Source organism: Antechinus flavipes, chromosome 6 (assembly GCF_016432865.1).
Source record: "Antechinus flavipes isolate AdamAnt ecotype Samford, QLD, Australia chromosome 6, AdamAnt_v2, whole genome shotgun sequence".
NCBI classification, from domain to species: Eukaryota; Metazoa; Chordata; class Mammalia; order Dasyuromorphia; family Dasyuridae; genus Antechinus; species Antechinus flavipes.
The window spans coordinates 156,484,500-156,772,857 of NC_067403.1; the positions used below are offsets into that span (position 1 = coordinate 156,484,500).

General features: G+C 34.3%; 2 protein-coding genes across 9 annotated transcripts; one reads left to right on the forward strand and one right to left on the reverse strand.

Annotated features, from left to right (window-relative positions):
• The first annotated feature begins 2,629 nt into the window (after positions 1-2,629).
• Positions 2,630-47,597, forward strand: KLHL8 (kelch like family member 8). Of its 6 annotated transcripts, none has more exons than XM_051967639.1 (10): positions 2,630-2,913; positions 19,954-20,309; positions 22,969-23,517; positions 26,107-26,293; positions 26,841-26,984; positions 28,051-28,162; positions 34,490-34,658; positions 35,102-35,261; positions 44,593-44,794; positions 45,336-47,597. In XM_051967639.1, exons 2-10 carry the CDS (start codon positions 20,085-20,087, stop codon positions 45,457-45,459), a joined length of 1,872 nt encoding a protein of 623 aa, XP_051823599.1. In that variant the 5' UTR covers positions 2,630-2,913; positions 19,954-20,084; the 3' UTR covers positions 45,460-47,597. The 6 variants fall into 6 exon arrangements, with proteins under 6 accessions (XP_051823599.1, XP_051823598.1, XP_051823602.1 ...); XM_051967638.1 differs by lacking the exon at positions 2,630-2,913 and adding an exon at positions 8,699-8,899; XM_051967642.1 differs by lacking the exon at positions 2,630-2,913 and adding an exon at positions 8,699-8,899 and having other exon boundaries at positions 20,071-20,309.
• Positions 47,598-65,457: 17,860 nt separating this feature from the next.
• On the reverse strand, positions 65,458-209,943 carry AFF1 (ALF transcription elongation factor 1). Of its 3 annotated transcripts, XM_051966286.1 has the most exons (21): positions 209,121-209,943; positions 156,474-156,594; positions 154,847-155,767; positions 132,679-132,723; positions 116,144-116,230; positions 111,409-111,445; positions 109,933-109,984; positions 105,368-105,422; positions 105,196-105,233; positions 103,304-103,460; positions 98,877-99,809; positions 93,263-93,360; positions 90,719-90,947; positions 83,022-83,104; positions 82,852-82,912; positions 75,641-75,777; positions 73,947-74,018; positions 73,281-73,374; positions 73,112-73,155; positions 71,527-71,756; positions 65,458-70,660 (listed from the first exon to the last, which is right to left on the reverse strand). In XM_051966286.1, the coding sequence occupies exons 1-21, from the start codon at positions 209,147-209,149 to the stop codon at positions 70,539-70,541; spliced, it is 3,645 nt and encodes a 1,214-aa protein (XP_051822246.1). In that variant the 5' UTR covers positions 209,150-209,943; the 3' UTR covers positions 65,458-70,538. The 3 variants fall into 3 exon arrangements, with proteins under 3 accessions (XP_051822246.1, XP_051822248.1, XP_051822249.1); XM_051966288.1 differs by lacking the exon at positions 132,679-132,723; XM_051966289.1 differs by lacking the exons at positions 154,847-155,767; positions 156,474-156,594 and having other exon boundaries at positions 209,121-209,925.
• Between the last annotated feature and the right edge of the window lie 78,415 nt (positions 209,944-288,358).

Sequence of the window (288,358 nt, forward strand, 5' to 3'; positions counted from 1 at the left end):
CATATTTATCAAGACTCTTTTTTGCAACTTTGAAGGTTTCCACTCAATTATCATCTTTTTATCAGGGATACTTAGGAATATATTTTATTAGAAGTCAATTTTCCACTCTATAGGATTACACTCAGTTTTGCTAAATTTTATTCTTAATTGTAAGCCTCTATCTTTTGTTTCTTAAAATATCATATTTTAAGCTCACCAAGCCTTTATAAGAGGAGCTGCTTTAACCTTGTATGATCCTGAATGAGGTTCCTCTGACTTCTGAAATTCTGTGACTCTACAATATTTTTTAGGACCTTTTGAAATTTGAAAATTAAAACTTGAAAAATCCTAAGATTTTGAAGAAAGAAATTTTGAAATATTAAAAATTGTGATCTGCTTCTTTTCCTATTAGATAAATATAAGCAAAAAAGCTCACAGTCATGAAAATACCTTCTAGAAAATTGTTTACATCATATTAGTTTTTACAGATAAGTTAAAACCAAGGCAGAAATATACTGGTAAATGTTTAACGACTGGCTATCTGGAGGGAAAGTAAACACATGACACATTTTTAATCTGCATTATTATTCTCCTTTCCTTGTTTAAATCTAGATGTAGATAGACACATTATGCCCACAGACCAAATATGGTTGGTCTATTTACCTGTGTTTTTTTGTATGACTAGCAAATTAAGAATTAGTTTTACATTCTTTCTTTCTTTTTTTTTTTTCCTGAGGCAATTGAGATTAAGTGATTTACCCAAGGTCATATAGCTAGGAAGTGTTCTTCTTCCTAGAGAAGATGCTCTATCTACTGCATCAACTAGCTGCCCCAGTTATACATTTTTAAACAAAGTTTTATTGTATTTAAAAATGTAAAGCTCACTGGCCATAAAAAATGGATAGAGATAGGCTGAAGTTTATCTTTCTCTGGTCTAGAAAATCAAGAAAACAATAAATCAGGTCTTAATCATAGCATTTTCAGATTTCCAAAGTTGTAAATTTCATCTCATATTGAAAATTTGACAATTGGCTTTCCTCACTTGATGTTGGTTCCACATACCCCTGAATTCAGGGAGATAGGTCAATTTCTTTTAAATTGAAGTTTAGTTTCTACAAGTTTGCAAGCAGAAAAATCAAAACTGAAAATGTAATAGTATTTGTTAATATTAATTAGTACCATAAGGAGATTTTAGTCTAAAAGAGAATAAAAAGCTTATAACTAAAAAATATAGAAATTAATATCTATGTGTCTGTATAAAAGGTTATGGGCTTCCCTTTCTGTAGTGTCAAGGAATTGGAAGCTGAGTGGATGCCCATCAGTTGGGGAATGGCTGAATAAATTATGGTATATGAATGTAGAGCAGCAGGATGATTTTCAGAAAAGCCTGAAGAGACTTACAAGAACTGATGCCAAGGGAAGTAAGTAGAACCAAGAGAACACTGTACATGGCAGCAAGATTATTTGATGGTAAATTGATGGACTTGGCTCTTTTCATCAAACAAGTGATTCAGGACTATTCAGGACTTGTGATAGAGAGAACCACCTGCATCCAAAAAGAGGACTATGAGCACTGAATGTGGGTCACAAGATAGTTATTTTCACCCTTTTTGTTGTTGTTGCTTAGTTTTTTCTTTCTCATTTTTTTTTCTTTTTTGATCTGATTTTTCTTGTGCAGGATGATAAATGTGGAAATATGATTATGAGGAAAAAAAGATATAGGCTTCCTTCGAACCAGGAGATAAAATTACTATCTAGCCATTTCCATATAATCTGCACTCTGAACATCTACCTCGTATCCTTAGATCTTGGTCTCTGGTCACTGGGACCCTGGACTCTCATAGATGAGCTCTCACCTTACCTTGTCTATAATCAGACTATCCCACTACTTTCTAGTTATTGTCAAATGTCACTCTCACCCTTCCCTTCATATGTCTTTTCTCATTACCCTGTAAGATAGGGACTGTCTTCATATTTTTAGTGCAGTGCCAGGCATAGAATAAACACTTAAATGCTTTTTCATTTGTTCATTCCTTCATTACTATGATATCCTAATATTTCATTCCACTTTTTTTCTTTAAAAAATTTTGTAGAATTTTTTTTTTACTTTATTCTCATTCTATCTCTCTCATCAGTTTGTTGCATCATTGAGATCATGTAATTCCTGAAAAATGGATGTTTTATGACTTCCTATAACATACTTCATAATGATTTTTTTTTTAAGTTTTAGCTTTGGATACGGTTCAAGCACCTGCTTGAACTTTCTTTAACTTGTAAACAATTATGGATTCATCTATGCTTAAGATAATAGTGATGTGATTCTTTCCCTCAACCCTCAGTTGAATGCAATATTAATAAAAGCTACATAATAAAACTGTAAGAGTAGCCTAAGTTCTCATAACTAGTGTAATTGTCTGAGGTCAGATTTGGATTCAGGTCTTCCAGATGCCAGATCTAATGATCTATCAATTGTGCCATCTAGCTAACTCTGTGTTAATTTAATTCTAAAAGATCCATTTATGCCCTCATCCCTTTGTGAGGTACAAATGTTTCTCTATTGGGTCAAGAGGAGAATGACTTGGGATTGGTTAACCAAATGAATTGGCCGTGTCTCTGAGAGCTTTAAATAGCTAAAAATGTTGCTGAATTTCAGTGAGGAACACTGGGACTTTTTTTTTTTTTCTCCTTTTTTCTCCCTACACTGACCTCTTATCTTTTAAATGGAGCTCTTAACAAACCAGTAGGAGACACTGCACCCAGTAGATAAAAAGATCCATACTCCAGACCTACAACAGATTCATAGAGACAATCACTTAAGGGAGAAACTATTTTCAGGTGGCTAGTCCTGGCAATTTAAAGTCAAACTGTGGGGAAGAGCAGATCCTCAGGACCTTGAAAAATGACTCCAAAAAAGGCTCCATGGTGACAGGAATTGTGAGTTGCCTTTGTTATACATATATCCTAAACATTTGTCTCACTACCATTGTATTCTGTCTGTCCTATTCTTCCTGTTTATATTGGGGCAATGTCTCATAATTATTATTCTTGCTATGCCATTTGAGTAAATGACTTTCCTAAGAGCTAAATCTTGTTAGCTGACTGTTGATGGGAAGCACTCTGGTGAAGGAATCATGAACCAGAAGCATTTATTAAGTACTTACTATGAGTTAGGTATTGTGCTGAGGAGATAGATAAGATAGATAGATAGATGGATGGATGGATGGATGGATGCAAAAAACCAGCCCCATCCTCAGAAAGTTTATTTCTAAAAAGGGAAGACTATACATAAAAGGCAACAGTATTGAAATGGTAATGACATAGGGTCAAGAAAGGATCCAAATAGGGTTATGATAATGAAGTCTAGAAAATCAGAAATCTAGCTCAGAAGTGAATGAAGCATGGCCAACCTTGACCCATCTTCAGAGTGGAGCTTCCTGGAAGGAATTTGCCAGTCATGGTGACAAAATCTGGAGTGTCAGAAACATATCCAGATGGAGAAGGAATTATTAAGAATAAGAAATGCAGACCAAAAGGTTTTCCTCTGGGGAACTCAATTTGCCAATGCATGTATCACAAAGTCAGAAGTTTGCATAAAAACAAAGTGTCTGTTTCTATGTGTTCCATAAAAGCACTGGATAAAGAGATACATATATTGAAATCCTAAGTTTGAAACAAAAGCTTCTCATAAAACCCATCCTCATTAAATGTGAAAGCATTCATGCAGGCAAGAAGGGAAGATTGGATAGCTTTGGGAGCAAAACCATGAAATAGCCTTATTATTTACTTTGTAACTATATAAAGGAGATCTGGTACATGTGCACAATGCTTCACTTGGAGGACACAAGAGAACTTCAGAAAGAATTTTTAAAGAAAATGTCTTTAGTTTCTCTGATATTACATAACAAACAAAGAAGGCTGAAAATAATATACTTCAAATCACATTCAGTCTCCTTAGTACTCTCTCTGAATGTAGATGGCATTTTCCATCACAAGGCTATTATAATTGTCTTAAATCACTCTATTGTTGAAAAGAGCCAAATCCATCACAATTGATGATCACATAAATCTTGTTACTATGTACAATGTTCTCCTGTTTCTGTTCACTTCATTCAGAATCAGTTTATATAAATCCTTCCAGGCTTTTCTAAAATCAGCCTGTTCATCATTTCTTATAGAACAATAATTTTCCGTTACTTACATATATATACCATAACATTCAGCTATTCCTCAACTGATGGATAGCCACTTAATTTCCAGTTTCTAGCCAATACAAAAAGAGCTGTACAAACATTTTTGCACATGTGGGTCGTTTTCGCTCTTTTATGATCTCTTTGGGATACAGACCCCGTAGAAACACTGCTGAATCAAAGGGAATTGACAGTTTGATAGCCTTTTGGATATAGTTCCAAATCGCTCTCCAGCAACCATTTCACAACTCTACCAACAATGCATCAATGTCTCAGTTTTCCCATATCCCCTCTAACGTTTGTCATTATCTTTTCTTATCATTTTAGTCAATCTGAGAAGTGTGAAGTGGTACCTCAGAGTTAGTTATTTTAATTTGCATTTCTCCGATCAATAGTTATTTAGACATTTCTATAGCTTTCCCTACTTTTATTCAGACATTAGACATGACATTTCTTCATCTGAAAATGGTCTGTTCATATCATTTGATTATCATTTGGACAATGACTTATATTCTTAAAATACAATTTTTTTATTTATAATATTTACTTATGTATTTATTTTTTGGCAAGGCAATTAGGGTTGTGACTTGCCCAGGTCATACAGCTAAGAAGTATCTGAAGCTGGATTTAAAACTCAGGTCCTCCTGACTCTGGGCCAGACCTCTATCCACTTTGCCATCTAGCTATCTCTGCTTTCTCTATATTTTAGATATGAGGCCTTTATAAGAAATATTTGCTGTAAAAAATTGTTTTCCAGCTTTCTACTTCCCTTTTAATCTTGGCTATATTGGTTTTGTTTGTGCAAAAACTTTTAAATGTAATGTAATTAAAATTATCAATTTTGCATTTCATAATGTTCTGTAGTTCCTCTTTGGCCATAAATTCCTTCTTTTCTACAGATCTGACAGACTTTCCCTTGCTCTACAAATTTGCTTATAGTATCACCTTTTATGTCCAAATCATGAGCCCATTTTGATCTTATTTTTATATAGAGTATAAGGTGTTGGTCAGTACCTAGTTTCTGCCATATGATTTGTGACTTCAGTTTCTAGGCTCTTGGAAAAGTGGATGTTCCTGAGGATAGTTAGTAATCAACTTCAGTTGTTTAACAAGTAATCAGAGAATGAATATTACAATGAGGGACTGGACCTATTCTAATGAATTTTAGTTATGTAATTTACTTCTAAATTGCCCAGCTTTGGTCAATCTATTTATCCCTCACCCAAAGCTGAATAAAAAGAGATGGGCTTTCAAGGGAAAATCAGGAACTATATGAGCAAAACTACAAAACACTTTCCATAAAAATAAAGTCAGATCTAACCAATTGGAAAAATATTAAGTGCTCTTGGATAGGTCGAGTGAATATAATAAAGTGAAAATACCATCTAAACTAATCTATTTATTTAGTGCTATACCAATCCAACTCCCAAAAAACTACTTTAACGACCTAGAAAAAATAACAAAATTCATCTAGAAGAACAAAAGGTCAAGACTTTCAAGGGAACTAATGGGGAAAAAAATCAAATGAAGGTGGCCAAGCTATATCAGATCTAAAACTATATTATAAAGTAACGGTCACCAAAATCATTTGGTATTGGCTAAGAAATAAACTAGTTGATCAGTGGACTAGATCCACCATTCCAGTTTCTAGCCACTACAAAAAGGGCTACTACAAACATTTTGGCACAGGACAAAATAGTCAATAACTTTAATAATCTAGTGTTTGACAAACCCAAAGACCCCAGCTTTTGGGATAAGAATTCACTGTTTGACAAAAACTGCTGGGAAAATTGGAAATTAGTATAGCAGAAACTGGGCATTGACCCACACTTAACACCGTACACCAAGGTAAGGTCAAAATGGGTTTACGATCTAGGCATTAAAGAATGAGATTATCAATAAATTAGAAAAACATAGGATAGTTTACTCTCAGACCTGTGGAGGAGGAAAGAATTTGTGACCGACCAAAGAATTATTAGAGATCATTATTGATCACAAAATAGAAAATTTTGATTATATCAAATTAAAAAGCTTTTTTATAAACAAAACTAATGCAGACAAGATTAGAAGGAAAGAAACTGGGGAAACATTTTTACAGTCAATGGTTCTGATAATGTGGGAGCCTCATTTCCAAAATATATAGAAAATTGACTCTAATTTATAAGATACCAAGCCATTCTCCAATTGATAAATGGTCAAAGGATATGAACAGACAATTTTCAGATGAAAAAATTGAAACTATATGAAAAGATGCTCCAAATCATTATTAATCAGAGAAATGCAAATTAAGACAACTCTGAAATACCACTACACACCTGTCAGATTGGCTAGGATGACAGGAAAAGATAATGCTGAATGTTGGAGGGGATATGAGAAAACCGGAACACTGATGCATTGTTGGTGAAATTGTGAATGCATCCAACCATTCTGGAGAGCAATTTGGAACTGTACTCAAAAAGTTATCAAACTGTATATACTCTTTGATCCAGCAGTGTTACTACTGAGCTTATATCTCAAAGAGATCTTAAAGAAGGGAAAAGGACCTGTGCCTTTTGGACATTGCCAAAATGTTTGTGGGAGCCCTTTTTGTAGTGGCCAGAAAATGGAAATTGAGTGCATGCCCATTAATTGGAGAATGGATGAATAAGTCATGGTATATGAATGTTATGGAATATTATTGTTCTGTAAGAAATGATCAGCAGGATGATTTCAGAAAGATGTGGAGAGACTTACATGAACTGATGCTGAGTGAAATGAGCAGGACCAGGAGATCATTAGATGCTCCAACAATAATACTATATGATCATCAATTCTGATAAACATGGCTCTCTTCAACAATGAAATGAACAAAATCAGTACCATTTGTTCAATAATGCAGAGAACCAGCTACACTCAGCGAAAGAACTATGGGAAATGAGTATGAACCACAACATAGCATTTCCACTTCCTCTGTTTTTGCCCACTTGCATTTTTTATTTCCTTCTCAGGTCATTTTTACCTTATTTCTAAGTCTGATTTTTCTTGTGCAGCAAAATAACATATATTGTATTTAACATATACTTTAACATATTTAGCATGTATTGATCTACCTGCCATCTTGGGGAGAGGGTGGAGAAAGGAGAGAAAAGTTGGAACAGGAGGTTTTGCAAGGACCAATGCTGAAAAATTACCCATGCATATATCTTGTAAATAAAAAGTTATAATAAAAAGAGAGAGAGAGAGATGGGCTTTCCTACCTGGAAAGAGTGTTAAGAATGTTAATGCAATCTCATTATCAGTAATGTCCTTCAGAGACTGGACAACTTACAAGCTTCAGAAAAAGTCCTGGTATTAGTTCAATAACTGATTATTAATATGCTGGAGAAATAATATTGGGGTTAGAGAGAGAGCTGACAAACAACAAATCAGCAAGATATAGACAGGATAATTGATATTGAGGAATATTAGAGGAAAGGATCTAACATTAAAGGGGGCAGGGAAAGGCTTCTTGTAGAAGTTCTAAGTTTAGCTGAGACTTGAAGGAAGCTAATTAAATTTGGAGGCAGAGAGAGAAGAGAATTTCAGGCACAGGAGACAGTAACAATGTCTAGAGCTGAGAATTTCAGGGTTTTGTGGAAGGAATAACAGGGAGATCAGCGTCATTGGAACATGGAGTATATGAATTAGGACAAGATATAAAAAAGGTTGGAAAGACAGGTGGGTAAGGTTATGAAATTCAAACACAGGGTGATCCTTAGGGAAGAGGGAACTCCTGGAGTTTATTGACTAACAAGGTGACACGATGAAATCTGTACTTTATCAATGATATCTGATAAGGAAGAATTGGGAGTGAAGAGATTTGTGGCAGGAGGGGCAGGCTCTCGCTTTAATCCAGACATGAGATAAGACCCGGGAGATAGCACTTTCCCAAGAAAGAGGCACTGGCTTCTCTCCGTTTACCGACTACAAATATATTTTTGTGCGCTTAAATGTATGTTGTTGTCTCCCCAAGGACTGTAAGCTTCTTCAGGACAAGGACTGATTTTACCGTTTTATTGTTATTTTTGTTTAAATTCCCAGAGTTTAGCCCAGTGACCGACACAGATCAGGTGTTTTATATGATCTCTACGTCCAGCCCTCACAACTCCTACGGCCTCCTGTTGTTTGTCCTCCCTGCAAGATCATTTTACTTCTGTTGCTGCCGCCTCTCCGGACCCACAATACATACGTGCATATTGATAGACTAGATATAGAGATAGCTGTATGTCTCTATATCTAGTAGCATATATATGACCGTAAATACTTATACATATAATGGGCGAGGTGGACTGAACAGCCTCGAAGGTCTCTTTCACTTCTATATCCATGATCTCGGTTCAACAATGCAGAGAAAGCTGTTAGGACCTACCCCTTGCCTCGAATTGCTCGATTATATAACCCAGGGAGAGGGAAAAGCCGAACCACCCAAAGAACTACCTTTCCCAGGGCGCTCTCCGCTCTGGCCGGTCTGCTTACGCATGTGCAATAATAGTACAGGGGCGGAGTTGCCGGGGCGCGCGCGCTAAAAGCGCGTGTCCCCCAGCCGTAGCTCACCCGGCTGGCGTCTGTCTGCTTGACCACAGAATCTCCTGAATTGCGGGCTGGGATCATCTGCCCCAGGAGGAGAGAGGGAGCTGGGGAAATCGGCGCCGCCTCCTGTGGAAGAGCGCTGGAACCGGGGAGAAAGGGGGTGGACGCAATTCAGAAAAAGCTAGGTAACGAGGCCTCCAGTCTGATCAGATTCCCCTGCCCTCCTCCCCCTCAGCCATTGTCCGCCGGGTGCTCCCCCCTCCCCCCCCAATCTGCCGCTACGGGCAGAACCACTTCTGGTGGCAAAGGGAACATGACAGCCTTGGGTGGGCTTTCTGCCTCCCGCCCCCTTCTCCCTCCCGCGCCGTCTCGGCCCCTCGAGCTGGGTGAGAGCAGGGACGGGATGGACGCCCAGGAGGCCGAACTCCCAAGGGTCCATCCGGCGTCCGCAAAAGAGAAGAAACAAGTCGAGTGCGTGAGAACTTATAGAAGGGGAGTGGGCGAGCAAAGAGCGTCATGGAGCTCGGGGCCAGCAGTCTGTAGCAACCCGGGGCCTCGAGTGGCTTTGGAGGCCGGCCTTGACTGGGGCCGGACGGAGAAAAACTGGACCCGGCTTTCCTTTGCCGCCTCGAGCGAGGAGGTGGGAGGAGAGTCGGTGGCCCTTGCTTTCTGGCCTTCTGGGGGGACATAACGTGCACAGCCAGGAGGTTGGGGGGGGGCGTCTTGTCTCCAGAGGACTGAGAGGGGCTTCCAGGAGTATGTAGTTGTGCACCGGACCAGGCCCAGGGGCAAGGTGAAAGTGGACCGCGAGGCGAGGACGGATGACCGGGGCTCGAAATGCTGAACGGAGAGTTTTATAACTGATGCTAGAAGTGACAGGGAATGACCAGGGCAACTGGGGCCCAGGAGCACAGAGGGAAACCTGGAGGCTCTTGCAATAGATAAGTGACCATTGAAATGGTAGAGCCTGCATCGCCATGCTGGTGTTGTCCGGGGGACAGTGAATAGATCTCTAGACCAGGAGGCAGACTCGCAAACGTTTACTGCGTGATTCTGGACAAGTCGTTTAATTTTGTGTGCCCTCAGTTTCCTCATCTGTAAAATGAGGTGGAACAGGAAATAACAAACCTAAATGGGGTTCCAGTCAAACTCGACTGAAAATAATTGAACTCTTAAGCAGAGATGATGTGAAAGTAGAACCTGGATTTAACGTCAGCTTAGATGCGCGATGGGGGTGGGATTGAGAGAGAAAAAGGATGACATCTGCTTTCAAACCTGGGTGATTGGAAGGATTGCGTTGTCTTGGTAACAGAGAGGTAGGAAGAGAAGATTTGGGGGGAGGGGAAAGATAGATTCAGTTTTGGACATATATATGAGTAGGCCATCCAGTTCAAATGTCTCGTAGGCAACTGGAGATGTGATGAAATCGGAGGTCAGGAGTGTTTAGTGCTGCATAAATGGATGTCAGAAACATCTGCGTAGAGATAATAATTGGAATCCGTGTAATGTTATAGCTAACGTTTATATGGCACTTTATTATTTGCAAAGAGCTTCACCATATTTTGATCATTATAATCTTGCAGTACAAATACTTTTAAGCCTCCGTGTAGTTAAATTTGCATCGCATGCCCCTCTTCTTGAAAGAAGTTGTTGTAAACCATAAATTTAATTATCAGATTTTCCTCTCAAAAAGTTACCTTGAATTTGTTTTGTGCACAATTGTATGTGTACATAGCTCTTCTGATAGAGTAGGAATTATTATCTCCTTTTTGTGTTATGGATTCCTTTGGCAGTCTGAAGCCTATGAATCTCTTTTCAGAATGTTTTAAAATGCACAAAATACATAATATTACATATAAAAGCAATTATAAGGAATACAGATAAAGTATTTTTTAAACTACTCTCAAGGCCTAAACCCATTATAAAATGTAGGTTTTCGATGCTTAACAATCAGAACACATTTATTTATGTTTCCAACCAGAACACATTTATTTATGTTTCCTAACAGTGGTTTTATGGCTTCATTAGAATGAAGTCAGTCCTGTCTCCCAATATTTTGCTTGTCAATTAAATTAAGAGTGTTTTTTCTCTACTATTTTTTTGGCTTTTCAGTCTTTTTGGCAATTTTTATGTAGTTTATACAGTTCTTAATTGAATGCCTTTTAATAAAACGCTTAAACTCCTTCTTAACCTATCTTGTAATAGAATTATTTGAAAAGTTTAGCAGTTTTACTGTCATTTATGATGACATGTTCAACATTTGCCAGTTTGCTGTTAATCGATACTTTTCCCTCTCTTTCTCCCTTGGCCAAGGCATAACCAACATCTGGCCAAGGTTACTTCTTGACTATCTCTGTAGGTGAAAGATCATTCTTTTCTTTCTACTTTATGAAGTAAATTTAGCTGGTCAAAGAATCTAGTAATAATAGCTTGCTCTTAGCCAGAATTTTACAGTTTATACAAGGCATGTCTGGAAATTTACATTTTAAAAATATATTAATTCCTATGAATATTGATGTAAAAATGAATTCTACTATAATATTTCCAAACATCTATAATTTTACCTTTAGGATCATTCTGGAGGCTTAAGGCAGTTTAATATCTTAGTAGTTGATAAGGGCATGTCCTAATATCAGTTAGATATCCTAAGACCCTAGATTTATTGAGAGAAAAATTGTTTCATTCACAGGGAAATTTATGAGAAAATCATTTGGCTAATAGATAATGTAGTATTAGAAGTTTACAGAAGTCATTACTATGACAGCCAAGTACAATCCTTAAAGAGTATGCATTTTGGGCTTTTTAAAAGTTATTTCGAGACTTCTATGTTAAAGGAAAATTAGATTTAAGTTTATTATGGTTTGGGGTTGGGTTTTTTTTTTTTTTTTTTTTTTTTGGTATTTGGGTATACTAGAGTCATTTATTTTGAAGATGAACACAGAAGTATGTAGCAATACTTAAATTTGATTTTGTTTCTGCTATGTTATATAGTATGTTTTCTTAAATTTAGTTTTTTGTATTAATATGTTGAAATGAATCAAGAAGTGAAAGTTTTTTTAATAGTGAGGTGATTGGGGTTAAATGACTTGCCCAGAGTCACACAGCTAGTAGTCCTTCTGATTTCAGAACAGGTATTATATCTACTGCATAATTTATCTGCCCCTGATCCCTTATTTTTTATGCACACTGGATAGCTTCTAATACAGTTAAAGTTGAAGATACATCCAGTTCTGCTCAAAGGGATTTTGTCTTCCTTTCTAGGGACTATGTTTTCTAAAAGAAAACTCTTTAATATTTTGTTTTCCAGTGGATTTAAGTAGCTTATGTTAATGTGAAAAACATGATTTTTTTCCCCCTAAAGAAATGTATTTGTAGTTACTATATTATCACAATTCCAATGACTTTATAATTCAAATGAGTCATTCCTGTTCTAATAATAACAGAATTGGAAGGACCATTAGTAAAGTTCTCCATTTCATTGCCCTTTCTTGGGATGGTTATTTACATGAATTTTAATTTCTAGATCAGTTACTGCTAGTATCTACAATACCTAGGGAAGATTTAATGGGCAGATAACTCCAATCACAGTGTTATGAATGAGTTTGGACAACAAAATAACATTGAAGGATATATGTTGGGGATGACAGGGTAGAAATTGGCAAACATTGTCACCTAAAATTGAATACTAGTCTTTAATTTCTACATTAGGCACTTAAGACAGTCACCTTCTCACCTTAGAAGATCCTTTCACCCCCATTAATTGCTCAGTTTTCATGGAAATTACATTTTAAGAAAGGTTCTGTGCCAGCCAGGCCTTGTCTCTGCTCCTGACTTTGTGGACTTTTCTTCATCATGTTTCAGCAGCTTTCTCATCCTGGAAAATGCCTCTTCCTTTGCCACCCAGAAGCAGCTTGTCCATTCTGAGAGATTCTTTTGACCCCATGGTTGCTACTTCTCCATTGGTGAATTCCCCTTAGAACCTCCAATTGAAGAAGTGCCAAGGTCAGCCACATTTGCTCCTTTATTCATCTTCCCTCTCCGCTCCTGAGTCTCCGGATTTTTTATCCATATTCTTGTGTTTGGATACTTCCTCACTGCCAGCCCCTTTTCAGCACTCTTTTTATGTGTTTTTTTCTCGTGGGGCCTTACTTTGTTTTTACTTGTCTTCCCAATATATTAGTATAGTACCTGTTATGTTGTAAGCACTGAATAAATGTTTGTTGATTTGATTTTAAATATCAGTTTGACCAAGCTCTGACTATTTGAGAAAAGGAAATTTTTGTAAAGCAAATTTTCAGTAATATATGATTTTTATTATGCAGCTCTCTTAATTTTCCAGTTGAGAACAGCTATGAAAAGTATTTGTGAATAGTTTATTTTCTGCAATTGACTCTGCAAGTGACCAAGTGAAAAAATTATAACGCTTTTCAGTATCTCAGTAATTTTGAACCTATTCTGTTTTCACGTGCTTTTTCGTTAAATAATGATATTATTATTTAAAATTTAACAACCCTCTTTTACCTCTGCTTTGTTTTTATTGATTGAGAGTTTACAGGAATTCAAGAATTGAGCTAAAATTGGAGGTAAGCATAGCAGACATTCTCCAAGGTTAATACAGCTAATAATTTCTTTCCAATATATTGTGAAAGAAGTACTCAGTGCTCTGTTTTTGGTTTTTTTTTTTTTTTTGCACAACTACTAGAAACAAATTTATTAATTATCTTCTAGCTCTAAACATCTCATTTTAGAGAACAAGAAGAATCCAAAGAGAAAAAGATCCATTTTGTCTCTGAAAATCTCTCTGGCCTCAATCATTTTTCATAAATAATTTAATTTTCTCAAAGAAAGGGCAGAATTCCATAATAAGAGAAACACATATCTAGGAAGTTCATCTACATCACTGCCTCCAGAATCATTTTAAATGGTTCAAGTTACTCTTAAGATTCCCAGTCCAGCCCTTTTATCTTTTAGATAAAGAAACCAAAGCTCAAAGATGGTAATTAAGTTTGCCTCTACATTATCTCCTGTATGATGGCCATACAAATTTGGCTATGTACATAAAGAGAAGGGTACATAAATGAAATATTATGAGGGTAGAAATGACAAGATTTGGCAATAGTTTGGATATTTTGGGTTAATTGGAGTGGAGTCTAGGATGACTGTGTATAGTATCAATTTGTGGCAAGATTTAAATGAGTGGTTCTTAAATTGTTCTCAGTCTCAGACTACTAACTTAGTAAATTCAGTAAACATTTGGCAAGCCAGACAGATTGAATATACATTATGGGGGGAGGATTCATATCCAATTTTGGCCTTGAAGAAAGGAAAGGGGGCTTCAAAATATGGAAATGAGCGTTGAAAGGTTGAGCGGAAGTACTTTTATCACTGAGTGTGGTGCAAACTAAAGCTAGAGAAAGATTGGGATTAGAATCATAGTCCTTTATGCATGAATTTTAAAAGCTATAAAAGAAATTGGGTAGTATCTCCTAATAGATAATCTTGTCTCTCTCTGCCTCTTCAGTCCTAGCCTTCACTTTAGAAATCTAATTTTATCATCTGTGGTGGCTCCCAGCTGACTTTCACCAAAGTGTATTCATAATAACTGATAATGTCTCTTCCTGGAAACAGCTTAGACTAGGTAGGCTAAATTATTAGAGAAGATAAGTGTGATAATTTTGCCTATTTTCTCTTCAGTGAGTTTTTATATTTCAAAGGAAGGGCAGTGTATAGTGGAAAGTGTACGAGACTTAAAATCAGAAGACCTCAGTTTGAGTCCTGCCTAGTATTGTCGCCAAATTAGTTGTTACTTGAGACTCAATGTGATAAATAATTCTCTTAGTGTCAGATTTCTTCAGACTTATTTCTACTATAATTTATTGTCCTTGTCCAAAAGACCTAATTTTTTTAACTACATTCTTCTGCTGTGATGACTATAAGTCAAGGAAAAAATAGATGTTGAAGGTGGTCCTACTGCCACGTGGGGAGTATATGTTGGATGTGAGCAGACAGTAGCATATTACATATGAGATTTTTCAGTAGAAATGGTAGAAAAGAAATCTTCAGAGAAATACATAACCATAAAAAGATGTGCTGAATACATAAAAATGAAAAATAAACTTGTCACAGCAAAACTAAGAAGTATATCTCTTGTGTGCTTCATTGGAATCTCCACATCAGGAAGGCCTCTCAGAATGTTGGGTATCTCTATATGGTGAATTTATAAGAAGTTGCTATTTAGAGTTACATGAGATGGATAGGTATGGATAGATTGCAATCTACATTATTGGAGAGATTATTCACTCAATGAAATTATAGGCCTGTAAGTTTATGTTAAAAACAATAGCATTTTGTTGGTCTGCCTTAGTTGGATTACTTTTAGTAGAAGGAGTAGTCTGCAATTGGCTTGTCTTGGTACTAATTTTAAAATAGCATGTTAATGTAATTAGCTTGTTTACAGTTATTAATAATCACTTTAAAGTAGTATTGCTGTCATACTCCCAGCTCATTGAAATAAATTTCCCAAAGTCCCCAGAGTCACTTCCAAATCATTATTGCTTTAACTCCTAACTACCTTTTGTTCTTATCTCAACTATAGGATGTTATTTTCAGGTGTAATTATTATTCAGAAGCTTCAGAACAATCCTTGGAGTCAGGAAGACCTGAGTTCAAATTCTTCATGTTACAGAATGACTTATTTGTACATTAATTATTTTCCAGTGCCTTTAGATACTTTAAGATTATGAGTTGCCCGTCTTGCATGGGTGAAGAAAGAGTTCTGCACACATCTGGATTTAAAAAAAATTTTTTTTTCTTCTACTTAAGTAAAATATTAAATTTATTTTCAAATCCATTCCATAATTCTTTTGGGGAAGATGGTAGGAGAAAGGGGAAAGAACATATCAAGATCTGTGATTTTAGCTATTTAGAGAACTCAGTCATTCAATAAGCATTATTGTATGCCAGGTAGTATGCTAAGCTGAAGAGATAAGAGTCCTTTTACTCAAAGTACTTTATTTTCACTTAAGAACTTCCCTCATCTTCAACAATACAGGTTTGTGCCTATTCTGCAATATTACAGTTTTTGGGGGCCCTGAGAGTTTGGCAAGATCACCAAGAGCAGTATCTACAAGAAGCAGGGTTCAAAGTCTCCCTGACTTCTCCACTGGAGTCTATCTTTCAAAAATGACCATTATTATTAATCTGAAAGCTACTGAATTTTTTATATTTAATACCTTTTCTACTAATTACAGTGAATCAAGAAATAAAACATTAAATTTTTAGTTCTTTTTTTTTTCCTAAAAAAAACTACTACTGAATTTAGTTGTATCCTTGAATGTGAAATGATGTTTATTTTTAAAGTACCTTATCAGAAGATAACAAGCTAATTCCATAATACTTGAGATTTGCATCAGCCCAAGAATGGAGGATGACAAATGCTAACAATATAAAAATAATTTTTACTTGGCTTTGGAATTTTTTGTGCCACATTTTAGTTCATTTAGTAAACACTTAGGAGAACCTATTATATAATAGGTTACTATGCCAGGCATTGAAAAAAATTAAAGATTAATTAGACAAGATCTTTCAGAGAACTAAGATCTGTACACAAGTATGAGCCAAAATAGGCAAGTGTCCATGGAAAAAATGGGTAGATCCATTCATGGTATCCTTGTATTTATTCAGTTGATCATTTCCAGAATCAAATATGAAATCTTGAATTTGTTATTCAAAACTTCTTCATACAAGACACTTAATTTGAATTCCTTTGTCCTTTTTAATAATAATGCCTTCCCTCTATTGATAATATAATTATCCAATGTTTTCTCCCTTTAGATTGGGAGTCTTTTGACTTTGTAACACAGGTACTTAATATAGTTCCTGGCATATAAATAATGATATTCAAAATACCATAAGAGTTCAAAGGAAGAAATTATTTGGAAGGTACCTCCATTAAGGAGATAGTATTTGAACTACTTAGCCTTTTATTCAAATGAAGAAAAGTAGAACATTTTAGACTGAGGGAACAGTGAACAAAGTCGTTAATTTCATAGGATCCTATTTTAGCCTTTTTCAGGAATAAGCAAAGAACAACATTGATAAATTATATTATTGGAATAATACATATAGGTTAGAGCCAGATTATAGAGGGTTTTTAGTTAAAGGTCAATTTTAGGATGGTTTGGTGATGAGGAACCATTAGAAGGCTTTTTTTTTTTTTTTTTTTTTTGAGTGGTGAAAAGCCATCAGTACATATTCTATCAGAGGCTAATATAATATCAGTATGTAGGATGGATTAAAGGAAATAGTCTTATAACTCAGTCTTTAAAATGGTGTCATTGATATTGAAAAACCACAGTAATAGAAGTTCTAGGTATATCTTAGGTTCTGAGAGTTAAACAAAATTTTGAACAAGACATAACATCATGATCTAGCACAGAAAGAGCTATCTCATTTTTGGATATATATTAACAACACTTGATTCATGAAAGCAGAACTCTTATGTTTTCCTAACTCAATTTCCCTGGACTGGGGAAGTAGTTATATGCTTTGATTCCAGAAATTTAGCCTACTAGATTGAAATATATCTAAAACATTTAATTAGGCAAAGGATTGATCTAGTTGTCAAGAATTTAAAAGCAAAATTTCTTATGGAGAAAGAAGTTCATTAATCAAAAGTTTACTAAAGCCCCCTTTTTTCTCTACCTTTAGTGCTTACAGATATTGATTCATTAATCATTGATGTAGGTAGATTACTTATATTAGATTTCAGAGATTAAAAAACGAGAATGGCATTGGGTGATTATGCATATTGGGAGGACTTTATATCTAAAGTCTCTCTTGGGCTTCAGTTCATATGTTCTTTATTCAGCTAAATATTAAAATTACAAATTCCCTTTGTAATAAATAATTTAATAATAGTACAGTTAGTGATATGTTTTAAATGTGCAACTTGAGTTTGAAATTACTTTTGGGGAAAATTATTTGCTTCTATATTGAAAGAAATTGTAATTTCTACATAAAGACAAATTTTGTTGAGTTTTTTAAATCTATTTTTTTGTCTTGATAGTATCAGATTTTACTATGTAAGCTTATAAAATTGTGCAATATATGTTTATAAGCTGTTAGAAAAATCTTTCAATTAAATTACCATGTTTCTATGTACTGAGTGTGTGTGTGTGTGTGTGTGTGTGTGTGTGTGTGTGTAATGCGGGGGGAGATCATTCTTAAGGATCTTTAAAGCCTACTATGATTTCTGCATCAGAATAACTATAGGATATATAAATAACATTGGAAATGGAGGGAGAATCTTTTTTATGGATTATTCAGTTATGTGAATCTTGCCAGTCAGAAACAGCATGCTTCTTTTAACTTGATAGTTATATTTTTTAGAAGATCAGAAGTTATCTGTTGAATTCATATTAGACAAGTACATTTTTTTAAAAAAGATAAGCACCAGGAAGATAGTTTAATCAGTAGTTCACATGTATTTCTTTGGAATGGTAAAACCATTGTACTTCTAAAAGTTAAGTGTTTCACTGTTATTGCTATTACTGTATAGATTATGTTCTCCTGAGAGTCTTAAGACTTTACTTTGCATCATTTCTATAGAAGTCTTCCCAAGTGTTTCTGAAATCATCCCCTTCATAATTTCTTATACTTCAATAATATTCTGTCAGAATCATATATTATCACCTTGTTTAACATATTGGATTACTTGCCATCTAGGGGAGGGCGTGGAGGAAGGGAAGGAAAATTGGAACACAAAGTTTTATAAGGGTTATTGGTGAAAAATTATCTATGCATGTTTTGAAAATAAAAAGCTTTAAGTAAAAAAAAATCGTACGGCAACTTGTTCAGTCATTCCCCAGTTCATGGGCATCCTCTCAATTTCCGATTGAGAAAAACCTGCTATAAATATTTTTGTATATTTTGTTTGTAATCTCTTTGGGATACAAATTTAATGTTTTATAGCCCTTTGGGCATAGTTCCAAATTGTTATTAGTTCCCTATATTTTTGAAAAAAGAGACCTTGCCGTAAATTTCCCCTTACCCCCAGCTTCATGCTTTTCTTGATTATTTTACCAAATAATAAAATTAGCCAAGGCTTTTCCATATATAAAGATGTAATGGTACTTTATCTCCATCAAGTAGAGATGGTGATGGAAAAAGATCTCTTATATTTTTTAAGCTAATAAAGCTTGGAAAGATTTTCAGTCTCCTCCACGTTTATGAAATGGTAACCTCTATGGTGTGACACTGAAGGTTGTATTACATATTTTCTCATCTGTTACTTTGTCATGACAGACAGCTTTTCCTGTTACCTTCCTCTCATGCCTCATTTTAGCATGGAAGTGAAGGTACTGAGAACTCTTATAGGGCTAATGAGAACTCCTTGAGAGTATAGACCATAAATTTCAAACACAAGGCTCACATGTGGCCCACAACACTCCTTAATGTGGCCTGAAGCAGATTAATTTGTAATCAAAAAATATTTAACAAAACATACATAGATATTTTGTTTTAAAATGAAGTCAGTGTGCAACTCACAAGGAACCCTTATGTAAGTACCACTGATATAAATATTATAGACTCTCAAAAAAAGATAAAAACTGGAACATCTATAGGTGTCTAACCCATGCTTGAATAAAAATGTATATGTATCTAGTGTTGCCTGAAATTATATTATAACCCCCTTTTTAAGTAGTCCCATTTTTTTCTAATTGAAAGGACATTTTTTAACTTACATGCTTAAACCCGACTCTGCAACTTCTACCCATTGTTAATTCTGTCTTCTGGGACCAAACAAAATAGTATTCTACTTCTGAATGACATTAACTGATAATAGAGACAATGCTATTTTATTTTTTTAATGATTTTAATAATTAAAAATATTCTATATGCTATGAAGAATATTGAATTTTGAACTAAATCTAATGAAAGTTTTTTTCTTTTTTAAACTGGAGATAATCACTGACTAAAATAAATGTAAAATCTTAGCTTTTATCAAGAACAGTGACTTTCAAATGATAGCATGTAACCAGTATCTAATTTATTGTGGTTCAAGATAATTTGATAAATTTTGGTGAGAATTCATTAATATAAATTTGAAATTGTTACCTGGTTCTTGAGAAAATTTTGTTAGCTTTGATTTTGATGGTGGAGGGTATTGTTATTACAGATCTAGAAAATAAGCAAAATATAATATTGATGACTTTTTTTCCCCTTTATCTACTAACAGGAAAATGACAGGTTGAACTGAACATGAAAAGTACATGAAGATTAATAGATTATATTTCTAATCTCTTCCCTCCCCCCCAAATTTTTTAAATCAATGGGAATTGTGTGAACAAACCAGCATTGAAAAGAGGAATGATGTCAATGGCTTCAGAATCTTTGTGCCCAGAATCAGCTAAGACTCAGTTGATAAAGGGGAAGAAACAGCAGCAGCATCACCAACAAGAGAACAGGTCCTCAAATAGAGATGGTGATGGAGAAGAATCTTATACATTTGAAGCCAATGAAGCTTGGAAAGATTTTCATGGTTCACTCCTACGATTTTATGAAGATGGTGAACTTTGTGATGTGACACTGAAGGTAGTATTGCATATTTTCTTCCTATCTGTTATTTGACTATCTTAAGGATTTTGTTACCTATAGTACTCTTATGCCTCATTTTGGTATGGAGATATGACTATGAATATATGAATATATAATAATATGAATATCATGCCAACATAGTAAGAATTCTGATAGGATTAGGATTTCTGGGCTTCATATATATTACCCTAACTTGGGATTTCTATTTCTAGCTTTTTAAGATTCTTTTTTGAGCTCTTCCAAGAATTGTTTTGGGCCTGAGACCAAATTACTTTTTCTTTGAGGCTTTGAATGTAGCAGTTTTGACTTTTCTGAGTGTGTTTTTTTTTTCTTCCCTGTCACCCATAGTAATTTTCTATGGTGAGGTTCTTTTGCTTATTTTTCCTGCCTGTTTTTTGACTTTTAACTTTAGAGTTGGCCTCTGCTCCTGGAGTGGACAAAGCACTGTCCTGAGCTTCAGACTTTTTGTGCAACTATTTTCAGAGCTAGTTTTGGGAGTCTGCAAATTTTTAGTTCTCCCAAGGTGGTATGATTTAAGGAGATGTGTGGTCACTGCTCTCCCAATCAGTGCTTTGATGTGTGAGCAACCACAAGCACTTTTCTCCTTGGAACTGTGACTGGGGTTCCTATTCCCCTGTTGACTGCAAGTCCTGTTAGTGCTCCTCCTCATTCTAGGATTGTGACCCAAGATTGTCCCCTGGATCTGGGTATGGGCAATGCAGCTAGAGTCCTTTACCAATGCCATTGAGGGAACCCTTGTCCGATCCTCTTACCATCCATGGATTGAGAGCTCTGGAAGTTGCTGCTGATTTAACCCCCCCACACACATTCTTACCCCCCCCCTCCCCACCTCCGCCCCAAGACCTGCTGCTGACTATCCAAGGGTAACTTGTGTTGGACTGTGCCCCATTCTCATTCCACTCCAGTGTGATAGATCTTTCTTTACTGACCTTTTAGGTTGTCTTGGGTTAGAAATTTATTTCACCCCATCCTTTTGTGAGTTCTGCTGCTCCAGAATTCCTTTGGAAAGTTATTTTAAAATTGTTTGGAGGGGAATTTGGGAGAGCTGAGGTAAATCTTGGCTCTGATCTCTAAATTTATTTTAAACAAGAAATTTAAACATGTGTAGGACTGGAGACTATCATAAACCACATGAAGAGCTTTTAATCTCATTGATTTGTATAGCTTGAGTTAGGAGTTAGTAGAAGTAAAACAATGTGTCTATTAACTCTAGAATCTTGTTATGCAATAGTGCTGCTAAATCATATAATTCCATGTTCATGTAACATCTAATTTAACAATATTGATATAAAAACTAAATCTTTTAAGTAGTATTTACAAGTAATCCAAAAAGTGATTCTTGAGATATTTAAGATTTCTGAAAGAAATTTTTAAACAGCGCATTTAGCATTCAGCGCTGGGTCTTAAATCAATTTGTAACTGATAAACTTTCTTGGTCTGGGTTGCAACCTATATTTTATTGGATTGTTTGACCTGCATTTTATATTTTTCTAAAATATTTTTATTTTGAAGTTCAGATATGAAGGACATTTTGTAGTTCTAGCTTATATTGAAATGGGCTTTCCATCCCTCCCTTCTTCTCCAAGAAAAATTACACAATGGTTTCTAATGTCTTGATAATTCACATTGCAGCAATTCATTATTAGTGGATTAAGGTTTATATTAATCTCTTTAGACAATTGTCCTATATGGGTCTTAGTTTTGTTTTTATCTAGACCTATGGTTTCACTGTTATTTATGTTAATCTTTTTAGGCAACGGTCTTACATTGGTTTTAGTTTTGTTTTTGTCTAGACCTATGATTTCATTGTTGAATCAACTTTCAGAAAATTCTATATTTAGAGATTGGTACCTCATCAGTCATTTATAAAAGCTTATTTGCCCGAGGCCCTGGGAAGTGAAGGAATTTGTTTTGGGTCACATAGCTAGATTTATATTTATATTTACATAGCAAGACTTAGCTTCAAAGGATAGCCTTTTTCCACCATACCATACCGTTATAGGTTAATCCTTTAGAATAAGTATCCAGAAGTATCATTCCACATGAAAAAGAAAAATAATTTAACATTTTAAAATTTACATTATTTGTATTCTTATTTCCATTCTTTATTTTTCCCCTTCCAAAAAAAAAAAAAAACTGCTTGTAGGAAGCTTAGCTTGGAAAAATAAAAATAGAAGAGTCAATTCAGAGATTGGTCAAATAGCCTAAGTAAGAAGCTTTTCTTTTCATGAAAATTTGAAATAAGTTGACACTCTCCATCTCCTCCACTTAATAAATCATTTCAGTTTGAAGGATGAGCTTCATTTTTAAGTGCTCAGCAAATATGAATTTCCTTATAAATTTTCAAATAATAACTTGAACTATATGATAACTTATTTCATTTGCAAAGTTGACTTCTAGAAATTTGTACTAAAAATGGATTTAAGTAACAATTTAAAAGTCCACAACTCTGATCAGCTATATACTAAATTAAAAAATCAACTGGCTGAACTGGAGGAGGAAAAATTGATCTTTACTTGGCTTAGTTCTAAAGTAAGGGACCATGTAATTTACTCTTTAAAAATAAACTACCAAAAATTAAGCATTTGCCTCTGTTATAAGCTATAATATTTTACAATTTCCTTTTTTCGAACAGGTTGGCTCAAAATTAATCTCCTGCCACAAACTGGTACTGGCTTGTGTTATTCCCTACTTCAGAGCCATGTTTCTTTCTGAAATGGCTGAAGCTAAGCAGACACTCATTGAGATCAGGGATTTTGATGGTGATGCAATAGAAGACTTGGTGAAGTTTGTCTATTCTTCCCGGCTCACTTTGACAGTTGACAATGTCCAGCCTCTCTTATATGCAGCCTGTATTCTACAAGTAGAGCTGGTGGCTAGAGCTTGTTGTGAATACATGAAATTACATTTTCATCCTTCTAATTGCTTGGCGGTTCGAGCTTTTGCAGAGAGTCACAACCGCATTGACTTAATGGACATGGCAGACCGATATGCTTGTGAACATTTTGCCGAAGTGGTAGAATGTGAAGACTTTGTGAGTGTCTCACCCCAACATCTCCATAAGCTTTTGTCCTCAAGTGATCTGAACATTGAGAATGAAAAGCAGGTCTATTGTGCAGCCATCAAGTGGCTTCTTGCAAATCCTCAGCATCATGCGATGTGGTTGGATGAAATACTTGCTCAGGTAGGATAAAATGGAGATATAATTATATTGAAGGAAAGCAGGAATATTGTTAAAGTATAGCTATCTCTTTCTTCTGCTGAGGAAAAAATGTGAGAGAAAATATAGTAGTCACTGATAGAGTATAAAGCTTGAAAAGGCTTTGACTAGCAATATTTAGTGTGCTACTAAGTGTACTAATGATACAAGACATTTGATCTTTGTGCTTGTTATCTGTGGCTGCTACTAATTAATCTTCTTATCCTGGGACTAGAAATCTTATTCACTAATTTTTAAAAATCTAAATGTTAGAAATGGCCCTTCTTTATCCTTTAATTAAAAAAAAAACAAACACTGTTGATTTTAAAGCCTACGCTTCTAGAATATTGAGCTCATCAAAAACATTTACAATAAAAAATACAATTTTTGATTAAATGCCATAATTAGAACATAATTTGAACATAAATTTCTAAATTTTATGAATTGTTTTGCTCAAAAAAAATTTATGGTTGGTCCTATTAAGGACAGAAATACTACTTTAAAGACTACGTTCACTTATTTACTTATCACTCCGAAGCATTCAGGCTTTCGCTTAGTAAAAGTATTTCACTATCATACTGATGATAACTGTTTTCTATGCTACCACTTTTCTAATAAAAGCGTGTATTTTTCAAAGAATTATTAAATGCCAGTGGAATGTAGTCTTTATGAACTTCTGAAAGATGGGTGCCTTAACTTTAGTTTGTACATGGGCAGAATCTTTGGAAAAGCCTTTCTGTTTATTTTTTTTAATTGTGAATGAATTTTAAAATATGGAAAGATTCAATAATATGCATACAAATAAAACCTGTTCTATGAAGTAGTTGTCTTAGGAGGGAATGTATGTACTTAAATTCATACTGCTTAGAACATTTCTAGAATTCTTATTTTGAAATTCTTATTTCTGTCAGTGGACAACCTGCATAAAGAAAAGTTGGTCTCTTTATAGTGACAGTATAAGCATGGTCTTAGCTGGTTCAGTCATCTGTTTTATTATATTTAAGACCTGAATTTGATTTGGCCTTAAATACTTGGGCAAATCACTTAAGCTCTGTTTGCCCCAATTTCCCTAACTAAAAAATAATAGCACTTTCCTCTCAGAATTATGTTTAAATCAATATGCAGAGAGGATCAAATAAGATAGTTGTAATGTGCTTAGTACAATGTAGTATGGCATGTAGTAAGTACACTACATAAATACATCCTCTCTCAAATCCCTTTTTACTCATAAAGTAGCTTTTTGCTTTTTCTAAAAATCAATTCTATTTTCAAAAAACCAAAGATTTTCTGTTACAGATAATAATATTTAAAAGTATGTGCATAGGTGCTAAAATTAAGCCATATTGGAAAACATTCCAGAAGTGCTTTGAGCAAATGATAGAGAAAAGCATATAGCATCTTTGAAGGAAAATATTCTTTTGTAAAATTTCTGCTTTCTTGGTTTAAAAACTAGTTTCACTATTCCATAGTCACATTTAATAACAATCATTCAATATCTAATTAATATGAAGCAGCCAAGGACCAAAAGAATTAGCATTTGGGTAGGATCAGTAGAAATTTTGTGCAAAAAAAGAGTTGAGAGATACAGATACAAAAGTGAGATTATCCCAACCTAAGAGGAATTTGAATTCTACTTATTTTAAGTTTTTGCCTAAATTAAAAAACCCATAAAACATAAAGCACAGTAATTTATCAGATTTTTATCTTTGAGGTAGACTTTGGATACTGACAGTATCATTCAACCTACTTGTTTAGAATGATACTACTTATCCCCTGTGACCCTGTTCATACACTACTGAATGTCAATAGTTTTCCCTTATTTCTGTGTATCTCTCCCAAGGGGAAAAATCACTATCCTGTCCAATTTTACAGTATTTTTTAAAAATCACTTGCATTTTTCTACTTTGTGTACATAATTTATTTCTCTTTCTTCCATCGTCCCAACTAGTGAGCTCCTGTAAGGTAGAGAGTGGGTCTTAATTGTCTTTGAATATTATCTTTTGCCTCCTAACTGTGCAGGTTTTGCTAAATTAAGATAAATTTGTAGAAGTAAGAAGTTAAAAACAAGATTAGCCTTTTCATCTAACAAGTTTAAATTCAGTTTTTAAGAAGAGATGTAAACTTCCTGTCAGAAAACTTGACCCAAGAACACCTAGTCTTACATATAAAAAAATAAGGAATTCAACTTAAATGCTTTTCCATTTGTGGTTGATTTATCTGTAGCTTACTTTGTACTAATTACTTGGACTTATAGATAGAAAATTAACACTGTCCCAACTTTCAAAGAATTCATATTCTTCCTGAATGAGACAACACCTAAATATCAGAATGATAGCAAATGAAAAGACTAGGCAATATTAGATTGTGGCAAGAAAAATAGTAGAGCACACAGTAAGGAGTGAAGGACCTCGGGAGTAATGATTGCGTAGATGGTCCCTTGCCGAGAAAATCTAGGGTTGGAGTGAAGTGGTGCTATGGTAGAAGTGAGTTTTCAACATTGCTGAATATATATCCAATTAGTATTTAACATCAGTATGACAACTTAATACCTACAACTGTTCACAATTCCATCAGGTTCGACTACCATTGTTGCCCGTTGATTTTCTTATGGGTGTTGTGGCAAAAGAAGAAATTGTCAAGCAAAATCTAAAATGTAGGGATTTACTCGATGAAGCAAGAAATTACCACCTTCACTTGAGCAGCAGGGCAGTACCTGACTTTGAATACTCCATTCGAACTACTCCAAGGAAACAAACTGCTGGTAATTGAATTTCCCTTTTCATCAACAAATGCTGATGGAAGGGCAGAAGGGCTATGATTGTCATTGATGTACTTTGGGACTGGAAATGTTAAACTTTTTGTAAAATGATTTGGAACAAATTTTCCTAATTTGGGCTTCACTAAATATGTCTAAATATTCCTATAAATATGCACTGTCTCATGTTATACTAGTAATATTGATAAAGGTGTATAAAATCTGTAGTCTTCACTATAAAAATCTTATCAGTCCATCTGATGCATTATTTTTCGAAATCTTCCCTTTTGGAATTAGGATAAAAACTGTCAATGACTTCCAAAAATTTCATAGGATCACTTATGCCAAGTAGTGTAGGAAATTATTTTTTTAGTGAAGGCAGTTTTGAATAAAAGTTATCTAATGAGATGATCCAAATAGCTAAAAATAATGGCTTCTCTGAGGAAATTACATTTTTTATAATTTTCTGAAAACTCGAATTTCTTTCATAGGTAACTTTTTTTTTTACCCTGATTTGGCAATTCTGAGATTAAACTGGTATCTCCTCTTTCAGGTGTGCTGTTCTGTGTAGGTGGTCGAGGTGGATCAGGTGACCCATTTCGAAGCATTGAATGTTATTCAATAAACAAAAATAGTTGGTTCTTTGGACCAGAAATGAACAGTCGAAGGCGTCATGTGGGTGTAATATCTGTGGGAGGTTGGTAACTCTGCTTAAACCAGATTTTTCCATTATTCTATCCCACCTTGAAATATTTAATCCACAAATCCTGTTAACTTATAAAAATGATTGCTGCATACATTTCCATGTATGTACATTTTTATATATACATACATATAAGTATGTCTATATATACATATATATGTGCATGTGTATAAAATTACTAGGTATTTTTCAATCAATAGGCAAACTTTCTGATAACTTCAATGTGAAAAGCCATTGTGCTTTGAGCTAATAACTACTCTCTATATTCAGTCAAGTTAGTTATCGATAGATCCATAATATAAAGAGGTGTTTTGGTTTGAAAATAAGATCAGTTCTTAAGTTAAACATTTTTTTAAAATTCCTTTTCAATTTATAGGTGCTTAGAAAAACATTAAATAAAAACACACAAAAGATTTCTGTAAAAAAATTGTTTTTTTCTGTACTCTTGAAGATGAGTGTTTTTTCCCCTAGTTGCTAAAATTTAACTCTCTTAGAAATTGCCTACATTTCTTCAGTGTTATAATACCTCGAGGAGAAAAGTACAAGCCATTTTTTGATATTTTTGTGAAAATCAGCACAATCTAGTCATTTTGATTAATTAAAATTTTTGAGCACCTACTTTATGCCAGACACTGTCCTGAGTGTTGGAGATGCAAACATAGGCAAAAAATAGTTGCTGTTCTCACATCTAATGAAGGAGACAAGCAAACAAATAAAGACAGACAAGCTATATACAGGATAAATTAGTGATCTCAGAGGGAAGGCACTAAAACTTAAGAAAACTGGAAAGGTTTCTTATAGATGATGGGATTTTATCTGAAAATTGAAGGAAGCCAAGAAAGCCAGAAGGGAGATTGCCAGGTGAGGAAAAGTGAAAATGCTCTAAGTTTTAATATAATAATATATACATTAGCACTTAACCATTTAATTAACATCACTAATAAAATTAAACTAATAGGTTAAAAATAATTATACCACTAATTCCACTGTTTGTGCAATTTTGGGGAGTTAAGATTATTAATAAATGATTTTACTTTAAAAGTTATTTTTATTTTAATAGGCAAAGTCTATGCAGTTGGTGGGCATGATGGAAATGAACATTTAGGCAGCATGGAAGTGTTTGACCCTCTCACCAATAAGTGGATGATGAAAGCATCAATGAACACAAAGAGGTCAGTCCATGTAAATTTTTTTTTTTTTTAGTCTGTGAGAGAGATAAAAATTAGTATTTAAAAATGATAACATGATTATTTCTTCATATTATTTGAAAAGAAAAATTTTAATGTCTTTTATCCCTTTCTATTTTCGAGAAATATACAAGACCCTATTAGATACATTCTGACAACATTTATTAAACACTTGTGATAATGCTCTGCTTTTGTTGGAGGGCAAACCAAAAGAAAATGAAGCCATTGTTCCTATGCTTTATATAAACCAAAGTGGTACTTGGTCATATCCTCTTAGCTCTTCTTAAGAAGTAGAAATGGAAAAAAATTCCAGATTTCCATAGTAATTACTTCTCTTCTTTTTAAAATAAATTTTATAATTGATTTCATAATAGGTATAGATATATATATATATCTCTTCCTCCCCTGTTTCCATCTTCATTATGAAACTTCAGTATCTCTACTGTTAAAGGTGCTTTGATGAATTCTTGGAAAGATGTTTAAATCAAAGAGCAAAGTCTTTTAGAAAAATTCTCTAATAGAGAGACATGCCTTTAGATCATCAATATTAATTGAGTGTATTTTTATGCACAATTATCACTAGGTAAGTAGTTAAGAGTGGTATCCAGTATCAGTTTCTATGCTAACACGTTATCATTTATTATTCTCATTCTAATACTTTATTGTTACTGCTTTTTTTTCTTATTTTAAGATATTTCTCAAATTTCTCTACCTAACAAGATTTGTTTAAGAATAACTATACAATGAGGAGAATGTTTTTCTTATGTTCTGTTTACCTGCCTTGCCAATGTACAAAGTAACTGACAGGGCAAGCAGCATTTAAAGGAACAGCCAACTGCAGTAGGTGCTTAATAAATGCCCACTGATTGCCAGTAATTTTTTCTGGGTTAGGAGTGTGAGGTAGCCATTCTTCTTTTCTGTCCCCTGGCTTTCATTACCTTCATTCTTTTTTCCCTTCTTCTTTTTATCTCCCCTTACACTGGAAACCTTTGGTCCTTCTCTCTCTCTCTCTCTTCCTCTGTCTCCCCCTTTCCCTTTCTCCCTTCTTCCTTTCTTTTCCTTCTCCCTCCCACATCCTCTCTCTCATCTCAATATTCTTTCATTCACTTATTCCCTTTCTTTTCATTGCTATATATTGCCACTCTCAGTCAACTCTTCTTACTGATGTTACTGTTTCCTGGCTAGAGTCTGTCCCTTTCTAATCCATCCTCCATCTGACTGTCTGAATAATCTTCCTAATTGCCTGTCTAATCACATAATTTACATACTGAAAAATTTTCACTCATTCTCCATTACCTACTAAGTAAATTCTAGGATCAGAAGTTTTTATATATTGGGACCTTCCACAATTTAACTCTATCCATATCTATATTAACATATTTCAGAGTATAGGCAAATGAAACTATTTCTCTTTCTCATAAACCTCTTCGATTTTTGTGCCTTTGTTTATAATATCTCCAGTGCTTGAAAAGACTCCCTATTTTCCTCCATTTCTATCTTATAAAGTCCTTTTCCTTTTTTGAAGACTTATTCAAATCTCGGTCCCCTAAGGTAAAAGACATGTCTTCTTCCTCTTTTCTAATAGGACCTTACCTGTATTGTTGTTGTCCTTGTCTTTTCTACCTTGCTCAACTAGATTGTCAGCTCTTTGAGATAGGTTTTGTGTTATGTTAGATTTTGTCATTTGAATACATGGCACCTTATATATTGAATTAAATATAGTGCGATGGTATACTTCTGAAAGCAGTTTTTAGTCACTTTGATTTTCCGAACATAAATAATGAAAGTTAATAGAGATGTGTGTGTTCTTATATGGGTTCATGAGAAAACTGTGCATAATATAATTTCATTTTAAAAAAATTCTGAGAAGTTTATAGTAAGCTAAAATGCCATTAGATATGATACTTTGGAAGAGAAAAAGCAGAGAAAACACTAGCACTAGAGAGATTTAAATGTAAAGAAAATAAAAGAACCTCTGATTGAGGTAAAAGTGAGAAGAGAAGGGCAAGACAAGGTAGTGAGAATATAGCAGGAAAAAACATTGATGCATTCTTTTTTCTCTCATCATTTTTTTTCTCAATAGGACAGTGGGGGGGACATAGGCTAAGAAAGTAGGTTACGGTTAAAGAGAAATACACAATTAAAGATTATAACTGAATACAATGAATTCACCCATTAAAATAGAAGAAATCAGAATGGATTCTAATTTAACAATAGGCTGTTTTGTTTTGTTTTTATAAGAAATATAAGACAATATCAGACAAGAGCAAAACTTGTTTGAAAGGTAAAGTTGAAAGAGATCAACAATAAATTGTCATTTAATATGTGTACCAAATAACAGAGAATCTAATACTAAAATTTACAGAGAAATAGACAGTAGTAGGGGACCTAAATAACTTAGTCCTAAAGAATTGGTGAATCAACAAGCAAATCATAGAAATAGTAGACATTTTATTATTAAAGATAAGCACATCAACGAGAAAACATACCAAAATATGTAGAATTCAATCAAAGTAATTCAACCAAAGTAATCCTTAGGGGAAGATGTATACAAAAGAGACAACAATTACTCCAGATCATTGAAATTGGGTATTTTAAACAAAACAAAACTAGAAAATTCACAAATTTTAAAAAAAGCATTAAAATAGAAATTCTGAAAATTAAGGAGATAAGCAGAACACAAAGCAAAAAAGCAAAAATAACCAAGCCTGTTGAATTAATTACCCAGGTGCTTATCTTTTAAGTAAAGTAGCAGTGGAGAAACTTATTTGGCTAATTTTTTAAAAGGAAGATAAAAACCAAATTACCAATGATGAAATATAAAAAGAATTCACAACAAAAAGGAAATCATTAGAAACTATTTTTCTAATTATATATCAATAAAACCAACACAAAAAATTGATTAGTATTTTTTTAAATATTAAATTTTCAAATTAATAGAAAAAAATAGAAAATTTAACATAAACTTTATAAAATAGGACATTTTCTTGATACATAAAACAAGAAGAGTCAAAACAAAGAAAGAAGGCTTTCCATGAATATCAGCACAAAAAAATTAGTGTTAGCAAGCAAATTATAGTAATATGCTTCAAAGATTATGCTCAATTTGAGTTCACATGAAAGGTTGGTTCAATATTGTTGTTGTTCAAGTTCTTTCAGTGGTGTCTTGACTCTTTATGATTCATTTGAAGTTTTGAAGTTTTATTGGCAAAAATAATGGAGTGGTTTGCCATTTCCTTCTTCCAGGAAGGAAAATAGCATTAAGTAACTTAGCTAGCATCACATAAAAAGCAGAAAAACTCAAGACAGTATCCATTTTTCATCTAGAAAACAGAAATGTGTATAAATATATGTATATTTAATATTTTATGTAGTAAAACCAACAATCATCATTATTATATGTAATAAGGATAAACTAGGGACCTTGCCAGTAACTTAGTAAGATCAGTGTCAGAACAAAGATAACTATTTTTGTCACCATTACTATTTGAAAGAGATATAGATATGCTGGCTGTTAAAATAAGAAACAAGTGATCTGTTTAATATGTCAAGTCATAACCATAGCTTCAGCAAAGTTGCAAGATATTAAGGAAATTCACATAAATCATAATCTCTATATTGACCAACAGAATACAGTGGGAATAGATAGAAGGAGGAATTCCATTTTTAAAAAAGTACAAAAATAGTTGGGGCTCTACCTAAGATATTCACAAAAGCTATGAATACAACACAATATTTGTTTCAAGGGTTTTGGTTTTCTTTTTTTCTTTCAAGGAATGAAGTACATTGGAAGAAAAAAAAATTTTAACTCAAAATAATATAACAATTTAAAAGCCCAGATATTTGTGTATCAAACACATAGGTAATACCTGATCCATGATATACAATCAGTAAATGCACATTTAATTGAATTGCTTTTAAAAAGTACCTCTGGTTCAGGGGAATTTGGACTTTGTATTTCTTAAAAGCAATCTCTTCTCTCCTACTGGTTAATTCTGAACCCAACTAGTTCATTTGCAGCCAAGTTGTATATAGTGATGGATGAGCTTTATAGGTTGCCTATTAATTGCATGATAGTCTTCCCAATAGACATTTTTTATTCACTTATAAGTTTTTTTGGTTTTGTTTTGTTTTTGAATAGGCAATTAGATGAAATTCTTCAAAGTAGCTCTTGAAAAATATTCATATACAAACATACACACATACACATGTATACACACATTCAATTCAGTCAATCTACAGCAACTATGCCTCCATGTTCAGCAGTGCCATAGTGCAGATGTTTTTGGAAATAAATATAATTTTTAGATAAATATAATTTTGTCTTATATGTTCAAGAATTACACACAATAACCTTGCATAAAGCTGAGTCCCACAGGTTGCAAAGCATTGCCCTAAGTTAGTAGATGTCAATAGGTATTCTTTATAAGTGAATAAAATACATGACCTTGCGTGGTATCTTAAGTAGATATTTCATTTTTAAAAAAAGCTTTTTGATTGATTTCGTATCATTTTTATGAAGAATTAGGGAGATAACATTTATAATACAATAAAAATTAATAAAATAACATACATGTGAAGTCATTGACAAAGGTTTTGAATTGTACAACCTATAATGGTTAATTCCGGGTCATCTTGAAACTTTGCTGATCTCCAGCCATCAAACTTGCAAAACACTTGGATTCTGCCCTTCATTCTAATGTGATAAATGAACTTTTCACCTTATTTAACTGCTAGGATCTGGGCTTCTGCTTTACCATGCTTAGCTCTCTGAATCAAGCAAGCATTTTTGCTCTACTTTTCCAAATAACTTTTATATATTGTCTTTCAACATTAAAATATAAGTTCCTTGAGAACAGGAATTATCAGATGTTTGCTTGTATTTATATCCCTAGCCCTCTACAAAGTGTGGTGTATAGTAAGTACTTAACAAATGTTCTCTATTTGCTTCATAATATGCTCTCCAATGCTTTTGAGAGTCATAAAGATTTAAAGTTCTTTTTTTTCCCCTTTAACTCTTAATAGTAGGATTCAAATCTAGGCAGGTTAAGTGGGGCAATGAATAAAGTAATAAGCTGGAGTCAAGAAGATCCAAGTTCCTTTGCCCAAAGAGATATCAAATGGCACATGTCCTTTGATTCAGCAATGTCTCTAGTGAACTTGTATCCCAAAGAGATCATAAAAGAGGAAATAGAACCCACACATGCAAAAATGTTTGTGGCAGCCCTTTTTGTAGTGGGAAGGACCTGGAAACTGAGTGGATACCCATTAGTTGGAAGGTGGCTGAGTAAGTTATGGATATAAATGTTATGGAATACTATTGTTCTGTAAGAAACAATCAGCAGGATGATTTCAGAGAAGTTTGGAGAGACATGAACTGATGCTAAGTAAAGTATGCAGAAGCAAGAGAACTTTGTATACAGTAACAAGAAGATTATGTGGTCATCAATGGATACTTAGTTCTTCTCAGCAGTGAAGTGATCCAAGAAAATTCTAATAGCTTTGGGATTAAAAATGCCATCTGCATCCAGAGGAAGAACTATGCAGACTGAATGAAGATTGAAGTATACTATTTTTGCCTTTTTTTTGTTTGTTTGCTTTTTCTTTCTTGTATTTTTCCTTTTGTATTGTTTTTTTCTTTCACAACATGACTAATATAGAAATAGGTTTTAAATTATTGTACATATATAACCTACATCAGATTGCCTGCTTTCTTGGGGAAAGGGAAGGTCAAGAACAGGGCAGGGAAATAGGAACTCAAAATCATACCAAAAACTATATTGAAAACTATTTTTACATGTAATTGGAGGGGAGAAAAAAGAAGACCAGAGCTCAAATGCAGCTTCAGACATTTACTATTTATGTAACCTTGGCAAGTCTCTTCACTTCTATTTGCCTCAGTTTCCTCAACTGCAAAATGGGGATAGTAACAACACCTACCTTGAAGGATTTTTGTGAGGGTCAAATAAGGTAATATTTGTAAAGTGTTTCATACCATTCTGGCAGATTGTAGATGCCATATAAATATTTCTTACCTTGCCATGGATGTCATTATCTTGCGAATAAATGTTTCTTGGAAGTAAATGGTCTTAGTAGATATATAAAAATTGTCCCTTTAATGTTAGGCTGACCATGTATTTTGTATATTAGTGAGTTTATAAATGATGAGGAGGATATTGATAATGGGATATTAATATTTGGATGTTAATGATGAGGAAATGGCACATTGACCAATTATTTGCATTTAAAAACCATTTTTTACTTCCTTCCTGAATATACCCACATGCTAAAGATGTTTTGTTGCTTTTGTAGGCGAGGAATTGCCTTGGCCTCTCTAGGAGGTCCAATTTATGCAATAGGAGGGTTAGATGACAATACATGCTTCAGTGACGTGGAGAGATACGACATTGAATCTGATCAGTGGAGTGGAGTGGCACCGATGAATACCCCACGAGGTGGGGTTGGTTCAGTAGCTCTAATAGTAAGTTATCTTTTGACTTCTCTATTGAATTATTATTATTGTGCCTAATTGCAGAGTAAATTACCTCATGTTTTATAAACCAACATGAAATTTTATCTTTAAAATGTTTATCTTTAAAATATTAAACAAGTTCTTATGTTAGTAAGAAATAAACTTCTCATCAAAATGGCTGATATAGATAATCCTTTAAATCCAGAAGTTTGATGGGTCTCAACTCTCCAAGGTTTAAAAACATTTTGTAGATTGTTTTTTTCTTTAGATTTCTTCAGTTCTTCAAAATTAATCAGATAAAATCAGTGTTTGTGTTTCTTTGTTGAATGCCCAGCTGTCTCTTTTTAACACCATATTGTAAAATAATTACTTTTATGTACATCATAGGTATATCATTGGCAATATGTAGAATCAATTCAAAAGCTAGCCTTAATTTCTATTTTAAAATTTAGAACTATGTATATGCTGTGGGAGGCAATGATGGGCTGGCCTCTTTGTCTAGTGTGGAGAGATATGACCCACATTTGAATAAGTGGATAGAAGTTAAAGAGATGGGTCAGCGAAGAGCAGGCAATGGTGTTAGTGAGCTTCATGGCTGCTTATATGTTGTAGGTAAGTAGTAAATCCTTTTCATAATTATCATTTTAATTTCATATAGTAAGAATAATGATGGTGTTTTAAAATCATTATCTACATGTTGTTGTTAAGCTAATTAGGGAGGAGCTAAGTATTGATTTTTTTCTTTCTTTCCTTAGTTATTTCTTATATCTTCAAATCTTCTTCTCTAATATAAACCCTATTTTAAAAATAATTATCTTAAAAATAAAGTGCTACTTTGAGAAACTTTTTTTTTATTCTCTTTTTTAAAAAAAATTTTTAAATAACTTTTTATTGACAGGAGAAGCCTTTTCATAATATTAACCTCACAAAATAAGTTTTCTTTGTCAAGTAATATTTAAAAACTATTAAGAGCCAGATTTTTGATTATCATTTCCAGAGAACTATTGAATGCCTTAAGGAAGACAAAAATTTTATTTACCTGAATGTTTCTGAACTGTTTCTTTGTTCATTTCAACCTTAATAGAAGTATAGCAATAATCTTCTTTAGTTGGTATTTGTATGTAACTTGTAGCTTTAGGTGAAATATTGTTGACTTTTAAAATCAGCAAACAGAACCTGTAACATGGTAGAGGGGACTAAATCATTGTTCATTGTAACCCTCTACCTCACCAAATTAAAATTGCGGCAAAAAGGAAAGATGTTGGGGGGTGAGGAGGGTAGAGGTTAGGAAAAGTAGCATCCCACTGACCTCTCCCCTGAAAAAAGTGACCAGCTATCACATACAGGGGAGAGGAGAGCTAGTTGTATGAAGCCAGTCTTCCATACTAAGGGAAGAAAATACAAACCCCAATATAATTACCCTCTATAATTTTTCAGCTATGTAGATTAAAAAAAAAAAAACAAACCACTGAGGCTTTTGCTAGAGAGGGACCAGATTATTCCAATGATTATTATTAAGACCCTACATTCTCAGTACCCACAGCTACTAAAGACCCAGAAAATTCTTTATCCAGAGACCTTATTGGTGGGACCAATATTCTAACTCCTATGCAAATTAAGCTACTTTTTCCTCTAACAAATATTTAAAAATATCTTTATGATATGCTGCTCAGGATAATAAAGACTTAGGCTATTATATCACTTTCTGGTTCCCCAAGTACAAAGCAGTCATAAGGTGCTCCAGGTCCTCTTTCATGCTTGGCCGGTGAAGAATGTTGGGCAACCAAGGCAAGAGAGCTTCCCTCAGATGACTCAACTTAGGGTTCTTTAGGGTTTATCTTTAAAACTCTTTTTATTAACTGAAATGATTTAGGTGTCCAATTTTGTTATAAACTACTACAAGACTGTCTTGAGTCAGGCCCAACCTAGAACACCTTCACACTGTCAGATAGTTTCACATCATAAACCAATATGATTTTATCATTGTAAATTACATTAAAATGATTACTGTCTGCTTTCCTTTGCACTCTAAAGACCATGAAACTTTTTTCAATTGAAATTCTATTGTGTCTTGTCTTACCATTAGAATATGAGCTCCTTGAGAAGAGGAATATTATGTTTTTCTTTTTGTTTCCTCTGTGCTTAGCAGTATTTTTTCATTCATCCATTTATATCAAGTAAACTGAAAAGCTAGAACAGATGGTAGGAAAAGTTTGAATATAGACCAAGCTAAAAACTAAGAAATGCTACTAATTTTGTATTTGAAAATTACCTGAAAACCCTATTTAAAAAGAAAACAAGATGCTCCATAGTTATCTTTCTAATTGGAAGTCCTGGAATTTTAACTGAAAATAAAAATCCTTGGTACAGATGTGTTTACAAGTGAAATTTTAAAGAAAAAAATTACTTTAAAAAAATTTTTTTAAAGATTAAACTCTTGAGTTTTTTCAAAAATAAATAAATTATGCTGTCAGACTTATTTTTTTTTTAAATGATACAAAATGATCCCTGATACTTAAACTAAAGGACAATAGTAGAGGAAGAAACTTATAGACCAGTACAATATATCAGACAAACTATCTCTTTTCAAATATGATATATTGTAAAAAGCTCAGAAAATCAGCATAGAAACCAATCAAAATGAATAACAATATATAAAATAAATCCATAAAAATAAGCATTTTTGTTCAGTACTAGGAGAAAGAGGAAATACAAGGAGAATCAGTGCTCGAGTTTGAGAAACATGACAGTACTGCTTGAATTTACTAACAGATTTAGTGCTGTACTCAATTACAAGAGTAATATAAGTTAGACAACAATACCTTTAGAGAAGCAAAAAATTTTAAGATTTCAAGGGAAATAATGGCATGCTCTTTATTTCTTTTTAAAAATGATCATACATCAAATTATAAAGTATCATTCTACAAAACTATATGTACCAGTTAAAAGCTAGGGCATTGATATAGACAAGATAAATAAAAATTAAGAGCATTATAAAATAATGTGCCACATTTGATAAATTCAAGGAAATAAGTGGAAGAAACTCCTGATTGGTTTAAAAAAAAAAAAAAACAGCTTAGAAAACTGAAAAGCAATTTGGCAGAACCCAGGATCTGAAACCATGAATTAAGCACAAGAAAAATATGTGACTGGAAACACAGAAGGCCACATCAGTTTTAAAAATTAGAAACTCAAAATGAAATACCTTTGACAAATTACTAGATGAAATATTTATAACTGAAGGGTAGAGAAGGTCACAAAATACAAACCAGAAATTTTCAATTACAATTTGTTATGCAATGCAGTTAGACTAAGGAGGAAAACTATTGAAGTGATGGAAAACTCACTGATGTCTAAGACCTGTAAAGAATTGACATACATCAATTGACAGGCATTTTAGTGACAGACATTGTTTTTGGTACTTGGGATCTAAAGAAGTGAAACAGAGCCTATCCTCTGTGAACTTGCATTCTATTGGAGGAAATATTGTATAAGCTATATACAAAGCATACAAGATTGTTTGGAGAGGAGGAAATCAATCAAATACATTGCTGGTTTTGAGCATATGAGTACAAACAATAAAACATTGCTTTTTAGTGGGGGTAAAAGAGTCACATAGTAAAAGAATCAACTAAAATAGATGCAAAGTAAGCTAGGTACTAGTAGGAAAGACTTCATACAGAAAATGAAACTTAAGCTATAAAAGTAAGAGGGCACTCAGAAGCTGAGGTAAGGAAAGAATGCATTCCAATGATATAGGATGGCCAACGCAAAGACCATACAAAAGGTGGAGTGTTGTTTGAAAATAGCTTCCTCCAGTCACAAAGTAAGAGAAGAAGAGTGATGTCTAATGTGGCTAGAAAGACATGTTAGAGCCAGTTTATATCAGTCTTTTAAAGCTGAACAGAGAAGTTTATATTTTATCTAGCAGCAATAAGAAGCCCCTGAAGTAGGGAAATAAAGTACTCAGATTTGTACTTGAGGAAAATTACGAGGTTTAGAATGGATTGCAGAAATGGGATGCTGGAACTTGAGAGATCGTTGGAGGCTGTTGAAATTCTTTAAGTGAGAGGTGACAAGAGCTAAGGTGATAGTTTTGTGAATAGGAAGAAGGTACTAAAGATGTTAGGAAGGGAAGCATGTCACTATGTGGCAACTGATAAAATATATAAATTGAGGAGTTTGGACTAATACTGAGGTTTCAGACCTGAGACACTGGAAAGATGTTTCAGCCTTTGACAGAAATAAGAATATTTGAGGGAATTGGGAAAGATGACATTTGAAATGGTTATTGCTTATTAAGCAAGTTATATTTACTCCTAAATTTCACATTACATCTGTCAAATTAGCAAAGTTAACACAAAATAAATTTTGTTGAGGCTGTGGCAATTCAGGCATCCTTATAGTGGAAGTATGACTTGATTCAACTTTTTGAGAATATAATTGGAAATGAAGCTAGACAAAGTCACTTAACTGTTGTCTATCCTTTGACCCAGCATTATACTACTGGCCATATATATCCCAAGGAGATCAAAGACATAAAGTCCTGAAAGTACTTATTATACCACTTATGTTACAAAAAAATTGGAACTAAAATCATTGCCTCTCATTAGGGAATGAAAACATTATGGCACATAGATGTAGTAGAAAAATTTTTGTAGAGTAAGAAGTGACACTTATGAATAATTCATAAGTAAGTTAAGAAATACTTAAGAAATTATATGGAATAAAATATAAGGCAAATAAAAAGACCACAAAAAAAGAAGTGTTACTCTGAGCAATTGTAATGACTCAGAGAATTGTCAGTGACTTCAGCATTCTGGCAAGAGGAAGGAAGTCATGTGAAGAACCTCTGTATAGCTCACAATGGCTACCTGAACTAGATTGCCTGACACCTACCTGAAATTTGTATCAAACTGAATTTTCAGAAAATCTTATGAGAAAGAATAGTGATTTCTTCCATTCTGGAACAGCACACCAGAAGCCCTTAGCCAAATAAGAAAGGAAGCAGGGAAGGAAAGCCAGGACCATCCTAGGCATACAAATCTTTCAGCACAGCCAGATATACTAACCAAGGCTTGGTGTCTGGAGGCAGCAGTAGCAAAGAATTTCCCTCCCCCCACCAAAAAAAAAAAAAAAGTCCTAAGTTCATTGGAATCCAGAAAAGGAAACTGGAAAACCATCAGGAATAACATCAATCAATGCTCAGACTTGGATAACTTGACTTCCCAGAGGCTCCAAAATCTTTAGCACTCTATCCTGAGATAACGTGGAAGAGCCTTGAAAATGTGTCTCTAAACTTCAAAGATCCAAGGACTCCTAAGTACAGGAGGTGGAGGTCAGCACAGGAATATCTGTGACATAGGCCAAAACCAAGCAGGGCTGACCACATCACCCAAAAGTATACAGCAAAGGGAAGAATTTGGCTCTGGCACAAAGACGCAATTTGGGAACCTAAAACAGTTGAGAAAAGTGATCTTAAAGGAGACATTGAATAACAAAAAAATGATTAGCAATCTAGGGATGCCTAAAAATCTAGACTAAGAGATAATAACTTTTTAACTTTTATAATTACTGTTAGCATTAAATATTAATCACCATTAAGTATATCAATATAATTATTAATATAATTGCTAGTATTAATGATTCTGTTGATTATTAATGCTAACTATAATTAAAATAACCATTATTTAGCAGCTACTATATATCGGGCACTATGTTAAGCACATTGTAAATATGTCACTTGATCTTCACAAAATCTCAGAGACAAGTACTACTAGTATAACCCTATTTATGGTTGAGGAAATGAGATGTTAGGACTATAACTTTATAGTCTTATAGTTATATATTTATAACTATAAGACTAGTATGCAGACTAAATGTCTGAGGCTGGATTCGAATTCACATCTCCCCGGTTCTAGGCCCAAAGCTCCGCACATTTCATGCCCTAGCTGCCTCATTGTAAGCAGAGACTCATAAAATTAAAAAAATAAATTTTCCACAAAGATTGTATGAATAGAGAAAAAAGAGGTAAAAATTCTGAAGAGAAGAAATAGAGAGATTGTTTGTAAACCATGATTTTATTTTAAAGGCCTTGACAGTATTTCAAGAAATAATAAACAAAAACTTCCTACATCTTATTACAAAAGGGCAGAATAAAGCTATATTCTATAATCTACCAATCCCTTCATGAAAGAAACCCCCAAATGAAAAATCCTAAGAGTGTCATAGGCAATAATGGGAATTCCCACAACCAAAACTTTCCAAACTTTCCCCCGCACCCCCCAAACAAACAAACAAAAAAAAAAAACAGTATCAAAGAACCAGCCAGAATCATGGGCCACTGGGTATCTCAGTGGTAGTGCCTAGCCTCAAGTCAGGAAGACCTGAATTCAAATCCAGCCTAGAAATTTACTTAGCTCTGTGACCTCACTTTTTCCTGTTTTCCTCCATTTCCTCACCTGTAAAATAAGCTGGAGAAGGAAATGGCAAATTATTCCAGTATCTTTGCCAAGAACACCCCATGAAGAGTCTCAAGACTACAATGACTGAATTACATCAAAAAGGCAAGGCTGCATAAGATTTGATAGGTTCTTTTCTGATAGGAAAGCTTGATTGTGTAATATTATAAAAGGGGAAAAACACATATGGCTTCATACAACAAAAACCAACTTATCTTGAAGAGTTGACTATAATGGAAGAGGATAGATTTTAAAGGAATAGGAGATCTTCAAGTAGTTCTCATTAAAAGATTTGAATTGAGTAGAAACTTTATAAGTACAAACATGTAGAGAAACTGAAAGTAAATTTTATTTGAGAAATTACATGAAGTTATATGATAATATGTAGCTAACCTTCAGAAACTTTATTATCTTCAAAGAGTATTGAGGTAATTAAATTAACTAAATAACACAAAAAGAAGATTATGAAACTGAATCTCTGTGTCATATTGCTTACTTTGAAAATAAGTTATATAAAAAAACAAAAAAAAAGAAAATAAGTTAATATAGCAAATTCTATAGGTTACTTTCTTTTTTTTTTTTTTTTTTAATAGATTACTTTCTAATCTATCCTGCTTATTTGGGCTATTTTCTGAATTTTGTTCTGTTTTTCTATCTGCTTTTTAACAATGTTGTTTTGTACTGGGGGCAATTTACTATTTGTAGCTCCACCATTAAAAATGCAGGATAAGAAAGGAAAAATCTTTGTAACAAATATAATAGAAAAAAAAAGCTTTATAATAGAAAAAAAAAGCTTCATAATAGATGTATTTAAAAAAATTCTTCATGCTTTTTGGTTTACCAATTTCCCTTTCAGGAAGTAATTTATTTCATCATAGATCCTCTGGGAAAATAAGGTCAATCGTTGCATTCATTAGAGTATGCCTGTGTTGAGCACTCCCCACTATTTCTTCCTCCTTATTTTATACTTTTTCTTAACTACCTTACTTAAGAAAAATTTCTGGTTCCATATCCCTAAATCTGTCTCCTCTCTGGAATAAAGAGCATTATCATTGATCTTCTGGAATCATGAATGATCATTGTATTGGCTCTTAAACTGTTTTTTACAGTGTTATAGAAATCATTCTGCTCTTTTTATTTTTAATTAAAAGCATATTCAAAATTGTTCATTTTTGTAATCTTGGTGTGTTACAGTATGCTCATTGCACACTGTATCTTATCCTCACTGTTCACATTACTACATCCAAGTCTTTGAAACAATTTACTTCCTAATTTTTTATAACACAATATAGGATATATTATATCATCAGAATTGGATGCAATCCACCTTATCAGAAAGGGTTTTAGAGGCCTCCAGTGTGATCAGAAACAACTCTAAAGGAAGCACATAATGGCCTATGATAAGCAGTTAATGTAATGGCATGGAGTAGGACCAAGTTCTATAATTTGCAAACAAGTCTTTCTCACCATGACATACTGTTTCTTCTTCAGGCAAGATTTTAAGAAATCAGACATTAGAAAAATGCCCCTATATATATATATATATAAAAAACCAAAAAATGGAAAAAGAAAAAGGGGGAGGTGGTGATCTATTACCATGTTAATAGATGAATAGCGATAGCAAGACTTTTGTTCCCCCAGAAACTTTACTTTGTATGAATAATATAGTCAACCAAAAAAGAATGGGTAAGCCCATGAATGAGCAACTATACTTGAGTAAACTAAAATGGGAAAGAAACAAGAAATGATTTGGTAAATGAACACTTCTTGAAAAGAGTACCACAAATATTACTAGGACTGAAGCAGGGAAGACTCTGCATGCTATTTTTTAATCTGGGTTCAGAAAGGGAAGAATGAACTTCCTTTCTAAGTCTTGATACCTACATTTAGTGTTGTTTAAATAAACGTGATCTCAGTTTCTCCTCTGTTCCCTCCTGCAAGTCACACTGTCCTTCTATTATTGTAGGGTTATTTATACTTCCAAGCTATAAACTTTATAACTTCAGGAAAGATAAGACATTTAATGCAACATTTTTGATTAGCAGAAATTAAATTTATATCTCAAAGCTATTAGTTGACTATCTCTAAAATTAATAATAATAATAAATTATCTAGCCAAGGCAGCAGATAGCATAGAAGGAAATAAACCCCAACCCAGGAGTCAGGAAAACCTTAAGTTCAAATTCAGCCTCAGCCACTTGCCACTTGCTCTAGATGAGTCACTTTACTTCAAGTGCCTCCAAAATAAAATAAGGTTTTTCTTTCAGTGACCCAGTTACCTAAATATTGAGCATGTCATTACTACTTCCGAGTCTATGATTGTTTAGTGGAGAGAGTTAGTCACTGAAGAACTGTCATTCATTCACTTTGAAAAGAAGCTTTAAAAGAACAACATGGAAATTTATTTTTGGTGGAAGGAGGGAATTGTTCAGTTATCTAACTAGTTTACCCTTTGAAACATCAAATTATACATTATCTGTCATCCAAGATATTATATGAAACTTGCAGGCTGGGTAGAAATTGTCATAGATTTAAATATGATTATGTTGACCAATCTTAGGTCATTCAAGATTAAGGGAGGGAATTATTTAAATTATTAGTTTTGTGAACTTTTACATATTCCCTAGACTTTGGAAAAACTGTAGTATGTTTTCCTTCTCAGGTATTTTTGTTATCCAGAATAGAGCAAAATGCCTCTTTTCATCTATATTGTGATCTTAGTGTTAAGAGAAAAATAAACCAACATATAGTGATTTAAAGTTGTCAACATATTTTCAATGAGGTTGAAAAATAAGCTGTCCTCCCATTTTACACATATGGAGACTGAGGCTGAAGAAGATTAGACATTTACCCATAATTGTACAGTTAATGAATATTAAAAGCAAGATCTGAATCCATGTTCCTTACTTCAGACTACTCTGTTCATTATTCCAAGCTGATATTCTAAAGAAACTGTCTCATTATATCTTCATTTTAATGTTCAGCCATGAGAGAAAAAAAATACCACCAGCCTTTTTTTTTCAAAAGGCTAGACTAAGTATTCTCTAAAGCCCTTTCTAGTTCAGTTTCTATTATTCTATAATCTTATAGGAATGATAGCGGGTTTTTCCCTAGTTCCCTGGTTTGATATAGGGATATATTTTTCTTCATTAATCTCAATTAGTAGTGAATAGAGCAGTAAGACTTGCAGTCAGGAAGACCTCTGAGTTCAGATTTCTTCCTCAGATACTTATTAGCTATATAAACTTGGGCAAGTCACTTAACTTCTTTGCCTCAGTTTTCTCAACTGTAAAATGAAAAAAGCATCTACGTCTCAGGGTTGTTGTAAAGATCAGTTGAGATAATAGTTGTAAAGAGCATAATAAGTTCCAGAGAAATGTCAGCATTATTATCAATGTTATTATGAGACCACTGATTAGCTCTAGTAAATATCAAGTTATAAGCATTATCAAATTAAGGATTTGAATGTTTTCTCTTTATAGGTGGATTTGATGATAATTCTCCTCTTAGTTCAGTTGAACGGTTTGACCCTAGAAACAACAAATGGGAATATGTAGCAGAGCTCACTACTCCTAGGGGTGGTGTAGGTATTGCTACAGTGATGGGCAAAATTTTTGCAGTTGGTGGTCACAATGGCAATGCATACCTAAATACTGTGGAAGCTTTTGATCCAGTGGTGAACAGGTAATTATTTTGTTTTGTGTGTATGTGTGTGTGTTCTCTTCTATAATTCCTGGTCTTAGCTTGTTGTTTTTTTTTGCCTCCTAACTGAATTTTAAGCATTTTTATTTTCTATTTTAATCATGATTTCTACTCATTCATACAATTTTAATTTTTGCTAGTAACAGTTAATTCAACAAGTGTTTTTTTTTTTTTTTTTTGAGTGCCTGTTAAATCTTTATATAGTATTAGGGCTATTACAGCATAAGAAGAATGTAATTACCTCTTATCTATGGATCAAAAACAACCACTTAAAAAGGCTTCTTTTTATGGTATGATGGAAAGAACACTGTATTTGGAGTTATAGACTCCACTCACTAGAGCTCAGATGTTTTATGTGACCTTTATTCATCATTTCTTTAGACCTGAGTTTTTTAATGTATAAAATGGAAGTGTTGGATGACATCATCTTTAAATCCTATGACTTCTGTAATAAAATCATTCTTACTTTAGAATGGGATAAATGAGACTTTAAGATAATACAATTTCTTTTTTACATTTCCAGGTGGGAGCTTGTTGGATCAGTGTCTCACTGCAGGGCAGGAGCAGGTGTAGCTGTGTGTTCCTGTTTAAGTACTCAAATTCGTGATGTCGGCCAAGGATCCAGTAATGTGGTTGACTGTATGTGACTTATATGCCAGGCACCAACAATTCTGTCTTTCCCAAAAGTAAAGACAGCTAAGCTAAAGTTTTGGCATGATCATCTTGGAACAGGCTATAACTATAGCTGACTTCTTATTTATAATGTTCTAAATAAGCACATCTTCAAATATGCTCCATGAAAAATTATCAAGGCTAAGATGAATGCTGACACTGTCATTTTGACAAAACTTTAAGCAATATCAGAGTTTTGTTCCAATTTAGTTTCCAGAAGAGAGATGATTTTAAAACAAGTGCCAAAACACCTGAAAATCCTGTTTTTTGTTTTTTGTTTTTTTAGTCTTGAGTAATTTTTAAAGTTAAAGCAGAGAAATTTGCAGTCCTTTCTTTTTCAGAGTGAGACAATCCTACTGAGTTTTCAGTCTGTGAGTGAGGAGAAAATTGGAATACTTTAAGTATCGATTTTTTTCTTCATGAAGGATAATCCTTTATACTAAGAAGGTTTATTTCACTTTTTTTTTTTTACTGGATGATTTAAATTTCTCAGATGTTTACAAATGTAAAACATGTTTGCACTATTCTGAGTGCACAAGGCCGCATTTAAAGAATGCTTGTAGCAATGTTGTGCAAAGCTAGTAAAACTCAGTCAGTCATATTAAGCTAAAGATTCATATTTCTGATTTTAAAATTTGACTGTTTAATGGATTTATTTTATATAGTAAATCAAAAGGGAGCTTATCCATTTTTAGGAAAATATTTGTCTTGTTTGATATCTTATGCAGTTGGAAATCTTAGGAATGAGCCAGGAATCTTGATCAAATGGTGTTGAAAGGCAGAGAATCAGGAAAACTTTTTTTATTGTCCTTTTTTGATAGGCTCTAGTTGAACTAAAGCCCAAACTTAGTATTTCCTGTCCATTGGGCTGCTGGCTGACCTGTCCCTTTCCTGGGCATAACATATGGTTTTAGTTCTTAAGGAAGTTACTTTTTTTTTTTAATTATTTTTTCCCCAACTACATGTAAAAATAATTTTTAACATTTGTTTTTTAAACTTTTTGAGTTCCAGATTCATTCCTTATCTTTCTCCCCTCCCTGATCATTGAGAAGGCAAGCAATTTGATATAAATTATAACATGAATAGTCATGTAAATCATATTTCCATGGTAAGAAATGAAATACTTTTTAAACAAAGTTTCATCATTGGCTGTGGTTTGCTAATAAGTTTAATCTCTCATAAAACTAGCACAAGACAAGTGTTAATAAATGTAAAAAGTTTAACCATTTTCCTGCCAGTTATATTTCATTTGTTTAAGCTCTAGGACAAAGAACTTTCCTGGATCATGAACCCAAATATTGCTATGCCTACTGACTTGACAGCTTTTCATGACAATAACCAGCATTGTAAAATGGCTTAACCATTGAATAATGTGTATTTATTTGTTCACAACTATTTATTAAAGATTCTATTTTCTATCTACAAGTTAGTAAAGTTAAATACTGAGTAATTGAGGGAAGAAATCCTACTTTTATTTAAGTATAGAGGAAAAACTTCCCTGCATGTTGTTATGAGGAATGTTTTAAAACTTTCCTCATGCTGCTTAAAGCAGCAGCTTCAGCATTTCATTGTAATAGAACACCAAAGAACACCATTTCCAGTGGCATAAGGTGAAGATTAGTTCTCCCCAAAGTCAAAATCCCCTAGATTTAAGGAATTCTTAGTTTTGCTTTGCCCATGGAAAAATGACTGGACTCTTCTCATTGCGATGTTTTGAAAAAAGAATCCTGGGTCTTCCATGTCCCACAAGAGAGGAAAGCTAGACTTAAGCTGTTAATCTCTGTTCAGAGAGCCATACTTAGGAAGACTCAAAAGACATTCATAAACAGGACTTGAAACCATGTTGACAGGCTTGTCTTCAAGCACTGACATCAAACTACAGGCTCTTCCTTGCACAGCAGGCTGGGTTATAGACACACTACTTTGGGGATAAAATTTAACATATGAGGCAATCATAAAAACATTGTCACCACTCAGCCCTGTTCTCACTTCAAAAAGTTATTTATTATATTTTATGGATCTGTCACTTTTTTTAAATTGGATATAGTGCTAACTACCTGTCAACTTTTTTTTTTTTTTTCGTGAATTTATTAAACCTTGATTTTAAATGGTTCGTTGCTTTGAAGTTTTTGGTGGGTTTGTTTGTGTATATGGAGCATGGAGTCAGACCATTGTTAAGAACACTAACATTTTTAATTTTTAATTATGAGAGTCATTAGTGTGTATATATATATATATATGTGTGTATATATATATATATATTCTTTTCTACTGTTTGGTATTGTAACCATACCTTTTTGTTTAAAACTCTTGTGAACATTTGAAGAGATCAAAGAATGTGAACATATTCAGTAGTATATATAGAAGATAAGAAGATTAACCTGAAAAAAAATTATCAAAAACACCCAAAATAAAGTTACAGTGGGAAAAAGGGGGTAGACAATGATAGTCTTACCTTTTTTTTAAATTATAAGAGGTATACTCTGGAATACAGACTTAAAGCAAGGTCTTTAGAGTAGAAAGGCTAAATGAAAAGAAGTTGTACCACAAAGATGTGGTATATAAGGGTTATGGCTATTTTATTGGAAAATCTGAATTTTTTCATCTCAGATGGTTTTTATCCTTTATAGAGGTGAAGAATTCAAAAGAAGATCACATTGTAGACTTGAACTATTTTCCAAGAGGTCAAGATGGGAAAGGGAGGAGAGAATATCAGTGCAGGAGTGATAGCCTGGGAAAGGATGGAGCCATGAGGATGAAGAACAAACAGAATTGGGGGATGCAAGGCAGACATAGAGGGAACAGATTACAAACTGGCTGCCTCAAAAATCAGACTGTTAACTTTCTGGACTATCTACAATCCATATCTGAGTTTTCCAGCCATATTGCCTTTTATACATTTTACGTTTCCAGCCAGAATTGCATATGTTGTGCTAGTGCTTTCTGTATCTTTGCTTTCATTAACCTTCCTGGCTAGAATGGACTTCCACCTTTATGGCAAATGTTCAAGTGCCTCCTTTCCTTGTTATCAAACTTAGATGTCATTCCCATAAGAAAATTTGCCTTGCCGGAGGGGGAGGAAGAAAGGGGGGCAGCTAGATGGTGTTAAGCATAGAGAACCAGCCTTGAAGTCAGGAGGACCCGAGTTCAAATCTGGCTGTGTGACCCTGGGCAAGTCACTTAACCCCAATTGCCGAAGCAAAAAAAAAAAATTGCCTTCCACAAACCCTTACTTCTCACTTCCCTATCTTTCCCCCCTCTCCAAAAAAAAAAAAAAAAAAAAAATCTATCCCTCTTTTAAATTTCTTGGAGCACTTTGCCTGGCCTTCTCCATTCACTCCATTACATCAGTCTTGTTCCACTCATGAAATTGTTAATTGCTTGAGAACAAGGTCTGCCTGTGCTATACCTCTTGAATCTTGTAGATGCTTAGAAAGTATTAATTAAATCTGAACATTGGTCAAGAAAAGCTTCAAAGAGCAGACTGTATTTTTTTTCTCAGTGAAAGCAATGAAATTCAGTCTTAATATTTGAGTTTTCAGTCCTGCCTACACTGAGGACACAAAGAAGGAGACCCACACACATTAACCATGAGCAACTTCACAAATAATACGAAACCCACTGCTACCAATACTCATAAAGCCAACATCAAACTTGAATTGTATTCTGACAAAAACAAGCTTTTGTAAAAGCACTGTCCTGTGTTCTGAAAATTTTTTAATGGCCTCAGACCACAAATGTTAAGGTTCTGACCTGAATGTACGTTGCTTAATTATAGTGAAATCTCAAACCTAATGTTCCAACTTTTTCTTTATGCGCTTTATTTTTGGTCCTATCCAACTTGGTTAATGTTGTGGTAATGACTGCCTTCTAGTGGTGAGTTTATGCACAGCTAGCAAGTAGAAAAATCAATGTCTGCCAGTGTGGATTCCTCTGCAATCATTTTAGGTGTAATTGATGTAGTAGTCACTGCTTCTCCATCTCTCTGGTCTTTGCTTCAACTGTTTCTCCACCCTCCCCACTTCGTGCAATTAATTGTCCTAGTGAATTATGCTGCTGGATGACTTATTATTTGAATCCTGGAATGATAGTATGTTTAATTCGCTTCACTATTACCAATAGGAGGCAGGCCAAGCCTCATTTGGTCATTGTTTGGATCCTGATTGACTCAGATTGAATGTAAATAGCAATCATTTCTGTTTTGGGCATAGACTCTGAGGATCTTCCCCTCCCGGATTTATTTATTTGGATTTTTTCTTTTATTTTGAAAGAGGAAATTCTTTGCCCTAATTGCTACCTAGCCTTAATCAGTGAATGATTGCTGCCTCAGCCAAGATTTCTTATTTCATCCAGGGCCATCTCCAGGTATCCTATTCTATATCTGGCCACTGGACCTAGGAGGTTCTGGATAGGAAAATAAGATCTTCCACAGCCCTCCCTCTCTTAAATCCAACTCACTTGCATATCATGGCATCAGCTCTCTGTTGCCATGGTTTTTTGAAGAACAAAGGACAAACAACAGTAATATTTCAGATCATTTTCATATAATCTAAGTTCCATCCATCTATCCCTTTAAAGCACAGGTTTTAAATCCTCCATGCTTAGGAAACTCTTTCCTCTCTTTTAGAATCCTTGGCTTTCTTCAAAACTCGACTCAAATGACACCTTTTATAGAAGGAGTTTCCCCATTAATCTCCCCTCAAAAAACTGCTGGTACCTCCCTAACTTTTTGTATTTACTTCAGATTATAGATGTACATGTTTTCACTGATAGGATGTAATATCCTGAGGACAGGCAGTGTTTTTTTGTCTTTATTATTCTAGTACCTAGTATAGTGCTCTTAGCCTATGTTGTTTGTCTTTTCATGGAGGACCATGACATTAGGGAGGCAATGCCCTGACAAGCAAGTGAATTGGATTTAAGGGAGGAGGACTCTCGGGCCTCACTTTCTCCTCCAAGGCATCTGGATCCACTGGTAACAAAACTGGAGAGGGCCCTCCCTTAGCCTATAAGAGTCATTCAAATTCATATTGATCTGTGTATATCATTGTTAATCATTTAAATGCCTTCTTGAAGGTAGTCCTTATGCCATGGTTAGATACAATTCTTTGGACATATCTTAAGTTGATAGTAAAAATATGTTTAAAAAAAATTGTGGCTGTACGATGAAAATCATCATAATAAAATGTTTAATTGTGGTTTGTGCTTCAAGCTTGTTAAGTGAGAAACCAAGTCAGTTGCCTCCATCCCCAGTCTCCTTTTTGAAACAGGACTCAAAAGTCAAGATTTTCCTCAAATGAGTAAACAAGTGCTTCAAACCATCATTATTTCTTTACTGCAGACAACTTGACTCACTGCTTATCTCATCCCCTCATTTAAACTCATTACAGTGGTCTAGCTAGTAACCTCATCCTGTGGATTCAATTTGAGACAGAATCTTCTATAAATATCTTTTTCTATACAAATATTCAAGGTCCTGGTGATAAACCGTGAAAGCTTTCACAACTCACTAATGCAGTCATTTGTCAAAGCATTTAAATATCAAGCACTTAAACTAAACCCTGGGGATACAAATTAAAAGTCAATATGGTTCCTACACTCAAAAGAACTCATTCTAATTGAGTGAGGCAAAATATAAAGAAGAAGCAGTTTTGATGTAATAGTGATGGGAATGATATAATAGAACTCTGTGTCCCCTGATCTTTGTGGAGGCTGTGCCTAGGAAAAACCCTGAATCTCAACCCCATCTTCCTACTTGGTTCCTAGGCACTAAGTGCCCACAATAATCACCTTTAATTCATTTGGAGATCTTGGCCTGGATCATAATCACCACCCATTAGTGACCTAGAAATTAGCCCCTAGATCATTCCCTATCCCTGGGCCATAGAAAGCTAAATTAAATCAAAACTTTGTATCCCAAATCTTTGCTATCTTCCTTAATCTGGAAGCTGCCCAGAGACTTCTCAAGTGAAAATAAAGCCATTTTCCGCAAACTTTGCTTGGAGACTGGGACTGCGAATTCTTTTGCAAAACCTGCCTAGCCTGGGGATCCCCATCACTGTCAAGGTATCTTACCCCTCAACAATTTTATAGCAAAAAGGAAAAGCCTGGTGATACTGATGAAGTTTAGATTTGGGGAACCCAAGTGAAATTAGGGTTTCTTGTGGTCAGGAGTTAAATGAGGTCTAGTGGCAGATAAGGGGTTCAGGGAATCAAATGGAGGGGTTTGACTCCCCTGCAATCCCTCAGGATTCAGAGCAAGGGTAGGGAATCTTGGGGAACTCCCTTCTGTCAGCACAAAGACTCTCTGTAAAGGAACTTACAGACCCGAAAACCTAGATTGATAATAGAGATTTATTATGGGGATTGGAAGTAAGATTAAAGTCTAGTTAGGGAAATAGGTGAGGGTAAAGAGAAGATGGCAATGGAAAAATTCCAGTGGACAGAGGCCCTTGGTGTGCCTAACATAGCATAGCATGGCATGTTTGGAACCTTTGCAAAAAGAGGATTTTAGTTTGGCTCTTTTTATAATGAGAGATTTAGCTAAAGGGGGCCCGTGGGTGGAGTCCCAAATTGGCTGCTCTGCTGGGTTTCAACTAGGGCTAGAATTTTAATTGAATTCAATGAGTTTCAGGATTGAGCCACCCCACACCCAGATAACAAAGATGAAACTGTTTGTTCTAAGGGGCGGGGTCCCTCACTGAGGCAGAGTTGAAGATTTTCTCCTTTAAAGATTTTTAGAGTTTTGGGGTCCCCTCTTCAATACTAGGAGTTAAGCATTGTTTATTGTCCTGGCTGAGCAGTAGGGATGTGTACTACCTACCCCCACCCCCACTTCCATTCTCTAGGCTGTGGATAGCACTTCGCCAGTGAAGGCAATGGTGTATAATCTGTCAGGCTGGTACCCATGATGCTGAAGTTGTGCACATTAGTGAGCTGGTCAACACTGTCTCCCAAAACAGTAGTACTGAAAGGGGCATGGACCAGAGTGCTCAGCAAGAGGTGCAGCAGGGCAGTGGCTCACAGCCCTTGGCAGTGGAGGGCATGGGATCATACCTCCACATCCTGCTTCCCCACCCCCACCCCAAGGAAGCTTGGATTGAATGAGCTGAAGAAAAATATAAAGGTTAAGATTCCTTTCAGAAAGTGAGTTGGATCAAGAAAGGAGGAGCCTGGCAAATTTGCTTTCTGCAGCTGGAAGCCCCCTTTGCCCTTTTGGGAAAGGATGATTAGTTGCAGATTGGAGATGTAGTCATGGGAAAAGCCCATTCTGCTTTCCCCATTTGTCATACCTTCTGGAACCAATTAATGATGAGAACTGAGGCACCACTGTATCTGATGAATAGTCATGCAGACCAGGGCAGGTAAGGAATCAGAGGGTAGATGAGATTTTTTTTTTTCAGTTCCCCACATCCTTGCAAAACCTCTCCAAAACATAAATTATGTGCCAAATATGAAGCGACTTAAATTGTCTCCTTGGTCTGGTGTAATGTTCTCTGGTCAGTTTTCTTGGGGTCTCTGGGAGCAGCCTTTGTTTTTAATTCAGTAACTACCACAAGAACTGCCAGGTGTTAAAGTCAAAATGCTTTGTCTCCTTGCCTGGGGCTGGGCAGCTTTCTTAGAGGCCTTCTGGAGTCTTGGTCTCAGTGGAGAAAATGCAGGAGAAGAGCCAGCCACCAGGAGCTCTAACTGAAGGTGAAATGTATTTCTGTCTCCTTGGATCCGAGAGCTTCTCATTTGCTTGTCTTCTGTGGCTCTCAGTCCCTGCTTATATGCTCCACACTGAGTGGAAACCAATCATATCACTAGGAAACCATTATTTGTTGTAGGATTAAATCAATCATACTGAGCTATGCTAAACTAGATAACCATTGTCTCATCAATTCCACTAAATTAGTACCTTGTAAGCATCCTTTGTTTCAAGTTCAGAGTTCTGGCCCATAATGGTCTGGGATATCCAGAATCTAAAAAAAAGTTAAAAAAAAAAAAAAAAACTTAACAGGAGCTACTATGAACATGGTCAGGAGTCTGAAACTCCCCAAAATGATGAAAAGTCTGGAGTAAATGAAGGAGCATTTATTACCATTCCTTCAAGAAGTGGGTATGTCCCTATGGTGAAGGAGTGTACTGGTCCAGAAGCAAGATCATGCTTTTATTAACCAGATTCCTCCCATTTACCACCCAGTATCCTTCCAGTCCTTCCTGATTGGTTAGTATTCTACTAATTCCTCTCCAACTTCTTCATGTTCCCCCCTTGTCATGCATCCCATGTTCAAAGATGGCAGAAAACTTCTCTGTGGGGTGTGTTGGTTAAAATGCAATTAGTCTATTAAGCAAACAAATTTCTCATGTGTCTTTGTCAAATTAGATTAGTCTGAGCCACATTGGAGTCTGTGGTAAGACTATGGTTGAAAAGGATACATAGATCCTTTGGTTGACTCCCCTTAGTTAAGCAACTTTCAGAATTCTAGTTCTCTGTGGAAAACTGTTTTGTTACTATATCCTGAGGTCCAACTTCATTCAGCACTCCTCCATCTTCTTGCATTGGAAATATGCCAGCAGACCCCAGGATATGCTATAAGCTTTCAGTAAAACCCACCCTTATACTCTGGTCCCTCCTCTTTTTTTTCCAGGGCTCTCACTTCAGGCTATGAAAGTTTGCTTGGGCCTCCACAGCCTATTTGGCCACAGCTAAATAGCAAAAGCTAATTGGGGCAAGCCAGAAGCATCCGTGTTGCAAAGCTTTGAACCGCCAGTACAAGGGGAAACAAGTCCTGAACTATGGATACTAAATCAGAATGGAGGAACAGAAGAAATGGGACAGGTCTCCCAAGATAGGACAGTGCATGTGAGGAACTGTGCAATATTCCACAAAACCTGAAGGAAAGAGCTTGGCATCTAGCCAGGATCCTTGCTGACCACTCTATCAGCTAGGGCAGAGACTAAATTACCCAGTATGGAAGGAGGCTAAGATTCAACCCTTAGGGAAGCCATCATCTGAGGAGAGTCATAAAGTGAAGGGAGAAGATTGTGGAGGGAGTACCAAAGTTTTAAAGAAGGAAACTCAAAAGACCTTGAACATAAACAGTTAAATTTAAATCTGTAAATTTATGTAACATTAATTAATACAACATTAAACCTAAATCTATTAGGTTTACAGAAGGCAATATAATCTTTAAATCTAATAAGTGAGTCCAGGCATCTGTTATGAAATAAAGGAAAATGACCCTTTGTCTGAGATAAACCTGTGGAATTTATGAAGACACAAAATTGGCATGTATCTTAAAAATTAGGAAAGCCACAACAACAAACAACCAAAAATGGAGATTCTGAAAATCACAATGATTAACAAAATTAAAAAGAAAAAGATTAACCTGATAAGATTTTTTTTTTAATATACAGAAAAAAAAAAAAAAACCCCAGCTATTTAGATTTAAAAGGGAGGATCTAAATTACTAATCCTTTTAGGATTATCCTACCAACCTTCCCTTGCTAACCCTCTTTGGGGTTGGTCTGCTAAACTCTCACCTCATGGCATATTCCCTTTAATGGTTTCTTCCTTCTGGTTAACTGTGAATTCCACTAGGGAGTTTGTCTTTCCCCTTGTTAATTGTTAAAACCCCTTTCCTTGCTAACTCCTGTGTGTTAATTCACATAATAAATAGTATCCTTTGTAATCTGTGATAATTTCATCATGATTGTTCCATATTGTGAACTGAATCTGCTATTTTTATATAATATTCTTACAATCTCTTTTCCCCCGATTTTTCTATTATTTTTATTTGATTTAAAATATTCTTGTTCTTTTTAATATTAACAAAAACTGTTCTAAGAATTCTTTACTGAGTTTGTGTCCAATTTGCATTCTTTTGCTTGTGAATATCTTCAAATCATTGTCTTCTTAAGTGGTATGACCCGAGATTTGATGCCATATCAAAAAGATTTGAGACACATAGTTTCTAGGTTATTTAATAATTTTATTAATAAGGCCAGGAGGCTAAAAATAAGAGAGTGATCATTTGGCCATTTCTTTTGGATCAATAAGGATAAGCAAAAGTCCTTGATCTTTATTGTTTGTCAAATTGAGAGGAATGGACACAGGAATCTCCACCTTTCTGCTCTTCCTCCTCCAGCCAGAAGTCACTCTGGCTTCTCTTACTTCACTCTCTAATCCCTGCTACAATTCTCTGTATACAGCAAGCCAGCACAGGATACTGGGGCAGGCCATTTTCCAAGCATATGCTAATAGAGTATTGTCCAATAAGTAATTAGCCTTAAGTGCTTGGCTGTCCAAGTGCATCTGCTCAGTTTCAGCCCATTACACAAAATAACTGTTTGGACATGTATACATATATTGTATTTAACATATACTTTAACATATTTAACATGCCAAATATTTAACCTGCCAAATGGGGGAAGAGGTGTGGGGAAAGAGGGGAAAAATTGGAACAAAAGGATTTGCAATTGTCAATGCTGAAAAATTACTCATGCATATATCTTATAAATAAAAAGCTATATAATAATAATTTTTAAAAAGGACATGATATATCTGATTTAAGAATAGAAGCATATCCTGTTATTGAAGAGTTTGACTCTTCAGGTAAAGAAAGGAGAAGATACATTCCTTTTGATCTGGAAATGATCAAAGATCTGAAAAAGGCTTTCACTCTTCATGGGACTACATCATCTTATGTTAAGATGGTATTAGAGAATTTAGCTTATGAAATTTTAACCCCTAGTGACTGGAAATCTACAGCAAAGACATGCTTGGAACCTGGACAAAACTTGTGGCTTTCTGAATATAGTGAGCTCTGTAGAATACAAGACCAATGAAATAGGCACACTGGAGTTAAAATACCAATCACCTTTGATCAACTAGTAGGTAAAGGTCAGTATGCAGATGCTTTAGCACAGATTAATTATCCTTTGACAGCATATGAGCAAATTGCTGTTGCTGCTATAAAAGCATGGGCCATCCTTCCAGGAAAAGATCGAGGGGAAGCCTTCACAAAAATAGAGCAGGGTCCAAATGAACCTTTTGCTGATTTTGTGGGATGTCTGCAAACAGCTGTCACACAAACGATTGGAGAAAATGCAGCTACAGGAATTATGATAAGACAATTGGCTAAAGAAAAGGCTAATGAGGTTTATGGAAGAATTATTCTGGAATTACACAAGGATTCTCCTTTAGAGATCATAAGATGCTGTGCCACAGTGGGTACAAATGCCTTTTATACTCAGACTATGATGCAGAACATGGGAAGACAGGGTCCCTCTTGGCAAGGAACTTCTAGAGAGACTCGTCAATGCTTTCAGTGTGGTAAAGTAGGGCATCTGAAAGCTCAATGTTGGTATAAAGATAAAGTGAAAAAACAGGGTGGGAGAACAAGACCCCAAACCCCATGTCCAAAATGCAACAGAGGCTTCCATTGGGCTTCAGAATGTAGATTGACCCAAGGAAATGAGAGGCGAGGCCCAGCTTCAGGGCCCCAGATTGGGCATGATGGCAGCTGAGGTTACACCCAGAGACTCTTTAGGACTTTGGGGCTCTGATGTGATCAATCAGCCCAAAATTAATCAGATGGGAGAAAGGGATTACAACTGGGGAGAATACAGTCTACTTAACCCGATAGAAGGGCAGTATCCAGTGCGAGCAGCTCCACTATAATCACCAGGTGGTGTGGAGAGATACAGAGGGTTTGCTTGTATCTCTACACATGGAGAAGGAATCAGATGGATGCTAATGAGCACCTGGAGAGAGACAGAAAAAGAGAAAAACTTCTAAACAAAGGAGAAACTCAAGAAACATCTGACACTGAAAGAGCATGGCTGATAATGAGACTGCTGCAGGACTTCAAAACTTTCAGGAATCATTGGATTTCCTGACACATGAAGTAATGTACAATATTTTGGTTTGGGGCTATTTCTAGGACTTAGGGACATGTAGAATTCCTCATGTTGATTCATGTTGCTTGTTACATCACTACTATGCTATATGCTTATGTAATAACTCATGTTGATGGATTTATGTATACCTGTTTCAAGTGAGACCCTTCAGAAACCCGCTAATCTGGTTTGTGGAGAGGAATGTCCCTCAAGTCAGGTCAACTGGAATAGATAGACCCTAGCAGGGGTCCTCAAACTTTTTAAATAGGGGGCCAGTTCACTGTCCCTCAGACTGTTGGAGGGCCAGACTATAGTAAAAACAAAAACTTTGTTTTGTGGGCCTTAATATAAAGAAACTCATAGCCCTGGGTGAGGGGGATAAACTTCCTCAACTGCCGCATCTGGCCCTTGGGCTGTAGTTTGAGGACCCCTGCAAGGCTTTCTCACAGTTCTGAATAATGTTATCTAAGTGCTGTCAGGGAGCAGGGGAGCAGGGTGGAGATGTGATACACCCAGAGAGTCAAGTTAGGGTGTCTAACTGGAGAGTCTGATATCTGGTAAGCCTCCCACTAGCAAGCCACTGATGACCTTAGGCTTCCAAAATGCTCTGAATGAAGTGGGGAGTTAGAACCACCCGTGGTTGGCCTCGGTTGAATTTGGAGGCTTTCTCAATTAGAAAGACTGTGACAACCACGGCTCTAAGGCAGGAGGTTCACCCAGATAACACTGAGTCTGGTTTCTTTGAGGAGTAAACTATGGGACTGGGATTGGGTCCAAGGGATTGAATCAAGACCTTTAGGGCCTGGTCCTGCTATTCATCAACATGCAAAGTAAAAGCTTTCCTAAATTAGGCAGGGTTAATGCTAGAGCAGAGATCAGTTTAGCTTTCAGAGACTTGAAAGCCTTGGACTGATCAGGATTCCAATCAAGGGGAAGTGTGTCAGGGCCTTAAATAGAATCATAGAGGGGCTTGACAATAATCCCCAAGTTAAGTATCCAGATTCTACAAAATCCAGTTGTCCCTAGGAAAGTATGCAGTTGTTTCTTTGAGTTTGTTTCTGGGAATGACAAAATCATCTGCTTCCTCTCCTCTGTGAGTGAATGGGTTAATTCGTGGCTCAAATACTTAACAGATTGACAAGTGATGTAGGTCTTAGGCAAAGATATTTTATCAATACACTCTGGATGAGGCTGCTATTGAGCAGCTCCAGGTCTCTTAAATCTTTAGCCAGTGCCTGTCCAAATAAGTGGGGGCTGTTTCAAAGCCCTGAGACAGGGTTGTTCATGTTAATTGGTGAGGTTTAGGTTCCTCTGGATTTGCCCATCCAAAGACAAAAAGAAACTGTGAGTCTTTATGCAGTGATATACAAAAGAAAGCATCTTTTGGAAGCTCTCTCTCTCTCTGGTCTCTGGCTCATTGGGTTCTGGTGTTTAAGAGGGAACTTCTGGAATCCCCGAGGAGCACTAAAGCTGGGATGGTGTGGGATGGCCTGGGGATTCCTGGTCACAGCCAGAGGAATCTACTTCCTCCCAGATTTCAGGTGGAATATGGGAAAGTTTTGAGAGAAGCACAAAAATGGTACCCGGACCATTTCACCATTAAGTCACATCCCAACAAGAGGGGCAAGGCAAGATGATAAGAAAAGTGTTTGAACAATAAATCATCAAACTGGCAAGACAGAGGGAAGATCTCCAAACAGTTTCTTCTAAATTTTCCTTCAATTCCCATCACCCTGAGGGGAGGGACTGGTGAGCTCAGAGTACCAGGGCAGGACAGAATAGAAGCCCAGCATCAAGGAGAAATTCAATGGATTTATCGGTGAACGAGATAAGGTGAGATCTTTTAAGACAGTTGTGAAAATCGAGTAAGGCTTCATCTATTTCAAAGTTTGAGTAGGCCTGAAGGACTTTAAGCATTAAGTCAAGGGCATATTTAAAGTGTTTCCTCCCTGCCATTCTCCTAAGGGCATACTTAAAGTCTCCTTCCTGCTATCTTCTTAAGGACAATAAAGTCTCCTCCCTGTTATGCCCCTAAGGGCATACTTAAGCCCCCTTCTTGTTATCCTCCCTATTTCAGCCAAATATGGGCAACTATGTACTTATTGGTCAAGTTCAATTTTTTGGGTAGTTCCCACATTTAGAATGTAAGATCCTCAGCCAATAAGGATGAGAGTCAGTGGTGGGAGGGGAATTTGCATTAGGGATTAAAAGCATCGACCCTGCCCCCTACAGTGCTTCTTCCCTTCAATTGTCTGCTCGATTGGTAGGACGCCCGATTCTCCTGAGAACGCATAATAAACTTTGCTTTGCTTCTAGAGATCCATCCAGTTGTTTTTATTAATGGTTTCTGACCCACACATCTGCCACACCCAAAGTTACCCTGGTTCGGCCATTCTAGAGTAAGAGGGAGCCTGGTCAAATCCTCAGCACTTTCACTGCTGATCCGAGGAGACTGAAGGATGGTGCATTGGGAAAAGGCAGTTGGACAGCAGTGAGGGCAGTCTCTCTTCCAGTGCCCCTCCTATTTGTACTTAGGACAAGGGCCTGGGGGTTTCCTCATAATGCCGGAGAAACTGAGACAAGATAGAGATGAGTTATAATATTTTATTTGAAAGGGAGAGATTTGCTGCGACCAAATGAAACTATGGTTTGGTCCCAGAGCTGAATGTAATCCTGGTCCCTTTGAATTCCAATAGAAGATCGGGACCTGTCCCAGCCCCCATCTGGATCTGAGCCAACTTTGGGGCTACACCCACAGGCTCCTCTAACTAAATCTTCCATAATAAACCTCTTTTATCAATCTAGCTTTTGGGGGGGATACTAGATCTCATTTACCGTGGTATCTTTGCGCCGAATCCAATGGGGTTGTAGGGGAGCTGTTTGATTCCCCTGTACCCCGAACCTGCCACTAGACCTCAATTAAACCCTAATTTCATTTAGGTACCCCATATCTAGACCTCATCAGTCCCACTAGTGGTCTGCAACTGAGACAGTAATAGCTCTAGGGAGTATCTACCAGAGGAAGAGGAGGAGGAGGACACAGCCATATCATCAGCAAACTTCTGAGTTAGATCCCAGATTCTCTCCCCCCCCCCCCAATATGGTGACATAAAGGAGATAACATTAACATCTCCTTGTTAGTTTTAAAGCCCTCAATATATTTAGTGGGGGGTTCTCAGAGTAATAGCCAAGTCTTTCCTTAATCTGAGAAAGGTCTGATATTGACAGCGGCACAAGCACCCTGTGCTCCACCCCAAGAGTCTGCTACTTCTCTCAGTGGGCAGAGTTTAGGAGGGATGACTGAATCAGGATCCCGAAGGAGAGAAAAGGGGATCCCACTTCTTGTATGGGAGGAATTGAGGGGGTGGGGGTGGGGGGGCTAAAGTTTCAGAATCCAGATCAAAAGGCGAGGGTCCAGGGGATTTATGGGACGGGGACTGAATTGAATAAATATTGCCAGATATAAATCCAGATCTTGATAAATGACTCTTCAAGTCACGGTTATGCTCATTTTATGGTTTAGAAGTAGATTTGAGGAGTGGCTTTAGAAGTGGAGTTGCATCCCATTATTGAATTTTACGGTTTAGATTATCTCAAAAATGTTATTTACTGACCAGCAGATTGTTATGCAAGTCAGCATTGTTTGGGGAACTATTTCACTCCCGAGATCAGATGGCCTTGGGGTTATTGCTACATCCTCCCTAAGGGCTACATCAACAGGACATACCTCTTCCCAGTACATTCATCAGTTATAACCTTTTCACCACCAAAAGCAGTAACCTCCTAGTTTCCCTCTTTTCTTCACCTGATTACCTGCCGACTCTTCCCTTTCTATAAAATTGTTGAGGTCTAGCTTTGGGGTACCTAAATGAAATTAGGGTTAAGGTCTAGTGGCAGGTTTGGGGTACAGATTCGGCGCAAGGGGGTCTAGTAGCGGCGCGAGTTCCCAATAAAAGCATTTATTGGCCCAGAGAGCTAGATTGATAAAAGAGGCTTATTATTGGTAAGCAAAGTTAAAGTATAGGTGAAGATAGAGATGAGGAGGGCACTGGACAGAGGGTCCTCACATGGTAGCCATGTTTGGAATCTCTGCAAAGAGGGGTTCCCAGCGTGGCCTTTTTATAATAGGAGACTTAGCTCGAGGGGCTTTCGGGTGTAGCCCCAAAGTTGGCTCATATCCGGGTGGGGCTGGGAACAGGTCAGATCTTCTATTGGAATTCAAAGGGACCAGGATTTGTGAGTTAAAGGGCAATTTACATTATTAACTAGGAGAGGGTGGGAATCTAGAAAGGAATCTTTCCCGCATCAAAATGAACCGAGATCATCTTACTCTCACTGCTGGCTCTCAGTTTGGCTCAAGCATATCATCCAGTGCCCTCTCCCCTGCTCACTTTCCCCCTTCCATGTACCTTCTCACTCTGTAATTTAGGTCCATAACAAAAATCAAAACCATTCATTCACTTTTAGACAAAGTGCCAAGAGGTTGTGTACACAATACCCGGAGCCTGCATTTCCACTTTTTACCACCATCACCAGACTTTACCCATCTCTTTGTTTACAGTTAAAAGTCTCTTATGGGTCTCTCTACTGTCACTTTGTGGCTCTTGCTATGTCAGCTGCCAAATTCGTGCATTTCTCTTGTCTGGAATGTTAAAGAAACAATCTCTTCAGATATGGTTTTCTAAGAAAGTTTTGAATATGGAGTATCAATTTTTTTCCATTTATAATTAAACTCAGACTTACAAGATAGTGGGGGCTAAGCTTCTAAATTCAACCACTGTGTGTTGTGGAAATTTGCAATTTTACATTTTTGGAGCTTTTTATTTGTATTCTTTTATTCTGTGGAAGTGATCTAGTCATCCCTTCATCTCTATTTTCAGATGTTCTGGGCAGTTTTCTTCGAATTATTTCTTGCATTATGGTGTTCAGATTTTTTGACCTGTCATAAGACAGAATTTTCTGCATTTCCTGTCTTAGAGATCAATGATTTGATTGAATAGGAAGCACCTTTTCTTTTAATGTTACTGTGTTTTCTTAACTGCAGCTAGGTTGTCCTTCTCTTTAGTTTATTTGCATTTCATATCAGTTGTCTTTTGTTTCTTTGATAAGCTTGGCGTGCATTGTTAACTTTTTCGACTGTGCCAATTGTTTTTGCTCTGCGAGCCAAAATTATGCTTATTTTGAACCACTTAGGAACAGTATGTTTCAAGTTCTTGAATTCTTTGGTGTCCTTTTAACTTGATTCATGACCCCATGTGGGGTCTCATAATTGTGGGGATCACATTATGATTAAAAGTAAATACTTGATTTATATACCTATTTTATATATGAATATACCTGGAGTCATAAAAATTTGAGTGAAAAGGTCATGAGTAGAAAAAGTTTAAGAATCCCTGTTCTATCTCAGTTGTTGAGTCATTTTCCTTTGTCTTGAAACATTTCTCCACAGATACTTGGACTCATTTACTGGATTCTGGAGGCCAAATTCCTTCCTGGGATTAATGTTTTTCACTACTGAGTTATTTGCTTATATTCAGATTCTTTGTGTTTTCTTTCTTCTGAGATCTTTGGAAATTTCAGTCTCTCCATTCCACTTCCTCCTCCCAATTTTCCCCTATTGCAAACATTTTTTTTTAAACCAAAAAAAAAATTTTTTTTTCAGAGAATTGGCCTTTTATTTTTAAATTTTTAATAGCTTTTTATTTACAAGTTATATGCATGGGTATTTTTACAGCATTGACAACTGTCAAACCTTTCGTTCCAATTTTTCCCCTCCTTCCCCCCACCCCCTCCCCTAGATGGCAGGATGACCAATATATGTTAAAGTATAAATTAAATACAAAATAAGTATGCATGTCCAAACAGTTATTTTGCTGTACAAAAAAGAATCGGACTCTGAAATATTGTACAATTGACCTGTGAAGGAAATAAAAAATGCAGGTGGACAAAAATATAGGGGTTCTTAGGATCTCCCAGAGTTCTTTCGCTAGTAGCTGGTTCAGTTCATTACTGCTTCATTGGAACTGATTTGGTTCATCTCATTGCTGAAGATGGCCACGTCCATCAGAATTGATCATCATATATATTGTTGAAGGGTATAATGATCTCCTGGTTCTGCTCATTTCTTTTAGCATCAGTTCATGTAGGTCTCTCCAGGCCTCTCTGAAATCATCCTGTTGGTCATTTCTTACCAAATAACATTCCATAATATTCATATACCATAATTTATTCAGCCATTCTCCAATTGATGGGCATTTACTCAGTTTCCAGTTTCTGTACTGCTCACATTGTGCCCATCTGATGGTGATTCCCTTTGGAGCTGGGTCCCAAAGCACCTTAACTTTCTCAAATGTAGGTTATAATTCATGATTCACAAGCCTAGGTCTCTGTCCCAAGAAGAGTCACTTATCAAGATCTGGATTTATGTCTGGCAATGTTTATTCAATTCGGTCCCCTTCCTATAGATCCCCTGGACTCTCGCCTTTTGAGCTGGATTTTGAAACTTTAGCCCCACCCCCCCAATTCCTCCCATATAAGGAGTGGGATCCCTTTTTCTCTCCCTCAGGATCCTGATTCTTTCCTGGTTCTGCTTACTTCACTTTGCGTCAATTCAGGTAAATCTTTTTATTTTTTGGTTGTCAGGTGAGATCCTGAATGGTGGGTGTGGTGGACAGAGAGAAACTGAAGAATTAATAAAATTGATCCCTAGTTCATGAAGGGAAAAGGCTCTGATGGAGATTAGTTAAGGTCTATGGTCCCACCCTCTGTGAAGATTTTTCAGTCAATAAACCCAATTTATGTCAACAGGTTAGATATGAGGTGAAAGTGATTTTAATAAGCATTTCTCTTGTTAGTGATTTGAAGTATTCTTCCATATGATCATTAAGTTCCTATACATCTATTTATTTTTAATTTGATGGAATGTTGCTATACATCTCTGACATTTAGCCCTAGATAAAATATGTCAGTGAATATCAGTTCACACTTGAAATAAGGTCCCATACACAGTCTCCAACTTCTTATAGTGTAATGCCGGAGAAACTGAGCAAGATAGAGCTTAAAGACCAATTTAATAGTTTATTAAATGGAGAGATACACTGGGACCAACACTGGGACCAAATGGATCTTGGTCCCAAGGCTGGAGACTATCATCTCAAAGAATCTAGCATTGATTTTATAGGATAACAAGAACAATGACATAATAGGAGAGGTACCTGGATGGGGATAACCTAATAGGGGGAGGCACCTAGGATGAAATAATGGAGGGAGGTTCTGGAGAGGTTACTGATATTCTAATGACATCTACCATTTAAGAGGGAATGATTATAGCCTGGGATTTTGGGACAGAACAACTGAGGTAGACCTTTATCTCATCAAACATTAAGAGGGAAAGGTTATAACCTGAGGTAGAGTTAGGGAAACTAGGTCAGGACATCAAAGGGAACTGGGGCACAACATTAGCATTCTTCAAAGGCAAATATTTCATTTGAATTTGCTTTGAAACACAAAACACTCCCTTTGTTCTCCCCTCCCCCCAAAAATGTCCACAACGTTTGAATTATACTACTCAGAACTGGTTCTCAAATAAAACATATTATAGTCAACTTCTAGGATCACACCTGAAGTCAGTTTAGCTTGGTAAAACTAACCTAACTTGCCTTGGAGTGCAAGTGGTAGAGATACATTCAGTCTCTATGATGAACCATTGAAGTAGGACTTTGATGAAGAGATAACAAAATACTGCACATGAAAAGATCTGAAGACAAAAAAAAAAAAAAAGCAAGCAAGCAAGCAAGAAAGAAATAACACCAGAGGGACCAAAATCCAGAATTTTTTCTAAATACTTTATTTTATAACAATCCTCTTGTAAAAAGAAAAGAATTTAAAAATAACAAATAAATTCAAAAATTTTGAAAACTGCAATTATGAGCAAAAGATCTATGACATGCCATCTTTGGAATTATCTTCCACAAACTTTTTCTTCCATAAAAGAAAAACTAAAATTTCCTCACAGTTCTGGTATGTCCCTTTGCAGGACAATATATGGCAGCTAAATAGTATGAACAGAGAAGTTCTAGAAGGCAATCTCATCACTAAAGAAAATAAAGTACATTTATTTATGTTAATTTTTTTTTGCACATCTTCCCCTTGAAATCACTATATAAATACAAAGTCTACATACAAAAATCACTACTGCTGAATAATATTGCTGACACTTTATTTGACAATAAAGATTAAATGAAAATGTAGATTATTTCGAGACCAGTGATTCCCCATTCATCAAATGGAAATTTATACATTTAAAAATAAACCTCTTCAGATGAATAATACCAAGATTTGATTTATCACAAAGATTACAAATAAAGGCGCCAAAAAATATGACATAATGATAATAAATAAAAAGGCAAAACTTGCTTCAAATACCCAAAACATGATCACATTCAAAAATTCTAAAAAAATAAAGATAAAAATGGATAATAGGGTACTTAATTTGAAGAGGATGTGCAGTAATTTTTTTTTTTTTAATCAATACATTTTGATGTCTTGGACAATTGGCAAAGTTAATACTGCCTGTGTAAATCACTTAAAAGTTAACTTTTAAGCAAAATAAATTTCATTTCTTTAGAAAAGCCACCATCTGGCCTCATAATAAAGGGCCTAAAACTAACAAATGTGGCTAAATTATTAGTTGTTTTCAGTCTTATTTCCCATACTCACCAAGAAGGGAACCAAACCATACTTTTCATTCTCCAAGTCCCCTTGTATAGACATTTCTCAATATAACTAATTTATCAGCTGACAACTCATGATGGGGCAGAATTCCCTATGGAGACCAAGAAGAATATAGGAAACCACCAATATTGTAAGAATACATTTTTTTGAAAAGCGAGGATATAAAGAGGAATTAAAGATATTGCCAGCCAGTGTACAAAACTGCTCAAAGAGAAAGTACTTCCATACTGGTCTATGTATTTATGGCATGGTGACCAAAAATACCACACGAAGTTTTTGGAGATGAACCCTAAATCTCCCAATCCCATTCCACCCACCTCACACCTCCAAAACAAATAAAAAAAACACATTTGGGGGCAAGGGGAATAGCCCTATTTCCACTTAATGACAATAATGGGAAGAGTAAAAGGAGGTAGCATGTTAAAGAGAAAGGGGAAAAAATTACTTGGAGGAGGAAGTACTTCCACTGAAATTGAGCCTTCTACCACCATCCAAATCATAACACAATTAATTATATAATTATAACACAATTCTTTTTCAGATGATTTTATTTCCCAATGAGAAAATTAATGATTAAAAAAAGCAACACCAACTCTTACAAGACTCTAGATTTTGCTAATCTGAAGTGGAAGTGGCTATTGGAAGTATTAGATTATTAAGACAAACTTCAATGACCAATGGGGTCATGTAGTGTCTGGAACAAAGAACGGTGAAGAGGAGAAAGTGTACGTTGGAAGACAAGGAGGGGGAAAGTGAAAACACACATTAAGCTTTATATTTATTCTCCTTAACCTAATATTTCAATCATCATATTTATTATCATCTAGAGCTACAAAAAGGAAAGATTCAAAGCAAACAAACTCTAAATAAATAATATAGTATTTTAAAATTAAGTTTGGTCAATAAAGGCTCAATAAATATATCCACTGAGTGGGGAAAATTCTCAGAAAGAAAAAGACAAATACAAAAACAAAACAAAACCTTTATGAAGAAAACCCTTCATTTTAAAACTCAGGCCAATTTCATTGGACCCACTTTTCCCCTGACACATAGCCTTAGCTGTCAAAAATATAACCTTTCTTCACTCTTTTTTGGGGACTATAAGGGGAAAGAAATGAATTAATTCATTCTTTTAAAAGTTTACATTTAATCATAATACTAAACCCGTATTGGTGAATAGGAAATCTATATACAATTACTAAATACCTTAGAGCAATGATGTCAAACTCAAAGAGAAACATCTCTCCCAATCACTAACTGAACCAAAAAATCACAAATTAATATTTTCTATGTTGAACTATATTTTAAATTTATTTTTGATAAACTTCTTAATTATATCTTAATCAGGTTCAAGATGTGAGTTTGACATTTTTGCCCTAGAGGATCTAGATGAGTAGTGTTAAAATTAAAGTCCTTCTATTCCTAAAATCAAATATTTTCCAGGTTGAATGGTATGGGAAAAAACCAAACCCCCAACCTAATGATTGCCAAAACATATCTCAATATCTCAGTTACCTCTGTGTGCCCTCTCTTGTCTATTTCTAGTTTGTACACACACACACACACACTCTCTCTCTCTCTCTCTCTCTCTCTCTCTCTTCTCTCTTTCACTCTCTCTGGCTATCATCTTTTCAATAGAACTGAGTATATACTTTATAAAGTGGGTTTTATTAAACAGAGTTCTTACGTTAAAATATCAAATTCATTCACATTTTAAATTGTCTCCAGAAGGGCAGAAAAACTGAAGGCTCCTTTTCTAAGTAAAATATTCCTCCTCTTCCTACAAAAAGAAAAACAAAAATAAAGAGACATCCAGCAAAAACTATAGTACCAAAAGAAGATTTTATGTTGCTTTTTCTTTTTCTCTTGGAAAATGCAATTTATCTCACTGTCAAGCGTGTACTGCTTGCTTCTTACTGTGTATCAGAATATCACATAATTGAAAGGTTTACTTTTATAAACTAGTCTTTTAATTGTCTGCTTAAGTATAAATTTTGCCTTCGGGATTTGAAGCATGCAATGAAAAAAGTGCATCTGATTTTTAAAACATCCTTTAAATTCCTATATACAATTGTAACAGCAAAAGACTTTGTGAATATTAATTAACAAGACTCAGCACATTTTATATAATATATAAAAAGGGATCCACGAGTAATTCTCTCATAGGTGCAGTATGTATTGCAGTAAGAACCTGAATCATACATTGCTCACAAACTGTGCACATAAAACTATGTAAATCGATCAACCTTATAAAGAATAAATGAATTTTCAACATAAAACACCCCACCCCCCCCATCCCCAGAAAGTGCAAGGCCACTGAAAAAGAAAAAATAAAATAAAAGCTCTTTCATCGCCTGTGAAGTAGTCTATATGGACTTGACCTCATAAAGAGCTCATACACCAACTTGACGTGCATAGATCAGAACATAACAATGAAGAACAAAACTCAACATCCTAAAGTTGTCTTTTTCTCCTCTGCTACCTGAATAGAGGGTATATGTGGCTAAATGATCCCAAGATGTGCTGCTACTCTTTACTCTACCTCCAAAATGGTGAATACACATAATGCCATAAAACTGCAACCTGACAATTATTGCTTATTTAGAACTAGTTTTGATGATGTATTTTTAGAAGGATCAAAACTAAGCTTTGCCTCAGGACTAAGAACTCATATTCCTAGTGCTGGGATAGCCTGACATGCTTTTCTAGTCTTTGCTCTGGACTTTTTAAATTCCACAAACTTTTACCCAAGAAAATATGAGGAAGAACGGAATAAAGGCAGTTTAAAGGATTATGTTCACATATAGAAATTTGTCCTTTCTCATTTGTAACATTTGCAGCCTATACAATCAATTATCCAGGAAGATTTTTACTATCAGTTGACATTTTTGGGTCTCATTAATTTAACTTCAAATAAGTAAGAAATTGCAAAAATTCATATGGAATGAATGGAATGATTCCAGGGCAAGTATGGGTAGGAAAATGTTTGTATTAGAAAGTCAACAAAAAAGGATAATTGGCTTTTAAATACATTATAGTCAAAATAGTGTTTAAATTCTCTAGTTCATAGAAAAATCTGTTTTGGTACAACAGATATGTTTGTTCAGCAATACAAGGTCTTTGCCCAAGTTCTCCCATTTGAAGGTTTTAAAAATGAAAAACTGTGCATCATTAGGGCAATGAATTTAGGAGGAAAAGTATAATTTTATATTAATATAATCAAGTCTGGTTTACTCAAGAGCTTTGGAACCAAGATGTGCTGGAAAATTTATTAACAAGTAAAAATCATCACTGCAATGCTTTCATATCTCTTGGAATGACAAGAAACAGAATTTGCCCCCAAGAGATTTGAAATTAATTTCCTCCAGAAAGAACAGTTCATTGTGATAGAATCTTGCAAATAAAATAACCTGTGACCAAAATAAAACAATGCCACTATAATTTAAAAAAAAAAAAAAAAACAGATTTCAGTTTTCTTTGAGTTTTGAGTTTCTGGGTGTCTTATAGTTTAATCCCTCATATTTTACCTTTAGTTGAAAAAAAATAACAAAAACCCATGAGCCTTATACTAAGCTTAATAGAAATAAAGGCTGGTTCCCTTTTCATTAAGGCAGGAAATGCAGAATATAGTTACTCTTATTAGAATGCCTCCATAAATTCTGTCTCTTTTCTTCTCCACAGCTCTGGACTCAGAATAATTCTCTCTATGTCTGTCCCTAAGTAAAAGAAAACCAAAGTAGTATTGTTTAAGAAATTAACTTACAGTATAGAAGATCATATCTCAAATTGTATGAATTAAATACTAGATTTCATCAAAGTCTTACTTCACAGGGTAGACAGAATGATACCTTAGAATCCTTCACAACTTCTGTTTCAATGTATGGCGGCTGAAACAAATACTCCCCTTTCCTCTTCACAATTAAAAAAATAAATAAAATTGAAAAATAAAGAAAGGGACATAAAACATTTCAAACATTATACCAAAATTCATTCTTAAAAAAAAAATCAAGGGAAGAATTCTTTGTGTTACTAGTAAGAATGGACTGTGGAAGATTTTGAGATGAGATGTATCTAGTTTCAAAGTTGGAATTACCTTTTCTTATTATCAAATTATAATTTTTATCTTGCTTGTTATAAAGCCAGAGAAATGTTTACAGACCACTGACACACAACCAACTTTTCAGGCTATACATTGCACTTCTGTCCTTTGGGAAAGAAAATCACCAACTCTGCAGCTTCTTCATCTCTCTCTTCTCTAGTGTAGACTCACACAGTCCTTGCCCAAAGATGTAGGCACAGTTTCAGGATTTGGAAGCAAGGTCACATTCCCACTGGAGTTCATTCCACTCTTGAGCTGGGGTCCCAATAAAGCCGAGGGCCACTCTTTCTGAGGTTTCCAAAGTGCAACAAGGCATTGAGCCACTCTAACCACTGGCTAGAGCGGTTTTGCCATCTGCCGTAGCTGCTTTAAGGCCTGTCTGATGTAGAGGACCAGCTCCATCAGACTGCTATTCAAAACCAGGGCACAGACACTCGCACTAAGCTCTGTAAAAAATTCTGTTAAGAGGGGAAGAAAACAAGAAAAAGGAGAAATGAAGTTAGGGTTCCAGAAATATGTTAAAGATAGAAAACAGGAATCTCAAACCATCACCACTGAGCTACTCAGAACATGCATGATTCTCAGTAGGCATTGAACAGAATGCAAGAAGATAATAGTAATAAATAAATAAAATAATAAATAAGTAACAGATAGTAATAAAAGGAGGATAAGTGGGGGTCTATCCTACTGTCTGTGAACAGACTATCCACAGCCCACAAACTGGATTTAATTCTAAGTTATATAGACTAAGGAAACCTTTGTTCCACATTCCAAATCATGGCCCTTGCCATAGTGAAAGTTTCTACTCATCTAAAAAGACAAACAAACCTAAAACAGTATATATAAACACAAATTCATATACTTAATTTACTAAGAGTGAAATGAACTGCAAGTGAGTGATCAAAAAGACATCAAATGGATAACTAAATATGTTCCCTCCAGCTATGTCAAAATGCCAGAATGGTAACTAACCCTAATATATGCTACCTTTCTCCCTATGGACACATACTACAAGTCCACAAGTTGGACTCAGCAGATGATAAAAGCCTCTGCTTTATCAACCTGATAAAGAAAATAAAAGTTATAGAAAAAAGCTCTCATTTTGGTATTTGTGAAGAGGAATCCTATTCTAGCATTTACTCATTTTGCTGAATAGGACCTGGGGCCAAGAAATGAAGATGCTCTTTAAGCAGTTCTGTCAGGATAAAAAAGGAAGACAAAAGAAATTCAGCAATCTGATTAATAGTCCCTGTTTTAATATGTCCTTCTTCCCCTTTTTGTAATGCAGAAAAATGAACAGATATATACACATTCTCTCTCTCACCTGTATTCTTCCTTGCTAAGATATCTGCTTGTTCCCAAAGATCATACGCATTAAGGATATGGGAAGTGATGGTGACATAGGAAGAGGTCATATTTTGAATTACAACGGGGGTGCTGACAGTTGAGCTGACGCCACCATTCCCTGCACTTCCAGCACCTGATCCTGGCTGGGAAACTCCAGAGCTTGCAGGAGAAGGCATAGGAGACAGAGGTGACGGTGTGCTTATATTTCTGGCAAAAAAGAGAAAGAATCTTGTTACATATTTAGGTGATCAGCTTATAAATTCAGAAAAGCACATCTGGATTTTCTGGCATTGAGTAAACAATCAAAATAGCGAGTAGATGGAAACATAGTAAATACCATGTTATATTATAATATATTAAAATAAATTTTAAAAGCTGCCCTTGTTCTAAGGGAAAAAAAAAACAAAAACAAACCAAAAAGTCTCTTGCTTCCAATACAAAAAAAAGATCATTTTCTTCCCTATAAAGAAGCAATCTTCTGGAGGTAAGTGGATGTAAAGATGCAAGGGTACTTTGCATAATAATGGCTATCTACCGTCATGGAAAAATGTTCCAAATGGATAAGGTCTTTGGCAGGTGACATGGTTGAGTGGTTAGGAAGTCAGCCTCTTAGAGACAGGTTTCACCTCTGATACCATATTACTATTTGTGTGGCAATGGGCAAGTCACTTAACCAATTAAGGAGCAGAGACAACTCTCCAGAGCTGAAGTGCAAAATATTTGGAGATCTACAATTTCCATTTCGAGGATGAAACTAGAGGATTGAACCCTGCAAAAGTTTTGTCCCTGACTTTAGATTTAGTAGCACTTTCTCTCAAGGACTCTTATAAATTAGATAAAAAAAAAATAGTCTCACAAATACAAGGCAGAACAAGCTACTTCCTTTTTTGATCAGTAGTTTCATCCTTAGGACAAAATGTTAGAATCAGGGAAAGTTATTGTTAAAAAAGTGAAAACAGAGCTCGAAGTCAGAGCTACATTATTATCATAGCTCAGGTCCTAATAAGCAGCTAGGAACCATGGGTAAGATCTTGAACCACTGAATTTCATTTTTTTTTTTAATCAAAAATAAAAAATAAAAGGAATTAACTACACACACACACACACACACACACACTTAGACATAAGTACATATAGATATAAGTTTTATATCTGATATTAGTCTATATTAATGATATGCAGTTATAGATTACATACAGGTATATGATCTAAATCTGTTATAATCCAACATATCTATATCAAATGTATAAAATATCTATATTAAAATAGAGGTTAATCTAGAGATATATTATGTATATCTGTATATAATCCATATCTATCTGATTCCTTCCAACTATGAAATTCAATGTAATGTCCTGAACATTTTTTATGAAACCATGAATTTTATAAAGGAAATAATGACTTAAGTTCAAGGAACAGATAAGTATGAACTGAATCTGATGACTTTTTAAATTAAAAAGTAAAAGTTAAGGCTAGATACTTATGTTTATATGTATAAAATGTGTGACCAGGTAGTAAATGTAAAGATCAGTTTTAGAGATTTTAATGAGATTTGCAATTACCTTGAGACACCTGAAGAAGCTGCCTGTGCCGCTCTGAATGAACTCTGCAATAAAGAAGGGGAAGTTTATGACCTCCAAGCATTATCACCAAACTCTATTAAATTTAGATCTCCTAGTATTGGGGGAAAAAATGTCAAAAAGAAGAAGAGAAAGATAAGTTGCAATATACCTTAAAATGTTCATTAAGGGTCCGAGAATACTTTATTGCAGTGTCTTTCTTACAACGAAACATTGCCATGTAAAGAATGGACTGACAACGCATGCTACATATAAAAAGAAAATAGAAATGAGCTGACTAATGAAATTTAAAAATAAATCAAGGCCACAGAATGCAAGATCAAGATAAATGGTCACTTATAAAATAATAAAAATATATATGTATAATTTGGTAAATAAAATACTAGAGAGGAAACATATCTTAGAGAAAAAAATGTATATACACATATTGGTCTCCTAGGGATATCACAAAAAAGGAAAATTTATTGAAATAGCAAATATTTAAATATGTATCTAATGAGTTTTATAAAAATATAGAGGGAATATTCATTGAACATATTACAAATTATTAAACGCTAAGTATAAATCATTTGGCTATCAATCAGTTTATAAAATTTGACCATGTCCCAAAAGCATTTTAATGTTTAAGCATTTAATTTGATTTACCCCTTTCAGATTAATTCATCATACTAATACTTCTCTTTATAATACACTATATTTTGAAGAAAAAATTTTAAAACCCTTAATTAAAATTTTGAAAAATTTTCTTCATATAATAGGTCTTCAGATGATGCAAAAATAAATTCTAAGCAATACATGGAGTGAAAAAGGTACACACCATAAAACAATGAAAATTTTTTCCTGTGTAGATGGTGGGGAATCTGGAAAGGATTTTAATGACAGTATGAATCTGTAAAGAAGCAGAGAAACATACCCAGTGAGTTAGGAAAATCAAACAAAATCTCATCATATTAAATTTTCCTGGAGCCAAACACTGAAGGCAGGTTGAAGGAAAAGCAACAAAAATGATGATCCATGGAGTCAAATATTGACCCAGCTTTTGATAAAGGTAAAACCAAGATCTCCAAATTTGAGGCTCTGAGGAAAGATGGGCAGGGATTGGGGGGAGGGGAGGGAGGAGGGAGGAGAAGAAAGGGTACAGAGGTGGAGCGGAGAGAAAGAAGGGAAAAGAAATAAGCATTCATATAGTGCCTACTATATGCCAGACACTGTGCTAAGCAACAAGTATTATTTCATTTGATCATTACAACAATGCAGCAAGATAGCTACTTTTAATGAGAAAACTCAGGCAAACAGGTTATATATCTTATTGAGGGCCATACACTTAATTAAGTATTTATTAGGAAGTATTTTTTAGGCTAGGGATTTGTACTCAGGCCTTCCTGATTATAAGTATAATGCTCTAGCCACTATACCAACTTGATGCCTGTGAGCTCCCTGGAGGAAAAAGATCAAATAAAGCAGGTATATCCCAAGCACCATCATTTTTTATATATGTACATGTAAATAAATTGCTTAAGAGTTTTCTTACAAGGCACAGATGTATTGTGTTTCCAAAGTATCTAGACACTATTTTGATGAATAAAAAACTTTAAAATGTTATGAAATTCAGTTTTTTTGCCAGCATACATAAAATATTTTAAATCATAATAGTACAGCTAATACAATATGGCAGTCTATGCCACTTTTATATATATTAAAGTCTTCACACTCTTAGGTGCTTAATAAGTGTTGTTTGATGGAAACACTAATGGTTTAAGTCATTCAAAAATCTGAATGAGGATGTATGTCACTTTGACTATGACTGCTTGAGATAGTAATTCAATCCAATGTTCAAGAATTCCTGTATTATAGAATTTCCCTTCAGAAAGGTGAAAAAACAGATAATAAAAAGTAGACCTTAGAATTAGAACTAAGAAAGGAATGAAGAAAACTAGACTTGGTGAACTCATGGTAAGAGGCAGCTTTCACAAACTATCCATTGTCCAAACTATCCATTACTTTTTGCATATATTGGTGGTATTTCCTTTCCTTGAGTACTTAAGTTCAGGTATTATGTAAAAGATTCTTAAACTAAAGTTCCAGGGAAAGTCATGTTCTAATAGAAAATTCTTTTATTTTTTCTTCTTAAAAACATTTCAATAGTATTTTATTTTTCCAAATTAGGTATAAAGATATTTTTCAATTCATTTTTGTAAGACTTTAAGTCTGACATAGGTTAAATATATGCAATTTTTAAAAATACATTTCCATATTTGTCAAGTTATACAAGAAAAATCAGACCAAAAAGGAAAAAAAAACCATAAGAAAGGAAATACTATGCTTCAATCCACATTCAGGCCCCATAGTTCTCTTTTAGTAAATGGATGGAATTTTTCATTCCAAGTCTATTCCAAGTTCATTCCAAAGTATTATCTTGAACTACCACTGTAATAGAAATTTCAATAGAAATATGTTAAAGTAAACATAAGGAAGAGGAGGGGAAGAATGTGCCAAAGTCACTATACTTACTTAATGAAATCTACAGTGTCTGAAAACATGGAGTAAACTGACTTGGATGTTGGATTTTCAGACTCTAAAGCAATTCCACATTCAATAAAGGACAGGACAGCATCCAAGTACTTAAATGCTTTTCCAACCTTGTCTGACTGTAGGGAAAACAAAAAACAACATAATCATTGTTAGGCTGAAAAGAGATTGACTTTTAATGCTATGTCAATGAAATGATCAAGGGGAAACTTTACACAACTTGATAAAATAATAACAAATTTATTTGGAAAACAAAAGATCTAGAATATCATGGGAAAAACAATGTGGATGAAGTGTGGAAAAACACATCCAAACTTTCATGTTAGAAAGGAGCAATCATCAAAATGAGGGCACAGAGTGGAGGTAGAAAGACTCTATTAGTCATCTCCTGAAAGAAATCCTAAAGTGAAAACTCAGAAAAATCATTACCTGAATTCCAAGCTTCCAAGTTATAGAAAATGTAGTACAAGTAGTCATAAAAAAGAATTTCAGAATAATGAGGAGTCACAATCACACATAATTTAGCAGCCTCTACTTTAAAGAACTTAAAACTCAGAATATATCAGACGGAAAAGGATAGGGATTTAAAGGTCAAGAAGGCTTGCCCACTAAAACTGAGTATGATGTTATAAGGGGACATGGAGACTATTAATAAACTAGAGAATTTCCTTATGAAGAGAGCTGTGTAGAAACTTTGAAGTTCAAACATAGAAAGGAAGAAAAGCACAAAAAAAAGTAAACATGAATGAACAAAGATAAATTCCTACAATCAAATATGTGGAGATGATACATGTCCCCTAGATTAGATGATGTGAATGACATCATCAGAAGTCATAAGAAGTCCAATTAAACAAAGTCTAGGAGTAGTTCTGTCAAATGTTGCTAATCTTAAGAAAAAGAGGGCTATACCGAGATGAAGAGAAATGAAGTTAATGGGAAATTATCTCACAGACTCAGCGTGTAAAAGTAAACATCCATACAAATGAGGAGGATTTGAGGGGAGTGGATGACACTTGAATCTCATTATCATTTTAACTGGTCAAAAGAACATATACACACAGTTGGATACAGAAATATGTTTGCTTCAAAAAGAAAAAATTGGGAAGAGGAATTAGAGGGAAGTAAGATTAAGAAAGAGATTAGTATTAAAAAATTAAATATGTATAAAAATATTTTTAACTTTTATTTAAGGTAGAACTTGAGGAGGTATCCATAGAGTAAGAAATTAATGAATAAGCTATAATATATAAATGTGACAGAATGCTATCATGCTGAATTCATATCACTGTACTGTTCAACCACAATTCCAGTTACTGAATCATGCTACATACATTATGATAAAGAGATAAAGGATCTAGAGGGCAGAATAACAATTAGGGAGAAATCCATCTGTATTTTTCATATTTAAATGTTTCAAAAAAAATCTTGAGGGGTAAAAAAAACTAAAATTCTACTACAGAAATCTGTTATCATATTCTCTTAGAAATTATTAGAAACTAGTTGTGTTCATGTAAAATTCTGACCATACCAACTTAAAAAAAAAAAAAAGAGTTCCAACTCAGAGGAATGTTAATGATTAAGAATCTCAATCATTAAGCACTCAAAAAGTCATGATTAAAAAAAAAGGGATTCCTAAATGAAATTTATCACAAATCACTCATAAATAAAAAATGCCAAGATCTATTAGAACCAGAGGGCAAGGTAATGACAGAAACATACTACCTAACTCCTTGGGGAGAAGGGGAAAGACAAAAGGAAAATCCCAAAGAATGTGAAAGTCAAGACCTAAAACTTCCACAGTAAAGAAAAAAAAAAAAAACCCACAAGAATTCAAAAAAAAGTACTTCCAGTAGTAAGGGACCTAGAGCTATTACTTTTTGTTCTAAGAAAGAGAAAAGTATGGAATACAGTCTTCCAAAAAGTAAATGATAGTCTTATAATTCTGCAAATTTAAGAATAATTCTATAGAGGAAAAAAAAGTATTTTTTTTAATAGAAGAGGAATTTCTAGTGAAAAAAATCAAAACAGAATAAGATCTGTGAAATGCAAAAAAAAAAAAAAAAGTTCAGAGAAAACGCGAAAAAAAAAAAAACTCGAAAAGTAAATTTATTTGAACATTTGAAGAGGGGTATGAAAAATATAGTGCTAATAGTTCTAATAAGGGGGAAAAAAAGAACAGGGGTCCTTTCAAAAAAAGACTTTATTGTCTTCAAAGCCTACTGAGAGAATTAAAATCAAAACAGAGGGCCCAGGGTAAACTAGTTTTGTTCTGAGGGTGTTAAGAGAGGATAAAGGAACAATTTAGTTCAGAAAGTTTTAGTTTAAAATTTTAGTTGAGACAGTAGGAAAAAGAAGGTGGAATGTCATATTTGAGATACGTGAAAGGAAAAGGAACATACAAACATGGAAGAAGATGGGAGCGTCAGATGAATCTCACTATCAGAAAAACACAAACACATTCACACAACTAAAAAAGGAAGCATACACAAAATTGAAATAAATTTTCTGCATTTGAATTGTACAAAAAAAAAGTCTTATTCTGTATTCTGAATCTTTCACTTCTTTATCAGGAGGAGATGATTAATATATTTCACTATTTGTTCTCTGGAATCACATTTGGTCATTATGATGATTAGAATTTGTAATTCTTTCGAAGTTCTTTATCTTTATGATATTGTAGTCATTATTACAAACTTTCATCAGTACACACAAGTCCTCCCAAGATTTTCTAAAAGGATCCCCTTCATTTTAATAATGCAATAGTATTCTATCATTTTTAGACTAAAAGATATTTCAAAGTTCCCCATTCTTTGCCACTTCAAAAAAAAGATATCAACATTTCTGTGTATCTTTATAGAATTTGTTTTGCTTAGGATTAATTCTTCCTTTATTCTACCCTCCTTATGATTACCCCATCTTACTTCTCCTTTTCCCTTCCTTTTTCATGTTGAATAAAATGTATTTCTAAGCCCAAATGTGTTTGTGTGCATTCTTCTATCCTTTGACTAATTCAGATGAGTGAGGTTCAAGTATAAGTCACTCCCCCCTCCCCCAACTTTATTCTTGTTTATACCAATGTACTAGGGCACCTTGCTTCTGTGAAACAATTTTCCCTAATCTTCCTTTCTCATATTCCTCTTTTGCTAACTAGCCAACTCTTCTCTTAAAATCATCAAGAGCATAATTCCTAGTCCTTGTCTAATTAGATTTCCTCTATGACCCCAAATAATTACAGGGCTCAGAGGGATAATGCATCCCCCCCCCCAATATTAAAATGTAAGCAGTTTATTTCTTTTTTTATACAATTATTGTTGTTCATTCATGTTTTATATTTTTATGTTTCTCTGAATTCCTGTGTTTGAACTTCAAAGTTTCTACTTCTGGTCTTTTCAATAGAAAGGTTTGCAAATTGATTTCATTAAAAATCCATTATTCCCCTAAAGCATTATACATAGTTGTGCTGAATAAATTAAGTTTTCATTGTCTATTTATTCTGCCAGATGGCAGATATTTCAAGATTTAATATTTTGGAAAAGAGGTTGCTAAATCATGTGTGATCTCGATTGTGCTTCTCAGTTTTTTCTTTCTGGCTCATTGCAGTACTTCTTTGACCTAGAAACTCTAAATTCATTTTGGAATTTCATTTAGGAATTCATTTTGGATCACTATTTCTACTATGCCTTCAAGTTACAAAAATTCTGGATAATTTTCTTTCAAGATTTCCTAAAACAGGTATCTAAGCTCATTTTTCCCCCAGGCATAATATTCAGTTAGTCCAATGCTTCCTAAAATTTCTCTTGCATCTGTTTTCAATGTTACTTGTGCTTTTACTTAGAAATCATGTATTTTTCTTCTATTTTTTCAGCGTTTCACTTTGCTTTAATATTTTTATTATCTTATGTGGTCATTGGATTTTTGAAGAGGTCCATTCTGATTTTCAAGGTGTTGCATGGGCAAGGATTTGTATATAGCTTCTGTCTAACTGTAAAATTACCTTTCAAATTCTTTATTCCATAGCTCTCATTTTTTTCAAAATGTTTTCCTCTAGTGCTCTCATATAAACACATTTTAAATCTTTTAATTTTAACTCTTTCTAGAATTCTTAATTGAATTTTTGCTTAAGCTTTATGATTCTTTGGAGCTTATTCTCCTCTTCAGGGTTTGTCTTGAACTTCACTATCACCATAATAATTCTTTAATGTTATATATAATCTCAATCTCAAACTTCACTGAAGCAAAGCAAGCCCTTTACATAACTGTCAACAATTCAATCCCACTCACTATAATGGCTTTTTCGTAACTTTTCATTTCTCGTCCCACTTCCTCTATCCCTCCTTCATTCCACTTTTTCTCATCTGAGAGCTGTGGCTCATGTTACATTGGAAAATTAAATTTTCTTTTATTTTCCTTATCACTCAGATGCCTTCTTCCAATCTCTGTCTTTACCTTTGTTTCACGTAAGGTGGCCATTCTCATCGCCAAGGTGAACTTCTCACACCACTAAATTTTCTTCAGCAACCATCCTCATACATACTTAAACTCTCTGTTGAGTTATCCACTTTTGCTACCATTGTGTTCCCTATTGGGACTAAAGGATTCATCTTAAAAAAAATTCATCTACAAATCATTGCCTCTCTAACTTTTCACTCTCAACTCTAAAACCTATCTTTCAATTTTATCATTAAACTGAAAATGCTCTCATCAAAACTTTCAATATTATCTTTTAAATCCCAAATCTAACCCTCCCCCTATTTCTAATTTTTCTTGATCTCTCTGTAGTCTTTGGGATTGCTGATCACCCCTTTTTCCTTTAAACTTACATAATTCTTGGATTTTTATGATACTGACCACTCCCATTTGAGTCTCCTTAAAAGGAATTTCCAAAGTGAGAATGTCCCCTAAACTTTGTCCTGGACCCTCTGCTCTTCTCACATTATTTATATTTCATTTGGTAATCTTACCCTAGATCCCATGGATTCAATTATCATCATTATGCAAATGATTTTCAGATCTGTTCATCCTTCATTATTCTTCTGACCTCCTGTCTCAAATCTCTTATTGATAAACAGACATCTCAAACTTAATATCCAGTTTAACGTTAAATTCAACAAGTCCAAAACTGAACTTATTTATCTTTTCCCAAAAATCTTCTCCACTTGCTAGCTTCCCTATAACCGTCAAGGGTACTAGGCAGTCATTGGAATATTCCAGTAATCCAAATTCACAACCATGGCTTTTCATTCCCTCACCTTCCTCACCTTCCCCCCCCCCCCCGCCCCCATCCCAATCTAACCAATAATGAAGTCTTGATGTTTATACTTTTGTAACAACTCTTGACTTCCAACACTGACCCCCTTAATACGGCCTTCATCACCTTATGCCATTGTTATAACCTGCTGGTTTGTCTCCTCCACTCCAGGCTATTTGTCTCTATTCACCTTTCAAAATGATCTTTCCTAAAGCATAGATCTGACCATGTCATCTCCTTATTGAAGAAATAAATAGCTCCTTATTACCTCCAGGATCAAATATAAAATTCTGTATTTGTTTTTTAAATCCTAGGTCATAGATAGAGTGTTACTAAGCTCGAGAGTTAGAAAGACCCATCTTCCTGAATTCAAATCTAGCCACTTTTAATAGCTGTGTAACCCTGGACCCAATCTGCCTCAATTTTCCTCACTTGTAAAAGAAGATGGAAAAGAAAATAGCAAACTACTCTAGTATTTCTGCCTCAAATGGAGTAAGAAGAGTTGGACACAAATGAAAAATGAGTGAATCAAAAAAAAAAAAAAAAAAAAGAAAGAAAGAAAAGAAAACTGGATCACTCTTATATATTCCAATCTCCTTATTTGCACATTACTGCCCTTCATGCCTTCTTACCAGAAACTGTATACCATTTTGACTCCATACTGATTAATTATACTCACGGCTGAATTTTTCTTACTTCACATCTTAACTTCCTGGCTTCCCTTAAGTATCACTTCAAATTCTACCTTAAACAAAAATCTTCTCTAATACTCTTTTATCTATGCCTTCACTCTGTTGATTATTTCCAATTTTTCCTGATTTGTAGATAGTTTATATATAGTCTTACCCATTAGATTTTGAGCTATTTGAAAGGTAGCTTTTTTTAAGTGTGAAAGAGGCTTTTTTTTTTTTTTTTTTTTTTTGGTATTCCCAGTGCTCATTACAGTAACCAAAATCACTCCTACAATAAAACTGCTTCAGGAAACTAATTCTAGCTTTTAGGATGGAAATGACTTATAAGCCTAGATCCACTGTGGTTCAGAATGTGAAGTCTCCTATATTGTGTCATGTATATCGTATATAACAGATACCTGTTGAATTGAATTGGATTTATATTCTTTAGACTGGAGTTGGTATAGTAATGATCCAGTTTGCACAGTAATTTGAATTTGTACTCTGAGTATTCCAGACATTTGAATTTAAATGATTATTAAATGACAAATTACTGGAGTAATCCCTGATGTTTCCCCAAAATTTGCCTCACTTAAAACTATCTCAATCTAGGTGGAGTTGTTGCTTCCTCAAATAGAAAACTTAACAAAGAATTTATGGTGAATTCCAGTCCATTGTGTTCTACACAGAGAAGTCCAGGGAAATGACAGAACCTTTGTCTAGATTGCCTAAAGCAAGAGATGATTTGGAAGTAAAGGACACAATCAAAGGCATTTTTCCTCACCCCCTTATTAGAATAGGTCCACCTCTCATTATGAATATTATAGAATGAATATTATTCTCTTTCATTAGATGTTGGTACTCTCAGGTAAACTCACTCTTCCAAGATTATAAAAGCATTGTGTGGATTCCATGAGGTTATTAGGTATTTGTGTCTTTATTAATTACATGCTACCATGATTACCAAAAGGATTAATTACCCAGAAACTATATCCTCTTATACATCACAGAGTAATGAAATTTTGGAGATGCTGAGATATATATATAAAACGAAAGAAAATATGTGCACATTTTTAAAAAATCAACAAGGGAATAAAAATTTGTCAGTAATTTTAGTTCTAAAATCTGTACTTTCCACAAATGCTCATGTAAGGCTAGTCTAAAGGAACCTGTTATAATTTTCATAAGAACTTGGGATTAAAAATACTAAAAGACGCTGAACCCTTAAAAACAGAGGGGAAATATGATCAGAAGAGAGGCAAGAGAACACTCACCATTGACTCTGCCTTGTGCTTTAACTTTTTGGCTTCCTTCAGGTGAAAAGCAGCAACTTGTCTGAAAGGGAGAAAAAAAACACCACCACAAATTAGTACACAAAAATCCACAGGATTTAGGTGCACTTTTTGAGACTAACTTAAAAATCCCAAACTACTCAAATTCTTACTTTTCAAGCTTGACTTGATGCTTTGGGGGCTTGGAGTTACCATTTGGCAAAGAAGGCACAGGAAAAAGATCACCTGGAGATGCCTAGAAAAATAAGGCAGTTCAGAATTGAGTATTTCAGTTCAGAGTTCTGAAATCAATCTTCAGAAGTGAAAAATAAAGGTGAAACTAAACACCAAATAAAGTTGGCTAAATCCAAGAACTGATTTTTCTGATCATTAAAAAATCCTAGGTTATTTATTGATTCTTTTCACTCCTATTAGACTAAAAGATATAACATAATTTATCAGCATAGCTACTATTAAAATTTTCTTCCAGTAATTATGAATATGATCATAATTTTGACAGTCCCACATAATTTGACAGTGTCAAACAGGAAGAGAAAGGGAGGAATCTTAGGAAGATAGTTAAGACCAAACGCAAAGAAAGCTTAAAAGTCTTCTATCTCAAATACAAAGCAAATACACTAGAGCAAGCTAAATATGAGGAATAATGCACCCAGAGAAATAATTGATAAAAGAACTATGCTGAGAATAATTTTACATACATATACTTATTTGTGACTAATAATAGCCATCTCTAGGGCAAAAAGGGGGGAAGAGAACAAAAACAAAATTTACATATTAACTTTGTTGTATATTTGAAAGAAATGACAAGTTATTGAGTAAATTTGCAGTTTCATGTATAATCATCTGTTTTATAATCGTCTGTTTTGTTGACTTCGTTATGGAAATGCGTTCTTTAATCCATAAATGAAAAAAGTATTTTTTAAATTTTGAGAAAAATTCAGGATAATTGAAACAGAAAAAAAAACATATAGTATTCCTGGCATTTCTATTTTGCTGCTCCAGCTCTTCTACAGTCTTCCCCCTGGCTAGCTCCCAACATGGTAGTCTGTTGAAGTCAACAATGTTAGGCACTGATGTCCCTTTTATGAATTGAGCCCTAGTCCATTCTGCTGCTCTGGCCTTTTCCCTCCTCCCATAGCCTACTGATTCATTGGCATAGGGTAGTCTGAATTTCAGAAAGCAAAGCAGCCCTGTGGCACAGGATATATTTACATAGGAATATGGAGGCCAAGGTGAAGTAAAATGAGGAGGGAGGAGCCAAAAGTACAAGGATGTTTACAGCTATTAAAAAAAACAGCAGCAGATCAAAAGAATTCATTAAGTAAAAGTAGAATCCATCTACCCCAGATTCCCCAGCTCCTACTCTTCTTGGATCAATGTGAAAAAAATTAAATCTTAGAAAGCATGAAACAAACCTAGAAGACTAGGAATGGGAAAAGTAGAGAAGAAATCCAACATTTGTGGCCTCTGAGACTGCTGAAATAACAAAGTAATCAGTATTTCACAAACTTTAAAGAGCAAAAGTCTGGTGCACTCTGTGATTCCACAAAGAACAAGTAATAGGAAAGAGCACAATCTTCAGGTGATTAAGTAAAGCACAGTTCATGATACACATGATCTAAAAATCAGTGGAGTGACTGATAAAGGCAAATTCAAGTTGAACAAGAAGACAGTATATAAAAAATTTAAATAAAAAGTCATCTTCACGGACAAAAACAAAAAACGAATCTAAATTAAAAGTCCCTGTGGGAAATCTGAAGGCAATAGAAAAAAATCCTGAAAGAGTCTTTGATATGACGTGAAGGTAATGTCAAATAAAGCTTTCCAAAATGGTTCAGAAAGTAATCAGTGAAAAAATATAAGCAGAAGCTAAAAGTTAAGAAGAAAACACAACATTTTTCACTAAAGTAAATTATTTAAAAAGAAAAAAAGAATCAGAATGCAAAAACGTAAAAGTTGAAAGAAAAATAGAGCATCAATAAGGAAAAACAAAGTTCTTACAAAATAAGAACAAGAAATTGTAAAACTTTTAGAAAAAAATTCATGAAAAGAAAAACAAGCAATTATATAAAAAGTAGACGGCAAATGTATAGATTGTATAAACCCACAGGACAGGAAAAAGACCCCAATTTTACCAAATAACGTATTAGTCAAATGTCAAAACCATAACACTAAAGAAAAATTTTTGTAGGCAATAAGGAAAATACTCTATGGAAAACACTCTATGGAAAACCAAACAGAATAGAAAAAGATTACGAGGTCCATGGAAGATCAATCTAGAAATTAAAAAGAAAATTTGGAATGATATTCTGAAGAGTAGAAAACGATAGATAGTATTCTTAAAACAATGTTAAAGCCTCAACATTAAAAAAAAATCCACTCTCCATAAAAAGGGAAAAATTTTAATTACCCCTTTCAAAGAATTAAGAATTCAACAGAATACTTAATATCCAAGTTGACCAAATAGTAGAAAGTAATAAAAGCAGATGAAATGAAATCTCTGTTTTCATGTGGCTCAAGTTAGATAAGAACATAAAGTTGGAAAGTGAGGATCTTTTTGAAACAATGAATTAATATTCTACTTTAAAGGGAAAATCTTTGTTTCTTCATTGCATGGAGGGAAGGATAAATAGATCATGACTTTATTAGTACAGGAATTCTGGCTGAAGAAACTCTTTACCAATGTAGAATGGTACCTGCTTTACAATTTAGTTTTACAGAACTATTTGGGCACTAAGGCAAAATTGGAATCCAAGATTTCGTTGACATCAAGGAAAATTCTAAACCACAACTGCCTTTCAATTCTCATTTTAAAGCAATTGTATGGTATGAGAGAGAAAACTTTTCTTAGATAGAGGGAAAGGGCAGCCCAGATAATGAGAGGCAAGACTCTAGAAGAAAGGTAGCTGAGAGGCTTTCAAGTTTTCCTTATCCTTTTGGAATGGCAAAAAAGTAAGAACAGAACATGAAGGTACAATTTATGAAGAGCAGGGCCTGACCTGGACAGTGATATGAAGCAACTACCCAGACATAGGGAACTGAGGTAGCTATATGATAGAAATTGTTAGACTTGACCAAAAATCCCACTTCAAATGCTTATTAGCTAAATAATCCTGGGCTAGTTCAGTTATCCTGTTTGTACAATGGGGATGATAATATAGCATCTACTTTAAAAGATTGTTGAGAGGTGACATATAAAAGAGGATGAGATAAGGCCCTTACCACTAACACTTTTAGGAGAGCTGTACACTATAGGTAATTAGTGTTAAAAAAAACTAGCTCCGCAAAATTAGAGACTCCACCTTTTTTTGTATCTTTAACCCCTCTAATATATTTATACAATTCTTTGGTTGCATAAGAAAGATCAGATCAAAAAGGAAAAAAAAATGAGTAAGAAAACAAAATGCAAGTCCACAGCATCAAACAGAGGGAAAATGCCATGTTGTGATCCACATTCAGTTCCTACAGTCCTCCTTCTCTGGGTGCAACTGGATAACTTCATCACAAGATCATTGGAACTAGCATCAATCATCTCTTTTGTTGGAAAGAGTCACGTTCATCAGAATTCATGGTCATATAACATTGATGTTGCCATATACAATGATTTGGTTCTGCTTGTCTCTCCAAGCCTCTCTAAAATCATCCTCCTGATTGTTTTTTATAGAACAATAATATTCCATAACATTCATATACCATAACTTTTCAAACCATTCTCCAACTGATGGGCATCCACTCAGTTTCCAGTTTCTTGACTCTAATGAAAGAGCCTCTTTTAAAATAATGTTTTCAAACAAAACAAAATGTTTTCTTCATAAAATTCATTTTTACAATTATAAAGAAAACCCAATAATTATAAGGAAGTAACTGGCGATTTGGGAATGATCAGAAGAAACAAATCAAAGATTGAAGAGGAATAAAGGATAAGCAAAAAAACACAAACAAGATCAACAGATCTTCTGAGGTATAGTCACAAAACACAGTCTTCTGAATTTGACTGCCTCTATTGAGAATTAATATTTTTGGAGAAAGATTCAAGAGCAGTTGTTAAAGTGGGGTCTTTTAACCTTGGTAACCTACATTACTGTCAAAGGCATCATAACCTCAACAATGAAAAACTGACTATATTAAACAGATTAAAAAGCCATGTCACAATGGTTAACTTTTAAAGATACTGACATATAACAGAATTAATAGTATGAAATTATTCCCTTCTCAGAGGTAGTCTTTTAAGACTACAAGGAAACAAAAATCATAATGAATAAAGGAACCAGGAGCATGTGATACAGACCTAAATGAAAACTAAGTAATAACATTCTAAAGAATGAGTGAGTAAAAAAACCCAAATAATAGAAATGATAAATGTTTAAAATAGTAATAGTGAAACTGCTACAAATTTACTCACTCTGGGTGATAAATGAGTAATATGTAATTTCATTTGCTTTTAGGAAAAAAAAACAATTAAAATATTGTGTCTCTCTTTCTCACCTTTTACTATTTCAGACCACATTTAAATATTGAAAGTGAAGTACAGAATGAAGAGATCATCTAAATAATTTTATAATCTCAGATACAGTTACTTAATTATCTTATGTCAATTTATAAAATATAGCAATTTTCTGAATATTTCAGATATTTTACTGGGTACATAGAAAATTTGCTTTATTCTAAAAATTACAAAGGAACCTTCAAATTCATATCAAAGATTCAATTAGTCTTAAAAATGAGGGTGAAAAAAGATACATACAAATATAATAATAAAGAGGAAGAGTGGAATTTATTAAATTTGAAAAATCAGGGTTAGTAATCATGATAGCAAGAAAAGTTAAAGCTAAAATAGATTTAAACAAAAAAAAAGTAGAGAAACTATATTATATGTCACTCATATTAGCCCATACTGTTTTATACTATTTAAAATAACTACTTATTTTAAGGTTGGAATATTGCTGTAGTACAGGAAATGATAAGTTGGGGGGAAATGTGGAAAGACTTGCCCTTATGAAGGAAGATATTTTTCACCTTCAGAAAAACAAGAATAGTATGTATTTAAAAAATGTATTATACAAATGTACATATTGTTATAGATATCTGTGTGTATCCATGCTTAATTGTAATTTTCTTGGTGGGGAGGGGAGGAGAGGAAGGAAGGGAGAGGAAGAGAACAAAGTAAAAAGTATATGAGAAAGAACAAACCAAAAAAATACCCTAGAAGGAAACAAAGAAAAAATGGACAGCTCTGAACACAATGTGTAATATTTACTATATAAGTTTTTTAAAAATATAAACATATCGCTTTATAGTTTTAATCCTCTTGTGTTCTGCTATTCATATGGCTGTTTTCTTTTCCTATTTAAGTTTTAAATAAATAAAATTTTTTAAAAGAGGGTGTGTGGGGTAGAGAAGAGGGTAGCAAGGAAATTATAAATCATTAAGATTCAAACATTAGACTATAGCAATATGGAAAAGTCATATAAAACACATATTGGATATAAATGGTAGAACAAGAAAAATTCCCCTTGTGCCCCAGGATCTAGAGCTAGAAAACCTACGTTAAAATCCCATCTGCAATAAATCACTTAATTCCCCTGGTTTTTAATGTTCTTATTTATAAAATGAAAAGATTGGACTAAATAACCTCTGAGGTATTTTTTATTTCTAAATCTATAATTCTGCAAAACCAAATTTTTAAAGAATATAGATAGACACATGGCCAAAGAAATGTTACAATAACCACAACCATATAAATGATTGCTCCAAATCACTTTGAGGGAAATGCAGATAAATAAAAGAATTAAAGCTTCATTTCATATTCATCAGATAGGCAAAAAAGACAGACATGGTTCTTGTTGGAGGGGTATGAGAAGAAAGATACACTAATGCACCAATAGTGGTCTTGTAAATTTATCCAATTATTCTGGAAAACAATTTGGAATTGCATGGGAAAATTCACTCCAAAGTACAAAAATATCCTTTGATCCTATGATACTGCTAGTACTACTGGTACTACTACTAGTACCAAGAAGATTAAAATACATTAGAGAGATTTCCAGAAATATGGATAGTATTAGAGAACTGGAAGGAATATAGGGAATGGCTGAACAAAATGAGGTCTATGAATATAACTATATTATTGCACTGTAAAAGTGTTGAATTAAATGAAATTAGAGCAACATGGCAAGATTTTTTATAAAAATAGGGAAAACTAGGAAAACAAGACCATTACAATAATGTGAAGGAAAATAATACTAAATGACTTTAGAAGATAAACGTAAACTCTAATTGTAGACTATAAAGGACTGAAGAGGGAGCATTTCTTGAAAAATATAGATTCAAGATTTACTTGGCAAAAGTTATTTCAATCCTAAAGACAATTTTGTAAGTAACATGTTGAATTAATTATATACTTTAAAAGGAGAGCAAGCAGTATATAATATGAGATTTGTAGGGGGTTGCTAAGTAATACAGAGGATAGAGGACTAGCCTAGAGGCAGGAGAAGCCTAGAGGCACTAACTAGCTGTGTGACCCAGTGCAAGTCACTCCAACTGATCTCTTCTCACCCCAAAAAATCTGTACAATCACGAACATCTCTCTACTGTATTGTTTATTGGGAAATGTTCAAAATACTTAAAATGAGGGAGAGAAAAGGTCGACACTTAAGAAGGAATCAACTGAGGGAAAAATCTTTGTGACATAATAAAGTCACTCCCCAATAAATATATGAACAAAGGATGCAAAGAATTCTCAAAAGAATTGCAAACTATTAACAACCAAAAAGAATGTTCCAAATCACTAAGGGAACACTCAAGAGAATTCATTTTATAACTATTTATAAGGATGACAACAACCAAAATTAATAGCCTAACTTAGAAGAGTTGTGGAAAGATGGGGATAATGACGGATGGCTGGTAAAGATATGAAAGGAATTGTCTTATCATTCTAAATAAGAATTTGGAATAATGCAAAGAAAGTGATTAAAACATTTAAGTACTTTTGACCCAGAGAGTACTGTGCCAGGTATATACATAAGAAGATGAGTGATAAAAATAAAGGCCCATATACAACAGCACTTTTTGTGGTAAGAAAAAACTGAAAGTAATTTTCAATGATTAGGGAATGTTACAAAATTGCACGAATCTAACAGTATATTTCTATGCTATAAGAAACAATGTAACAGAACTGATTCAAAAGGAAGTAATGAGAAAACAATATATACAATAAATATAAAATGTAGTAGACAGAAAAGCAACAAAATAGTTACAACTAAATGTTTCAAAATTATATTGAACCAGTTTATTCCCCAAGAAAAATTAAGAGAAAACATCTTCTCAATTGTTTGCAAAGATTATTGATATGTAACAATCACATCACTTTTTTGTTTGCTAGTTAAGTTTTGCAAGCATGTTATTCTAAGAAATAGTTTTCTTGGAAGAAGAATAGATGATATAAAAGCAAAATGATAACAATTCCTAAAGAGTTAAACCTAGAATAGTTAATATATCCCAAAAACCTTATTTTCCAATTAAGATAAAATAGCTTCTATGTGATTTTAAGTAGTATATGTGATATATACCTCTTTCCAGCCTGAAGTCTTCAAATTAAAAAAAAAAAAAATCAGTCAGAAAATGTGGATGTGTGACAGACAACCTGGGTTGTTACACTTACATTTGAGAAATCTAACAGCTATATTCTCTTGTTTGGAAAATTAAATTACATATGTATGTAATAAAATGTGTATGTAAAATAATATATAATAACATACACTCACATACAGGCTTTTTTTTGTTAGATATACTTTTCAAAGAAAACATAGTATTATCTAGATTTTAACAATTCATTATTATCTGTACTCACTTTATTACTTGTAGAATTTCCAGAAGGCTTTCCTTCCTCTCTCTTATGTTTAGAAGAAGAATCTTTATGGCTATCTTTAGTGGTGCTAGTACTTTTGGAGTGCCCCTGAGCACAGGGGGAGGTTTCATTCCTTGGTCTTTTCTGTACATTCTTGGCTGGTTTGTGGGAAGGAGACTCAGGTGGTATTGGTGGTAGCTCTTTCTTCACGAAGTCTGAGGAGGGCTTCAATCTGGAGAAGAATACCACACTAAACTAAATCTGGCTATGATATTAGCTGCTGGACCAGCTAGTTATACTTAAATTAAGAAAAAGTTGCTGTAGTCAAAATAACTGTTCAATTAAACAAGGTGGAAAAGAATAAGGAAAAAACTCCTGTAAGAAGTCTTATTTTATGTGCTTTAGATATATAAATAAAAGACAGAAAAGAATCTACTAAGAGAAAAAGAAAATCTCAGGGGATTTTTGTAACCCTAGATAATCTCATTCTAGAACAAAAATTAGAATGAAGTTTTTTAAAAAAATGACCCTTTTACTCAAGAGATCTCACATCTAGATATATGGATCAAGGAGGTTAAAGTCAGATTTAAAGGGTTTCATGTACATCAAAATTATTTAAAGCATGACTTTTTGTTGTGACAAAGATCTTAGAAGCAAAGAGACACTCACTGAGTAGGAAATAGCTAAACAAAATGCAGAAAAGAAATTTAATGGAATATTACTATAACTATCTGGAAATGACAAATATAAAGAATTCAGAGGAATATGAGAAGGCATATCCATGGAGACTGTAGTAAGCAGAGACAAGACAGCAATATGCAGTTTCTAAAACAATGGAAATAATAAAAAGAACAAGAGTAATAGTGTAATTAAAATCACCAAAGGAAATAGGAGAAGGGGGGAAGTGAGGAGGAGGAAAAAGGAAAAGAGAGAATAGAAAAGGAGACAGGGAAGGAGTATCTGACTAAAGCAAATAAATAAGTTAAAACACTTCAATATTTTAAAATATTAGATTACCACTTGACAACAACAGAAGCTTATAGAAAAAGCATAAAATCTATTACGCAGTGAACTTAGCCACCAATATCATTTCCTCTGTACCCAATTTTTGACCCATAAAATAAGAGGAAGTAAGTATGGTATGTGATTCAAATACATGTTGCTTTTATTTATGAGGAAAGTTCTTACCTCTTTGGGAGTTTCTGATAATTAGCAGAATTGTGGAAATGAAATATATGGGTGAAAAATAGCTTCACATAAGTTACTAGCTGTGTTAATATTTTTAAAAAATTAACATTTTCCTTTAAAGTTTATACTGGTAAAAATAAAACAACATCACTTTTTGTTGTCATTACCTAAAAGGGACACTTTAAATACATAGTTCTAGCCGTATAAACAAAAGCCAATCTTAGATTTAGTGTTTTGGACATTTCTTTGTGGATATCTTCCAACCTGTACCTCAAACACAACAAATTCCCAAACAAGTTTCTACCAAATTAGTTCCTTTTCCTCACTTCTGTATTAAAATACTAACATCCAAAACTTTTAAAAAAAATATTAAACTAGGCTAGAAATCTTGGCATCATTGATGAATACTCCCTCTCCTCAAGTCCTAACAAAACCCAAATCTTTCCAATTTGTCGCCTCTTCCACTATTACCATATTAACTCGAGCTTTTTGATAACCTCATGCCTTACCTATTGCAATTTCTTTCCAAGTCATCTCCCAGTCTAAAAATCTGCTCCCCATCAAAAATATCTTAAACACTGTGGCATTTTCCCAAAGAATACTTACAATATGTATTGTATTTTAGGAAGATTATTCTGAAACAATTTTACAAAAGAGATTAAAAGGGAGGCTTATCAATTCCTTAATTTAACAGTTCAGATGCCTAAAGAGTAGCAATAGGAATTTTAAAAAAAGAGAGAACAGAATATGCATTCAATAATTCTTAAAATGTGTAATACTAGAAAAAAGGAAAATATTAACTACATATAGAATTTACATGAATAAAAAGGATAATTTCCAAGATACATATATATCTCATTTCTATGAAAGAGAATTTTTTATTTCTAATATTCCCAAATTTACAGCAATGTAAACTTGTTAATTTGCATAAAAATTATCCTCAGAAACAAAATAATATCAAGCAAAAGCAATATGTTTCTGTATATATGTACAACCAAAGTGAATCACATTCAGTATATTTTAATGAGTGTTATTGCATAACTTCAAACAAATATATTTTCACACATTGTTCTAGACAGTCTCATTAAAACTGAGCTCTAAGAACAACTAACTTTTTCAGGGGATATATTTTCTAAGTTTGATGAGGTGTCTGTTGGGAAGTATTGTGTGTCAACAATGTAATGTTGTTGTAACTTAGAATTTTAAATTCTTAGAATTAAGAATGTAACTTAGAAATTTAAAAGATGAGCAAAGATGGGGCTAAGATGACCAATTTTAGGTTTGCAGAATTGAAAAAATGGAAGCCATTATATAATAATGGATCATTTCATTTTTTAGTGTGTTCATCTTTACACTCACCTTTGTTTACTAGAGTCTTTGTGAGCATATGATGACGAGAATTTGGTTTCTTTCTCCAGTTTGATTTTCTTGCTATCAAAGTCTCTTTCTGCTTCATTCTGTAAGTGAATTAAGAGAAACTTCACAGACTTAAACATCCAAGTAAAACAATATATGAAAAATGCCCAGAGTACAGACAAATTATGACCTGACAATTCAGATTTCGTTTTTCTTTTTAAACTATCAATATATAGGGAAAAAAATTAACATCAAGCTTTCCTAGGCTTTGAAGTAAAGGACTTACAGTGATTATGATTATTTAATTAGCTTGAGGAAATAAAGTTTTAAGCAAGAGAGAAGCAGCTATGTGTATTATTATGAGCTTAAATAATATTTTTGATCTATTTATTCAAATGGATCACCTAGCCAAAGATCCCATAAAAACTTTGTTAATCTTTTTTATCCAGCTAGGATTTGAAAATGATGACATAAAACTTGAATATTCTCATCTCTACTACTACAATTTCCTCATACCAGTATTGAAATTCTAAGTTTACTCAGGAAAACTTCTTTACATGACTAAGAAGTGGAAACCATAGCATAATTCAGATCTTCCAACTTTTGATTACCTCAGGTGAAATATCTTAAGGCAGCATCAAATCAGCCTTTCTTAAAAACTTGAAATTCTCTCTCAAAAGTTAAGATGGAAAAGAAAATAATTCACTTCTCAAATTAGCAGGATAAGAGAAATGTTCCAGGTCACATGATCAATGTGACTAAAATTTTCCATCAATTCCCACTCACACTCAAAAAATCCTTTAAAAGAAATTGCACTCCTACATCATGCACTTGATATAGGCCAATTCCCAATGAATCCAGAAGACAAAAAGAAATTTAAAAGTGTAAAAGTGTTAAAAGTTATCAGTGAAAAAACCATTTACACAAAATGACTCAAGAAATTTTGCTGGGGATGCACAGTAGGATCCCTTTTATTGAGACAGACTACCATCCTCTTTAATTGCAGATTCTTTCTCCAATAACAAGGAAGAAAGCAGGTTGCATTGCATAGACTGGTTCCTATATTATCAACTGCCAGAACTATAAAAATACTATCCTAAAACCTCTAGCTCTTCCCATGCAAAAAAGGTGGTATGTGGAATAAATTAATATTTCTGAAAGATGTTATTACCTATAGTAACAGATAGAAAAAAGAAACTGGCAAAAAAGACAAACAAACTATCACTTTTTTGCAGGTGTTAAGGGTTTTCTTACAGAACCTTACAGAGATAAATTAAAAAAAAATGAAACAAAGGATAACTTCAGCATAGTTGTAGGATGCAAAATAAATCAGCATAATTAGCACTTGTGAACTTAAAAAATTAAGCAAGAAGACATTTTAGAAAAAAGAAATTTCATTAAAAATAGTTACTAAATGGAATTGGAAGTCTATCAATCAACAGCAGTCATATAAATATAGGTACAACACATTCCAGAAAACCAATGACAAAAATAAAAACACTCCTAAATAAGGAAATATACCAAATATCCTTGGAAGGTCAAGCCAATAAAATTGATATTGCTAATTAAATTATTTATTCAATAACATAAACTACCAAAGAATTAATTTATACAGCTAGAAAAAAAATAACAAAATCAATCTGGAAGAGCAAAAAGTCAAAAATCTCCAAGGAAACGAGATGATTTGATATTGGTTAAAAAATTTAAAAAGTCAACCAGTGGGACAGCTTTAGTATACACTTGTGAAAGTTAGAAAACAGAAGGGCAGAAATTAGGCTGACTTATTGATCTCATGCCACATCCCAACTTACATATAAATGTCCCACCAACAATCACATTAGAAGAGCAAAGAAAAAATTACTTGTACTATTTCTAGATGAGACGATCAAACAATATATAGATAAGATCACAGAAGGTAAAATGGATAATTTTGACTGCACAAGTTTTTACATAAAAAATGTAGCAAAAATTTTAAAAAGTAAAATCCAGAAAATCCTTGTAGCAACTTTCTCCGGTAAAAGTCTTATTTCTATATTATATAAAGCATATGAAAAGGATATGGACAAAAATATCAAAGAAATCCAAGCTATCAGCAGCTGTATTTAAAAATGTTCCAAATCAATAATAATTATTAGAAAAATACAAACAAAAGTAATTGCATTTTGCGTTTTATGTTAAAATCCTACTGGAAAATTTGACAAAAAAGATAAATGACAAATATTGGACTGGGTACAAGTAAACAGATACAGCAATACCTTGCTCATGGAGTTCTGTAATGATAAAGAAGCTGGATCTATATAGAAAAAGTTACTTTACACTGATAACATTGTTGGTGGAATTCTGAATACATCCAGCCATTCTGGAGAGCAATTTGGAACTATGCTCAAAAAGTTATCAAACTGCGCATACCCTTTGGTCCAGCAGTGTTTCTTCTGGGCTTATACCCCAAAGAGATACTAAAAAAGGGAAAGGGACCTGTATGTGCCAAAATGTTTGTGGCAGCCCTGCTTGTAGTGGCTAGAAGCTGGAAAATGAATGGATGCCCCTCAATTGGAGAATGATTGGGAAATTGTGGTATATGAATGTTATGGAATATTATTGTTCTGTAAGAAATGACCAGCAGGATGAACACAGAGAGGACTGGCAAGACTTACATGAACTGATGCTAAGTGAAATGAGCAGAACCAGGAGATCATTATATACCTAAACAAGATGCTGTATGAGGATGTATTCTGATGGAAGTGGATCTCTTCAATAAAGAGATCTAACTCAGTTTCAATTGATCAAGGATGGACAGAAGCAGCTACACCCAGAGAAAGAACACTGGGAAATGAATATAAACTGCTTGCATTTTTGTTTTTCTTCCAGGGTTATTTCTACCTTCTGAATCCAATTCTCCCTGTACAACAAGAGAAATGTTCGGTTCTGCACACATATATTGTATCTAGGATATACTGTAACCTATTTAACATATAAAGGACTGCTTGCCATCTGGGGGAAGGGGTAGAGGGAGGGAGGGGAAAAATTGGAACAGAAGTGAGTGCAAGGGATAATGTAAAAAATTACCCTGGCATGGGTTCTGTCAATAAAGTTATTAAAAAAAAAAAAAAAGAAAGAAAATTACCCATGCATATGTTTTGTAAATAAAAAGCTTTAATAAAAATAAAATATAAAAAAATCTAGGCAAGAGATGCTGAGGACTTGAACTAATGCTGTGTAATTAAGGTAATTAAGGATTAGTGAGAATTTTTAAGGATGAAAAAGAGGATATATTTTTAAGTCACCTAGAATGAACTTGCAGATCGAAAAAGTTAATTAAAGCAGAATTAGGAACATGGGGACAATACACTGTTAGTCATAGAAAGACAATCATTTCATGAGAGGCTGTAATATAAAAGATAATAAAACATGATCAAGGGATTCTGGAACATAGTTCTCTTGGAAGCAAAAGGCAGCAGAGATAAAAATGGCAAGATTTGCTAACTAAGTGGCTCTGTGAGGTGACAGAGAATCAAGTCTAACAAGGGTTACCAACTGAGATTTTAGAAGAATGGAATTCAAAAGAAATGGAGAAACTGGGAAGGAATGTGAGTTTTGGCAAAAAGATAATTAATTTTGCTTTGGATATATTCAATGTGAGATGTCTCTAGGGCATCAAATTTGAAATGTCCAACTGACAATGTTGGAAGACTGAATGTCTTAGGAACAGGCAAAGAGTTAATAATCAAATCCACAGAAACTGATGAGAACACCAAAAGAGTAAGCATAGATATAAGAAGCCTTGGATCACCGTCATTTTTATAGATGCTAAAACTCAAGCCCAGGGGCAGCTAGGTCGCACAGTGGATAGGATACCAGCCCTGAAGTCAGGAGGACCTGAGTTCAAATCTGGTCTCAGACACTTTACACTTTCCTAGCTGTGTGGACCTTGGGCAAGTGACTTAGCCAGGATTAAAAGTGTTCCATGATATCACTTTCCTCCCTAGTATCATGTAGGGTGTTGTTCACTTGAAGCAAGCATGATTCAAATGTAACATTCAATACTCCTAGTGCACACAGGCCAATTGAAATCTGATCTCCTGGACAAGAGAAAACTCAAAGAGGAGAGGACAGCAGCAAAGAAAAAGTGGTTAACAGTATCAGCAAGTTTCAGAATCCAAGAAGGAATTAGGATAAAAAATGTTTTTAAGTATGGTAAATGAAGTAACTTTTGAGAGCAGTTTCAGTTAGGTAACGAGACCAAAAGAGACTACAAAGGTCTGAAGTAGCTGTAATAAGAAAAAGAAGAAATTGTGAGAATAGTCGATTTTTGAGGTATTTGACTAAAAAAAGGAAAGAGAAATTCAGAACAGTAGCTTGAGGAGATGGGCGGACTAATAACTCTTGAGAATAAAAGAAATTATGATGTATTTTTAAGTAACAGTGACAGAGACAAATAAAAATGAAGATTAAAGCAGAAGCCTGAAGTGGGGACAATGGGCTATGTAGATGACAGCATCAGACTAAGGATTTATGTAGAGAGGATGGCCATGGTGAGAAAAGCCACTGCTTCATTGGAAATTAGTCAAAAAAGAATAGAAACGATATCAAGGGATTTGGAAATATAGAGTTATCTTGGGGGCAGGGAGCAGAGAGCATAGTGGGAAAGTCAAAGGTTTGGGGGATAGGGTACATAGATAATTGATTTAGATCAGAGGCTCTCCAAGTCCACAGATCCTTCCATGTCCGTGACATCAAAACTATTTTCATAATACTCAAATTGTACTTGCCTTTTCCCACTCTCCTTCTGAGTATACACTTGAATTTTTCAAAGACTGTATGACTTGTGATCAGTCTTTATTAAGTTGTGTATCTGAACACGATAACTCAGTCTTTTTATCTATACTTTTGCCTTACAAATACAAATCTATACAAGTGGTTGCACTTGTTCAAAAATTTTGCTTGTATTCATCTACTTAACTCATATATTGAGTATAAGCATTAATTATTCATCCAAGATGATATTCTTTCATGTAAATGCTTAACAACAACCACCAGTGATGCTGAAATATTCAATGTCTTGATTATTTTAAAGATCATGGTTTGTATTGGTCATCCTGCCATCTAAGGGAGGGGGTGGGGGGGAAGGAGGGGAAAAATCGGAACAAAAGATTTGGCAATTGTCAATGCTGTAAAATTATCCATGGATATAACTTGTAAATAAAAAGCTATTAAAAATTTAAAAAATAAATAAAGATCATGGTTAATCTTGGAATAACTAATTATACAGACATTTGTATAGATGGTACTACAAAAGTAATAGTGGATAAAAATGTTGGAGCTCTCACATGAATCAAGGCCACAGCACTAAAATATACCAGAAGTCATTAGATGATTCACCACTGCATACTTGAAGTAAAAAAAAAAAAAAGAAAAAAACCAACTTTAAAATTTTCTTAATGAACTTATAAAAATTATTCATTTTTATTTAATCTTAACCCTTGCCTACATTTCTTTCCTAATATTCAGTGGGATGAGATAGGATATATCACAAAAATAAGAATAAAACAGAGTAAACAACCAAAGAAAAAAGAACAATAACCTGGACAAATAATGCCTTAATAAATTTTTCCCTTACCTTTCTCTTTGTGATCAATTTGTTTGATTTCTCTATGTTTCTATTCTCTGACTCCTGCTTATTTCCAGTTGGGAGTTGTTTGTATTCCATTTTCTTTGGCTGGCACCCCTTTCCAGGCATCTTGGGGACTTGAGAAAGGAGGGATAAGTCTATCTTCACCACTAGGCTTTGTAGGAGAGGGGTATCCCTGAGTGACTTTGTGTCTCTGAAAGGCAATAGGACCTTACTCCCAACAAGTTCCTCTTGAACAATCAAAGATGCTTTACAACCACTATTCCTGTTGCTACTGCCATGAGTGGCACCCTGGTTCTGAATCTGGGGACTGATAGGGAAATGTTCCAGTCTCTGATCATCCATATTGTTTTTTGTGGGTTCAGGGTCCAAGGGTGTTTTCACAGGCACTGGGTGAGAATTTTTGTGCTTCTTCTTTTCACAGGGAACTGACAAAGTCTTGGATTTCTCTTGCCTATCTCCACAAGATCTAGGTCTCCCTTTCGTTTTGACTTTGGGCTTATCTTTGGAAGACTGGTCTTTTGACCCATGTGTAGAGACTGGTTCACTTTCTACCTTCAAGTTATCCTGAAAATCTTCCTGGGTGGAAGCTTTTACAGCTCTTTTCGGTTGCTTTGAACCAACTGTCTGCCAATGTGGGGGTCTTCCAGTGCCTTGTTGTATAACAGACTTTGAGTAGTTTCTCTTGCCAGGATGGGAAACTTCAGGAGTAGACCTGGGGACTTTACTGGAATTAGCAGAGTGGGGCTCATTGGAGACAGTATGCTCATGACCACTAGTGCTACTGTTGCCTTGTCCATGCACTTCCTGATGTTGGTGCTGGGGCCCTGTTTCATTGAGGTTCTCTGTTGATACAGGTGGTTGAGTGACTTTGGTGAGCCAGTTGTCCAGTTGCCATTTATTTGCTGTGGGTGGGTCAGGCTAAAGGTAAAAAAGAGAAAAGTATCAAGTTATTACTACCAACAATCACTTCCATGAATAAAAATCAAATTTTCATTTATTCCAGGGTTTATTCTCATATGTCTGGATCATGGAAACCCTATTTATTTGAATTCCCCTTTTAATTTATCCAAAATATCTGTGGATTCTTTTGTTGTATTAAATACTAAAGAGAATAAAGAGTAATTTTATGTATTTCTGGAAACACATTTGTAATAGAGGTAGTTAACAAAACTAAAAGAAATGACAAAATAAAATTCTAGGGGAAAATAATTTTTTAAAATGGGGACTAAATAACAAAAAAAGCAGAGGGCATCACATGACCAGACTGCAAGTTATATTAAGGGATAAAGTAGGCATCTGTGATAACATTTGTATTGGGAATTCTTGGTGAGGGAACTCATGAAAGCAAGTCAGCACCTCTGATATTTATAGTGTCTTCAATTTGCCAACAACCATGAGAAGTTTCATAACTTTCTATGGGGCACACAGCCAGTTTCTCTTAGAATCAGGACCTGAACCCAGTGCTCCTCTAGCACATGCTCTAGTCAGTACCAAACTGACTCTAAAACTACATTACCAAGGCAGAAATGATTAAAAACCCATTTGGTTCTGCTTAAGAAAGAAAAAAAATAAATCATGGGAATATAAATAGATATGTAGAACTAACCAAACACATTAGAATAATATTTCAAAAACAAAAGAACATAAATTACAAGGACAAAAACTACCTATTCAGTGAAAATTACTTGAAAAATTATTTGACCCCTATATCACATGTCACAATAAGCTCAAAAAAATAAAAAATATGGATGGTCATCTAAAAATGAGATGCAAGGGAAAATTCTTACTCAAATCAGAAACAAAGAAAAAATATTCTAACTAAAATATTTTAAACATAAAAAATTTTTAAAGTTGTATGAATAAAACCAATGGGATAAGAATAAAAAAAAAATTTGACAGGGAAAAACATCTTTATCAAATATCAATGGTAAAAGTCTTCATAATCAACAAAAAAAGGAAAATGAAACCAAGAGTCATTCTGCAAGAGATAAGTATTCAAAGAATGAAAACAAACAGCCATTAAAGGAAACAAAAGCTAAAGGTCATCATATGAAAAATTCTCAATAATACTATATTGAGGCAATAGTAAACTAAAATATCTTTCATGTTTCAACTCAGATACATTCAAATAGGCAGATAAGATGAAAATGCTTTAAGACTGGAAGGAGTAGTGAGGTATTGCAGTCATTTTATAACATGGAATTATCAGACAAAAATAACTAAACTGTTTATACTTTTTACAGCAGCTACAAGACATATACTGCAAGACAGAAACTTCCCATAAATACTGAAATATTCTTGGCAGCAATTAAAAACTTTTTTTTTGTTTTTGGAATTAAAAAAAAAATTCAGAACTGAAACAATAATGAGTTTTTTTTAATGCAAAAAAGAAATGGAAAAAAAAAAGACTATATATAAATCTTAATATAATTTGCATTGAATTTTTTGAAAATATGGGAAATATTCAATTTCCCTGTTCTGGTAATCTGGGCATTTTACATTTTTTGTAAATATAAATCTACTTCATTAAGATTGTCACTCTTCATTCCTCTCCAGGCTACAATGCCAACTCATTCTCACAGGATTTTTTCTAACATGCCATAGAAATTTTTTCATCTAAAGCCCACTCCATCCCTAGACTATTTCGCAGACTAGAGATACTTTTTTCTCTGAAGTCATACTTTCTGATTGGTTAGTATACACATATCTACCTACATTCACTAGTTTTCAAACCACTAGGCTGAAGAGATAATAGATTTCTACTGATCATTAAATGGAATTAGAAAGGAATTCAGATATGTCTCAGTTATGCATAGCTCATTTAAGAAAACTGACTAAGAACTGAGTCATAAAGGTCTTACTAAAGAATATGGGAAAGCAGCAATAACTAACATTATTTGCATATCTTACTATATTAAAACTATATTTGGTAATGGATTTTAAAAAATATAAAGATAATTAGTGGTAATAAAGTAGTAATTCACCGAAGAAATGGTCAAAAGATGAAACTATAAAAACTATACAAAAGTTCATCAAAGAAAAAGACAATAACAAATAAACACAACAAAATTTATGAAGTGCAATTCTGCATGAAAATTTATTTTTCTAACAGCTTTTCAACAAAGACTAAATCACAAATTAAGCACAACTCAAAAATCCTCAACTACATAACAAGCTAGAAAGCATTAAAAATTAAAGAGATTAAGGCCATTTAATTAATTCAGGGAAATTACTACTAATAAGCTCAGTTTCTAAATGCATTCAAACTTGGGAAATAATATTTTAATGACAATGATGATAACAGTTTAAGATTTTCAAAGTGCTTTACCTTATGTTATCTCAGCTGGTATTTGTAACAACACAGTAAGGTAGGTGTTATACTCTCATTTTACAAATGAGGAAAATAAGGAAACATTTTCTAAATGAGGAAAATGCCTGGGGTCACACAAGTAGTAAATGTCTGAGACAGGATTTGATTGCAGATTTTTCTGTAGGCCAAGTTCAACATTCTTGACAATATGCCACCTAACTGCCTGAAGCAAAAGTTTTCTTGAAACATTCAAGATATTGTCAAATATTCTGGATCAAGAATCTGCTTTTAAAGGTACTATCCTAGCCTTCATATTAAGAGGCAGAAAGGCCATGGGAAAAAAAAAATTTTGATTTTAAGCCCGATATTTTAATATAGGGCATTAAATTATTTACCATGTTTTTGTTTGTTTGTTTGTTTGTTTGTTTCTTTTGCAAAGCAATTGAGGTTAAGTGACTTGCCCAAAGTCACAAAGTGAATAATGTTAAGTATCTAAGATAGGATTTGAAATCAGGTCCTGCGGACTCCAGGGCCAGTACTCTATTCACTGAGCCATCTAGCTGACCCTAGGCATTAAATTATTTAAACAAGAACTCCTGCCATCTCATTCTTTTATTTATTGATTTATTTGGGGGGAAGATAATTGGGGTTAAATGACTTGCTAGGGGTCACACAACTAGAAAGTGTTAAGTATTGGAGGCCAGATCTGAATTCAGATGTTCCTCTCGTTGCCCACCACCTCATTCTTGATCCAAATTTTTGTCCAAAAGGTTTGATTGCCCGTGGAGGTTAACACCAGTAACTATCCAAACAACTATCTTGCTCACGCTAACTAATAAACAGGTTTTTCTCTAATTTTATAATTTCAGAGGTATTAAAAACAAATATTTTATTGAAAAAAAAATGGAGACAGATGACTCAGTGGATAGAGCACCAACTATGGAGTCAAGAGGAACCAAGTTCAAATTTGACCCCCCGATACTTGCTAGTTATATGATCCTGAGCAAGTCACTTATTCTCAATTGCCAAAAAGGAAACCAAAAAGAAAAAGAGGGACAAAAGTTTCCACGTGGGACATTCCTACACCACAAGGACACTGTACCTCAACTGCCAGAGGTTCTGGAGGTTCATTCTCTTCACTGTCACTTGAACTGCTCTCACTCTCAGAGTCTGAAGAGCTGTCAGAATCACTAGTGCTTTCTGATTCTGTATTGCTGGAATGTGCTGAAACCACACTGTCTGCAAGGGACTGTGGAACACTGTAAAACAACAGAGAGAAAATCAGACAGCAGCACATAAGATGCTTTCTTTTCCTCTCCCATCTTGTTTCTATTTCTATTTTTTTTTTCCTGAAGTAACAAATGTTCCTTTACTATCAAAGGAGGTCAAAATCATAACTCTAAAGCTAGAGGGCACCTCAGAGGCCATCCAGTACAAACTCTATTTTACAAGAAGGAAATTGAGGCCAAGGGGGACTAAATGATTTCCCCACTATATCAGTAATAAATATGAGAAACAGAAAATATTAGTTCTGGCTTTGCAAAAAAAAAAAAAAAAGAGAGAGAGGTAGGCTAATGATCTTCTGGGATCACTAACCTTTGGATTTGAATTCCACAAAGGAAATATTCTCTTCTAGAACAGTCAGCTATGAAGTTTAATCCTAAGGAATCCCTAAGGATTTAACTCTCACTAAAAATAAGTTTATTTTTTAAGGCAACTGAAATAATATCAGTTCAAGAGGAAAAATAGAAACATTTGATTTTTTTTTTCTTCAAGAACTATTGTATGCTATCAGAAACTATAAATATGATGACTGGAAGATAAGTTGAAAAATCACTTAGTAGGCATATACCGGCCACTTGTTTCACAATGAATAAAACAAGGATTGTGTCCAATGTATATCTTCAGACACACAAAAATACACTCACACATACTCAAACTTCTTGAAGTCACTCCAGTATTAGAGTAGAAAGTGATTCAGCAATCATTTCATTTTTACTTAGTTTGTATAACACCAGTAAGAATTATGACAAAGTATATACATACAATAAAAGTGTTTTCACTTAAGGGAATATAAAATTTAACTGGTATCTTGAAGGTTTTCAAAATTTGTAAAGGAAATTCAAAAGAAAAAATTGCATCATCATTTTTCAAATATATATTTTTTCTAATAGAAAACACAATTTTGAACAGCAAACTTCATTTAATTAAATGAAAAGACTGATGGTTTCTCCATTGTCAACAATGCACTGTTAGGTGAATGGATAACACTGCTATATGAATGTTATAGAATGTTAATGTAAAATTAAAATTATTACAATTAATATCCACAATTACTGGCACGTTAGCTGTATGTCTATGTTAAATAAACCTGGTACATTAAGCCAGGATTTTTATTTCAAGGGTAACAATGAGTGAAAAATTAAAGGAATCTCATTTTAAATTTCTGAGCTTTCCTTCCCAAGGTGTTACATCTCTAATCCATGCCTATTTATCATCCCTCAGTTGTTATAGTACATGAGCAGAACTTCCAGCTTCAAAAGAACTGGTAATAAGTTATTTTCCTTTCTTAAAGACTGTCAAACATATTTGTTGCAATAAAATATTTAAGAGCACTAGAACAGTTTAATTTTTCCAATTATTAGATTGAAAGCTAACTTATGTTTTAAAAACCCCAGAACTTTCTTTTTTCTTTTACTGTTTAATGCAGGACTTAAATGAAGAAATATATCCACAAAAGAATTTCTCAAACTATCAACCAAAGAAAGAGAACCAATTTAAACTTAAGAGTCAACCCCTAATCAGGTTCATCCAAATACACTCTAAACCCACTTTAGAACAAACACTAACTAAACTACATGTTTATAGTTTATGTCTGAACATTATTGTCTGAATGTCTGAAACAGCTGAAATGTCCCCAAAATTATTAAAAAATAGCTTTCCATTTTCTATAGAACATCAAGATTTCTACAGACATGAGGAGTAATACAGTACCTTGCAGGAGCAGATGAAGTAGGGGGCTTCTCAGAGGCCTAAGTTTTTGTAGAGACAGAGAAAAAGGAAATTGAGGGGAGAAATAGAGAATTTATTAGGTTAATGAAACTCAGAACACAACAAATTATATTAACTTAAAAGCAATTTGTTTTATCCCATATGTAAAACTGACTTGTTCATCACCACTATCTTCGCTGTCACTGATCTGAAGGTCATCTTCTAACATTCTAGAAAACATAAAGAGAAATATTTACTTTTAGCAAGAATCTCTATTACATAATATCTTAGTTCATTAAAACTTATGTGATCGATATACAAAAAAACCCCATTAAAATAAGCACAGGCACTAGGAGCTTTGTTTCAAAATTAATAATAATGAAAGCCCTAAATCTCAAGGTCCCTAATTTCTTTTTTTAAATGTGGAGCAGACTAGTGAGTACTTTACTGTTTTCCTTAAATGTTAGGTTACTCTAAGACTTTGATTTTATCTTAATATTTATTTTTCTCACCCTTTTCCCTGCTTTTAATACCTATATGCTATGGCAATACTCTGTTAGGCACTTGACTGAGCTATCTGAAATATGTAAGGAAAATTGAAACAGTGAATGGTTTATTCAAACTTAAAAATAAAGAAAATACTATATAATATTCTAAATATAATTTTTATCTTTTTCTTAAATCCTCATGCGTGCTTAAAATTGCACTAAGACTTTGGGGACACTCTGAATGTTCCTTCTTAGTAACTCATTCAACAACAGTATTTAGTTTTATCATGTGCAACTGTGAAATTCAAGCAGTAGGAAGCAGTAAAGCATAGAAAAACTAATGAGAGCATGGTGAAAAGTTTCAATGAAATTTAGTCTTGAATTATATGAATTTCAAGAAATATGATAACCTATATATATATATAGTGCCACAGTTTTCATGTATGTTCAAGCTTTACAAAACTATAATCAAACGTATAAATTCAAATATCAATACATACAGTACTTCCTTCAGAGAAAAATCATCAATCAAGGCAAGAGTAAAAGCAAATCAATCAGTTCGGTCATTCTGAACAAGATTGATAACTTGTAAGATTCAGGATGAAAATCTTTTCCCTCAATAGCATCAGATTTTAAGTTTGAATAAACCATTCACTGTTTCAATTTTCCTTACATATTTCAGATAGCTCAGTCAAGTGCCTAACAGAGTATTGCCATAGCATATAGGTATTAAAAGCAGGGAAAAGGGTGAGAAAAATAAATATTAAGATAAAATCAAAGTCTTAGAGTAACCTAACACTTAAGGAAAACAGTATTCACTAGTCTGCTCCACATTAAAAAAAGAAAGATATTCTCTAATTTCTACAAGTCTATTTTATAAAAAAGAAGACAAATTAACATCACAAGTGGCAGAAATAGAATCTCAATTTTAAAAGGTTAATTTCCTATCACTGTTATCTTTATGAGAAAAGAGATAAATAGATTTCCCAACTTTCTTTCAAGACAATTATAAGGCAATCTAAAGTACTTCAGACTTAAATTGGGTAATTATATATATTTACATATATATAATTTTTCCCCCTGAGGCGATTGGGGTTAAGTGACCTGCCCAGGGGCACACAGCTAGGAAGTGTTAAGTGTCTGTCTGAGGCCAAATTTGAACTCAGGTCCTCCTGACTTCAGGGCTGGTATTCTATCCACTGTGCCACCTAGCTGCCCCAATAAAAAAAAAAATTTTAAAAATTCTACAATTTTTTCTATAATTTTCTCCTCTCCCTATTACAGAACTTCCCGTGAAAATACATAAAATCCACAGATATGCACTTGTTGTTCTTATTTCTATACAACTGCTATGATTATGACCAATAAACAGTATATGTATGGCCCCCTGGTCAAAGCCTCAGTCTGAGAATTAAAAAGACCCAAATGAGTGCTACTGAGAGATAGCAGTTGCAGATTTACCTATCTCACAGGCACTGACAGTAAGCTACAGACAAGTTGCTAGGATGTACAATCAATCAACAGCTTCTTCCTAAGAATACATACTTCCCTTACTTGAGCTGAGGTTCCTAGAATATAACTCTGCCTCCTTTAGTCATTTAGACCTCAAGGGATTGGGCTCAGAGGAGACACTGAACTTTTTAATCACTGTCTTCATCAGCAAATCAACATCATCTAACTGAAATCCTCCTAATGGTTAACATGTTACCACACTGGCTTCCGTTCTCTATTCAAACATATTGTAGACTTCACAGTTGAAGAATAAACCTTACTTCTCAAATCCCAGCTGCTAAAATTCATTTCTACTTCAACTATACCACATCACACTGGAAGATTTTCTCACAATGCCATCTGGAACCTGTACTCTATAATAAATAAACTTCCTTTCATTTTAGATCTCTTTTCCTTTATTAATTTCATCTTTTGGGTCTGTGAGGTGTGACTATATCCCTGACTCATCTTTTCAGATTTGGTAATACCTTCTGTGATCAACATTTCTCTCTCGCTTCCAAATTCTTCGCACTCTGTCCATCTTCTGATAGTTTTCTTCAAAATGAACCATAATCTCTTTATTACTAAATCTGATGGATTTTTCTGAAACCTCATCATTCCTGATCTGTCTAAAGCATGTAACACAGACACAGATGACTACGTTTTCCCCCTTGATACTCTCTTTTTTATCGAGTGTCCATGACATTGTTCTTGGTTTTATTACCATACTTTTCAGTCAGCTTTGCTAGATCTTCATTCACAGTACTCCCCCAAATGTGTTCCCAAAGGCTCCACCCCTTCTTTCCTTTAGAATTTTTCACTTTTTAAAGTTTTTGTTTGTTCAGTTTTTTTGTCTTTTCTCATTAATCCATTATACTTCAAGTATCAATTTTATGCAAATAATTCTATAAAACTAGTTCTAGTATTTTTTTGCGCTTCAATACAGCATTTCCAATTAGCCATTAGACATTTCTGAAGTAATGTTCCACAGGTATATGAAACCAAACATGCCCACAACAAAAATGATTATCTATATCCTAGATCTAAATTTCCTTCCAACTTTACTATTCTTACCAAGAGCACAACCATACTCCAAGTCACTCAAGTTTATAAACTCAATGTTATTCAACTCCGTATTCAGCCCACATATCCAATCACTTGTCAGTCTTGTAATTTCTACTTTCACAATATCATTCTTGTACACTATAGTCTTCTCATAAGTATACATCCCTCCAACCCAGTTCATCTCTTACCTATACTAAGTCTTTCCTACTTGGTTTTTATGACTCAAATCCTTCCCTATTCCAATATATCCTCTATATGGTAGTAAAGTAATAATAAAATTAGTCTACTTATTAACTATGTCTATATCTTATATATAGCAACAATATAAATTGTTTTTAATTAATCTAATTGAAAAAAACTAGCCCTAAATATATACTGGAATGCATATTGAAAGTATATAATATCACTTAAGAAAATTTAAAAGGCTCTGCATTTTTAAAGACTGTTTAATTGCTATTATGGAATTAAACTATAGATCATAGCTAATTCATCAAACCCCAATAATGTGTTTCTTAAAATTTAAGATGAAGCTTAATAATTTTAAGCCTGCAAGTAATTTATTTCAGCTTTATCTTTAGAGTTCTTCCTATCCCAAAATTATTAGTGCTTAATATGGCTTTCTTTGACATTGTTTAGCATAAAATAATAAATGAATAAGTCTATCACATTTCATGTTATTTGTTGGTACACTTTTTATTTTAAGTTTGACTCCTTAAACTATTTTAGTAGAAAATTGTGAAGAACTCTCGGTAGCAGAAAGTTGGTCATGAGTGAGAATAAACGAGAATCTCATCCTTACTGCTCTCCTGATATTGTGTGTAAAGAGGATATTAAAAAAATATTTCTCAACCATTTCTTTCCAGGAGGCCTTTAGAATATATGGCACATTACAAATCAATGAGTGATTTAAAATACATATCTCACAGATTATAAGTATAAAAACTCTTAAACTATTGATCCATAATCATATGAGAGACATCACTAATTGCTAACCCAGCCTCTAGTTATCAACTAGAGTACTCACAGAGGTACTCACACAAAGAAATAGGGGGCCTGAGATGACTCACTAATATTTTCTCTCCTTGTAAAGCAGGTGTGTTCTGTGTTGGCAAAAAAAGTTCCTTAATCTTTGTGACCAATGTTCACAAAAGTAACCAAGTGAATGCTAAAAGAAATTTTCTATTGATATAAGCAATAAGTGAAAAAAACAAGAATGTGTAACTGTAAATAGTACTTTCTTATGAACATAAGCTTTTAAAATTCAACATTATTTAATCTGTCACTGAGGTTTATAAGCCCTGAAATGTAGGAATTCAGTAGTGACTTACTGGGTGAAGATCCTGTACATTTCCTTTCAAAAAACTTTTAAAAATCTAACTTTCTTTTATCCTATGCCTGACACTGTAATCAAACCTAAAATAAGTATACCTTTTATGATTCTTTCCTCTCCCTAATAAAGCATCAATAAATATATATTTACACTTTAAAAGTTAGAGAAATTATAAAACTAAAGTAAACCCATACTAATTATAATGATCAAGACAGAATAAAGATTTTGATTTTTTAGTAGCAACATAAAATAATACCACTTAATCTAATTGCAAAAAATTAACCTTAAATGAAAGGCTCAATGAAATCTTATGTTTGAATGTATTTAGATAGGTAGCTACAACATCACAATACATCCTGAACTTACGATGTTGCCTGCTGAGAATTTGAGCAAGTTTTTGAAGATGTACCATGCTGTTCTGTGAAGAGATAGAAGTATATTAAATATAAATCAACCGTCACTCTTTTTTATATTTCATCTGCTACATCTATAAAATGGTGATAAAAATGTATCTATTTAATAGTTTTATGAAGTGCCAATTTTTAGATTAAAATAACAATGTATGCAACACAAAGGGAAAGCTTTAGATGCCATATAAACACCACTTACTGGAAATACATCAAATAGTTGCTACTGTTGTGAGATAAGGCAAAAGTTAAATTATAGTGGAGAATCAGGATATGGCTATGAATTTTCTGACTACCTAAATACTGTCACAATTACTTAACTTAAAAAGCAAATCCTATGGTAACATAATCACAATTTCTATTATAATGAAATGAGTACTTTGCTAGATATATTCTTAGTCTCTAGATCCCTTATACTGAGGTTTCTCTAACTCTACCCTCTATTTTCCATTTTCGTTTATTATTTTCCATTCCCTAAGTTACAAAAAAAGTAGCAAATGAGACAACAATGAAATGAGTTTATTGAACAAATTAGTGAAAGAGAGTGAAGTTTGCTAAAGACTTTTACCCTTTTTCTTTTCTTTCCTTTCCTTTTAGGATTTAAAGTAGTATGCATGTAGGTTTACTTTCATAAGTTTAAGAAATGGGACTAATTTATGCAAAGATTGGGGAAAAGCTAACTCCATTCCCCTTCAAACCAAGTTTTAAAATTTAACATACTCATGAATGTCCACAGGAACTAGAGAAACCATTGCTAAGCAGAGTGCCTGGCACATAGTAGGCACCTAATAAATGTTTACTGACTTGACTTTGGTTATATTTAGCTAACCCTCATAAAATAAAAATCAGCAAAAATATTCATGCATAGTGGCAAATGCCAATAGTTCTGCTATCGGGAAGGCAGAGATTGGTAGATAGCATGAATAAGATAATTTTGAGCTGCAGTAGGGGGAAATATATTGGTAGATAACATGAATAAGATAATTTTGAGCTGCAGTAGGGGGAAATATATTGGTAGATAGCATGAATAAGATAATTTTGAACTGCAGTAGGGGAAAATTGTTCTAAAAGCATCTATATGAAACCTAGCATCAATATAAGCCCCAAGAAGTGGGTGACCACAATGATACCCAAAAAAGACTGAACCAACAAGCTCAAAACCAAAATAGAACCAAGCTGTGGCTAATAGTGGTAGAGCCAAGTAATTGAATGGCCACTGTATTTCTGGCCTGGGTGAGATAAGAAAGACCAGTGCCGAAAAAAGAGAAATAATACTAATGGGATGTTACCTATGTTCGTGTTTACAATTATCTTTTGCCCCCAAGGCAATCATTTTCTGCTTCTACCATAAAACCTCAGTTCTAAATCTGGTGAAATCAAAAAACAGTAAGGCTCAATTTCTCTTTGTAACAATGGGCAATAAAATTTGACTTACTGTGGTTCTGTAATACAGTTTCAATATGCTGAAATTCCTGGAAAACAGAAGCTCAAAATTAATGATTTTAGGAAGATTCATTAATCTTATAAATACAAAGCTAACAAGCTATTAATTTTAAATGTGGAAAAACTATTTTTTAAAGCTGGTTTTATTAATTGAATTATCTAATAAAAGTTCATTTCTTTATCTTCTTGGCTATTTTATAAATTTGAATCACTAACAATCTTCACTTTTATAATGCAGGTGAGCTATAGAGTAACAAAATAATATAGGGCTGAAAAGAAAAATGTGACTTGGAGAATAATTATATATATTTGCAATATGTCTTCTAAGCACAAATCACAGGGAGCAACCTCTATGCCCACAGGGTTCATGTTCATCATCAAAGAAAATACAAGTGATATGATAAATTTTGTATGCTAACCCAAAGGGAATCCCAAGGAAAACAGTCAAATTAAAATTCAATAAATGTAATACTACGCTAAATATACATATAATATTTAATTTAAGACAATGATTTGCCTATTACTAAAAGACAAAGGAAGTTCAAATTTCCAAAGAGCAATTACAACTACAATTCATTAAGATATTATTAGCTAGCCCAAATTCCTTCTTCACAAATACTATATTTTAATAGTTTAAACAACACACTCAAGGAGCAAGTATAAAATACTTGGGCAAATTGAGGTAGACAGTCCAACTCCCATACAGCTATCCATTGTGGTCTGTCACCTCATTTACATGTAACTGTTTTAAGGAGTAAGGATAAAAGTAAAAAAAAATATAAAAAAATCAGACATACGTTAAACCATGGAATAATTAAATAAGGACCATTTGGGGCAGTGAGGTGGCACAGTGGATAGAGCACCAACCCTGAAGTCAGGAAGACCTGAGTTTAAATCTGGTCTCAGTGATCCCAGACAAGTCACTTAACCCCAAGTGCCTCAGGAAAAAAAAAAGAACCATTCATTTTCACAGCTAGAGATTTGTTGAGATTTTACTTATTAAGTGCAAAGTGAATTACTAAGTACTAGAATTGAGCCACTGAAAACAAAGAAAAGAAGCTAAAGAAGCAGGGCCAAAGTGCTCAAGAATGGACAGGAAAGGAAAGACTAAGCAGGTAGTAGAGAAGCCAACTCTGCTAAGGCTTTAGTAATTAAGTGACTGCAAAAATAGTTAGCTAATAAAAAACCTTCAACAACTGAAGAGACTATGACTCGCAATTGGAGCATTTTTTTTTGTTTGTTTGTTTGCAAATGCACGGAACAAAACAGAAGGAATGGCTGTTAAGTAGAACACTTTTTAAAATTATATGTTCAATTTATTACATTTATAGAGAAAAGGAAAACTAAATATTAGTTTGGCAATTTTATTTACAATATTCTTTTTCTTTTTTATTATGTAATGCCTATTTTATTTTGTCTCAAGCTCAGAATAAAAATAGTTTAGTTTAACAGTTTTTAAATACCTATGGTTCTCTACTGCCCTTTTTGAGTTGAGAGGAAAAAGCAGAAAGGGGAAAGACATTTTGAACCTGATTTGCTTTAAAGGAAAGGATTCTAAGCTTTAACTGGAAAAATGCAGTATCCCAGGGAGTGACTATTTGGTTGGGCTTGTTTACAGTAAGCCAGCCAGATTAGCTGGGTAGTTCACTGGCTTAATGGGAACTGCTAGCTAAATTAAGATAGTAACATTCCCTCAGAGACCTTTTAAGGATGATTATATATTAAAAGAGTTTATAAAGCTGCCAGTTTAAAAGAGAAAGAGGTTGTTCCTAGTTAGAGAACAGCAGGATTGGAACAGTTAGGTGGCACTGTGGATAAAGCACTGGTTTTGGATTCAGAAAACTTATCTTCATCAGGTCAAATCTGGTCTCTGACATATACTTGCTGTGTGGCCTTGGACAATATTTGTCCACATGTATTGGAGAAGGAAATAGCAAAACACTCCAGTATCTTTGCCAAATAAATGGCAAAGTAAAATGGAGGTCACAAAGAGTTGGACACAACTGAAAAATCACTCAAGTGAGAATAGGGGAACAGATAACAAGAAAGCAGCTTTTTGTAGAACAAATATTCTTTAATGAACTAGAGATACCCAGTTATATAATAGAGATATTATGTATATTGCTTTTCCTGAGATGCATTTCCCTTCCAGATTCCTCTAAAATATTTTCCCTTTCCCCCCATACATAATGAGTGCATGACTGGTAAGATAAAGAGTTAAATGTATAAATAGAGTAGCACATATATAAATGATAATAGCAAGGGATGGAGAAAAATAATACCTAGGAGAGAATATTTGAGAGCCAAAACAAATTTCAATTTCAAAGGAAAGATCCTGAAGGAATTTTTTTTTTTTTTATTATAGCTTTTTATTTACAAGTTATATGCACGGGTAATTTTACAGCATTGACAATTGGCAAACCTTTTGTTTCAATTTTTCCCCCTCCTTATTCCCACCCCTTCCTCTAGATGGCAGGATGACCAATACATGTTAAATATATTAAAATATAAATTAAATACAAAATAACTTTACATGTCCAAACCGTTATTTTGTTATACAAAAAAAATCGGATTCTGAAATATTGGACAAATAGCCTATGAAGAAAATTTTTTAAAATGCAGGCAGGAAAAAATATAGGGATTAGGAACTCAATGTAATGGTTCTTAGTCATCTCCCAGAGTTCTTTTGCTGGGTGTAGCTGGTTCAGTTCATTACTGCTCCATTGGAACTGATCTGATTCATCTCATTGCTGAAGATGGCCAGGTCCATCAAAATTGATCATCATATAGTATTATTGCTGAAGTATATAATGATCTCCTGGTCCTGCTCATTTCACTCAGCATCAGTTCATGTAAGTCTCGCCAGGCCTTTTTGAAATCACCCTGTTGGTCATTTCTTATTCGAACAATAATATTCCATAACATTCATATACCACAATTTATTCAGCCATTCTCCAACTGATGGGGCATCCACTCAGTTTCCAGTTTCTGGCCACTATAAATAGGGCTGCCACAAACATTTTGGCACATACAGGTCCCTTTCCCTTCTTTAGTATCTCTTTGGGGTATAAGCTCAGTAGTAACACTGCTGGATCAAAGATTATGCACAGTTTGATAACTTTTTGAGCAGAGTTCCAAATTACTCTCCAGAATGGCTGGATGTGTTCACAATTCCACCAACAATGTATTAATGTTCCTGTTCTCCCACATCCCCTCCAACATTCCGCATTATCTTTCCCTGTTATTCTAGCCAGTCTGAGAGGTGTGTAGTGGTATCTCAGGGTTTTCTTAATTTGCATTTCTCTGATTAATAATGACTTGGAGCATCTTTTCATATGGCTAGAAATAGTTTCAATTTCTTCGTCTGAGAATTGTCTGTTCATATCCTTTGACCATTTATCAATTAGAGAATGGCTTGACTTCTTATAGAGTCAATTCTCTATATATTTTGGAAATGAGGCCTTTATCAGAACCTTTGACTGTAAAAATGTTTTCCCAGTTTATTGCTTCCCCTGAAGGAAATTTTAAAAGTGGAAACTAAGGGATAAAGGTTAGCCATCAACTGGAGAAAGCCTGAACAAATTATGACATACAGATAAAAGGTAATATCACTGCACACTAAGAAATGATAAGATATGATTTCAGAGATTCACAAAATAACATATGAACTGATAAAGTAAAAAAAGCAAGTAGATGTAGGGGAACAATTCATAAAATAAAATCTCAAAGACTTAAGACCTCTAATAAAAGCAATAATTGACCACAGAGGACACTGTGATGAACAGGTAACTCAATTTATAGAGAAATAATGAATTCAAAGAGACATTAATTTTCATATATGACCACTGTATAGATTTATCTTGCCTGCTTGTAATTATTCATTACAATGTTTTTTGTTTTGTTTAGCTTTTGATTATTTGTTTTGGTGGTTGGTGATAGTGGAGTGGAATACCAAAAGTGATCCAAAAAGGCCACTGAAAGATTTTTTTTTAATGTACAAAAGAGAACAAAAGTTCATAAGGAAATATAGTCAAGGAGGATAGCTTTAAAAGTAACATATTGAATATCTTAGACTATATTATATAGTATTAAAAAGCAAACTGGGAAACACAATGATACATAATTTCATATAAAATGTTCTAATCTTTTTGGTATCTAATGAAGAAACAAAACAAAAGAATTAAATTGTTTAAAAAATGCTTGTCTCAAAAGATTTGTAGCAATTGTTATACTACTCAAAGTAATTTAAAACATTTCTAAGGACTTTTCATAATCCCAAAGAATTTAAGAACAGTAATAACAATGAAGATAATCTAATCCAACATCCTTATTAACAAGGAGGAAAATGAGATGATACACTGTTTGTCCAAGATCACACTGGACCTAGAACTAAACTTTCAAATCCCAGGTAAAGGAGGGAAGGATAGAGAGAAAGAGAGACAGGAAGGAAAGAGCACTTATTAAGCATCTACTATGTATAAGGCAGAATAAGTGTTTTAAAATATCTAACTTAATCCTCACAACAATCCTGAAAGGTCAATATTATTATCTTCACCATTTGAAAGTTCAGGAAACCAAGGCAGAGAGAGGTTGTCTGAGACCATATTTGACCTCAATTCCTCTGTTAAGAAATCAAAGGTTTTTGCTTCTATCTTAACTGCTTAATGTATCATTCAAATGCTTCACTAAGCAACAGCCTAAATTTTTAATGTGTTTAAAAATTGTACCTTTGTTGGGAAAGGAAATTTTGAAGATTCAGCTGTATTAGGTGTATGGATTGCTGTTAAGGGTGGAGGCCATGAATGGGTCATTTCCTGAAAAAAATTATAAGAAAGGAAAAGTAATTATAAATAAGACATTTCCTGGTATTTTATTTAGTTCATTTAAAACTAATGCATAAACAAAGAAGTCCAACTGTTAGAAAAACGTTGATTGACAGGTTGTGATCCAGTTCCTTAAAAAATGTTTAATGTTACCAACCAAACATGTAAAAAGGTCAACATTTTCAGCATAAATAAAAATCAGTTCAGGAAGGGAAAAAAAAAAGAATTATTAAAAATATATGTACTTTAAAGAAATCATGACTTAATGTGCATCTTAAAATATCTAAATCTTATTAAACAGATTATTTATATTTAAATATGTCCATATTAAAATAGCTGAACTGATGAATTACTGAAACACAAATCAGAACATAACAGACAGAATACTGACAGGTTACTAAATGTACTATATTATCAGACAGGATACATTCTGCTTTGTTATATTTGCAGGAAATATTCAAGTTAAAAGGCATAACTTTCCTATTTAACGTATGCAAATAAAAAAATTCTAGCTCTTATTTTGATATGCTAGTGTTAATGCATTTGACACATCCCTGATATACATTAGCATACAATCTTATTGTGCTTGTGCTTAACAACAACAAAATAAAATAAAAATTTGTTTTCACTTACTTGCCTAAGGCCAAAAAAGATTTCTGTGATTAGCAAAGTAACATCTTTTCCCTAAAATTTATTCTAGATACCATGTACCTGAACTCCCAGTTTAGAGGCAATTTAAAATTGTTTTAAAAAGTTAAAAGTCTTAAATAAAGGTTTAAAAAAAAGGAAAAGCAATACTAAAAGCTTAGACTTCTTAAGTATTTTGTAAACCTTATTTTTGTTGTTCAGATGTATTCAACTTCTACTGAAGTTAAGTCAGGCTCTTCTATCTTCCACTACTCAGTCAGTCTAAGCTCATGTTTATTGTTTTCATATCTATTCATCTTATTCTCTGCTACTCCCTTTTCCTTTTGCCTTCAATCTTTCCCAACTCAGGGTCTATTCCAAAGAGTCTGAATCCATTGTATGCCAAAGTATTTAAGCTTCAGGTTCAGTATATGAACTTCCAGTTAATTTCTTTAAATATTAACTAATTTGATCTCTTTTCTATAGAAGGAACTTCTCCAGCACCACAATTCAAAAGCACTGATGTAGAGGACTCAAATTTTCCTTATAGTCCAACCCTTACAGCCATATATTATTATAGGGAAAAAAAAAACAGCATTCACTATATAGATATTTGTCTGCAAGAAGACATTTCTGCTTTTTATGATGCTGTTCAGATTTACCATAGTTTTTCTTTCAAGTAACAAGCTTCTTTTAATTTCATGGCTTCAGTAGTTGTTTACAATGATCTTTGAGACCAATATAAAATTTGAACACTAGTTTCATTTCTTCTCCTATTTGCCAGGAAGTAATGGTACCAGTTTGCCAAGATTTTTATTTTTTGGATGTTAAGCTTCAAGCCAGCTTTTACCCTGTTCTCTTTTATCTTCATCAAGAGACTTACTGATTGATCTTCAATTTCTGCTATCAGAGTTATAGCTGACTGTTGACAAATCTCTCAGAAATCTTAATTCTGGCTTTTGATTCATCTAGCTTGACTAGATCATTTTGCATGATGCAGTCTGAATATGAGTTAAATAAGGTGACAATTTACAGCCTTATCATACCTTTTTTCCAATTTAAAAACCTCATGTAGGTTCTTCAAAGACAAAATGTGCTGGTACTCCAGTCTGGGGACTTGCCACATATTATTATGATTCACACATTACTTAGTGTAGTCAAAAAAGCACAACTAGATGTTTTTCTATAGCTCCTTTGCTTTCCCCGTGATGCACCGAATGTTGGCAATTTGGTCTTTTCCAGAAATTCTTGAATTCACGTGTTGCTGAAGCTTAGCTTGCATAATCTTGAATATAATCTTGCTGGAGTGTGAAATGAGAGCCATTGTTTGGTAATTTAAGCATAAAATGGCACAACCCTTATTTAAGATGGGAATGTAAACTAACCTTTTCCAATTCCGTGGCCATGGTTGAGTTTTCCAATACTGAGTGTAGCACTTTATCATCAGCATTTAGGGTTTTAAATAGCTCAACTCTGATTCCATCATCTTCACTAGCTTTATCATTAGGAATGCTATCTTAAGCCAATTTGTACTCATTCTTTTGAGATATCTGGCTCTAGATCAGTAACCACACTATTTTGGTTATCACAGTGATGTTCACAAAGATATTCTTGCTATTTTTCTTAATCTTTGTACTTCAGTTAAGCCCCTACCATTTATCTCTTATCATGCCCATTTTTGCATGAAATGTTCCCTTCATAGCTCTAATTCTCTTGAGATCTTTTGTTTTTCCCATCCTATTACTTTCTTCTATTTCATTACATTGCTCATTTAAGAAAACTTTTTTACTTTTTTGCTATTCTATAGAATTTGGCATCCAGCTGGGTATTATCTTTCCCTTTTCTTAGCTAGTTTGTAAAGTCTCCCCATGCAGCTATTTTGCTTTCTTGTTTTTCTCTTTTTTTGGGGGGGGAGGGAATCTTTTTTGTTGCTTTCAAGGAGACTCAAAAGTCTAATAGAGAACATGCAAACAACAAGCAAGATACAAGATAAAGAGGGAAAAAAAAGGTTCCTCTCAGAAGATAGGACTTTAGCTAAGACTTGAAGGAAATCAAGGAAGGCATGAGGTATAGATAAAAGTGACTGAATTCCCCATGATCAAGAATTAATGATGAAACAGCATGGAGCCTGGAGATGGGGTACCTTGTGATTAGATTCAGAGGAAAGGTGTTAGAGGACTGGAAAGGTAGAAAGGGATTAGTTACTGAAGGTCAATGAATACTAGAGAACTTTGTATTGGTTTTAACAGTAAAGGAGTTTGCTCAAAGAAGGAAGGGGGGGAGGGGTTATAGTCAGATCTTTTTAGGAAGATCAATTTGACACCTATGTGAAAAAGTGATTGGAGTGAGGAAGAGTTCTAAGGCAAAAAAACCAACCAGTAAGCTATTGCAATTGGACAGGAGTCGGGGAGTGGGGAAAGTAATGAGGACCTGAACCTTAACGGCTGTATAAGGAAAGAAGGCTATACATTAGAGATGTATGAAAGGAGACAAAACAGAATTTGACCACGGATTAGTTATGAGAGATGTGAGAGAGTGAAGAATCTAGGGTAATATGCAGGTGTCATCCTTCAATTGTGTACAAGATGGCATGAAGACATTGGAAACAAAGAGACCAAGTATATATTATTATAATAGCTCAGAAGAGATGGGATGATGGCAACTGTGTAACTAGAGAGAAAAGAATGGATATGAGAGAATTCTCAGGGATAGTACCAACAGTATTTGATAAATGATTGGGAGAGATTGAAAAGATTAAGGATTGAGATTTAGACTACTAAAAATTAAAACCTGAATAACTAGCAAGAAAGTAGTACCCTAAATAGAAAAGGCAAAGTTAGGAAAAAGGAGTGAATTTGGGGGAGATTAGGAGATTTTTTTTCAATATCCTGATTTTAAGACCTTTATGGGATAATTAGCTGTAGCCATAAAGTTGTCATTTAGTGAAGAAGAACAGATCAGGATAAGGGCTAGACATGTAGATTTAGCAATCATCTGAATAAAGATGAATGAAAACATGAGAGCTAACAAGATCACTAAGAGAGAAGTTTATACAGAGGGAAGAAAACGTAGATAAATTTATATAGAGAGATGAGTACTTAACAGAGAGACCTAGGAAATTTCAAGAAAAAAAGACAAAAAGAGATGTTTTGGTTGAGTAGACTGGGAAGGAACCACCAGATAGGCATAAAGAGAACCAGGAGAAAAGAATGTTGTTAAAAGCAATAGCAGGATACCCTTTGATCCAGTAGTGTCTCTACTGGGTCTATATCTCAAAGAGATCAAAGAGGGAAAAAGACTTACATATGCAAAAATGTTTGGAGCAGGCCTTTTTGTAGTGGCAAAGAACTGGAAATTGAGTGGATGCCTATCAGTTGGGGAATGGCCAAATAAATTATGGTATATGAATGTAATGGAATATTATTGTTTTATAAGAAATGATGAGAGGGTTAATTAGAGAAAATCCTGGAAAGATTTACATGAACTGATGCTAAGTGAAATGAGCAGAAACAAGAGAACAATGTACATGACAACAAGATTATGTTATGATCAACTCTGATGGACCTAAGTCCATCTTTTCAACAATGAAGTGATTTCAAGGTAATTCTTACAGATGGGATGGAAATGCCATTCATATCCAGAGAGAGGACCAAAGGATAGTATTTTCACCTTATTGTTGTTGTTTGCTTGCTTTTTTTTTTTTCTTCTCATATGTTTTTTTTCCTTTTGATCTGATTTTTCTCGCACAGCATGATGAATATATGGAAATATATTTAGAAGAGTTGTCCATATTTAACCTATATTAGACTGCTTGCTGTATTGGGGAAGAGGAAGGAGATGGAGTTTTGCAAAGGTGAATGTTGAAAACAATCTTGCATATATTTGGAAAACTAACATACTAGGAAAAAAAGAAAACTAAGGGCAAGGAACAAAAAAATAAAAAAGCATGATAACTGAGAAAAGGTCACTGGATTTGCCAGATAACAAAAAATTCAAGGTCATAGGGAAAGAGAGGAATTTCAGTTGAGGGACAATAAATTAGACAGCTTTTTCTAGAAGTTGGGCAATAGAGCTGTAGGACAATGGGCTAAGAAGCTGGAAGGGTTAACTGAGGAATATTTTTTAATTAAAACTTTATTTTGTTTAATTAAACTTATTATTTAACATGCATACATAAATTTTCAACATTCATCTTTGCAAAACCTTACATTCCAAATTTTTTTTCTTTCCCTTCTTCCCCCCTCCCCTTAGATGACAAATAATCCAATATGTTAAACATGTGCGATATGAAAAATTTGTTTTCGGAGATATAGGACTGGAATATTTCAAAGGACACAGAAATTTAAGATCATAAAAGATATTATAAAGGTTTAAAAACTATATGAAAATTATAAAAAATAGAAGGTATTGGGGCTAATGGTTAACTATGTCCAAAAGGAAGAACACCTCTTCCAAGAGAAGGAAGGGAAGAATAGGGGAAAATATGTTGATAGAATTTAAGGTACAAAAACCAATAGGAGAAACTCCTTACAATTAGCATCAATTTTCTTCAGGTAAATTTGGAGGCAAAGTACTTTTCTGAGTCAAGAAAAGAGTGGTATAGACTTAAGGAGGGCTGAAATAATCAAAGTGATTCTGTACTTTTTCAAATTGATACTATTTATATTTACTTCATTTTGTCCTATAACTGAGTCATGATTTTTTGACTCTAAATTTAATTTAAAAATTTAGCTGACCAATAATAGTTAAATTTAGAAATCCAGTTCTCCTATTAATCACTATTCTATTATTATGTCAAGGAAATCTTATTATTCTTAAAGAATGCAGGTAGATACCAGGAAGTCTATTATAATATTCAAGTTATCTTTCAAGAATGCCTGGTTTGTTATCCAAAGAAATATGGTTTGCTATCTCTGTCCCTGCTGATGCATTTAGACTAGAACATGAGGCTATGTACATGAAAACTCTGATAAGGGCAAAATGTAGAAGCTCTTTTTGTTATGGCCAAGAGCTGGAAACTAAAGAAGCACTCATTAATTGAGAAATGGGTAAAGAAATTATAAGAATGTAATGTAAGACTTATGCTCTAAGAAACTATAAAAGGGATGATACCAGAGAAACATAGAAAGGCTTATAGGAATAAATCAAGTTCAAAATGAGCAAAACCAGGAAAATTTATACAAATAATAACACTGAAAAGGCAAAGAACTGTGAAAGATTTAAGAACTCAAATCTGCAATGACCAATCATGATTCCAGAAGATACTGAACACAGAGGTGATAGACCCACAATACAAAATAACAATGATCAATGTAGGAATTTATTTCACTTAACAAAATTTTTGGTTTTATTGTTCTTTTTCTTCCCATAATGAATAGGATTATAAAAAGAGGAGAGATAAGAATTGGGGAACAAAAAGCAAATTTTACTGGCAACTTTTAAAATATATGGAAGAAAAAGATTGGATAGAATCACAAAGATATAGTACAGCTTTGAAAATTAAATGAATAAATGTAAAATAAATGCAATCTGAAAATATTACACTTCCAAAATTTCATGCATAATTCTCTTTTATTCTAATATATATACATATATATATATATATATATATATATATATGGAAATACTCATTTGGTGTTTTTTATTTTGAAAATTTTTTTAAAGTGAAAGTTTTCATAAGGTAAAAATCTGGGGGCCAGTACATAATTGGTACTAGAATTTAGTAATCATGTTAAATAGTGAAATGAACCTGTGAGTGAATTTTACTAAGAAATGGCAAAAAGGCAGGAAAAAGATGCTGAAGAAGATAGGATATATCTATTCTATCTCTGGTCTATCAGAACAGAAGGATTAAGAGAAGAATAAATCAAATATGAAAGATAGCTTGTTAACAAAAGACACAATGGAAGTTAGATAATAGTATAGAGAAGAATACCAGTAGGCAGGACCATGATATAATGTGTTGAAAGAATAGGGAATGGAAATCTTAGAATCATGGAGAGAAGAAAAAAGTATCTGCCCCAGACACTCCTTTTCCTGCTACCCTTCTCCCCTTCCCCCCAACAGCAGGAGGGTTTCAGCAGAGTGTAATGATCTAAATAACTAAGACTGTCCTCAACATTAATCCAAAACAGTAGCACAAACTTTTATATAATCCTTTTATAATATTGTCCATGGTACATTTAATTTTTGTCTTAATCATTTCTCAAAAGCATAGTCATATGAGAACCTCAGTGTTATCTTCTCTGATTGAAGAGAAATCCCTTCCACAAAATCCCTGACTAGTGGTTTGAGCAGATAAAAGAAATATTCTATTTGGATAAATACAATGGATATAGTTCAGTACATTATACAGTCTGCTTTTTCATTAAACATCACTAGTATGTAAATCTGGTTTTAACAAACTGTAAACCAGATGGGGAAAAAAAAAGTAGTTCCACACCAAGAAAAAGGAATTGTTGTGGCATAAACACAGCTTTAAAATAAATTGTGTCTGATTATATAGCATATAATTGTACAAACTGACATGGAACAAAATTTATCCTCTCATTTGCTCAAACCATAACAGGACTTAAACCAGGAGAGAAGCAATCTGATTTTATCCTGAAATAGAACTCGATGGGAGTATTATACTGCAACACTTAATCTCCTTTTCCCCCAAACAGCAACCAGATCAATACAGACCCTCATTCCACAAGCCTGGAAGAGTCCAGCACTAATATAAAGTCTAAAAATCAAGAAGTAAAAGTTGAAAGAATGAGAAAACAAACAAACAAAAGAATCTGACCATAAAAGAGCTACTATGGTAACAAGGACATTAAAGATACAGAATCATTAGAAATGAATCCAAAATAAATATAAATCCTCAGAAGAAAATATAAAATTCAGCTAGTATTCCTGCAAGAGATGAAGCAAGTTTTTTTTTTTTTTTAAGCTAAAAATGTTTTATTAAACAAAATGAAAATACCAAAGGGGGAAAAAAATTGGATAACTCATGAGAACTATAGAAGAAAGGATTGCAAAGGGAATTAATAGGTTGGCACAAGAGATACAAATGCAAACAACAAATTTCATGAAAACCAGAATAAGAGCCACTGGCTCTATAAGGCAACTAGTAATATTAAAACAAAATCAAAAGCCTTATTTTTTAAAAGTAGAAGAAAATATTATAAGGTATCTCATAGCAAAAATAACTGACCTGGAAAACAGACTGATGAGGAAAAAAAATTGAATAATCATTGGACCATCTGAGCACCTTAAAAAAAAAAAAAAACACACACACACACACCTTGATAGGATATATCAAAAAATCTAAAAAGAACGCTTCTATGGACGAAAGTCAGAGGGTAAAGCAGAAACAAAAAGAATCTACTGGATGCCTCCCAGGAAAACCCAAAAAGAAAATTCCCAGCAGTATCACTGACAAAATTTAGAGCTTTCAGGTCAATGAAAAAAATACTGCAAGCAGTCAGAAAGAATTCAGGTACCAAAGAGCCACAGTTAAGATCACACATGATTTAACAATCACCATAGATAAGCAGAAAGTTGGAATACTGTATTTTAGTGAGCAAAGGACATGAGCTAGTAACTAGGAATAACCTATCCGATAAAATATGAATGTAATGCTACAGGGAGACATTTTAATGAAAGAGGATTCAAAATATTCCTTTTTTGTTTTTCCCCAAAATATTCCTGAAGAAAAAACCAAAGCTACAGACAAATTCTGAAGTCCAAAACAAGGAGTTAACAGTAAAAAAGATTAAATAACTAAAGAAAGATAAACACCTTATGTGCTAATAGAGGGAGTGACATGTTCCCTATTATCATCAGGGATCATATTGTGAATCTAATTAGACAAGACTGGACTAAGGGTATTTCTGTTATGTACTGATGATCTTAAAAAGAATAATGGAAAAGAGAAAGGAAGAAGAATACAAAATTAGGGAAAATCTCACAGAATTAGGGCTCAAAAGTAGATATGTATACATGGAACAAATAGGGGGTGGAATAGTATTGATACTTCAACTTCACTTTCATTTAAATTGGTCAAAAAAAGGAATATACACACACATATGTGTATGCAGAGTTGGGTACAGAAATACATTTCATTCCACAGGGAAACAAGAAAGAAAAGAGAAGAGAAAGAGACTATACAGAAGGAGGATTAGCTCTGTAAGTAAAAGCTAATCTAAAGATAAACAAAGGTATTTATAGCTCTTTTGAGATGACAGAGAATGGAAATCTGAGGACGGATATCCATCAATTGAAGAATAGATGAACATAACAAATGTGATAGAATACTATTTTGTTATAAGAAATGATGAATGGAATGATTTCAGAGAAACCTGGAAAGACATATTATCTGATGACAAGTGAAGCAAATAAGAGTCAGGAGAATAATATATACAATGAGAGCAATATAGCAAAAGAAAACTATTCTAAAAAAAAAAAAAAATCAAGAATTCTTTTTAGCATAATGCCCTATCTTTTTCTGGAGGAAGAGTGATGACATAAGCTACTTACCTCTTGATAGAAAGGTTAAACACTCCACAGACAGAATAAGCCACATTTTTTTGGACATGGTCAATGTAGAAATGTTTTGATTGACAATTCAGCTTTGTCCTAGATTTGTCTTCTCAAGTGGAAGAGTTGGGGGGAGAGGGTGGCAGATTAAGGCATAAAGGTGAGGAGACATTTTTGCTGATTGAAAAAACTTAAAATGAGCATAAAATCAGTTCACAGATATTACAGTAATAAATCCTGACCTAGATCAAAGAGTATAGACAAATGAAATTAATCAATAGAAAGAGCCCTGGATTTGAAAATCTTAAAATGCCCTCACCTATAAAAATAAAGAAGTTGGGCCACATATCCTTTAAGGACACATATCTTTTACACACACATATTCTTCAAACTCTAAATCCATAATTCTAAGAACCTCAGATTGAGAGAAGTTGCTAAGTGACAGCAGCTATGTGGTATGAATTCTGGAAGTAGTAATGAGAATCAGTATAGCTGTATTACACTTCTTCCTATTTCAGTGCTTGAGAAAAAGGACCAAGTCCTGAAGAGTAAGGTCAGTGATCAATGTTTTATGGAAGCATCAAATTTAAATCAGAATCAGAAGACAGAAAAAAAAAATTTTAATAACAGAATCTGTTCCAGATTCTGTTCCCGAAGTAATGGAAGAGAAAAACATGAACTGTACATGGACAGGGCAAAGATAAGAAAAAAAGAAAGAAATAGTTGGGAGATAGTGTTATAGAACAGATGACAAGACTGAATCACAGAGACAAAGGAATGAGGAGTTTTTCTGCCACTGTATGAAAAATCATGCATCTAAGAAATCTCTTTCTCTCCATGATGCTCGATGCTATCACTCAGTGGCTGATTTGAACAGTAGCAAGAATGTTTATGGCAAGTCATTCTAAAAGAGGAGTTAAGAGTATAGATAGGTGTAAGATCAAGTTGGCAGCAAGCTTCCTGAATCAGGAAATGGGTGATTTCCCAACCTAGCCAGAGACTAAACTGGGTTTTAGCCTTATAACATTATCCCATGAAAGAGGTAGGATTAATTGACATACTAATAAGGTAATTCTGCTAGCAGAATACACTCAGTATTGGGTGTCTGAAAATTCAGACACTAGACGTGCTGAGGCTTTACAACTCTGAATAATATTTCAATCTATATAGAACAGTATTATTATGAGATGAAAATGGAGAAACAGAAAATTTTGTGATATTAAAATAAAGATGATCAATAAAAATTTGTTTAAAAAAATATTAGAATTCTGGCCACAGGGCCAGGCTCAGAAGAGATAATACTAAGGTAGAGAGGAGCATTTACTAGCTTTAACATTCAAGAGGTGCTTGTAGGAAACCAAAAGTTGTTAAGTATGATCATGAGCAAGTCATTTAAATCAACTGAGAATCAATTTTCCTCAACTATGAGATAAGAACAACATTATATCATGATGTTATTAAGAAGAAAAAACTTGGTAAACACAAAGTTCTATATAATGTGAATTGTTATTAACAGAAGTAGTTTTATTCTGAAAGATAACAGATTTAGAATTGGAAGTATATTTAGAGATTCAGTCCATCTTGACTGTTTCATATAGGAGAAAAATAAAATCCAAAAAAGAACCCAACTGCCTCCATTTTACAAATTCACTACTTATGTAATGTCTTACAGGACTAAAGAATAAGATTTGTTTTCCCCTAATATCTCTGTTGTTATTAGGTCATTTCAGTCAGGTCTGACTCTTTGTGACACCATTTTTGGGGAGTTCTCTTGGCAAAGTTACTAGAATGATTTGCCATTTGCCAGCTCATTTTATAGATAAGGAATTTGCCAGAGTCAGACAGTAAATATATACCTGAGGCAGGATTTGAACACACACACACACACACACACACACACACACACACACACACACACACACAAAACCAAAAAAAAAACAAAAAAAAGAAGAAAATGAAAAAAAAAAAAACCTAACAAACAAAAAAAAAACAAAAAAGGATTTAAACTCAAGAAGATGAGTTTTCCTGACTCAAGGCCTGATGTTCTATCTACTATACCACCTCACTGCATCTCTGTCATAAGATATTTATGGCTTCTAATTGTCCTTTATAATTGTTTTCTTTATTATATTGATGATTTTTTTTCTATTGCTTGCCACTATATCAGTTTCTAAAAACTTCCCTCCTGAATCTCTGCCAAATAGATGTTTCCTTTATAATTAACCAAGCCAAATGAATCAATGCATTGGCTACATCTGAATAGGAATACTTCACACTGTCTCTATAGTCCCTCACAACTATATCCAGACCCAAATAAGCTGTTGAGCACAGCAGATTTGGGTCAGAAGACTGAATTCAGGTCCTGACTCAACATCTTCTAACTGGGTGACCAAAGTTCCAGCACCCAAAGCCAACAGTGCTGTATTATCAGGGGACACAATATTGGAATTTTCTAATGAGGAATCTGAAGGACAGCTGAATGTCTGTTAATAATCTTACTCCAAAAATGAGGCAGAGAACCACCAAAGCTCATACAGAGAACATAGGCATTCTGAAAATTTATAGCACATTGACTTAAATCACACTTGAAGGTCCTAAAGAATGAAGAATTTGTAGTGAAAAGATACAGAAAGGACCAAAACCCAATGCCACTCTAAGCCCAGAAATCAGTGGCATGAAAACCAGCAACAGAATCTCCCCCCCTCCCCAAATCAAATCAGGCCCCAATAGGACCACATCATTCCATTTAAAAGTGCAGAAGTGGACAGGGCCTGACGCTGACCTGATACAAAGTCCCAAATGAGGACATATGGCTGGAAAAAAATAGACAGAAGATGATAAAATTTTTAGGGTTGCAGGTATATCCAAGACACAAATGCAAAAGAAAAACACAACTGCTTGATTATAAAGATTCCAGGAATCCCTGGTAAGAAACAAAACATAAGATTAAAATATGAATATTGTAAATGAAATTCAAGTTTTGGAAGAAAATTAGAAAGATGCGTAGCTTAGTATAGAAGGTGCAAAAAGCAAACAACCTGAAAAATTATCATTGAAAAATGAGAACAAAATCAAGTCTAAAAAGAGAAAGAAAAGGGTATTTTGGAAAACAGGGCAAAGGAAGATAATCTAAGAATCATCACAATACTGGAGAAATGTGACCAAAAAACAGAAACAAAAAAACCTCACAAATATTAGAAACCACATTCTAAAAATAAATACTGTCCAAATTTATTTAGAACTAGAAGGGAGAAGTGAAAATAGCAAGAATCCAATCAAATCCTATAAACATTTATTAAACATTCATTTTCTGCCAAGAACTGTACTAAGCACTGAGGATACAATTAATAAAAAGAAAGAGAGTCACTGCTCAAGAAGCTTACAATCTAATATGGGAAAACACACAAAAGGAGGTAGGAAAAGTGGTAGAGGATATCACAAGGGACATCTTTTTCTCTGGTGCTGAAATCAGGCAGAGCAGCAAATTCAGGGTCTAATGAACTGAAAAGTCCCACTTCTGCTTTCTTTCTATAAAGAAAAGCATTTGGAGGAGTCTGGTACAACACCCTCCAGGCTACAATCAGAAAGCAGAAGAGGCTGAAAGAGATGGTGTCAATTGAAGTTCATATTAGCAGCATGATGATGAGAATCCATCAATCAATAACCTTCTGAAAGAAACTCAGTAAGGAAAAATCGCAGGAACACCATAGCCAAAATATCCAGAACTTCCAGGTCAAAGAAAAAATACTGCAAATGGAATTGAGTTTGAATAACCAGAAACTACAGGAGGGTCACAGAAAACCTGGTAGGTACTATTATCAAAGAAAGCAGACCTTATAGTTATGATATTTGAAGTGGAGAAATGTAAAATCAAGAAAAGCACCTGCCAGAATTGAGTAGTTTAAAGTGGGGAAAAGGGACCTTACATGAAACAGATGACTTCCAAGCATTCCTGATTTAAAAAAAAAAAAAAATCAGAGGTGATTAGAAACTCTGAAATACAAACACAAGAGTCAAGAGAAACTTAAGATGGTAAATATAACTGAGTAAATAGAAAGGGACTTTCTTGTGTTCAATCTCAATCAAGCCAGACCTGAAATTAAATGAAAATTTTATAATTAACAAAAGGAGATTTACTTAGACATAGCAGGAGGAGTCTATTTAACAAGGAAAAGCATTGACACCTGAGTTTATTCCAAGGAGGAAACCTCCCTTGTGTCCAGTTTGCCCATTTTTTCTATGAGGCAGGTATCAGACAGGGCTAGAGTTGCTCATGCCTATATTGCACTCAAGTGATCAGGAATTAATGGCAAAAGCCATTAAGATTCCTAAGTCAACCAAATATTGAGGTTATTCTCAATACATTTTAAAGAAAAACTGGTCTAAATTGCAGAGAGGCAGGCACTATATTATTGTTCCGAAGAGAAAAGGATTCCTGTCCTGGAAACATATTGATTTAAGCTATTAAAGCTTAAAACTTCATTTGAAACTTTTGGAACATTTTATAAAAATTTCTGCAAATACAAAGAATGTGTCAAATCTGTCTTCAGTGAAACAGTGCTACAACAAATCTCTGTGTGGAAAAAAAATGTAATGGACATATTTCATTAGAAACTAATTTATAGTTTGATATATCAAGATTATTTTTCAAAACTACAAAGGAAGAAATAAGTGAAACACATGAGTAATTAACATTGTTAGTAATTCTCTTTGACAGTTATAAATTTTAAAAATCATTTTTTTAAGTTAATGACATTTGTTTCCTAAAAGAATTTTCTATGAAGAAAATCTTAATTACACAGATATATATTTTTCATTTTATTTTTCAAATTATCTATAATGAAAAGATAGATAACTTATATCAGTGTATGCTTCCATACAAACATCACTTTAAAAATCTCATTTTTCATTCAAATATTTTGAGTTACTTTGCTTCTCCAGTACATTTCATGGATTCATGGAATTTCAGTGTTGGAAGGGACCTCAAAAATTAGCTAGACCAGTAAATATTTAATAGAGCAGGAATTTCCTCTACATTATCTATGACAAGCAGTTTGAACAACAGAAAAAAAAAACTTTAGTTACATTTGTTTTCTTAGAAAAATACAATGGATATTCACTAAGTTAAATAGCACACCACTGAGCATTTCAAAATCCTTCAAGTCATTAAGTTTGTGTTTTGGCTTGTCTTCTCAATGAAAAGGTAAGGGGATAGAAGGGAAGGAGAATTTTTTTTCATCCTTTTTTTCCTCAATTGTATTTTATTTTCCCAAACATATGCAAAATACTTTCAGCATTAAGTTCTATAAGATCTTGTGTTCCAAATTTTTTTTCTCCCTACTTCTCTTACCTCCACATTAAACATGTACAATCCTTATAAACTTATTTCCATATTTGTCATGTTGTGCACGAAAAATCAGACTAAAAGGGAAAAAACCAAGAGGAAAAAAAGCAAACAAAACAAAACAAAACAATAAATAAAAAGATGAAGATGCTATGCTTTGAATTCACATTCAGTCTCTGCAATTCTCTCACAGGATTCAGATGACATTTTTCATAAGGGAGGAAAATTTGAAGCTCAAAAAAATGTGTAAAAATGAAAGAAAGGGAGGGGAGAAAGAAGGAAGGGAGGGAGGGAGGGAGAAAAGGAAGGAGAGAAGGGAGGAAGAGAAGAAGGGAGAAAGCAAGGGAAGAGAGAGAGGGAGGAGGGGAAGGAGAGAAGGAAGAAGGACCAGGAAACAATGTTGATGGCCTTTGAATCAAAGTTCATGTTTACTTTCAATGCTCCCTTTCTCTTTTCTACCCCTATGCTCCATATACATTGTAGAAGGACATTGTCCAATCATATTGAAAGGAAACAGAAAAACTGGAAAAAAAAAAAAAAACCTGTTATCTAGGTAAAGTGCCATAATTGTTACTTGAGCTGTACAAATAAGGCTTTAGAACAAAATTTCAGTTCTCATTTAAAGGGCTTTTATTTCATTCTGAAAAATAAACTTAGTTAGCTTTATCATCACTGAGTCCAGGGTTCAAGTTCTGCTCTGAAACACAATTGTAATTATGACATATCATTTCTGGTCTCGTTGTTTCAGGCAACTCTACAAAACTGTTAAGTTTTTTTTTTTTTTTAAACTATTTTTTGGTTTTTGGGGGTGGGAAGGCTTTTGGGAGAAAGGCAAACCAGGTTAAGTCATTTCCCCAGGGTCACAGAACTAATAAATATGAGATCACATCTGAATTACTCCAAAGCCAGTGTTCTATCCACTGCAGCATTCTTCTTCATACCATCAATTTAACTAGATTCCCAAGAGTGAGAAAGAGAAGGCAGTGGAAGTATGTGGACAAGTCAGACTTCCTTACTTCTCTACTCTTCCTACCAGACATTAGGGAGCATGAATATGATCTTGTTTCTTATGCCTTTGACTATTTTCATATTCATAAACCAAGAGAGAGTATTCATCAGTAAAATGAGAGGTCTGAATCAAGAAATCTGAGATCTTTTCCAAAGCTGTCTAAAAAGCTAAAATAATTTAAAATATGTACACATAATGATGATAGGCTAAAATTACAATGTCCTCATTTTTTCCTTAAAGTAATAACATGAATCAGTCATTCCAAAAGACAGGCTACACTAAGTAGTGTTTTAAAAACCCATTTGAGTTTGAATTAAACAAAGCTTGGTATTCATACAATTTATACATTGTCATGATGTATAAACATAGGGAGCTTATTTCCTAGGAAGCAAGTTCTTACAATGTTATTCAAAGAACATTTGGATTCACTTACTGTTTCAGTTGGGTTCAACTCTGTGGAATCCCTTTTGTTTTTGGTAGACATACTGGAATAGTTCACCTTTTCCTTCTCCAGCTCAATTTACAAAGGAAGAAACTGAGGCACACAGGTTAAATGACTTTTCTAGAATCACACAGCTGCTAAGGGTGTGAGGCCTAATTTGAATTCAAGCCTTCCTGACTCCAGGCCTTGTGCTGTATTCACCTGACTTAAGACTAAAGTTGAACTAATACAGTCACTTCAAAATTGCTATGAACATTAAAGTCCAGCCTCTATTTTAAACCAAGAAAATAATCTATTTCTGAACAAAAATTGAGTTGATTTTACCCTTATTTTCCTGGAAGCTGAGGGGAACTGAAAAGCAATACTAAATCACAGAAACACATAACTATAAATCTTTAGAATAATACCAATCAAATAAAATAAGAACAAACAGAAAATGTTCCACTTACTTAAATTGAAGCAGAAACAATAAAAGACATTATCAAATGACTCACCTTTAATATTTCTTCAACACAGTGCACTTCATTTGGGAAGGCCTGCTGAATGTTTAAAAAAAAAAAAAAAAAGGAAAAAAGGCATAAGAGCATCACTTATTGTAATGTTAAGATAAGCTAGTAGAACACTAGGAGCAATTTTCTCTTAGCTCAAGGCTCCATTGAAACACAATACCCAAATATCTTAATCTTCATTTAGATAAGGAAAAATAATTCCCAAAGGTTCACACTTGAACCAATAACAAAGAATAAGGCAGTATCTTTAATTTCTATTCATGATTTTTTCTAACTTATGAAACCATGTATACAAACTCAAGGAAGAAAATTGCTAAATTAAATGTAGTCAGAAAGTGTCAACAATTTAACTCCCTTAGCATTGGAATCACTCAAGCTGAGGTACTTTCAAGGGCATTCCAATCCGGAGCAGGGCTCGGTAACCTTTTAAGTCTGAGATGGAATGCCAAAATTGCATTGTGAATAAATGAAGTTTATTCTTTATTTGTTCTGCTTTCAGCAGGTCAATAATTTGTATCATAACCTAATAAGTATTTAAATTCCCTTTCCAGTGGTTAACTGTACAAGATGTTACTAACTAAATCTGGTTAGATATTTGCAATATAGTCAAAAGATATGTGGAAAAGCCAACTATATAAAATATGTGGAATTAACTGAGTGAAGACACTCTCCTGGGAATATAGCCTTAAAAACTATATATTAATTTTGAGTTGAGACTTTATTGTAACAAATAGAGCTATGTCTAAAAAGTTGCAGGTATTTGTTCCCCTCCTGTTTCCCATCACCTTTTAATCAGCATTTAAGTACCTCTTTTAAAGATAATTTATTCTTCTTGTATTTCTGGGTTAGATTTCCAAGATTAGAATGTAAGCTATGACTTCCCCAAACAACGGGAGAAAAGGCCAAGCAGGGATGGGTCTTCTGCATTCAGGGTATTTAATCTTGTGTTTTGCAGTTTATGCTTTGTGCTCTTTTTACTGACAAACACCTTGTCAGATGGGAGATGCCCTTTCCTGAGATGGTAACAACCTTCCCCTTTTTGCTTTTTCTTACTCTGAGAGTCTCTGATGGTTTTTGTGGTGGCTAATATCCCACAAGAAAACAAAAGCATTCTTTTTGATCCTGAACCTCTCAGTGTCTGTGTACACACACACACGTATGCATATGTATACCAACATATACTCGTATACACATAGCATATATGTATACAAAAGTACTGAATTTTCTTATTTATAAATTACATGCATGAGTTACTATACTAATAATTATAATAATAATAATTTATATAAATAAATGATCACCTTACAACATTTACACAAATGTATAAATTTTAAAAAGGACCAATGATCTCACAAGAGCGATGTCTTAGTTTGCAAGTAAATTAGTCATAGGAATCCAATGGCAAGACAGATTAGAATGACTGATCTGTTACCTCTATGGTCCCTATATGCAATGTAAGACTCTGGTCTTTGTAACCTAAGATTTTTCCCAAGTTTATGAGGCAACACCCATTCAGTGGTTCCAGATTAGGTAATAACTGAGGCAAAAAGATAGCTTGCTTAATCAAAAAAATCAATCTGGGAGGGAAAGACTGGATAAGATAAGATAAAATATCAAAATAACTTCTGCTGGGGGTGTGGATGAGAGTAGCCTAGATGGAACCTGAAATTGAAGAAGTGGAGGGATTGTCTACAGAGAGCATAAAGAAGTGATGGAATGTGAAGCCAAGTATCTGATTATAAAATCAATGTTCTTTCTATTGTACAATGTGGCCGATTTAATTTAATTCATAGAAGTCAGTCTCCAAGACCCATCTTTTTAGACCCCATCAGAGATGGAAGTATCTGATTTCATAGGATGGAGAAGGCCAGGGGAAGACCTGGTTGGCTTTTTGCATTGTTTTTCAAGAAGGATATTTAAATAATGAACTCTCCTTTTCCCTACCTCAGAGTTCTGTATATTTATTCAAGATCTTATTTCTCTCTCAGGTCTTTCTTTCCAAAGTTAATCTTCCTTCTTGCTTATGCTTGAAATTACATTTTACCACCCAGTCAAGGCTGTTGCTCAATGAAATAACACCCTTCTTCTCTCCCCTTATAAAATACTCCTTCATGTCTGTCTAATAATGAACATGGCCCTTATCCCCATTCTCTTTTTCCAGTCAAGATAAACATGATAAACATTTCAAATTAGAAGTCTCAATGGCTTGCTTTCCCTTCCTGAGCACCTAAATCCTTCCCAATCCCAAATCATCTGACTTCCTCACTATACTACAAAGTTACTTCCCCCAACCCCAAGGTAGCAAAGTCAGTCTACAAATCCAATGATCTTTTTTAATCCCTCTACTCTTAGACAAGATGATTTTCTAAGGTCCTTTCAGATCTTCTTACAGATAAGGCAACTCGTGTGCAAGAACTAATTGTATTCATGTGTAGGCTAAGTGAGAGCAAAGCAAATCAGTATCAGAATTGGGATCATAATCAAGAGGTGTAGAAATGATCACATTTATGATTCTAGGCTTCCTGGTTACCCTTAACTCCAGAACAAGGGTTCTTCACAAAAAACAAAAATAAGTTCACAGGTCCCAGATTAAGAACTTCACCTCTGCAATCATATTTCAATCACATGAATATAAGTACCTTTTTAGAATTACCTATCTCCCAGCAGCCTTCTCATCTGGAAGTGAGATGCTCTGAGGAAGATCCACTGGGTTTTCTCAGTCTAGATGAGCAACCATTGAGAAGGTGCTCAAGGCAGTCAAGCTGACTTCTTTACTCTCTTCCTAATTCTCAGCTTCTTTTTCCCACCTGCTATCCTGATTTTCAGCTCCCTTTTCTGTGTTATTTTCCTCCAGTAGAATGTAATCTCTCAGAGGGCAGAGACCACATTTGTTTTTAGCTTGTAGTTGTGGAAAGAATATGGACACAAAGAAGAGATTCTGAGACAAGAAAAACAATGACCAGAATGTATAAATTAGTAGTAGTAGGCTGCATAATCAGATGAATTGTGGGAGGAGCCTTACCATGAGATAATGGCCTTTGTAATAATTGTACTGTTTTGGGAGTAAGGCATAAAGGAAAAAAAGGAATTCACAAGACAAACTCACAAAGTAAATGAAGAAACTGCTTAGAGTCTGGAATGGATACTTGGAAGCTCTGAATGTACAAGGAATTCAAAAGAAGATAGACTGGAAAATTAGAGAATTAGTTTAAAAGAGACAGTAAAAGATGATGAATAAATGAAAAGAATAACATAATCCTTTTAGGTAATGGGCACAAAAGAAAAGAAATTTAAAAAACAAATGAAGAGGACTAATTGAAGGGAAAGAGACGGGGAACCTCTAGCAAAATTCTAAAGGAATAGGGGTAAAAAGGATCAGGGATGAGGGAAAGGGAGGGAAACAGGTCGCTATTAAAGAAAAATAACTGAACAAATGTTACAGTGTTTACAGCTGAAGGCAAAAATAATAACTTGGGGGAATAAAAACAAATAACAGAGATAGATGGAGGAAAAGACAAATCTTGCATAACTTTAAATGTGAGGGGATTAAACCATTGAATAAAATGAAAAAAAGAAAAAGAAAAACCGAATAAAGAAACAAAACTCTACAATCTGTTTGCTTACAAGAAACATATTAAAAACCAAAGATTAACAAAAATAAAACTCCAGGGAATGGGGGGAAAAATTTCCACGCAGCAAAAGAATGGCAACAAACTAAACAAGAAAACAATATTATACTGAAAGAAAATGCAGAGAACAAACTAGTGTCAGTAACAATTACTTATTTGCTCCTAAATGCCTTAGCATCCAAATTCACAAAAGAAACATCTAAGGTACAAGAAAGAGAATTAACACAATACCGAATGGAAACCATATTGTACAGTTATCAGTTTTGAAAGAAAAACAAAAGGGAAAATATGGAACAGAAAAAATGGGAAAGCAAAAAATATTGTATTTTTCAGTACCACAAGGAATTTTTACAAAAGGTATAAGACCACAAAGTTATTGCAAACAAATGTAAAAAAGCAGAAAGAGTTAATATGTCCCTTACAAACCATAAGGCAGTAAAAATTGTCACTTGAACCAGCTTGAACCAACCAAAAACAAAAGATAAAGATTCAAGTGGAGACTTAATAAATAATGCAATGAAAGCAATGCTGAGGAGTGAGATGGGGGAAAAATCACATTCTTACAAATATGTATTAACAAATTAGGAAATGTGGCTTAATGGATTGGAAGTACAGTTTTAAAAACTGGAACACCAACAAATGAATAATCCTGAAATATGCAACAAGAGATATTAAAAATTAGAAAAGAAATAGATAAATGGGATGGGGTGCAGAGACATTATAGAAATGATCAAACTAATATATGGTCCTTTGAAAAGACTAATAAAATTGATAAACCCATACCATAGCTAATCTGATTTTTTTTAGAAAACCAAATTAATAAGAGAATAAACAAGATCACAGCCAAAAACAAAAGATAAAGAAATACTTTAAAAAAATCAACTATCAGAATATCAGAAGAGATCTTAAAATTTTAAACAGAATTCTGTCATATAGACTATAGCAATTTGCCTCCAAAAGATCATTCATTATGACCAAGCAGATTTTTATATCAGGGATGAAAAGATGGTTTAACATTAGGAAAAGTATCAACATAATCATGTTAAAAACCAAAACATCCCAAATCAAATGATCAGCTCCTTTATGCTAAAAAAAATCTACAAAGTATAGGCATACAGGCACTTTAAAAAATATTACAAAAACCATCTACCTAAAGCTAAAAGGAAGTCTCATATGCAATGGGAACACACTAGAAACTTTTCCAGTAAATACAGGATTGAATCAAGGATGTTCTCCTAGCTACTTGTTAATATAGGTCTAAAATATGCTAAGAGTAGCAATAAAACAGGCGAAAGATATTACTGGAATGAAGACAGGTAAAGAAAAGATCAAAGTATCCTTATTTGCTTAACCTATTATGGTTTCATCATAAAGTCATGTTGAATCAGCAAAGACACAACTTGAAATTATTATCAACAACAAAGATGCAGGTTACAAAATAAAGCCGCAAAAATGAACAGCTTTTCCATGTAATAATTAAAAAAAAAAAAAACCACAAGAAATAATAATATAAAGGGAAATTGCATAAAATATCTTGGGATCAACCTAGCAAAGCATTCAAAAGACTCATATATGTTCAATTACAAAATACTCCTTTAAGAAAAAAAAAACTTAAAATAGTTGGAACAATCACTGTTCATGGCTAGAATGTGTCAATATGATAAAAATGACAATACTATCAAATTTAATTTACACGTTCAATAATCTACCTATCACATTGACAAGCTTTATAGAGGTTGATAAAATGATAGGAAAATTCATTTGGACAAACAAAAGATCTGGAAATTATCAAGGGAAATAATGAAAAAAAAGGATAAAGACTGAATTTCACTGTGTTATAAAGCAGTACTCATCAAAACCATCTGGTATTAGTTAAAAAAGAGACAGGGCAATGGAATTGTCTAGAGACAAGAAACAATCAGAAGCAAGATAATTCAATAATTTAGTTTCTGATAAAATAGAAAACAAATTGTCTAGGAAAAAAATTACTCATTCTATTTTATTTTTCCTTATTTTTATAAAAATTGGAAAGCAGTAAGTAGGCTTAGATTAACACCTTACTACTTTATTCCCCATTACATTCTAAATGGATATATAACCTTGATATAAAACATCATATTATCCCAAAAAAAAAAAATCAGAAGGGAAGTAAATCATGTACTTTTTACAGAATAAAAGATACATTTTTATTCAACTAAGAAAAAGAGGTAATGATAAAAAAATGAAATAATTAAGTTTGAAATAACTTGAAATTGAAAAGCTTCTGCACAGATAAAATTAATTGTACTTACAATAAAAAGGGAAATGGTCAAATGGGGGTAAAATCTATGTGCTGAATTTTTCTGATAAGTAATCTTTGTGTCAATTTTTTTATATCAAAGATATATAAAAGTTAAAAATATATAAAACTAATAGCAATTTCCCAATAGATAAATGGTTAAAGAATATAAACAAATATTTCTCAAAAGAACTGCAATATATTTGCAATTACAGGAAAGAATGTTTCTATGTGATAAGAAAAATACAAATCAAAACAACCCTGAGATTTCACCTCACAATCTACAAATTGGGAAAAATGACAAATACAGCCACGGTCATTGATGAAGGGATGGTGGAAAGATAGGCACACTAATACACTGTTGGTGGAACTGTGAAGTAGTACAATCACTCTGAAAAGCAATTTGGGATTATGAAAATAAAGTAACTAAAATGTTTATATCATTTTAACTAGAGACTTCATTACTGGGCTTATGTCCCAAAGAAGCCATCAATAAGAAAAAAAAGCTCTCCCCCACAATCCAAAATAATAAACATTCTGTATCAATCCAGAAATGGCTAAACAAATCGGGGTGCTTGAGTGTAATGGAATATTATTGGACTATAAAAAACAAAGAGTATGAATACAGAGTAGCATGGAACAATGAATTGATGTAGAATGAATTAAGTAGATCCAAGAAAACAACACACACACTACAACAATATAAACTACAATGGAAATAGAAAGAACCATCACAACCAAAATAAATAAATAAATAAAGGCAGCAAAAATTATAGAGATCTAGCTGGACTAGAATGAAGAATTGTTAGAAGACACCTATCCCTCTATCTTAAGGGTAGAGTCCACAGGTGTTATACATTGTACATATTTTCTGATTTTTTTCAGGGTACTGATCAATTGTGCTGATTTTTTCCTTTCTAAAAAATACTACAACTGAACAAAAAATTCAGATAAAACTTAACAGTGCTTGCTATGAACATGCCATGTGCTAATTTCAGTTATTAACGAGTTTTGTATATTTTCACCATGAATAATTGAGGCAAAAAATGCCTAATATTCTGAACACTCCATCTTTGATGAAAGGTTAGATGAGATCCACAGAGCATCACAGAAATGATTTAGTAGCCTTAATAAGGAAATAGCACTCTCTCCCTACTACTAAAAAGAAAAAATAAAAAGTTGGGGCAATAATTTAGTTCTAAATAAAGCCAATAGGCTCTTTCAACAGACAACTTCCTCTTGATTTTTTTCTCTACTACTTCAGCCTTATCCCCAAGTTTATGGTTAAAAGAAAAATGTAATTCCATGAAGAGTTTACTTTTCCTTCTTACAGAGTGAGTGAATTAACAACTCTGAAAGAGAATTTCACAACAACTTAGCTTGAAATAAAATACTACCATTGGGAGAGTTTTATATTGGAGTTTGATCTTATTTTCCCCCAAAATCTACACAAACAAGAGAACTAAACCGGACTAGTTGTGAATTCTCTTATCCAAATCACATGGGCATTCATTTTTTAAACCCAACAGGATTGAGAGATATAAAGTGTATTACTATTCTTTCTTTGTATGTATGTGGTATCTGTCCAATTTAAGTGCCAAGTCCAAAAGACTCTTAATTCTACCTTCCCTGGAAGCTAACATAAACTAATGACAAAACAGTGCCCAGAGATAAGTCATCAACCATTTTCTGGAGCAGGAAGTTAAACTCATAAGCATACAGTAAACCGTTTAATCCGTGCTTTGTCTGGAAAGATAGAAAGATTTTATCATGACCTTATTCCAAAGTAATCCCAGAGTAGTCTGCTAGTGTTGTCTCCTAGCATTGATTAAAAAAAAAAAAAAAAAAACCAACAACAAACCACAAACCCTAAAGTGGTAGGCTAGAAGTATATAATACCCTGAGGAAATGATTTGGCAGTTCAGTAAATGCTCTAGGGTTTACTGATACTATAACAAACACAGATGATAGATGATAAATAAATATGGCTCCACCCTGTCTATTGTCTTCTAATACATTTATCTCCACATTTTGCCAATGTTAAAAATTATATCTAGAAAGAAGTCTTAAAACATATTTTATGAAAGGACAAAGATGTAATATATTTCAGGACCATATATTTGTACCATCTGTTGGAATATCTATCTTGTCACTACCATAAATAACAAAATATTGAGATATGGTAATGGCTTTAGTTATACTCCTTAGGACACTAGTGTCTTACCTTCAAAGATAAAACTGATCTTTATTTAGATGGCAATTAGGACACTGGCTAAGTTGATTATATAAACTTTCTAGAAACCATGAAATTTATTAAGAGCCTACTATGTCCCAGGTACTACACTTAAGAGCTAATGAAATCACTTAAATATGCAAAAACATTTAGTAGTTTTTCCTGAATAAGGTTCATTTACAAATTTGCCATCTAAAAAAAGACCTTGGTAAGCTTCTGTTAACTTAATATTATTACCATGCTTCATTGAGTACCTGTTCACTGAAAACTTCTGTGTTATCTGACATATATTTTATGTTACCTCTAAGAAATGAGTAGATTTTATCCCCTCTTTAGAAGTAGAGTAAAATGTTAAATAAAACCAATCTCCTGCCTCCCCCTCAAAGGAAATTTAAATTGTATAGAGACACAAATGCACCTGTGTCCCTTCTGCCTATTCTATACACCTGGATATGACTCATGGGAAAACCTTTACAGAGACTGCTACAGTGTTAGTTTGAAGTCTCTCTGACAAGACAGGGATGGAAAAAAATTTTTATCTTAAAAAGTTCAATTCTTTAATGGAAATACTGCCAGATTCTCTACAAAAAAGGAAGCAGCAATAAATAGCAATTAGCATTAGGTAAAATTAGCCTTACATAAGCAAATACTGTGTTTTACTCCATTAATAAGGCTTTTTTCTTAATATCCAACAAATAGTATTTTTGTTTTATTAATAAAGTAAATTCACACCACAAAGTCAATTATAGTACAATGATTTTAAAATATTATCTTGGGTATGTCTCAAACTTATCAGAAACATCTATAATATTTTTTAAATGGTTCTTTCTATACCTTGTATCCACAGAGCCTAGAACAGTGCAAAGCACATAGTAGGTACTTAATAAATGCCTTTTTATTGACTGCTTTTATTGATTTTTACCTTTAGAAAAGAAAGTTGGACAACTTCTCATTGCTTGTGAGGAGGGAGGATCTAATATATCAATTTTTTAAAAACCACACACACCCCTAAACACATCCAACAATTATAAGACTAAAAATTCAGATCCCTCAAAATGACTAATTGACAATGGTTAATTTATTTTATCAAAATAAATTATGTATTACAGAATAGTGACTCATATTGTATAACTTCAAACTAGCTAGAAGGTATCTTGAGCAATTATAAATGTAATTTTCAATTAGGACCACATGGAAATCTTCCAGGGAGCTAAAATCTTCTCTTTTTAAAGCCCTCTAGAAAAAAAGAGACTTCCATCTCCACACACAACCTCCTTTGAAGTTAAGTGCCAGAGAAAAACAAAGACCAGGAAAAACCTGCACACACTGATAGATAAGAGCCACTACCTTTTCCTGTCCTCCTCAGGACAGATTAATCACAGTTTTAAAAATGAAGAAATCTCAACTTACATTTTTCTTTAGTTGTCAATATTTGCTAAAGATTACTAAAGCTCATCTTTTAAAATAAAGCTGATCCAAAAACATTTCCTAAATATACTGAAAAAAATAATCTACAGCCACTCCTCATCCCCAATAAAAATAACATCCCTGAAAATCTCAAGAGGTGAGACTCCAAGACTTTTTTTTTTAGGTCTCTAATGGCAGTCCAAAAAAGGAATAGCCACACCACCTGTCAATTACCTATCAAATATATGCAAGGGAGGGAATATGGGAGGAGCAGGTGATACTTCAGCATTAATTCTTACATCTTTAAGAGCTCTTTTGTTCTGTGTCTGGTACAGAAATGTACCTCCCTTCTTCAGATGCCATCTCCAAAAAGAAAAGACAAATGGAGAGAGAAAGAGAAAAGAGGAAGGGTAGGAAAGGAAGAAGGGAAAATAGGGTGGAAGAGGAAAAACATGTTATTTTTAGGTATTTTCCCCATTTTACCTTGTTTTAAGGTCTATATTAACTACCCTAACTAAACGGCAAGTTGCTCCTGAGGCCACAGCTCAACACTGATCACATAGCACAGCTGCACAATGTGGCGGCGCACTTACCTCTGTGAACATGTCTTATTGCCTTCCTACATGGCAAAAAAGATTCCCTGTTTTCGTACATTCCCTTGTCAGCCCTAATCAGTGTCAATGGGTGAGTGTCTTTTGTGCTGCCTGCTGGAGTGCAATCCCTGATAGGAAAGAACTTTTCCTCTCTTCTCTTGCACTGAGCCATGAGAAGCTGAAAGTGCTCCCAGGCATGACTAGCTCCCCTGGCTCCACTCCTAAAAATGCTCTCTCAAGTACATGGTTGCTTAGCAATATTTGCCTTCCCTCTGTACATGTGAAATTGGCAACATCTGTCCCTTAGGCAGTTTTGACTTATACAAGCATCATGTGGGTAAAGTTTAAAAACATACAAAATGTGTGGCCTTTTGGAAGTGAGGTCCACTGTCCCACATGACCATAAACTAATGTCCTCTGTTATGCCTATGTTTCAGTCATAACAATGTCAGACTCCCAGAGTAAAGCGAAGGGAAACCAAACCAAACAAAAAGAATTATTCACCTACCACTGGGAGTTCCTATTAACCTCAAATAACAAGTTCTGTTTTTTATCTTTTTATACTTGCACCATTGGAAATCAAAATTCAATTTTAATCGTTATAAATTCTATTAAAAATCATTATTTTCATGGGATGAAAAGTCTTTATAAGGAAATGTGAATGGATCCATGTACATGTATGACTACTACAGACAAATTAAGGAGAGTAAAGCAATTTGCTTATGGAGTATTTTATTAATATACTCATATCCCAGAATTGAGCTCAGAAGGCCATCTATAAAGAGCTAGAGGACAAGAATTATAGGAAGAATAGTTTTTTAAAAAATTCTTAACTCCAAAAGTATTTTAAATCCACTATCAAAAAATTCTTTAAAATTATCTACAAAAACCAGTAGAGAAAAAAAAAAAAACCAACACTTTTTACATAAATAACATAAGACTTAAATGACTGGGAAGGAATCAATTACTTGTGGTTAGATCATGATAAAATAAAAATTTTCAAAGTATACAAAAATCAGAGGTGGAGAGGAATGATTTATAGTCAGTTTCCTCACCTGTAAAATGGAGAGTTAAACTTGGTAACCTCTACTCTCAATTTGTGTTCCTGTGAAATTAGCTTGCATATTCAGTATTACAATCAAATTATAAAAGGATTTAATAAATCTAAAAAATATTATTTCAAAAATTGAGGTGAAAAAAAGAGGGGAATCAAGATTCTCAAAAGAAATACTAAGAACCACTAGGAAGGAAGGGTGCTTTTTTTTTACAAGATCCCAAAATATACCACAAAGCAATCATCAGAAGTATATGGTATGTTTGATGTATATTAGGCTGCTTTCTGTCTAAGGGATGAGGTAGGGAAAGGGGGAGGGGGAATTGGAACACAGGGTTTTGCAAGAGTAATAATGTTGAAGAATTGTCCATGCATATGTTTTTTAAGAAAAAAAGTTTTAATAAAATAATAAAATATAAAAAGAAGTATATGGTAATGTGGAGGAGAAAAAAAAGTTGATCAAGGGAACAGATTAAATAAAAGAAATTCAAGAATAATTAAGAACTGCTGTATAATGTTTGATAAATCCAAAGGCACAAGCTACTATTTTGAAAAGAGAAGTAGAAAGTCATCTAAGAGAAATTAGACCTATTTTAACTTCACCCATCACATATACTATCATTATTACTTGTCCTTCTTTCTCAAAAAGGATCATGACATCAGGAAAAAAGTCAACTGAATTTAAGTGAGGAAGCATCGTGCAAAGTCACTAACATTTTCTTTTCCAAACTCATCTGGTTCCTGAAGAAATATAAAGATCAGGTCTAAGCTCCATATGGATACATGTCACAGGTATAAAAAGGTCACATTATAAACAAATCTGATTAGTAAAAAAGATGTTAACAACTACGGATAGAGGAAATGATTTTGACAAAAAAAAACCAATTGATTAAATGAATGATTTTAATTACATAAAATAGAAAAGTTCCTGCACAGAAATCAATTCAATTAAAACAAAACAGGGAAAATGCTAACAGAGGGGAGAAAAAAGCTTTACCACAAGTTTCTTTAATAAAAAACTCTAAAATCCAAGATATATAAGGTACCGCCTAGACTATAAAAAATTACAACTCATTTCTCAATATGTAAATGACCAAACAACCACATGAAAAATACTTCATCACTAAAAATAAGAGCAATGCAAAATAACAACACTCTTAAGATACCATCTCACATACATCAAATTGGCAAATGTAGTAGCTAGGTGGTACAACAGAGTATTGAAATTGAATCAGGAAGAGATGTTAAGGTAGATGTAGTCTACAGATCCTCAAATAACATTCCCCCATCCTTTTTTAATTAGTTCAATACCTGATTTACAATTTATCTCTTCTCTCCCATGCCTTCCCAATAAGAAATCTGAATATACCTTCCAAAATCCTAAATCATTTATTTCCTTAACCGACTCACTTCCAGTGAGCTATTCCTCCAACCCATCTTAGGTACACACAAAGGGCACACCCTTGATTCTATCATCACTCAAAAATACTCACCCTCCAAATTCAAAAACACTCACATCTCCTTATCTGACAATCTATTAGTTTTTCTCCTCTCCTCCTGTCTTCCTATTCTTCAGCCTCATCTCTAATCCCTAGACCTCTTGGCCATCTTTCCAGCATTAGTTGATCTCTCTTCTTCTCCCCATATTGACCCCTTGTTAAACCAATTTAACTCTATATTGTACTTCTCTCTTGAATCCCCACCCCTTTATGTCACAGATTAGGACCAAACAATCTTATGTATTGTATCATTACTACCATTCCTCATGTCTTCAACTCATACTGCTCAATGGATATGGAGAAAATCATATCACCATTTGGGTCCAATATAAATTACATAATCTCAATTGGGCCTTCATTTCTGTTGGGCAATTCTACTATACCTCCCATAACAATTCATTCTACCCCTCTCACATTGACTCTTCCAAATCTTTTCATACTTCTTCAAACCTCCCAAGGCAGGAACCTATTCTTTCTTTTTTTTTTTCTTGATTTTATTAAAGTTTTTATTTACAAAATATATGCATAAGTAATTTTTCAACACTGATCCTTGCAAAACTTTCTGTTCCAAATTTCACCCTCTTTAACCTCACCAGCTCCCCTAAATGGCAGGTAACCCAATATGTGTTTGATATGTTAAAATATGTTAAATCCAATATACATATATTTATACAATTATCTTGCTGCGCAAGAAAAATCAGATCAAAAAGGAAAAAAAACCTAAGAAAACAAAATGCAAGCAAACAACAGAAAAAGTGAAAATGCTATGTTAAGGTCCACAGTCAGTTCCCACAGTCCTCTCTCTGGGTGTAGATGGCTCTCTTCCTCATTGAACAATTGGAACTGGGAACCTACTTTTTAAGGAAGGAACTTTGTCTCATATTTTACAGAAAAAATTGATGCCCTTTCACCTTGAACTCCTCCTTCATCATCATCTATCACTATAGTAGCCTTCTGCTACGCTCCTCCTTCACAAGCTCCTCATCATGAATAATCTCTACTTGTTCAAGCAATCCCATTCTGTTCTGTCCCTGCCAATAGACTACACTCTCTGTCATCCCCACTCTTTCACTTATTTTTAATTTTTCCCCTTCTACTGAATCATTTCCTCCTGCACACAAACATGCCCAAGTCACTTTTATCCTGAAAAAATTCACACTTTATCTTGTACCTTTCTTTGCCCTTGGGGAGCAAGACCTTCCTTTTTAAGGAAGGAGCCTAGGTTAGTTGTATTGTAATTTCTCACTGTCTCTGGACATCTACACAGGGTTGGTACTTACTATCCCAACTCTTCCCAATTTTTTGCTTTACTTTGTATTTTGTCTTCCTCCATTAAATTGTAAGCTTCTTTTGCTGTCTTTGGTATTTTGATATTTCCTATCTCCTGTCTGACTTAGCCTGTCACATAATAGATTTAAATTCTTTTCTGCCTTAACAACAATCCCATGAAGTATCTATTTTGAGTATTATTATCCATTCTATAAAGGAAGCAAAAGAGACCATGGCCATCAGCTACTTAAATTGTAAAATCAGTCTTAAATATTCTCCTGACCCCAAGTTCAGTGATATTTCCTCAATTGGTATAACAACAACAACAGTGTATTATCATACATTCTCTGTGCTTATTCTTAGTCTGTTTTTAATGTGTGGTTTGCAATGCTAGAATATATCCAGTTTAGAATGGTCGTCCTTGGTATTCCCATTCTTTCCATTGGCTGTCTGTCTCCCATGTCTGGACAGTGCTCTCCCTCCTCAATGCTACTTCATGAAATCCTTGATTCACTTCAAAATTTGGCTCATGAACTATATTGTACATGAAGGCTTTATCGGTCCTCTCATCTGCCAATTACCTTCCTCTCTCCGTACCTATTGGGCATTTCTTTATGCTTACAGGCAGGATGTAAGTTATTAAAATTTTAAGATGCATTAAGACTTTTGGTACACCTTATACATGTGCATGCTACCTCCCCATTAGACTGTGTCAGACAACCATAAGTACTAAGCACCAGTTATGTGCCCAGCATTGTGCTAAAGCTGGGGGAAAACATGAAGTACAAAACAACAAAAACTACTTGTATTTATTAAGCACATACTATGGGCACAACCTATGCCCTAAGTGAAGCTGGGAATATGAAGATAAATAGGAAAAAAACAAATCTCTGCTTTCAAGAAGCTGATATTCTAATGAGGCAAGACAACACATACTAGTAGGGGAGGCAAAAGAATTGAAGAAAGGAGGATATTTTAAGCTGCTATCCTACCGTATCTCAAAATTCAATATCCAAACAATACTCACTCAGACCTGGGGTATCATAGAGAAAATGCAGAATGCATCTTAGCACTACAATAACCACGCTTTCCTCCCTCCCTCCCCCCAACAACTTTTCTTTTCCTACCCACCTTTCTAGTTTTACTTGAGTCTACTCTCCATTCTGTAGTCATTCAATCCACACCACACCAATTCTTTTCTCTATTTCTTATTCCCATGTTTTTACTCATGGTCTCCTATTCAAAAGATTGCTTTTTTTCCTTCCCAATATCTACTTGGTAGATACTAGGAACACCATACACTAAAATGCAAGTCCCTAACAGTTTTCTCCAGGACATCTCCCCTAATCCCTTTCGCATTTGTTTTAATCTCTTCTTGGTATTTTGTACATGGCATATCGCTAATTAGATTTTAAGCTTAAAAACCAGCAGTCTGTTGTTTGTTCTTTGCATCCTCAAGGACTTAACACCTACTTTATACACATCATACTAGATTTTAAATGGGTAGCTAGGTGGTACAACATGAATCCTGAAGTCAGGGAGACTCATCTTTCTGAGTTCCAATCTAATCTCAGACACTAGTTGTGTGACTCTAGGAAAGTAACTTAATTCTTTTTAACTAAGTTTGTCATTTATAAAATGAGCATGAGAAGGGAATAACAAATTACTCCACTATCTTTGTCAAACAAACTTCAAATGGGGGGCCATAAAGAATCAGACAACTCAACAACCACACAAGATTTTAAAAGTTCCATATCTAGCACTTCTATATCTGACCCAATGAGAAAGCAAGTATCTCTGTCCTCAAATAGTTTTTGTTGTAGCACTAAGTAGTTATAATTGTAGAAACCAGCTTAGCTGCTCAAGTTAACTGTACTTTACTTTTTACTGAGCACAGGGTATAAAGTTACTTTCTTTTCTCTCTCATTTCTTTTCTCACAAACTGTACTCTGTGTTGTGAAAAATAAAAGTACAGTTGTTAAAAACCAACTATCTGAGTGACCTTTAGGTTATTCTTAAATTGATGGTTTGTTTTCAGTTTTTATTCCTTGATAGCATTTTTAAATGGAAGCCAAATGGAGAAATTTGAACAGTATAGTCATCTTGGCCTCTCCCATAAGTCTGTTTGTTTGTTTTTCTGGGACATCAATCTCTTAAGAGCTGAGAACCACTTGCTAATACTAGAAGGAGGGGAATGTAAGAATAACAAAGGCCCAAATAGCATACTAAATCAATGCCCTTGATAGTTTTGAAATCAAGGGAAAGAAAAGAGTAATAATGCTGTGAAAATTTTAATTTCAAAGTACATTTTTGTGTCAGCTGACATGCCTAATTCTTCTAAGAAGTGGACAGTTTGACCAATTTACTTTTAAGCAATTTTGCCTTTTATTTTTTAAAATTCCTAACTAGCTTTTTTCCCCCCTGCTCCTAATATTATCAGGTATCGTGGTATCCTCCCCCTTTCTTTCAGCTACTTGAGAGCCATCCTATATGATGGATTAATACATTGAGAAAACACAAAAACATATGGAAATGTGTAACACCTGTGGACCAGTTACCTCCACAAAGCATTAAGGGGGGAGGGGGGGGGAGAAGGGATGACTTCTTATATCTCTTTGAATCCTAGTTGATCTTTATAATTTTGTTACATTTACTTTTAATTTTTTGATATTCTTTGAATTTACATTACTATATAATCATTGCGTATACTATTTTATTGGCTCTATTTACTTCAATCTAATCAGTTCATAAAGATTTTTCCATGCTTTTCCATACCAAAACATACATTTCTTACAGCAGAGTAATATTCCACTATACTGTTTGTTTGGCCATTTCTTATTTGATGGACATTTATTTACTTTTTTCTAATTACTAAAGATTGGAAAAAAAGTACAGTTAAAATATTTCAGAGTATTTGGGAATTTTTTTTTTCCACATCAGTAGCATCTTTGGGGAATAAACCCAGTAATAGAATCTTTATGGAAATTTCAATAACTTTATTTAAAAATGTGCCTAATTATAGAAAACCATTACATGAAATTTAGAACATAAAATAATTTATGCCATTAAATAACCATGGGTTTGAAGAACAGATTCTAATCTATCTTCAAACAACAAGAAATTTTAATTCCAGATAAACAAGGGTATGTTTAAGATTTTTTAAATTGCTCTTTTAATTTGGAACTATGCTCTAAAAGTTACAAAATTGTGCATACCTTTTGATCCAGCAGTGTTTTTACTGGGCTTCTATCCCAAAGAGATCTTAAAGGTAAAGGGACCCACATATGCAAAAATGTTTGTAGCAGTCCTTTTTGTGGTGGCTAGAAACTGGAAATTGAGTGGATACCCATCAGTTGGGGAATGACAGAATAAGTTATGGTATATGAATGTTATGGAATATTATTCTTCTGTAAAAAATGACCAGCAGGATGATTTCAAAAAGGCCTGGAGAGACTTACATGAACTGATGCTGAGTGAAATGAGCAGAACCAGGAGATCACTGTACACAGCAAGAAGATTATATAATGATCAATTCTGATGGATGTGGCTCTCTTAAACAATGAGATGATTCAGACCAGTTCCAATAATTTTGTGATAAAAAGAGCCATCTTCCCTTAGAGAGAGGACTGTGGGAACTAAGTGATTCACAACAAAGCATTTTTTTGTTGTTTGTTTCTATTTTATTTTCTTTCTCATTTTTCCCCCAGTTTGATTTGATTTTTCTTGTGCAGCAAGATAATTATGTATTCATATTTTGGATTTAACATATAATTTCTACTATGTTTAACATATATTGAACTACTTGCCATCTGGGGAGGAGGCACAAATTGGAGAACACAAGGTTTTGCAAGGATTAATGTAGAAGAATTATCTATGCATGTTTTGAAAAATAAAAAAATGTTTCCTTCCAACTTTGTTTTAGAAACTTCACCATATATAGTCCCTGTACTATTATAAGTTCTCCACAGAAGAACCACTCCCAGAAGTCTAATCTTCTAAGGATAATATTATCAGGAATCTTAAAACTGATACCTACTGGTTAACACTTTCTCTTGATCAGCTTATTTTCTTTTCAAAGATGCATCAAAGTTACTTAATTATTATATGTAGCTGTTGGTTCACAATTACTTATAGGTTACTCTATTAAAAAATGGGGAAAAATAAAAACAAAAACCTATGGAGATACATGATTATAATATTCTAGAATGATTTATATTAACTGTAAAATTTAAATGAAGATATTTGAAGGACAAAATAACTTCTGAAAGAAAAAAATTTCTAGTATGTTTTTTATTTCTACTTTGACTTTAAGAATGCAATTTTTACTGAAATTGCAGTACATATATGTAATAAGATATAAAATAATGGGAAATATAATGGAAGTAGAGGAGAGTGGAAAAACTTATGTTAACTAAGGCAAAATGGAGTAACCAGAAATCAAAAAAAATCATCATAAATGACTAAATGTAAATGGGAAGTACCACCTAAAGCAGGGATCCTCAAACTATGTCCCACTGGCCAGATGTGGCAGCTGAGGACATTTATCCCCCTCACCTAGGGTTATGAAATTGCTTTATTTAAAGGCCCACAAAACAAAGTTTTTGTTTTTACTATAGTCCGGCACTCCAACAGTCTGAGGGACAGTGAACTGGCCCCCTATTTAAAAAGTTTGAGGACCCCTGAGTCCTAAAGGAATCAAAATTGAATACTGTGAAATCAATTTTTTTTGAAGACAATCAGGATTTAGTGACTTGCCTTAAGTGTCTGACATCATATGTGAACTCAAATTCTGACTATAGAGCCAGTACTTTATACACTGCACCACCTAGCTGCCAGTATTGATAGTGCTTATCTCTCAAGAGTGTGAGATCAAATTAAGAGAATATTTTTAGAGCATTTATGCCTGGCACATGTTGTTTTGTTTAGTAATTTCTGACTCTTCATAACTTCATCTGAGATTTTCTTGGCAAAGATATTAGCATGGTTTGCAATTTCCTTCTCCAGCTCATTTTGCAATGAGGAAACTGACAGCTAATAAATATCTGAGGCTAGATTTGAAATCAGGAAGATGAGTCTTTCTGACTCTAGACCTGATATTCTATCCCATTATGCCACCTGCCTGTACTGTGAAATTATAAAGAACATGTTTGATCCTAAGGAAGAGAAGTGAGAAAACATCATTCCAAACTCAATGGTCTTTTGCAGAAGTCCACAGACATAAAACACTGCTCATAACATCAGATTTTTTTCCCAACATATTGATTTTGCTTAATTTTTTTCTTCTTACTCTTACAAAAAAAGGGGGTGGGGGTGGATGAGGGATGACATTGTACAAGGTAGACAATACATAAAGTATTAATGTTGATCTCTTTTCAAAATATACTAAATGTGGTAAAATTACAATTACCAAGTTTAGATCCAAAAAAGAGAAATGAGAAAATAACCTCTCTCCGTATTGAGAGGATTTTATGGAAGATGTAGGAAACTACTGACATTGAATGTGTAATATCTAACTTTTTTTTTTTTTTTGGGCTGAGATAATTGGGGTTAAGTGTTAACTATGAAGTGTTAAGTGTCTGAGGCCAGGTTTGAACTCAGGTCCTCCTGACTTCAGTGCTGGTACTCTACCACTGTGCCACTTAGCTGCCCAAAATGTCTAACTTTTAAAATATGCTGGTTCGTTTTACTTAATTGCCTCCCTTCTTCTTCTTCTTCTTCTTTTTTTTTTTTGTCTAAAAAGATAGTTCTATAGGAAGAGGAAGAAGGGAAGGATCCATTGAGAAATATAGATGATTTAACTGTCATTTTCATTCACAAAATTATTATTTCAATGATTGGTTCTCTCACTTGGGAATTCTCTGTTATTTTCCCATTTGGGTATACGTCTTTTGTTTACAATTACCTGCTTACAATTACCAATACAAAAAACCAAATGTTTTAAAGTATATGTTGTCTATTTCTGCCCTTTTACATCTGCTTGTTCTGTATTCTAATACAGTGAGAGAAAGGAATGGACTCTCATCTAAGCACCCTAGAAACCTAAAAGCCTGGAATGAAATGATATTCACACACTGAAGTCACAATAAAAGAAAGGGTCAGGGCAATACCTGGATCTTGAGGAAGCCTAATCGCAGTACAATCAATAACATCTGCTTGTGAATTGTTGGGATCACAGACAGAAACAGATCTAATGCCATATTCAGGACTACGAAAAGAGAAGGAGTCATGGTAAAATCTAAGTGAAACCATCAAGAGCAGCTAAACCTTAGGAATTCCTGGAGAATGACGAGTCCATCTTAGCCATTGTGCCCAGGCTCTGGCCAGCATCATCTAAGAGTAGGGGAAAGAAAGGAGCTGAGAAGCTGGGAGGTATCTCTCACTCTAATCCATCTTCCACTCAGCTGTCAAATCAAATCACAGTTCTGACACTCACCAGATTCTCTAGCCACCTCTGAAATCAAATTATAAATTCTCTCTTTGACATTCAAAGTCCCTTCCTACATTTGCAGTCTTTTTACATTTAACTTTACTTCAACTTCCCACTTACTCTTTAATACAGTAAAACTAGTCTCTTTCCATTTCTTCAAACAAGTCATTTTACTTCCTGACTATTGGTGTTTCCTCTAGCTGTGTCCCATGTCTGGAATACCCTCTCTTCTCATATCTCTAATATTTGGCTTCTCCAACTTCCTTCAAGTCCCCATTCAAATCCTAATCTTCTATAAGAAGCCCTTCCCAAGCCGGTGCATTATGTCAATCGAATTTATTTACAATTTGGCTTATATGCAGCTTGCTTGTGGTCTGCATGCTCTCTCCCTCAGATGGTGAGCTCCTTGGGAAGAGATGTTTCCCTTTCCTTGGAAACTCCAAGACTCTTAATAAATGCTTATGAGTTGACTTACTATAAATATAAGGGTCCAAAGAACCCTAGAAAAATAGGCACAAAATCTGGCCAATTAAAGAGACCACAAGATGAGAAAGAGCTAACTTTCAAATGGAGGGATGAGAATGGAGCCATCCAGGGTTCTAATGGCTATAGAGTTTGCAGGAACAGCTAAATAAAACAGGAGAATTGTTTTGTTGTTGATGTTGTTTTGATGATATTAAGGAAAAAAAGAAAGAAAAAATGGAATGTAATATATAAGAAAGGAAGAGAAAACAGAAGAAACTTACTGCATTACAAAAGATGAAGAAGATAGAGGAAAGAGAAGTAGAATGGGCATTATATATACCTCAGTGCCATGTGAATCTCATGAAGGAGATTAGAACACTCATAAATACATACACGAGTTATTGAAGTATACTGTAGATATACATTATACTCAGTACAGAAATGGAAGGAAAGAATGGGTGCCACTTAAAAGAGTAAAACTGGTGTAATTTCTTGTAAGCAAAAAATCAAACCAAACCAAAAAAACAAAAACAAAAACAAAAACACCAACTCTGGAAAGTGTAACATGAGGTAAGAATTAAAAGAAAATAAACATTAAAGTAGTAGATTAAATCAATAACTTATTCTTTTTCCTCAAAAATAATTCTTTCACAACATTCTTAAAGGAACAGAATAGTTTTCTTTAGCTCTATAGATCATCTTTGGCTCCCAATTGAATCATACGGTGCCTTATGTTTATGACTAATTTCCAAATGAGACCAACTCCTAACTAACAGATGTTTTCGGCTAGATAAGACATAATGGAAACAGTAACTGAAAAGTGGCAACATAAGACTCTGGATAGTATGTGGGATTCAAAATTCTTCTGGGCTACTTAATAGCTATTTGAAGTTGAACTTAACCTCTTAACATCTCTGGATCTCAGTTCCCTCTTCTGGAAAATTAAGAAATTAGATTAGAGGATGCTATGATACAAGTGAGTTGTTTGTATTTATTCCAAATTTTCTGAAGACTTTCCTACAAAAAATAAAAAACAAAACTTTTCTCTCAAAGGCTTCTGTCCTACTGTTGTTCTTTTATATCCTAGACCTCACAGACACTCTCCTATATTCTTCAGGCTCCTAAGCTCAAAACCAATCTGCAAAGTTACTTTCTGCCATTAGTGATTCATCTCAAACCTGTGTTCCCTATTCTGACAAGAGTTGCCGTGACAGCACACCAGAAACAACCTTGTTGTTTTGAGCTCTGAATGATCCCTTCTGTCCACAAAGCACAAAGGAGCCAGGGAATTCTACTTACCTCCATGGACTCTGGAGGCATTTTCAACTTAGAGAGTTTGGGTTTGGCAGTCCCTTTAAAATCGGGCATTTTCTCATAGGAATGTCCATCATAATCCTCAGGCAGTGGTTTCAGTTCAGGTGACTCACTTGGTGCCTGATCCTGACCATCCATGGGCCGGACATATGCTGTAGGTTTTTGCTGCATGGCTGTGGTTTTTGAGGGGAGAGAGGGAGGGGGAAATGTTTGAGGAGGTTGGGCAGTTGTTATCCCTAAGCTTGTACCTAGAGCCAAACTGTATGGCAGAGTCTTTTCCTCTTTAGACTCAAGTCCTAGGTGCATGGGAGATTTAGCTTGGGCATAGCCCTTACTAGTACTCTTGCTGCTTGCCAGAATTCTGGACCCAGCTGATTGGTTGGAATGACGAGATACCAATGTTGGAACTGAGGAAGACAATGCGGATGACAAGAGAGAACCTTCCACTTTTAGGGCTGCGTCTGAAGTGTCAAGACAAGGGATTCCTTCAGGCCGGTACTCATCTTTCTTGTTCTGACTCCTATGATGGCGTTCCTGAATACTGTAGTATTTTCCTTGGTGCTGAATGTTGGACATACCATCACTTTTGACATGTAAGCTAAAAGCTGGTTCCATTCTTGACTGAGTTGTTTTTGGACAATGAGAAGGAATATAAAAAGAAGACCCAGAGGCAGGAGTATTGATAACTTGGTGATGGGCACTATTGAAGAATGATAACTGTGTGACACTACTAGTCTTCTCAGGATAGAATAAACACCTAGATTTTCCTTGTGGGATTAAAGGGATGCTACTTTCTTCAGGGACACCAAAAAGATTCTGGTTTTTGGTACTGATCAGCTCCTTGACTTCTTCATAATTACCCAATGTATTCTGAATCCTACTGGACAACTCATCTCCTTTGCTAGTCTGAAAAAAAATCGAATAGAAAAGTATCATGATTAAAAACTCTTTGGCCCATAAGTCTCACTAAATACTCATAACAGCACTTTTTTTGATAGCAAAGAATTGGAATAAAAAGGATGTATGTGTTGACTGGGACATGACTAAAAAAGTTGTAGTACATGAAACTAATGTAAATGTATTGCTCTGTTGTAGAAATAATGGGCTTAAAGAATTTAGAGATGTGTGGAGAAATTTCACTAAGAGAAGCAGAAGAAAGTAGACAATAAACAACATTGAGAGATCAACCTAAAAACCCTGCATACCATGTAATTATAATGACCAAGACTGGCCTGGAAGGGATGAGTACTTCTTACTTCTTTGCAGAGGTAGGGGTTCTTACACATGACATATACTATCAAATTTGACTGATCTGTTGTTTACTTTTGCTGAATTATCTTCAATCTTTTTCATTCATTTTTTTATCTTAAAATAAAAGTGAAATTATATTACCACCCAAGCCAAAGATATCAGGGAATGACCACTACCAACTCCATAAGTTCTGAACTTTAATCATATGGTATGCAAGTTTTTTCCTAATTCTTTAATCTGTATCCTGTTACAATTTAATTTTTTTCCCTAATTCAACAATTATGACCTCTGTACAAACTGAACTGCACCTCTCTCACCACATGGCTTGACAAACATTTATACCCTTGTACATGGAAAGTACCTTGTAGGGCTCTCCAAAGAGGGGTGCATTCACAGGGAAGGCCTTTTTCTCTTGGTGAACTTCCTGGTTGCGTCTCTCCTTCTCTCTAATTCGAAGTAAGTTTCTATCTTCATTATACAAGCTGCTCAGGTGCCACAAAGGAACACAGAAGGGAAATTATATCAGTGCCTAAGTGTTTAAAAGCAGAGTAGATACAGATACAAAATCTAACACTCTACTTTATATTTTTTGAGACCAAACCAAGTAGACAAACCACTGGATAAAATGCTGACCCAAGGAACAATAAAGCAGAAAGAAACATCTGGGTTCACTTTCTGAGTAGGTTTAAACCTATACAGTCAAGAATTGACTCAAAACTGAAAAACTGAAATTTCTGAAGAACAGTTAGGAATCAAACACATTACATGCCTTTTCTCTATAGTGTTCATCTATGACATTAGAAGTATGGCATAAATGCTTGAAGAAGTTAGGAGGAAATTAAAAGAACAAATTGTTCTACTATCAAATTTTACATCAGTAATAGATGTTGTAGAACCATATAATTCAACTCATCTTATTGATTGATTGATTGATTTGTTTTATTTTCTCCCCGGGATGAATCAGGATTAAGTAACTTGCCCAGGGTCATACAGTAGTAGCAAGTGTCAAGTAACTGAGGGCAGATTTGAAGTCAAGTTCTCCTGACTGTGGAGCTGCTGCTCTATGCACTGTACCACCGAGCCATTCTATTCAACTCATCTTAACAAGCTGAAAGTCTCAGAAAGATTAACTCATACAGCCAGAGAGATATATGTTTTCCTGGATTTCATGTTAAAAATTTCCCTTAAAAATAAAAACAGAAAAGCAAAACAAAAACTGCATTGATGTTAAGATCAATACATAGTAAAAACGTGAAATGATGTACTATTACCTGGAGGGGGGAAAATTGTGTTTTTCATATTGTCAAGTTCATCACCACCAGGTTTGCAACCCTGATATTACTATGGATTTCCTCATTTTCCCTTACTCCATGGAGCCCGGCAGTTAGAAAAGCTAGTCATTTCTACTTCATTGTTTTTCTTTTCCCAACCATACAATGACTACCCTCATTTAAGTCCTCATCACCTCTGATGTAGGCTATTATAACTGTCTCATTGTTCCCTTGGCATTAACCAAGAAAAGATTTCCAAAAGCATTACCAACCTTGTATCACTTGCTCCCATCTATAATTCCATCCTGACACTGCTGCCTCTAAAAAGATCTTCCTAACATAGTTTTGATCATGTCATTCTGCTTGCTACACGAGAAACTACAATGTTCTAGCTAAGAAAATGAGTGACCATATGAAATAGTTGCTATTTTTATAGTTCACAATTACAAATCTGTATTGAATTATTTTTCCCCCTGAATTTAACTTAAGGGGTATGTAATACTATGATTTTATTCTATACTTATTTCAAAAGAAACAAGTTAAAATTGCTTCAAATTTTGTGCAGGTACCTTTACCAGTAATAAAGAAGGGAAAAAAATACATTCTGAGGCTTCTAGATGAACAGAAGATATGAGCAACATTAAACAATGGAAATCTTTCTTTGTTAATTAGTATTGGTTGATATCTATCTCATTCCTCATCGTGCTTTAGAGGTGATACTCTTTTCCTCTCCCAAGAATAAGCCCATGGAGCAAAAACACTGGCAGGCTGCACCTTGTTATGAATGCTTTGAGAGTGGTTCCATTAACAAACTGAGTCGGTTTTCTGAGGCCCAACCTAACTCATTATGAAGATGGACATCATTAGGAGGTAGGTTACCTGGTATACAGATGGTAACCTATGCAATAAAGAAAATTTTTAAATGGCACTTAAGAATATGCCAAATTTAAGCAATGAAAGTAATTCAATAATAGAAAATGGGCAAGATATACTAAAATTCACGATTTTTTTTCAGCCCATAAAGAAATGTCATTAAAATATAATGTTGTCCAGTGACCAACTTGTGGACATACTGCTAAAGTAGTTTAATCATATCAAGATTGACTTTTTGGATATAATGGACAAGAGACCATAACACATGCCTGGTACCTCGCAGGTACTTATAAATGCCTAAATGACTATTTATAAATGACTAACCAGAAAAAAAAAGGAAGCTGTAACTAAATGGAAGGATGATTCTCAGGCACTCTTTGGAAGGCAAGGAAAGTTGTTGATGAAATTGGTTTCCTCATATGCTCAGAAGTCACAAGAAACATTATTTCATGGAATATTTAGTCATTACATCCTGAAGCACAAATGATAAGTATTTTGTGGGGAAGGGAAGGGGAACAAAAGACCACCACAAAAATGGTAATGTACCAATATACCTTGGGGAAAAAGTGAATTAATTTATTTCTGCTTACTACTTGCAAAGTATTATGATAAGTTGTAGAGATACAGAGAGATATGACAGTTCCTTTTTTCACAGAGTTCACATTCTAATTGAAAGACAATACATGAAAGGTTTCAGCTGAAAGTCAGATGTAAAGGACCCAAAATCCTTAGGGTGTAGCACCAAAGCTGATGATAATGTCTATTCTTTAATGTCATTTCCACTGGTAAAATGCTGAATTATTTGACAGCCCCAAAGACTTTGGTGGCAAACACTTTTTGGGTCTTCAGAAGATCTGACTGTAGCACTTACAGGAGCAGTTGCCAGAATGAATTTCCACAGAGGCTGCAAGTAATGGTACTCCAAAGGCTCTTGGAATATCTCTCTCAAGGCGTGAGGAGAAACAATGATGAAGGTGGTTTTATCTGAGTGGCGCGTGCTGCCTACTGCCTCTTTCTCAGAGTAACTTGCTGCTTCATCGAGGCTGAGTGTGATGGTTAATCTTTCTCCACAGGAGCTGCCTCCCCCAATGACAGCTATGAGAGCTAAGCTAAAAGCATTAACAGGGATTTAGAGGATACTAGCACTTCTAAGACTCCCATTTCCAAGCTGGTGGTAATTGGTCAGTAGTTTTTGATGAGGAGGTAGACCCCCTTCTCCACAATGATAACTGCTGGAGCTGGTATAGAAGCTGATGTTTAGCAGGGAAGGGAGAAAGTACGGAGCATGACCATGGTTATTTCCAACTCTTGGATTGAGGATACTGGACTGTGTCCATCAAAATTGGAGTGAAGATGGTTGTCAAGGTGGTGTGGTGATGGTGGTGGCTTGTTCTCAAGGTGCCCTGCTGTTTCTCTTAAGCTGGCCAACTATCTACCCTTTTGAGGAGCAACTGGTATAGAAATTCTATGAAGAACTTGTTAAAATTCTCAAAATCAAATCAGCAGTGGATGAATTCAATCCAAACAGGGTTAGATATTTCCCAATATCTTGAAAACTTCAACTTTTGGCCAACAGGAAACAGCCTGAAAAACACCTATCTTTTTGGCCAATAAACTGGAGATAGGTATAAAGCAAAATGTCACAAGAGATCAGCTGGACAAGGACAAAATATTAGTCCCAGAAGTCAGTTCCCAGCGGTTCTATTGAGGAAGTGTTTCCCACCATCACTGCAAAATTCCCAATAGGGCAAAGAGCATAAGCAAACAGAGTAATAGGTCTTATCTAGCCATTGCTTGCTTGTAATGAGGAAAGAGAAGGGGGCAGCAAGAATATAGAGGGAGAAAATACCAATGTACACTTGAATCAGGGCCTTGGTAGTTAGAAACATAATAAAAGGAAGAGGCGGAAAAAAAAAAAAAACAGGACACTATACTCAGCCCTCATCTGGAATCTTGAGATAACTGTCTCATTTGAATGTTGGTTTGCTTTTAGATCTGCACTAGACAAACCTTGGGGTCCCTGAAGGGATCTGCCATTCACTCAGAAGTAGATCCAGGAGTCCACACCCACAAATCTGGCAGCTGTGGGAGTAGTCAGAAAGACGTGGTGGGGCTCTTAATTAGTTGACAATTATAAGCAAATTCCTGGCATCAAACTTTGGATCTGAGATTCTGGTCACCAATATAACATAGGTCCTTAGTTAAAGACACATAGGAATGGTCTACTTTCCCAACAACACAATGTAATACAATAAAATTCTGCACAAATTCATACTCATGATTACATTGTCAGGTCACATCAATTTCATGTGACAGACAAAACTACTTAGAGGACTCACAATAGACTGGATTCGAGAAGAAAGATTTAAATAGCATTGAGGTAACTAAAAAAACTTAAATGTCTTTCAAGCTTCAAGATTGAAACTTTAGAGAATTTCTGCTTATATACCATTTACTGTTCCTATCTTTACTAAATCCTGTATCTGATATAAGAATCCTTTAAAAATTGATAAGTCTCCAACTGCAAAATGAACTCTTTTGTCTTTTAAAGTTTTAAAAAACTTTGTTTTTTAAGTTATGATGTAACTTATCATATAACTACCTCAAAATTTACTATTCCTCTTTTATTTAGAAAAATTTTTTACATTACATCTTTGTTTTATTTTGTCTAAACATTTCCCCCTTTATAGAATATCATCCCTATATTATCATTTCAGCACAAATATGAGCTAAAATTCTAAGACATTCTACTTGCACCCCATTATAGTAACTCAGAGATGTTCCAGTATCCTTCTATTATTTAACAGATTTAGTATTTGTTGTATGTACAAAACATCTTGGTTACAGAAATTTGGTATGGGGGGGGAGGGAGGACATAATTATAACAATGCCATAAATCATAAGAGGAGGATAACTTCAATTAGCACTAGTTGATTTCAGTTATGCATCATATTTGACAATCAATCATGGTAGTCATAGAGTTCAAGTTAACAGGTAGGAAATTCCTTTTTCAGAAAGGCAATAGCACAGTGGAGAAATAAAGCTATGAGGATCCTACCTTGGACCAAGCCAAAGTTGTCCCCAAAACTTTTCCCCAGCATACACACCCCTCTTTAGCAGTTCTCAGTCTGAAGCACATAACATTTTCCACTATTGACTTCATGACAATTCAGACAACTATCTCTGTAATCAAAGCTCAGAATAATAGTAAATTACAATGCCAATAATTTTTACCTTAAACATCAAAATTTCACTAATCACAACTTAGGATTTGAATATCTTTCCTGTTTTTCCTAAGAGTTAACATTTCATTTATCCATTACTTATAAATTAAAATTTCTCATATTCTGGGGCTTCAGATATACACCACCTGATGGATGACTCATTAAGATGCAGAAATTATTATCTTTAAACTACTCTATATAACTTTCATAATAGCCAAGATTTTTAAATGAAAATTCACTATTATAGCAGACTTATTATCATCTGGTTTTTTAAAAATATGCTTCATTAAATATCTAACACTTTGCAAGACATAGAACACTATCAACTCCAAAAAATGAAAGTATTACACAGAGAGCAATAGAAAGATATGAAATAGTTTCAAACAGATTGCAATTTGTAACCTGTGAGGAACACACACACACACACACACACACACACACACACACACAAAAACAACCCAAAAAACCCCAAAAAACACAAGTAGAGGACATCACTGAGAATCCACAGATCAAAAGCAGAAGATGGTCTGGTCACAGAGGAAGAACAAGAGATGACAGGTGAACACCCAAGAGTGCTTCTTTAAGCACCTGCCAGGGATCCAGCACCTTGAGTAGACTACCTATAGAAAAACTTTTAGGAAAGTTAAAGCAAGAATCTCACAAGATAGGTAGGTATGAATTGGCTGCAATCTTATTTGCTGGGAGAAACTACCTAAATGGTAATATTTATTTAAATGTGTCTATAGCTATAGTAGGCTTAAAAAAATAAATAATTCTAAAGATTAATCTTGGGAACTATATTTTGACTATATAGATGCATAAAGAATACATGTATACCTTGTTCTAGAAATTGATGTGGAAAGGACATTGTACCAGAAAAAGGGTAAAGTGGGGTAGTACATCTCATGAAGAGGCATAGGAAACCTATTATATCTGAGAGAAAGAATGGAGGGGGATGAATATAGTGGGTATCTTACTGCCTTCAGAATTGGCTTTAAGTGAAAAATCTTAAGACATATTCAATCTATGGTGAAACTTCTCCCATCTCATTGAAAAGTGAGAAGGGAAAAGTGGAAAGGGAAGGAATAAGCTAAGCGGAAGGGAATACGGGAACTGGGAGGGAAAGGGGTAAGATAGGGGGAGGAACTCTAAGGCGGGGGGAGGGACACTAAAAAGGGAGGGCTGTGAGAAGCAAGGGGTGCTCACAAGCTTAATACTTGGAAGGGGGGGAAAGGGGAAAGAAGGGAGGAAAGCATAAACCGGGGTTAACAAGATGGCAAGTAATACAGAATTGGTCATTCTAACCATAAATGTGAACGGGGTAAACTCCCCCATAAAGAGGAAGCGGTTAGCAGAATGGATTAAAAGCCAGAATCCTACAGTATGTTGTTTACAGGAAACACACCTGAAGCGGGGAGATACATGCAGGTTAAAGGTAAAAGGTTGGAGCAAAATCTACTATGCTTCAGGTGAAGTCAAAAAAGCAGGGGTAGCCATCCTGATCTCAGATCAAGCTAAAGCAAAAATTGACCTAATTAAAAGAGATAAGGAAGGACACTATATCTTGCTAAAGGGTAGCATGGATAATGAAGCACTATCTATATTAAACATATATGCACCAAGTGGGGTAGCATCTAAATTCTTAAAAGAGAAACTAAGAGAGCTGCAAGAAGAAATAGACAGTAAAACTATAATAGTGGGAGATCTTAACCTTGCACTCTCAGAATTAGATAAATCAAACCAGAAAATAAATAAGAAAGAAGTTAAAGAGGTAAACAGAATACTAGAAAAGCTAGATATGATAGATCTCTGGAGAAAATGTAATGGAGACAGAAAGGAATACACTTTCTTTTCAGCAGTTCATGGAACCTATACAAAAATTGACCATATATTAGGACATAAAAACCTCAAACTCAAATGTAGTAAGGCAGAAATAGTAAATGCATCCTTTTAAGACCACGATGCAATGAAAATTACATTCAACAAAAAAGCAGGGGGAAGTAGACCAAAAAATAATTGGAAACTAAATAATCTCATACTAAAGAATGATTGGGTAAAACAGCAAATCATAGACATAATTAATAACTTCACCCAAGAAAACGATAATAATGAGACATCATACCAAAATGTATGGGATGCAGCCAAAGCGGTAATAAGGGGAAATTTCATATCTATAGAGGCCTATTTGTATAAAATAGAGAAAGAGAAGGTCAATGAATTGGGTTTGCAATTAAAAATGCTAGAAAAGGAACAAATTAAAAACCCCCAGTCAAACACTAAACTTGAAATTCTAAAAGTAAAAGGTGAGATCAATAAAATTGAAAGTAAAAAAACTATTGAATTGATTAATAAAACTAAGAGTTGGTTCTATGAAAAAACCAACAAAATAGACAAACCCTTAGTAAATCTGATTAAAAAAAGGAAAGAGGAAAATCAAATTGTTAGTCTTAAAAATGAAAAGGGAGAACTCACCACTAACGAAGAGGAAATTAGAGCAATAATTAGGAGTTACTTTGCCCAACTTTATGCCAATAAATTCGACAACTTAAATGAAATAGAAAAATACCTCCAAAAATACAGCTTGCCCAAACTAACAGAGGAAGAAGTAAATATCCTAAACAGTCCCATCTCAGAAAAAGAAATAGAACAAACTATCAATCAACTCCCTAAGAAAAAATCCCCAGGACCAGATGGATTTACATGTGAATTCTACCAAACATTTAAAGAACAATTAACTCCAATGTTATATAAACTATTTGAAAAAATAGGGATTGAAGGAGTCCTACCAAACTCCTTTTATGACACAGATATGGTACTGATACCTAAACCAGGTAGGCTGAAAACAGAGAAAGAAAATTATAGACCAATCTCCCTAATGAATATTGATGCTAAAATCTTAAATAAAATATTAGCAAAAAGATTACAGAAAATTGTCACCAGGATAATACACTATGACCAAGTAGGATTTATACCAGGAATGCAGGGCTGGTTCAATATTAGGAAAACTATTAGCATAATTGACTATATCAATAACCAAACAAACAAAAACCACATGATCATCTCAATAGATGCAGAAAAAGCATTTGATAAAATCCAACATCCATTCCTAATAAAAACACTTGAGAGCATAGGAATAAATGGACTTTTCCTTAAAATAGTCAGGAGCATATATTTAAAACCATCAGTAAGCATCATATGCAATGGGGAAAAACTGGAACCTTTCCCAGTAAGATCTGGAGTGAAGCAAGGTTGCCCACTATCACCATTATTATTTAATATCGTATTAGAAACACTAGCCTCGGCAATAAGAGTCGAGAAAGATATAAAAGGAATTAGAGTAGGCAATGAGGAAACCAAACTATCACTCTTTGCAGATGATATGATGGTATACCTAGAGAACCCCAGAGATTCTACCAAAAAGCTATTGGAAATAATTCATAATTTTAGCAAAGTAGCTGGCTACAAAATAAATCCCCATAAATCCTCAGCATTTTTATACATCACCAACAAAACCCAACAGCAAGAGATACAAAGAGAAATTCCATTCAGAATAACTGTTGATACCATAAAATATTTGGGAATCTATCTACCAAAGGAAAGTCAGGAATTATATGAGCAAAATTATAAAAAAGTCTCCACACAAATAAAGTCAGACTTAAATAATTGGAAAAATATTAAGTGCTCTTGGATCGGCCGAGCGAACATAATAAAGATGACAATACTCCCTAAACTAATCTATTTATTTAGTGCTATACCAATCAGACTTCCAAGAAAATATTTTATTGATCTAGAAAAAATAACAACAAAATTCATATGGAACAATAAAAAGTCGAGAATCTCAAGGAACTAATGAAAAAAAAATCAAATGAAGGTGGCCTAGCTGTACCTGATCTAAAATTATATTATAAAGCAGCAGTCACCAAAACCATTTGGTATTGGCTAAGAAATAGATTAGTGGATCAGTGGAAAAGGCTAGGCTCACAAGACAGAATAGTCAATTATAGCAATCTAGTGTTTGACAAACCCAAAGCCCCTAACTTCTGGGAAAAGAATACAATATTTGATAAAAACTGCTGGGATAATTGGAAATTAGTATGGCAGAAATTAGGCATGGACCCACACTTAACACCATATACCAAGATAAGATCAAAATGGGTCTATGACCTAGGCATAAAGAACGAGACTATAAATAAATTAGAGGAACATAGAATAGTTTATCTCTCAGACTTGTGGAGGAGAAAGAAATTTGTGACCAAAGATGAACTAGAGACCATTACTGATCACAGAATAGAAAATTTCGATTACATCAAATTAAAAAGCCTTTGTACAAATAAAACTAATGCAAACAAGATTAGAAGGGAAGCAACAAACTGGGAAAACATTTTCACAGTTAAAGGTTCTGATAAAGGCCTCATTTCCAAAATATATAGAGAACTGACTCAAATTTTACAAGAAATCAAGCCATTCTCCAATTGATAAATGGTCAAAGGATATGAACAGACAATTTTCAGAGGATGAGATTGAAACTATTACCACTCATATGAAAGAGTGTTCCAAATCATTATTGATCAGAGAAATGCAAATTAAGACAACTCTGAGATACCACTACACACCTGTCAGATTGGCTAAGATGACAGGAAAAAATAATGATGAATGTTGGAGGGGATGCGGGAAAACTGGGACACTAATGCATTGTTGGTGGAGTTGTGAACGAATCCAACCATTCTGGAGAGCAATCTGGAATTATGCCCAAAAAATTATCAAAATGTGCATATCCTTTGATCCAGCAGTGTTTCTATTGGGCTTATATCCCAAAGAAATACTAAAGAAGGGAAAGGGACCTGTATGTGCCAAAATGTTTGTAGCAGCCCTGTTTGTAGTAGCTAGAAACTGGAAAATGAATGGATGCCCATCAATTGGAGAATGGCTGGGTAAATTGTGGTATATGAATGTTATGGAATATTATTGTTCTGTAAGAAATGACCAGCAGGATGAATACAGAGAGGCTTGGAGAGACCTTCATGAACTGATGCTAAGTGAAATGAGCAGAACCAGGAGATCATTATACACTTCGACAACGATATTGTATGAGGACATATTTTGATGGAAGTGGATTTCTTTGACAAAGAGACCTGAGTTTCAATTGATAAATGACAGACAAAAGCAGCTACACCCAAAGAAAGAACACTGGGAAACGAATGTGAACTATCTGCATTTTTGTTTTTCTTCCCGGATTATTTATACCTTCTGAATCCAATTCTCCCTACGCAACAAGAGAACTGTTCGGTTCTGCAAACATATATTGTATCTAGGATATACTGCAACATATCCAACATATAAAGGACTGCTTGCCATCTAGGGAGGGGGTGGAGGGAGGGAGGGGAAAAAAATCGGAACAGAAATGAGTGTCAATATAATGTAATTATTAAATAAAAAAACTTAATAAAAAAAAAAAACATAGCTAATATAAAAAAAATAAATAAATAAATAAATAAATAATTCAATTATACAAAATATTTGTGGATTAAAATTCTAGATGATTTGGAGGGAAAAGAGGGTAGTGTTAATCAACTCTAGGGAAGGGAGAAGAGATACTTAAGATATTCCTCTTACTTCTCTAAAATTGATTCTCTTTTTCTTTGTTATACTGTACTAAATGTTCAATATTTCCTGAAATCTCCCAAATGATCCTCTTTTCCCATGCTCTCAGTAGATGTCACCATATATATTAATGCCAAAACTTGTATCTTCATATCACTCCCTGTTATCTCTTTTATTCTAGTTTCTGTAGAAGAATCATATCTCCTTGCCACAAGGCCAGTCCTTAGATATAATCCAACTCATCCCTTCTCTAGCAGATTTTCACCTTCAATCATCTCAGTCTCCCAATCTTCAATTCTTTAAAAATTTCTTACCTAACTTTTTAAAGCTATCACCTTTAACATTTTTCTTTCTCTGCCAAACTCCTAGAAAATAAGTTCTACCTCATTGCTTATTTTCATTTTTATTACATTTTTTAAATTAAATTAGCACTCTTATATACACAGTAAAATTCAAAGAGAATTTCACATGAAACCATGAATCCACTAGTTTTTTTTTTTTTAATTGTAAATATATATATAAAAAAAATTCCATGGACTTTTCAAAACTGTACTGCCTATTTATGTTTAGTCTTTCTTCTATTATGTTCTATAATCAATAAAATTTTTTAGCTATTCGTTATGTGCCAGGTACTATGCTAAGCTCTAAAAAAGATGAGAATCCCTGTCCTTAAGGACAACTAATGAAGACAGGCTACCAACACATATATACAAATATGTCATATTTATGTAGAACAAACAGGAAAAATTAACAGATAGAAGAAACTAGAATGAAAAGGAGTTGGAGAAGACTTCCAGGAAAAGATAGGATTTTAGTTGGGATATAAAGAAAGTCCAGGGGAAAGGGGGAGGAGAGGGAAGAAGGGGTGATCAGAGAAAATGCCTGGGTCCTGCAGCCAAGGAACAGAGTGTCTTGTTAAGGAAAAAGCCCAGATCAGGACAGAAGAAAATTTATTTGAAAGTAAGACAAATGAAAAGATCAAATAAGTAGAGACTAGGTTTTGAAGGGCTTTGAATGTCAAGCAGAATATTTTGTATTTGATCTTGGTGACAATAGAGAGCCATTGGAGTAACGATTTCTCTTTTCTTTTTCTGATAATGCCCTCATCTACTCCCTCCTTATCAAGAAAACTGGTAACAAATATACGTTATCAAGCAAAACCAATTCCCACATTGATTAGAGCAATAGAGTTTTCTTGTGTCTTTCAAAGTTGATTTTTTAAAAACAATTCTAGCATTACTTTATTAATTGTTCTGCTGGTTTTGCTCTACTTCCCTCTTGTGTCAGTTCATATGAGTCTTCCCAGGGCTCTATGAATCCTTTCATAATCACAGACTAACCAGGATTTTTTTTTTAAATTTAATTTTATTTAATAATAATTTTGTATTGACAGAATCCATGCCAGGATAATTTTTACACAGCATTATCCCTTGCAATCACTTATGTTTCGTTTTTTCCCCTCCCCCCCCAAGATGGCAAGCAGTCCTATATATGTTAAATATGTTGCACTAACCAGGATTTAAATGAAAACAATTACAAGGTTCCAATTCTTACCCTTCAGATTATCAAAGAAGGATGACAAAAATGAAAAATAATGATTGGAGGGACTTAAAGAAAATAAGCACAAAAATGTTTAAGACGTTGTTTCAAACATTCTGGAAAGAAATTTGGAATTACATCCAAAATGTCTTTCTTCAAAATGTCTTCTTATTGTATAAATTATTCTTTGAATTCTACTCTCTTCACAAGAAAACAAAGCAAAAACAACAACAAAAAAAAAAAAACCCAATCATCTGAACCTTTATGGACTGTTATATGCTGACAAAACCAAAAACACAAAAGAAATAGGGCAAACTAATCTAAGGGGGAAAAAAAACTAGCTGTAAAAAGGAAAAAAAAAACTCACATAAGAAAAAACACCTCTTGGTCCTAATGGATTCACAGAAGAATTCTATCAAACCTTAATAGAACAATCATTATTGAATAGAAAAAAAACTTCAATAGAACAACAACAGAACTTTAGTAGACCTACTGATGTCACACAATTTATTTTGCAAGGAAGAATAAAGCAAAGGAAAAACAAACCAATATTGCTTATATTGATTCAAATTTTGTCAAAAAGACTATATACAGAAATATACAAAAAAAATTATCAACAAATTGGATTTATACCAAGAATGCAAGAAAAACCGGAAAACAAGCAACACAATTCTATTAGTTAACCAAAACTGCAATAGTATTTCCACAACAGATTGAGAAAAAGACATAATAGCACAGTTATTTATGCTAAAAACCTCATAAAATATAAAAGAAAGGGAATTTCTTTTAATGTAATAAAAAATGGAAGGGAGCAGAGATGGTGGAGCACTAAGAAACAGCAGAACTGAGCTTCTTTCCAAACAGATCTAGAAAATACACTACACTGAATCCTGATAGAGCTATCCAGCAAAAGCCACAGAAACTCATTCTTCCAGCCCAGCTTGACAGAGTGAGATAGAAGGAGGTTTGTTGACACAGATAACAAGACCAGGATAAGAGCATCCCTCGCAAGCACTCTAGAGACAGGGAGAGACAGTGCATGAAGGTTCTAACTCCATAACAAGGAGCCACCACCACATCCATTTGGATGTGCAGAGAAAAGTGCAAACTGGCCATTTTTTCACTCATTGCACAGTCCTGGGTCACAGATCAAAGGACAGGGGGGAAGGTTCACATAGAGTACAAACAAAGTTCAGAAGCAAGGAGCAACTGTGTGGCTCAGATCCTATGAGCAAAGCAATGTCTCATTTAGAGAATCATGCTCAATCTGTAGAAGAATGATATGACCAGGCAAGAATCCCAAAACAAAGTGGAACCTGCAGTTCTTTTACTCTCAGCCAGCAGAACTTGCCTTCTAGCTGATAGGGATTGAGCAGCAATTTACTCTTGCTCAGACTGAAAAGCAGGTCAGGAACTTAGAAAGCTCAGAGAAGTGGTACAGCAACCATATTTTACCCTAGATTAAATAATTCTGGCAGCAATTAAAAAGTTGCAGGTTCCTAGCCTGAGCTGTCTCTGACACTTTCATAACACAATATTCAATATTCCCAAGAATACAGCAACAGGATCCTCAGACAGGATCCAGAAGTTTGCAAAGCCCAGCCCTAACATGAAATCTTGAGTAAGGAAGTAGGCTGAGAGAATGAACAAGAACAAGAAAAAGAAAATTCTAACATAAATAACAACCCAAACCCAGAAGAACAAAACCATAATATCTACAAGTAACAACTCCGGGGGAAGGAGGGGGGAACAAAAACCAAACCAGGGCAAAAATTCAACTAAAATTCCTAGAACAGAGGAAAAAAGAATTAAACATTTTTATAAATGAAATGTATTACTTAAAAAAAATGAGAAAAGATGTTGAAGGCTGAAACTCTTGAGTCAATGAACTGAGATCAGGACAGCCGAGCACTTGAGGTTAACTACTGATTGGACAATACTCGCAGGGTTCCTCAAACTTTTTAACTAGGGGGCCAGTTCACTGTCCCTCAGACTGCTGGAGAGACGGACTATAGTAAAAACAAAAACTTTGTTTTGTGGGCCTTTAAATAAAGAAACTTCATAGCCCTGGGTGAGGGAGATAATCTTTCTCAGCTGCCGCATCTGGCCCTCTGGCCATAGTTTAAGAACCCCTTCTCCCCACTACTTGGAAAGTGGCCCTTCCCACTATCCTGTGCTGGCTCAATGATTGGTGTATATAGAGGATTGTAGGAGGGACTAGGGAGTGGAGTAAGACTAACCAAGGTCACCTCTGGGGGAAGACAAGGGAGAAGAAAGTCACAGAGTTTCTGCTTCCATCCAATTCAATCTAAAGACCAAGAATAAAGACTAAGGACTTTTGCTTATCCTGCCTCCAGCTGATTCTAAGATATCCAAGGTGCTAGTGTGGTCACCACAAAAAGAAATGAGAGCTATGGAAAGAAAGAATTAGAAAAGTAATGTATAACTTGGCACAACAGGTACAAAACCTTGCCCAGGGAACTAACTGCTTGAAAAGTAGATGCCAAGGACTCCATAAGGCAAAAGGAAATATTAAAACAACAAAAAAAGACTGAAAAACAGAAGAAAATTTAAGATATTTTACAGCAAAAACAACTGACCTGGAAAATACAAGGAGAACAATTTAAGAATCCCTGGACTATTTGACTGAGCCTTGACAGCCAATTTCAAGAAAATCTTAAAAGAATGCTGCCCAGAAGCAAAGGGCAAAGTAAAAAGAGAGGGAAAAAAATCTACCATCTATCTGCCTTAAACTCCAAAATGTAGACTCCCAGGAATATCATACCCTACATGCAGCTTTTCCAAGTCAAAGGAAAAAAAAAAAAAAAACAACTTATAAGCAGCCTGAAAGACTTCAAACACTAAGAAACCAAAGTCAGAATCAAATATGATCTAGTAGCTACTACTATAAAAAAGCAATCTTTTCTCAGGGCAAACAATTGGAAAGTAAGGGGATGCTATGATATCAATTGGGGAATGACTGAATAAATTGTAATATGATTATGATGGAATATTACTGTTTTTATAACAAATGATAATCAGGGTATTATCAGAAAAACCTTTGAAGTCTTATACGAGCTCAAGAAAAGTGAAATGCACTATATACAAAGTTAACAGCAATGTTGTTGGATGATCAACTGTGAATGACTGAAATTCTGAGCAATATAATGATCGAAGACTATTCTGAAGGAGTCACGATGTAAAATGCTATCCATACCCAAAGAAAAAAACTGATTGTGTCTTAATATATATTGAGGCATATTTTTAAAAACTTTATGTTTCTTTTGCAATATGACTTTTATAAAAATGTTTTGCATAATTTCACATGTGCCTTCTCAATGGGAGAGGGAGGAGAAAGAGAGAGATCTAGAATTCAAAGTTTTAAAAACAAATGCAAAAAATGTTTTACATGTAACTGGAAAAAGATGTGAAAGAGCAGAGAATTTAGGATACTGTATTTTAGAAGACATAAGATATGGTCTTAAAGCCAAGAATAATTTATCCAGAAAAAATGAATATAATGCAACAGGGGGGGTGGGGGGAGAGATGGACACTTTAATGAAAAAAGGACACTCAATAACTACAGAATAGGAGTAAGAGAAATGAGACAGTAAAATGAACAAATTTACATACAATTTTTCTTTCCCCTGAGGCAATTGGGATTAAGTGGCTTGCCCAAGGTCACATAGCTAGGAAACATTAAGGGTCTGAGGCTATATTTGAACTCAGGTCCACCTGACTTCAGGGCTGGTGCTCTATCCACTGCACTACCTAGCTGCCCTTTACATACAATATGTAACTTCTAAATTCTATCATCACCATAAAAGGAATCTAATTAGACTAGGTCCAGGAATGTTTCTAATATATCTTGATCTTAAGAAGAGGGAAAGCAGCACAATTGAGGATAGGAAAATAAGGAGTACTGGGAATCAAGGGCCAGAGAGCTAGGAAATATTCTCTCACATAATCATGAATGTTCAAGTACACACCTATTGAAACAACAAAGAAGGCATGGGGGAGCACCTAATACTTGTACCTTACTTTCATCTGAAATGGTCAAAAAAAAAAAGGAAAAATATACATACACAGAGATAGGAACAGAAATAACTTTCATTCAATAGAGAAATAAGAAAGGGGAGGAAAAGGAAGAGCAAGTAGGATGAGGATAAATTAGGGAAAGGATTAGTCCTAAGCAAAACAAACTAAGGATATATAAAGATATTTATAACTCTTTTTGAGTTGCTAAAGAATGGGAATGTGAGGGGGGTACCCATAAATTGGAAGAAGTATGAACAAGTTATGATATTGTAGAAAACATGATTGGAAATAAATGTTGCTTCTGCATCAGGGTAGGAATACCTAAGTGACAACATACATGAAAACACCTACATGACAAAGAACATGCAATTGGTTTTTGCCAATATGTTCCTTACATCTACAATTACAGGAAATCATGACCAAATAAGGTATATAAGAAAAGGGGAAGTAAATGCTAATGGGAGATGTAATGAAGGGTGGAAACTTATGTGAGGGAATTAGGTGCTCAGGATAGGTTGAAATCTCTGTAGCCAGGGGAGGCACTTGTGTTCTGGGACAGGGAACAAAAGGTTATGCTTTGGTGCTTTAAGGATGTGCCTCCTAGCTGAATACCTGTTCTTTCAAGAATGTAAAATAAAATCTTTCCTCACTTCACCAGCAAGTCTGTGGAGTCCTTTGGTAAGTAGCCTTTCATTTCTTACAGATATGTAGATATAATGTGATACTGTAGCATAAGAAATGATGGAGACAGTTTCAGAGAAACTTGAGAAGACTTGTATGAACTGATACCAGGAAGATAACTTCTATGATCACAACAATATGGTAAAAGCAAACAATTCTGAAAGAATTTGGAACTCTTATCAGCACAATGACTTAATACAATTACAGAGGACTAATGATGAAAAGTGAGACCCCCTTTTTAAAAAAAAAAGGTGAAGGACTCAAGAATACAAAGAGAAATATTTTCCTGGATATGGTGAATATGTAAATTTGTTTCTAAGGACTTATACTTGTTTGTAATATAGCTGGCTTTTATTTTCAATTGGGCATAAGGGTCAGAATTGGGTGGAATTAGTACAACAGTTAAGAATCAGAATTGGGAGAGTGAGAAGAAACATTTTTGCTAACTGAAAAAAATTATTTTTAAACAAAAAATAGAAAATAAAAGCATCTACCTAAACCAACATCAGGGATACATCATACATACTGGAGATATATTAAAAAGCTTTATCGGTAAATACAGCCTTAAAGTAAGAATGCCCAGTCTACTATTATTTGACAGAATTTTACAAGCATTAATAAGAGAAAGAAATTAAATGTATAAAAATATTCAATGAGGAGATAAAATTATTCCCATTCTGTTCACACGGTGTTTTAGTTAGAAAATCCTAGGAAATCAACAAAGATATTCATTGAAGGGGAAAAGAAGAAGAAATAAGCATTTATTAAATGCCCATTATATTAAAGTACTATCCTAAGCATTTAAAAAAATATTTTCTTATTCAGTACTTACATCAATCCTATGAGGTAAGTGATTTTATTCACCTCATTTTACAGTTGAGAAAACTGAGGTAAATGAAAGTTAAATGACTTGCTCAACTTCATATAATATCTAAGTATCTAAGGCTAAATTTGAACTTTCTAACTCCAAGACCAGGGTTGTATCTACTTTTAAACCCAGATTCAATGAAGTTACAGACTTCAAAATTGAGCCTCAAAATGTAATTATAATTCTATATAACAACAAAATTCCAGAAGTAATAATAGAAAGGGAAATCACCTTCCAAATACATATGAAGTGCACAAAATACCTGGGGATCTATCAAGGCACATAAAAAACTTGTATAAGTTAAATTACAAACTTTCCCCAAGAAATAAAGAAGAAATAAGTAGGAGGAATATCTAGTGTTCATGGGCAGATCATGACAATATAATAAAAATGACAATACTATCACAGTTAATATACATTTGTAATGTTATGCCAATCAAATTGCCAAAAAAATCCTTTATAGAACTCAAAATTCATTTAAAAAAACGGAAAATATAAAATATCAGGGGAAATGATGCTTTCAAATGGCAGGGACAAATGGGGAACAGTATTTCCAGACCTCAGAGTGTATTAGAAAACAAATCATCAAAACCATAAAGCATAAGTTTGTGAAAATGGAGTGATTAATGACTTTGCTAATATCACCTTGATTTGCTCAAGCCTGGGAATCACATAAAACTGAGCATTCCTTACAATACTGGCTGGCATGCTGAACCCAGAACTTTCCCTGTTATGCCAGATAACCAACTCAAGACTGATTCAAATCAATTCCTAGTTTCAAAAAATAACCTAACCATGGGATGACCTGATAACTATACAAATTACTTCCCCCCACCCCTCCACTAACTGCCCTTGTGATTTTATCTTTATAACCCCTGCTACTTGTGCCCACTTGGAGCTCAGTGCTCCCATGTATACATGTCAGCATATTTAAGAGGAATAAAGCCACGATAACAGCCTTTTTGTTTTTTTTTGTAGACTGAACTTAAAAAAAGAAAAAGTTGACATTAAAAAATAGAAGATGGATCAATTTAACAAATTGTACAGAAACAATGGATCTCTATAACTTAGTGTTTGAAAAAGTAGAAAGCTAAAACTATTTAGGAAAGAGCTCTATATTTGATCAAAACTGCTAGAAAAGGAAAAAAAAAAAAACAGTGGCAGAAATTAACTACATTATATTCCACAAAATATTCTAAGTGGGTATTTGATATTATATTAAAGATCATAGCATAAAAACAGTAGAAGAAAAGCTGGTCATATACTTCTGTCAGCTATGAGAAAGAGATATATTCTTAACTAGGCAAAGGATAGAAGCAATTAGGGAAAATAAAACCTATAATTTTGAATATATGAAACTGAAAAGCTTCTAAACTAAACCAAATTAATGGTCCTAGATTAATGGAAAACTGTTGAACAGGGAAAAGAATCTTTTGATCAGGTTTCTCTGATAAAGGTTTGGTATTCAATATAAAGAAATAATTGAAATTTATAAAAATTAATAAACAAGACCAAGAGCTAATCCCTGGCAGAGGTCAAAAGATATGAACAAACTTTCTCCAAAGAATTGTAAATTATTAAAAAAATGCATGAAAAAATTCTCCAAATTACTAGTAAGAAAAGAAATACAAATCAAAGCCCCTAAGGTTTTATTTCACACCCTTTGAAAAAGCATAGGTGACAGAAAAAAAAAAAAGAAAAAACTAGTAAAGTGTCAGTGTCTGAGATTGTGAGAAAGTAAACATGCTGCTTCATCACTGTTGCAGTTGTCAAATTAGTGTGATCAATTTGGAATTATGCAGGGCTGTCCTAGGAAATGTTTCTCTGCCCTCTGACATTTTAAAGTGAAATTTACATTATCAATACTTTTATGAAGGCTAGAAAATCAACGAAACAACTTAAGTCTATTTGTAGCATTTGTTGCCTTCTTCAACATTCTGAACTGGGTCCAACTCACTGGTGAAAATACAAAGTAAATAAAATTCATACATTTTAACCTAGTAATTGTACTACTGTTCCTCTCTCTCAATAAGGTCACTGATAAGTCAAGTTTCCATGTACCTCAGTATTTATAGCATCATTTTTTTTGATAGTAAAAAAAAAAACTGAAACAAAATAAATTCCAATTGGGGAATGGCTAAACAAATTATACCACATAAATGAAACCAAATATTGCAATGCTTTAAAAACAACAAATCTGTCTATAGAAAAGCATGGAAAGAGAGTATATCTCTGACTTTAGAGCCAACATTCTCTTCACTGAGCCATACAGCAGTCTTCTCATTCTTTTGAAAAGATTCACATGTGTGATAAAGTGAATATATTTTCATATTTTTTTTTAAATGTAATGGCTAGCTTTGCTTATTTTTTCTCTCCTTTCTTATTTTCTTTAAAAATATCAATTTCTACAAGATGACTCCCACAAAAGGAAAAGGGATATTTGTCAAACTTTTGGTGATGTTAAAAATGAGTACTTCAATAAGCTATTAAAAACAAAAAACAAGCAAAAATAAATACTAATATAAATTGCTAAACGTCGAAACAATGGAAACTTCTTTTATAATCATTTTTATTCAAAAATGTATTTCATATTGTGGTTTTTAGAAAACCCAGAAGCAGGGCAGCTAGGTGATGCAGTGGATAGAGAACCAGCTTTGAAGTCAGGAGAACCTTAGTTCAAATCTGATCTCCAGACACTTAATACCTCCTACTTGTGTGACCCTGGGCAAGTCGCTTAACCTCAATTGCCTCAGGAAAAACAAAAACAAAAGCAAGAAAAACACCAGGATTCATAATTCAATTCTAATGTATTCTCAGGCTGTAAATAAACAAGTAGAGCCTTAAAGATGCAATAATACAAGTATCTCTTGATGTGTTCAGTCTGCTGTGTTCCTGTATCTATAATTTTCTAGTAAGCACAGCACTTCCTACTTTGAGTGAAGACAGTGCGTCACAATGCATTATTTGTTTTAGTCATATAAATAACATGACCACGTGCTGCAGTTGCCATGTGAGTAAGGGTTCTAAGTCTAAACCAGCTAATCACATATCCAGGAAAGACTCCAACTGTGACATGAATAAGAACAATGATACAGTCATGCCTTCACCTACCAATGCCAAGTTTCCAATAAGTTATTGTAACCATGATGTCTCTGAATGGAACAAATGCTGAACATATGCAATGAATGTATTAAAGCTTGTTTCTACAGATAAACTTCTCTCTATTAATCTTCTAATACTTTTGAAATGAATACATAATATATATATTTATATAAAAATTTAAAAAGTAAACATGTAAGTTATATATTTATACATAAAATATAAAAAAATTAATTGGAGAATCTGTAGGCTTTTGTTTCTTGGGTCCACTCAAAAAGCCCCTTCTATAAGGCAAAGAAGTCCAAAAAACTCAAGATTGAACAGCACTGAAAAAGACTTTTAAGCTAAAGATTTACAGAGTTGGACAATTTGAATGAGGAATTAAGAAAACTAATTTTACTTCAAAAAGGGTTCTGTAACAAAAGCAAATAATGAACAATTTCTGCTTTTATGCTCCGGAATTTTCCTTATACAAAAATTAAACCCTATAGACCAGAATATGGGGGGCAGGGGGGAGGGGAGGGAGTGGAGAAAGATTTCTCCCTCTCCCTTAACATAGAACATCTACAGGGAAAAGCTTTGGAGTCCACTACAGACTGAATTTTAGGCACTACAGCTGAGTAGATTAAGTCAGGTTGTATTGATAAATACCTTTTACTGTTCCCTGGCAACTAGTGCTGCTTTCCCCTTCTCCAGCTCACAATCTATTTATCAATTGATTAGTTATTTTCACAGTTCTCTCCAGTATATGAAGCAATGTTTTTTTTTTTTTTTAAACTCAAGAATCAGCTTCAATTCACTAGAGAGAACGTCATTTCTCAAAATTATTTTTCATGATATATAAGAAGAATTCAAGGTGGTAATGCAGCAATATTAAATATCAACCTTGAACAGCATTATTTTGGATAAGCAATCAATTCTCACTATTTTAGGAGCACTACTCTGATGTGGAAAAAAAGAGCACTCCAGTTTGAAAATTGAGGGAAATATATGTCACATATTCAAGGATAAATGAGAGTAAAAGCCTAAGAGACTGGGGATCAAGTCATTTTTCCATATAACTTGTTTTCATTCTAGACACTGATATTTTGAGCTTTTTAGGCCAGCAGTTTTTACTTGATGTCTATTTTATTTTGATGTATTTTATCACATAGATGTAGGTTTCTTAAAAATCAATTTTTTTCTCTAATGAGGCCATAAAATATTTTCCACATTTGTTTTATAATAAAATTCAACATGCTTTAAAACTACAATGTTTGCTTCACTCTAAGAGTAATTATTAAATTAAGTTATATAAGCTATTTTATCAAAGTAAGATTTTATTTTATTCAAAGTAAGATTACAATATTCACTTTAGTTGAAAACAAAGTAAATATTCAACGGATGTCTGTAAAAATAGCAGGGTTTTTTCCTAAAAATGTTATGTGAAGGAATTTGTATACAGAACCCTCCTCAGATGAAGAAATCCTTGGATATATAATATACAAATTACTGTCCTTCAACAAAAGTCACAGAAAATCTCAGAAACAGAATTTTACAATCCATTTTATGTAAAAACAATAAAGAAAGGGGCCACTGAGAAAGCAATATTATAAAACTGCTCTCTCAATTACTTTCCTGGACAGACTTACTCCTTAAGATTCAATTATAATGAGGCTGGTAAAATGCTTGTTACATGAAGTTGTTTACTTTAATACTTTCAAGAATTACAAGCTCATTCTCCAAATCAAATGTTAGACCTTTTACTAAAATAATCTCATGATAATTTCAGTCCAGTAAGAAGACAGCTATTCTCAGCACTAGGTATTTAAATTTCACTAAAGATAAATTGATATAATCAGCTGTTGAGAATATATATTCCAAATGTTTACTTGAGAAAAATTCAGTCTACAAAAACCTGAGAAAAGCTAGACTGAGTCCTTCTGAGACAGCAGGAATAGTATTAATTCAAATCTCTCAAATTCAATTAGTCAAAAGTAACTACAAAAGCATTACTTATACTACAGAAAACTGAAAAATAATAAAAAAAAAAACCACCCACCTAAATGTCCAATTGAGAAAATAGTTAAATAATACGAAGATTAAAAGGGAATATGCAATTGCAGAAAAAAGGAAAATAAAATTGGAAAGGAGAACATTTGCATGTGCACAAGAATTTACTACAAATTTCATTTTCATATATAGAATATGCATACTTTAGAAGTTAGCCATGCTTATATTTAAGATAAATTCATTTTTTGAAAAAGAGACTTAATGGTAACATATCAATCTCCATTAATGTAATGGGAGCCTAAAAAATAGTTCAGAATCCTAGAAGTGAAACTGTGTGATTTCTGATAGACAGTTCTAGAACATTTTCAAATAGTCATGGATTAAGCATCCATCCAGTCTAATTTTAGTATCAATAATGATTTAAAGTTAAGTTCAAAGGTTCAAACACCAGATGCTGCTCTTTTTGTTTCAGATGCATAGATCCCCTCCCTACATAAGAAAGTACACAAGGGGGTTGTGATCATGAAGAGACTTTACCTACAAAAAAAGAGAGTCCCAGGGCCTATTTCTGCTTTCTTCCTCTCCCTTTCTCTTTCTCTGGCTTCCCTCATACGCCCACAAGGGCAAAGCTATCCCAGGAATCTTATTGGTTTTGGCTCCACTGAGAGAGTGTCCTCCTTATCTAGAGACCAAAAAAACTCAATCTCACCTACTTGGAGTCTGAGTGACATGAAAATAAGGTTTTGTACCTTAATAAGATAAAAAGAATAAGTTTGTCAGCTTAGCAAAACTGATTCCATTTTGTTTTAAACCTATGTGTCTTCCAAATGTCTTCCAAATAAGAAAGACCCCAGATGAAAAAAATATATATTATAAATCTTATCAGTAATTTTGAAATAAACTAAAAATCAAATTAAATGGTGACTGAGTTCCCAGTCAACAGTCTGTTCCTTCAATAAGAATAAGACCTGTAGTCTTCATGTAGAGACTGCTGTTTGCTTGAAGGCAGTGTTGATTAATGGAGACTAGTCCATAAAGAAGATTAGGGGAGGGAGATCCATAGCCCTCTACAGCTGGGCACAAGAGGAAACTTTGTTCTAAATCCCTTCTGAAAAGTAGCTTACTGGAATCACTAAGAATTTGGTTGATAGTTTCTTCTTAAGAGAAGTAACAAAGACTGCATGTTTTGCAAGTAAAGTTTGATTGCATGCAAAAAGACTTGTAACTTTAGTGTTTCCATTCAATACTTAGCAAAAGGTGATAAAACACCTTTACATTTGCATTTGTATGTTATAAAGAGAGAGGAAGATTGTCCATTTGGTCAAGAACATTTGTTAAGTACCTATTAGGTGCTAAGTACCAGGGATACAAATATGAAAAGGAAAAATTGATCTTTTCCACTAGGAGTTTATGATCTTGAAAGGAAACGACACAGAAAAGGAAACTGAAAAGGAGGAGGGGGAGGAGATGATGTTGAAGGCCAGGGGAGTGGAGTTATATTAGGAAGATTTTAGAAAACTCTTAGCTCCTATCTTCCAATCAAAGGACAGAAAAAAAACAGAAAAAACTGATTTTAGCATTTATGTTTAAATAATACATAAGCCTACAAACAGGGCTGGAAACAAGTTTTTAACAAATGAGATAACTGAAATAGGCTTCTGAGCAGCCATACCTCTGCCAGTAAAGGAAGGGTGAACTTCTGCAGAAACCTCCAGTCTTCTCTGGAGAATCACAGTACCAAACCTGGTGTCTTAGCAGAAGGGAAATTTTTTTCTTTTCCCTTTATCTCCGAAAACAGCTCAAGTTAATATGGTTAAAAATTAAGAGAAGAATTTAAAGAGAAAGTGTGCCACTAAACCCATCTGTTCTGGCACTTTAGAGATAACATGGGAACATATAACCAATTGTATCAATAGAAATGTGGGTAAGCAAGATAAGGATAGTAGAACAGTGGTCGGAGGACTCAGGACTTTTATAAAACCCAAACCACTACAATTTAAGTTTTAAAAACACATCCTTTCAAGACACTTGGAATCTTCTATTATTAAGAAAAAACTGACCCAATTTCACAGATCTAAGAATCTCCCTACCTATGAAAATGGATTAAGATATCAGCAACTAAGTTCATACGTAACAGATGGTCTTGAGCCTACTAGAGGAACTTTGCCAAACAGCCTTCAGAGACAAGACAGCAAAAATAAGAAGTAAACCATCTTGTGCCGTGAGACTTTAGGAGAGTTTTGCTCGTAGTTTCTTATGATTAATATGTGTCCAATGTTTCCCATAACCTCACAAGTTTCTTCTCAATGGGGAATGGGGAAGAGAGGGAATCTGAAACTCAAAGTTTTAAAAGCAAATGTTAAAAATTGTAACTGGAGAAAAAATTAATTATATATACATATACATTGTGGAATGTGATTTGAATGCTTTCCCCTTTACTGAAATATCCTGAATGGGGGATGGAGGGGAGAAGGGAGAGATGAAGGCCTAAGATTCTGAAAAGTAGAGAATGTGAGATTTGCATATAAATAGGACCCAGATCCCTCTATTACTCTCTCTTTCCTGGAGAGTTTAAAAAAAAAAAAAAAAAGGATCATTTCAGTGTGGGGCAAAAAAAAGTGATTTTTCTTCCTAGAGAATACTCTGGGTCTAAGCAGAACTAATGCCAAAGTTTTGTCTTTACTGACTTTAAAGGGGAAAGAGCAGAGGAGGGTTGGAATGATGAGATGAGGCAAACTGACAATAAGAAGTTTCAAGGCCTCAAAGAACTGCTTGGTACAGATATTAACTCTTCTCTACAGACTGAGAACTCTCCAAACCCTCCCCCAAAAGAAAAGACTTGTTTAACTTAAAAAGGCAAATCATTTGGGGAAAAGACATGATTTGGTCTTAGGAGAGTGATTTGCCTGACCACAGTGCTTTTCTGTGAATAGAATTTAACTACCTAGTAAATTAGAGGCAAATCACCTAAAAGAATTAAAACAGACATGCATTTGCTAGTTCTTTGAAAAAACAAGCAGGCACATTTCAGAAAATCTGGAAAGACTTATGAATTGATCCATAGTGAAGTGAACAAAACCAGGAGACCAGTATAGACAGTAACAGTAATATTGTTTGACAAAGAACTGTGCTAAAAAGAAAGTGGAATACTGGATTAATATGTATAGAGGAGCAATTTTCTGTGTTTGCAAGGATCAGAAAGAAAAGAGAATGAAAAGAAATTAAGATGACATACTGCACGCCCAAAATTAAATTAAAAGACAATGGAAATTACATAAAGGTCCTCTTAAAGTGGAAAAAAATTTTAGAATGCAACTTAATTTTTATTTCCTAGGAGCAGATATAACTAGTGGTTATTGATCCAAATAGGGGGACATTATAAAGTCCTTATCTTTATCAAGTATCAAATATTTACAACAAGGACTAAAAGAGAAGTTCGGGATTTAGGGAAGTATTGTAGAAAGTTTAAGGCAATTCTCTATTGCTTTAATTGCAAAATTACATTTAACCACTGAGCTCCTCGAGATTGGGACCTAATTTGGCTGTGGGAATTTGGACAATCCCTTGTTAATTTTTACAGCCTCTCCTAATTGAAACTATTAATTCTATACAATAAAGGTGAAACCACACTAGATTGGTTTTATTATATATTGGTTCATAAGTAATCATAATAGCAGATATACAGTAAGAAAAAATGAAAATAGAGAAAAGGGGAGGGGGGAGAGAGGGAAAGGAGGAAAAGAAGAAAAAAATCCTAAAACCTGATTTGAATAAATGATTTCTGGAAAATCTAAAACCCCATAATTCAAAATTTGATTTTGGTTTAGAGTAGTCGCTTATACACACACACAGTAAAAATTTGTCTTTATAAAGTAGAAACATCCAATTATTACTAGGAAAAAGCTTATGGAATCCTGAAGCCTGACTCACGCCAAAGTTAAGTATAAATGCCCCCCAAATATAGAATCAAATGAGTAGATAAGGAAACTGCCACAAGACTGAAAGGATTTAGAATAGGAAGGATTAATTAGAAAGCCAATTAGTCCATACTAATTTTTTTTTTAAAAAGCAAGCAATGAGTAGAGATTTACAGTAATAGACGATAGAAAACCATTTGATATCAAGATTGACCCTGGCAAAGTCACTTAACCCTGTTTGCCTCAAGTTTCCTCATCTGTAATATGAGCTGGAGAAGGAAAAAGCAAACTACTCCAGTATATTTGCCAAGAAAACTCCAAATGATCACAAAGGCATGGCACAACTAAAACAACAACAAATAACGGTTCTATGTGGTACCTGTAGCTGGGGGGTGGGGGGTGGGGAGAGGGGGGAGAAGACAATTTGCCTTCATGGCAGAAGTATATTTCTGTAGATTGTCATAAATATATATGTATATAAGCCCAATGTCATGCCATAATTTGTATAAACAAACATTTAGTCAAAACTGATCTAGGTATCTGTCTGATATACCATTTCACAGACAATATGTTACTCAAGGGAAATAATTAAGACATAAAGATAATAAAAGGACAGTGTTATTAAAGAATTAACTTATAGATAATGGGCAATTGTCCTACAAAAGGTGCAAAGATAAGGGGAAAAAAATTATTAAGCATTATGTCCCAGGCACTGTGCTAATTTTACAATTAATATTTACTTTGAAGATATTCAAGTTTAGACCACAGAGGGAGGGTCAATCTCTTAATCAGTTGTAGAAATGACCTAAACTTAAAATCCCCAAACAAGAAAAAGAAAGCACAAAAACTAATGTTATTATTTGTTTTCTAGAGAGACAATTTTTTTTTTTTTTTAGATATAATGCTAATCTCACCAAGTGAAATTAGGAAGAAATTTAGCAATGTTAAATACAGACCAAAAAACAATAGACTTAGTGCATCTTACTGAGGCTAGGCCACAGGCTATGCCTTTAGGCCTGATTTCCTTAAATTCCTTCCTTAGGCTATGAGTCACCTATCAAAGAGACTCCTTGACTTGGTCCTTGTAGACCAAACTACAGCAGGATAATGAGAAAGCCTTCATACCAGTTGGATTTTAGACTAAAGGGATGACTGGTCCACAGACTGGAAATACCATTATAGAAAAGGTGACCCTATTAGTGTATCACACCAATTGGAAATTGAAGAGCTGATGCAAGACATAATACCACTGACACTATAACACCAATCTATACATTAGCAGGAACCAAAATCATCCTTGATAAATACGTCAGCTCTGCCATCACATAATCTGTATTTAAGTGGAAATGGCTTTTAACCAACAGAGCCAGTGCTGAGGAAACAGGGAAAAGTCATCTTCATAGGAGATAATCCATACTGTTGCCATGCCAAATAAGATTCCAAGGGAAACCTTTTTTACCAAGTAGTCTCTGTCCCTGTCATACTTCCCTGCCCTCCAGGCAAGGATTGACAAATGAAAACAATGCAAGATTCTAACAGGAGAAGCTATTCTCATGCCACAGGGTGGCAAGAAGCAAGCTTCTACTCTAATTCTAGCCTCCTAACAACTACCTTCCACACTATCAACCAAATAACTGAATAAAGAGATGAAGGAAAGTCAGCCCAATAAGAAGAAATAAGGATGCTAATGTTTCCAGAGCCTCAGGGGGAAATCTTGATAACGTGATTTACACTCTCAGGGTGAAGCTAATAGATTAGTTAAATGGCCAGCTAAACGGAGGGCTAATAATTGCACAGGAATGACAATGAGGCATGAGGGAAGATCAATTTTGTGCAGATTAAAGCTGGACAGTTTCACTAAATACTGAAAGGAAATCTGATAAATCAAAGTAGAATATGAATTCACACCCGTAAACTAAGGAAGGCAGTAGGAAAGTGAAAGGGATAGAATAAGAATAAAATGGGCACATGAGAAAGTTAGACATTGGGGAATTCAGCTCACTAAATACTGGAAAGAAGATAAATCAGGGCTTAGCACAGGGACAATCATAAGATCTGCAATACTAGTGTGCCACTTTGTCAAAAAACTAAACTATTAACAAAATTTCTCTGATATCCATGACCACTAAATAGGCTATTGGCCCATTCAAAAATAATAAAAACTTATTTAACCACAATTTGCATTTGCATGTGACTGGGCAGACTGATTCATACCAATATTGAAGAATCACGTTTTTGTTGACTGCCTACAACAGTTGTCTGGCTGGTAACTGGACCACAGCCCAAGGCATCATACAGAATTTATTAATTTTATGATCTCCAAGCTTCAGGAATGATTTAATGGGATGCTCAAGACACAAGAAACTTCTAAAAGCCAATAATTAAAAATTATTATTAGAACCACAGCAAGCCAACAGACCTGGGGGGGGGGGGATTATCCCATATCTAAAGATTGATTTTAAATTGTAGTATTATCTTCAATTGCTTTAGATGATAAAGGATAAGGTATTACTAAAGGAACCAAAATGTGATGGAGCAGACTATCAATTCCAGTAGAAGCTACTGCGGCAGGAAATCAAAATATTAACATCACACACTCATTCCAATGTACCACTGCCCAACATCTCATAAAGCCACATGCAACTAAGTATGGCTTTGTCCTGGTTGATTATTTCATATCCAACTATTCCTATACATCAAAGTCATGATGAGATGGATACACACGTGATACAAAAAAATTGCCAACATTACAGTGAGGATTGCCATCTATTAGACACTCTGCTGAAAGAAGAGACACTCCTTTGCCTTGACCGAAATAAACAATAACTTTACCAAAATACAAGTGCTAAAGTAGAATTTTGCAAAAAGAAAGACATGTATTATGAGTGACTTTCCTTAGCGCAAGGCAAAAGATTGCTAAATAAAAATAAAAATGGGAAGACATTAAAAAGTCGTGCAATGTTCTTATGTTGGTAAATGCTTGAGCAATAGAAAATTTGCTATGAAAAAAATCCTGGGACAATTAGAAGAAGCCAAGCTGGGATCTTCCTGGGTCCGTTAATACCCAGTATAAATGTGCTTTGTATGTACTCTTTACTCTAATCCTACATGACCTTCACATCACCTTTGGAAGTGCTTTTTGGACTGTGTTAATTCTAATTATGGTATTAGCTAATAGGCTATCCTAGGTAGTTATAAATCATTTTAAATGGCTACAAGTATAGCCAGTAATCAGAGAGTAGAATAGAGTGAAAAAGTTTTAGTGTTCCTAAGATAATAGGGGAAAAGTCTGTAAACTTAGCATTTCTGATTTGATTTCTTATTTAACGTTCCTATTTTCTTACCGAACTGTTTTGAGTAAATAGTTTTTCTACTTAAAACTCACTCAAACTTACATGAACTGATGCTAAGTGAAACGAGCAGAACCAGGAGATCATTATATACCTCAATAACGATACTGTTTGAGGATGTATTCTGATGGAAGTGGATCTCTTCGATAAAGAGAGCTTTAATTGATCAAAGATGGACAGAAGCAGCTACACCCAAAGAAAGAACACTGGGAAATGAATATAAACTGCTTGCATTTTTGTTTTTCTTCCCGGGTTATTTCTACCTTTTGAATTCAATTCTCCCTGTGCAACAAGAAAACTGTTCAGTTCTGCACACATATATTGTATCTAGGATACACTGTAACCTATTCAACATGTAAAGGACTGCTTGCCATCTGGGGGAGGGGGTGGAAGGAGGGAGGGGAAAAATCGGAACAGAAGTGAATGCAAGGGATAATGCTGTAAAAAATTACCCTGGCATGAGTTCTATCAATAAAAAGTTATTAAAAAAAAAAAACTCACTCAAAACTTACTCAAAAATAAGATAAGCACTGTGTGGTACATGGAGTAATTAATGAATTAATGTGTTCTTTAAAAAGTGGTAAACATACATGAACCTTCAAAAGATAGATTAAGGAGAAAATATTATAAATTCCTGTAATTTTGAGTAAATTTCCACCAGTGAAATTATGTGGTAAACAACTTAAGAATACCTAAAGCTTAAAGTGAGCCTAAGGGCTATGTTTCCCATACTTGAAGCTCATGGTTGCTTGTCAGAAGTATCAGATGATTGACTCCAAAAGAGCTTGTATCTCCTCTAGTTGAGGAGAAAGGGAATTTTGCTTTATGTCCATGAAACAAGCTTATTGGAATACCTAAGAATAAAGTTGGCCATTTTTTTCTTGGAAGCTCTAGGGTGACTAGTCTGGTGAAATAAAGTTTGATTATATGCACTGAGAAACGTTTCCATCCATCACTTAGAATTAGTAATGACAAACGGGTTTTATGTATACCTTACATTACATCTCGGTCTTGGGTGCCCAAGACTATATAAATAGCATACAGTGATTACCCATATCAGAATGTTTTCTAGATAGAGACAAAAAAAGCTGTGTCCAAAAAAAAACACTGTATCCTCATTACATATACTTAATGTGTTTGGTAATTTAAAATGACAAGTGCAACAGAAAATCATATTAGTGCCACTGTTTCAATAAAGAATCAAATGTAAAAATTAGTAACCCCAAAACTCCAGAATGAAATTATTGTGGTGGGATTCAAACCCACAACCTTTGAATTTCTCTCATCAAAAGGCACTGTATCATGAAGCCACTTTATAGTTATCTAACATATAACAATATCAAACCCTCTCCTTAAATTCCTTTTCTCCATCTGTATTTGCAAATTGCTGGATGTTGTTATGTTGTTGATTTGATTATCAGAGGCTAACTGCCTCAAGCTAATAGGCAGTGTACTGAGCTTGGAGTCAGGGAGACCTGAATTCAAATATGGCCTTGGACCTGAGGCATTTTACATCATCTGCCTCAGTTTCCTTAAAATGATTCATAACCACCTAAGGCAGCCTAATATCACAATTTTAACACAAATTCAAATTACCTTAACATTGTTCCTTCTAGTTCCACAATCTTGCTCCAGCCTCTTGAACCCCATATCAATTAAGATGAATTAGTTACCTTATACATCTATCCTACTTCCACTTATTTACTCATGCCATTTGAGACTGTAAGAATTGAATTAAGTACTGAACTGCCTAATGCCTAAAATGAGATTCATAACCACACTAAAAAGTTTAACCTAACTTTCCACCAAAGAAAAGGCAAATGCATATATAAAATATACTCTTTATCCAGACTTTGATAAGCAGCTCAATGGACAAATTATGGATCTTATGATAGTCTGGACAACAGGCCAAAGTGCTTTTTCCAAAGTGTAAATCTGATAATCCCCAGTCTTATCCTTGAAATCCTACAGCACCAGAGAGAATCCCTTTAGTAAAACCAACTCTCTTCTCCAATACATAAGTGAATTCCTCATATAGGCTTTAGTTAGTGCCAAGAGCATGGCCTGGCCTTTATTCCCCTCCCAGTTCTTGGCTTCAGACACCAAAAATGAAAGAGCTATCATCTTCACACACTTTCCTAATCCTTTCAGCTCTTTTGTCTTTCCCCAACAGAATATAATTTCCTTTGAACTATTTTTAGTTGTTTGCATTTATACCTCAGCACTTGGCAAAGTGCTTCCCACTTGAAGAGGATCTGTCACATAAAGATCTTAGGGACAGGGTACAATATGTTTTAATATAGTGAGTTTTGCTGAATTGTTATTTTTTCTAAGTATGGTTATCTGGGAAGGGATAAGGAAACAGCATATTTTTAAATGGTGATGTAAAATCAAAAGTTGTTTTGGTCTTTTTTTTTTTTTTTTTGGTAACAAATTTACATCTCTACCTCTGTACTGTGGATTGTCCCTTTTACTTTACAGTTTAAGAGAAGTACCCAGGAACAAAACAGCATAGTTTCTAAAATCAGGCCAACACAACAGCTGCTGTTTCAACTAGGAAAAAAGGCTAGACAGTATTTTGTCTAGCTAAAGCAGAGCATAATGCAACAAGGGCACAAAATAGCAATAAAAATGTTAGTTGGGAAAATACAAGAGAAACAGTGTCTGAGTATAGATTCTAAACAAAAACAAAAGAAGTAACAGAGGAAATAGCAAGATCCAAAATATTTCTCTTAAGAACAGCAGAAAACATGATTCTTCCAACCAACTTTTTCTCACTATCTTTTTTAAATGATCTGAAACTAGAAGAAAGAAAAAACTAACTTATAAGGTAATCTGAAAATGATGTATACTATGTGTGTGTGTGTGTGTGTGTGTGTGTGTGTGTGTGTGTGTGTGTGTATGTGTATGTATGTTTGGATACACACCAATTCAAAAAGTTTGCAACTGTAAAAGAAATTTTCTATTGTTCCTTTGTAAACATTTCAGGCTCACATATATTTTGTTTATATTACAGAAATGAATAATGGTTATATTTTTATAGCTTAATGGTTCAATTTTAGTCAGTGATACAAAGTAGGAAAGCATTATTTACTCATGCTTACAGTTATCGTATAGATATTTATGTAGCAACAATTATAGGCCTTGAAATATTTCAGTTCCCACCCTGTCTTACCCTAGACAACATACTATAATGGCATAGTATTCCTTTAAGGCATAACAAATCATCACTTTCTTTTCTGTACCAATTTGTTTTTTATTAATAAACATTTTAGTCAATTTGCTAGTTGGAAACATTAAGGACTAAAAAATGTTCCGTTTCAGCAATACTGACTTCAAGTCAAACTGTAGTATTAAAAACTACCTTTACTAATCAGCTTTATAAGTTTTTCATTTCAACAAAAGTATACATTAAAATAGCAAACTGCTTGCAATTTTCAGAAAAAAATAAAGATATCTATAGTCATACAAAAAAAGACCCTAAATCAGTATTGATGAGAAATTAAATTTAATTTAAAACAACTCTGAGGTATTATCTCACACCTGTCATATTGGCTAATGAACAGAAAAAGAAAATGACAAATTTTGGAAAAGATATGGGAAAATTAAAATATTCAACTGGTGAAATTGTACACTAATTCAACCCATTCTGGAAAGCAATTTGGAATTATGTTCAAAGGGCTATAAAACTATGCAGAGCCTTTGACTAAGAAATACTACCACTACTAGGCCTGTATTCCAAAGAGATAAAAAACAAAAGGAGAAAAGATCCTACCTATACAGAAATATTTGTAGCTACTCTTTTAGTAGTGACAAAGAAATGCAAAAGAATTGAAGGGAAATCTACGAATTGGAAAGTGGATGAATAAATTTGTTGTATAAGACTGTGATGGGATATTATAGTATTTTAAGAACTATGAGCTCAGGATGCTCTCAGAAAAACCAGCAAGACTTACATGAACTGATACAAAGTAAATTGAGCAGAGCCATGAGAACACAGTAACAGCAATATTATATCACGATCTACTATGAATAACTTAGCTATTCTCATCAATCTAATGATCTAAGACAATTCTGTAGGACTTAATGATGAAAGGGGTGGTCTCCAAAGGGAAAAAAAAGATGGCCTCTTCCAGCAATGTTTCTTAGCAACTGCATCCAGGGACTTTGAAAGCAGAATATTTTCTAAAATAATGTCCCCCCCACTGATGCATTGTTGGTGGAGTTGTGAACGAATCCAGCCATTCTGGAGAGCAATCTGGAATTATGCCCAAAAAGTTATCAAACTGTGCATACTCTTTGATCCAGCAGTGTTTCTATTGGGCTTATACCCCAAAGAGATACTAAAAAAGGGAAAGGGACCTGTATGTGCCAAAATGTTTGTAGCAGCCCTGTTTGTAGTGGCTAGAAACTGGAAAATGAATGGCTGCCCATCAATTGGAGAATGGCTGGGTAAATTGTGGTATATGAATGTTATGGAATATTATTGCTCTGTAAGGAATGACCAATAGGATGAATACAGAGAGGCTTGGAGAGACCTACATGGACTGATGCTAAGTGAGATGAGCAGAACCAGGAGATCATTATACACTTCGACAACGATATTGTATGAGGATGTATTCTGATGGAAGTGGATTTCTATGACAAAGAGACCTAACTGAGTTTCAATGGATAAATGATGGACAGAAACAGCTACACCCAAAGAAGGAACACTGGGAAATGAATGTGAACTATTTGCATTTTTGATTTTCTTCCCGAGTTATTTTTACCTTCTGAATCCAATTTTCCCTGTGCAACAGGAGAACTGTTCGGTTCTGCAAATATGTATTGTATCTAGGATATACTGCAACATATTAACATATATAGGACTGCTTGCCATCTTGGGGGGGGGGGGGTGGAGAGAGGGAGGGGAAAAAACGAAACATAAGCGAGTGCAAGGGATAATGTTGTAAAAAAAATTATCCTGGCATGGATTCTGTCAATACAAAGTTATTATTAAATAAAATAAAATTTAAATTAAAAAAAATAATAATGTCCCCCCCAAAGCTACTGGACTCATCAAAGTTCAAACCAATGATCCCAAAAATCATAAAACGTATGTTGCTCTATAAACTTCTCAAAGTGTGTCTACTTAATTTAGAGATTTTTTTTAAATATGCTTTTTAAAAAAGTAAACTGTCTACTTTTTCCCCGCAGAGGATGATAACAGAGATATCATATACTTACACTCTTTTCAATAGAATTTTCTATTATTATAAAACAGACTGCCTCAACAGGTTGGACAGCCCAATAAGCTGTTTATCCCAGCAGTGCAAGAACATGAGTTACTTAACTGTTCTGTTTATAGGATTATAAATCATATCCTTGTGCAGCTTCCCTGCGCAAAGATTTTTTGAAAGCTATGTTCGACACCATATTGCCCCTTTACTTATTATTGACTTTAGAATCAGAAGTTCTCCCAATGAAAAAGAGGTCATCTAATACATTGTTCTTCAATCATTTTCAGTTGTGTTCAACTTTTCATGATTCTATTTGGGCCTTTCTTGGCAAAGATACTAGAGTGGTTTGCCATTTCCTTCTCCAGCTCATTTTACAGATGAGAAAACTGGGTTAAGTGATTAGCCAAGGGTCACACAACTAATGACTGTCTGAGACTGGATCTGAACTCACAAAGATGCATTTTGCTGATTCTTAGGCAAGTACTCTATATCCATTGTGTCACTTAGCTCTTCCTCATCTAGTTACCCCTCCAATCACAAGAAAATAGAAGAGATTTGCCTGAAGTAATAGAGGAATAAAGTACAAAAAAGGGATTTAAGTGGAGTGCTCTTAATTCTAGATGTAGTCCCCTCCTTTAATATGTGACATGGACAACAAAAAAACAAGAGGAAATTTCTTAGTGGTTGATTTAACTTGAATTTTATAAGTACTATCCATGTGCCAAGTTGCCAAGAATTATTGGTTGAATATCTCATACCTCTCATAGTTATCATCCTCGTCTCCATTTGCCAGGCCTTCACCTTCTATCTCCTGGACTATTAATTTCCCTCTCCATCTCTTTCTCCAATTAATCCTCCTGACTCAGCTTCTAGAATGACTTTCCAAAAGCACAGTTTGGGCTCAGTTACTGCCCGGGTCTAGTAATATGCCATTGCATCTAGCACCAAATAAATGATTTCAAATACTTCTAAAGACTGTCAAATATACTTGAATAACAAAAATCATTAGTTACAGGGAGAATCAGGATAGCTAGATGGCACAGTGGATAGAGCACTGGTCCTATCCGGTACTTTTTATTGGGACACTGAATATGAGATGCATTAAAATAAACAAACAAGAATGGCCAAAGAAAAATAGAATCTGTACTTTTCAGACATGATTTATAACATTTCAGAATAGATTATCACATGACAGTAGAAAACACTGGTAGTATCTGACACCTTATCAAGTGTCATAGCTTCTGAATGAGGATGGACCTTACTCCAATGGAAATGTTTACCCTACTAACCCTTTACCAATTCAAGGGAACAATAATTATTTACAACTTTATAATACTGTCTAACCACTGGCCATTGTGATACCTCATTTCTTCTCATAAAGCTACAAAGAAAGAACTACTCATGACTGAAACTGTCTGCCTTCTTTCTTGCTTCTACATGTACCAGAACTAGGGATGATCCTACATGAAATAAGTCCACATTTTCATCTTTTTATTTATTTGGCTTATATTAGTTATTTACTTTTTGTGGACATACTACTTTCCTCAGTAGAACATAAGCTCATTGTCACCAAGATTGATTTGGGATTTTTTTGGTTTTTTGTTTTGTTTTTTTCAGGGGAGGGAAGCACCCAACACTATGACTAATACATAGTAGATGCTTAATAAATAATATCAGAATATTTATAGCAGCATTTTCTATAATAGCAAAAAACAACACAGAATCAAAATGGTTATTTATTAATTGGAAAATGCCTATATAAATGGTGGGGATAGACTTTAATGGAACTGAACTGAAAGATATAACTGATAACAAAGAATTCAGAGATTTGAGATGGGAGGAAATGATGCTAAATGATAACAAGTAATCTTAAGGAGAACTAAAAAAAAAATATACACAACAACAATATAAAAACAGAAATATGGATTCTAAGGAAGAAACTGAAAGTTGTGACATTAAACAGTAACAAAGGCTGGCCCCTGAGAAGCAAAGGACCTTCTCTCCTTAGAGATGTGAGGGAATATTGGTGAAGAAATGTTGCACGAAGATGTTAGAGATCATAAAGTAAGTTTATTTTGCATAACCTTTTCTCTGTTACAAAAGAGGGTTCACTGTGTGAAAATGAATAATCTAAAAAATAAAAATTGTAATTAATTTAAAATTGATATTTAAAGATATGGCAGAACATTTTGCAGAATCCCATCATTTTCAGAAAAAGAAAAACTCAACTAATAGACTGGGATTACTAGTCAACACTGTTTTTACTTGTTTTTTGTGCCTTGACAATATATGGGTAGATATAAATTAAGCTAAAAGGCTACACTTTATCAAAAAGTATATATATATATATATGTATATATATATAAACAACTACACTTTACATAAAGTTATAGAACAACAAATGTGGATCAAATCCTAGACTTTTATGAAAAAAAGGAAATAATATTTCCCAACTTAATTTGAAACAGTCATTAAACCTTTATTCAGAATACTGTCAAATATGGTTTATCTCCAGTACAATAATTCTAAAATAATCTTTCCTGGAACTATAACATCTTCTATGACAAAAAAACCAATAATTCAAATACTCAAACCTTAGAGGGATTCTCAAAATAGTGCAGTAAGTAGTGCTAGACTTGAGAATGAGGAAAAGTTGAATTTGAATCCTACTTCAGTACTTGTGAGATAGTTGATCCTGATCAAGTCACTTAATTTATAGGTATAAAAATGAACAATCACATATAAAGTCTGTTTCTACATACTTACCATTTTTAACTAATGACAGATTATAGAATTTACATTCGGAAAAATTAAGGGAAATTTTCTTTCTCCATTCAATTTTACCAAATTCTAACAACTGGTGCAGATGAAATCTACATGTTCCTATTTTATATGAAAAATTGAGAAGCATCTATGTTATAAGCTATTATAAGGAAAAAAATTAAATGAGATATGAAAATCTTTGAACAAATTTTTGATGTTAAAATATTAGAATATTATTGAATTCAATGTTTATTTGTATTATAAATAATTTAAGGACTAGGTAAAATAGAAATAAGGGACTAAAACAGAATTAACTATATAGAAAACACGAACTAGTGCAGTAAGGGACCTCTTAAAGGAAAGAAAATGTTATTTAATCAAGGTAACCATCACTCAACCACAAAGTCATAATTCAAATGCAAGTCATCTGTCTTCAAATCAGGTAATCTTTCTACTATTATAAGCAAGACATAGTAGAAATTCCATATAAAAGCTTTTTATTTTACATTCTAATTCTTTTCCCCTAGTCTAGCTTTTTCCTTTCCAAAGGTGCTGGTATCATATGGAGGATCTAGTTTTCCAGAGAATGGAAACCAAAGACAAGGTTTAAGGAACAGAATTTTCAGTGATTTAAATGCTAAATATTTCACTATTTCAGCAAAAGCTAATTTGTAAGTTAAGGTTAAAGATGAGGATTAGCCTCATTGATAATGACTACAATGTAATACCTTCTAGAAATGAAACTACAAGTCTAAAATCTTCCTTTAAGAAAATTCTGTTTATCACAAAGACAACAAGAGCTTAATAAAATTAATATGGAGTCCGACCCCAAAAAACCCTGCTGAAGTCTTAAAGAAAAAAGTTGGTTTGAACAAAAAACGAGGACTGCTCCTTTAGAGCAAATAAAGAGTTGGGGATAATTAACTGTACATCTAAAAATCATCTGAAACTCACAGGTTCCTGAAAATCTTCTATCATTTTAATTCTTTTAAAATCAATTTGCTTTTCTATTTGGATTTTAATGTATTATTTATTAGATTTGAGAAAATTTTCTAATTATCCATTAATTTCTATGTGAGATAGAAGTGAGACTCTCCCTTGCTTTTTCCTATTTCAAAATATTTTCCAAATGTCATCTAAAAACAGCTATGCTAAAATCGCTGGAAAACATGTTTACAAATAAAGCAAAAAAATTACACATAAAACTGCCCCTAGGAGAGAAGGATCATGGAAACTTAGGGCTAGAAGGAACTCCAGAACCACAAAGCTTTTGTTGCAAAAGTTCTGTACCCACAGTGAGAAGGTATGGGTATGAATCTCCAATTCATAGTGGAAGACTCATGGGAAAGTCACTCTTTCCCCTTCATCAATTCAATTCATTTCTTCTTCTATAAAAAGAGCAAAATAAAATACATGGATCTTCCAGCTATAAATTCTACAAAACACTCCATCTAAACTTTTTAAATCTGTTTTTTCACTCTACATTTTTCTGAGGACATCAAGGTGAAGAGACAGAGTTATTTACACAATCAACTTGAGCGCCAGTATAAGAAAAGGCAAATTCCTAGTCAGTTACTGATACTAAAACCTATCAATTTAACCACCATGTTTTTTCTCCTTCAGTCAATTCAAACTGATTTTTTAAAAATCTAATTTGGTGACATATATTTATTTCATTATGTAATTTAAAACCCTTCACTGGCTTCTTACAACATTATACCTCAGGTTTGCTCTCAAATACTCAGAATCATTCTATTCTTCTTATCAGTCCTTTCTTTCCTGAGGAGGGGCTGTTTGTACTGGGGAGAAGGGTAGGGAAGCAAGAAGAATATATATTTTTCTTCCATTCTGCTTTGCTTGCCACACACCTTGACAAAGATATGTTGCTTTGATCATGTCATTTTCTCTGATCAAAACCCAAACTTAGCCTGAGATTGAAGACCTTCCATTCTTAGACTATAATTATACTCCAGCTAGTCCTCTACATGGAAATGGCCCATCAAGTCAAATATTTTTCTACTGTTCTCTTACATACCAGTGGTTAGCTGTAAAATATTGGTAAAAAATTGCTTAAGTCATAAGTCTGTAGTAAGGATCAGCTGAGATGGAAGAAAGGGTGGAAGAAAAAAAGAGAAATAAAAGAAGAGAAATATCCCAAGAGGATAAGGAACATGGAAAAAATCGAAGCTTCAGAGTAATGTTTCAAACTGTGCTTGATTAAGGATTGTTTTAAGTGGGGTGGTGAAGGTCTTTACGGAATCACTTGTGCTTTTGTATCTTTTCAATACTTCCCTTTCTGGATCTTAAACAAGTTAGAACCAGCTCAAGCCGTGGGGAGGGGGGGGGGGGGGGGGGGGAAGAAGAAGAGAGGGAGGGAGGAGTGGGGGAGGGGAAGAACTGGTTTTGCAGATATAAAATTATTAGAGGTAGATGATCTCTCAGTAGAAGGCAGAAATATGAAAGTAGATTCAGAATATATCTAGGAAGTCTGAATGGAAAAAAATGTGTGTGTGTGTGTGTGTGTGTGTGTGTGTGTGTAACTAACTAGTTTTTTTAAAATTTAGTTCCAAACATCAAGTGAAATAAGCCTTTTATGATAACAAAGAATTGGAAACAAAGTAGATGCCCAGTGCCTGGGAATGTATAAAAAAAAATTTGGTACTTGGAATCTCACTGTCGTCTAAGAAATGAAAGTGATGGACACAGAAATATGGATAGAACTATACAAACTGATGCAAAATGAAGCTAAGAAAACAACACACTCAACTTTTATATGGCACAGCTTTCTGAGAGGGAAGTGGATATGGGGAAAATTTGGGTTATAAAGAGTAATAAGCAAAGTTCTAAGAAAAGGTCTATTCTTTCCACAATTGTCCCTTCTAGGTACCTATTAACATGCACTGTAATATAATAATTTGTTACTTCAATACCCAAAATGTTTCTGATAATCTAAATTTTGCTTCACCACAGAGAGCCCAAGAGTATCCCAATAGGGATAAATATAAATGAAGATTGAGACAGAAAGCCAAACCTCTGCCTAAATTTTCCTAAGTGGAGGTTTAGAGTGATTGTGATTGTACTCTTTAACTTTTTACCTAAAATAAACTGCCTGTAGCTACAAAGAAAAGAACCTTGTAAGCCGGAGGGACCATTATACTGTCTTAGGCTCAAAAAGATCTCATTATGGTTAACAATGTGTATAATACATGTATTTGAAAAAAAAAACTCATAAAAATGTCCTGTAGTTCAATCCATGGTTATATCTATTGTTCTGGGCTGGATTAACTCAAGATAGTTCCCCCATACTTTAGGATATATACTGGACCAAGATGAAATACTCATAAATCTGTAAAGAAAAGGAAATTTAATTAGTCAGAGCAGGGGAAGTATATTGAATAAATATAGGCAGTGAGGACCCTTAGCTCGCCTTAGCCAATTTATACTCAGAAAACCAGGAAGCAAGCCTCCTCAAAACCAACTAAGTCCCATCAATGTTCTGTAAAACCTTTAAAGCAAAATTAGCCTGTAGTACGTTAGGGTATTGTATTGTAGCCTAGAGTGGCTCTAAAAGCTACACTCTCAGTTCAGATTCAATGTTGAAAAAAAATGAGGCACTCATGAGTCACTGAACATTTAACAAAAGGGGTTTACTTTGCCCAAGCACTCGGGAACCAGCCCCACTCATCTCCATGTAAAGTTGTCTAGTGAGTCATCAGGCAGCCCATGGACTACTGCACCCACCAAGTCTGAAAGGGGGCACAGTCCATAGGGTGTGATTTTTATTGGCCACAAGCCAGAAGACTGCATCAAAAAAGCAGAGGTCAATCAGGTTTCATGGGGAAGGAAAGCTTCCCCAGGACAGTCACTAGGGAATTGTGCTCACCCCCAGACCATCCCAGCCACTGAAGAAGTTTTGTGTTGGGACATGGGAAGGAAGCTGAGTCAAAGTAAGGGAAACTGCTTCAGGAAACGACTATACTACCACACGGGAGGTGGTTTTCAGCTATTGTTTTTACTTTGTATGGCTCCCCAAAACAGATTTTAGTGAATTGTCTTAAATTCAATCCCTCCGCAGTAATTTTTCATTCATCTAGATTGCACAACTATGGAAACCTAACCTCTTAAATAGTTTTAAACTTAAAATTAAAAATATGGAAAATACTTCTCTATACATTCATCTCAAAGTTCCCATTCACATTGCAGCACTAGCCTTTTAAAAAAATTATATTACATTAACAATTACCTGAGTTCATTTTAAAGTTTAAAAGAAAAGTACTATGTATATTTGTTAGAACCTAGATTTTGCAGGGTAAAAGGAAAATATTGGAAATAATTAAGACCTTAGAAAAATTAAAACTGAAAGACTTATAATTCAAGTTCAGGTCTTATGCAATAAAACGCATATAAGTCAAATGCAATAAAATTTAAACTGCACTGCAACCAATTTTTAAATTGGAATAATTATCATTTAAAAAACAGACTTTTCTTTGACATTTCTAATAGGAAAACAAATTTATCAGTACACTCTTAATATGCACATGATTCCAAGAAATGAGGGGGATTCTGTGGAAGAATATAATTATGTCTTCTGATGTACTGATTTTAATTTTTAAAAACTGAAACTGAGTAACTGTAAAAATGGCCAAAAGAGAAAAGAACGATTTCTAAAGTATTTGTTGTGGTTCAGTTGTATTAGTTATGTCACTCTTTGTAACCCCTTTGGGGGTTTTCTTGGCAAAAATAGGGAGCGATTTGCCATTTCCCTCTCCAAGACACTTTGCAGGATGAGGATTATATGATTTGCTCAGGGTCACAGAGCTACTAAGTGTCTAAGAATGTATTTGAATTTGTTTTCCTGACTCCAGGATCAGTGCTCTAATCACTGAATCACTTATTTGCACAGGAGAAATGGCTAGTATTTCAAAGTATACAAAATATAAAGAGAAATGCAAACAATAATTAGTTGGTATAGAGTATATTAAAACTCATTGAAATTAAAATATCCTGATTGTTATGCTCCATAGAAATAGAGAGGATCTTAATTTTAATATTTCCTAAACTTTTTTACATCTTCACTTCCATTCATTTCCGTTGTCTAAACATGCTTTATCAAGATAGTAAAAGAGGACAATTTAGCAAAGCTAAACAACACATTAACCCAGTCTAAAAGTATATGCAATGTTTCACACAGTTCATGATATATCTGTTCAAGAATTATGATTATATACAGCAAAACTACATTTTATGGAAGGCCACAATAACCTTGAAGAACACAGGGAAGATAAATGTGAACACTTGATAACTAGGTTCATAGAAGTGTAAGGGAAAAATGAATATCAAAATGATTTCTTTCATTCTATCAACACTTCCCCTTTAAAAGGAAAATAAGAAAAAATTAGTCCTATCACTGGTCAATTTTAAAATGTTTCAAAATATTTTTATAAATTTGTTGTTTCTCTAGATGATCAATCCCTACAAAGAGAAAGATTACTAATGTTGTGAAATTTCTATCCATTGTAATTTCTCAACTTTCTTTTATCTCTTTTAACTGTGTGCATGGCTGCTTTGAAACTAGGACCACATGGGTTTGCCCAAGTCAACATGACCCAAAAGGAGAGAACAGGAACAATGCCTTTCTTAAATCTCCCCCTCCTAGAGGTACTTTGCAGGGTAGAAGGAGGGAAGCAACAGCATTCCAGTATCTAGACTTCTAGCTAAAGAGGGAAGTTTTTTGAGTAGTGTTAGCCAAAAGGGTGAGGCTCCGGAGGGAAGTGTTCCCCAAAGTTATTTTAATGAATTTTATGGTCCATAAATAAAGTTTTACAGTGCTCCAATCCCAAACCTGACCCAAGACAACAGCATAATCAGGTGCATTGGAATGCAATGTCTTGGTGGGTTAATTTTTGGCCTGAAACAGGGGAAGACCTTTGGAGAAAAAAAATCTCAGTGATCTAGTGCACCTCCCATCTATTGTATTTTGGAGCATATATTGTCTCTTTAAAAGCAAACTGTAATATAAAATTCTTATCACTGATCCTTTGAGTAGAGATAGTCTAAGGCTTATGAGTCTTATTTTAAAGAAGAGGAAAATGAAATATAATAGGCCACAGAGTAGAAAAGGTACTATGTAAAAAAAAAAAAAAAAAAAAAAAAAAAAATTATGTAAAGCTTATTCTTAATGTGAGGACTTAAAAAATTAACTGATTAAAACTATCTGTAAAACGCTATAAAATTTCTTGGATTTAACTTTTTTGCATTAAATTTGGGTAGTTTTGTGTGTATGGTTCTAAAAAAACTTCCAAAAAAAGCTTTTTCCCTACTTCTGGGTAATTTCTACTTTCTTCTTTACAGATATGCCAGACTATTTGTAATGTACATTCTAAACTGTTAACTTGATAACTGACAATCACAAAAGGATTTCCTTTTTCTCTTCTCTTCCCTTTCCCCACTCAAGTCAAGTATGTAACTAAATTAACAAATTGCTCAGTCTGTAGCAGACATGAGAACTTTTTGATTGAAGTTATAATAAAACAAAACAGGAAAATGATTCTTTTTACACACAAATATCCAGAAATATGCCCAGTAAAAACATCATACATACCTTCTATTCCATTGGAGAATATATGTACTTACAAAAAGGAAAAAAAATCTGCTTACAAAATGAAAAAAAATCAACCATGTTATATCCATAAACCATGTGTAATCTAGCAGTCTGATTACCACAAAAAATATATGAGAAAAAAATGAAATTTAATTATAGGGTAGAGGGCAGTTCAGCAGTTTTGCCTTATATATGAATTTGCAGCTTTGTTTTTGAAAAGACAAATAATTTCCTGTAAACAAAGTTCCAAGAATTGAAAAGTTGCAAAACCCACATTCCAGAGATCAGTTCCTTAATTTTATTATGGGGAACTAACATTTGCTCTAACTCAAATATTCAATTCCTGTGATGCTGAACTTTGATTTTATTATTTCACATTCAATAACAATACAACTTTGCAATAAAATAATGATGATCCTACTACAAACCATCATTTCACAAGATCTGAAAACATTCCACTAAATTATACACAATTTACAAATAGTCAATCACTTGGAGAAAAAACAATTGTGAGAAATCGATAAAACCGGCAATATCATTAACTGGGTTTTATTTTCAGGCATCTAACTAAATTAACTAAAGTTAATTAGATAATGTTCTAATTAAGAAAAATGAAGTAAAATTAGTCTTTTGGGGGGGGGGATTTTGGAGTATTTATCCTTTAAATTAAAAAAAAGAACATAGCTTCTAAAAAGTAATATGCATTTCTCTAGATTCTAGATCATTAACTAGAATAAAACACATTTTAAATGTAAAATTTAAGTGCAAATTTTAAAACTACGATGCTTTCATATTTTGTGTCAAAGAGTAGTCAGTTTTTTCCAGAAAAATCTAAATATTCTGTTATTAGTCTTTTATACACATAGCCTATTCATAAGAATAGACTTGAGATGATCAATTACAACTATTCTCTAGATTGTCCTCTTAAGATCCTTAAATCTAAGTACTGAAAGCTAGAGCTCTCATAGTTTCCCCAGTTGTATAACTAAATAATAGCATGGTATTTCTAATATAATAAAGGACTTTCTAACTGTGGCTGTGGGGAAAGAAAAGGAGAAATTCTAAAAGTCTGGAGAAGGCAGACACTGACCTGATTCCTTGACCAAGAATTTCATCTAAATAAAAAAGTATAGTACTCTAATAAGTTGTGAGTCAGTATTTTAGTAGGGGAAGTTTCTATCCATGAGTCATAGCAACGGTTCCTACAAAGTAAAATGAAAAAAATAAAAATAAACGCTTAAGTAATAGCATTCTATTCCTAAGAAAGATACTATCTTCTAGACAGTTTCTTTAACTGGAAAAACTGTTCAAAGTTCAATATAATACTCTTGAAGGAAGTATTGAGAGATTCTAAAAATACTTATCTGAAACCTTTTTTCCCCTTTTACTTGGGAAATTTTGTCTTGGTGAGCCAACATTAGATATTCCTACCAAGGAAGCAGGGATCATTTTGGATGTAGGAAAAGAAAGTGAAAACAGAAAGAACAGAGACAAATACATCCAAGCCAGAAACAGAAGAAATAGAGAATCTAATTAACTTGGGAAGGGGAAATCTACATCAAAAAATTTCCCTGTAGGGGCAGCTAGATGGCGCAGTGGACGCTGAAGTCAGGAGAACCTGAATTCAAATCTAGTCTCAGACACTTAACACTTCCTTGCTCTGTGATCCTGAGTAAGTCACTTACCCCCAACTGCCTCAGTCAAAAAAAAAAAAAAAAAAATTCCCTGTAGACAGTATAGACCTATAAATGCAAGGGAAGGAACACTAATAAAATGAAGCAAATGAATAAATTTTAATTATAAATAAGTATTAGAAAATGACAGTATCAGGAAAAAAAACCCTAACATTTATCCTGAGATCACTTTTTTTTTATAAAAAGGTTTTTTTTTTAAAAGTTTAACACCAAATGACTATTTTGAGAAGGGAATTTTTAAGGTGCTAATTAGGAGTACTTTTAGGGAAGGAAAAAGCATGGGAAAAAATGATAAATCAGTCGTCAAAATAAAAATACAACTAAAAATTTATCAGCTTTAAATCCTAATTGTAATTGTCCTATTAATATAATTATTAAGGTCAGAAAATACAGTTCAGAAAACTGAAGTAACCTGCCAACCAGTAAACAAACCAGAAAAAGTCAAAATTCTGGCTCAATTCCTACCCCTAAAATCTAAACCTTAAATAAAACCGAAACTAAGAGATTTCAGTGATACATAGCAATGATAATCTTTCTTATTATTTTGGTTGAAATTTCGGGAGATTATAGGATCACAGACTGAGATGAAGGAGCAGGCCTTCCTCAGAGTCAGGAAGACCAGAACAGTCAAGCACATAGGCACATGTGGCCAACGAATACAAGGGAAACAGATTAAAATATAAATGGGTATCTCATAACATTAATATTACATCTTACACTAAATCAATCTGAGGTCTGTGGGGATTTGTGGTCCCATTTTTATTTGAATTTGATACTACTGATGCAGACTAAACCCACCATTTTATAGATAAATGAGGCTCAGAAAAGTTAAAGGTTTCCAAAGTTGCAAAAGAGTTACAGAATCAATGCAAGATTTGAATCAAGGTCTTAGGACTAAAAATCGAATGCCCTTTTCAATGTATATTCTGTTTAGAATAAAATAAACTAATCATCCTTTGCAAAATTAAAATGCTACCAGCTAACTAGATTAATTGGGATAAATCATCTATGTACATGTTTTAGTTTACTTCTGGTTATTTCATTTTTATATGGTTAGGTAATAAAATTTCTATAGATTAGGAAGTAGAAGCTCCTAGCTTTCAATGTTAGGCCTGGTGTGAGATTTAGAGGTTACCAACCCTAAACAATCGTGTTGATTTTTCTTTCTTTTTTTAATAGACTTGCATTAAGAAATTCAAATCCCAGGGACTCAATTTATTCAATCCTTCAGTTCATCAAACATTGATGCACTACCAATGTAAGCATCAGGATCCACCTTAGGAAGAAATAAGTCCTGGTCCTCAAGCAGCCTATGTTCTTCAATGGATGTCAAGTAGATAGAAAAAGCATAAAGGGGTAAATAAAACTAAAGCAGACTTGGGGTGGAAAAAAGGGAAGAAAAAGAAAGAAAGGAAAAGCTTTGGTAATCTCCAACAGTGTTCTACTTCACAGGACTACCTTTCTGAAAGTCATTTTCAACTACATCCTCCCAAATATGTGTGTTTGAATATAAAATATTCCCATTACCTTGCATACAAATGCATGTTAAATAACTTAACAGGTACTTGCTGCTTTTTACATGTTTTTATTCTCTATATACAAATGTTTCCTGGATAAAAAATAAGTTTCTAGAAGATAAGGCCTTTCATTTTTATTTTTTTGTGCCCAGTATATAGCAAATTGTCTAGCCTCTTATCATCAAATACTTTTTAAATTGAAATTTATTCAGGTTTTGTATTTATTTGTATTTATTCTTTCAAGCACTGAAGGGATTAATGAACCCAACAATTCTTGTTTTTATTGTTAAAGTCACTGAGAAAGAAAAAATTATCTTGCTCTAATCACAGAAAATCATAAACTCCAAATCAAGTAAAGAGAAAGCACAAGCTTTTCTTAACCTCAATGATGAAAATACCCTTCAATCCAAAATAAACATAAAATTAAGATAAAAAAAAAAAACACCCACATCTTAAATTCCAGCAGCCAATGACCACAGAATTCGTGATCTTTAGAAATAGGGTAGATAGCAGTTTCTGCTGTCACTTGTACCTATACTTAAGAATAACCCCATATACTAGCTAATAAAAAATTACTCATAATTAAATGAAAGAAACCAAACCATTAGGAAGTCTTAATCCTATCCTCAAGTTACAATTAGCCAAAAGATCTCTCTGCAATATGGAAATAAACATAGAAAAATTGCAAATGGTGCTCACCTATATCAAAATTATTATACTACAAAACCACTTGCTTGCTCATTATTTCCTTAATCCCTTCATTTTCAACATTATTCTTCACACATCAGTAGCTGTAGTTATCTTGAATTTTCTTAATCTCATAGATTTCCTAAGATAAAATAGAAGAACCCATGACTTATAAAACATTGGTATGGTTTTGGTGAATGAAAAACTTTTCCATATTCGGGTTCTGGAACTTAATAACAATATCTTAGGACCAATTCTGCTGTCTATGATTTTAGTGTTTTTTAAGTTATCAATAAACTACAGCCTAATTCTAGAAAGCCATTACCAGGGGAAAACAGTTAACCTCTTGAAGAATTATCTTAGCTTAAAAGCAGTAAACCTGAAAAACTATTTTAGGTACAATGCAGCATGGAACAAAACCTATCTCCTCACCCACCTAGGTCCCAGATGTAATTCTCTTAAATAAGAAAACTTGATTTAAGAGAGCTGCCAAAAGCAGAAATGGCTACAAAAAGGGGCTGTCTATACAAAATTACTATCAAAAGACAAGAGTTTCTGGTTTAAAAAAAATTTTGAGTCCACAAAAATCATCTCAATGATTTTCTAATACATCCTCTTTCTTGTAGATTGGGTTGGCTCTCCAAGAGAAGGGGGAGGGGAGACAGACTAGAACAAAGCATTCACATTTCCCAGTAACATTCACCAACAACATTCCCCACAGAGCTGACCCAGTCCAAAGCATATTTATCACCCACAAAACACAAATGTGTCATACGTTAAGACCCTCAACTTTTGACTTTCTCTAACTCAATCTGAAAACACAAAAAAAGGCTTCACTGGTTTTCTCTAAAAAAAAATGTGACATTTATGTTATTTCTATGAGAAAACACTAACCTTCCCAGTTTCAAAGCTGAAGCCAACTGTAACTATAACCAAAAAAATACAAGTTTTTAAAAATTGTTTTAATTTAATTGGACAACAAGACCATTCTGCAAGTTTCATTTGCAGAAGAAAAAGCATATTAAAGTTGACAAAAATTTCTCCAAGTTTAAAATAGTGCACACCATGCCTTATCTGACTGGTTTGAAAACCCCATCATTCAAGTGAATGGAAAATAAACCACATATGAAATATCAAAAAAAAAAAAAAAAAAAAACCCATACATAATGAAAAACCACTAAAAACAAGCCATTCCTATTTTCTTCATTTCATCTACTCACCTGTGTAAATAAAGCAAAAAAAGTTCTTTAGTTTTAGATCTGAGAGAAGCAAGGTAATTTAACCTCAACTAGGCTCTCTGGAGATACAAAGTAATACAATGTGAGATTTGGCCTTTTCCTACACACAATATAATCTAATTGTGAAGTTGAGTGATATATATAACTCAAAATTTGCTATTAGGCCCAGTGAGTGGCATTTTCTAAGTCCTGAAAATACTAAGTTAAAGGTCTTTTTTCCTATTAAATACACTCCTACTACAAATAACTTTCCAATCTTTAATTCTTTAAAGGGTTAATTCTCTCTGCCATTTTACTGAAATTCTTTCCATTTATAAGACAGACACTTAAAATATGAAAAATTAGTGCTTAAAAAGGCTCAGGAATGAAATGAGATGCTGTTTGGCTAGGGGTGTGTATGTGTGTGTTTCAATGTGTATGATCTAAATCCAATTATTAAAACACTTATTTGCCCCCTAATACCAGTAGCATTTGGCAAAAAAAATCCCCCAGCCTATCCCACAACATATAGTACAGCACTTCCTGACACAGGCCATTCATCAATGGTTTGTAGTTCAGTCATTTTCACTCGAGTCCTGCTCTGTGTGACCCAATTTAAAGTTGTTTGTTTTTGTTTTTTTGGGGGGAGAGCAAATACTGGAATGGTTTACTCTTTCCTTCCCCAGCTCATTCTACAGATGAGAAAATGAGGCAAACATTAAGAGACCCCCCCCCCACACACACACACACATCCCCAACCTCCAGGATCTAATACAGGATACAGCTAATAAGGTTTTGATGCTGACTTTAAATTTGGACTTCTGATTCCAGGCCCAATGCTCTATTCACTACGCTACCTAGCTGTTCCCACACCAGTGCTACAAGAATCCAATTTAATCTACCTTCAGAGTCTACCACCAGAAAAAATTAAGTCAAGTTTTCTCATAGTTTATCCTGTAAGACAGAAAAAAATCTGATCCATAAATCCCCAGAAATCATAAAACTTAGAATAGAAAGGAATATTAGAAATTATCTAGTCAAAAGCTCCCCTCCCCCCATTTGACAGATGAGGAAAGTGAGGGTTTAAGTGATCTGTCACAGGTCATACATATCAGTGGTATAGATTAATTTGAATTTAGATTCTCTGTCTCCAAATTCATATCTCTACACCATCTCACAACTAAGGATAAAGGATAAATACAAACGAGTAAGAAAGAATGGAAAATATTGTGTTTGATACATAGTGGCCTAAATCTAATGCTAACTTAAATGCAATAATAATATTAGTTATAGGGTTTGTTTGAAATTAAAAAACTATCTGAAATCATTCTTCACGTTCCTTTTCTCAGTGTATAAATTAGAAAATGTCTTCTCCTAGGACTGGCGAAACTAGGTCTGTGTGCAAGAAAGGTAAATTCCTCACATAAGAAATCTGTTCATTGTTGAAAAATTGCCCATGCATATGTTTTATAAATAAAAAGCTATAATAAAAAAATTTTTTAAAAAGAAAGAAATCCATTCATCACAAGCAATCCTACCACTTTGATTTCAGATTCAAGTACATAATGAGAGCAATCTACAAGACCTGGGAGATGTTCTGAATCTTCTCTGGAAACCCTAAATCACAGTTAAGGAATTCTAGCAAGAATGGAGAAGAGAAAATATACAGCTTCCTTCTGTAAATATTCAGCTTTCACTTTTCAGACTACTAGATTGCTACTAGATTAAAAAGTCAAAATTATTAGGTGAAATTAGTAGGCTGGTTTTATTAATATCCCTGAAAGGTAGCAGTGGGCAGAATCTATAGGGGGAGCTAAGAAGATGTTTGTTAGTTCAATTCAGACCTCTGACACATACTGGCCACATGACCCTGGTTAGGAACTCAAAGAGTTCTTGCTAATTCTAAGGCTATAGAGATTGCAAAGAAAGTGTTAATCTGCATCGATGGAGATTATTGGGGATTACTTGTACTAATGAAAATTCTAGCAGGATTACCTGTTTTTTATCATCATATACTGTATATAAGTTTAATCTATAGACCACACATATACATATATAGATGTTGTCAGATCTGTTTCTTTTTACTTTTCAGAAATGGATTTCTGGGATGAGAGTTTGCCCAGCTTTCTAATATTCAAGGAGTTAAAAGCAAAAGTCTACTTTGCAAATTTGAAGTTTCTTTGGAAATATCACTCAGAAGAGAGTTAAAACAGAACAGTTTGAATTTCAAGGTAATTAATTACTTTCTTGTTATCAACCAGACAACAACAAACCAAGTCCAGTGACAACAACAATAGTTAATAATTCTCCCCCCTTCCCAATTCGAAGTCCATCTCCAGCCTTAGCAAACTCAGGAGTTTCGTCCACCACCATGTGATAGAAAACTATATATTTCATTAGCAAAATCCTGATTAACACCTTATCAAAAACGAACTCTATTTTATCTTAAATCTTATTTAATTCACCTGAAAATCACACACACACACAAAAAAAAAGATTCCGAAAGCAAGTACCAAAAACCCCTGACCAACCGTTTAGAAAAAGATAATCACATAATTTTACTCCAAATAATTCTCATTCTTTAAAAAAAAAAAATTCCAATCTTCATTATTCATTCAAATCAATACATTATTTCCTTCCTTGCTTTACATGCACAGTAGGTAAAGGAACTATAAAATAAACAAACTATTTTGAGCCTGGAGGTAAAAAAATAAAGATAATTCATGAGAAATGATGAAAAAGCAATAGCAAAGCTACTTACTGTTTTCTTTCCCTGCCCTTTTAACAAAAAACTTCCCATCCCTTAGGGCCTAGTTTAAAAAAAAAAAAAAAAGTTTTTCCCCCGTGCTTTCCTTACCTTGACGGGGAGGCCATAATTAAGTTCATAAAGCAAAAAGTCTGCAGTCCATCAGCCCTCTCATCTGGCTGACCCTCCAGTCAAAATCTCCTTCAGCATTTGTAGGGGGTGAGTCAGTGGGTGTCTGCTTCCTATCTCCCTTACGCGCGGCACTCTCTTTAAAAAAAAAAAAAAAGTCACTTTTCTACCTGTTCCCAGAGACTCCAGTTTCCTAAACTAAGCCTCTAGTTCAGTTTGGGATTACATGAATTCAGATAGACATCCGGGCATTCTGAGTTTCAGCAAGTTCGCCCCACTTTCCTAGGCACAGGGAGTTCGTGTTTAACCTACGGAATTTAAAGCATTTAATATCAAACAGGGGGAAAAAATTGTAAAGGAAAGGGGAAAAAATGCAGCTAAGGAAAATCACTGGCCAGCACCTAAAAGCAAAAAACAAAACTTTGAAAAGGCAGGAAGGGAAGAAATCATTCCCTGGGCAATAGAAAGTTGCTGGATTGCGTAGATTGAAAAAAACAAAACCCCTTCCAAGAAGGTTCTCGTGGTACAATCCACCTCCTTAATTGGGCATGTTAGACTATTAAGGCAAGAAAAAGAGGAGGATTGGATAGAAAAAAAAATACAAGCCAGGGTGACCAGCCTATCAAGGAGGAAGTGCTGAAGTGCAGGGGCCGAAGACCTGCCAGGGACCCGCCTACAAACTGGTCCTTTGCCAGATTCCTAACAAAGTACAAACTGGTATCCCTGGAACACAGAGTTCTCATCTGCTGCTCCCCAAGCACTCACGATGCAGTATGAACACTTAGGAAAATGGAGACTAGAAATAACTCATTGAAAGGAAATCTTCGGAGGGCAATTATGACTTGCACAATAAGAAAATGTGGGAGTCAAGTGCATTTCCTTTCCATTTTATTTTATTTGTCTAATTTGACATTAATTTGTGCTTTTTCAAAACAATAACGCAAGTCCCTGAACTTCAAAGTGCTTATGAAGCAGCACGGGAGGTAATAAAATACAAATATCCTTGTTTGTATTACAGTTAAGCGCGACTTTATATTTGTATTTACTAATAAATGAGTTAAGAGTGACTGTTGCTAAATGTTGCAATACCATATATATAAAATCCATCGACCCAAATAAGTCGTGTAGTTTATAAAATTTCCCTTATACTCTCTTTTAAATGATACTACTCCCCCTCTAGGCTCTAGTTTAAATGCAATTAAATATTCAGCAATCGCTACATTCAAGGGAAGTTTTGGGTAAATTAATGACTAGAAAAACCAGGAAAGTTCAAGTCAGCCTCTGGTACATACCTAAGGGTGAACCTAGACAAACCATATAACTCCTAAACCCCTCAAATTTGCATTGACTGAAAGACTGACAGTTCCTTATACTAATGAAACTACAGGTCTGGATGAAAAAAAATATTGTTTAATATCTTGAGAGTACAAAGTTATATTATGTGTAATTGTAAGATTATTCCATACAACATTTTATGAAACTGACCCATTACTATATAATTCATAAACATGGCCCTTGAGAATATATACATTAACTCTCTAGGTGATCTCATTGATTCCAAGTTTATCATAACTCTGCAGATGACTTAACACTTAACATAAATCCTCAAAATATGAGGTCCAATTTCTCACCATCAACTTCCAGCTAAACAACTTCTGGATTTCCTAAAAGGAAATTATAATTTTTTTTTCAATCATCTCCCGATTTCTCTTCTGAACTCTTATCATCCTTCCAGTCACCCAGGTTCTGAATCAAAGTGTCATCTCTGACTCACCCATTTTGGTATAAAAACTACAATTCTAGTGAGCATTTATGTAGTGTTTTAGGGCTTTCACAACACTTAACATATTCTACTTCATTTAATCTTCATAATAACACTGGGAGATAGATATTATAATTATACACATTTTACAAGGCAGGAAATTGAGATTAGGGGTTAAGTGACTTTTCCAAGGTCACACAGCTTTTTTTTTTTTTTTTTTTTTTTTTTTAAAGTGTCTGAGGCAATATTTAACCTCATGTCTTCACTTCAAATCCTGGATTACAGTGCGCTGCACCATTTAATTGCTCCCCACCCTATTTCTAGATGTTGCTTCTTTCTCCACAATATTCCTCAAGTACATTCTCTTTCTCTCCTCTTACAACCACCACTCAGATTCAGAACTTCATCATTTCTCTTCTGCCCTATTACACAACTGCCTCCTAATTGATTTCTCTGCCTTTTTTGTTTGCTGATCATTGTGCACTCAATGTAGCCTCTGAGAAGTATGAACTGATTCTCTGTGCTGCTTGTGCTAATTTTGACAACAATTAATACCAAAAAAACACAGGTCCTCCATTAGCCAGCACTACACCATCCATATGTGGAACCATCAGTTACAGCAAATGGAGAAGTTTTGAATGCTGTAGATAGGTTCATTTATTTACCTTGGCAGTATACTTTCCAGGGATGTACATATTGATAATGAGGTTGACACCCACATTGTCAGAACTAGCTCGGTGTTAGGGAGGTTCCCGATGGAAAGTGTGAGAAAGGAGAAATTAGAATGACTTCCAAACTAAAGGTCTACAGAGTCACTGTGCAGATTTATTTATGGATGCTTCTGAAACCTGGATAGTACACCAGTACTACGCCAGGAAATTGAAAATGCTTCCATCTGAATTGTCTTAGAAAGATTCTGATCACCTGGCAGGATATACCAGACAGTGAGGTCCTTTCTCAAATTAAACTGCCATGCATTCACACTCTACTGTGTAAAACTCCCTTGGGCTGGCCACTACATTTAAATGCCAAATGTATTCTTGCCAAGAAAATTACTTTATGAAGAACTCATACAGGGTGGTCAGAAAGAGCGATACAAGGGCACTCTCAAGGTCCTTAAGTTTAGAATTGATTGCATTAAGTTTAGAATTGATTGCATGACATGGTAGACACTGGCACAGGACTGCTCCACCATGAAGTCATCAGAGAAGGTGTTGTGCTCTATGGGCAAAGCAGAATTGAATTAATTCAGAAAAAAAAAAAAAAAAAAAGCAAGACATGCAGTTAGTCTCCACCCCGAATATTCATGGGGACTATTTGTGTCTGAATTGTGGCAGAGCATTCCAAGCTCATATTGGTCCCATCAGCCACAGTTGGACACGTTGTAACTTGACTCTAATATAGAGATGTCACGTCATTTTGGTCCTCTGAGAATGAAGGACAGCACTCAATCAGCTTTCTTCAAATCACAGCTGCCAAATTGATATTCCAAGAGCTCAGGAAAGGCATAGTTATTACACTCTCATGTTCAACAAAATACTTCCTCCAGGATAAAATAAAAAACCTGTTTCATATTTTGATCTTTTCTGGTTCAAAAGTGATTTACAAACTTCTTTTACATGTTTTATGATATACATTATCTTCCAAATAAAATGACCCTACTTATTATGCTCTCTAAAGGACAGGTCAGGCAATTATCATATAGTAAATACTGGGGAAATATTAATTTGTAAATCCTAGGGAAGAAAAAGGAAAAAAAAACCAGTCCTGCCCTCAAGCAGCTCAGATTCAAATGGGAGAGAAAACACAAAAAACCCAATCTACATTGCAAATACAATACAGATGGAAAGCAATAGAAAACTGAAATGCCCTAAGAGCTAGCCAAGCCAGATAAAAACCTTTTGCAGAAGATGAGAATTGAGCTGAGTCTTTAAAGAAGTGAGGAAAATGATGAGCCCTAATTAAGAAGAGAAAGAATTCCAGGCATGAGGGGCAGAGAGAAAAGATAGATTGTCCCATGGGAAAAAGAAAAGTTTAAGGCAGTAGAGCAGTTCTGGAGACCAGTAAGCATTAAATGACAAAGGGGGTTATATTTCAGCCTGAAGGTAAGAAAGAGGCCAGAGCCACGGGAATTTGACACAGATGGAAAATCACTTTGGCAGCTACGTTGAAGGCTGGATTGTAGTGGGGGAAAGACTAGAAGCAGGGAAATTGGCTTCAAGAGGGGTGATTACAGACATGGAAAGAAGGCTTTAGGTGTGTGTATATGTGGACATATGTAAATATACACATGTATATATATATATATACATACATACAAGCATATACACATAGAAAATTTTGTGAGAGGTAGAAGTGTCAAGATTTGGCAAAGGAACAGATACAGGCAGTGAATAACAGTGAAGAAATCAAGGACAAAATCCTTCAACCTGAGATGTCACAAAGGAAGCTGGTGATATTACAAGAAAGGAGACTCTCCCTCTTTCCTGAAATTCACTATTCCTCACTTACAATGTAGCTCTCGGGTACACTGAAGCTTCATCTCAAGTCACAAACCCTATAGTAAATCGTTATAGATGATGCCAAATGTTTATACTTCCTTTCACCAAGGAAAAAAAAAAATCAAGAGGCAGTTAGATGGATTAGTGGATAGAGCACCTGCTCTGGAGTCAGGAGGATCTGAATTCAAATCCAACTAACAAGTGTTAGCTGTAAGACTTTAACCCCAATTACCTTAAAAAAGGGAAAGGAATCCAAGATTATGAGCCTAATAACATGATATGATTTAAGATTTTTACTTTAAATCTAATACGCACACATACAGAAACACACATACACAAATGGCCTCTGATATTCATTTATCCATTTTATTGATAGCTTTTGTTTTTTCATTATGAACATATTCTAGCCTCTTTTACCCTAGAAACTATTCCTTATAATTTCCTACCTGGCTATACTCCTCTGAACTTCTACATCATGGCCTCAGGGACCTTTTTATCCTGCAAGATCAAATCAGCCTTGGAACGCACACGCTAGTAGAATCCTTTGCCTCTGGATTTCTTCTTACTGAATGGCATGATGAACTCCTCTCAAAATCTCCTTTTTAAGGAGGGCACCCAAGTTAGCAATCTCTTCATGTCCTAGACAGCTGTACTCCTTTGGATTTCACCATCATGCCTCTATCCCAGGTATTTTCCCCTTCTATCCACCCTCTTCCCTTTTCAGCTTCCTTTTGTATACTGTTTTCCCTCATTAAATTGTAAGCTCCTTGCAGGACACTGTCAGAAAAAATAACAACAAAAAAACCCTGGAAAGTCTTCATAAAATCGAGCAAAGTGAAATGCAGTGTATATAAAGTAATAACAATGTTCTGGGATGACCAGCTGTAAATGACTTTGTATTACTGAGAATAGTAATCACCCACAACTGAAAGACTTGTGATACAAAATCCTATCCATACCCAGAGAAAGAACTGATTGTGTTTGTTAAAAAATTGAAGCATCATCTCTTTCTCTCTCTTTAATTTAAATTTTCTTGAGGCTTTTTATTTTCATTAGGGTGGGAGATCTATGTTTTGTTTCACAACTTGACTTTTATGGATTTGTATACATAACTTTACATGTGACTTCTTAATTGTGTGAGAGGACAAGGAAGAGAACATGTTTTAAAAACATGTAAAAAAATTTTTTTGTTTTGAATTTAACTGAGGAAAAATATTTAATAAATAAAAATTAAATTGTAAGTTCTTTGAAGGAAGGGACTATCTTTTTTTTTTTTTTTTTTTAAATTTGGATCCCTAACTCTTAACACAGTGCCTGGCACAGAGAAGATGCTTAATAAATGTTTATTTCCTGAAAGAACTGTTTTGCAAAACTATACAATATATAAAAAAATTATCTGACATTATGTTCTGTGATCCAATCAGAGATTGCATATACACACACTCTCTCTCTCTCTCTCTCTCTTCCTCCTTCCCTCCCTCCCTCCCTCTCCTTCTCTACCTTCCTCTTTGGGACCAAGCTTGGTAATTACCAACTACCAGACTGGATTGTAGACAAATGAGATAACATTCATAAAGTTATTCTGAACATTAACACACTGATATAAATGTTCATTCTTATTAGGATTATTGTTAGAATTACAGTTAGAGATTAAACTTGCCAGTTTCATTGATAAATGAAGCTCTTACCAATGCAAATTAAAATCTTTGCAGTTTATGAGTTGTCAAAACAGAACTGTCAAATGGCGGGAGCAAAAAGCAATCTACAAGATTCTAAAATGTGGCCCAAATCAAGTTAAAATATAACTGGGAAACATTTAGCAAAATAAATGTAAATAGAACAAAACGTGGATAACTTTACATTTTAAAATTAAATCTATATATAGCTCATGGAGATTATTAGCAGCTCCTGTTTCTGAATTTGCCATCTCTAGCCTACAGAATAAAAGAGGTTAAGTATCACAGTGTCCCACATTCAGTGTCCCATATCAAGAGATCCAATTCCACTTGAACTCAACTCTTCTTACTTTCTATATTCACCACTATAACAAAATGTTTTTCATATATAGTAATTCTCATTACAAATAATTGGGAAAATTCTATATGTTTATGAGCCTCCAATTGTTCTGATAGATGTTTCTTCTTTGAGCAATGGCTTTTGATCTTATGTTACTTGAACATATGTTATATATATCAGACACTTGAAGATATTTTATAAAAATATTTTTTCTGAATTTCCAAATTGCTTCTGTTTATCCTGGTCACAATTTTTAAAAATACAAAACTATTTAAATCTAATGTGGCTAAATTTATCTACTTTATCTTTTTTAGTTGCCTCTGTCCCTTGTTTAGTTAAGGATCTGCCCTTACTGTCACAGTCATAGTATATGATCTAATTCTCTTCTTGTTTTTTAGGGGCAATATCCATTTTCAATGCATTACAGATATAAAGATCTGATAATAACTTAAGAATACCAATATTTGGGCATTTCCACTTAGAAACAAAAAATTTGATGAAAGAATTATAAAAAGCAAAAAGTATAGAAAGATAATCAGAACCTATTCTACATAGAATTGTATACTAACAAAACTAAGAACACAAACGAAATAGAGTAATACCTTCAAAAATATAAAATGCCCAAATTAAAAGTATAAACACAATAACAATGTAAAAGGAAAGAACAGTCACACACCATTTAACAAAATTATAAAATTATTGGAATGTAACTCCAATAAAATATAAAAGGGAAGCCCATGGGTGTTAGTTACATAGTACATGTAAACTTTTTAAATCTATCAATCAGCTGTGCTGATTTTTTTTTCCACTTTAAAAAACAGTACTACTGCTTTTTATGGGATGGTTGTTAGAACAGGCAGGAAGGATACTATGGTATGACTATGATATTATAAAAAACAGATGACTTCAATAAAAACTTATTTTAAAAAAATACCAAAGCTAACAGAAGATAAAATCAAGTTCTAAACCCAATCTCAGAAAAGGCTACAAAAGTAGCTGTAAAACAATTACCAAAGAAAATAAAAGTCCTGGTCCTAAGAGATTCACAGGAAAACGCTATCAAACTTTTAAAGGACAATATTAATACTACATAGATTTCAAAAATTGAGAAAGCACTGTACCAAAATCCTTTTATAAGATAAAAGATAAAAACAAACAACAAATTACACACTAATATCATTAATAACTTTCAATTTAATTTTAAATAAAATCTTGTCAAAGAGACAATACTTCCAAGGAATCACTTATTTATGACCAAATTGGATTTATACCAAAGATACAAACATGGTTTACCACTGGGGAAACAAGAAACATAATTACCTATATAAAAAACAAAGATATACAAAACTACAAAATTATTTCAATAAATGCAGGAGACTTTGACAAAATAGAGCAAGCATTCATGCTTAAATAATCCTACAAAGTACAGACATAAAAGGACCCTTAAAAAATGTCACTAACAAAAAGAAAAGACATATTCAGTAAGGTTATACTAGAAACTTTTTCGATAAATATGGGAGTGAAGCAAGAATACCCATTCTCCCGAATATTACTGGATATAGCTGTGGAAATGCTAACAATAGAAATTAGGTAAGAGAAAGAAATTAAAAACATAAATATAAGAAGAATTACAATCATCCCTATTCACTGATAATGGTTTTTTGGAAAAACTTAGAGAATCAAAAAAGATACTTAGAATATGTTAGAACTGTGACGTCAGATTCAAATAGAAAGGGGCCTCTAATCCATAGATAAGCATCTCTATGATTCATATACTAATGGTTTTAGAAGGCTTATTTTCTATATTTTATTGTGTTTTAATTTATTTTTAAAATACATCCCAATTACAATTTAATTTGGTTTGGGCTGTACTCATGAACTGCATTGAGTTCTGCTGGCAGAGATATTTGGCACTTCTGTTCTAAACAATAACAAAACATTATTATTAAATCATACAATGTTCAAGAAAAATGCAGACAACGAAATAATACCCTTATGCCCTCAACATCAATTGTATTTATATAAAATAAAAAAACCAAAAGGCAAGAAAAGAAAGTCCCATTCCAAATAACTACAAAATACTTAAAGAATACCTTGAGGAATCAATCTACAAAACTACACAAAAAGACTTGTATAAATAAGGTTACAAAATGTTCCTTCAAAAAACAAAGAATTTAACTAATGTTAGTGCTCATGGCAAAGCCTTACCAATATAATAAAAATTACAACAGTATCAAAGTTAATTTACAGGAGGATTCTGAGATGGCAGAATAGGTTGGTAAAGTTCAAGCCCTACAGATATCCCCCAAAATAGAATAAATTTGTACTTCAAAGTGAACATAAGACTGATGAAAAATCAAAAAGACATAGGCCAGAACCAGGATTCTCCGGATACAACTGAGAAGCTCTAAGCAGGGGATTAACCCACGTGAAGTGCAAAGACCTCTGGGCTATTTCCATAGAAACACCAAGTGGGGACCCCTGGGACTAGCTAGGTATGGCTGGAGCCTCAGTAGGAACCATAGAAACTTTCACCTCTTATACTGCTTGTAGAGTGGGGTCTGAGTCCTACAAGAGGGAATGAACCTTAGCTGATTAAAAACAGCCAGGTCCAGCTGCGATGCAGATGACCCTGGGCAAAAAGGAACCAACAAACCCATGAGTGCAGAGGCAGGGATGTTGCTGGCTGCACTTCCTGGAGAATGGAATTCTTGGTTTGAGGTTCCTGGTCAGAGGGGAGAGATGAGGTAAAGCCAGAGACACCATCCCCTCAACCCCAGGATTGGAGGTGCTTGTATTAATATCTCTTATTTAAAAAAAAAAAAAAAAAAAAACAACAACAAAGAAGAACCTTACCATAGAAACATACTATGGGAACAGAGAAAACTGGGATTCATTTTCAGAGGACACTGAAGTAAAAAAAAAGCTTCTGCCCCAAAACGTAACATGAAATGGCTTGTTGCCCAGAGAGAATTTATAGAAGAACTCAAAAGCATCCAAGAAAACAAGAAGAATATGAAAAAAAAAAAAAAGTTAAAACAATTAGAAAAGGAGATAGAGACTCAAAGACAACTCTTTGAAATTAAAATTGGGTAAAGTGAAGGAAGCCAGTGAAGTCATGAAAGACCAAGAAATAACAAAACAGATTCTAAAGAATGAAAAAATAGAACAGAATGTGAAACATCTTATAAGAAAAATGACAGATCTGGAGAACAGATCAAGAAGAAAAAAATTAAGAATCATTAGATTGCCAGAAAGTTGTGACCAAAAAAAGGATTTTGACACAATAATGCAAGAAATGATCCAAGAAAATTGTCCTGGAGTGATAGAATATGAGGGGAAAGTAGAAATAGAAAACAATTCACCAATTACCACCTCAAACAGATCCTTTGTGCAAAACACATAGGAACATTATTGCCAAATTTCCAAACCCCCAGATCAAATGGAAAATTTTGCAAGAAACAAGGGAAAAAAAATTCAATATATATATACTGGATCTATAATTAGAACTGTATAGGATTTATCAACAGCCACAATAAAAGACTGCAGGTCCTGGAGTCATATCTACTGATAATCAAAAGAACTAGGCCGGAAGCCAAAATATATATCCAGCAAAATTATCTATAATATTAAACAAGAAAAAATAGACATTCAACAAACTTTTCAGGACTTTCTATCAACCAAACACTAATTTAATAGGAAATTTAATATATATGAACCAATATCAAAGATTAATTTCAAGGAACTCAATATGCCGATTTCCCCTCTCTTTTTCTTAAGCTTTATTTAGTGCCTACTATGTGTCAAGCACTGTACTGAGCATTTTGTAAATATTATCTCAATTTTTAAAAATGCTACTTTTTATGGGATGATTTTCTAGAAGGGAGAGGAATACTTGGGGAAATTAAAGTGATATTTTTTCTTATCTTGAAAATTGTTGTTAAAATATCATCAGAGTAAGAATTTTTGCTATTACAATGCCTTGCACATAGTAGTTCCTTAGTATCAGACTGAATGGAAGTAACTTTCAGTTTTAACTCCCGGAGATTAAGGACTTGAGTTCAAATCCACCTTCAGACATAGTAGCTGTGGATCTTCAGTACATCACAGAAAAGCAAACCCTCCACTATCTTTGCCAAGAAAACAAAGAGTCAGACATAACTGAATTACAATATCACCAGTGATTAGGTTGAATGTGAATGAAACAATAATTTCCCACTAAATTCTAACATGTATTTAACAAAGATTTATTAAATGTCTAAAATTCCAGTGCCCTATGCTATAACTTGAGTATATATCAACAAAAAAAGCAGAAAGAGCCAACATTTACATGGATAAGAAAAGATTTACAAAAGTAATTTCAAAAGATAAAAAGAGTAATTGATAAATGAGGAAAGATTTCTTGAAGGCAACATGTGATCTGTGCTTTGAAGGAAGGCTGGTATTGTGAAGACACTGGGCTCCAACTTATCTCATAAAGATAAACCTTGGAGACATTTCGCTCACTTTGAGAAGGGATGGGTGGTCAGTGATTCATAAGAGTCAGAAAGCCCTTCTTTCCTGGCAGCACCCTTTGGACCCAGTATGAAAAGGCAGTTTACAGCTATCCCTACCTCCCAGTTCAGGTACCTGGGTCTAAGCTTACAGGTGGAAGTTCTTGAGTTCCACACAGCTTATAGATTGTATTGATTGTGCCAAATGGCACTAAGTCAAAAGGCATGGAATGGATAGATATGTAATAGGGGACTGGGAAATGCACAGCGTTGCTGATTCAGTTGACTAGGTGAAGAGGCTGGTAACATGTAATGGAACTGTCTCAGAGATCCTGAAGCACAAGTAGACATTTTGTAACTATTTCCAGTCTGCCAACAAGGGCTGGAATACAAGCCATTTGATTGCCAGTGGTTATAAAGCCAGAGAAGGGATGGGGGAGGGGGAGAGGAGTTGTACATTCACAAGGTCCCAGATAGCCTCAGACGCCGTTATCTGGGCTCTTTCATTCACTTCCTGCCAGCTGATGACATCCAGTGAAGCACAATGAGGGCCAAGCTCTTTGCCCACCCTGGCATATGTGCTTTCATTTTAAATGCAAGTTGGATACTATGATCTAATAAGTTTCTAAAGCCTTAACTGAGAGTTCAGGAATGGAATCCATCAATGCATTTTTCAGTCAGCCCAGCGTCAATGACCTGAGGAAAGTGGCCAGCCCATTTCATTCAACAAGATGCACCGTTTTATAGCAACTAATGCTATATAGTAACATATTAAGCTGAATGAAGTCCACTCTCCCTAGAGAAAGACAGGAAAATATTTGTACATCTCTACTTGCTAGCTCTTTGACATCATCATCATCATAATTATAAACAATAATAGGAACATCTTATAGCACTTTAAGGTTCCTGATTCCAAGTGCAATGTTTTAGCTAATGTGCTATCTAGCTGTCTGTAATATCTTTTTATTTATTTTTATTATTTTTTTTATTATAACATTGTAAAAAATTACCCAAGCATGGGTTCTGTCAATAATGTAATATCTTTTTTAAACATTAACTGAGATTTGGTGGCTATTAGAGGAGGAACACGCTAGGAATAGGAGCTTGAATTAAGATCTTTAAAGGAAAGACTTTAATCTTCCTACAACTCTGAGGAGAGATTACAGCTGGCTAGAGAAATTCCTTACTACAATCCTTGGGGAGAATTGCAGGAGGAATTCAGCCTACATTAACATGAGTATGCATAGCATTGGAGTATCTATTCTCTACCGGGTGCTCAGGTGGAGTATCTCAAAAGACCAATTTATCTGATCATTTCTCAAGCCAAATGACTACTTAATCTGAATGAAATGTTAACAGTAAATGACCCTGGGAAAATTAAGGTTCTAAACATTATCACTGGAGATAGTAAACCCAACCTAGATTTAAATGATTGCCTAAAATTAAATTATGTATTCTTATTTGCAGTTAAGATGTGTTCTTAATTTTTTCTTGTGTATCATAATAATTGTGGAAATATATATATAGAAGAGTAGCACATGTATAACATATTATTGTATTACTTGCCTTCTAGAGGACTGGCTGGGGGAAAGTTAGGGAGAAAAAAATTGGAACACAAGGTTTCAACATTGACCAAGGTCAATGTTGAAAAATTAATCATGCATATGTTTTGAAAATTAAAAAACTTTTAAAATTTTTTTAAAAAGATGTGTTCTCAGTATTATTAGAGAAATTAGAGCAAATCAGTACTTTAGCTAAGTACGTTGCATTAAATTTTGAAATTGCAGTATACTTGCTATTAGCCATGTGACCTTCACCTGTTTATCTGTTTCTATAAACTGTATAAAGGGGATAATAATAAAAATAATAGCTCCCTCCCCAAGGTTGTTGAGAGGACTATATAATTGTGTTATATTTAACACAGCATCTGGCTTAGAGGCAGAGAGTGAACAATACAATATTCAGACTTTTAAAGAATTTAATGAGACAAAATGTGTATTTTTGTCTACTTTTCTAAATTAGCATGGACTCCATTCAGATTTAAGTTTTATAAAGGGAAAATTTTGATTCTTACTACTTACAACTGCCCTGTGGTATAAATTAGCAAATTGTTATGTTGATACATTTAAGAAATCCAAGTAACTAATGAAAAATCAAAAACTAAACATTTTAAATTATTACAGGAAGCAGGGCTCTGAAACCCTTAAAAAAAAAAATCAAGCTTTAAAAACCAGTAAAGACCTGATACATAAAACTATATAAACTATTGTTGAATATAATTACTCCATAATATATTAAAGCGTGACTATTACAAAATGCCAGGCACAGTAAAAAAAAAAAAAAAAAAATCATTTATTTTCCAGGTAAGAAAATTTGGAAATGCATTTGGTTGAATTACTATCACCTAATTAGTAATAAGTTTTAAAACTATAATCTCGTGTATGTTATTATTGTATTTCTAAAATGGTTCTTAAATTATGAAATTAAAGAAATCATTGTTTCAGAAAAGCCATTAAAAAGGTAATTTCCCTTCTAAAAACTGTTCTTATGAATTATATCTTCCCAAATAAACGGAACAAAAAGGTTTTAAAACTGAGATATATCTTAGAAATTATTATTATTGTTGTTATAATAATGACTCACTGTTAAGAGAAAAGAGTAAAAATCCTCTTCAGAGATCCTCATCTGTGAGACTGCTCAGAACTTCCTACTTGGCCTGGGTCATAAGATCATACCACCCCTGCTGACAGCATGATGTGAAACTCTGGAGTGCTACAGCTTAAGGAACCAGAACCTCTTCCAGCCAAAGTGGAAAAACATACAAGTTAACTTTAAAAACAAAGTGAGTTTCACCCAAAATCATTTCGAAAATCATGAAATTTTATCTGTTAGCAATTAATCTGTAATAAATTTCCATCTTTGAACCAAATTAGTAACAACAGACTTTAGATTCAGAGATTTCATTTTGCCTTAGAAGTTAAAAAAGCATTAAGAATGTTTTGGAAACTTATAATAGCCAGGAATTTTCTGGGGATTTTTGAACCAGTTAGTCACTCACTGGATGTGTGTATATGTATATATTCAATGTATATGTGCAAAACTCCAGAATATAATTATTCTTAATTTATGAATGTGATCATGAGGGAAATAACTTAGCCCTAGGCTATGACTGACAGTTAAATGGCATAACAGAATGCTGAATCTGGGGTTAGGAAAAAGAATCTTCATGAGTTCAAATCTAGCTTTGGATACATCCTACTTATGTGATCCTAGACAAGTCATTTAACTTGTCTGCTTCAGTTTCCTTATTAGTAAAATGAAATAGAGAGAAATGGTTCAAAAGGTCATGAAGAGTGGACACAACTAAAACTACTAAACAACAACTAGGCTGTAATTAGTGAACTTCTGCTATTTCAGATAAAAATTTCATGGGACTGTAATTTAATATTATCCTAAGTTTTGATTTCAGGTATTTCTGACTGAAATTTCATTAAGTTAATATTCCAATATTCAAGAGGAGTGCCATGTACTGCACAAAGGGAACATAATTAGGAAAAACTGAAGGGACAAGGGTGTGGGCTGAGTGGCAATGTTGTGATAACTGGAGGCCATCCCCATACTGGGCCATCAAAATAATGAGGTTAGCCTCCAAATGATAGGATATGGAGCGGTACCTCAAAAGTATAGGAATTACAGACTGGTATTGCAGATTGTCTCAGCAGAATTTGTAGGCTTATTCCTTCATCAAATCAAGGGAAAGATTTTATTATTATTAGCCTGCTCTTAGCCAGCTAAATCCATAAGGGTTTTTAGTAAGGAAAGGAGTTTTAGCAACTAGCCAGGGGCAAGACAAGTTCCCTATTTGAGATACCATTAAGGAATGGCAAGTGGTAAAGTATGAGGCTAGCCTCAAATAGGAAATGAGCAGGCAAAGGAGATTAAGGTATTGTCTGACAGGTTAACACTAAAAGGGATTCAGCACCCTGAAAAAAGTTGGAGGTACAGTTTAAGTGGGTTTTTTATAGGGAAATATCACCTTGGGGACTGACATCATAACTTGATTTTCTGATTTACATACAGTAACTCTGGGGTTCTGATTTGTCAATGCAAACAACACAGCTAAGAATTTTACCAGAATAGCAAAGACAAATTAGAACAAGGGATAATTTACCCATCAGATCTTTGGAGAAAGTTGGGATTTATGACCAAAGAAGAACTATAGCACATTATGAAAGCTAAAATGGACAACTCTGATTACATTAAATTAGATTAAAAAGTTTTGGACAAACAAAACCAACAGAAACAAGATTAAAAGAAGTACAAAGCAGGGGGAAAAATCTTTACAATCAGTATTTTTGATAAAGGATTCATTTCTAAACTATATAAAGAACTAAGTCAAATTTATAATACAAGTCATTCATCAACTGATAAATAGTCAAAGGATATAACAGACAATTTTTGAATGATGAAATTAAAGAAGGGAAATGGACTCATGTGCAAAAATGTTTGTAGTTCTTTTGTAATAGCAAAAAATTGAAAAATGAGTAAGTGCTCATCAATTGGGGAATGGCTGAACAAGTTGTGGTACATGAAAATAATAGAATATTATTGTTCTATAAAAAATGATGAACAAGCTTATTTTAGAATGGCCTGCAAATATTTACATGAACTGATACTCGGCGAAACAAGCAGAACATTGTACACAATAGCAAGAATGTGTGATGATCAACTATGAAAGGCTAGGTTCTTCTCAATGGTTCAGTGATCTAAAGCAATCCCCATAGACTTTGGATAGAAAATGCCATCAGCATCCAGAAAAAGAACTAAGGAGACTGAATGTAAATCAATACATGCTCTATTGACTTTTTTTTTTGTCTCCCATGGTTTTTCCCTTTTGCTCTGATTTTTCTCTCCCAACATGACTGATAAAGCAATTTGTGTTAAAAATAGATAAAAAATAAAATTTAAATTAAAAAAAAAAAAGAATTATACCAGATACTTCCTAGGGTAGGGTATAAAAAAGGTCCATTTGAACAAAAAGACTTAATCAAAATCACAAGGTCCACTTATAATCCTATTAGTGCTCCCTCCTGCCTACCTCAGGGAGTAGCGAGGCTTCCAGATAGTTTATTCAGGCTTTCTCTACCAATGCCCACCTAGCTACCCCAGGACCTCATCAGTAATAGCCTATTGACTCAGTTTCCCCAATATGCTATTTCCTTTCTGAGTGGGAAATTCTCTCACTGGGTCATTTGAGCCTGGCTGTGACATCCTATAGATAATTTTATTTGTTATTGTTACTGAATAATTTTCAAGGGTGTCCAACTCTTGATATCCAAACTCAAGATGAGTTCATCTTGGGTTTTCTTGGCATCAAGTAATTTATCATTTCTTTCTTTAGACCCATGAATGATATGGAATTTTAATACATATTGGCTGCTAACTATGATTCATGCCTAAAATTAAATAGAGGAAGGGGAGTTTTCTCCTGTTATGAATTAAGGTCAGTCTGTGTCTTTGAGGGGACGATGTTGATATCATTATAACTATGCTGCTCCTTGTTTTCTTTCATAGCAAATTCTTTAATCAGAGAAGGTATTTTTTGTTGGTGATGATGGTGTTGGAACATAAAAATCTATTTCTTAATTAATGGATTAATACAAAAACATCTGAGTCGTCACAATCTGATAAAAAGATCTTACTGTTTCCCATATATTGTATCTAGGATATACTGCAACATATCTAACATATGTAGGCCTGCTTGCCATTTAGGGGTGGGGGTAGAGGCAGGGAGGGGAAAAATTGGAATAGAAGCGAGTGCAAGGGATAATGTTGTAAAAAAAAATTACCCTGGCATGGATTCTGTCAATATAAAGTTGTTATAAAATAAAATAAAATATATATATTAAAAAAAAAAAAGATCTTACTGTTTCCAACCTGAATTTGTAGTAAAGTCCATAAGCAAATAAGTAAATGAGTTCTAAGCTTACTACAAGTTTCTTGAAGTACCTCATTCTTTCTGACTGATAAGAAGCTATTAGCCTCAAGGGAAGGGAATGAAATGAAACTCTAAACTGCAACTGCAACAGGACTGAACTCTTTTACAATTAGATGATTAGTTTTCAATAGGATGTACTTTGTTTTCAAAATGGGATTAAGGATCTTACACATTAAATTGCATTGATAATTGGAAAGAAAGTGAAATTACCTATATTAAAGAGATTCAAGGGCTCTTTTTCCAAGATAAGCCCTCATAGATTCTTAAGATTTTTCCTTCAGCCTATGGAGGACATACTCATATTAGATTCAGGGTAAAGACAGAAACAGCTAAATTTTATCTAAAATTTCAGGTAAATTATGGATGGAGACAATTCTTGATCCTAAAGACATGGCTAATTTTGTTGCTAAAATTCATCTTAAAGAAATTGTGCCACAGTACAGACCACCAGCACATACAGCACTATATTTTATAGGTTGAGCATATAAACAAAGAACTTAAGATTGGTGAATTATGTTCTAAAACCAACTTAAATACTTTCCTCCCTGCTTTGCCCCTGTGAAGCAGACTATTCTTTGTTCTTTTGTCTTTTGGTCAAAGATAAAGCCTCCTATACTTTCTTGTTAGAAGGGGATATATATGTGGCTTCTTATAATGAATTACAAAACAAACTGAAGAAACTTTATGAAGCAGTAACTGCAGTAGACTGGGCCATTGGAGTTTCTCACTATATCAAAAATTTCCAGTAGAACTCAACTTACCTAGAAAAGCTCCAAGTGTTGTTGACCACCCCCGGTGAACATCTGAGACTTAAGATGAAATACCCTGCTTAGATAAATATTTGAGAGTAGGTTGCCAGGTTCCAGGGAGAACTGATGCTATTAAATCTTCCTTATGTGTTTTCTCCCCTGTTAGACTGTTAAAACTGTGAGCAGGAACTATTTGTATTCCCAGCACTTACCACAGGGCTTCGCATTACTGTATTGCTTGAACCTTTGGGTCACAGTGTTTATTTTCCCTGAGTGAACTCTATACTAAGAACAAAGTCCAAGAATAAAAGCCCTCTGGTCCACATCCATATATTGGGGTCACCACCTTAGAGCAAGCAACTAGAAATCTCTCTCTTGAGACTGAGAAGTAGGCTCGGGTCACAAGTGAGTCCATCTTTTGTTTAGATTGAGACACCACCACAAGAAAAGGCCTATGCTATGATCAATCAATCTTGTTGTTTTTATATTAATCAATCAGGAGAGATTATAACAAGTCTCCACAAAATTGTACAGAGTGTAGCTGAAACCCAATTGTTTAAACAATATGCAGATACCCCATGCAGGGGTAAGTTAATAATGCAATAAAATTTTCTCTCAATTCGTAAAAGACTACACTTTTACCAGAACTTGATTGACTCCAACTTTGCTCATGCAGCTTTTTAGTTATCTATGGATATAAAAATCCCATCCATGTGGAGTCTTAGTCTTCACCTTTCAGACTTGGTGGATTTCCTAAAGGCCACTCAACTCACCTAAGACTGCTCTGCGGAACAAAGAGGTTTCCATTTAGTGACAAGGGAAAGGGCTCCATCCAGAGAAGCTTAAGTATCATTATGCCCTTGCTGCATAGCCCAAAGATTTCTTAAACTTTTTCCACTCACAACCCTTTTTCTCCATAGAAAATTTTACACAATCTTAGGTATATAGACTAAATATTTACTGATAATAAATCATAATTTCACAAGCTCTACATTCAGTTACACGGTCATGACCCACAGTTTAAGAAGCTTTTGCATAGCTCTGCTATTTTAGAGTAAATAAACCTCTTTTTGTTAAATATCCAATGACTTGGAAGTAATGTTTCCCTGCAGAAATCCCATCTTGGAATTTCTTGAGAAAATCAGATGTTTTCTCAAATCCTGAAAAGAACCAGTAAAGAAAAAAAATTGGGGAGGGGGCAAGTATGATGATTTTTCTGCAAGAATTAAAGACTAATAATCAACAGTGAGATTCAAAGGAATCCATTGGCGTCAAGTCAAAAGGAAGAGGAGGAAATGTTGATACAGAGAGTAAAAGGTTAAGGTTGATATTTCTAGGAACCAGAACAGGGGCACATAGGAAGGAAGCTGTCAGGTTTGCTTTTAATTGTTGCCATGATATCTGTTGCTATTTGCTGCTGACAATGAGTTATTCTTGTAAATTAAATAAATGTTAATAGACTTATATGCATATTTTATAAAAATCTTTCAGCGACATTCCAAAAAATAACTAGTTTTGGAAGCACAATTAGACTTTATTTGGCATTTTCAGCATTTAATTCTGTAAATCATTAACCTTACTAGGAAATCTAAATGTTCCGATTGTTTGAATACTAATCAAACTAATACTAACCAAAATATTACTGATATTGTTTGTTGATATTTTCTTATATTTAAATATTTATGATAAACCATAGTTCTTTTCAGATATTTCTACACTTAAATTTCTTATTTATTAAACAAATTTTTAAAAAATATCCATAATAACTAAATTAAGTAGCAAGTAGGTCCCCCGATCTATCTTATCTAAACCCAAAAAACTCAATTGAAGGAAATCATTGACAAGTCTCTCCTTCCCACAGACTTACACTGAACTCCAACCTACACTTTAGCTATTACAGCTTCTTTGGAAGTGATCTCTTATGAGAGAATCAGACAATTCAATAGCATTTAAGCCTCTACATGGTACCAGCTCAAATAACACAGATTTGCTGGTTGCAGTAGAAAATATAACGGGCTAAGTTTCTAATCTTTAGTAGCTTAGAATTTAGCTAGAAACATAATTTTAATGAAATGGACAGAAAGAAGACTAGTAGACTGTAGGTCTTAGAATTCCAGATTGAATCTATACATCTAAATTTAAATATTTATTTTAAAAATCCAACAAATTTTAAACCTCAGACAGTCCTATATTTCTGAGTGCCTTATTGCTCACAAGTATATATACATCCATTCATATGTACATTAAAAAAACAAAGCCAAAACTACTGGACTCCAAACTACTACAGTGGTTCATATTGCATCTAGATACCACCTTTGTGGCCTTTAGACAAGCTGCTTAACAGCTGTGGGCTTCAGTTTTCTCACCTGTAAAATGGTTTGATTATGATCTCTAAAATCCCTTCCAGTTTTAAATCTACAATCTTGTGATTCCATGAATATCTGTAATATCTACCTCACAAAATTGTCACTATGTAAGCTTTAACATACTATGTAAACGTCGGGTATTATTAATAAAGATTTCAGAAACAAAATGGCAGATTGACATTGAAATGACATGATCTGCAAGACAGCAAAGTATCTTTTTCTGCCTCAAGTTACCTTAGTGCCTACTGTCTGCTATTTTTTCCATGATAATGTGTATATATCAGATTTATAATAATTTATAATAATTCAACACTTGAATGTCAGGAACCAGGTTTTTTTTTTGTTGTTGTTGTTGTTGTTGTTGTTTTTTATGGTTTTGGTTTTGATTTTGGTTTATTTGGTCTTTTTATCCAGGAGCTTAGCACAATTGCTGGGAACATTAACAGGCACTTATTTAATAAAACATAAACAAAAAGGTTAAAATTTAAGCTTCATGAGGGCAAGGCCTATTTAGAGACCCCGAGTATTTCCAAAATCTTTTCCAAAGGTTCCTAGGATTAAAATTATTTTCAAAATAATACTAAGATGTTTTCATTTCTAATAAAATAAACATTGATAGATATGAATCCACATTAACAAAAGATTTGCTTGAGTGAGAGAGGTATTCCTCAGTTCTTTTTAAGAGTATAAAGCAATCCTAAAACCAAAAAGTTGAAGAGCTTCTGCTCTTAGAGAAACAAAGCAATCCTAAATTAAGAATCTCCAAATTATTAGAAAATATTTATTCTGAATTAAAAAAAAAATTAAGATGATTCTCTATGTTTACAAGTAATGGGTCCAGTAGATTCCATTGGACAAGAGATCCTTTTAAATTCAGATGGCAAAAGAGGCAGTGATAATTGGAATTCCAACTTACTCCCAGCTTGTCTTTTCATTTGCAAAAGAAGCAATGGGTCAGCCAAAGCATTACCAACAGAAAAAGAAAAAACAAAAGGAAACACATTTCCAATTTAGAAGAATGATGCCTAGGAATTGGGTAAGTTAAAAAGCACCTCTCAAAAGAACATTCCCAACATCTTTTGCAGTTTCCGGCTCCCTCACAAGTTACAACCTTTTTAAAAAACCAATAACTAAAGAACAATATATGTAAATGAAAATTATTAAAAAGTATTGGGAGAAAAAAACATTATACTGTCTTATGGATAAATGGGTAGACTTTTCTTAACCTCTGTTATGAATAAAACAGGATTCTACTGAACCATCATAGAGAAAGAGCAAAGATATAAAAACTGAAAATAACTAATAAAAATGGTTGTTTAAATACTATAGTCAATATAAAAAAAATTAATGAGTAGGATGCTCTCAGAAAAACCTGAAAAGATTTATAAGAGCTAATGCAAAGTGAAATATACTGTGTACAAAGTAACGGCAATATTGTAAGATGATCAGTTATAAATGACAATTATATCTTGATAATATCAATGATCCAAGATATTTTTGAAGGACTTATGATGAAAAATGCTATCCATCCCCAAAGAAAGAACTGATGGTATCTGAATACAGATTTAAACATATTTTTAAAATTTTCTTTATTCTTTTTGAACATTTTTTTGTTCCCTTTTTTTTTTTTTGGGCACAACATGACTAATATGGAAATATATTGCATGATTACACATGTATATGTCATATTGAATTGCTTGCCTTCTCATTGTGGGGGATAGAAAAAAGGAAGAGAATTAGGAATTCAAGTTTTAAAACTGAATGTTAAAATTGTTTTTACATATAACTGGGGGAAATAAATAAATAAATAAATACTATTGCCACATTCTTCATCCACTGAGGTTAGTCAACAAGCAATTATTAAGTTCCTGCTATGTACCCATTGCACTAGGTGCTAAGAATATAAAGATAAAAAGTAAAACAATTTTTATTTACACTTTAACCAAGATAGAAGGTATGTATGTGAATCTGTGTGAAGTATTATAAAGTAACTTATTAGGGATGAAAATGTTATTTGTGCTAAGCCTTCAAGGAAAGTGGTGGATCCTATGGCAATCGTTAGCTTTAAATTTATCTAACTCTTTTCTATGAAAGTCATTTTTTTTTTAATTAAAGGAAAGACAAATAAAAAACATTGATAAAAGATAGAAGGGACCTCATTTACTCATTTAATGCTACCTCATCCACCCCACCTCCTCCTTCCATAAATCCTTACAATATATTGGTTAAAGGGAGAAGTAAAAATGTTAATGTCATACTAGTTATAATTTTAAAAATCAAAGCCCAAAATACCTGTTGCTTTAGTAACTCTGAAATCATAACCCACTTCTGCTGGCTTTATGGCTCTTGCCTTTTAAATGTAACAAAACTAAAAAATTAGAGAAGCAAAGTCCGTCTTGTAACACAGAGGCTTGGAATGAGGAGGGAAAGGGACAGTTGACTAAAAAATAATAATTTATCGTTGCTTCCTACCTTCCTCTACTGCCCTCTCATTGATGAAGTTGGTAAGGAAAAAGATTAAGAGAAGGAGATTATAAAGGCCTCAAATGTACAAGCTAAATTAAATCTTCCAACAGGGTGAAGGGAGAGAGAATAAACAAGGGAGAAATACATTTAGCAACAGCAATTATGAAAAGAATTTTGAAGCAAATTTTTCTGATGAAGGCCTCATTTCTGAAATGTTGAAAAAGATATGAATTATACTCAAAGAGCCATAAAATTATGCATATCCTTAGACCTAACAATACCACTAGTAGGCATGAATCCCAAAAGTTTTTTGTTGTATTTTTTTTTAAAGGAAAAGAACCTACGTGTGCAAAAATATTTTTCTCAGGGCAAAGAATTAGACATTGAAGAGATGCCCATAAATTGGGGAATAGCTGAATAAATTATGGTATGTAATTAAGACAGAATATTATTGTTTCATAAGAAATGATGAGCAGGATGCTCAGAAAAACCTGGAAAGTCCTCCATGAGCTCAAGCAAAGTGAAATGTACTGTGTACAAAGTATCAACAATGTTGTGGGACGATCAGTTAAAAGTAAGTCCCTCCAAATAAAGCAAATCCAATCTACTTAAGCCCTGTTTGAACAAATATAATGCAGAGAATATATATATCTTTTTGGTCATTCTCTTAATTTTCCCTTCTCAAAGAACTTTAAAACATTAACCCAAAGATGACAGAGTAAAAGCAGTGGCTTATCTGAGTTCTCCCAAATTCCCCTCCAAACAACTCTAAAAATATCTCAAACTGAATACTGGGACAAGAGGACAAATAAAAGGATGAGAGAAAATAATTTTCTAGCTCAACACAAGTTAAGTCAGAAGGGAAGACCTATTTTACTAGGGTAAAAGTGGAATTCAGTACAATGCAGGCTTTATCCTGGCAAGCACTGGGAGCAATTTTAATCAGCAGTATCAGGTTCTTGAGTTTTCTTTTGGCAGACAGATAATAAGTAGGCTAGACAACTGGGCAGGGGGAGATTATAGGGGACTCTTTTGGCATGGGCTGCAGGACTCTGTTGCGTTGCCCATATGCAGTTCTGTTTCTAATCCAGAGTAAAAACAAGCACAAATACACTAGAACATGTGGCTGAAGGGAAGGGGAACCATGCTCATAATTCCAAGGCAGAAAAGGGTACTTGTGGTTGCTCACAGAAAAGAGCACAGTTCAGAACAACAGTGACCACACCTTTTTTAAAGTCAAACCACACTGGAAGAACTGAAAACGTACAGATCTTCAGAACAAGCTCTGAAAACAGCAGCACGTGCGCGTGCGCACACACACACACACACACACACACACACACACACACAAATCTGAAGCTGGGGACAGTATCTTCTCCACCCCAGTATTAGAATCCAACCTTAACTTAAAGTCGAAGTTCAAGAAAAAATGAAAAACTAAGCAAACAACAAAAAAAGAAGCTGAACATAGAAAGTCACTATGGTGACAGGGAAGGTTAAAACAAACTCAGAAGATAACAATGTTAAAACAGCTACATGCAAAATCCAAAAGGAAAAATGGTCTTAGCAGCCCCCTCTAAAATTCATAGAAGAACAGAGAAGGATTTTTAATAAGAGAAAGAGACGAAAAATGGGGAAAAGAAATTACAGTGATGCAAGAAAATCATGAAAAGAGTGAACATCTCATTAAAAGAAATACTTCCCTTTCCTTCCCCCACCCCCACATATATTAAAGAATTGGAAGTCCTGGAATGTAATATTCCAAAGGGCAAAGCAGCTAAAATTGCAACCCAACAAAACTGTGTATAATCCTTTGGTGGGAAAACAGACATTTAACAAAATAGAGGTTTTTTAAGCAATCCTAAAGAATACGCCAAAGCTGAATAGAAAATAACTTTCAAATACAACACTCAAGAGAAGCATAAAATGGTAAAAAAAAAAAAAAAAAAAAGGAAGAGAAATTCTAAGGAATTCAATAAGGTTAAATTGTTTACATTCCTATAAAACAAGATAATTTTAACTCCTAAGAACATTATTATTATTATTAGGATACTTAGAAAGAATATACAGATAGTACACAAATATAGCATACCATAAAATATGGGCATGAGTTAATTATAATGGGATTATAGCCAAAAAAATAAGAATAAAGGGGTGAAAAAGAGGGATCCATTGGGGGAAGGGAGAACCAGACTGGGGTAAATTATCTCACATAAAAAAGGCAAGAGTTTTTACAGTGAAGGGTGAAATGTGGGGCAGGGCATTGTAGACAATGCTTGAATTTTACTTTCATCTGAATTGACTCCAAGAAGGAAAAGCACTCACTTAGGTATTAAAATCTATCTGACCTTATATGGAAGTAGGAGGGGAGGGGAATAAGAGAAAGGGAGGTTGATGGGGGAGGCATTAATCAGAAGCAAACATTTTTGAGGAGGAACAGGATGAAAGGAGAGAGAGAGATGGATATAAATATAGAGGGTAAAAGTGAAAGGAGAGAAAGATGGATATAAATGTAGAAGGGAAAAGTAGAATGGAGGTAAATATGAATGGGAAAAAAAATCCATAAAACAGAAGCAGCTAGTTGAGAAGATTAAAAACCTTAATCCTACAAGTTTTTTTTTTTTAAAACAAGAAATAAACTTGAAGCACAGTGACACAAAGAGAATAAAGGGAAAAGGCTAGAACAAAATATACTGTGCTTCAGCTGAAGTTAAAAAAAAAAAAAAAAGGCAGGATTAGTGATCATAATTTCATTCAAAGCAAAAGCAAAAATAGACCTAATTAGAAGATACTTTCAGAAAAACCTGAAAAGATTTACATGAACTGATAAAAAGTAAAGTGACCAAAACCAGGAGAACATTGTACAAAGTAACAGCAATGATCAATTGTGAACAACTTAGCTATTCTCATCAATGTTATTCAGTCACGGGAGACACTTCATGATCCTATTTGGGCTTTTCTTGGCAAAAATACAAAAGTAATTTGCCATTTCCCTGTCCAGCTCATTTTAAATGTGAGGACTGAAACAAAGAAGGTTAATTGACTTGCTCAATGTCACACAAAGATAAATGTTTGAGGCTAGATTTAAATTTAGGAAAATATGTCTTCCTGACTGCAGGCCCAGCACTCAATGCAATGTGACACTTTGGCAACTCCCAACATTCTCAGAGATAAGGATAATGGATGGGACTGATTGGATGAAGTATTTCTCAGTACTGAGTCACATGATCCCTGTTCCCACAGCTGAGACCCTGGAGAGGTCATTTGATCTCTGAAGGGATGAACTTTGAACCCTGAGACAGGAAGTTGCAGGAAGTGACATGACCTGTGGGAGGCAGCATTGGTGACCATTGGTCAAAGATGGTTACATCCTTTTAGTCTATCCAATGAGAGGGCTCGGGTCTTTTCCTATTAAACCAAAGGTTCTACTTCCAGCTGGTCAGATTCCATGAGCACATGTGGGAGTTGGGATGTCTCCCAGGTGTGTGTCTGGGCCTCTCCCTGCAGGGATTAAATAAATGCTTTCTCTTTATCCCTGAAGATGTCTCTGATTAGTTAATTGCGAATGACTTGTCTCACACAATAACAATGACCTAAAACAATTATAAAGGACTTAGAATAGAGTATAAATGCAAATCAAAGAATACTTTAAAAAATTATTTTTCCTGTTTATTTTTTTGTCAGTTTTCTTTTACGATATGATCAATATGGAAATGTTTTACATGACTGCACGTATATAACCTTTATCAAATTGCTTGCTTTATCAAGTGGAGGAAAAGGAGAGAAGGATGAAGAGAATTTGGAACTCCAAAATTTTAAAAAAGTGAATGTTAATTGTCTTCTCATGCAATTGGAAAAATGTTTTTAAAATTTAATGCAGGTTACAAGAGAATTCAAGGTGTGATAGAGCAGGGCTTCTTAAATTTTTCTCACTCATGAACCCTTTTCACCCAAGAAGCTTATTCAAAATCTGGGTAGATTTATTTATTTCATTATGGACTCCCTTTAAAAAGCAGAGAAAAATAAACTATCAATCTGGAGCAATTGCTTCTCCTCAGAAGCAGCAGGTCCATAATTATTTCAGTTAGTTGAGTAATAAACATTAGTTTACCTACTAAATGCTAAGTACTAGAGATAAGAGACAAAAGTCGCATGTCCTCAAGGAATTTACAATCTAATGAGGGAAACAAAGTACAGACAAATATGTTTAAACAAGCTATTTACAAGAGAAACAGAAATAATGAACAGAAGGAAGATACTAGAAGTCAGCCATAGAGGAAAGCTTCGGTTGTGCCACAGTTCCCTTTTAATGTCCAAACCCAGTTTCCCTAATTGCCCTACTCAGTTACTCTGCCTCAGGCTATAACCATTCCCTCTCAGTGTTTGATAGGATAAAGGCCTTATATCTTAGATCCCAGGCTATAATCATTCCTTCTCAAAGTTTGATAGGATAAAGGGCTTATATCTTAAACATCATTAGAATATCAGGAGCCTCTCTGGGACCTCCCTCCCTTATGTCATCCTCATCCAGGTACCTTCCCCATTATGTCACCATTCTTGTTCCCTTATAAAAGAACCATTCACTGTTGGATTCTTGGAGATGATAGTCTCATTGAGCCCTGCGACCAAACCACGGATCCATTTGGTCCCAGTAAATCTCTTCCTTTCAAATAAATTATTAATCTCTATCCTGCCTCACTTTCCCCAGCATTACATTTTGGAGATCCCACAAAGATGTTAGAAAATGAGAGCAGGATTAGAGAATGAGACATTTGGGTCTCCACCTTGGGTCTCAGGGTGGCCGGGATCTGGGTTCTCTGCGGGAGAGGTTGCCCCTCTGGATTTTTTCCAGAGCCTTTGGGAAAGAGCAGTTTCCAGCCACAATTGTGCCTGATAGTGGACACCTCCATTTGACCATAGGAGAATCTGGTAAGGAAGGGTAAATTTTCTGTCTGATCTGATTGCTATCTGGTCCCCAGAAAAAATTGGACTGATGAGCCATACAATTCTGGGAAATGTCAGTAGAACACTATGTGGTATTATCTAGTTCTGAGTACCTTTTGGTACTATCTGGCTCCGAGTAACCTTTGGTACTATCCGGTTTTAATCTGGGCATTCTCTGTAAAGGCAAATTGGGACTTGGAAAAAAAAAAGTTCCATTTGGATTCTGGGAGTCAAGACTCACGAGCTGACAACTTCCTTCAGGGTTATTCTACGGTTTCCAGATGGCCCCTGGTCTGTGTGTTAAATGTTTTGACTGCACAGTCTGTGTGCTTTGTGCTCTGTATGACTTGTCTGTCTGTTTTGTTAATTTAAGAGCTCTTGTTAAGTTTAAGAACAATAATCAAGAAATCTGCGAATTGCTTATTTCAATGTTGCAACTGTACTTAGTATAATTACTTCTGAACTCCAGTTGGAGACATTTCATTAGGAATTTTACGATAATTCTGAAATTGTGGGAAATAATTTTACTGTTTTTTGTGCAGGCTAGATTTAGTTATCTTTAAGCATAAGATCTTAAAAGAACAATAGCTTGTTAAAGAATCTGTTAATTTGCCTGAAAGGGGTCCCCTGCCTCTAATTAGGCAAAGAAAGGTCTGACTTTTCTAAAGGCTCCAACTCTGGCCAAAGTCCTTTGGGAATAATGGCCCCGTGGGGCCAGAGTTAGAGAAAGAAAAATTATGCTGTTTAGTGAAATTCATTATTTGAAATATGATAGGAAAAGCAGTTTTATATTATTGGTAATTTAAAGCTTAATTTAGTTTGGTTCAGAGTTTATTATCTATATTATAACATTATAAACTATGCTTTAAATCCAGCTCTAAGTACCTCCCCCATTATGTCACCTTTCTTGTTACCCTATAAAAGAATCTTTTATCTGACATTCCTTGCTGGATTCTTGGAGAAGATAGTTTCATTCAGCCCTAGGACAAAACCATGGATCCATTTGGACCCAGTAAATCTTTCCCTTTCAAATAAATTATTAAATTGTTCTCTAATCTCTATCCTGCCTCAGTTTTTCTGGCATTATACTTCCAGTAGATGAATTTAAAGGAAACCAGGGAAGTCAGTAACCAGAAGTGACACAGCCAGGAAAAAATGAGAACTTTTTTATGAAAATGCAAGTAAATCAGAGTACTCTTTTTTTTTTTTTTTTTTTGAGAAAGGAATAACAAGACTGGAGAGGTAGAAGGGGGTATAGGTTATGATGATCCTAAATGTCAAACAAAGCATTTCATATTTGATCCTGGAGGCAAGGAGAGTCTAAAGTTTATAGAGCAAAAAAGTGACACTGTAGAACTTATGCTTTAGGAAAATCAGTTTGGTAAATGAATGAAGGATGGATTAGGGTGGGGAGAGACTTGAGGTAGACAGATCTGAAGATTTGGGGTAGCTACCGGGGTGTGGACATAGCCTGAATTACTGTATACAACTGTATACAATCTCCAAGCCTAGCTACTCCCAGAAGCAAACAGAAGCACTGATAAGATGATTAAGGCTTAAGTAGGCCTTTTGTTCTCAAGTAGGTTCAAATGAACTTTTTATTACAGCCCCACCTCAGGTAGAAGTCTCTAGTAGAAATCATCATAATTCCATAGTTTCTATATCCAATTAGAAAGCTAAGCTATGATATCAAACCCTAGAAGTTACATTTCTTCAATAAAAAGACATGACTTTACTTCACCAACTCACTAATTCCTTTTAAGATACTAAGTCCCTTTTAGGGTTGGCCTGCAGGCCATGTTCTTTCTCGTTTTTTATAGATAACTCCTTTTTGGAGTCAGCTTGCTTGCTAAGGGTCACAATAGCTAACACCTATTAGCACCCTAAATTCCTTTTAAAATTAATCCTGTAATTCCCCACTTGTCTGGATTTAATGGCATCTTCTTCTGTGTTAACTGTGAATTCTATTAGAGAACTAGCCTTTTCCTTTACTAATTATTAAAAACTCTTTCCTTGCTAAGATCTCTGGAATTTAACTTGCTCTCCAAAATCTTTTGAGAAGTCTCCAAATTCTTTTGAGAAAAATGGTGTCGTCAGCCCATAACATCAATATACTTTTAGGATAATACCCCTGAACCCCAACAGATCCACAAACAAATATTGCAATAGTCCAGGAGCGAGATGATCATAGCCTCTAAAAAATTATGGCAGTGTCAAAAAAAAAAAGTATATTCAAAAGATGTTGCAAAGGTGTTATCAAAAGTCCTTTGCAAAATGTCTGTGGCAGCTGTTTTTGTAGTGGCAAGAAAATGGAAACTTGAATGGATGTCCATCAGTTGAAGAATGGCTGACTAAATTATGGTATATGAATGTTACGGACTATCATTTTTTCATAAATGATTAGCAGGATGGTTTTAGAGAGGCCTGCAGATACTTACATGAACTGATACTAAGTGAAATAAGCAGAACCAGTAGATCACTGTTTACAGCAACAAGAAGATTTTATACATATATATATACACATATATGTATAAAATCTTCTTGTTGCTGTGATACATATATATATATATTATATATATATATATATATATATATATATATATATACATATATGTATACACCAATTCTGGTAGATTTGACTATTTTCAACAATGAAATGATTTACGCTAGTTCCAATGTTCTTGTGATGGAGAGCCATTACACCCAGAGAGAAGACAGTGAGGACTGAGTGTGGATCACAACATAATATTTTCACTTTTTGTTTTTGTTTACTTGCATTTTGTTCTCTTTCTCATTTTATCCTTTTTGATCTGATTTTTCTTGTGTAGCATGATAATTATGGAAATATATATAGAAAAATTGAACATGTTTAACATATATTGGGTTACTTGCCATGGGGGAGGGAAGGAGGAGAAAAAAATTTAGAACAGAAGATTTTGCAAGGATGAATGTTGAAAATTATCAATGCATATGTTTTGAAAATAAAAAGCTTAAAAAAAAATAAAAAATATCCTTTGCAACAAATTGGTTATGGGGATAAAAGACAATGAGGGCCCTAGAGAATCAACTCAAAAACTATTAGAAATAATCCACAACTTTAGCAAAGTTGCAGGATACAAAATAAATCCACATAAATCATCAGCATTTTTATGTATCACTAACAAAATCCAACAGCAAGAGATACAAAGAGAAATTCCATTTAAAATAACTGTCAATAGGTATAAAATATTTGGGAATCCATCTGCCAAGAGAAAGTCAGGAATTATATGAGTAAAACTACAGAACACTTTCCACACAAATAAAGTCAGATCTAAGCAATTCGAAAAATATCAAGTGCTCTTGGGGTCCAGCGAATATATAAAGATGACAATACTACCTAAACTAAGTCTATTTATTTAGCACTATACCAATCAGACTCCCAATCAGACCCAGAAAAAAAAAGCAAAATTCATTTGGAAGAACATAAAGTCAAGAATTTCAAAGGAATTAATGAAGAGAAAAGCAAATGAAGATGGCCTCGTTGTACCAGATCTAAAACTATATTAGAAAGCAGTGTCATGAAAACCATTTGGTACAGGCTAAGAAAAGAGAGAAGTAGAACAGTAGAATGGGTAGGTTCACAGAACAAAATAGTCAATGACTATAGCAATCTAGTATTTGACAAACCTCAAGGCCCCAGTTTTTGGGATAAGAATTCATTATTTGTGACAAAAAATGCTGGGAAAATTGGAAACTAGTATGTCAGAAAGTAAGCTTAGACCCACACCTAACACCATATAACAAGATAAGTTCGAAATGGTTTCATGATCATGTTCATAAAGAATGATATTAATTAGAAGAACATAGGATAGTTTACCTCTCAGATTTATGGAGGAGGAAGGAATTTGAGACCAAAGAAGAACTAGAGATCATTATTGATCACAAAATAGGTAATTTTGATTACATTAAGTTTTTGTACAAACAAAACTAATGCAGACAAGATTAGAAGGGAAGCAATAAAATTGAGAACATCTTTATATTCAAAAGTTCTGATAAAGGCCCTATTTCTAAAATATATAGAGAATTGATTCAAATTTATAATAGTTCAAGCCATTCTCTAATTGATAAATGATCAAAGGATATGAACAAAATGAAACTGAAACTATCTGTAGTCACATGAAAAGGTACTCCAAATCACAACTGATCAGAGAAATGCAAATTAAGACAACTCTGAGATACCACTATATACCTCTCAGATTGGCTAAGATGACAGGAAAATATAATGACAAATGTTGGAGGGGATGTGGGAAAACTGGGACACTGATGCATTGGTGGTGGTCCTGTGAATGGATCCAACTATTTTGAAGAATACTTTGGAACTGTGCTCAAAAAGTTATCAAACTGTGCATACCCTTTGATCCAGCAATGTTACGACTGGCTTATATCCCAAAGAGATCTTAAAGATCTCTGTGTGTGCAAGAATGTTTGTGGCAGCTCTCTTTGTAGTGGCCAGAAACTGGAAACTGAGTAGATGCCCATCAATTGGAGAATGGCTGAATAAATTGTGGTATATGAATATTATGGAATATTATTGTTCGGTAAGAAATGACCAGCAGGATGAATACAGAGGCTTGGAGAGACTTAGATGAACTGATGCTGAGTGAAATGAGCAGGACCAGGAGATCAATATATACTTCAACAACAATACTATATGATGATCAATTCTGATGGACCTATCCATCTTCAGCAATGAGATGATCCAAATCAGTTCCAATGGAGCAGTAATGAACTGAACCAGGTACACCCAGTGAAAGAACTCTCTGGGAGATGACTAAGACCCATTACATAGAATTCCCAATTCCTATATTTTTGCCCACCTGTATTTTTGATTTCTTTCACAGGCCAATTGTACAATATTTCAGAGTCTGATTCTTTTTGTATAGCAAAATAACAGTTTGGACATATATACTTATTTTGTATTTAATTTATACTTTAACATATTTAACATGTGTTGGTCATCCTGCCATCTAGGGGAGAGGATGGAGGAAAAAGGAGAAAAATTGGAACAAAAGGTTTGGCAATTGTCAATGGTAGTGGGGGGGGGGGGGAGTGTTTGTAAATAATTTGATAGAGAGAAAGAAAGACAACGAGGATTCAAGGATGAGATCCATATCATAAGGTTAAAGGACTAAAAGAATGCGTTACCCTCAACAGTAACAGTAAAGACAGGAGATGGAAAATAATTTAAAGGGAAAGATGAGTTCAGTTTTGGATATATTTAGATTAAGATGCTTACTGGATATCAGAAAAGTAGAGATACAAGATTGGAGGTTAGCAGGTAGATATGAAAATCATCAATAGAGATGAGCATTAAATCCATGGGATCTTATGAGATCACCAAATGAAGTAGTATAGCGGGAGAAGAGAAGATGGTCTAAAACAAACCCCGGTGGGACATCTTAGATTAGAGGAAGGGATATTCATATTCACAAGGATGCAGCAAAGAAGACTGAAAAGAAACAATTAGATTGATAGTACAAGATAATAAAGTGGTATCTCAAAAATCTAAAGAGAAGAGAATACTACCTTCAAAGAAAGGATAAACGGTGCCAAAGGCTGCACAAAAGTTAAAGAGAATGAGGGGCAACTGGTTGGTGCAGTGGCTAAAGCACCAGCCCTGAAATCAGGAGAACCTGAGTTCAAATTTGCCCTTAGTCACATAACATTTCTTAGCTGTGTGACCCTGGGCAAGTCACTTAATCCCATTGCCTCAGGGGGAAAAAAAATTGAAGAGAATAAGGATTAAGAAAAGGACACTGGATTTGGCAACTAAAAGACCATTAGTATTTTGAGAGAGGAATTTCATTGGAACAAAGTCAAAAAAGCCAGATTTATACCATAACAGCAATATTGTTAATTGTTGGTATTTTAAGAACTTTGAGCAAATAAGTCATCTTGACTATTAGAAATGCTCCAATTAAATAAAAAGGATATATGAAAGAAAACACTATGCATCTAGGGAAAGAACTGATAAATAGAAGTTGGTACAAAATAACTTTACATATATGTGTTCATACACACACACAGACATATTTGTGTCTAATAATAGCCATTTTGAGAATTGGGAGAGGGAAAAAAGAAATATATATAGCTTTTTACATATTTAAAAGGAATAGCAAATTGGACATAATATATTTGTAGTTTTATATACAATCACTTTTTAAAAAAAAAATCATACTATGTTACCGTACACCAAGATAAGGTCAAAATGGGTTCATAACCTAGGCATAAAGAATGAGATTATAAATAAATTGGAAAAGCATAGAATAGTTTACCTCTCAGACCTGTGGAAGAGGAAGGAATTTGTGACCAAAGAAGAACTAGAGACCACTATTGACCACAAAAAATTTTGATTGATATAAACAAAACTAATGCAGACAAGATTAGAAGGGAAACAATAAACTGGGAAAACATTTTTACAGTCAAAGGTTCTGATAAAGGCCTCATTTCCAAAATATATAGAGAATTGACTCTATAAGAAATCAAGCCATTCTCCAATTGATAAATGGTCAAAGGATATGAACAGATAATTCTCAGATGAAGAAATTAAAATTATTTCTAGCCATATGAAAAGATGCTCCAAGTCATTATTAATCAGAGAAATGCAAATTAAGACAACTCTGAGATACCACTACACACCTGTCAGATTGGCTAGAATGACAGGGAAAGATAATGTGGAATGTTGGAGGGGATGTGGGAAAACAAGGACATTGATACATTGTTGGTGGAATTGTGAACACATCCAGCCATTCTGGAGAGCAATTTGGCAGTGTTTCTAACCCCAAAGAGATACTAAAGAAAGAAAAGGGACCTATATGTGCCAAAATGTTTGTGGCAGCCCTGTTTGTAGTGGCTAGAAGCTGGAAAATGAATGGATGCCCATCAGTTGGAGAATGGTTAAGTAAACTGTGGTATATGAATGTTATGGAATATTATTGTTCTGTAAGGAATGACCAGCAGGATGAATACAGAGAGGACTGGCGAGACTTACATGAACTGATGCTAAGTGAAATGAGCAGAACCAGGAGATCATTATATACCTCAACAGCTATACTGTTTGAGGATGTATTCTGATGGAAATGGATCTCTTTGATAAAGAGATCTAACTCAGCTTCAATTGATCAAGGATGGACAGAATCAGCTACACCCAAAGAAAGAACACTAGGAAATGAATATAAACTGCTTGCATTTTTGTTTTTCTTCCCGGTTATGCCTTTTGAATCCAATTCTTCCTATGCAACAAGAGAACTGTTCGGTTCTGCACATATATATTGTATCTAGGATATACTGTAACCTATTTAACATGTATAGGACTGCTTGCCATCTGGGGAAGGGGGTGGAAGGAGGGAGGGGAAAAATCAGAACAGAAGAGAATGCAAGAGATAATGTTGTAAAAAATTACCCTGATAGGGTTTCTGTCAATAAAAAGTTATTATTTTTTTTAAATCATACTATGTTATGGAAAGGCTTGTTTTATTCCATAAATTGAAAATAAAGTAAATAAAACTAAAAAATAAAAATACATGAACAAAAAGTGCTATTAAAAAAAAAAAAGCCAGATTATGAGTAAGAGAGAGAGAGAGAAAGAGAGAGAGAGTGTGTGTGTGTGTGTGTGTGTGTTTGTGTTTGTGTTTGTGAAAGGAAAAAAAGTAGAATGGCATTTTCAAGAAATTTAATCATACAAGCAAAAGAAATATAGGAATATAGGGATAGAAAGATCAAGTGAAAGCTTTTTGAGAATGGGGAAGACACAGCAGGATGATTTCAGAAAGGCCTGGAGAAACTTACATGAACTGATGCTGAGTGAAATGAGCAGAATCAGAAGATCATTATATACTTCAATAACAATACTATATGATGATCAATTCTTATAGACCTGGCTATCTTCAGCAATGAGATGAACCAAATCAATTCCAATAGAGCAGTAATGAATTGAACCAGCTATACCCAGCTTAAGAACTCTGAGAAATGAGTGTGAACCACTCATAGAATTCCCAATCCTTTGTCCGCCTGCATTTTTGATTTCCTTCACAGGCTAATTGTACACTATTTCAAAGTCCGATTCTTCTTGCACAGTAAATAACTGTATGGACATGTATACATATTGTATTTAATATATAATTTAATATATTTAACACATATTGGTCTACCTGCCATCTGGGGGAGGGGTTGGGGGGAAGGAGGGAAAAATTGGATTTTGCAACTGTCAATGCTGAAAAATTACCCATCTTGTAAATAGAGAGAGAATAGGAAAGACACAAGCTTCTTCACAAGCAGAAAAGAAGAAGCCAGAAGGTAAAGATAGATTTAAAATAAGCAAGAGAGTAGGTTTGAGAGAGAGAACTATCTGTTTGAGGAGAGGGGATACCATGGGATCACTTTGTCTTGGAAAGGAGTAAGGGTACCCTATTGTGTGAGATAGAGGTGAACGAGAAGAAAGTGACAGATATAAGATGAGAAAGAGAAGATGATTGAGCTCACAGTGAATGGCAATTTTTTCAGTAAAAATATGAGGCAACATTCTCAGTTGAAAAAATAGGGAGAGAAGGTGCCATAGGCACTCTTCTTACATGAAAAGGTTTGAAAGAATTATTGTGCATAGTGGGATAATTAGCTGATGAGGGATGTATATATTAGGATTGCCTGACTGCAGTAGAGTGTGTAAATACAAATTTATAGTGGACCCAATCAGAATGGTTGTACAATTTTTTCTACACTAGTTTATACCATGTATGTAGGAGCAATGTGATTCAAGGTGGAGGTTTGGTAGGGCTTCTTCAGCAAAATGATGAGGGGAATAAGGAGGTAAAGAAGAGGTGAATTGGTTCCCCAACAAGTCGTGATCAGGGTAAAAAAAGATGCCTAATTGTAGAAAAGATGACCTGGGAGAAAACCGAAAGACCAAGAGATAGATGACAGTGTGGACAAAGAATAGGATTAAGTAAGGGAAAGTAGAGGGTGAGATTATGATTACATCAGGGGATTTCAGAATTCTTGATTATGGGGTATGGGGGGGTCTTTGTTGAGGTCTTTTTGTTGGGAGTTTATTCACTCCATGAGAAGTGTTATATTTATGTGGAAATAAAGTCTGTGAGTTTTTCAGTTTGAAAAAATTCAAAAAAATTCTCTTAAGGTCACAAAAGAGTTTATGCCATAGCTGATGGGTTAGCTAAAAGAAGTCTAGCAAATTAGAAATAATTCAGTAGGGCTTTATATACTAAAAATTTAGCTAGCAGGCTAACAGCCTTCATAGTTGTAATTTATTTAAAAAAATATAAAGACCATAATTTAGGGAAGAAAACAAGTAAGAGCTTTTACAAAAAGTTTCTTTATTTAAAGGAACAATGGGTAAGATATACTGTTTTTATTGCTCTATGTTCTCAGGACTCCTCAAACTTTTTAAATAGGGGGTCAGTTCACTGTCCCTCAGACTGTTGGAGGGCTGGACTATAGTAAAAACAAAAACTTTGTTTTGTGGGCCTTTAAATAAAGAAACTTCATAGCCCTGGGTGAGGGGGATAATAGTCCTTAGCTGCTTCATCTGGCCCGCGGGCCGTAGTTTGAGGACCCCTGAGTTAGATAAATATACAATTTTGAGTAGACCCTGAGTTGTGATCCATCAGGAAAATCGAGTCTCATCTTTTTGTGTGGCTGAGATTGGGTAGAGGGTTAGGTCATGGGCAATGAGTAAGTTACAGAATGATGAGAGTGTTTGAGGGAAGAGTAAATTTGTATTTTGAAGCCCCTTAGTATAAGGAAAGGAATTAGGGAAGAGAGAAAAACTGGGAACCATGTACAGAAAGTACTCAATGAGGAATGGTGGAGAATGACCTGGAGGGTTTGGAGATAGCAGTTATCAGGAATTTAACTGGGTGGCAAAGGTGAACAGCAAGATATTACTACATGTGGTCCACTATGAGTATCCAGATTTCCAGATTTGTCTCCACCCTACTCTAAGGAAGGGGAAGAAATCTGAAGAGAAAACAGTAGCCAAAAGGAAAGGCAGCCCTAACCAGTCAGAGAGTTCCAGTAGGGGGAAATAGGTGTGGTCAGGGAGCATTCCGGTCTAGCCTTTTCTAGTTGGGAGGGAAAGTGAGAATCATCACCAGCAAGCCAACTTTGCCCTCCACAGGAACACTCAGGAAATTACACAGGCATATTCACATAACTCAAAACTTTTTCCGAGGTTCTAAATTCCTCATATAGTGAAAAAGAGTATTACACTCACAGTCAGAAACCCACTCAGATTCCTATCCCAGGCCCAGCTTGGCTGCAGGCTAATCACGCACTTTTGAGCTTCTGAGTATGGCCTTCTTCCTAGATTGGTTGTAATGATAATTAAGATCATGCCAAAAAGTATTCAAAATTAAATTTAAATACTTCCTGCCTTTAGGCCTCCTTCTGGCAACATTCAAACAAGAATGTTTACCTAAAGGACATACATCAAGCTTCCTAGTCTCTTAAAAGCTTTTTCTATAACAAAGCTTCCCAGACAAAACAGAAATGAGGAAGCCATAAAGTCTCCCATGATAAGTTTAGACAGTTTTGCATCTCTAGGCACTTAATACACATCCCCATATTTTGGTTGTAGGGGAAAATCTTGACACATCAGTACAAGAAGAAATGGAGGCAGTTAGAGATATCCTGCAAGGTGGAAACAATAGTTTAAAGAACATGGAACAACCTAAAAAACTAAATTCCAAGTCTTATGATCCTAAAGCAATGAATTTTACTTGTTGTTCAGATATGTTTGAATCTCTGTGACCCCACGGGCCATAATTTCCATGGAGTTTTCTTGGCAAGAATATTGGAATGGTTTAACATTTCCTCCTCCAGTGGATTAAGGCAAAAAGAGGTCAAGTGACTTGCCAAACATCACACAGCTAATAAGTGTCTGAGGCCACATTTGAACCTGGGTCCTCCTGATTCTAGGTCCAGCACTGTTTCCATACCATTTAGCAGTCTCATGAATGCTATGCATTTCTAGCAATGATATAAAGGACTTCTGAAGCAATTCCATCCAACTTTTTACTTGACAGATAAAGGGAAATAGGCTCAGAGAGGTTAAGTAATCAGTCTAGCTATATCAAACAATAGTAAATAGCAAAACTGAGACCAGAACTAAGGTTTTCTGACTCCAACTCATATTTTACACTACAGCGCTATTCACAAAGCTGTAAAAAATGAAGAATCTGCCTAAGATTTAACTGTGGGTAAAATTGTTGATGCTGGAACAAACCAGAACCAGAATCAATACCAAACCCAAAACAAAAATGGAGGAACCAACAAAGATTTATTGAGTTTACCAGAAAGGGAGACCCCACCATTCCCCATCCACCACCTCCACCAGCCAATAATGGCCAAGTTTAGTTAAAGAACAAAATGAAAGAAGCTTATATAGGTTTCAATTTAGACAGGAAGTAAACTGGGTATGGGGGTAGTTAAGGAGTTAGACAAAGCCTGTTGCTGTGAGTTTGCAAGGTTGGAAAAAAGGATATGGCATCCCTTGATGGAGCATGTTGCAGGGATTGATAACAAGAAAGGTTCTTCAAGTTAGCTGTGTCTTATAACTCTGCCCAAATAGACAGGGCGGACATTGCTGTTTCAGCAGTAAGGAAGGTCACAGACAGGGTGGGGATTGTAGTACAACCAGTCAGTAGCAAAACAAAGGCTCTAAAGACAAAATGGGGTTACTTTAGCTTTCCTGGCTACCCACACAACCTTCTGGGAAATAGAAAAAACCTTCCTAAATTCCCATCCCAAAATTCAAAGTTCAGAATATTCATAATATCTATGGCCAGATCTGTAGAACAAGCAAGGGTAAGAAATAATTGATAAATCAACAAGTATTTATTAGGCACCAGAATGTGAACTAAGAAAACAAAACCAAAAATCAATCAGGCCTACCTTAAAGGAATATATATTTCTACTGAAACTAAAACCCTAGTCTTTTCTTTAGTGGTTAACAAACACCATGTCCTTTGGTACATAATTGAATACAATATATGATTTTAGAATCAGAAATTTTTTAAATTGAAGGGTATTTCAGCAGCCCTTAAAAAAAAAGAATCCCTCCCCCCATAATATATCCCACAAGTTGTTGTTCAACTCTGTTTGGAGACCTCCAAGGAAAGACACCTTTTCATTTTGAGAGATAACACATTTCATACTTGGATAGCTCAAACTATTAGGAAACTTTGCCTGGTATGGAGATTAAATTGGAATCTTCAATATCTCTACTTGTTCTGCTTCCTGGAGACAAATAGAACAAGTCCAATCCCTCCACATAATAGTCTTCCAAATACCTGAAAACAGTTACATCCCAAATCTCCTCTGCAAGCTAAATCCGTCAGGTTTTACAAATCAACCTTCAAGTGTCATGGTCTTAAGGCCCTCGTCTTGACCGCCCTCTTCTGGACCCTCCAGCTTATCAATCAGAACTGAAAATATTCCACATGAGTTCTGACAAGAGCATTATCATCTCCCTATTCCTGGCCATTCTTTCCTTTTCTAATGTTGCACATGATTACATTAGCTATTTGGGCTGACACATTTTGATTGCAGTGTTTTAAAACTCCCAGAATAAATATTATATATTCATGCCTTCCCCTACTATACATTTGTGGAGGAGAGTTTTGGTATCTTAAGTGCAAGATTTTACATTTATCCATACTGAATTATATCTTAAATTGTATTCTTTTTTTTTTAAATAACTTTTTATTGATAGAACCCATGCCAGGATAATTTTTTACAGCATTATCCCTTGCATTCACTTCTGTTTAAATTGTATTCAACCAATGCCTGTCAAAAACTTTTTTCAGATTCTGTTAGTTATTTCTCCTAGTTTGTTATGTAAAAATTTGATAAGCATACCTTCTATTCTTGATTTTAAAATGTTAAACAGCTGTGCTCTAAGCACAGATCCCTAGGGTGCTACACTAGAGAGCCCTCTGGCCATTCTGAAATGAGGTGAGGATGTGGACCATTAATAACCAACCACTCTTTGAATCTGGGCATCCAGCCAATTGTGAATCCATCTAATTATATCATTGTCTAATTCACATCTTTCCATCTCTTCCACAGGACTAATATGAGATATACTTCAGCAAAAGCTTTGTTAAAAACCCACATGAACTATATCCAAAATACCATCTCATTTACTACTTTAATAAGGCTGTCAAAGAAAGGAAATGAGGTTATTTTAGCACGATCTGTCCCTGATGATACTATGCTGATTGTAACTACTACTTCCCTTTTTAGATGTTTTCGAGACATCTCTTTAATGATCCTTTTTTAGAGTTTTCCAAGGAATTAAAGTTAGACTCTCTGACCAGTTTACAAATTCTGTCCTCTTATTGTTTAAAAAGAAATTTAAAACATTTGTCTTTTTCCGGTCTAGGGATACTTATACTATTTTCTTTGATTTTTCAAATATCACCATGAGTGACTCTGTAGTTACACCTGACAGATCTTTCTATATGTGAAGATGTACAGAATTCCTGAGTCTTTGGAGTTTTTTTCCCCCCTAAAACTCATTCATTCTCCTTAACATTTTTATGTGCTCTCTTAAAGATCCTGAATCCTGCTTCTCTTTCAAATTAGTGGTAGACTCTGGACCAGGAAATGGGCCTGGGGATTGTTCTTCAAAATTTCCTTAAATTGTCTAAATTTCTCCTTAACAAATTCACTTTCTCACTCACCTACTTCACTAATCTATTCCCTCCACCCCAAATCACTCACAAAACTTTTTTTTCCTTAGCTCATGTTTTTATCTTTTTCCAAAAAAACTGAAAATAGAATGCAAAGATCCCATAAAGAATGGCTTCTGTTGTGTCACAAACTGACAATTTCCCAATTTTTTAAAAAAGATTTTAACTTGGTGTTTTCAAAGCCTTGGTCTAGTCTAGAAAGTGAAAGGGCAGTAATTCTTGGAGCTTTCTGAAACCTGACATCAATATTCTGATTAATTCTACTTGAGTACCAACTACCTCATACTCTGAAAGGGGTCCTTAAACTATGGCCCACGGGCCAGATGCGGCAGCTAAGGACAATTATCCCTCTCACCCAGGGGTATGAAGTTTCTTTATTTAAAGGCCCACAAAACAGAGTTTTTGTTTTTACTATAGTCTGGCCCTCCAACAGTCTGAGGGACAGTGAACTGGCCCCCTATTTAAAAAGTTTGAGGATTCCTGCTAGAGCTCTAGCTCATTTCTCCAGCTCCCTAGTCTCCTATTCATCACTATCATCTGAAACAAAAAGATACTATCTTTCAATTGCCCTAATCTTTTTGTAATTTAGCCCTACCCTTTCCTAGTTTGTATTAATTTATATATGCCTCTATTAATTGGCTCCTGCCTTTTGGAACTCTTTTTCTTCCTAACTCTTTTTTTATTCTAAACAGACACACACAAAAAGCATTTCTACATCCATAAAATACAAAAAGAGAACTGAATATGAAATTTGTGAATCATTATTTCATTCTGCCTTTTTTTTTTTTCCTGAGGCAATTGGGTTTAAGTGACTTGCCCAGGATCACACCGCTGGGAAGTGTTAAGTGTGTCTGAGACCAAATTTGAACCCAGGTCCTCCTGACTTCAGGGCTGGTGCTGTATCTACTGTACCACCTAGTTGCCCTCTGCTTGTTTTTAAAGTATATAATAAAATCTACATGTTATTTTTAAAACTACCCTGCTTAAATCACAACATTGTACACAGTAATAGCAACATTGTGCAATGATCAACTATGACAGACTTAGCTCTTCTCAGCAGTACAATGATCCAGGGAAATTCAAAAAAACTCATGCTGGAAAATACTATCCACATCCAGAGAAAGAACTAATGGAGTCTGAATGCTGATTAAAGTATACCGTTTTCACTTTTTTTGAGGTTTTCATGGTTTTCCCCTTTTGTTCTATTACTTTATTCACAACATAATTAATGTGGAAATACTGTCAGATTAGAATGCTCTTTCCCACTTTCCCACTCTACCACTGAGAAACAAGAAAAACAAAATCCATTACAGGTATGCTTAGTCATGCAAAACAAATTCCTGCATTGACAATGTCAAAAAATAAAACAAAAAACCATTAGCCTCAAACCTACAGTTTGAGTCCATCCCTTCTCTTCTAGAGGTGGTTGTGTGCCTCTGAAATTGTGGTTAGTCATTGTGTTGATCTGAGTTGCTATCTGTCTTTTCATAGTGTTACTGTATAAATGGTTCTGGTTCTACTTTTTTCACTTGCCTTAATTCACATAAGTCTTCCCAGATTTCTCTGAAACAATTCTCTTTATCATTTCTTATGGAACCACAGTATTCCCTAACATTCACATAATTTGACCAGTTATAGTTATCCCTTCCACAGCATAGGGATTAAGAGGTACAGCACCACCACAATCTGGAAAATCCACATAAAAGTTTGATCCTTTGTACTGTGAAGTAATCCGAATTATGACATTAAAAGATAAAATATATTGAAATTATACTATACAAATATTTTATACATTTCTAAGTTTCTAAATTTTTTATGTGTCAAGTGTTAGTCTTTGTGTGTCACCTGCAGCTTACATAAAACTCCTATTTAATTTCTTATGCTGATATCTCTTACTTTCCCGTCAAGATTGTGATAGGGAAAGTAACAATGTGGAAAGGATAACAGTATTCCCTGACTGATCGACAACCCATTAGATTCTAGTTCATTGCTTTTCTTTATTTGGGCTTTTCATTTCTTCTTCAGGATAATGAATTTTATTATGCTTACAACTATTAGCTCTTGATTTTATTCTTCCACTTAAAAATCCCCCCTGACTACACTTTAATGAGTTCTTTTTACACCAAGTAGTATATTTTAAACAAACTCTCATTCATCCTCAGTCATTTTCATTTCCACTTCTACTTCCTTGACTACTATTGTCCTCAATGACTTCAGCATCTGACTATATCCTTCTCTAATAAACTTTGGGAATTTCCACGTTCTAGTGATAGTTCACTGAACACCTCTTTCCATTGACTATAATGTGGCATTCCCTTGACAGTACTAAGGAAATATACTTCTTTGCCACTGATATTACTTTTTCTTTCATACTTCTGATTCACAGGACAAAAGAAAAAAAGAGTTTGTTTTGCTATCATCTCTTAAGTTTTGCTATCTGATTGTACTATCACCCTAGTCCTAGTTTTCTCCAGGTTACCTTATGTTTCACCAATAGATTCAATATCCAGAGCACAGTTTCCCAAACCCCAACCCTTGAATTAATCTAGCCAATTTCGATATTCCTGGGAACAGTCCATTTCAACACCCTGGTCTCAAAGTTAATTAACCTCAAGTCCCATAATTTTCATCTTTGTTTTGCTTCAGGCACACACCATCACTCAAAACAGCTTTATCTCCACTATACTAAAACTCTGAAATTCCTTTAATCTATTGTCCTTCCTACTTTCTCATAAACCTCATTTTTGTTCACCTCTTCAATGAGGATCTGAATCCCAGCCATTTTCTCCAATTCTGTCTTTCTGATTCTGAATTATCTTCCAAGTCCTGACACATTAAGGTATTCCAACCTCGCTTTTCTTTTCTTCCCTTCAATCTTTCACCTCCTTGTCCTATTTTTTCATCCTGTTAATCCCATTTCTATGCTCTAACATTTGTTCCAGGGAGAGAGAAATCTGGAATGAGCAATTTCTAGTATTTCTTTCAATTTCCTTTGAAACTAGATCAATATATGTTTTGATATCCAATAATATCAATTTAAAGGTGATATGAATTATTTATCATGTTGTCCAAAAACTTAAAAATGATTGTTTAAATCCAATTGTATGTGCTTAGAGATTATCTAAATGTAGAATGTTGCCCTGATCTTAATAACTCTACAGAAATGCCAAAAATGTCCTCCACAAAGTATAAGTTTCCTCATGTCCTGGATCCACTCAAAGTATTCTTCTTTTAGATTTCCACACCTATGTCTTATTTTATGTCCATTCAAACTTAGTCTTTGGCTTTGCCAATATTTTATTAATTGTATCTACTAATATCTGTCTCAATCTACCTTCCTTTCAAGTTGCCCTTTCACCTGGAAAGAATTACTTGAACTGATGCTGAGCAAAACAAGCAAAATCAGGAATACATTGTTCACAACAACAGCAAGAATGTGTGATGATCAATTATGAAAGGCTTAACTCTTCTTAGTAGTTCAGTGATCCAAAGCAATCCAATAGACTTTGGACAGAAAATGCCACCTGCATCCAGAAAAAGAACTAAGGAGACTGAATGTAAATATTCACTTCTTTTTTATGTTTTTTTAATCTCTCCTATGATTTTTCCCTCTTGTTCTGATTTTTCTCTCCCAACAGGATTCATAAAGCAATATGTATTAAAAATAAATTTATTACAATTAAGAGAAAAAAGTTTCCCTCTCATCAAAATTACTTAACTGCTTAAATGTGGTAAATATATGGGTTCCCTTATCTCAATCTTATATAACGTAAACTTCTGGAGCCTCAAAGAAAGGAAACCACATGTCCTTTGAGCTCACTGTCTTCTACCAAATGACCTAATAAATTACTTTCTAAACTATTCCAAAGTTTGGAGTTTTTTCTTGCAAACCACAGTTGGCATTGGTGAAGATGGTAAGAAATATACTGGAAATTAAGGACAGGAATAAGAGAACAAAAATTAAACAGTAGTGCCAGGTTTATACTTCATAAAAACATTTGCTGAAAAAAATAAAGCAAGCATTGGACTTGGATAGCACCAAATAAAATGCATAATTAATTGCCTTTTTTATGAACAAAAAAAAATTACAACGGAAAAATAACTTAATAAAGATGTAGAAGTCTAAATCAGCTGTCTGGGGAGAATCAAAAGCCCTACTTATTATAGTAAAAAGATGGTTATACAGAACTAAAAAAATTATAATAAGAAAAAGATGATTATAAAATTAAAACAAAGTAATTATGAAAATAAGATACCCATATAATAACAGATGTAGATACCAAGCTATTATGATTTCATATTAAAACTGAACTCTATGTAAATTAAATGCTATAATCAAAACACTATAACTCTAAAAAGAATCTTACATAACGGGAAACAATTTGCCCCAGGATGGAGAAATGGAAGCCTCAGCAATACTAGTTTAGAATATAAACACATTTGGATAATTTCATAGGGAAGGATAATGGAAGATTATGAGCCACATTTTCACATAAAAAAGGGAAGCAGGAGAAAGTAAAACAAATTTTTAAAACTTGGTAAGAAATTCAAGGAAGCAATCTCATCTTAAAAGCATAAAAAGTGGTGAGTTTCATAGAAACCTGGAAGATTCTTATGAAATGATGAAGAATGAAGTGATCAGAACCAGGAGAACAATATATACAATAACAACAATATGTAAAGACATACAATTTTGAAAGATTTAGGAAATCTGATCAGTGTGATGACCAACCACAATTCTAAAGGACTGCTGATAAGACATAATACTTACTTCCTAACAGAGATGGACTCAGAATGAAAAAGTGAGATAAATTTTGTTTTGGACATGGATAATTCAAGAATTTGTTTTGCTTATACATGTTTGAAACAGTTTTTGTTATTGTTTTCTCAATGGAGGGAAAGAGAAGTGAAAGGCAGGGAGAGAAGCCAGATTTTTGATGGAAAATAAAGTAAAATAATTTTTAAAAAGAAAAGACATAAAAAACAAAAATTGAATAGGATTTTTTTCTTTTTTTTGATCTTTACAATAAGCTTTGGAGGTAGGTGCTTTATTATTATTTTTTAAACTTTTTTATTTAAAATAAAAAATAAGAAAAAAACAAAATAGAAAATTACAGAAAAAGGAAAAAGCATTATCAGATATCCAGCAAATTTAAAATATGTAACAATAAATTTCCATTTCAAGGAAACAAATATAATAATAGATGATATTATATTCATATCCACCTTTTCTTTGCTTCCCTGTAAGTTTCTTTTTATTCTCCCTCTCCTCATTCTTCTAAGGAGGATACAGTTAAACACAAATATATTTATGTATACATATATAAATATATGCATATACATATTTATACACTTACATACATACATCTACATGTATATACACTCATATATGCATATCCAAACGCATACATAGACATGCATCTAAAACAATATTAATATGGCTGACATAATGTAGATAGATTTTTTTAACATTAAAGACAATAATGTTTTCACATTTGGAATCCAACATTATAACTCCAGATGTACTTACAAAAAAAATTTAAAATATCATGTCAGAGAAGAAATATAGAATAAGTAGCTGGATTAGACCATACAACACAATTGTGGAGTCATTAATAGATACAAAAAAGGTAGATTTAAAAATAAAAACTTACCTTATTACAATGGAAAGATCATCAGCAACTGCTAACCTATATACCTATTCCCCAGCTACATAAAATTTTTGTGCAATTATCTCAGTGTGTATAAAATACATTCCTAATTAAGGCACTAATAGAAAACAGGCAGGCTTTCAAAATTGATGATTACGTGATGAACCATATCCTTACTACCAGAGAATTAAGTTACAGAATACAAGATTTTTTTGTTTTTTGTTGACTAAATAACAATTTTTACTAACCACGACAAAATAACACTTTAAAGGGTCTCTTCTACCAAACATCACCCATCCTCATATCAAAATTATTTAGGATTACTGAATAATTTAATAAAATAAATAAATAAATAAATATAAGGTAACTTTTTGAAAGGGAAGAAAGAATAGCAAAAGGAATTGGGAAGGGAGAATCAAGAAAAGTTTGAAATAGTAGATATCACATGAGCAATTTTATAGGAAACTAGGAATTCTAGAAATAAAGTGAAAGTTCATGGGAAACAGCCAATGCAAAAATTCAGAGATGAAAGAGGGAGCATCATAGATTGGAAATAGCAAGAAAGTCAGTCTGATTGGACTGAATATTGTGGGGGTGGGTGGTGGATGGAGATAAATAATAAAAACTGGGAAGGTAGGCTAGGGCCAAGTTTAAAGAATTTCAAAGTTAAATGGAGAAGCTTATTTTTAGTCCTAAAGGCATCAGAGAGCTACTCCAGTTTATCTGGCAAGGAGAGAGACATAAGTTAGACCTGTTTTTTAATAAGAATCACTTCATCATTTGTAATGTAGAAAAGAGAGAATGAAGAGACTTGAGGCAGAAAAATCATCGAGGAGCAGAAATCTAGGTCACATATGATGAGAGTCAGAAATGGAAGAGTAGCTTTATAAGAGGGGAAGGGAAAGATGCTAGAGATGATTTTGTGGAGGTAGAAATCAAAAGATTGGCTATGTATGATGAGAAAGAGTTACGGAACCGAACAAAAGCTCAAAGTTGTAAACTGTGGTAACTGAAGAATGGTGGTACCCCCAAAAGAAATAGGGAAATACGAAGAATGGGGAGAAGAGAATAGTGAATTTAGATTTGAACACACTGAATTTGAGATTCTGCAGGATATAGCTTCCCTTTTTCCAACCCTTAACTGAGAACTCCGGCTCATATTTTGCAGAAAAAAATTAATACCATTATGTTTAACCTATACCGGATTGCTTGCTGTCTAGGGGAGGGGAAGGAGAAAAGAGAAGGAGAAAAAAAGTGGAATACAAGATTTTGGAAGGATGAACGCTGAAAACTATCTTCCCATAAATCTGGAAAAATAAAAAGCTATTAAAAAATTGATAATATTTACCATGACTTCCCTGGTTCTTCATCTCTATCACCCTGATGGCATCTCTCATCTTTCTTGCTTCATTTCTATTTCACATGTTGAAGTAGGTTTATCAAGACTAACCTAACTGTTCAAGTAATCTCATTTTATCTCATCTTTTACAACAGATTGTCCACCATCACCCCCATTCTTCACTTATTTTCAATCCTTTCCTTTTCAATGGTTCATTCCCTACTACCTACAAACATATTCATGTCTCCTCCTCATTTGATTCTTCCATCCCTACTGTCTTCCTATATCTCTTCTGCACTATGTAGCTATACTCCTCCAAAAGGCTAGATACAATAAATGCCTTTCACTTTCTTTCTTTCTGCTCTCATCTCCTTACAATCTGGTTTCTGACTTTTATCTTTCCACCAAAACTGCTCTCTCCAAAGTTACTAATGATTTCTTAGTTATCAAATCCAATGACCTTTTTTCAATCCTCATTCTCCTGCAGCCTTTGATTCTGTTGATCACTCTATTCCTAGAGTATATTCTTCTCTCTAGGTTTTTGGGACACCATTCTCTTCTGTTTTTCAGCCCATCTGCTCTCTCCTTCTCAGCTTCCTTTGCTGGATCTTTTTCCAGATCATGCTCTCTAACTATAGAAGACCTTTCCTCATTCCAGGATATAAGCAATATGGTACTTGAAAAAGGTTGCTCAGGGTCAGCTAGATGGCACAGTGGATAAAGAATCAAACCTGGCTGGAATCAGAAGGACTCGAGCTCAAATCTAGCAGCCAGAGACACTTAACACTTCCTAGATCCCTAGTCAAGTCACTTAACCCTAATTGTCTTGCAAAAAAAAAAAAAAAAGATGCTCAGTTACCTAAAAAATTGCTGTATCCTACTGCTGTTTCATGACTAAGCAGCTGAGATCCATTTTGTTGGCAACTACTAGCCTTATCAATAAACTGAATGTGCTTAGAACTTTGTGTTTCAATTTACTTTAATTTTAATCATGATAAAGGCAAAGAAAGCAGTAGACAACAACTACCAGAATCTTAACTGGGTAATACATATGCTCAAATAGACCTCAAAGAAGAGGTTACTAAATGATGGTGATACAGGGAGAGTCTGGATTTGTTACTGAGGAGGAATGAATATTCCAACTCCCCTAAAATGACAAGTGAGTGAGGAAATATGAATGAAAGTATAACCAGTTTTGGAAAAGATCGTTTAGGGAGCTATATTACCAGAGATGGAGGGAACAAGAAAGGAAATGATTTGAAATGAAAATGTATTTATTACTTCAGGCATTGTAGAGAGCACAGTGAAAAGGATGGTTAGCTTTAGAGTAGCACATTAAGGAGGGGATAGAGAATAGGGTATTAATAATCACAGCCCTATGTTTAGAATTTCTGGGATAAGAAGAATATGATGGAGTGAGAATCTGTTAATCATTGAGGCATGAATTCACATTGGTGATCATTATCCTCAGAGGTCATAGAGTAGAGTTGACTAAGTATGTCAGACAGCTGTAAAGAGAGAAAAGAAAGCTACATGGAGAGTTATGGAGATGAAATGACTGTTCAGAAAGGCTAAGAAGTCCCCCCCTTCCCTTTCTGGGAAGTTAATACAATTAATACAGAGTTGTAGAAGATATGAGGGGGAGAATGGAGCAACAGAATCATATAGCCAGTAAGTGTCTAAGACAGGAATTGAATTCAGATCCTCCTGACTACAACTTGTTGAATTTGTATTCAACATTCTATCCATTATATCACCTAGCTGCTTATGGCTAAAGTACATAGGTCTCCATAGGTCTCCACATCAGGAAGACCTGGATTTAAGTTTAGCCACTCACATATACTAACTGCCTGATCCTTGGTATCTTAGTACCAAGTTATAAACAACAAGACAGAGGATGACTTGTATTAACAAAGGTAGTTTCCTGTTCCAAAAAAATCGAAGGTCTAGTGCCTCTCTCCACCTCCAATCAAAAATAAAAGTATTACATAGACTTTATAGGCAATTTAAAAGATTTTCCACAGTCATTCTGACAATAACAAGTAATTATATTTCGTAAGATCAAATCTTATCCCCAACTGATTTAAATGCCATTCTTACCCGTTGCCACTGCTACTTTCTGTGTCCTTAGATTCCATCATGATCAGTCAATGGAAAGAGGGAAATCTGTTCAATTAGAAAAAAGTAAAAGATATTACACTGTAATTTACAAAGTTCCTAAAGCAGATGTGAAATCCACAATACTGAATTCTTTGGCCCAAATATTTCTTTGCATATATAGAATGTGAAAAATGATCCACATTTCTAATCTAGTTTGCTTTTCCCCATACCTCCCATCGAAGGAGATGATCAACAAATATTTGTGCAATGAATGGATGACATTATATAACCATGGGCCTTCAGAAACTCCCGTGACATAAAACAAAGTTCACAGTTCCACCAATAATGAATTAGTATCTTAATTTTTTCAAATTCCCTCTAACAAGTGTTACTTTCGTTTTCAATCAGTGGGCCTGGGATTAGGATCACTTCTCAGAATCACATTTTTAATGCATAACATAAAATATATAGAATTACAAAGGAAACCAATTACATTGAAATGCAGTTATTAAGAACAAAAACATAAAAAACCTGCCACCAACCTAGTTCATGGACCTCCAGTTTAGAAACATAATAATGAACAGGCAGAAACCCTAACAGTGTAACTACCGTGTTTCCCGATAATAAGATCTATCTCGAAAATAAGCCCTCCCTTTACTGTGTAAGAGTCCTCTAAAATAAGCCCTCCCCCAAAAATAAGCCCTGTTGAGATTGCTACTGTAGTGAAGGTGATCCCCTGTGCTATACACTACATTACGGTACCCTTTGTATGCACCGTTCCCCCCTCCCCCCCCATCAAACGTACGCTGTGCTCAGAGCTGCATCCAATCAGAGTTGCAGCAGTGAGCGCGTCATCCTGTTCTTCCCCAGTGATTTGCTTGCTGGCACCATTGAGAGCAGTGCCGCGGAGGAGAGCTGAGGCAGGACAACATAAAAACCCAGTAGGTAAGCGGGAGTGAGGGGGCATGATGGAGGATAAAAGAAGAACTCAGGGGGCATGATGGAGGATAAAAGAACTCAGCCAGCACTCACCACGCTAAAGAAATGAAGAACTTCCTTGCAGAGAGAAGAATAGATCAAGTAATGATTCCTTCAGGAATGACTGCCTATCTCCAAACAAGCCATTCAAGGACCATTTGCTCATGGAAGTCAATGACTACATTAAAAATAGAATGGAAAGAAATCAGCGTGGAAACTTTGTGAAGCCCTGTCTGCAAGAAGTCGTGACTTGGGTGAAGAAGTCATGGGATAAAATGACTGACAGCTGTGTCGCCAAGGCACTACGAGCAGGTTACCTGGACAAGACATGTTCATTTAAAGAGAGCTATATTGCTGGACATGACAGATTGGGTCCACTTCTTCTGAAGGAAATAGAGGCGCAAGACATCCAGGATGGAATTCAGGGTATGGACACTTATGACGATGTTGTTGAAGGAGATGACATGATCATTGTTGAATAAAGGTACTTTTTTTGTTCACATTTGCCTGTTTATTAAAATTGCTGTCAATGTTCATTAAAATAAGCCCTCCCCTGAAAATAAGCCCTCTGGTGTTTTTTCTGTCCAAAAAAAAAATTTAATAAGACAGTGTCTTATTATCGGGGAAACACGGTATAGTGTTCTATCTGTTCTCTATTGGAAACTCAATATATGAACATTTTCATTATATGCTTATTGCAAAACTGCCATCAATTGCTCTTATGTGACATTTTCTAGATGGCATATATGTTAATGAGTTTAATTTTCTTAGAAAAAGTAAACCTAACTTTGCTAGTACCTCTGTAAAAAATTTCAAATGAAGGAAAGTAATCACCAAACACAATGCAGTTACACTTGAAATTTAAGGTAAACTGAGAAACAACGAGTAATCTAAGCATGACCAATTTATTAACCAAATAAGTTATTATTTGGCACAAAAAACCTGGGATAGTACCTCTTCTACCTTGGAAACAGGACCAAACTTCAACATCATTAAAAAATAAGCAAAGAGGAAAAGAGAGAGGGGGAAAAAGGAAGAGAGGAAAAGGGACAGAGAAGGAGAGGTGGAGAGAGGAAAAGAGAGAGGGGGGCAGAGAAAGAAGAGGGAGAAAAGAGAAAAAGAGAAAGAGAGAGAATGAATGAATTTGTGAATTTTTGAGTGTAAATAGAAGGAAGTGAAGAACAATTTGGAAGAGAAACCAAAAAAACAAAACAAAACACTAGCATTAAAAGAAAGCTTGATTTCCATACAAGCAAAACATAGTGATCTCTAAGATAGGATGTGTAAGGACTAAAAAGACTTATTAACCAAGTAAGCAGTAACCAAAGAATTGGGTCTATGTCCTCTCTCAATGACCAAAGACCCGGCTTATTAGCCTTCATAGTTTTGGAGGAATACAAAGTTAAGAAAGTGGGAAAGACAATGTGATTGGTTACAGGATAGATAGCATCATGGAAGTGGAGAAATATGACTGCTTACATCAAGGAAAGTGGGCCAGTGCCTATCTGAGGCTAGTAGCCACTGCTCTCTGTTACAGAGGAATGTTTAATTGATATATGGGACCTATCTGCATATTGCAGACCTTATTAGTGGACTTGAATTAACTGACTCCTAGGTGCCTAGAAAGAACTGTTAGGAAGACAATGACTTTGTTTAATAGAGCAAGGACAATGGGGCAGGGAGAGGAGGAGGGCAAAAAAGGGGAAAGAGCCAAGTTTTCAAGGACTTGTCTGAGCTCTCTCAAATTTTCCTTCAAATAAATTTTAAAATAACGCCTCAAAACAAATTCTGGAGTAAAAGGGGAAGGAGGACCTTGGTCACACTTCCAAAGTGAAAAAGAATGCTTGTGGTCAGTCAACAACCAGAGCACAGGAAAGGAAAGCAATAACCACATCTCTCCTTAGATTAAATCATCCTGAAAGAACTAAAAACTTATAGACTTCCAGAACTAGCTCTGAAAGAAATTGCACAAAAAACCTGGGATAGTACTTCTTCTACCTTGGAAACAGGACCAAACTTCAACATCGTTAAAAAATAAGCAAAGAGGAAAAGAGAGAGGGGGAAAAAGGAAGAGAGGAAAAGGGACAGAGAAGGAGAGGTGGAGAGAGGAAAAGAGAGGGGGGGGAGAGAAAGAAGAGGAGAGTGAGGGAGAAAAGAGAAAAAGAGAAAGAGAGAGAATGAATGAATTTGTGAATTTTTGAGTGTAAATAGAAGGAAGTGAAGAACAATTTGGAAGAGAAACCAAAAAAACAAACAAACAAACAAACAAACAAAACACTAGCATTAAAAGCTTGATTTCCATACAAGCAAAACATAGTGATCTCTAAGATAGGATGTGTAAGGACTAAAAAGACTTATTAACCAAGTAAGCAGTAACCAAAGAATTGGGTCTATGTCCTCTCTCAATGACCAAAGACACGGCTTATTAGCCTTCATAGTTTTGGAGGAATACAAAGTTAAGAAAGTGGGAAAGACAATGTGATTGGTTACAGGATAGATAGCATCATGGAAGTGGAGAAATATGACTGCTTACATCAAGGAAAGTGGGCCAGTGCCTATCTGAGGCTAGTAGCCACTGCTCTCTGTTACAGAGGAATGTTTAATTGATATATGGGACCTATCTGCATATTGCAGACCTTATTAGTGGACTTGAATTAACTGACTCCTAGGTGCCTAGAAAGAACTGTTAGGAAGACAATGACTTTGTTTAATAGAGCAAGGACAATGGGGCAGGGAGAGGAGGAGGGCAAAAAGGGGAAAGAGCCAAGTTTTCAAGGACTTGTCTGAGCTCTCTCAAATTTTCCTTCAAATAAATTTTAAAATAACACCTCAAAACAAATTCTGGAGTAAAAGGGGAAGGAGGACCTTGGTTACACTTCCAAAGTGAAAAAGAATGCTTGTGGTCAGTCAACAACCAGAGCACAGGAAAGGAAAGCAATAACCACATCTCTCCTTAGATTAAATCATCCTGAAAGAACTAAAAACTTATAGACTTCCAGAACTAGCTCTGAAAGAAATTGCACAAAAAACCTGGGATAGTACCTCTTCTACCTTGGAAACAGGACCAAACTTCAACATCGTTAAAAAATAAGCAAAGAGGAAAAGAGAGAGGGAGAAAAAGGAAGAGAGGAAAAGGGACAGAGAAGGAGAGGTGGAGAGAGGAAAAGAGAGAGGGGGGGAGAGAAAGAAGAGGAGAGTGAGGGAGAAAAGAGAAAAAGAGAAAGAGAGAGAATGAATGAATTTGTGAATTTTTGAGTGTAAATAGAAGGAAGTGAAGAACAATTTGGAAGAGAAACCAAAAACAAAAAAAACAAAAAACACTAGCATTAAAAGCTTGATTTCCATACAAGCAAAACATAGTGATCTCTAAGATAGGATGTGTAAGGACTAAAAAGACACTACTTAGAGGTCTCCAGGAAGAACATAAGTCAAAAAAATCTGAACACCAAAATGCAAAAAATAATAAAAATAAAAGTACCCAGAAAAATAAGTTTAATATTAAAATTCCAATGATGAACAACAAATTCTACAAATAATCCAGAAAAAAAATCTTCAAAATACAAAGGAGAGCAATTTCCAATAACTCAAAACTATTTTATAACCACTAGAAAACAGAAGAAGAAATTAGAAAGAATGTGTTATAAAAAGCAAAGTTGCTTTCTCAAGATTGAATCCATGGTGGCACATTCAGAAAGTGACCTTAATTACTAATGGAAAAAAGACTGATGTTCAATACAGAAATATTAAAGCATTCCTAGGGGGGAAGAAACTAAACCCAAATTATTTGCTTGTCAAATGCCCCATAGATATAAAAGGCAAATATACATTAAACAAGGACAATTTTCAATAAATTAACAGAGTACATCGAGATTTCTTATTTTTTTAAAGTCTATTCAGCTATAACGCTTGTTTTGGAAATATGAAATTGTTCCAATACAGCTATTAGAGAACAATTTGATTTTAACTCAAATTTTGAGCTTGCTTTTGAGCTTTGTTCCTCCTCCTCCTCCTCCTCCTCTTCCTCAAGAAACAGCAAGAATGAAGAAAATACTATCTCCTAATATCTCACAAGCTATAACTCTTCCAATATTTCCATTAGTAAATTTCAGGTCTTTTTCAAGGTAAAGTGCCACATTTATTTTAAATTTTCTGGTGCAATAGCAGCTGAAGTCAAAGGAGATCTGATGCTCCATCTTGGCACTCATGTGCCATCTTGGACCACTCAGTCAGCCCAGGTCCAATGGGACTGATAGAGGGAGGTAGAGGGAAATGTCAAGTGCCCTAATCAAGTCAAGAGATAAGAGTGAAAGAGAAAAAATTCATATAATTCTCAGGAAAAAAAAAAAAGAGACTGAAGGGGAAGAGGCAAAGAGTAAGATTGAAACCATAAAGAAGAGAGAAATTTTGTTTCAATGGAGAGTTATTTTGTAAAGAGAAATAAGAACTTTAAAATGATTTAATCTGTAGATTTCTGGTTTTTACAGAGGACCACTCATCCTGTCTCAGGAGAAAAGGAATTAGAGTTCCTTGAAGTAATTGATAGAATGAGAGAAACTCTCAGAAAAATGTGAGGGCATGCACCTATGGAGATTTCCAGGCAATTGATGTAAAAATGATTATGGGGAGAGCAAATATCAGTAATGATCTGTTTAATCAGGGACATAAGAAAAACCTTACCATAGAACAATATCCTCTTCATCACTTGCTGAAATTTGTATAAGAAGGGGGGTGGAGGGGAAAGGGAAGCTAGGTGGTACAGTGGATAAAGCACCAGCCTTGAAATTAGGAGGACCCCAGTTCAAGTCTGACCTCCACTACTTAATATGTCCTAGTATAACCCTGGACAAGTCACTTAACCCCAATTGCCTCAGGAAAAAAAAGAACCAAGGTGGGGAGGAATTTACAAGGTAACAAGAGAAACCCCTAAATAAGTGTCTCCTAGACAGTAAATGACTAAATATGTATAAGGGCCATGAATCAAAAATATTCTAAAATATTCAGAAAGGGAAGATAAATAATTTAGAGAATAAGAATCCCTTTTTAGAAAAAAATATATAAAATGAAAATCTAAAAACAAAATAAAGAGAAAGAAAGGAAAGAAAATTTTATGTGACAGAGAAAAATAGAAGAATTCATTATAGGAAGGAAGAAAAAGCAATTAGTAAGTTAAGCAAAATTTTGAAACTGGGAGTGGATATAAAAGTTTGGATAAGAGAGAGTTAGTGGGACAAATTGTGATCTGATAAAAGGAATTTCAAATTTTATTTTAAGTGCAAGTACATTTCCATAGGATGGCAAGGTCAAAGGTACGACCAACTCTGTAGTTAAGGTGAAGTGGAAAAATATTTATGAGCAATGAGAAAAGTGAGGAACTAGGGAATGCTTGTTTTGTTCCTTGGATTGGAAATAAAATAAAGAGTAAAATTTTTTGAGGGAGCATCAAAGCAAATGTTGAAGACTTCTAGAATGAAAACAGGAGCTGAAGAGGTGAGAAAAACATGTATTTAAGCATAATACCCAAATATAAATATGGATATGTATGCACACAACATATTAATGTATTTAAACTCTAGTTATACAACTGCTAAGTACAATCAGTATTTTTTTTTTTTAAACCTTTGTAAAGTAAAATATGCTGGCCTAGAGATTTCCCCTCCCTAACTATACTTAAGATAGCACCGGGAGAAAACACACACACACATAATTAACTAAGTCTGAATGAAAAATATTTCTTTTCATGTCACCTGACCCTAGGATATTTCTAGAATAGCGAGGTGTCTGTAGGTAATACAAACTTTTTGATTCCTTCCCTATCCTTAGCCTCTCCTCAGACAGGAAACTTGCCCTCCCCTCCAAAAAGGGCATGCCTTCTGCATTATCCATTTAGATGGCTGCATTACATCGCCAGTTTGTTTTCCACTAGAGGGGTCTGAGGAAGGGAGAGAGGGCGTGAAATGGGGTTTGGAGTGGGAAAAAGTTGTAAAGAGAAGGCGAAAGCAAAAAGTGCACTTTCCCACTCCACCAAAGAGTTATATCCCTTTTCCTCCATAAAACAAACTTTGAGTATATTCCTTTGCGCTCGGTCACAATGTCTTACAGTAAAAACTGAGAAAATACAAAGTAAGATTTGTAGATTTCGGGGGCGAGGTCGTCCGCTTGTCCTCCCCCAGCTGTTCAACTGGCTTTTTCCTCCCAGAATTTTGTTCTTACCTCCCCACCCCCCTATCCCGCTAAGGGCAAGAAAGATGACACAATCAGCTAGCTACTTCAGTCCGAAGGAAAGGAAGGTAATTGAGCTAGATTAAACCCAAGGGACAGAGAACTTACCTTGCAGACTTAAGTGGTGGATGTTCCCTTTATCGCCCTCCCCCCCAATCCCCTCTGACTTAGTTAAGTCTGAAAAGGAAGAAATAAGGTGAAATGAGCAGAGATACTTGTTCAGCGGCCCTCTTCTTGACGCAGAGGTTTCTCGCTTCTGCTGATGCAAAGAACAAGTCCTAAAGCCTAAAGGTTCAGAAAAGACGCGAAAGCAAGCGCCCAGCTCAGCCCCCAAGAGAATGAAGAACGCCCCGGAGCTCCCTAAACCACGCCTTTCCCTAAAGGAGTGCCTGTTCTACTTTTGCCCCGCCTTCCCTCCCCACCCCCGCCTCCATCCTAGCTCTACTGACTACCACCGATGCTCCAGCTCCCTCGTTTCTCTCCCCTGGAGTGGTCAGGAGTACGCCTCCTCCTCTGCCAAGACCAACCAGAAAAAGCCAAAGTGTAAAGGAGATTGGTGTTTGGACATGGAGAAGATTGGGTGAAAATTTACTTCCCATCATTGCAGTCAGGAGAGAAGGTCAATGGGTGAATAGTATTGCATACTTTACCAGAGACAACTGATGCACTGATTAGCTTGATTGAATTGAGGTGCCTATTTTAAAAAAAAAAAAAATCTTTGTTATATAGAGAAGGGGAGAAATCTATTCAGAAATGTTTAAAATAAAATATATAAGAAATATATTTTTAAAGTCTTTAATAGGGATTTCACCGGAGTCTACAGAGATTCTCAGTTTGGACAGTTTGGGAATGACTAATCAATTCCCTAGCTACTTCTGGCCACGTGATGGCTCAGGATTGAAAGCATTGGGAAAATTGCCTTTGAAATCTCGAAAAAATCTTGAAAATAGACATAAAATCCTGAATGGTTCTTTGGTCTTTCCTCCCCATTTCCTGACAATAATCACTCACTCTTTGCCCCATCCCATGCACCACACAACCATGAGCACTTCTGCTAATGAATGCTAAAATACATGTCATCTCTAGACAACCATGAGCCTGGATTTTAGGCTTATGTTTATTCCTTTTCAATTTTTGATAAATAGGTATCTATGAGATGAATAGGTACGGTTTATGACCTACAGAGCATGGGTATTTTAAAAATCAAAGCCTTTTACAACTATTTCAGTAATCTTGGAGAAGACAACTACCAACTAAACGTTGACACTAAAATTAGTCCATTTTACTAGAAAATATGGATTAGAAGTTGTTTGGACAGTGCAGAACAAAGGTGAAACGTAATATGCCTAATCAGCAATTCTGCAAACTATGTTTCTTTAGCCTCTTGGGAAAGTATGATAGTATATAAGTTAAATTGCTCAATTTTGTTTTAAGATTTTAAGTCATCTAAGGGAGGGTGAAATGGGAGGGGGAGAAAATCAGAGCACAGGGTTTTGCAAGGGCTAATATTGAAGAATTGTCCACGCATATGTTTTGAAAAATAAAGCTTTAATAAAGAAAAAAATTTATGAAATACATATTAAAAAAGATTTTATCAGTGCCTGAGTCTTTTGTGTTGATTAGCATTTATTTTGTGTAAGAAGTACTTATCTCATATTTGATTACTTTCTAACACTTTTAGTACCTTTTTATTCTACCCCACCTTCTCATGGGCTTGTTCTATTAAGCTAACCTATTGTTCATTAATTGTTCTGGGAGTGGAAGACTTAAAAAAATTTAAAAATTGAGAATAGGGGGCCTCTCACTTCCCCCTCCCCCCACTCCCATTAGTATTTCCCCAGGCCTGAATCCAGTCGAAAGCACTTGTAAGACTCCAGAGCCATCTCTTAGGGAAACAGAAGTGATATAGTATTCCAAACACAGAGGGCCCCAAAGTGGTCTTTATAGAGAAGGAGAAAAAAATTAGGTTTGAAGAACAGAAAAAGATAAAAGATGGAGTGGCCACAATACCAACCATAATCATATGGATGGCCCTGCCTAGTTTCATTGTATAGAGCAAAGAATTGTTTTGTTTGAACTAAGATTTTTAAGTAAAATTTTTATTTTTTAAAGACTACTCTGAAATCTAATAGCCAATCAACTTTTTTATACAAAGAAAGGCAAAAGGCAGTCTTTGCTTCCATAAGTCTATTTGAAGAGACAATTTACAAACTATGTACGAATTAACTATATAGGATAAATTGAAGTGATTTTGGATACGCGCGCAGCATCTTTATAACAATTGATCATATGTCAGGGCATAAAATCTTTCAATCAAGTGCAAAAAGCAGAAATATTAAATGTTTCCTTTTCAGATGATAATGCAATAAAAATTACTTTTAACTAAGAACCAAAGAAACAGATTCAAAATTCATTGGACACTAAATAACCTAATCTTAGAGAATGAGTGGGTCAAATTACAAATCATAAAAATAATAAATAATTTTATTAAAGAGAACGACAACTATAAGACAGCATACCAGAACTTATGGAATGTAGTAAGAATAATAATCAGAGAAACAGTTATATTTCTAAATGCTTATATCAGTAAAATAGAGGAGATCAAGAAATTGGGTATGCAATTTAAAAAAAAAACTAGAAAAAGAGCAAATTAAAACTTCCCAATTTAACATCAAATTGCAAATCTTTAATCTTAAAAAATGAGACTAATAAAACTGAATGTAAGAAAATCATTGAATTAAAAAAAGCCCCCTCATCCCTACCTTCTGCCAGAGCCACAGTACACTTAGGTGGTGCCTGGGACCTGGCAACTCCCACTGCAGGTGTTGTGCCACAGTTCCCTAATTGTTCTGCCTCAGTTTCCCTAACTTGTCCTGCCTCAGTTTCCCTAAATTGTCCTTCATAGGAACTGATTTTATGGAGAAAAAATAAAATAATAAAAATTTATTAATATCATTAATATTATAAAAGAGAGAAAAAACCAGTATCAAAAATGAAAAGGATGAACACACTAATGAAGATGAAATTAAAATAATTATAGGAGTTATTTTGTCCAGTTATATGCCAATAGATTTAACACTTTAATTAAATGGAAGAATACTTAAAAATATAAACTGTTTAATTAGCAGAAGAGGAAATAAACCTATTTTAGGAAAAAAAAAACAAAATGAACAGTCTAACAGTAGTTCTCAAACTTTTGTTCTCAGTATCTTCATGCTGTTAAAAAACTATTGAGGATCTGTTCAAAGAGTTTTTGTTCACATGGGTTATATTTATAGCTATTTACTATATTAGAAATAAAAAATAATTTTGAATTTATAGACCCTCTGAAAGGATTTCAGAAACCCCAACAATTCTTTGCACTACACTTTGAGGACTACTGGTCTAGAAAATAAACTTCCTATGAAAAGCAATCAGGACCATATGGATTTATAAATAAATTCTACCAAATATTTGAAAATCATAAATAATAAGTTATTTAGAATAATATGCAGAGAAAGAGTCTTAAACCAGAAAGAACAAAAGCAAAAAAAGAAAATAATAGATCAATTTTTTCCTAATGGATGTTGCTGCAACAATCCTAAGTAAAATGCTAGCTAGGAAATTACAGCAATTTATCACAAAGATTATATACACTGTGGCCAAATGGGATTTATACCGGGAATAAAAGCCTGGTTTAATATTAAAAAAAAAAAAAAAAACTATTGACATAATTGATTATATCAATAACAAAAAAAATAGTCATAGATCATATCAATGGATGCAGAAAAAGGTTTTGACAAAATATATTCATCTCCATTAAAAATACTTTAAATCACAGCTATAGATTTTTCTTTAAAATCATAAGAAACAAAATTATCAATAAACATTACTTGTAATAGTGATAAAGCTAAAAGTTTTCCTAATAAAGTCAAGTGAAACAGGGATACCCATGATTACCAATATCGCTCAACATTGTACTAGAAATGCTAGCAAATCACAAAGAAAACAATATGGCAGAAATTAGATATAGACCAACACCTTATTCCAAGATAAGGTCTAAATAAGTACATGATTTAGACTTAAACGGTGACACCAAAAACAAATTAGGAATAATTTACCTATTAGATCTATGGGGAAGGGAAGAATTCATGACCATATAAGAGGTAGAATTATGAAATGTAAAATAGATAATGTTGACTATATTAAATTAAAAAGGTTTCATACAAACAAAACTAATGCAACCAAGGTTAGAAGGAAAACAGAAAACTGGAAAACAATCTTTACAACAAGTGTCTCTGATAAAGTGTCTCAAATAAATAGAGAACTGCATCAAATTTATAAGAATTCAAAAAATTCCCCAATTGATAAATAGTCAAAGGATATGAATAATTCTCAGAAGATATTAAAGCTATCAATATTCATTTGAAAAAATAAACTCTAAATCATTATTAATTAGATAAATGCAAATTAAAACAGCCCTAAGGTATCACCATATACTTAATCAGATTGTCTTACACAAAAGAAAAGGAAAAAGACAAATGCTGGAGTGGAGATGGAAAAATACAGACACTAATACAGAGTTTGTGAGGTTGTAAACTGATCCAACCATTTTGGAGCCATGAAAAAGGCTATAAAAGCTTGACCTTTGACCCAACATTTCTGCTATAGATCTATACCCCAAAGAGATAAAAGAAAAAGGAAAAAAGACTTCTGTGTACAAAAATATTTTTGTGATGGCAAAGAATTGGAAACAGAAAGATGCCTTTCAATGAGGTAATGGCTGAACAAATTGTGGGAAATGATTGTAATGGAATATTATTGTATTCTAAGAAATGATAAGGAGGGTGGTTTCAAAATAATCTGGGGAGACTTAATGAATTGATACTGAGTGAAATAAGCAGAATCAGAAGAATATTATACACAGTAATAATAATACTGAATGATAACCAACTGTGAAAGAATCAGTGAAATAATCTAAGACAATTTCAGTGGATTCATGATGAAAAATGCCATCTATTTCTTGAGAGAAGAACTAATGAACTCTGAATGTAAATTGAACTAAAATTTTTTAACTTTACTTTTCTTCTTGTTTTTTCAATATAACTAATATGGAAATATGTTTCTCATTATTTCACATGTATAATGTGCTTGTCTTTTCAATAAGTAAGGGCCTAGAAGAAGGGAAAGAATTTGGAACTCAAAATTTTTTTAAATGGTCAATATAAATAGAATGGGGAAGAATTCATGATCAAACAAAAGATAAAAAGATTGATGGGAGGTAAAAAAAAATTTGATTACATGAAATTTAAAAGGTTTTGAACAAACAAAATCAATGCAGCCAAAATTATTAGAAGAAAATCAGGGGAGAACTTTTACAGCAAGTTTCTTTGATGAAGGTTTCATTGATCTACTATAGGGGTAATTGAGCCACATTTATAAAGAATAAAAAACATCCCCCAAATGATAAAAAGTTAAAGGAGAAAAACCAACAGTTTTCCAAAGAAGAAATAAAAGCTATAAAACCACTAATAGTTTTCAATATTCACTTTTACAAAATCTTGTATTCCAAATTTTTCTAATTCTTTCCCCACAAACTCCCCAAGACAGTAAGCAATCCAATATAGATTATACATGTACAATTTTTCAAAACATATTTCCATATTCATCATGCTGTGTAAGAAAAATCAGAGCAAAAGAGGAAAAAAATAGGGAAAAAACCCAAGCAAACAAATAACAACAACAACAAAGGAGAAAATACTATGCTTTGATACATATTCAGTCTCCATTGTTTTCTCTCTGGGTGTGTTGGCATTTTCTACTCTAAGTCTATTGAAATTGCTTTGAATCCCCCCCATCATTGAAAAGAACAACATAACCTTGTTGTTACTATGTACAGTGTTCTCTTGATTCTGCTCACTTTACTCGGTATCAGTTCATGTAAGTCTTTCCAAGATTTTCTGAAATCAGCCTGCTCATCATTTTTTATAGAACAATAATATGTCATGACTTATTCAACCATTCCCCAACTGATGGTTATCCACTCAATTTCCAGTTCCTTGTCCCTACAAAAAGGGCTGCTACAAATATAAGTCCTTTCCCCTCTTTTGTGATCTTTTTGGGATAGAGACCCCATAGAAATATTGCTTGCTCAAAAGGTATGTACAGTTTTATAGCTTTTTGGGCATAGTTCCAAATAACTCTCCAGAATGGTTGGATCAGTAACTGTTTCTTTAATCTCTAAAATTACTTTTTTTGGAGATATTTTACCTAAACTCACAAAAGTTTGATTCCTATTTTGATCAGGAAAATGTAAAAATGTTATAATTTGTTGGTATTGTATAAAAATATTTGTGATAATTTGCGAAAGAGAGACTCAGAATGAAGAGAACTAATTCTCAGGGTTGGCTTGGGACATAATTGGCAAATACAAAGATATTCAGGATTAAGAAAGTTTGAGAAGGTTTTGAATTTCCTTAAGAAAAAAATAACTGGAAGATTCTTAAGTCTGCAAATTTGTGAACACTATTTGGAGAAATATTTGTTAGAATTAATTTTGTGATTTCTTAGGATCCCTGAGTTTTATTTCAGTCTTTTTTTCCTTTTTTAAAATTTTTTTTGTTTTTTTTTATATTCTTCTTGAAATGAAAAAAAAAAGCCATTCTGCAGTATCATTTTCAATTGACACAATAGGTTTTCATAGTTTCATAATCAAAGCATTTAGCTTTTTAAAAAGGATTTGTCTCTGTTGAGACCTTAAATGAATTGATTGTCTAAATATTTTAGTATGGGCAAAATTGTTAAATTGACATAAAATTTAAAATTAAAAAAAAAGATATGCAGTGTGGTTTGTAATAAATGCTGATTTCTGAGATGTAAAATGTTCACACTGAAAATTTAACAATGGCTCTCCAAAGCTGGTTAGAGCTGGTTCTAGCACACCCCTAGGGAGAGTGCATTAGAGGCATTTGAGCTGAGTCAAGAAGAAAATATGGGATTCCAAGAGGTTGAGGAGAGAAAAAAGTGCTTCTGAGGTACTACAAAACTTGGGGAGTAATGTTCTACTCTTTGTTAACTCTAATGAGTCCCTTTGCTCCAAACTTAGGGATGCCTTGGATGGAGGTAGAATGGGGGAGGGGGTCGGAGAGGATGGCTTCTAATGAGATAAGGACAGGGTTCCTGTTACAGCTCTCTCCAATTCGGCCTCTCCATATGCACTCTGGAGAAGATTTCCTTAGAGTTCAATTGGTTATATCTCTTGTCTAGCATTCCTCCTTTTCCTCTCCATCCGACCCCTAAAATGTGAAAATAAAAAAGTACCTAAAGTATAATGCGACTCTGAGATGGAAAAGATAACTTATTTTTGTATGCAAAATGTCTCTTTTAATCCCTTGAGAAAGCAATTTATATTTGGTGCATCCTCTCATTCTCTTTTAAAGACTGCAATCTTACTTACAAACTTATCATTCAAGTGAAACTGCTCTCTTCAATGTTACAAACTTAACTTGTCAATTCAATGATCTTTTGGACTGAGAGAAGTTCTAGAACTCTACAGTCTATCAATTTCAACTTGATACTCTCTTGTCTCTAGGTTTTTGCAACACTGTTCTTTTCCGATACACTCTCTCCTACTTGTCTGATTGCTTCTTCTCAATCTCTTTGCTGGGTCTTTATCTTTGACTTCTGACTCAATATCACCACCCCACCCCCCCTTCCCAAATCCATTGCTATGTACTATTGATTCTAAATTTGAAATATTTATCATCTTTTCCCTATTCTCTTCCCTTATACAGCTGAGTATTGAACCTGGACTATTGCAACAACCTGCTGGTTGGTCTCTTTACCTCAAGCTATTCGCTCACCCCTTCAGTCTATTCTCTACTCAACTATCTAAACCAACTTTCTAAAGAGCAGGTTTGACCTTGTCAATCTCTCCATTTTAGCTCTCTCCCCAATCTGCCCCATTCATTTAACTTCAGTGTCACATTCATTGTCAAAGATGAAATTCTCTGTTTGGATTTTAAAGTCTTTCATAATCTTCCTACTTTTCCATTTGCCTTAAATTTTATTCCCTGAGATTGGATATATAGATCTCACTATCAACTACATAGAGAGAAAACTCATCAGAACTGAAGAGGTCATTACAAAAGAGACTAGAGAAAGGAAGGGACCTAGAAGAGTGTCTTGGGAAACACTCATCAATAGAAGTATGATCTTGATAAAGATACAGCAAAGGAGATCGAGGAAGAGCAAATACACTAAAGAGATTTTTGAAAATCTACAAAGGAGAGAACACATTCAGGAGGTCATGGTTAACAGTGTCAAATGCAGCAGATAGATTTGAGAAGAATGAGGACTGAGATAACACTATAACATTCTAACAGTTAAGGGATTTTTGGCAACTTTGGAGAAAGAAGTTTCAGTTGAATGATGAGTTTAAAAATTGAACTACAAAGACTTGAGTGAATGGAGGAGAGGAAAGAAGAAACAATGTATATAAATGTTTTCTAGGTGCTTGGTTGAAAAAGGGAGAAGAGAATTAGAATGACAACTTAACTGGTCTGGTGAAGAATTTTTTAAAAATGTATGGGGAGACTTGGACATGTTTGAAGGTAGTAGGGAAGGAACCAGACTAGAGAGGGAGAGGTTCAATTCAATAAAATTGGTGATTGACATTACAATCTGCTTGAGAAAATGGAAGGATATGGGATCAAAGGGATATATAGAGATATTGGACTTAGCAAGGGGAAAGGCCAACTCTTCATCAAAGACTGAGGAAAGGAGAAGAAATTGAGAAATGATATTAATGGGTTTTGAAATTTTTAAAAAAAAGGAAAAGAAGATGCTTATATCAAATGGCTTCAATTTGCATAGCAAAATAAGAGATAAAAGAGTTAGGGATCAATATGGTTTCAATAATCAATTAATCATTTATTTAGTACTTTACTTTGTGCTTCAAACATTGTGTTAAATATTGGAGATACAAAAAAAGTTCAAGGCTGAGAGAAATTATTATTAGTGTTTTTATATTAACAACTAATTATTAAATTAGGATTAAAGCTTTTTCTATTTCTTCATTTAGGGCCAGCCCCTTTAGGTCAGTCAGTCAATTTTTGAAGAATATGGCTGATTGATGAGATTGCTCTGATCCTTACGGAACATGTTCCTTGATCTTAGGTGGAACACCACTGAGCTAAGAGACCTTACTTTTGTCAAGAAGTAAATAGAATCTAATTTCGGTGAATTCCTGCTCCAAAGCAGTGAGCTTATGCTCTCCACTGGAGTTTAGGGTGTCTCAACTCATAAAAGAGAAAATCAACCAGAGTAGTTCTAGTGGAGATGGATTCCTTAATTCAGATTGCTGGAGATAGCTTAGCCTCATGATCAAGTCACATTCTCAGCAGGAAAAGCTGAAGATTTCAAGTCCTTTTTCTCATTAAAATGTCTACCAATCTGGAGTGGGAATTGATGCAACCATTTTGGAGAGCAATCTGGAACTATAAGGACTCATATGTACAAAAATGTTTGTATTCGTTCTTTTTGTGGTAACAAAGAATTGGAAAATTAGCAGATAACCCATCAATTGGGGAAGGTAATGGAATATTATTGTCTATAAAAATGATGAATAAATTGATTTTAGAAAGATCTGAAAAGATTTTCATGAACTGATGCTGAGCTAAACAAGCAGAACCAGACACACAATGTACACAACAACAGCACAAATATATGATGATCAACTATGAAAGGCTTGGTTCTTCTCAGTAGTTCAATTATCCAAAACAGTCTCAATAGCTCCTTAGACAGAAAATGTCATCTGCATCCAGAAAAAGAACAAAGGAGAATGATTGTAAATCAAAACTTTTTTTTCCTGTTTTATATTCCCATGGTTTTTCCCTTTTGCTCTGATTTTTCTCTCCCATCATGATTACAAAGCAATGTATGCCCACCCCCAATAATTAATTAATTAATTTTTAAAAAGAGAGAGAGAAGAAAAGAAAAAGAACAATAGTCATTTCTAAAACACATGACACTTAGTATTTATTGACTCTTCATTTCCATATTTTCTATAATTTTTCTCACATCTTATAAATTAAAATCTCATGCAATTATTGTGTTATACACTATGAATTTTCAAATTAAATTAGATTTTCCTTTATTAATTTAAGTGATAGGCTATTTGGTTCCTGCTTAACGATGTTATTTTTTTCATCTATAGTAATTTTAAATATACCTTAATTTTCTTATTTATTTCTTTTGATGTTGTGATTTTTAAATTTACTTATCGTATGAAACACCAAAGCTTTTGAAAGAAATAACTGAATGCTGACTATTTTAATAAAATTCTTTGAAAATTCATATTTTCATATTCATAAGAAAAATAATTGACATCAAAATAAATATTACCTGAAATTCAAAAAAAAAAAAAAAAGGCCACCAATCAATGTTGATTTTACTTGTCAGGGGCATCTTTTTTTCCAAAATTATATTAAAACCTCTTCATGATTTTGTCTTTGTTTACTAACTGACCAATTTATTGTATATTAGCTAGATAAATTGATTAATAATTATCCAGAAACTCTGTCTCTCAGGTTTTTTGTTCATCATAAAACCATCTCTGCTCTCAAGGAGCTCACAATTGTCATACAGACAACATGAAAAATAATTATGTGGAAGCAACATATGAATTGAAGAAACTGAAGCTAGCAATTAGAATAGGATAGGTACTAGCATTAAAGAGAATTGGGAAATGTTTCTCATAGAAAATAAATTTTGCCTGGGACATGAGCAAAGTCAGAGAATCTAGAAGGCAAAGACAAAGAGGGAGAATATTTCTAAGCATGAGATGGAGATGGTATATCTCTTGAGAGAAAGAGGAAGGAATCCAATATCACTGAATTGCAGAATACATGGGAGGACATAAGATTATAAAGATAGGAGAAAAAATAGCTTGTAAAGGGTTTTGAATTCCAAATAGAGAATTTTATATTTTATTTTGGACATGAGGGAGCCAGTGGAGTTTTTTGAATGGGGGTGGAGGGAGGAGAGAGGCAGTGACATAGTCAGATATTTTCTTAAGGAAGATTAATTTGAGAGAAAGTGAAAGATTGCCTAGAGTAGGAAGGAACCTGAAATAGAAAGAATAACCAGCAGGCTATTGTAGTAATCAAGGTATGAGGTGAATAGGGTTTGTATGAGGGAAATAACAGTGTCAGAGGACTGAAGGAAATATTTGTAATAAATGTTCCTAAGATAAAATCAATAGGTCTTCACAACAGTTTGGATATGGGGGATGAAACTAAGAAATCAAGGGTGGCATAAACGATGATCCTGGATGAATGAGAGAATGATAGGAAAGGCCAGGATTTTGAGGGAAAAGGAATGAGTTTATTTTAGGACATGTTGAATATGTGTTTACTTAACATATAATTCAAGATGTCTAATTAGAAGAAAGGTTAGATTTGAGAATCATCAGCATAGAAATGGTAAATGAATCTATGAGAGCTGAATAGATCACTAGGTAAAATAGTATAGGGGAGCAAAGAAAAAGGACACAGGACAGAACCCTCAGAAAAACTCATGGTGAGTGAACAGAACCCAGATGAAGATTCAGCAAATGAGAGTGAGGAGTTTGTTTACTATATAGAGGGAGAAACAAGAGAGAGTAAAGTCCCAAAAAACTAAAGAGAAGAGAGTTTCAAGAACCTGAGTCAAAGGCTGTAAAGAATTCAAGAAATATGAATATTGAAAAATGACCATAGATTTGGCAATTAGATCTTTAGTGACTTTGGAAAGAATAATATGGGTTAATTGATGAAGTCAGAGGCCAGAATGTTAAGAAGAAAATGAGAGGAAAGGAAGGAAGAAGGGGCGGCCTTCTGAAGAAATTTAACCACAAAAGGCTAAAAAAAAAAAAAGTTAAAGGATAATAGCTGCTATTATAGCTACTAGGGTTGGATGGTTCAAGTATGAGTTTCAGGGGTTTTAAGGATGGGGGAGACATGGGTATGTTCATAAGTAGTAGTGAACCAGCCAGTAGACAAGGAAAGATTAAAGATAAATGAAACTGGAGATAATAAAGATGGCAATCTACTGGAAAAGCTTGGACAAAATAGGATAAATTGTGCAAGTAAGTGGTTTGCCAAGGAGAAGCCATGCTGTTGTTATGGTTTGTCCTTCATTCTCAAAGAGGAGTAATGACATTAGGAAGGTGATGTCTTGACTTGCAATTGAGTTAGATTTAAGGCAGGTTATTATACAAAATCATCACTTTCTCTCCACATTTGTCTTGTCAGGAAAGAAGAATCAGAACAAAAGAGAAAAACCACAAGAAAGAAAAAAACAACAAAAAAGTCAAAATAATATACTTCTATTTGCCTTCAGATATCATAATTCTTTCCTGCATGTGGACAGCATTTTCCATCATGAGTCTTTTGGAATGATGTTATATCATTGTAGCTAAGAAGAGCAAAATCTATCCAAGCTGATCATCTCTACAATGTTGCTGTTACTATGTACAATGCTTTCCTGGTTCTGTTCACTTCACTCAGCATCAGTTCTTGTAAGTCTTTCCAAGTTTATAGCATTTTAAAACATGTGGGTCCTTTTCCATTTAAAAAAAATGATCTCTTGGGGATATAGATCTAATAGAAATATAGCCAGGTCAAAAGGTATGATAGCTTTTTGGGCAGAGTTCCAAATTGCTCTCCAGATTAGGTGGGTCAGTTCACAACTCCAACAATACTGCATTAGCCGTTCAATTTTCCTGCATTCTCTTCAACATTTACTTTTTTTTCTCTCTCATATTAGCCAACTTCATATGTTTGTGGTGGTACCTCAGAGTTGTTTTAATTTGCTTTTCTCTAATTAAAAATGATTTAGAGCATTTTAAAAAAATCATTATAGATGGCTTTAATTTCTTCAACTGAAAATTATCAGTTGATATTCTTTAAGAATTTATCAATACACAGTGGATAGAGCACCAGCCCTGAAGTCAGGAGGACCTGAATTCAAATCTGGCTTCAGACACTTAATGATTTCTAGCTGTGATCCCAGACAAGTCACTTAACCCCAGTTGCTTTGGGGGGGGGGGGGAGATTATCAATTGGGGATTGATTTGTATTTTTTTTTTCATTTTTTCTCAATAATATTTTTATTTTTCCAAAAATATGTAGTTTCCAATATTCATTTTTATAAAATTTTGTATTTCAATGTTTTTGTCCCTCCCTTCCTTATTTTTTTTCTTCCCCAACACAGCAATCTGACATAAGATTTCTATGTACAATACTTTTAAACATATTTCCATATTTATTATGTTGTTTCAGAAAAATCAAACTAAAAGGGAAAAATCATGAGGAAGAAAAAACAAGCAACAAAAACATGAAAATACTATGCTTTGATCTACATTCCGTCTCCATAGTTCTCTCTTTTGATATGGATGCCATTTTCCATCACAAGTCTATTGGAATTGTCTTGGTGCTAAGAAGAGCTAAGTCTGTTATAATTGATCATCACATTATTTTGCTGTTGCTGTGTCCAATGGTCTCTTGGTTCTCCTTGTTCAGCATCAGTTCATGTATTTCCAGGCTTTTCTGAAATCTGCCTGCTCATCATTTCTTATAGAACAATGGTATTCCATTACATTCATATGCCATAACTTATTCAGCCATTACCCAACTGATGGTTATCCATTTAATTTCCAATTTTTTGCCAGCACAGAGATGATACAAACATTTTTTTACACATGTGGATCCTTTTCACTTTTTTATGTTCTCTTTGAGATACAGACTCAATAGTGATGATGCTGAATCAAAGGGTTTGCACAGTTTTATAGCCCTTTGGGCATAATTACAACTTACTCTCTAGAGCAATTGGAACAGATATCCATTGTTCTCCTAATTTGTTTATAGTATCACCCTTTATGTCTAAATCATGAACCCATTTTGACCCTATCTTGGTATAGGGTATACAATCCAAAAATGAGTTTTTCCCAGATTGTAGTATCTATACTTGATAGTTTGTTAGCTTGTTTTAATACCTTTGCATTTCTTAATAATGACATCTAGATTGTGAGATTGAGTGACTGGGAGGGTAATAGTGCCCTCTTTAGCAATAGGAATTTAGGAAGGTGGGGTGAGTTGTGGTAGGAGTTGTAGGGGAGTGGGAAAAAGTAATAATTTAGATTTTGTTTATATTGAGTTTAAGATTAAGTTTAAGAGACATCCTGTTTGAAATGTTCTATAGTCAGTTTTAAATGGAGATGCTTGAATGGAGTTCAGAAGAGAGGTTAGGACTATATAAGTAGAAAGGAAAGGGACCTGTATGTGCCAAAATGTTTGTGGCAGCCCTGTTTGTAGTGGCTAGAAGCTGGAAAATGAAAGGATGCCCATCAATTGGAGAATGGTTGAGTAAACTGTGGTATATGAATGTTATGGAATGTTCTGTAAGGAATGAACATCAGGATGAATACAGAGAGGACTGGTGAGACTTACATGAACTGATGCTAAGTGAAATGAGCAGAACCCGGAGATCATTATATACCTCAACAACGATACTGTTTGAGGATGTATTCTGATGGAAGTGGATCTCTTCGATAAAGAGAGCTAATTCAGATCAAAGATGGACAGAAGCAGCTACACCCAAAGAAAGAACACTGGGAGATGAATATAAACTGCTTGCATTTTTGTTTTTCTTCTCGGGTTATTTCTACATTCTGAATTCAATTCTCCCTGTGCAACAAGAAAACTTCGATTCTGCACACATATATTGTATCTAGGATATGCTGCAATCTATTTAATATGTAAATAATAGGTTTTATTATTAAACCCTATTTAATAGGGTTGCCATCTAGGGGAGGGGGTGGAGGGAGGGAGGGGAAAAATCGGAACAGAAGTGAATGCAAGGGATAATGCTGTAAAAAAAATTACTTTGGCATGGGTTCTATCAATAAAAAGTTATTTTTAAAAAAAGGAAAAAAAAGGACTATATAAGTAAATCTGGGAATCATCTGCATAAAAATTATAATTGCATTCATGGTAACTGATGAGATCACCAAGTGATATAATAGTGTGAAAAGAGAAAGAGAACAGGTTCCTAGACAGAATCATGGTTAGTAAGCAGGACTTAGATGAAGATATATTAAAGGAGATAAATAATGGTTAGACAAATAAGAGAAGAACCAGGAGAGATAAGTGTCAGTTAAATGTAGAAAGGAGAGTGATCAACAATGTCAAAGGTTGATAAGAAGTTAAGATAAGGCTTGAGAATAAGTCATTAGATAAAATAATTAAAAAGAGATCACTGATGACATTGGAAAGAGTTTTGGTTGAATATTGAGGTTAGAAGTCATTCTGTAGGGTTTAGTAGAGAGGAAGAAGAGAGAAAGTAAAGGTACTGAGTATACATGGTTTTCTTGAAGGAATTTAGCCACAAAGAGAATAGATAAAAGATGATAGCCAGCAGGGATAATTGAACCAAATGAGATACAACCTTTTTTTTGTTTGTTTGTTTTTGTAAGTGTAGGGAATATATGGTTGTGTTTATAGGCAGCTGGTAAGCAGCCAGTAGATCGATAATGAAACACTGAAGATTTGTGACAGAAGTAGAATGATTGTAGAACAAAGGGTGTAGAGATTTGAGTGTAGATGATGGGACAAAATTAAAGATAGGGAAGCGAAGAGATTGTAGCTTGTGAGTGGGGGAAGGATGGCCTGAAAACAAATGAGGGACAGAAGGACTGGAGGTCTTAGTGAAGATGAAGAACAGGTAGAGGGAAAGATAGAATGATAAAATATTATGATTAGGTAAAGGAATTTTGGAATTACTGAACAAGGAAATATAATCTATTTCTATATGTAATTATGAGAGAGTGGAAGTCATAAGTCTTTATTAGAGATAGTTGGCAAAGTTTTTTCCCCCAATCCATATCTTTTTTTTTTTTTATTCTCTACAATTTCTATAAATACCTTTACATTTTGAGTATTTAAAATTGTTTTGTATTTTATCTCTTTGGAAAGGCATCATGGTAGACTGGGTTCAAGTCTCATTACTGATTTTATCACAAGTCATTTAATCTTTCATTGCTCCCTGTCAACTCTCTCAACTTGCAAACTGAAGAACAGATGTCCATCTTCATTATTAGAGGGAATTTCCTAACCGAGCATTTTCTATCTTAAAAAAGTCATGTCTGGTTCTGTGGTAATAAAATATGATCCTTTTAATCTCTTCCTTGATTATGAATTCTCCCTCTATAAATTTTGCCTTTCTTTTCTCTCTATTTTTTAATGATGACGTTTAATATTTTGAGTTGTAATAATGGTAGAAGGTATTTCATACTGATCTAAACTAGTTTTTCTTTTTTTTTAATTAAAAAAGTATACATTATATATGTTTTTTCTATACTTTGTAAACATTATCAAATATGAGCATTTCCATGTACACAGAAGAGTGTGAAATCATGAATCTCTTACCTATGTATTTTTTAAAAGGATATAATGAATATTAATTCCAAAGTTGTACTGCACTTCTGTCTCCTGAACTTTAATCTATTTGGTCATTTAAAAATGTGACACATGTTTAATCTATGTTGGGTTTCTTGCTGTCTAGGAGAGAAGGAGGGGAAGAGGAGGGAGAAAAATTTGGAACACAAAGTTTTGCAAGAGTGAATGTTGAAAATTATGTTTGCATGTATTTTGAAAAATAAAAAGCTGCTATTAAAAAAATTAAAATGTGACAGTGATCCTCTTTGCTTTTTTAACTTTTTAGGTAGGGAATATTATTAGTTCCCTTCTCCTTGCCTTATCCTAAGCTCCTCTATCACCAAGAAAAACCCTCTTCTGAAACTAATAAGCATTGTCAAGCAAAACAAATACACACATTAGATATATTCAAATGTATATATCTTAATTTGCTCTTTCATTGCCCTGACTTTTTGTCAGATAGTGGGTAAGAAGCTCATTATCAACCATTGCATCAATCAGAGTTTTTAAGTCTTTTTTAAAAAAAAATTTTTTTTAATAGTATTTTATTTTTTCCAATAACATGTCAAGAGTTCTCAACATTCATTTTAATAAAATTTTGAGTTCCAAATTCCCCCCCCTTCTCTCCCTACTTACCCTCCCAGTTTCCAAATAGCAAGAATTCTGATGTAGGTTGTACATGTATAATCGTGTTAAGTATGCTTTCACATTATTCATTTTGTGAAAGAAAAATCAAAACAAAAGGGAAAAATGCAATTGAACGATAACAACAGTAAAAAAACCTTTCCATCTCCTGCTTGATCACATTCCCGCTTTGTTGTTGATTTGTTTCAGTAATGTATGACCCTTTATGACACTATTTAAGGTTTCTTTGACAAAAATACTGGGGTGGTTTGCCATTTCCTTCTTTAGCTCATCTTACAGATGAAGAAAGCAAGGTAAAAGATCACACAGCTAATAATTTGAACTCTGGAAGATGAGTCTTCCTGATTTTAATTCTACATTATGGTACCCCCTAGCTTTTCATATCCAGCTGACCTTGGTTCATAGATTTTACATTCCAGTTTCCTGTGCAATACTTCTCTTTACAGAATTGGACTTTCCTTTTGTCACCAGACACATCCACAACTGAACTTCTTCACTTTGGCTCAGCCACTTCATTCTTTCTGGAGTTACTTGTAATTGTTCTCTGCTCTTTCTCAGTAATATATTAGACACTTTCTGACCTGAAGGATTCATCCAATTCACTTTCATGTCATGGCATCATTTCCCTGATATCATGGTTCTCTTATGAGAATGAAGGACAAACAATGACTGTGAGGAAGGCTAGCCTGGAACTGATCGATTAGAAAACTCTCATCTTTCCTTCCTTCTTCCCTCCCTTCTGTTTCCTTCCTTCCTCTTTTTCTTCTTTTCTTCCTTCTCTCCCTTCCTCTGTCCTTTCTTCCCTCCCTCCCTCCTTTTCTTCCTTCCTTCCTTCTTTTTTCCTTTTTTCTTTCCTCTTCTCCTTCCTTCCTTTTTTCTTCCTTCCTTCCTCTCTCCCTCCATTCCTTCCTTGATTCCTTGCTTGCTTCCTTCCTTCCTTCTTTTCTTTTTTCCTCCCTCCCTCCTTCCTTCCTTCCCTGCCTCCCTCCTTCCCTGCCTCCCTCCTTCCCTATCTCCTTCCTTCCTTCCTTCCTTCCTTCCTTCCTTCCTTCCTTCCTTCCTTCCTTCCTTCCTTTCCTTTCCTCCTTCCTTTCTTCTTTCCTTCTTTCCTTCCTTGCTTCCTTCCTTCTGCTCTTAAAAGCATTTTTTTTTCTTCTGCACCTCTAAATCCTTCCAAGATATCTTAAAGTTTACTAGCTAGATTTCTTTCTTAAGGACAAAACCTTAAATCAAAACCAATCTAATTCTAATTGGTCAGCAATAGATCTTAGGCCAAGTCCCATTTGGTCATTGTTTGGGTCCTGATTAACTCAGGTTGAATGTAAATAGCAATCATTTCTGCTTTGGTCAGAAACTCTGAGGGTCTTCCCCTTCCAGATTCATTCATTCATTTAGTTAGGTTTTTTGGTTTTTTTCTTTGTCTTAATTGCTACTTAGCCTTAATCACTGAATGGGTGTGGTCTCAGTCAAACTGAAACCTGTTGAAGACTTTAGCTTTAAAAAGGCTAAGATTTCTCATTGCATCCAGGGCCATCTCAAGTCATCGTGATCTGTCTCTTACTAGTGGACCCAGATTGCTCTGGAGAGGAAAGTGAGGCAGATGACCTTGCCCAGGCCTCCCTCACTTACATCCAATTTACTTGCATGTCAGGGTATCACCTTCCTGATATCGTGGTCCTCTTCAAGAACCAAGGATAAACAACATTTGACAGCTTCTGATTTGATGGACTCATCTTCCCGTGCTAAATCTTTTATCATTTTAATACTCTTCATGATATTTTCTTGGCAAAGAAACTGGCAAATATACTTGGCAAAGATTTCTTCTTTAGTGTATTACTTTTTATCAGTACTCCCCACTATGACCTATCTTGGATAACCCAGAACAGCTTGGCTTATAATTTCATGGAGCTACACAAATCCTTCTGCCAGACAAGTCAATGATCTAGGAAAGGATTCTTGCACTAGGTTCTAATTTTGTCCTTCTGAATCACCTGAAATCAGAGAGATTTTCACCGGAGCATGAAAATCATCTGGCTTAATTAATCCTCTGATTGACTTGATGGAGACTAGCTGGTTCTTTGAAGAAAATAATTCCCATTTCAATTTTTAAAAAATCAAAATTTGGGAGAAGTTGAATTTGCATTTTAAAAATATACTTCAACTTTCTATTAAAGCTGATAGAAACATGAAGTTATTAAATACAAAGCTTACATATTAAATAAATAAAACTTTGTTCTTCATATCACTACAATATAATTCAAATTAAGAAATCCCTTCTAATTTCTCTTGGAATTCTTGTGCTACTCCTAGGAATGTGACAAAGCAGAAGTATTGTTTTTTTTTTTTTTTTTTTTAAAGCCCTAACAATCTGGAAAATATCATGATCTTCAGAAATGTCAATTTATCTCCTCTTTCCTATTGATTTTACCTTTTCTAAATATTGGAATATTGAATTTCTTTAAGATCTGCCTGGAGATTGTTTCAGTTACTCCAGGAAGTTAGGTCCACTATTTTTTCCCCTCAATAATATTTTATTTTTCCAAATATATGAAAAGATAGTTTTCAACATTCATTTTTGTAAAATTTTGTGATCCAGTTTTTTTTTCTCTCTCTCTTCCTTAGGACAGCAAGCAATTTGATATAGATTATACTTGTACAATACTTTTAAATGTATTTCCATATTTATCATGTGCAAGAAAAATCAGACCAACAAGGAAAAAACCATGAAAAAGGAAAGGCAAAAAAAAAACAATTTTTTTTAAAAAGGTAAAAATACTTTGCTTTGATATACATTCATTCTTTATAGTTCTCTATCTGGATGTGGATAATATTTTCCATTCCAAATCTCTTGGAGTTGTCTTGGATTGTGGCATTGCTGAGAAGAACTAAATCTATCATGACTGATCATCACATAATCTTGCTGTTACTATATACAATGTTTTCTTGGTTCTGCTCACTTCACTCAATATCACTTCATGTAAGTCTTTCCAGGCTTTTCTGAAATCTATTTCTTAAAGAATAAAATATTCCACTGTATTCATATACCATAACATATTCAGCCATTTCCCAATTGATGGGCATTCACTCAATTTCCAGTTCCTTACTACTACAGAAAGAGCTGCTACAAATATTTTTGCACATGTGGGTCTCTTTCCTTCCTTTATTATCTCTTTGGGTTATAGATCCAGTAGAGACACTGCTGAATAAAAGTATATGCACAGCTTGGTAGACTTTTGGGAATAGTCCCAAATTGCTCTCCAGAATGGTGGCTCTTTCCACTTTTTCTCTTTACTTTTCTTTTTTTTTTTTTGTTTCCTCCTTCCTTGTTTTGATCTCTTTGAAAAATAGACTTAATACTGCACAATTTTTTTTTATTTTTTATTTAATGATTACTTTATAATGACAACATTATTCCTTGCACTCGTTTCTTTTCCGATTTTTTTTTTCCCCTCCCTCCCTCCACCCCCTCCCCTAGATGGCAAGCAGTCCTTTATATGTTGGATATGTTGCAGTATATCCTAGATACAATATACGTTTGCAGAACCGAACAGTTCTCTTGTTGCATAGGGAGAATTGGATTCAGAAGGTATAAATAACCCGGGAAGAAAAACAAAAATGCAGATAGTTCACATTCGTTTCCCAGTGTTTGTTCTTTGGGTGTAGCTGCTTATGTCCGTCATTTATCAATTGAAACTTAGTTAGGTCTCTTTGTCAAAGAAATCCACTTCCATCAAAATATGTCCTCATACAATATCGTTGTCGAAGTGTATAATGATCTCCTGGTTCTGCTCATTTCACTTAGCATCAGTTCATGTAAGTCTCGCCAATCCTCTCTGTATTCATCCTGCTGGTCATTTCTTACAGAACAATAATATTCCATAACATTCATATACCACAATTTACCCAGCCATTCTCCAATTGATGGGCATCCATTCATTTTCCAGTTTCTAGCCACTACAAATAGGGCTGCTACAAACATTTTGGCACATACAGGTCCCTTTCCCTTCTTTAGTATTTCTTTGGGATATAAGCCCAATAGAAACACTGCTGGATCAAAGGGTATGCACAATTTGATAATTTTTGGGCATAATTCCAGATTGCTCTCCAGAATGGTTGGATTCGTTCACAACTCCACCAACAATGCATCAGTGTCCCAGTTTTCCCGCATCCCCTCCAACATTCATCATTATTTTTTCCTGTCATCTTAGCCAATCTGACAGGTGTGTAGTGGTATCTCAGAGTTGTCTTAATTTGCATTTCTCTGATCAATAATGATTTGGAACACTCTTTCATATGAGTGGTAATAGTTTCAATTTCATCCTCTGAAAATTGTCTGTTCATATCCTTTGACCATTTATCAATTGGAGAATGACTTGATTTCTTATAAATTTGAGTCAGTTCTCTATATATTTTGGAAATGAGGCCTTTATCAGAACCTTTAACCATGAAGATGTTTTCCCAGTTTGTTGCTTCCCTTCTAATCTTGTTTGCATTAGTTTTGTTTGTACAAAGGCTTTTTAATTTGATGTAATCAAAATTTTCTATTTTGTGATCAGTAATGGTCTCTAGTTCATCTTTGGTCACAAATTTCTTTCTCCTCCACAAGTCTGAGAGATAAACTATTCTATGTTCCTCTAATTTATTTATAATCTCATTCTTTATGCCTAGGTCGTGGACCCATTTTGATCTTATCTTGGTATATGGTGTTAGGTGTGGGTCCATGCCTAATTTCTGCCATACTAACTTCCAATTATCCCAGCAGTTTTTATCAAATAATGAATTCTTTTCCCA

Bases quoted from the DNA above. Each gene is read 5' to 3' on its own strand.
- KLHL8 (XM_051967639.1), top strand. From the start codon at position 20,085: ATGATGTCAATGGCTTCAGAATCTTTGTGCCCAGAATCAGCTAAGACT. The intron at 20,310-22,968 runs GTAGTATTGCAT...TTTTTCGAACAG, and splicing joins TTTGTGATGTGACACTGAAG to GTTGGCTCAAAATTAATCTC. The intron at 44,795-45,335 runs GTAATTATTTTG...TTACATTTCCAG, and splicing joins TTTGATCCAGTGGTGAACAG to GTGGGAGCTTGTTGGATCAG.
- AFF1 (XM_051966286.1), bottom strand. From the start codon at position 209,149: ATGAACTTAATTATGGCCTCCCCGTCAAG. The intron at 116,231-132,678 runs GTGAGTCATTTG...AATTTTTTTCAG, and splicing joins GTGTTGAAGAAATATTAAAG to GAAATGACCCATTCATGGCC. The intron at 90,948-93,262 runs GTGAGTGTAAAG...ATTCTTCTCCAG, and splicing joins AAAGACTCTAGTAAACAAAG to ATTGAAGCCCTCCTCAGACT.